The sequence below is a fragment of the Lagenorhynchus albirostris genome, chromosome 11, assembly GCF_949774975.1.
Source record: "Lagenorhynchus albirostris chromosome 11, mLagAlb1.1, whole genome shotgun sequence".
NCBI lineage: Eukaryota > Metazoa > Chordata > Mammalia > Artiodactyla > Delphinidae > Lagenorhynchus > Lagenorhynchus albirostris.
The window spans coordinates 86,574,142-86,862,499 of NC_083105.1; the positions used below are offsets into that span (position 1 = coordinate 86,574,142).

The 288,358-nt window shown below is 39.2% G+C and overlaps 3 protein-coding genes across 5 annotated transcripts; all 3 read left to right on the forward strand.

Moving 5' to 3' along the window:
• Nucleotides 1–64,014: 64,014 nt before the first annotated feature.
• On the forward strand, nucleotides 64,015–216,411 carry ST8SIA1 (ST8 alpha-N-acetyl-neuraminide alpha-2,8-sialyltransferase 1). Of its 3 annotated transcripts, XM_060165323.1 has the most exons (7): nucleotides 64,015–64,365; nucleotides 122,272–122,416; nucleotides 154,251–154,360; nucleotides 160,819–160,911; nucleotides 164,669–164,761; nucleotides 186,983–187,054; nucleotides 188,012–188,172. In XM_060165323.1, exons 1-6 carry the CDS (start codon nucleotides 64,130–64,132, stop codon nucleotides 187,005–187,007), a joined length of 702 nt encoding a protein of 233 aa, XP_060021306.1. In that variant the 5' UTR covers nucleotides 64,015–64,129; the 3' UTR covers nucleotides 187,008–187,054; nucleotides 188,012–188,172. The 3 variants fall into 3 exon arrangements, with proteins under 3 accessions (XP_060021306.1, XP_060021305.1, XP_060021307.1); XM_060165322.1 differs by lacking the exons at nucleotides 164,669–164,761; nucleotides 186,983–187,054; nucleotides 188,012–188,172 and adding an exon at nucleotides 215,925–216,411; XM_060165324.1 differs by lacking the exons at nucleotides 164,669–164,761; nucleotides 186,983–187,054.
• Nucleotides 64,800–84,415, forward strand: LOC132529208 (V-type proton ATPase subunit e 1-like). The gene is made up of 2 exons (XM_060165516.1): nucleotides 64,800–64,871; nucleotides 83,643–84,415. Exons 1-2 carry the CDS (start codon nucleotides 64,800–64,802, stop codon nucleotides 83,961–83,963), a joined length of 393 nt encoding a protein of 130 aa, XP_060021499.1. The 3' UTR covers nucleotides 83,964–84,415.
• A 5,326-nt stretch (nucleotides 216,412–221,737) lies between the features above and the next one.
• Nucleotides 221,738–241,405, forward strand: LOC132530011 (small ribosomal subunit protein uS3m-like). The gene is given in 3 exon segments (XM_060167075.1): nucleotides 221,738–221,794; nucleotides 240,982–241,274; nucleotides 241,276–241,405. Coding segments are annotated over 3 exon segments (480 nt in total).
• The last annotated feature ends 46,953 nt before the right edge of the window (nucleotides 241,406–288,358 follow it).

Consider the following 288,358-nt stretch of genomic DNA (forward strand, 5'->3'; position numbering starts at 1 on the left):
AGGTTACGGCCATCACCATGAATGGGGTTTGGAAGAACCTTTCCTTGCTGTTTGTTCACGATTTTTGTGGATTTGAGAAGGTGGATGAGGAGTCCAAAGAGGTCTTCAGCAACTCAGTGACCCTCAGTGAGAAGCTGGAGCTAGATCTGCAAGAGGACGACTTCACTGAATTCCTTGTGTGCAACATGAGGAGATAACTAATGAAGACCTGATGGAACTGGAGGCCCAGAGAAAGGATGAAGAGAGACAAGAGGAAGAAGTAACTGAAGAACTGAAGAGATTCACAGTGCAGGAAATGGCAAGGGGATTTTCTTTATTTGAGGAGGCACTGTTAGTATTTGAGGCACAGGACCGGAACACAGAACTGTACATGAAGGTTGCAGCAGCCGTTCAGAATGCAATCCAGTGCTACCGTGTCATCTGTGACGAGAAAAAAAGAGCTACTACCCAGACATCACTGGATCCTTTTTTCAAGAGGGTAGATAGAATTGATTCCAGCGAGGAACCAGAACCTGTGCCATCAGCGTCAGGCGTGAGTGAAAGTGCAGCCTGCCCTCCGTCTCCTGTTGCTGACGATCTCTCAGCTCTACCATCTCCCACCTCCTCTCCCTCCTCCAGTCAGTAACTCTTCCTGCCTGTTCACTCGATGCCAGCCCCTGTATGCCAGCTGTTGGACTGTACTGCTGTACTTTTCAAGGTACTGTACTGTAAGATTAAAAATGTTTTATTTTGTGTGTTTGTTTGTTTGTTTGTTATGTATTATTTGTGTGAAAAGCATTATAAACCTACTACGGTACAGTACTATATAGCTGATTGTGTTAGTTGGGTACCTAGGCTAACTTTGTTGGACTTAACAAACAAATTGGACTTACGAACCTGCTCTCAGAATGGGACTTGTTCCTATGTAGGGGACTTACTGTACCCAGACCAGTCTGCTGTCCATAAAGTTTATTCTTTGCTACAGCTTTTAGGGAAGGATATTCAAAACTCGTCTCATGTATAAGTGTTCAAAAACCCTGGGAAGGCCTGACATATTATCACATACAGAACGACCATAGAGAAAACTTCAACAATAATAGCAAACCAGGCACGACTGTATTAGTGACACCTAGAACACAGAGCATTTCAAGTCAAGCTCTCTCCATTAACCCCATCACTCTGCACTGAAGTCTCATTCATTTAGAATGCAATTAAATTCCTGCAAGAGTCTTTATGAATTGTCCCCTTCCACCCTCTTGGATGGCAGTTCTTACCGCTGTCTCCCAGACATCCCAGCTTCCTCTGCTTTGAGGTGGCTACAATGTCTCTTGTTCAGTGTTTCATAAGTATTTATACAGGTCTACAAAAAATATATATATAGGTGTACATATATATATGTAATTATTTAAATAACAGTGCTTTATAGTTTTCAAAGTACCTTTACCTTTTTTCTTTGATTTCTATCTTGTTTCCAGAAACTTTCTATCAGTTTCTACCAGTTTTCTAAAAACTCTCCTATACTTTATATTAGATTATTAAGGTATTGATATATAAAGTATATCAATTACTTTCAGTAGAATTAATTGATAATGTAAACGAGTGAATCAGTGTGGCATGTTGGTGCCACTGAAAAAGTACAGCAAAAGATGGGAAAAGCGTGTTTATTTGCTGTCAGGAAATACATGAAAAAGTCAGTGGCACTTCAGACCCAGGGACACACACAGAATGAAAGTGAGGGGATGGAAAATGATATTCCATGCAAATGGAAATCAAAAGAAAGCTGGAGTAGTAGCAATACTCATATCAGACAAAATAGACTTTAAAATAAAGACTGTCATAAGTGACAAGGAAGGACACTACATAGTGATCAAGGGATCAATCCAAGAAGAAGATATAACAATTGTAAATATATATGCACCCAACAGAGGAGCACCTCAATACATAAGGCAAATGCTAACAATCATAAAAGGGGAGATTGACAGTAACACAATAATAGTGGGGGACCTTAGCACTCCACTTACACCAATGGACAGGTCATCTGGGCAGAAAACTAATTAGGAAACACAAGCCTTAAATGATACGTTAGAGCAGATAGACTTAAATGATATTTATAGGACATTCGATCTGAAAGCAGCAGAATACATTTTCTTCTCAAGTACACATGGAACATTCTCCAGGATAGATCATATCTTGGGTCACAAATCAAGCCTTGGTAAATTTAAGAAAATTGAAATAGTATCAAACATTTTTTCCAACCACAATGCTGTGGTTTACAGGAAAAAAAAACTGTAAAAAACACAAACACATGGAGGCTAAACAATATACTACTAAATAACCAAGAGATCACTGAAGAAATCAAAGAGGCAAAAAGGCACATGAACCCCAATGCTCATTGCAGCACTGTTTACAATAACCAGGACATGGAAGCAACCTAAATGTTCATCAAGAGGAATGGATAAAGAAGATGTGGTACATATATACAATGGAATATTACTCAGCCATAAAAAGAAATGAAATTTGGTCATTTGTAGAGATATGGATGGACCTAGAGACTGTCATACAGAGTGAAATAAATCAGAAAGAGAAAAGCAAATATCATATATTAATGAACATATGTGGAATTTGAAAAAAATTGGTATAGGCAATCTTATTTACAAAGCAGAAATAGAGACACAGAAGTAGAGAACAAACGTATGGATACCAAGGGGGAAAGGGGTGGGTGGGATGAATTGGGAGGTTGACATATATACACTATTGATACTATGTATAAAATAGATAACTGGGACTTCCCTGGTGGTCTAGTGGTTAAGAATCCATCTTCCAATGAAAGGGATGTGGGTTTGATCCCTGGTGGGGAAACTAAGATCCCACATGCCACGAGGCAACTAAGCCCGAGCACTGCAACTTTTGAGCCTGCACACCACAAATAGAGAGCCCATACACCACAACTACTGAGCCCACGCACTCTGGAGCCCATGTGCCACAACCAGAGAGAAGCCCATGTGCTGCAACAAAGAGCCCATGTGCTGCAATGAAAGATCCCACGTGCTGCACCTAAGACCCAATGCAACCAAATAAATAGATAAATATTAAAAAATAAAATTAAATTAAAAAATAAAATAGATAACTAATGAAAACCTACTGTATAGCACAGAGAACTCTACTCAGTGCTCTGTGGTGACCTAAATGAGAAGGGGATATATGTATACGTATAGCTGATTCACTTTGCTGTACAGTATAAAGTAACACAATATTGTAAAGCAACTATACTCCAATGAAAATTTTTTAAAGTCAGTGGCTGCAGTGAGAGAAGGCAGACTGGAAGAAAGAATTTTATCCCAGTCCTTCTGGAATCAAGGTAGCATAAGGTGTACAGATGCAGAACAGAGTGACTCAGTGAGCTAGGATTCAATTAGTGGAAGGTAAAGAAGCTGCTTTTAGGGGAAAACTTGTGAATCATTAGACAACAGCATCAAACCAGGGTGAAAAGTCACACATCCTTAGATTGGAAAATCTGTCCTGTTTTTATGCCTCTCTTGTATGAAGGTGATAATAGCTCGCTCCATCATGGTGCCACTTAATGAGAGTAGAAAACCTGGGCTCACATGCTCTCAACAGCAAGAATAATTAATATGTGTGTTCAGATTCTATTTATGCTTCTGCCGTGAATGGAAGTCATCTTCTAGGTTGAATGAAAACAATATTTTAAAAAAATTGGAGTATAGTTGCTCTGCAATATTATCCAAGTTACAGGTGTACAATATAGTGATTCACTATTTTCAAAGGTTATACTCCATTTATAGTTATTATAAAATATTGGCTACATTCCCTGTGTTGTACAATATATCCTTGTAACTTATTTTTATACCTAATAGTTTGTACCTCTTCCTCCCCTAACCCTATATTGCCCTTCCCTCCCTTCCCTCTCCCCACTGGTAACTACTAGTTTTTTCTCTATATCTGTGAGTCTGCTTCTTTTTCCTTATAGTCATTAGTTTTTTGTATTTGTTAGATTCCATGTGCGGGTTATATCATATGGTATTTGTCTTTCTTGTCTGACTTACTTCACATAGCATAATGCCCTCCAAGTCCATCCATGTTGCTGCAAATAGCAAAATGTCATTCTTTTTTATGACTGAGTACTATTCCATTGTGTATATGTACCACATCTTTATCCATTCATCTGTTGATGAACACTTAGGTTGGTTCCATATCTTGGCAACTGTAAATGATGCTGCTAAGAACATTGGGGTGCATGTATCTTTTTGAATTAGTGTTTTTGTTTTTTCCATTTGAATGAAAACACTCTTACCTGCCTCATCCTAGCTCCAATTCCAGCCACTGAGAACTGGGTATTGACGGAATGGGCTGTGCTCACTTGCTCAGCTCTCAGCTTTCCGCTCCTTTATTCAGGATATGACAAAACATCGACAGAAACTACTCATGTGTATTTGACACATCTCCGAGGTTTTGAGGTGTGAAGCTAAATGGTTTGGTTTAAAAGCCAGACCACTGAAGAATGTTGAATAAAGGCGCTGTAAGCAAAAGGGAGGGTGAGGGCTTCCCTGGTGGCGCAGTGGTTGAGAGTCCGCCTGCCGGTGCAGGGGATACAGGTTCGTCCCTCGGTCTGGGAAGATCCCACATGCCGCAGAGCGGCTGTGCCCGTAAGCCATGGCCGCTGAGCCTGTGCATCCGGAGCCTATGCTCCGCAATGGGAAAGGCCGCAACAGTGAGAGGCCCGCGTACCGCAAAAAAAAAAAAAAAAAAAAAGGGTGATACACCCTTCTCCCTCCCCCAGTAAACTTTTCAAAGAGACACTGGCCTGGCTCACAATGGGAGCGTCCTGCCATGAGCTATTTTATGGCAGACTGTATCTCCAGTTCCACATGCTTTTCAGAACTTTGCCTTTCCCCACCAAGAAATGGGGTAATTCTTTTCTGCTTGAAATTGGAAATAGAATCCAAGGAATAAAGTAGAAGAGATATTGGCCAACTTCTGAAGCTACATTATAAAAAGGTGATACAGTCAGTCCCTCCCGCCCCCACCCCATCTCTCTCTCAATACTAGGCCTTGGAATCTAGCCACCATGTTTTTTTTTTAATTGAAGTGTAGTTGATTTACAATGTTGTGTTAATTTCTGCTGTACAGAAAAGTGACTCAGTTATAGATACATACACACAAGGTTTATCTCAGGATATTGAATATAGTTCCCTGTGCTATACAGTAGGACCTTATTTTTTATTCATTTTGTAAATATTAGTTTGCATCTACTAACCCCAAACTCACATCTATGCCTTTCCCCCCCACCCTTGGCAACCACAAGTCTGTTCTCTATGTCTGTGAGTCTGTTTCTATTTTGTAGATAGGTTCATTTTTGTCATATTTTAGATTCTACATATAAGTGATATCATGGTATTTGTCTTTCTCTTTCTGACTTATTTCACTTAGTATGGTAAACTCTAGTTGCATCCATGTTGCTGCAAATGGCATTATTTCGTTCTTTTTTATGGCTGAGTAGTATTCCATTGTATACATGTACCACATCTTCTTTTTTTTTTTTTGGTATGTGGGCCTCTCACTGTTGCGGCCTCTCCCGCTGTGGAGCACAGGCTCCAGATGCGCAGGCTCAGCATCCATGGCTCACGGGCCCAGCTGCTCCGCGGCATGTGGGATCTTCCCAGACCGGGGCACGAACCCGTGTCCCCTGCATCAGCAGGTGGACTCTCAACCACTGTGCCACCAGGGAAGCCCCCACATCTTTATCCATTCATCTGTCAATCTAGCCACCATAGTTTGAAGATTAAATGTGAGGAGACCACATAAAGAGCCATCAACCCCCACAGCCAGCATTACTGCCAGACAAATGAGTGAGTTTTAAGCTGATTCCAGCCCTCACTTTGTTATGCAGCAATTGATAAGGAATAACAGATTTCAAGTTCTTTGCTCACTGGCTTTCATTTTGGAGGCTCACCATGTTCAAATTCTACCTGGTTTTCTTTGGCTTCTGCACGTGTCATACACTTCACTTGGAGTGCTCTTCTTCTGAGGAAATACGCATTCTTCATTTTTGTTCCCTAACGTAACTCAAAATCTCTTTTGAGACTATAGGGACTATTGCTATTCTCTTTATTCTGCATATCCCTACACACAATGATCTCCTATAGACTGTATTTTCATTCATGTTTGTTTTGTTTTTCTTTCTCTTTGCTTTCTCCCACAGAGTCAAGTCCTGAATATTGTGAATATTCAATTAAACTGCTAATGACTGGAATTTACCGGAGGGGCTGTGTGGTGTTGTAGGTTAAGAGCATTGGTTCCAGACCCAAACCACCCAGGTCAGGATAGTGGCTCTACCACTTGCCAGCAGTGTGCCTAGAATAAGCTACCTACTATCTGTATCAGTCAGGGTTCTACTAGAGAAACAGAACCACTAGGAGATATACACCCACACCCCCCCACACACAGAGATTTCTTTCAAGGAATTACACAATTGTGTGGTTTTGGCTGGGCAAGCCCAAAGTCTGTTTTCTTGCCACACCAGCTGACCAGATCCCAATCCTAGGCCACTCTAGCCATTTACCCTTTTCTTGCAAATTGGTGCTGGAACAATCTCTGTTTGACAGTAAACCATGTGTAGGAGGCCTCATCCAGTCTCGGGTCTGCTCTCTCTCCCCTTCCTCCCAGTAGCTATTTTCAACCTTGTCTCCTCCTCTCTACTTTGTCAGAGGAAGGGAAATCCCGTCTCTTTTTCTCAGGCTAGTTTCTGTAACACAGTTTTAAGTCACATCTGTGCAGTTTCCCCCTAAAACTTCTCCAAATTCTAGTCCATCTCTTATTTTCAAGCTTTTCACTCTGCTTGTTCTTAAAATATAAACGTGTTCCTACTCTTCCCTACATCGGGCTTTAGCTACTGGGCCTTCCTTTGTCAAACAAAGTTCTTTTTTTTTTTTTTTTTTTTTTTTTTGCGGTACGCGGGCCTCTCACTGTTGTGGCCTCTCCCACTGCGGAGCACAGGCTCCGGACGCGCAGGCTCAGCGGCCATGGCCCACGGGCCCAGCCACTCCGCGGCATGTGGGATCTTCCCGGACCGGGGCACGAACCCATGTCCCCTGCATCGGCAGGCGGACTCTCAACCACTGTGCCACCAGGGAAGCCCAAACAAAGTTCTTTTTTCTCCCAGCTTTATTGAGCTACAACTGACATATAACATTAACATTAGGTAAGTTTAAGGTATACACATGTTGACTTGATACATTGAAAAATGATTACCACCAGGGGTTAGCCTACACTTTCATCATGTTACCTAATTACTATGCTTTCTTCCAGTGAGAACATTTAAGATTTCCTCTCTTAGCAGCTTTCAAGTATTTAATACAGTATTGACTATAATCACTATGCTGTACTTCAATCCCCAGAAATTATTCATCTTATAATTCAAAGTTCTTGAGACAGGCATATGATTTGCTCTTTTTACATCCTCACTTGTCATTCACTCTTCCATGCACTAAAATCTGACTTCTACCTCAACCTTTCCATTGAAACTGCAGTCACAAGGTTGATGACCTAAAGCGTGGCTCCAAGAGATGACTAGAAAGCATCTTCAGCAATTTTGTTCAAATCTCTATAGCTCTAGACAGTGCTCACCACTCTACTCTGCTCGAACCCCTCTCTTCTCTTGGCGTCCATGACACTCTTCTTATAACGCATATCCCGTTAATATTTATAATTTCTCAGTCATCCATTTGCTCATATCAATAAGACTTTATGTATTTTTCTCATGTTCTCCAGTCAAATGTGGAAGAACCTGCAGTTAGTCCAAAGGGGCCAGTCCCATGAAGTGTCAGGTGAAAAAGGAACTAAAGACTCTGATCAACCCATTGGGAAACCAGTTTTTCAGCTGCTATTATGTCTGTCACTTCCTCTCAGTGTGGAAAACCCATGAGATGTGAAGCCTTCAGCTCTCTTCTGTGAACAAAGAAAATGCTGACCTAGTTGAACAGGCGGGTTTACCTAGGCATAAAAGAGGTTGGGAACTTATATATGGCCAATTAAAAAAAAAAACTTGCCTAACTGGGCATCATCACATTTCATGTAGAAGTTATTTTTCAATTACATGAAAATATAAATATTTCTCAGAATTTAGTCACTTCATGTAGGTTGGACATATAAAATCTATGTTATTTTATATATTTTGGGGGGGCAAACTAATTCTATTAGCATTAACTCCTTTGTTTATTATTTATTGACTGTGATTTCAACAGTTCCTGGCTTATACAGTGTTATTGGTGTTAAATTTGTGGGCTGTAAGCTTAGGGGATACATTTTGTAATCCACCATCTGCTATGAAAATGTGTGATAGTTTAGGGATGTCAAACTATCAAGTATAGAGGAAGCTAAGGGGCTATATAACCACTGCCTCAACTGGCTAATGGGTAGCTGTAAAGAAAATGCGATCAACAAAAGGGGGTGTGAATGCCTCGAGGTAAATAGGACGAGCCAGTAGATTTCCTGAAGACCAAACAGGAAGAAATACACTGAAATCATAAGAGAAGGTAGGACACCAGCTCCATCTGTGTTGTTCTTCATTTCCACTTGAACAAACCACAATAAAAACAGCTGACATTTCTATCATGCTTCTTATATACAGATACTACTTCGAAAGCTTTACATCTATTAACTTTTTAATCTTCATGCAACAATCCTGTGAAGGACAAATTTTACTCTCCTCATTTTTTATTTTGTGGACTCCATGAAACACAGAATAATGAACTCTTTTCCCCAAAGTCACACAGCTAGCAGTGGCAAAACTGTCATTTCAATTTAAACTCTCTGAGCACAACATTGCAATAAACCTGGACAAAACTCTCTGAATCCATTTCCCCAATATGAGCGACGATCGCTGTTTCTGCTTTTCTTTTAATATATTTTTTATATCACTTCCTCTTTTGCCACAAGGGAAGAACAAAAAGGGCAAGTGATACTCTAGAACAAGGAAGTGCTTCTCCCCTGGATACTTCTTATGATCCCAAAGACAATAAAAACAAGAAATTACTGCTGCTACTCCAGGGGCATCAAGGAGGTGCTGGAGGGCAGTGGGGTGGTGGGCCTGGGAACCAGGGGAGGGGCACGTGAGAGGGTCGGAGTGTTTTGAGGGCTTCTCCCAAGTCAGCGGTATTTTGGGTATTTATAATCCTTAGAAAAAGAAAGATGCACGTCTTCTTCTATTCCACTCTAGATTATTGGAAGGTGCTAAAATAGAAATAACTGCAAATGCTCAGCAAATGTTGAAAAAGAATCTTCTGATGGCCTTTTACTGGCTACATATAAAGTCATGTCTTGCTGATACTCCTTGTGGAGACTGAGGTGCTTTGATATTTATGTTGTTGAGGTTATAAAAATAAAGAAGTGGAAGAACTGTAGAAGTGAATCAACAAGACCACTTCCTAATATGGAACATATTCCCATTCTTACGGACAAAACTGTTTTTTTTTTTTTTCAGTACGTGGGCCTCTCACTGTTGTGGCCTCTCCCGTTGCGGAGCACAGGCTCCGGACGCACAGGCTCAGCGGCCATGGCTCACGGGCCCAGCCGCCCCGCGGCATGTGGGATCTTCCCGGACCGGGGCAGGAACCCGTGTCCCCTGCATCGGCAGGCGGACTCTCAACCATTCCGCCACCAGGGAAGCCCCAAAACTGTTTTTTGAATGACGTGATTTTTCTTCCGCAGATCCAAAAGACTTATTTTTGTCTTTTTGCTCTTTGGACTGTAGATCTTGGAAAAGGGGAATCTATTTTCACATTTCAATCTATTTTCACATTTCAATAATAAGCCTCAACAGCCTCTTTTTAAATACTTCCTGTGACAAGAATGGTACTACTCACAAGACAGCTTGTTCTATTTTAAGAAATACAACTCAAAGTATGAGAACATTGATATTGACAATCGGTAATTGTCAGAAAATGTTTTCATGATGTGTAAGTACAAAATATTCCTCATGGTCTGTGGCTGAGAAAAAGTCCATCTGACAGAGGTGTAGTCGGAACGTTGTTTGGGGTCTTTACCAGTTTAAAAGACTCCTCAGCTCTTCCTCATCTCCCCAGTCCGTGTCTGGCCCCGTGGTTGCCAGAATGCTAGTGTTCATTCTCCGTGCTCACCCCGAACTGGGACCTGAATCTAGGGACACGTCTTACTGCAGTCCGTACCCGGCGACACCCCCGGCTGAGTTCTGGCACAGAGCAATCCTCCCAGTAGAATTTTTAGAATAGCAAACCTCTGCGATCCTATTTCCTAATGAAACAGCTTTTAATTTTTCTGACTTGAAGAGCCAGACCTCTAGCACAAAGAGCAACGTTGTTTCAAAATAGCATTGAAAACCTGTACTGGTAAACAAGAAAATTTCCCCTTTTAATTATATACCGACATGAACAAGTTAAAACTCGAATGAGACAAGAGTTATCTTTTTAAAAATAAAATAGCCACACTGAAGTTCCCAGTGTGGCTCCATGACAATGGATACTACTCAACACTCGTCTGGGAAAAAGAGTCGGAGAAGTAATTACTAGAAGTTGATTGTGTAATATTGGATTTGAAAATCATCCAAGATGTGAGTGTTGTCCTGGAATGGAAAGTTATGATAGCCCCAAACACCACAAGGTAATATTTGTTACAAGTGGTCCTGAAAGAATATGTATTGGAAGGAAACATTATCAATATTTTTAGCTGTTTTCCTTCAAGAGTGAGAGTGTAACAGATACACACTTGAAACAGTAAAGTGATGTATTTTTCTTCCCTTTAAATTGTGGTGTCCTGGGACTTTCCACCCAATGAACCAGTGGGTTTCAGTGCTTTGGAGAAAGGACAGAACACACTATTTATTGCTCAGATGCATTTAGGACTCAGGATCTTTAGAAGCAAGTTTTGAAGAGAGAGAGAGAGAGACAGCCTTTCTACATTTGCAAACTCCTTAAAGCTTGGTCGTCTGAACTTCAACTTTTGCTAGGAATTGCAGAAAGAGGGAGCAAACAGACTGTGATATAGGAAGGATGTTGACCTCATAGGGAAGAATGGGGGATCTCCAGGGATGAACAGAGAAGAGGAAACAAAGAGTACATGGTCAGATCTATAACTTCTTCCTCCCTGCTTCACATCAAGGCTTGAGAGTGAGGTGTTAAAAACAACCAGACAAGGTTTGCGCATATGGGAGGAGGGAGGCTTTCTCTCCATTTTCCCGGGCACAGGCTGGAATTTCAAGTCCCCTTACGGAAGGAGAGCAACTAGAAAGGTACATCCAGGTGACAGGTTAGAACAGTTGAGGGGAGCTCTGTTGACTTCTCTTCTGTCCAACCAAGGCCAAGTTCAGTCATCGTGGAGACAGCAGCACAAGGATCTGGTCAGGAAAGAGAAAAGACTGCAAGTTTTCCTCCCTGTGACTTTTAACAGAAGATACCAGAAAAATGCCCAGTGTCCAGGCAGGATGAGAAACAGCCTCACAGAAGTCAAAGAGGGCCAGGGGAACAGTGCAGGACCCACTCCCAGACCCCAGGATCCTTTTCTCCTCACCTCCACACCCATGCATCCTCTGATAGGGGAGACACTCTGAATGCCTGAGCAATTACCTGAAATAAAAGAAGTTAAACCCAAGTAGACTTTTAAAAATTAGGGGAGCCCAAGTTATCTTTAACTGGCAAGTTTAATTGTCCTTTGGTTTCAAGGCTTTGCAGATCAAGATGGGAAAGCCTTCTTCATTCTCTAGAAAAATAGTGAATGCTACACCTTTCTTGTTTCTTTCCCTCATTTGACAGTAATGTAGAAATGCTGATTCCTCCACACACAAAATACAAAGCTCTAGATGTAATTGTTAACCTTATATGGTCCAGGCACTAACTCCAATTGAGTAAATTCTAAAGTTCCAAAAATGATTTCTATTTTTCATTATCACACCAGACTGGTGGACTCTGACAAGCAGATCCCTATATCCTTTCCAAGACCTGTTTCCTTTTTCTCCTGAGCACACAGTTAAATAATTCTCAGCTTCCTGTTAATAAGGTGGGGTCATACGACTACACCTGAGTCAATGGAATGTGGATGGAAGTGATTTATGCTGCTTCCAGGCCTGGGCCCTAGAACCTCCTATGGAGTCCCTCTTGGTCCTTCCCTCACCTGTCAGTTAGATGCTGAATAGGTGGGTGAGGACTCTGGCTGGAAGAGCTAATAGCTAGTATATGCCTGGATCCCTGAATGATTTTGTGGAACAGATCCCCAACTTCCACCTGTCAAGAATTATGAAGGATCTGGGATTTTACTCTACTCATAAGATAACATGTGTACCTGTTACGGTTTCATGGACCTTGGAAGAAGACACAAAACTCCTGATTCAGAAACAGAAGACTTTATTATTCCTGACAAAAGTGGTAGCCAGAGCTTCATGTTGGTTTGCATCTATTCGTCTTGTCTCCCAAGTTCCATTCAGTCAACTCAGGACACAGGAGAGATGTCTCCACAGGCAGTGGACTATATTACAGGAGAGGACCACTGAGCTTGGGGAATTCACCACTTTTATTGTAAGCAGAAGCAAGCCTGTCCTTGCCCATGGGGAAGACGTTACTTCATCCTTCAAGGCTGATCACAGTAACTATAACCCTGGGAATGGCCCTGGTAAAGAATGTCAGGGTCTTGACATGACTAGCTGAAACTTGCAATGATTCTCACAGTCCAGGCAGGACTGGGTAGTAAACAAACTTCTGCAAGGTTAAGCCACTGAGATCTTGGGTTGCTGTTGCAGTTAGCCTATTCTACTTGATACATGGATTCACTTGGAAGGAACCTTCCTTGCTCATCCCAGAAATTTAGCAGTAATTCCTCTTTTTCTGCCTCTTTCCATATGCTTCATTTTCTCTATCTACATTTGATAAGCAGCCAGGGGCTATATTTTTTAGACTAAAGAAAGTATCCATTTTTTCTAAGGTAATTTTTTTTCTCAAAAATTATGACTAGAATACAAGTATCAAGGTTTCAGTTTAATTAGATTCAGTGTTCATTTTTTAATTTAAACATCTACATTTGAAAAATTTGATTAGTAGCAATTTGGACAAGTTGGCAAAGGTCTTCAAGGTATCCCAGTTAATGAGCCATCACTAAAGATAATAAATAAATACTATTACTTTTATTATACTGATATTTATATACTAGTGGTAATAGTATTTACACTATTACTATTATTATTAAATTTTTTGTTATTAACTTTTTAATAGTTATTTCTTTAACTCACAAAGGAAAAGTCAAATGCTACAAGTATTGTAATGACAAGAGTTATGGAAAAGTACAGACAGAATGACATTTTGTAATATCAAGGGCAAAATCATTAGAATATATTTCTTCTCCATGAGCTACTATGGTGAGTTCCTTTAATGTTTAATGTTGAGCTAGGGAAATTCCAAAGAATACACAGTTTTCGGTGTGAGTTAAATTGTTACTAGTTTCCACATGACATATTGGGTTGGCCAAAGCCTTCAATCGTTTTTTTTTTTCCATAACATGGCTCTAGTAGCACTTAGTTGTCTTTAACCTCATTTGAAACAATTTTGTTAGATTGTATTGTGACAGTTGTCATATCAGCATTAATTTTAAAAAACATCAAAATTGGTGAATTTTTGTGTAGCCATTTTAATATTGAAGACAGAAGAAAAAAGCAACATTTTCAGCATATTATGCTTTATTATTTCAAGAAAGGTAAAAACCCAAATGAAATGCAAAAGATTTGTTCAGTGTATGGAGACGGTGCTGTGACTGATCAAACGTGACAAAAGTGGATTGCGAAGTTTTGTGGTGGAGATTTCTTGCTGGATGACGCTCCACAATTGGGTAGACCAGTTCAAGTTGATAGTGATCAAATTGACACATTAACTGAGAACAGTCAATGTTATATCACACAAGAGATAGCCGACATACTCAAAATATCCAAATCAAGTGTTGAAAATCATTTGCACCTGCTTGATTATGTTATCGCTTTGATGTTTAGTTTCCACATAAGTGAAGCAAAAAAAACCTTCTTGTTTCCACATGAGATTCTCTACTTAAACATAACAAAAACGTTCCCTTTTTAAAACAAATTGTGATGGGTGATGAAAAGTGGATACTGTACAATAATGTGGAATGAAAGAGATCATGGGACAAGTGAAATGAACCACCACCAACTACACAAAAAGCCAGTCTTTATCCAAAGAACGTGATGTGTAAATGGTGGGATTGGAAGGGAGTCCTCTATTATGAGCTCTTTCCGGAAAACCAAATGATTCATTCCAACAAGAACTGCTCCCAATTAGACCAACTGAAACAGCACTAGACAAAAAGCATCTGGAATTAGTCAACTGAAAATGCATAATCTTCCATTGGGAAAATGCAAGACTGCATGCTTCTTTGATGACCAGGCAAAAAATGTGACAGCTTGGCTGGGAAGTTCTGATTCATCCACCATATTCACCAGACATTGTACCTTCGGATTTCCATTGATTTCGGTCTTGACAAAATTACCTTAATGGAAAAATTTTCAATTCCCTGGAAGACTGTAAAAGGCACCTGGAACAGTTCTTGCTCAAAAAGATAAAAGGTTTTGGGAAGATGGAATTATGAAGTTGCCTGAAAGATGGCAGAAGGTAGTGGAACAAAATGGTAAATACGTTGTTCAATAAAGATCTTGGTGAAAATGAAAAATGTGTCTTTTATTTTTACTTAAAAACTGAAGGAACGTTTTCGCCAACCCAATAAAAGTACCTTGTCTCATATCAAAAGTAAAAGTTATATTTCTTGAAATAATATTTAACATTTTCCAACACTTATATGAGTTACAAGTATCTGCTGTGTTCATGATTGGTTCTCGCTTGTTTTAAAGGTGAGTCTGCAGACCTGCCACCTGCAGAGTAAGCCATTTGAATAGCTTTCCAGGAATAGAGATAGATTCTTACATTCCCAGTGCCCTCCCTTTTTGGTCCTATTTAAGGGCAAATTGCACAATGTAGACTGAAAACAAAGAAAATTGGCCCACCAGGGATTGAACACAGAACTTTGACCTCAATGCTAGTACATTACCACCATTTTCTACTCAAAAGTGCAACCCTTGTCACAGATTCAGGGTCCCTGCCACTGTAACAAGTATATTCTTTATCAATTTTCTGTTTCCACAGGGTTCCGTGAAGGCTGCACTATGACTCTATCACACTGAGTTATATTTCTGTTCAAATATAGAGGCATAATATATATATATTTTTTTCTCCTAGAATTGATCATTCTGGGACTTGATGTATTATGAAGATAGGAATTCCCTACCTGTATTTCTGGATGACTTAATTTATGATGATCTAACCAACTTCCATGGCAGATAAGTGCTGTGGCAAAACTAGTGACTGTCTGTACTGATGTATGGATGGATGCTATTTCCTGAAGTGATTGGTTGATGTTTGTTTCCCCAGAAGATTTATGTTGTCTATTAAGTCTTCCACCACCATCTGGTATAATTAACCATTTGTGAAACTTGCCTCTTTTAGCACAAAATCCATTGCTTGGCAGATAAGGCAGGTGGGCATTCCATGAGATGAGCCAAGGTTTTGAACATAAAGTCTTCCTCAGCCAGCTGAGAGCAGATATATGAAGAGCCCTTGCCACCTGGAATTTATTTTTCTCCATTCATTGTCCTGGAACACGGGGCAACAGTTAGAATTTGACTATAACTGAAACTGAAACTTAGCAGCAGTATAAGCCCAGCCCAACCTATGTCATCATCCAAATGTCGACGTCAGACTTTATTGTTATTTGGTAGAACCTTTGTTTTCTTGTTCTTTATTCATAGCTCTTTCCATTGCTCTGTGCTCTATTCCTTTTATCTCTTCCCTGACCTGACAAATCACCATTTTCTTCTTTCCATCTCATTTTTTTTCAGAAATAATACATGCTCATGATAAAAAAACATTCAAACATTAGAAAAGTATTATAAAGCAAAAGCCTGATATTATGCAAAAGAAGTAAATATTGATAATAATTTCTTTTGTTTCCTTGGATAAATTTTCTATGCATATTACAGTGTAAATAATACATATGTGGTTTGTTTTCTACAAACAGAATCATACTCTATATACTATTTTGTATTATTTCCCTACTTAAAATATGTTTCATGATCTCTTTGAATTAATGTATATAATATTACCCCATTTTTATACAATGAGGGACGTTTATTATGTTAGGCAAACCAGAAATCCTGAGATAAGAAATCTCCAAGGCTTTACTCAGCTATCATTGGCAAGTTGGCTTTCCCCTCCAGGTTACACAATGGCAGTAGTAGTAGCTGGAAATGTATTCTGATATAGCAAAGCAGAGAATTAGAAGTGGGACTGTCTTTTCTTGTCTTTTTTAAGAGTGAAGAAATTACCTGTACTTCAGTTTAAAAAAAAAGAGTGAAGAAACTTTTCACCCAAAGCCTGTAGTAGGTTTCCCCTCATACATCTTTGTCCAGATCACACCAAATGCCCACATCTAAGCAAAGAGAGTGGGACCACAGTGATTGCCTAAGACCATTTACAATGTGCCCGAGGAATGACATGAGAATGGGGCATTCCTTCAGTCACATAGAAGGAGGTGAACACAATTGGAGCTCTGCTCATAAGAAAGAATGGGGAAATGGTTGCTGTGTAGGCAACTAAATATATCAGTTATACTTTTACCCTCCTTTTTTCAAAATTGTGTCAGTTATCCTTAAACGTTTATTCCTTCACTTAAATTTGAGAATCTGTTTGTCATATTTTCTTAAAGTCCACCTGAATTTTGTTTGGGACCACGAGGAATTTATGGATTATTTTTCTTTATGTGTTTGTGTGTAAGGAAAAATATCTTTGCAATCTCATGTTTTTCAAGACGAACTTGGTTATCTCTTCATTTATTTAGTTCCTTTTCTAAGTCCTTAATAGAGTTTAAAGTTGTTCTTCATGTAATTCTATATATCCTTTGTTAGATTTATTCTTTACTAGACATCTTATAGTTTTATTGTTATTGTTTAGGGTATAATATTTCCTCTTACATTTTCTAGTTGTTTATTGCTGCTGTAGAGGAATGCTGTTGATTCTTTTTTGTTGACCTTGTATTGAGCAAACTGGCTTCCTTATTCTAATGAGATTCTCTGTATCAATATTGGTTATTTTGTCTCTTTCCTTCCAATTCTTATACCTACTATTTATTTTTCTTGTCTCATTATGTTGGCCAGGACTTCTAATACCATTTTAATGAATAGATGGGATAGTAGATGGTGTCTTAGTCACAATTTTAAACAGAATGTATCTAAAGTTTCTTCATGAAATCATATGATTGCTGTGGCATTGCAGTAGGCAGATTCTGTTAAATTAAGGAAGTTCCTTTTCTTAGTTTTCTAAGAGAAGCACACTTATTAATGGCTGCATACCATTCTTTTGCAAAAATACATCATAATCCATTTAAGCAATCTCTTACTGAGAAACGTTTGGATTATTTTCAGAATTTTATTTTTTCTATTACAAAAAAAAAGCCACATCAAAAATATTTGTACATATTTCTTTCCAGAATTGTATATGTGTAGAAAAAATTTCTAGAGGCATAATTGCTGAGTAGAAACATATGTTCCTTAAACTTTTTGATAAATGTTATCAAAGAGAGAAAGAGTTAAGCATTTATTCATCTTGTTCTTTGCACCATTTCAAGCTAACTAAAGAGCCTTAGTTGATGAGAGTGTAACAGAGAAAAACAAACCTGACTCATATTGTATCTATTCCTTTATCTCTAACCTTTGAGCTCTGCTGCCTGCGCTTAGTCATGCTGGCTTTGCACCTTCTGCAAAAGAATGTTGCCTATAGCCTGAAATATACATGATAGCCCATTCTCAAGACTCTGACATTTAAATGTAAACACTTTGCCATTCATATAGTGATAAAAGTTGCAGAACAGAAAATAACAATTATCTTGTTGGAGGTTTACAGGAACATCGTGACCAAACCTACATGGACAGCTGCAAGAACAACACCAAAGAGTTTGCAGCAACCAGCCACACCCACTCCCTCTTTAGTATAAAAGACGCCTGAATTCTAACTTGGGTAAGATGGGTATTTGGGACGCTAGTCCATCATCTTCTCAGTCTGCTGGCTTTCCAAATAAAGTCACTATTCCTTGCCCCAACAATTCATCTCTCAATTTATTGGCCTGTTGTGCAGTGAGCAGTACAAGTTTGGACTCGGTAACAAAAGTAGTTGGTTTTACAGAAGAATTCCAGATGAAAACATAGGAAGGATGATAGCATTATAAATGCACCATTATATGACTTCTAAAGTAATAACTGATTCAAACAGTAATCATTAATGGATGTCAAAACATCAAGAGGAATGTTGATGATTATAATAGAAGGATCAGACAGCCACTCTTGAATTTACTTGTTAGTCTTAACAGCAACACAGCTAAACAAGCAGACATTATGAAGTATTGTACACAGCCCAAAATATGAAGTATTCTTGCAAAAAAGCTTGAACCTGACTGTAACCGAGGTTATCAATCTAACTTCCAGTTTAATGGGAGGAGAGGAATAGGGGAAAAGTTAAATGGCACCAGGGGGAAGCAATTAGGCACATTCAGAAGGGGGGCATTCTACAGAAGAACCATCTTATTTCATCCATAAGTCAATGAGATGAATATAAAAGGGAGGGGTGATTGTTCTAAACTAACAGAGACCTAAGAAAGGTAATGTAACCATCAAATGCCATGTGTGGACTTTGTTTTGTTCCTGTTTCAAATGAATCTGCAAAAGATATATATATATATATATATATATTTTTTTTTTTTTTACGGTACGTGGGCCTCTCACTGTTGTGGTCTCTCCCATTGCGGAGCACAGGCTCCGGACGCGCAGGCTCAGCGGCCATGGCTCACGGGCCCAGCCGCTCTGCGGCATGTGGGATCCTCCCGGACCGGGGCACGAACCCACGTCCCCTGCATTGGCAGGCGGACTCTCAACAACTGCGCCACCAGGGAAGTCCTGCAAAAGATATTTTTAAGAAAATTGAGGAAATATTATTACAAACAAGGTATTAGATAATACCAAAGAATTATTATTAATTCTGTTACAAAAGAAAATAGGATTGTGGTTATGTAAGACAATGCTCCTATTTTTTTTTTTTTTTTAATGCTCCTATTTTTTAGTGACACCTATGGAAGTACCTGTGATTTTAAATAAAATAGTACCAGGGATTTTCTCAAAAATACTAAAGCACCAACTCCATCCCCCCCAGCCCCTGGCCAAACCAAACCAAAACAAAATGTTTGGTTTGGCCAAACCAAACCAAACCAAAACAAAACAAAGAGGAAGGAAAGAAAGAAGAAAAGAAAGATCAGTTGAGAAGAATATCTTTTAAAATGTTGATAATTGTTTAGTCTGAGGAATATGCAGGTCATTTATACTATTATCTGTACTTTTGTGTATGCTTGAGAACTTTCATCTTAACAGGTTTTTCTTTTAATTGTTGCAAATTACTTAAGTCCAAGGGATTTAAAATCTGAAACCAAATTATTTTGCTTTTGTGAGTTATAAATAAAAAGAAATTAAGTCCTAATCAAATTTTCTTGATCTTTGAAAGTCCAAAGAAATTATAATCCAAATTTCTTAAATTAAACCCCCAAATTTCCCAGTCGTTTTTCTGCTTAGTCTCAGCCAGGTGAATCTCACTCCAATTGCTTAAGTAGATATAACATTTTTTTTTTTTAATACAGTGGTCCTTAATCTGATGTTCAGGTTTCTCCTCCAGAATTTCTAATTTCATTTGCTTGAGATGAGCTAGGGCAGTGGTTCTCAAACCTTTGTGTGCCTTAGAATCCCCTGGAAGGCTTAGTAAAACAGAGATTGCTGCACCCTACCCCCTGGTTTGCTTTTCTAGCAAGTTCCCAGGTGATGTTGATGATTCTGGTAGTGGTCTGGGAACCACACTCTGATAATCACTGGGCTGCGGAACTAGCAGTTTTTAAAAGCTCTGAGTTGATTTTAATGCCAGCCAAGGCTGAGAACCACTGAAAAATCTTCAGCAGGTACTGTCTTTAGCAGATATGGGTGTGGTTCTTTCAGGATCTCAGAAAGTTACATATGCCTCATGTTTAAATAACAGGCTACACAAGATAATCACAGTTTCAGCCCCCCACACTTACCACACCATAAAATTTTTTAAAAATCCCAAGTTCCTAGAGAAGAGCTATCCCAAGCAAAATGATGTTCCCCAAACCTAGTACTTGGTAAACTCCCAAAATGGGACCTCTGTGGTAACTGAATGAAAGACATCAATGGAGAAGAGAAAACCTTGATTTCGGGCTCATCAGGATGCCGGTCCATCCAAGTAAGTTGTTTGTATTTCATGGTTTGTCAATGTCAAGTCACCAGAGGTTATTATGCTACTGTGTGTTTGCACCTGAGGGGAAAAAATCCACCTGTGTATATTATGTTCTCTCTCAAGAATGCAGGCATTTCAATGGTTGCAATCCCAGTTACCAGGTCTTCTGTGGATCTCTATTTTTGCCTCAACAAGAATATCAAAAACCTCTTCATTTCCACTGACTCTTTGAATGTGGGCATTTCGCACTGCCTGGGCTTTTTAGGGCTACCCTTAAGGATGTGATTTCCAGGAGCTTAACTATCCTAAATTATTTGTTTGGAGCTAGTAATTATTAGTTTCTTGTTTTGCAAGTCTAAATAGCACATGTCTGCAGATAGAGTAACATTACGTAAGGTTTAAGTGATCTCATCTCTAAGCCTCATCCTATCAATTTCAGGAAGGGCCACTTTGTCTTTCTAGGTGAATGAGGAAGACCCCTGGTCTTACTGTCCATCTACCTGCAGGAGAGATGATCTGTTTTTCCATGACGCTAATCACAATTACTCATTCTAGCCTGCATCTGCCTCTCTCACTCTTGGGCACTGCTTTGTTTCTTCAGTTTTTCTCTGACGCTCTCTTTTTAAATTGGTTCTGCCAGCTTGGCTGTGTACAGGCTCTGTATGTGCAGGGATGTGGGAACCTCACAGTCTTGCTGGAGTTTGGGTATCACTCATCAATTTTCAGTTTGAAGATCACTCTCTCACCCCTCACTTCTTCCAGACTCCTGGTATCTGAGCTTCTGATGCATGTTGACTAACTCTGAAAATATATATTTTTCTTTGATTAGTATCACTCATTTAATATCCCTCTCTCCTTTTACGAAAGAATGTAGGAGAGGAGAATTCAAACTTCAATTTTTTGCTAAACAATTCAGAAGCTACAGAAGGTGTGGCCTCAAGCCAAACTACCTAAGCCATATTATTTTTCCTCATTGCTTGAAATGTCAGTGAGGTCTGGGTATGATGCCAGATTATTTCTGTTTTTTAATTTTTAATTTAATTTTTATTTTATATTGGAGTATAGATGATTTACAATGTTGTGCTAGTTTCAGGTATACAGCAAATGGATTCAATTACACATATACATATATCCATTCTTTTTCAGATTCTTTTCCTGTATAGATTATTACAGAATATTGAGTAGAGTTCCCTGTGCTATATGGTACATCCTTGTTGATTACCTATTTTATATATAGTAGTGTGTATGTGTTAATCCCAAACTCCTAATTAATCCCCCTCCTCACCTTTCCCCTTTGGTAACCATAAATTTGTTTTCGAAGTCTGAGTCTGTTTTTGTTTTGTAAATAAGTTCATTCAGATGGTTTCTGTTATAGTTTATGAAGACCATCCTTACATAACCAGATTTATACCTGAAATAGAAAAGCAATAAAATAGAAATATTTGAAATAATAAAAGAGTAAAATAATAGAAAATTTTAACACTTTAGTGTCTCGGTATCATTTTTTAATTTAGTAAGATGGATCTCCCTGCAAATGATGAAGCTTATAAATGTCTCAAAGACATTTAATCAGATAATATACTATTTTGCTTGGCCCAGATAATGTAAAAGCAAAGTATTAAAAGGAAATGATGTTCTGTACACGATGGCAATGAAAGTTTCAGGGATCTATTTAATATCTAGTTCAAAGAGAGAAATATTTCTAAGGCTCTGTGTTTAAGCAACAGATTTTTCTTTGAATCTAATTTGGTTGTATAAATCTTAGTGACTCAAGCCAGGATTGCCAGTAAGGAGAACAATTTTAGTACACATTTGAAAGGAGTTAGTTGAAAATATGAATTTATGAGCCAGCATTTGAACTAAATTATTTTCCCCATAATTAGCCTTTTTTCATTATTTTCAGATATATAATATGTATTTATCATTTAACATTTTAAAGTAGAAAGACTACTTTTTTCATAGTAAGAGGCAATATTCCTCTTGGAGGCAGATTTCTGGTGTGACCTGACCCTTTTCCTCTCCCTGACATGTATACACCTTGGGAAGTCACTTAGCTTTCTTTGTGCCTGGGTTTCCTCATCTACAAATTGGGTTAAATAACAGTAATCCATTTCCTAGTGTTGTGAATGCTAAGAGAGCTAACATACGTAAAGCATTTGGAACAGCTCTTGGTATAGTAAGCATTGTGTTACCTGCTACAATTATTAACATAAAAAAGCATTTTATTAACCTTATTGTTTCACATAAGCAAGTTATTATTACTGTAATAAAAGTAATTTTAAAAATGTTATATTCTATGGCTACCACAGGGGATAGTGAGGTGAGGTGAGGAGATAAATTAGGAGTTTGGGATTAACATATACACACTACTATACATAAAACAGATAACCAACAAGGACCTCCTGTATAGCACAGGGAACTATATTCAATAACTTGTAATAAACTGTAATGGAAATGAATCTGAAAAAAGAATATATATATGTATAACTGAATCACTTTGCTGTATACTTGAAACTAACACAACATTGTAAATTAACTGTACTTTAATAAAAAATATATGTTATACACTCAGAGCCACAGGTCTCAGCCTTTTTGGTGACATCTCTGTCACTGTCCTGGGAAAGCTTCTCAACTTCCCAGTGTGTAGCTTCTTCATTTCACAAAAATGGAAATCACACTAGTGCCCACTTACAAGGATGTTCTGAGGACCAGTTGAGTGAACATGAGTGAACAAATACCCAAAAGAGGGTGTGGTGTACAGTAAGCATCCAACAAATGAGAACCATCCCCACATCTTTGCCACCATCACTGTGAATGTCCGTATGTCTCCTTTCATTCTAAATTTTATCTCATTCTGATCCAGTCAGTTATTAAACAGAACTCATTGATATATCTTATGTTCTATTTTCAACCCTGTACATTTTGTATTTGTGAAATGCACTATTAGAACATTTTACTAAAAGTAACAGTATGTTTCTTTCACAGTTTGGTGAAGTTAAATAAATATTTTGAAAATTTTTTGGCCAGTTTCCCTTCTGATTTTTGGGATTGGGTCTCAAATGTAAAAATAATCAAACAGCAACAACAAACCCCTGCCAATTGTAGGAGACAGGAAGAAAGTTTACAGTGTTTCGAGTAATATAATAATGCTATCCATCTTTCATGTATTATGCCCAGTCCTTAAAAATGTTATCTCATTCTATCCTCATAGCAACCCTATAGGGTAGCTTCTATTGTTATTCCCATTTACAAATGAATAAACTGAGTCAGAGAATGGTTGAATAAGTTAAATAATTTGTCCAAGGTGACACCGCTGTTAAATGGCTGAGCCACAGGAGTTGAATCCATGACGTCTGGTTCTCAAACATGGACTCTTAAACGTACTGTTATGATTTGGAGGAGGGATTTTATAATGGGGTAATTTAATCTTTCCTGACAGGTGCTTTCTCTCAGTGGGTTTTCTCTTCTTATGACATTATAATCAGAGAGACCTAAAGTAAGGGCAGACAGATACCAAGTGATAATTTGGGAAGTGAGCAGTTTTCGGGAGGGCTTTTCATGTATGTAGAGGAAACTTCACTTTTATTTGTATGTCATTTAATGTTTGTTTAATCCTTAACGCAAAATTTTCCAAATATTCACAAACTTATTTTACAACCAAAAATAGAAACTGATTTATGTAGTCAATTAAAATTTCCAAATACTTAAACATAGATTGTAATTGTAATGTTTTCATAAGTCTAACACAGCAAATTTTCTTAAATCTTTTAAAGTCTTTTAAAAATGCACTTAAAACAACAAAATGATTACAAATTTTTTTCTTTGTTTTCATACCCAAATCAGTTTTTAAATATCAATATCGTGGCTCAAAATGTAGCTTTATCTTTTGACTCTTACAGAGAGGATTTGCTACATGCAAACTAGAGAATTTTTCAGCTTTAACTCCCTCCCCCATACAGTAGCTCTTTTGTTAGAGAGTAAAAGTTTTATTTATTTAGACTTTCTCAGTTTAAAAAAATGAAGATTTTTCTCTGATTTATTTCATATATAAATCATCTGTCCACTTGTCAGCGTGAACCTAAGTTTTGTACTTTCAGTGCCTCTCAGAGATGAACAGTATTACCTGAGTCTGAAGATCTATTTCAGAGTAAATTGAATTTGCTAACTTACTATCATTCCTGGTAAAGAAGTACCCATTTTCCAAGCATTTGAAAATATGCTGGTATTTCACACCTAAAGCTAGTGTCTATTTTTTCTCCCTTTTGCTATTATTTTTAAGAAGCGCCACAGGAATATTATTCCTTCCCGAGTGGAGGCCAGCTGCGCAGTCTTCAGAACTGTGGGAGTTTCCATTCCCAGCCACAGGATCTGTTCCTCTTCAGAATTTATGTGGCTACATAAATCAGGGCTCTGCCGCTCGAGTCAGAAACTGACTGCCAATGGTCAATAGTACTGAAAACATCTTTTCTTAAGGTCTCTGAAAAGTCTGCTAATGGATCCTGTGGTCTCTTATCCAGAACAAGCGATGCTTATCAGAAAACCCCAAACATCCAAAGCTACAAAAGCCACCAGAAACCCAAACAAGTACTCGGTCTAAAAATAGATACAGATAAGGATGTAGATGTTGATAGATATAGATGAGAGTTTTCCAACCTTGGAACTCTTGATATTTTGGACTGGATAATTTTTTATTGTGGAAGGTGGTCCTGTGCATTGTAGAATATTTAGCAGCATCCCTGTTCCTGGCCTCCACCACTAGATGTTAGTAGCTCCCTTCTCTCAATTATCATAACCAAAAATGTCTCCATCCAGACATCGCCCAGTGTCACCTGGAGAATAAAATCTCCTTGGTTGAAGACTACTGATATACATATGTCATAATCCAATGTAGGCTGCTGAAGGGAGAATCAGATCCAAGTAGAAGCTTTTTAAAAATCTTCTCTCAGCTTGATATTGCTGATAGGAGGTGAGGAACAGAGGCTCTCCATACTCTTCTTGTCTCTTTCCCTACTCACTTTTGCAATTAGCTGCCCTATCTACTGGCCCTTCACTCTTCCTGCTGGTTTTACTGGTTGGTTTTTGTTTGTTTTTTCAGGAATTTGAATGATAAATGGAGAGAAAAACTAGTTTATAAACTTTATTAGCCTGGGTGCTTTCCATGAGACTTGGCAGATCCTTAACTCAAACGGCCTAATAAACATAGTACATTTATTCTCTCAAAAACTGAAAGGTTCAAAGGTAGAGCTACAGAAATAGATCCAGAGCCATACGTGATACCGTCAGGGCCTCAGTTTCCACATATTATATATCTGGAATCTCTGCTTTCTCTGTGTTGGCTTCTCTCTCAACCCTCTCCATATGGTAGTCAGATGGATACCAATATCTTAAGATGTATACTCTACTAGTTCCACTTTAGTAGAAAAAGAGCTTCACTTTCCGAACAATTTTTTTTAAAGTCCTAAAATACAGTCTTGTTGCCTCTGGTTGGCCCGGGTTGTGTCAGGTGCCCATTCTTGAGCCAATCCCCATAGTAAGGGGAGACTCAGAGTTCCTACTGTGCATACTTACTTCACAAGCCTAATCCTGAAACTGGGAGAGTCAACTTCACTGCAGTTACATGGACAGATATTAAAGAATGTTTGGCTCTCACTGTGCTAGGACCAGAAGAAGGGGAATTAGAGGCTGGCAAGGCAAAAAACCTAAGATGTCCATTCTAATTGTGCTCATTGGAAATGCCAGGAAGAAGGTTCTGATGTGTTTGGGTCCAAGGTTCAAGACTTTAATAATTCATCCTGATAGACAAAGTATTTAGTAGAACTTCTCAGAATTTGATATATTTCTTCTCTTAGCTTTAATTTATAGTGCTCTTGGCAGTCTCTCTGTATACATTTTCATTGGCATTTTAATGAATGAATACAATTTGATTGCTTTGTAAGGGCTTGATGTTTTATTTTAAGGAAAGGGTTTATTCCCTTATGCCATGAAGATATCCATGCCACATTGCACTACTGTAAATGTTAAAACACCACATAGTTTATTGATAACTTTGGCAGTCTTATAAGTTGATTTTAATGTTGTTTTCAATTTAACATCTATGGAGAAAGCAGTTTTCCTATGTTTAAAGAATATGAGAACTGGCAACAGAGATACTCATAAGAGAACAGTAAGACAATTTCATTTTCTGAGAAACACAATGATATTTTATACACCAACTCTAAGGCAGAATAATTGACAATATTTTTATAAAAAAGAAGACTTTTAGCAATTTCTTTTAGTGTGTGAGAAGCTTAATTCAAAGCCAAAAATTGGTAACATTTTGTACCCAATTGATGTTTTTGCTTTTGTATCTACATTATGGGAAATGTATTCTGCATAAGAAAGATATAAAGATCTCATACACTCCCTATTCCATTTTATTTTCCCCCCTTATCTTGTCTTCCCTTTCCAACTCTACCTCTTCTCCCTTTTTACACTGCCTTGTACTTTTCATTTCCTTTCTGCCTATTTCCTTTGGCTTAGTTTCTTCATCTCTTAATAGTTTATTGAACAGCCTGCAATGGCTTTACTGAGTTTCTATATGGATGAGAGAAATGCAGCAATTGTTCAATTCTACTGTCTGCAAATTTTTAATCCTCTCATCATTTCTTTTTAGGGTCTGTACAAAAAGGTTTTTCACTAGCGAAGAATTCCATGCAGAATTAAACTTTCTATGGTGGACACTACTGATTGTGCACATAAGTCTGTTCTCCCCTTATAACAATTATTGCTAGAAACAAGCACCCAGGCATAATAAAAGATACTTGGAGATGGGCTCTAACAAGGTTTTATTTTAAAATTTATTTTTACTGTAATTTTTTGATTTTACATACAGCAAAATTTACACTTCTTTGTGTACAGTTCTATGTGTTGTGAAACATGCATGAAGTTGTATAATCACCACCATCATAACAGTTTCATCACCTAAAAAACGGTTTCATCACCTAAAAAACGGTTTCTCATGCTACCCCTTTGTAATCAAACACTCTCCAGTCCCCAAACCTGCAACCACTGATTTGTTCTCTACCCCTACGGCTCTGTCTTTCCTACAATATCATATATTTGGCATTGTACAGTGTGCAGCCTCTTGAGTATGGTGTTTTAAACCTAGCATGATGCATTTGAGGTTCACGCCTGTTTTTGTGTATCAATAGTCCTTTTTAAAAAATTGCTGAGTAATATTCCTTTTTATAGATGTAACAGAGTTTATCACTCACCAGTTAAAGGACTTCTGGATTCTTTCCAGCTCTTGGCAGTTATAAATTAAACTGCTATAAACATACTGTACAGATTTTGAGTGAACATAAGTTTTTATATTTCTTGGATAAATATCTAGGAATGGGATTGCTGAATCATACAGTAAGTATATATTTAGCATTATAAGAAACTGCAAGCTGTTTCCCCAAGGAACAGTATCATTTTGCATTCCCATCAGTCATGTATGAAACTTTTCATTGCTGTGCATCCTCAAAAGCATTTAGTATTGTTAATGGTTATTAATTAAGTTTTATTAGTTAATTAATTAACATATTTTAATAGATGTGTAGTGATATTTACAATAGTTTTAAATAGTTACTCATTATTCATAATACATGACAGACACCTATTCACATGTTTATTGTCCATTTGTATATTTATTTTTCTTCGTAACATTTTACGGGAGTATACTTGCTTTACAATGTTGTGTTAACGTCTGCTGTATAACAAAGTGAATCAGCTATACGTATACATATATCACCATATCCCCTCCCTCTTGCGTCTCTCTCCCACCCTCCCTATCCCATCCCACTAGGTCGTTGCAAAGCACCGAGCTCATCTTCCTGTGCTGTGCAGCTGCTTCTCACTAGCTATCTACTTTACATTTGGTAGGGTATATATTTCCATGCCACTCTCTCACTTCATCCCAGCTTACCCTTCCCCCTGCCCATGTCCTCAAGTCCATTCTCTACATCTGCGTCTTTATTCCTGTCCTGAACCTACTTTGTTAGAAGCTTTTTTTAAATTTTAGATTCCATATATATGTGCTAGCATATGGTATTTGTTTTTCTCTTTCTGACTTACTTCACTCTGTATGACAGACTCTAGGTCCATCAGCCTCACTACAAATAGCTCAATTTCATTTCTTTTCATGGCTGAGTAGTATTCCATTGTATATATGGGCCACATCTTCTTTATCCATTCATCTGTCCATGGACACTTAGGTTGCTTCCATGTCCTGGTTATTGTAAACAGTGCTGCAATGAACATTGTGGTGGTACATGTCTCTTTTAGAATTATGGTTTTCTCAGGGTATATGCCCAGTAGTGGGATTGCTGGGTCGTTTGGTAGTTCTATTTTTAGTTTTTTAAGGAACATCCATAATGTCCTCCATAATTTACATTCCCACCAACAGTGCAGGGGGGTTCCCTTTTCTCCACATCCTCTCCAGCATTTATTGTTTGTAGATTTTTTGATGATGGCCATTCTGACTGGTGTGAGGTGATACCTCATTGTGGTTTTGATTTGCACTTCTCTAATGATTAGTGATGTTGAGCATCCTTTCATGTGTTTGTTGGCAATCTGTATATCTTCTTTGGAGAAATGTCTATTTAGGTCTTCTGCCCATTTTGGGATTGGATTGTTTGTTTTTTGATACTGAGCTGTATGAGCTGCGTGTATATTTTGGAGATTAATCCTTTCTCTGTTGCTTCTCTTCCAAATATTTTCTCCCATCCTGAGGATTGTCTTTTCATCTTGTTTATGGTTTCCTTTGCTGTGCAAAAGCTTTTAAGTTTCATTTGGTCCCATTTGTTTATTTTTGTTTTTATTTCCATTTCTGTAGGAGGTGGGTCAAAAAGGATCTTGCTGTGACTTATGTCATAGAGTGTTCTGCCTATGTTCTGGAGCTGTCCAGTTTTCCCAGCACAACTTATTGAAGAGGCTGTCTTTTCTCCATTGTATATTCTTGCCTCCTTTATCAAAGGTAAGGTGACCATAGATGCATGGGTTTATCTCTGGGCTTTCTATCCTGTTCCATTGATCTATATTTCTGTTTTTGTGCAAGTACTATACTGTCTTGATTACTGTAGCTTTGTAGTATAGTCTGAAATATGGGAGCCTGATTCCTCCAGCTCCGTTTTTCTTTCTCAAGATTGCTTTGGCCATTCGGGATATTTTGTGTTTCCATACAAATTCTGAAATCTTTTGTTCTAGTTCTGTGAAAAATGCCAGTGGTAGTTTGATGAGGATTGCATTGAATCTGTAGATTGCTTTGGGTAGTATAGTCATTTTCACAATGTTGATCCTCCCAACCCAAGAACATGGTATATCTCTCCATCTGTTTGTATCATCTTTAATTTCTTTCATCAGTGTCTTCTGCATACAGGTTTTTTGTCTCCGTAAGTAGGTTTATTCCTAGGTATATTATTCTTTTTTGTGGCAATGGTAAATGGGACAGTTTCCTTAATTTCTCTTTCAGATTTTTCATCATTAGTGTATAGGAAGGCAAGAGATTTCTGTACATTAATTTTTTATCCTGCTACTTTACCAGATTCATTGATTAGCTCTAGTAGTTTTCTGGTAGCATCTTTAGGATTCTCTGTGTATAGTATCATGTCATCTGCAAACAGTGACAGATTTAGTTCTTCTTTTCTGATTTAGATTCCTTTCATTTCTTTTTCTTCTCTGATTGCCATGACTAAAGCTTCCAAAACTATGTTGAATAATAGTGGTGAGAGTGGGCAACCTTGTCTTGTTCCTGATCTTAGAGGAAATGGTTTCAGTTTTTCACCATTGAGAACCAAGTTGGCTGTGGGTTTGTCATATATGGCCTTTATTATGTTGAGGAAAGTTCCCTCTATGCCTACTTTCTGGAGACTTTTTTTTTTTATCATAAATATGTGTTGAATTTTGTCAAAAGCTTTTTCTGCATCTATTGAGATGATCATATGGTTTTTCTCCTTCAATTTGTTAATATGGTTTATCACATTGATTGATTTGTGTATATTGAAGAATCCTTGCATTCCTGGGATGAAACCCACTTGGTCATGGTGTATGATCCTTTTAATGTGCTGTTGGATTCTGTTTGCTAGTATTTTGTTGAGGATTTTTGCATCTCTGTTTATCAGAGATATTGGCCTGTAGTTTTCTTTCTTTGTGACATCTTTGTCTGGTTTTGGTATCAGGGTGATGGTGGCCTCGTAGAATGCATTTGGGAGTGTTCCTCCCTCTGCTATATTTTGGAAGAGTTTGAGAAGGATAGGTGTTGGCTCTTCTCTAAATGTTTGATATAATTCACCTGTGAAGCCATCTGGTCCTGGGCTTTTGTTTGTTGGAAGATTTTAAATCACAGAGTCAATTTCAGTGCTTGTGATTGGTCTGTTCATATTTTATATTTCTTCCTGGTTCAGTCTAGGAAGGTTGTGTTTTTCTAAGAATTTGTCCATTTCTTCCAGGTTGTCCATTTTATTGGCATATAATTGCTTGCAGTAATCTCTCATGATCCCTTGTGTTTCTGCAGTGTCAGTTGTTACTTCTCCTTTTTCATTTCTAATTCTCTTGATTTGAGTCTTCTCCCTTGTTTTCTTGATGAGTTTGGCTAATGGTTTATCAATTTTGTTCATCTTCTCAAAGAACTAGCTTTTAGTTGTATTGATGTTTGCTATCATTTCCTTCATTTCTCTTTCATTTATTTCTGATCTGATCTTTATGATTTCTTTCCTTCTGCTAGCTTTGGAGTTTTTGTTCTTCTTTCTCTAATTGCTTTTGGTGTAAGGTTAGGTCGTTTATTTGAGATTTTTCTTGTTTCCTGACATAGGATAGTATTGTTATAAACTTCCCTCTTAGAACTGCTTTTGTTGCATCCCATAGATTTTGGGTCATCGTGTTTTCACTGTCATTTGTTTCTAGGTTTTTTTAATTTCCCCTTTGATTTATTCAGTGATGTCTTGGTTTTTAAGTAGTGTATTGTTTAGCCTCCATGTGATTTTATTTTTTACAGTTTTTTTTTCCTGCAATTGATATCTAGTCTCATAGCATTGTGGTTGGAGAAGATACTTGATATGATTTCAATTTTCTTAAATTTACCAAGGCTTGATTTTTGACTCAAGCTATGATCTATCCTGGAGAATGTTCCATGGGCACTTGAGAAGAAAGTGTATACTGTTGTTTACGGTTGGAATGTCCTATAAATATCAATTAAGTCCATCTTGTTTAATATGTCATTTAAAGCTTGTGTTTCCGTATTTATTTTCATTTTGGATGATCTGTCCATTGGTGAAAGCAGGGTGTTAAAGTCCCCTACTATTATTGTGTTACTGTAGATTTTCTCTTTTATGGCTCTTAGCATTCGCCTTATGTATTGAGGTGTTCCTATGCTGGGTGTGTAATTATTTACAATTATTATATCTTCTTCTTGGATTGATGCCTTGATCATTATGTAGTGTCCTTCTTTGTCTCTTGTTATAGTCTTTATTTTAAAGTCTATTTTGTCTGATATAAGAATTGCTATTCCAGCTTTCTTTTGATTTGCATGGAATACCTTTTTTCATCTCCTCACTTTCAGTTTGTATGTGTCCCTAGGTCTGAAGTGGGTCTCTTGGACACAGCATATATACAGGTCTTGTTTTTGTATCCATTCAGCCAGTCTATCTTTTGGTTGGAGCATTTAATCCATTTACATTTAAGGTAGTTATCGATATGTATGTTCCTATTGCCTTTTTCTTGATTGTTTAGGGTTTGTTATTGTAGGTCTTTTCCTTCTTTTATGTTTCCTGTCTAGAGAAGTTCCTTTAGCATTTGTTGTAAAGCTGGCTTGGTGGTGCTGAATTCTGTTAGTTTTTGCTTGTCTGTAAAATTTTTAATTTCTCCATCAAATATGAATGAGATCCTTGCTGGGTAGAGTAATGTTGGTTGTAGTTTTTTCCCTTTCATCACTTTAAATATGTCTTGCCACTCCCTTCTGGCTTGCAGAGTTTCTGCTGAAGGATCAGCTGTTAACCTTAAGGGGATTCCCTTGTATGTTATTTGTTGTTTTTCCCTTGCTGCTTTTAATATTTTTTCTTTGTATTTAATTTTTGATAGTTTGATTAACATGTGTCTTGGCGTGTTTCTCCTTGGAGTTATCCTGTATGGTACTCTCTTCACTTCCTGGACTTGATTGACTCTTTCCTTTCCCACGTTAGGGAAGTTTTCAAGTATAATCTCTTCAAATATTTTCTCAGTTCCTTTCTTTTTCTCTACTTTTTCTGGGACCCCTATAATTCGAATGTTGGTGCATTTAATGTTGTCCCAGAGGCCTCTGAGACTGTCCTCAATTCTTTCATTCTTTTTTCTTTATTCTGCTCTGTGGCAGTTAATTCCACTATTTTATCTTCCAGGTCACTTATCTGTTCTTCTGCCTCAGTTGTTCTGCTATTGATTTCTCCTAGATAATTTTTAATTTCATTTATGGTGTTGTTCATCATGGTTTGTTTGCTCTTTAGTTTTTCTAGGTCCTTATTAAACGTTTCTGGTATTTTCTCCATTCTGTTTCCAAGATTTTGGATCATACTTACTATCATTACTCTGAATTCTTTTTCAGGCAGACTGCCTATTTCCTCTTCATTTGTTTGGTCTGGTGGGTTTTTGCCTTTCTCCTTCATCTGCTGTGTGTTTCTCTGTCTTCTCATTTTGCTTAACTTACTGTGTTTAGGGTCTCCTTTTTGCAGGCTGCAGGTTCGTAGTTCCTGTTGTTTTTGGTGTCTGTGCCCAGTGGCTAAGTTTGGTCCAGTGGGTTGTGTAGGCCTCCTGGTGCAGGGGACTGGTACCTGAGTTCTGGTGGTTGAGGCTGTATCTTGTCTTTCTGGTGAGCAGGACCACGTCCAGTGGTGTGTTTTGGGGTGTCTGTGACCTCATTATGATTTTAGGCAGCCTCTCTGCTAATGGCTGGGGCTATGTTCCTGTCTTGCTATTTGCTTGACATAGGGTGTCTAGGACTGTAGCTTGCTGGTCATTGAGTGGAGCTGGGTCTTAGCGTTGAGATGGAGATCTCCTGGAGAGCTTTCCCTTTTGATAGTATGTGGAGTCGGGAGGTCTCTGGTGGACCAATGTCCTGAACTTGGCTCTCCCACCTCAGAGGCACAGGGCTGATACCTGGCTGGAGCACCAAGACCCTGTCAGCCACACGGCTCAGAAGAAAAGGGAGAGAAAAAGAAAGAAAGAAAGAATAAAATAAAATTATTAAAATAAAAAATTGCAAAAATTATTAAAAATAAAAAAATTTAAAAGTAATAAAAAAAGAAAGAAAGAAGAGAGCAACCAAACCAAAAAACAAATCTACCAATGATAACAAGTGCTAAATCTCTACTAAAAAAAAAAAAAAAAAAGAGACAGAACCCTGGGACAAATGGTAAAAGCAAAGCTATACAGACAAAATCACATGAAGAAGCATACACATACATGCTCACAAAAAGAGAAAAAGAAAAAGATATATACCTATCTATATATAAATAAAAAAGGAAGAGAGCAACCAAATCACTGAACAAATCTACCAATGATAATAAACTGTAAATACTAAACTAAGATAAACATAAAACCATAAACAAATTAGATGTAGAGAGCAAACCCAGAGTCTACAGTTGCTCCCAACGTCCACCACCTCAATTTTGGGATGATTCATTGTCTATTCAGGTATTCCAGAGATGCAGGGTACATCAAGTTGATCGTGGAGATTTAATCTGCTGCTCCTGAGGCTGCTAGGAGAAATTTCCCTTTCTCTTCTTTGTTCACAAATCTCCTGGGGTTCATCTTTGGATATGGCCCTGCCTCTGTGTGTAGGTCGCCTGAAGGCATCTGTTCCCCATCCAGACAGGACGGGGTTAAAGTAGCAGCTGATTGGGGGCTCTGGCTCACTCAGGCTGGGGGGAGGGAAGGGTATGGAATGCGGGGCGAGTCTGCGGTGGCAGAGGCTGGTGTGACGTTGCAACAGCCTGAGGCACACCGTGTGTTGTCCCAGGGAAGTTGTCCCTGGATCATGGGACCCCGGAAGTGGCGGGCTGCACAGGCTCCCAGGAGGGGAGGTGTGGAGAGTGACCTGTGCTCGCACACAGGCTTCTTGGTGGCTGCAGCAGCAGCCTTAGCGTCTCATGCCCGTGTCTGGGGTCCACGCTGATAGCCACGAATTGCGCCCGTCTCTGGAGCTCATTTAGGCAGTGCTCTGAATCCCCTCTCCTTGTGCACCCTGAAACAATGGTCTTTAGCCTCTTAGGCAGTTCCAGACTTTTTCCTGGACTCCTTCCCAGCTAGCTGTGGCGCAGAAGACCCCTTCAGTCTGTGTTCACGCAGCCAGCCCCAGTCCTCTCCCTGGAATCTGACCTCCGAAGCCCGAGCCTCAGCACCCAGCCCCTACCCACCCCAGCATGTGAGCAGACAAGCCTCTCAGGCTGGTGAGTGCTGGTCTGCACCGATCCTCTGTGCGGGAATCTCTCCACTTTGCCCTCTGCACCCCTGTTGCTGCACTCTCCTCCATGGCTCCAAAGCTTCCCCCCTGCCCACCCCCCGCCCCCGTCTCCACCAGTGAAGGGGCTTCCTAGTGTGTGGAAACTTTTCCTCCTTCACAGCTCCCTCCCAGATGTGCAGGCCCTGCCCCTGTTCTTTTGTCTCTGTTTTTTCCTTTTTCTTTTGCCCTACCCATGTATGTGGAGAGTTTCTTGCCTTTTGGGAAATCTGAGGTCTTCTGCCAGCGTTCAGTAGGTGTTCTATAAGAGTTGTTCCACATGTAGATGTATTTCTGATGTATTTGTGGGGAGGAAGGTGATCTCCATGTTTTCCTCCTCCGCCATCTTGAAGGTCTCCTTGGTAGTGTTTTCTTATTACCTTTTTAGTGTCTACATGGTCTGTAGTGATATCCCTTTTTCTTTCCTTATGTTAGCAATGTGTATCTTCTCTCTTTTTTTTCCTGACCAGACTCGTGAGAAGTCTATCAATTTTATTATTCTATTCAAGTAACTGGCTTTGGTTTCATTTATTTTTTCTTAAAAAAACCCGGAAAAACTATGTCATCGATTTCTGCTTTTTGTTGTTGTTGCTGTTATTTTCTTTGTTTTGAATTCAGTTTGCTCTTCTTTTTTTAGTTTCTTAAAGTGGAATCTTAAATGACTGATTTGAGTCCTTTCTTCTTTTCTAATACAAATTTTAAATTAATTAATTAATTATATATACATCAAATGTTAATAATATAAGCAAATTGTGTATGTATATATTTTCCCCTAATCCCTGATTTAGCAGCCCGCTACAGATTTTCATATGTTGCATTTTCATTTTTATTCAGTTTAAATGACTTTTAAACTTTCCCACAACTTCTTGTTTGACCCATATGGCATTTAGAAGCAAGTTGTTTAATTTCCAAATATATGAGGAAATTTTCCATATATCTTTCTATTATTGACTTACAATTTAATTCTGTTATGTCAGAGAACATATTTTGTATAATGTAACTTCTTTCAAGTATGTTAATGTTTGTTTTATGACCAAATATATGGTCTTTCTTGGTGAATGCACATGTAAACTTGAAATGAATGTGTTGTGTAGGGCAGAATATTCTATAGTCTGTAAATGTCTATAAATGTAAATTAGGTCAAGTGGTCAGTAGTTTGTTTAAGTCTTTTATATTCTTGCTGTTTGTCTGTCTTCTTGTTATATCAGTTACTAAAAGAGGACTTTTAAAGTCTCCAAGTATAATTGTGGATTCGTTTACTTCTCCTTTAAGTTTTATAAGTGTTCATATATTTTGAAGCTCTATTAATAGGTGCAAAACAATTTAGGATTGTTATATATTTTTGAAGAACTGACCTTTTATCTTTATGTAATGGCCCTCTTTATCCACACTTTCCTTCTTTATATGAAATATACTTTGTCTCATATTAATATAATAATTCCAGTTTTCTGTTGATTAATATTTGCATGGTATATAATTTTTCATCCTTTCACATTTAAAGTATCTATATCATTATGGTTAAAGTGAATTTCTTGTAAACAACATTATAGTTGGGCCTCATTTTCTTAATCCAATATGAAATTTTTTATATTTTAACTGATATGCTTATATTATTTATATTTGATGTACATATTAATATGCTTGGGGTTTTATTTTTTTCCCTCTGTTTCCCATTTTCTGCCTTCTTTTGGATTGTTTCATTTTTTTAACATCCCATTAATTGTATTTTATTATTTGATATATATCTTGGTTACCATATTGTTATTGGATATATATCGTGTGTGTGTTTGTGTGTGTGTGTGTGTGTGTGTGCACTCTAGGGATTACAGTATACCTACCTACCCTTTCACAGTCTACTTAGAGTTAATATTTTAGCACTTCAAGCAAATAAACTCTCTCTTCCTGTTATGTTATAGTTGTCATACGTTTTACATTTAATTAAGTGAAAGCCCACCACTAGAAAATGTAACAATTTTTTTTTTGCTTTCAATGGCTATATATATTTTAAAAACTTAGGATGAGAAAATATTTTTAAAATATTTATCTAGATATATACCTATTTATGTTTCTCTTCCTTTATTCCAGTAGTTCCAAATATTTCTCTGGTATTATTTTCCTTCATCCAGAAGAACATCTTTTACTATTTATTTTAAGCAAGTCTGCTAACAACAGATTCTCTTAGCTTTCCTTCATTTGAGAAAGATTTATTTTGCCATCATTTCTGGAGGATATTTTCACTGGACATTGAATTGTGGATTGACAGTTCTTTTCTTTCAGGACTTTAAAGATATTGTTCCACTGCCTTCTGGCCTCCGTAGTTTCTGATGAGAAATCCATAGTCATTCAAATTGTTGTTTCCTTATATGCAATGTGTCCTTTTTTTAATGGCTCCTTTTAAAGCTTTTCTTAATTTTTGGTTTTCAGCAGTTTTATTACGATGCATTTGGGCTTGGTTTTTCTTTGAGTTTACTTGTGTGTTGTTTGCTGAGGTACTTAAATATATAGATTCAGGCCTTCAAATTTGGGAAGTTTTCAGTGTAATTTATTTAGATATTTTTTCCTTTAATAATTTTTTCTTGTCTTCCTCTGTGACACCAATGATACGAATACTAGACCATTTAATACTGTTTCACAAGTCCCTAAGACTCTGTTAATGTACTTTCCATCCCTTTTTCCTTCTGTTTTCTTCAAATTAGATAATTTCCCTAAATTTATCTTCTAATTCACTCTTCCTTCTGTCATCTCCATTCTGCTATTGAGCACATCCACTGATATTTTTATTCCCAATATTGTGGTTTTTGGTTACAAAATTTTTATTTGGTTTGTTCTTATAGTTTCTATTTCTCTGCTGAAAACTTCTGTCTTTCCATTTATTTCAAGAATTTTTACCTTAACCTCATAGAGCATAATTATAATGGTTACATTAATGTATTTTTCTGATAATTCCAATATCTAAGTTATCTCAGGGTTGTCATATGTTGATTGTCTTTCCCCTCAGTAATTAGGCACATTTTCCTGGATTTTGGTACTTTGAGTAATTATAGATTGTACCCTGGACATTTTGAAAATTATGTTATGGAATCCTGAGTCCTGTTAAAATTCTCCAGAGAAACTTGATTATTCTGTTTTAAAAGACAACTAGGTTTCCTCTGGTTGTAAGATAATATGGAGTGGACAAACTTCACCCTAGTCTTTCTAATAAGTACAGCTAAAAATCCTAGACAGTATATCTAAATCAAACATAGAAGACTTTGAAAGATAGAGAGAAAGAAGAAAAACTAGGGAGTTGGCAGAGTCCCTGGCAGAGTTCCCTTTTGTTATTGTTATTGTCATTGTTGATTTATACACCCTGGACTGGGCGCTGAAAGAGGCAACCTGGAAACATCAATTGGCATAGCCAAAAACATCCCAAGAAAAACTGACTCTCTCTAGCTACAGGACCAGGAAAGTGGAAGACTAGCAAGAAAGAAGTCTTTTAGACACTAACCACCCTAATGCAACCACTAGAACTCATAATAAATAGTGGCCATATCCCCTTTCTCAAAGGCTGAGGAGGCTAGTCTTCACCCTTATCCAGATGTAATGACACTCCCTCTTCCCTCCACTCCCAGTGGTATCAGTAGAGAACATGGGGAATGTGGACTTCAATGCCCACCTGGGAGTAATGGGAAAGTTCCCCCTCTCTCCAACTGGCATGGTGTCAGATAATGTCTGCTAAATAAGATTTAAATAAGAGTCTCATGACAATACTCAAAAGGTCCAGGATACTATCAGAATCACCCATCATCCTAAGAATCAGGAAAATCTTAACTTGAATGAGAAAAGACAATTAACCAATGCCAACACCGAGCTGATACAGATATTGGGATTATCTGACAAGGAACTTGAAGCAGCCATCATACAAAGTCTTCAACAAACAATTACAAACATGTTTGAAATAAATGAAAAAATAGAAAGTCTGAGAAAGAAATAGGTGGTATAAATAAAGGTCTATTTTTCTGGTCCTCTGGCTAGAAAAAGAGGATTTCTCTTTGAGTTTCTGTTATCTTCCCTGATGTGCTGTGGGCCAGCCTTGGGTCAAAGTATGGTGATAAAGGAGAGGAAAAAATCAGAAAATTCACTACCATACTGATTATTTGATTTCTCTTCCCAATCTCCCTGCTACTCTTTAATTTTCAAAGCTCTCAGGTGCTTTTGTATCTTGTCCAGAGTTGTAATTAGGCTAAAGTAGACTTACACCCTCCTGGCCAGAATGGAAATCTAACAACATTTTGAAGCTAGGGTGTTAGTCAACCCACCCTAGGTTTGAAGTTGTGAAAGATCTGTGACAAATTACCAGGGACAAATGTTATCAATGGAATTTGGATGCTAAAACTTTGACTTTTGAGGAATTGGCAAAATGCATTGAGAAGGAGAGGTAAAATGAGGAAGACGTGGCCAGGAATACAATCCTCTGGTTACAGCAAACTGCTTTCGTAAAAATTAAATCACTGATGGGGCTAAGGAAAAATAATATCAGACCACATAAAGTTAAAATAGGTATCTGGAAACAAAAGAAAAATGTGTCGACTTTGCACATTACCAGATTGCACATTATTGCTAGTTGGGAGGAAGAAAAACTCCTTCAGTACAGGTGACCACCTTGCCTAAACGGTCTTGTCAAATTTTACTTTATTTATTCCAGCTTGGATGAATTTAAATCCAGTAGTACTGATGGGGAGTAGAAGAAGGATGTGTGAGGAGGGTGCTGAGTTTACTCCATCTGTTAAGGTGGTGAAAGAAAAGATGATTGACTTGAATCCCACGGGTGGGGGATTGAAGGCTATATGCTATGTCTAAACTGAATAGCCTTGGGGTGATGGAGTTATAGCATACTGGTGAACAATGTACTGCAACACCTGCCATATAGTGGTAGGAAAACTCAGGAGACCTAAAGCAAATCTTTAGGGGTATGGTGATGTTATGATGTGAAGTACTAGCGTTGTGGCAAAACCATTATTTGGAAAGTGAGAAGGTAAAGAACAATATCAAAAAAACCCCAATAAAGCCTCCCAAATGCAAAAAACTTGTAGTGGCATTACCTGTAATACCTGAGTGCATAGTTGGAATACATGTGATTGTGAATGGAGTGCTTTGCCATTGTGGGCAATATCTTTTGCTTGATTTTAATTGGTCATATCAATTAGGAATTTTTAGAATTGCCTGCACCCTCCTCCCTACCGAATACTAAACAGTACCAAGTCCCAAGAAAAATAACAAGAAATTTTAGTTTTAATTTTTTAAAATGTAATTTAAATATTTAAAAGGATACTAATTCCCAGCAGCTTGCTCTGCAACCATCCTCTCTGGCCTGTGGGGAAAAAGTAGGTGATTCATGGAAATGAAATGCTATTTATTGTGCTTAAATCAAGTAGTTCCACTGATCACTGCTATCATGTCACACATGGGGAAAGCTGTTCAGAAAATCCAGTAAGCTAAGATGACTGGGATGCTGTGATAGTCTTGGCTAATACTTTCTATACTGTCCCAATCTTAGAAGCAAGTCAGGCAAAATTTTCCTTTTTCGTAGGAATGACTGGTAAACATTCACCATCCTCTCCTAAGGGTAGTTGAGCTTTCCAGTGTCTTTTGACAACCTGGTGAGGTTTAGACCGGATCACAGTCAAATGCAAAGTTAACATATGCGTTAATGATAGTATGAAAGTTTCCCTCTCAGAGGAGGAAGCCCCCAAGATTTGAAAGCAACACTGGTCCCTATGACTAGTTGATGATGGTTTATATGTATGGCTAAGATAAAGAGCTGAGTTCAGTCAGCTAAATGCTTGGGAATTACTTGGGTTGGGGACCATGAGAGACGGGCCACCCAAAGCAGGGAATAAACTGATGTATTTGCCATGCCCTTTTAATAAGAGAGATACAACTTGTGGGGCATTTTGGGTTTAGGAGACACCATACACCATTCCTGGGCATCTTGCAAGCACTAATATATTGAGTGACAAGAAAAAAATCTGAATTTGAATGAGATCCAAAACAAAAACGGGCTTTGAGAGACTTGCAGAGGGCTGTAGCTTCAAATAGTACCATTTAGGTTGGCCTAATGCATAAATCATTGTGAAGGCTTTTGCTAACTGGACACACAGACTGGAATCTCTTGTAGAAGTGTTTAACACTATCCTTCCCTCCCCAAGGAGCAGCTGTTGGAATATTGGATTCAAAGTTCCCTGATGTTGAGAAGAGATATGACCCCTTTGAAAAACAATTACTGGCATTTTACTGGGCTTCAGTAGATACTGCTCCTACTGCTCAGGGATTTAAAATAATTCTGAGATCCATAATACCTTTATGTCTTGGGCAATGTCAGATTCATTCATTGCCATAAGGAAGGAGCAGCTCAGAAGACCTCAGTGTAAAAGTGGAAATTATATATATATATGAATATACCACAGGCTGTGGCCCTGGAGATGTATATTGTATCCATAGTTATAGCTCCACCCTGCCCTTAGGGCCAACCACAGGAACCCCCCAAACTGGCAGCTCTTAGTGCTAAATGGTTTGAATCATAGATTCCTCTCCTTATTAAAGCAAAGTGAGTTTCCTGGTTTACTGATAGAAGTTCCCAAACTGAGAATGCTTTGCAGTCTAGAAGTTTACCCCATTTGATCAGTGGGTCATAAAACCTTGGCTGAAGAAGCAAGGGTGAGTTTGAACAATGGTCAATATTGAGGGCAGTGTATCTATAGTACAGCAAGAACTTGACCTTACTAAGATCTTAATGCCTAGTCAGGCAACGCTTCACAGAGAATGCAATTATGGAAAAACCTGTAGGAATTCCAAGGATGAATTGAAGTGAGCTATGTAATGCCAATCAGAAAAGCCCAGTGGGTGGCTCAGAAGGGGACTGGGAATGTAGAGACTGTCCTTGTCCAGCCACTGGAAATAGCTACCCAGGTACTTGAACTGAGCTGCATGAAGATGCTCAAATTATGAAACGCTGGTGAAAAAATGACAGATTCCTTTGCCTCCTGCTGAAGCTGCTAATAAAGTAAAAGACTGTAGACAATGTCAAGAAGAAAAGAATCACCTAAAGATGGCTTTGGATAAGGGTCTTCAAGTTTAAGAGCCAGCATTTAGCCGGCAAGTGGATAATAGAACTCACGAGTAGCCCTAGCGGGCTTCCAATGAGTCCTGCCTGGAGTAGACATGTAATTTACTTTGGTCTGTGCTTCCCCAGTGACCTCAACAACGGCTGAGAAGATCATTTAAGGTATGGGGCACGAGTTGTGCATTAATTGGTCCCCCAGATTTCACTGGACCAAGGTATGCATTTAGCTGCTGGTTATGTACAAAACTGGACTAAAGAGAGTAATAACATATGGACAAATACCCCTGACCACATGCAGAGGAGAAGTTTGGTTGCTAGCTACAATGAGCAATTAAAGTACCTATCAATAAACCTGGGGGATGATAAGGCAGGAGATGATGGCTGACTCACTTGGGTGAATGCAAGTTTCATCTGATTATATGGGTAGTAGAGGGGACACACCTTTGGACAGGTTTCTGGAATGGGGATTGCGAAGAAAGGAGTGGGGTTTGATGCAATCACAGCAATTCTGTATTCTTCCTATCTCCCATAATTTTTCTTTTGTTTTCCCACATTCAGATGTGCTGGTTCTGGGGCTGCCCTTGTGTGTCTGGAAGAGGAAAACAGTGTTCAGAACACTATTTTAATTCTTCTGAATTTGACTCAGTGTATTCTTAAGGGAACAGTGAGTTGGATGGCATGTCATGTGCCTAAACTAGGTTTGACGGTCAGTGCTGTCTCACTGCCTAGTGGTGGAAACAGTCTCATCGTCCTTAATCTTTCAAAATGCTAGTCTTGTCTCCTGGGCAGGGACAGAAGAGGAAACTCTGGCAAGGCTGGGCCTGAAGCTTGCTCTGTGGTTAGGCAGAGACTCTCAGCCTGGAAGTCTGAAACAAGGTAATAAATGGAAGCAAGTGGAAACTGTGGGAGATGGGAAGGGAGTATGTAACTGGGTGATGGTGCTAGGAAAGGGCACCATCACATTTTCCCGAGAGAACATCTCAGAACAAGAGAATCAATACTTTAGGCTGTTTCAGATGTGATGTTGAGTTATAGCCTATGCTAGGCAAAGCCCCCAGATTTGTTTTCCCCTGAGAAGGAGAACTGGATTGAAGCCCTACTATAAGATTCATCTGAAAAATGTACTTGGGAAACTTAGAGAAAAGATATTAATCAACAGCGTTTCATGATGACTCACTTGAATAAGAGCAGGTTGCAATTGCCATTTGGGTAATGTTTTGTTGGTTGTGTTTATCATATTGATTCTTCTGCAGTTTCTAGAAGAATCCTAGCTTTGAACTGGAGGGGAGATTGCAGATTTGGCATCTGTAGCTGATACTGTGCCTTGCTGTGAACCAAGATGACAGCCTGCTAAGGCAACTGTGTGTGATGGGAGATGATTTGCTGCAATGCTGCCCGCCTTGGATGTCAGGATCTACTTTGCTCTTTTGACAATGCCAGATGTGAATGAGATCAAGTGCTTTACAAGCCCGTCTTGATGGAATCAGGATGGTGCTCCAGAGGTTGAATACTGGCTTGATATGATTATCATATATGATTGGTAATTCATGTCTGGAACTTCAAAAAGAAAAATTATGGGAAGTTTTACGGCTTACTCAAAATGAACTGCATCTAGGAGTTTCATAGGCTCAACTAGCACAACTTCTGAATTTCACTCAAGCCACAAATACACAGTGAGAACATCTGTTGTGCCTTGATCAACATTGGCCACAATATACTAAGAGGGACTTGGCGCGTCTGGGGAGTTGGACTTGGTATATGAAGACAAGCGGAGATAGATAGCTTTTTTGGAGTCTCACCATCATGGTGGAAAAGACCTGTTAAACCAGAAAAGGACAACTAGTGAGATAGCTGCAGACTTGTTGGTGTGTCTGGAAAGATGATGAAGCAATAGGAGAATGGACTTCACCTATTACTAAACTGATAGAGGATTGGGCTTGCTAACATCTCTGGGGAAAGGCATGAGCCCTGACATATTGCTTGCAACAGAATCTGATATACTTAAAAAGGCAGTGCCCAGGTACAATGGAGGCTCAGGCTAGGAGGGTGCATTTGTGGAAAAACTGAAGCCAGCCTAAAATGTGGCTGAAGCCAGACTATGGCAAAATGTCGCTGGTAAGTGGGTTCTTTGTTTTGGTTCCATAACACCCACAGTGCCATAAATTAAAAAGGTATTTATAGGGCTTCCCTGGTGGCGCAGTGGTTGAGAGTCCGCCTGCCGATGCAGGGAACACGGGTTCGTGCCCCGGTCCGGGAAGATCCCACATGCCGCAGAGTGGCTGGGCCCGTGAGCCATGGCCGCTGAGCCTGCGCGTCCGGAGCCTGTGCTCCGCAACGGGAGAGGCCACAACAGTGAGAGGCCCGCGTACCACAAAAAAAAAAAAAAAAAAAAGGTATTTATATTCCCTATGGCACAAATTGGTTAGGTTTTGACACGTCAAGGATCATTGCTTGACATACAGAACAGCAGGCCCCGACTTCAAATCTTCTGAATCAGAATCTGCATTTTAACGAGATTGCCAAGTGAGTCGTATGTACAATAAAGTTTGGGAAACACTGGAATAGGCTTTCTTTATCCTTCTTATGGTGCAGGATTGCCTCTATTTCTGTCAGTAGATCTGAAAGAATGACGAGGGACTTTGCCTGGTTTTGATATTTACAAATATATTATCTTGCATAAAAGACATTTGTCAAATGCCAAATGTTTACCCACAACCCCCAGGTTAAGTTTTTGTTGCTTCATTTGCACCCAAACATTTCTATCAGTAGGTGGCTGGGGCAGCTCTAGTAAGGATAATAGGAGCTACATCTAAATCCCCCTCTTGGCCCCCTTGACCTCATCTTCCCGCGTTTCATTTTCATTTTACAACCTGTATCAGTTAGAGCTCTCCAGAGACATGGAACCAGTAGGAAATACATGCATACATATATAAATATATATAAAATGAGGAATTGGCTCACATGATTATGGAGGCTGAGACGTCCCGCGATCTGCCATCTGCAAGCTGGGGATACAGGAAAGTTGGTGGTGTAATTCCAGTTCAAATCTGAAGGCTTGAGAACCAGGGGAGTTGATGGTATAAATACCACTGCAAGGGCAGGAGAAGACGAATGTTCCAGTTCGAGCAAGTAGGCAGGAAGAAAAAGGGACAAATTCCTCTTTTTTCTGCTTCCTGTTCTATTCAGGCCCTCAGTGGATTGCACGATGCTTACCCATACTGGGGAGGGCAATATATACACTTTCCTGAGTCTGCCGATTCAAATGCTAATCTCATGGAGAAAACCCCTCACAGACACACTCAGAAATAAAGTTTAACCTGGGCACCCTGTTGGCAACAGTCAGGTTGACAAGGAAAATTAACCATCACACAACTAAAGAAATTTTTTTGTTTCCCATCCTTTTTTACATTCATCACTCTGATTCTAACTCTAGGTGGTGTGTATGTAAGAATAATTGTAGAATTTTATAATTGGAGAGAACTTCAAGATTATCAAGCATAATTCTCTAATTTTAGGAGAGAGAAATACGTGGCCTAGAAAAATTAAGTGACTTTGTAGTCTACTGTGGGTGGAATTTCGTACAGTATACATATTGACATTTGGGAAAAATAAATATATTATGCCAGATGGAGTGGGCTTTTAGTCTCCACTGGGTCTCATAAAATAGATTATTTTACAAAGTACACAAAGAATTTATTTGAACATGGCTCTATGATAAAAATCACCCTGGGCCACTGAAACCGGATTCAATACAGGTTTGCTTCTGGATATTTTTACTGACAGGAGCAAAGGTGTTTGACTGTGGAAGGCAGCTATGCTCACTACTATACCACCAACGCTGTAAGGTATTTGACTGTGAAAGACAGGAAATTTCTTTGCTTTAGGCTGTGAATTTGGGAATACAGACTTGTCTTGATAAGCTTTTTATTTTATGTTCCATGGGCACTTTGTATGACATAAAAGTCTGTTTTGTGATATGCTAGAGGAATTATGGGTAGGCATTAGTCATTAAATACAGTTTTATCTCCATTAATACACAAAAGACGATTAGTGCAAAAAAGGATGGGCTTTAAGCAATGTGTGAACTGGGACTGCGTCTGTCTCGCCCATAGGTGTATTTTTATACCTACATAGTGGTTTGGCTTTAAAAGATGGCCTTTTAGTTGTATTTGATGGTGCCTGCTCTAAGTAGTTTAAAATCTAACTTAGAAGGCAAATCATGTAAATTCAATATACAGAGAGGAAATCAAAGTAAAAATTCAAACCCTGTTGCAATCATTCTATAAGCTCTGCTAAAAGAGGTCTATAGATACTGGCATAAAATCAACGAGGGGAGATATGACCATGGCTTGGAATGTTGTGGGGAAAAATAAGCATTCACAAAAAGGATGGGATTTGAAGATGGGTGAGATCAGTACAGGCAGAGTGTCAAATGAAGGCTTATATAAATGAAGAAAGCACAAGAAAGGTAGGGTCATGAACTAGAATGACTTGGTTGGAGGCATGGCTTGTATGGGGATATAAGCTTGAGAAGAAGGATTGGTGAGACTGTGGTACATCCTGCCTGACAGACTATGGATTTAGTCACACATATGTGGGAAACTGGGAGTCCTTGTTTAACTGCAAGATGATGCAATTAAAAGAGTTTCTTAGAAAGGTAAATATGTCAGTGGTACACAAAATGGATGAGCAAAAGAATTTCAGGCAAGGAGTATGTTCGGAGATAAAAGAAAATCAGAAGCAGACTTGAGATGGCAGCAACACAGGAAGATTGCATTCTAAAGACACAAAAAGAATTGGCCGAACTTAGCACTCATTAGATGGGATACATTCACTAATGCTTCATGCTTTCTTCCCATAACCTATGGACTTAGGATTTTCTTCATTTAAAGTAAAGATGGATATTTACCGTACATAAAGTTAAACAATAATATAGTCTTTTCAGTGTGAACAGATTAACACGTTTTATTAAGCAATCTCTGAATACATGTAGGAAGAATAATACCCCAAGACACTTCAGTTCTGCTGCTTAGGGTTACTCCATGAGGGAACGACCCATTCTTTTTTTTTTTTTTTTTTGCGGTACGCGGGCCTCTCACTGTTGTGGTTTCTCCCACTGCGGAGCACAGGCTCCGGACGCGCAGGCCCAGCGGCCATGGCTCACGGGCCCAGCCGCTCCGCGGCATGTGGGATCTTCCTGGACCAGGGCACGAACCCGTGTCCCCTGCATCGGCAGGTGGACTGTCAACCACTGTGCCACCAGGGAAGCCCACGACCCATTCTTTAAAAGTTTTTCTCAACATATTTCTAGGCAGACCTTGAAAAAGAATAAAATGTAAATCGTTGACCCTCTACACGTGTCAGATTGCTCCTTTGAAAAATGGGGATAACAACACACAGGGGTTGTCGAGTATTAAATGAGTTAAAACATGTGAAGTGTCACACAAAGTGTCTCAGGAAGTCTTAGCTCCCCTCCCATGCTCTTCCTCCTTCTTATGTTTAATGCATCTGAAATAGCCATTTTTGAAACCACGCAACTGTTGCTGTACACCAAAGTGGACATTTCCTCCCAAATATAATTTGCTAAAATTGTATAGTTTCAAAAGGATTAACTATCAATACACAAAATATTGATATTCCATGACCAGATTTCTTGGACCACCTCAAAAGGACTTACCACGTGAAGGAAAATGTATTCTTTTTTTGTACACTACTGATCAGGTCTTCCTCTAGTTGCATACTTTATTCTCCTATACCAGACTCTCTGGGGTTTCATTGCACCTCTCTGGCCGATCCTTTTCTAACTCTTTTACACACTCACTCTCTTCTATCGGCCGCCTGAATGCAGAATATTCATCACTCAATCCTGGACATAGTTCTCTCCTTCCTGTGTTTTCCTTCACTAAACAGTTTCATCTATGCCAGCGTCTACAGGTCCATGATTCCCAAGTATATATCATGCCCAAACCTCTCCTCTGAATTCCAGATACAAATGGGTCCCTGCCTAGATGATATTTCTCCTTGGATTTCTCAAAGGCACCACAAATCCACATGTCCAAAACAAAACATGTCCTCAGACTCAACTTGCTCCTCTTCTAGTATCTGCTGTCTTTAAAAATAACACCTTTTATTATTTAGCCAGAAACCTATGAGCTGCCCTCAACACTTACATCGCTTTCATGTCTGTTTTCAAATTCATTGCCAACTGCCATCGGTTTTATCTCCTAAATGTTTCTCTAATCAGCTCTCTTAATCTCTGCTGCACGCATCCCAGACTCAATGATCTCCCCGAACATCCTTTGGCTCCTCTACTATTTATCTTCTTTCTTTTAAAAATTTATTTTCCACTTTACAAAATGAATAAAAACATACTTTAAAACATCAGGTAGTAGCTTAAAACAGTAAATAAATTTAATAAACAAGCAAATAAATAGTGCTCCGTGCTCAATCTGTTATTCCTTACTCCACAGAGTAAGTCACTTTCAACTTTTTTTGGTTGTGTCTTTAGATAGTTACTCCATAATTCTAAATAACGTACTTATGTTGCCTTTTCTTGATCTTAAAAAAAATGGTATATATTGTATTCTTTCTAAGAAAGATGAGGATTTTGTTATCTTACATCCCCCATTTTACCTCAACCTTAATATCATTGTACCACTTTTTGGGTTAAATTAGTATTTATTTTATTAAGATTATGGATTGAATGTATCAAAATGTTTCTTTTCCTGTGTAACTTTTTGTTTTCATCAGGAGTTAGTTATTACCTTATTTTCACATTGATTTAGTTTTTTACATACCTGTTAGTATTTCAGTCCCAAACTAGTTAACACAAGTGTCTAATCTCAACACATTCAAACATAACAGAAGGTCTCTCAGTTTCTTTTTCTCTTTCTTTCTTTCTTTTTTTTTTTTTGAGAACTCCTTTCTCAGGCCCTCTGTCTTCCTACTCCAGTATAGATTGACTGCTCTCTTTCCTTCTCTTTCCCAGCCCTCTGTGGTTATAATTGAGCATTTTCTCTCCTCTCTTAGCATGTCAGTTATATTTCTTTCTAAAAATTCTTTAGTTGTTACCCCAGAGACACAATATACATTTTTGGTTAGTCTCAGTCCACCTTTAAATAATGCTATGATGCTTCATGTGTAGTGCAGTTACCCTATACCAATTCCTCCCTCCTGATCCTTCTTATGACATTGCTGTCATTCATTTTGCATATCTATTGGCTATAATTACCTTATGTATTGTTACTGCTCTTACTTTTACAATTATCTTTTAGATAAATTAAGAATAAGAAAATAAAAGATTTTTACTGTACCTTCATTTATTCCTTCTCTGATGCTCTTCCTTTCTTTATGTAGCTCTGAGTTTCTGACCTATACCATTTCCTTCTCTCAAAGAACTCTTTTTAATATTTTTTGCAGGGTAGATTGGCAAAAAATATTATGAATTTTCTCAGTTTTTGTCTGAGAAAGTCTCTCTTTTTTTTTACTTTTCAAGAATACTTTCACTGGATATGCAATCCTAGGTGAGTAATTTTTTTTTCTCTCAACACTTTAAATATTTCACTACATTATCTTCTTGCTTTCATAGTTTCTGATGAGGAATTGGTTGTAATTCTTATCCTTTTACCTCTTTGGATAAGGCGATTTTTCCCCTCACTGGCTTCTTTCAAGATTTTATAAGAAAATGTCTTTGATTTCTGTAGTTTGATTATGATAAGCTTATGTGCAGTTTTTTTATTTGTATTTATCTTGCTTGGTGTTCGCTGAGCTTTCTGCATCTGTGGAAAATTATTACTTTGGAAAATTCTTTGGAAATTCTTTGGAATTACTTTGGAAAATTACTTTGGAAAATTCTAAGCTATTATTACTGCAAATATTTCTCCTGTTCCTTTCTCTCTTAATTTTCTTTTTGGTATTCCAATTAAACATACGTAACATCTTTTTAAAAGTTGTTTTTGGTTGTTTGTTTTTTCTTCTGTTTTTATTGAGATACAATTGACATACAGCACTGTATAAGTTTAAGGTGTACAGCATAATGATTTGACTTACATGCATCATGAAATGATTATCACGGTAAGCTTAGTGAACATCCATCATCTTGTACAGAAACAAAATTAAAGATATAGAAAAAAAACTTTTCCTTGTGATAAGAACTCAGGATTTACTCTTTAAACAACTTTCATATATAATTTACAGAAGTGTTAATTATATTTATCATGTTGTACATTATATCCCTAGTATATTTACTCATCTTATAACTAGAAGTTTGTACATTTTTGACCACCTTCATCTAATTTTTCTCCCCCCTACCCCCGCATCTGGTAACCACAAATCTGATCTCTTTTTCTATGAGTTTGTTTGTTTTTGAGGTATAGTTGACCTACAACACTGTTAGTTCCTGTTATACAACATAGTGGTTTGATATTTCTATACATTTCTATACAAAATGATCACCTTGATAAATCTAGTTATAATATGTCTCCATACAAAGATAACATAATTATTGACTATAATTGCCACACTGTACATTTCATACTGGTGACTCATATATTTTGCAACTGGAAGTTTATACCTCTTAATCTCCCTCACCTATTTCTTTCCTCCCCCACCCACCTCCCCTCTGGCAATGACCTGTTTGTTCTCCTTATCTATAAGTCTGTTTCTGTTTTGTTACATTTGTTCATTTATTTCGTTTTATAGATTCCACATGCAAGTGAAATAATACGGTATTTGTATTTCTTTTCTGATTGTTTTCACTTAGCATAATAGTCTCTAGGTCCATCCATGTTGTTGTAAATGGCAAGATTTCCTTCTTTTTTATGGCTAAATAGTATTCCATTGTGTATATGCATATTATATATATATATATATATATGACATCTTCTTTATCCTTTCATCTATCAGTAGACACTTAGGTTGCTTCAATATCTTGGCTCTTGTAAATAATGTTGCAATGAACATAGGTAAGCATATATCTTATCTAATTACTGTTTTGGTTTTCTTCGGATATATACCCAGATGTGGATTTGCTGGATCAGATGGTAGTTATATTTTTAATATTTTGAGGAATCTCCATAGTGTTTTCCATTGTGACTGCATCAATTTACAGTTCCACCAATGGTACACGAGGGTTTTCTTTTCTCCACATCCTTGCCAACACTTGTTATTTGTAGACTTTTTGATAATAGCCATTTTGACAGGTGTGAGTTGATATCTCATTGTGGTTTTGGTTTGCATTTCCCTGATGATTAGTGATACTGAGCATCTTTTCATATACTTGTGGGTCATCTCTATGTCGTCTTTGGAAGAAAGTCTATTCAGATCCTCTGCCCATTTTTTTAACTGAGTTTTTTATTTTTTTGGTGTTGGGTTGTATGGGTCCTTTGTATATTTTGGATATTAACCCATTGTCAGATACATTTTTTGCAAATATCTTCTCCTATTCAGTAGACTGCCTTTTCATTTTGTTGATAGTTTCCTTTGCTGTGTAAAGCTTTTTAGTTCGATGTAGTCCATTTGCTTATTTTTGCTTTTGTTTCCCTTGCATGAGGAAACATATCCAAAATATATTGCTTAAGATTGATGTCAAAGACTGTACTGCTTATGTTTTATTCTAGAAGTTTTATGTTTGCGTCTTACATTTTAGGTCTTTAATACATTTTGAGTTTACTTTTGTATATGGTGTGAGAAGGTAGTGCAGTCTGATTCTTTTGCATGTAGTGGTCCAATTTTCCTAGTCTCACTTATTGAAGATACTGTCTTTTCCTCATTTTGTAGCCTTTGCCTCCTTTGCCGTAGATTAATTGCCCATATTAGTGTAGGCTCTTTTCTGGGCTTTCTATTCTGTTCCATTGGTCTAGGTGTGTGTTTTTGTGCCAGTACTATACTGTTTTGATTACTGTAGTTTTGTAGGACTGTTTGAAATCAGGGAGCACGATACCTCCAGCTTTCTCAAGATTGTTTTGACTGTTTGGGGTCTTTGTGCTTCCATACAAATTTTAGAATTATTTCTTCTAGTTTTGTGAAAAATGTCATTGGTATTTTGATAAGGATTGCATTGAATCTGTATATTGCCTTAGGGAGTATGGCCATTTTAACAGAATTAATTCTTCCAATCCAAAAACACAATATATCTTTCCATCTGTTTGTCCATTTCTTCTAGGTTGTTAATTTTATTGGCATATAATTGTAGTAATCTCTTATGATCCTTTGTATTTCTGTGGTGTTGGTTGTAACTTCTTTCATTTCTGATTTTATTGATTCAGGCCTTCTCTCTCTTTTTCTTGATGAGTCTGGCTAAAAGTTTATCAATTTTGTTTACCTTTTCAAAGAAGAGGCTCTTAGTTTCATTGATCTTTTCTAATTTTTTTGTCTCTATTTCACTTATTTCTTCTCTGATCTTTATGCTTTCTTTCCCTTTACTAACTTTGGGTTTTGTTTGTTCCTCCTTTTCTAGTTCCTCTAGGTATATGGTTAGGTTTTTATTTGAGATTTTTCTTGTTTCCTGAGGTAAGCTTGTATTGCTATAAACTTCCCTGTTAGAACTGCTTTTGCTGCATCCTTTAGATTTTGCATCATTATGTTTTTGTTTTCATTTGCTTCCAGGAATTTTTAAATTTTTCTTTGATTTCTTCAGTGATCCATTTGTTGTTTAGTTGTGTACTGTTTAGCCTCCACTTTCTTGTGTTTTTTACAGTGTTTTTCTTGTAGGTGATTTCTTGTGCCATAAGGTTGTCAGAAAAGATTCTTCTTTTTTTTTTTGGCCGTGTGGCATGTGGGATCTTAGTTCCCTGACCAGGGATTGAACCTGTGCCCCCTGCATTGGAAGCATGGAGTCTTAACCACTGGACCACTAGGGAAGTCCCAAGATTCTTGATATGATTTCAATTTCCTTAAATTTACTGAGACTTGTTCAGTGTCCTAGCATATGATCTATCCTGGAGAATGTTCCGTGTGCCCATGAAAATGTTATGTATTCTGCTGCTTTGGGATGGAATAATATATATATGTGATATATATATAAAATGATATATATATCATATATCATATATATCATATAAATTATATATATATAAAGTTCTTCTGGTCTAATGTGTCATTTAAGGCCAGTGTTTCCTTGTTGATTTTCTGTTTGAATGATCTGTCCATTAATGGGATATTAAAGTCCCGTATTATTGTTACTCTTAATTTCTCCTTTTATGCTTGTTAATATTTGCTTTATATATTTAGGTACTCCTATGTTGGGTGCCTATATATTTATAATTCTTATATCTTCTTGGATTGATCCTTTGATCATTACACAATGTCCTTCTTTGTCTCTTATAACAGTCTTTGTTTTATAGTCTGTTTTGTCTTATGTAAGTACTGCTACCCTACGTTTCTTTTGATTTCCATTTGCATGGAATAACTTTTCCCAACCCCTCACTTTCAGTCTGTGCTGTGTCTTTAGATCTGAAGGGAGTCTTTTTTCTGGGTCTTGTCTTGGTATCCATTCAGCCAGTCTATGTCTTTTTATTGGAACATCTAATCTATTTAAACTTAGAGTTATTATTGAAAGGTATGTACTTATTGCCATTTTTGTTAATTGTTTTTGGCTTGTTTTTGTAGCTCTTTTTTATTCCTTTCTTGTTCTTTTGCTCTCTTCCTTTGTGACTTGATGACTGTCTTTAGAGTTATGTTCAATTTCTGTTCTTTTTTTTGTGTGTTATCTAATATAGATTTTTGGTTTGTGGTTACCATGAGGTTTATATATAGCAATCTCTACATATGCGTGATTATTTTAAGTTCTTGATCTTTTTTGTTTGTTTGTTTTTTGCGGTACGTAGGCCTCTCACTGTTGTGGCCTCTCCCGTTGTGGAGCAACAGGCTCCGGACGCCGAGGCTCGGAGGCCATGGCTCACGGGCCCAGCTGCTCCGCGGCATGTGGGATCTTCCCAGACTGGGGCACAAACCCGTGTCCCCTGCATCGGCAGGCGGACTCTCAACCACTGTGCCACCAGGGAAGCCCTAAGTTCTTGATCTTTTAAGTTCAAATGCATTTTAAAAATTCTGTATTTTTACTTCCTCACCCATGTTTACTGTTTTTGACATCATATTTTACATCCTGTTGTTTTGTGTATTCCTTAACTACTTGTTGTGGGTATAGATGCTTTTACTACTTTTGTCTTTTGACCTTCCTACCAGCTATATAAGTGGTTGACTTACTACCTTTTCTGTATATTTGCCTTTACCAGTGAGTTTTTCTTCATGTAATTTTCATATTTCTAATTTTGGCCTTTTCTTTTTTTTTTGCTTAGGGAAGTCCCTTTTAACATTTCTTGTAAAGCTGGTTTGGTGGTGCTGAACTCTTTTAACTTTTGCCTGTCTGTAAAACTTGTGATTTCTCCATCAAATCTGAATGAAAGCCTTGCCAAGTATTCTTAGCTGTAGGCTTTTCCCTTTCATCATTTTCAATATATCCTGCCACTCCCTTCTTGCCTGCAGGGTTCTGCTGAGAAGTCCGCTGATAGCCTTATGAGAGTTCCTTTGTATATAACTTATTGTCTTCACCTGGTTGCTTTTAATATTCTCTCTTATCTTTAACTTTTGCCATTTTAATTACAATGTGTCTTGGTGCAGTCCTCTTTGGGTTGATCCTGTTTGGGACTCTCTGTGCTTATTGGACCTGGATATTGCTTTCCCAGGTTAAGGAAATTTTCAGTTACTACTTCTTCAAATATATTCTCAGCCCCTTTCTCCCATCTTTTCCTTCTGGTACTACTATAATATGAATGTTAGCCTGCTTGATGTTGTCTTTGAGATCTACTAAACCATCCTCATTTCTTTTTTCTGTTCAGCTTCAGTGATTTCCACTACTCTCTCTTCCAGTTTGTTGATCCATTCCTCTGTATCATCTAATCTACTGTTGATTCCTTCTAGTGTACTTTATATTTCAGTGATTATATTCTTTATCTCTTTTGTTTCCTCTTTATATTTTCTAACTCTTTGTTAAAAACTTTTAACTTCTCACTCTGTTCATCTAATCTTCTTCTGAGTTCTTTGAATATCTTTATGATAATTACCTTGAACTCTTTATTGGGTAGATTGCTTATCTCCACTTCACGTAGTTCTTCTGGGATTTTATCTTGTTCCTTGTTTTGGAATATATTCCTCTGTTGTCTCATTTTGCCTAATTTGCTGTTTTTATTTTTATGTATCTTGTAGGTTGGCTATGTTTCCCGACCTTGGAGAAGTGGTTTTTTGTGGGAGACATCCTATGCACCCCAGCAGTGTACTCCCCTCTGGTCATCAAAAGTATATGCTCTAGAGGTGCTCTCTGTGTGGTCTGTGTGTCTGTGTCCCTCTTTTGTGGTGGGCTGACTACCATGAGCTGTCTGATATGTATGGCTGGCTCTGGTTCAGTTGATTTCCAGGTCCCATCTTGTGCAGAGGCTGCTGGACCCTGGTGGGTGGTGCTGGGGCACAAGGTGCCTTGCTGCAGAGCCCTATAGCATCTCAGGGCTAGTGCTGGCTCACTGGTGGTTGGAGCCAGGTTCTGCAGTAAGTAGCTGTGGGGTCAGGAGTTCTGGATTTAATTTTATCCTGCTGGTGGATGGGTCAAGCTCATGATATATATAAATATATATATGTGGCATCTGGGGTATCCCAAAGCTTGTGTTCCTCTCCTGGTGGTTGGGGTCAGATCCCAAGGTGGGTGGTTGAGGGACACAAGGTATCCCAGAGCTGGTGTTGACCTATTAGTAGGTGGCCTGGATCCTAACATGGCAGGCTGCAGGGCTGCCATAGTCCTGGGGCTGATGTCCGCCTGTTGGTGGTGATGTCTGCCTGTTGGTGGTGGGGCTATGTCCCCACCTACCTAGTTGCTTGGCCATAGGAGGTTCAGTGCTGGTGCCAATAGGGCAGTGGGTGGGACCATGTCTTGGCAGAAAAAAGCTAGAGGGAAGATTCCAAAATGGTGGTTCACAGCAATATTTTTCTCATGGTAGAACAAGCTGCCCCAAATTGCTGTCACCAGTGTCCTTGTCCCCAGGGTGAGCTTCAGTATCTTCTTGCCTCTCTGAGAGGCTCTCCAAAATCATCATGTGGGTCTGACCCAGGCTCCTTTCAAATGACTACTTCTGACTTGGGTCCTGGACCATGTGAGATTTTGTGTGTGCTTTTTAAAAGTGGAGTCTGTATTTCCCACAGCCCTCTGGGTCTCCCCTCCCAGGAGTAAGAACTACTAACTTTCAAAGCAAAATGTGCTGGTGGCTCATCTTCCCAGTGCCGGAGCCACAGGCTAGGGAGCCTGATGTGGGGCTTGGGCCCCTCTTTCCTTGGGAAGAACCTCTGCAATTGTAATCATCCTCCTGTTTTTGGGTCACCCATCTGGGGTATGTGTCTTGACTATATTGTGTCTCCACTCCTTCTACCCATCTTGTCGTGGTTCCCTCATTATACCTTTAGTTATAGAAGATCTTTTCTGCTAGTCTTCTAGTCTTTATTATCAATAGAATATTGTGTATAGTTTTAATATATGTATATGTATATAATATTGTATATAGTTGTAAATTTGGTATGAGTGTGGGAGGAGCTGAGCTCAGTCTTCCTACTCCTCAGTCTTGGCCATCCTCTAGGAAGCTCTGTTAACACCTTTTGAATTAACTATTTACTGCCCCACATTTTAGCTTGGGAATTTTCTATTGACCTGTTTTCCAGCTTGCTGATTCTCTCCTCAGCCATATGCAGTACTGATGAGTTCATCAAATACATTCTTTATTTTCATTATGGTTTCTGTTTTCTAGCATTTCCATTTGATTCTTTATTAGAGTTTCTATTGCTCTTCTTACATTAGCAATCTGTTCTTGCGTGTTGCCTACCTTTTTCATTAAAGCCTTTAACATATTAATCACAGTGATTTTAAATTCTGTCTGATAATTCCTACACTTGGGTCATATGTTCTTTGCTGTGTCTGGTTCTGATCCTTGCTTTGTCAATTCACACAGTTTTTTTTTCTTGTCTTACAATTTTTTGTTGAAAGCCAGACATGATGTATTCAGCAATAGAAATAAAGATAATTAGGCCTTTAGTGTAAAGTTTTATGTTAATTTGGCTGGGTGTTTGCCTGTGTTTAATGCTCATAGTAGCTCCAAATTTCCATAGGCTTCAAATTTCTCTATCACTTGTTTTGACTCATCTATTGACTTTGGGCTTCCTAAGTGCTTTCCTCAGAGAGAATATGCATCTTGTAACTTTTCAGCTGTAATCCTCTGTTATTACATTGGAAACTTATTAGCCTGGAGGTAATGTGTGTAAGAAGAGAAGTGTTCCATGATACTATGGTTAAATTTCAGACTTTTAGAAGGCCTGTGTCCCTGGGCTGTGAACTTCATAGGTGTTTCATAGTTTTATTTTCTCAAATTAATTGAGGCAGGAAGACACCTGTGGGTTAAAATAGGAGAAATGCCCTTCCTCCAGATGGGATAAGGCTATTATAAGGTCTTTTTCCTTAGAAAGTAGGACTTTGCTAGGCAGGATCTTCTGAGCATATTTTACAATGATTACTCTTCTTTACCCTAACCAGAGCCCTAAGAGGATCTTTCTCAGTTTGTCACCTTGAGAACCTGGTGGGACTCCAGGTTACTCTGAACTGTTCCTACCAGTTTATGGCTCCACATCTTCTCCAAATAAATTGGCTCCAAATAAACAGATCTCAGCTCTGGCTCTGGATCGGACTATGTTTCAAGATTGGTGGTTTACCTTGTGACCTCAGTTCTCTGATGGTGCAAGAAAAGTTGTTGATTTACAGCTTGCTCAGTTTCCTGGAAGGATGGGAGTTACAATTTTCAATTAATATTGAGCTAAAATCAGAAGTTATTGATTATTCTTTTGATCTGAGTCTAAGCTGTTTCCTTAGGAATTTCCTTTGTCCCTCTCCTGCATGAGAGCCTTGAATTCCTGGATCCTTCATTCATTTTTTCTTGGTAAACTTCTTATTTTAGTGGAGTCTTTCCAGTATTTTCCCAGGAAAAAGTGCATGGGAGTAAAGTTTTTAAGACTTTGCTTTTGAAAAGTCTATTCTACCTTCAGGTTTGAGTCCTATTTTGACTGGACATAGAATTTTTTTTTAACATCTTTATTGGCGTATAATTGCTTTACAATGGTATGTTAGTTTCTGCTTTATAATAAAGTGAATCAGCTATATGTATACATATATCCCCATATCTCCTCCCTCTTGTGTCTCCTCCCACCGTCCCTAGCCCACCCCTCTAGGTGGTCACAAAGCACTAAGCTGATCTCCCTGTGCTATGCAGCTCCTTCCCACTAGCTATCTATTTTACATTTGGTAGTATATATAAGTCCATGCCACTCTCTCACTTCGTCCCAGCTTACCCTTGCCCCTCCCTGTGTCCTCAAGTCCATTCTCTGCATCTGCGTCTTTATTCCTGTCCTGCCCCTAAGTTCTTCATAACTTTATTTTTTTTTATATTCCATATATATGTGTTAGCATATGGTATATGTTTTTCTCTTTCTGACTTACTTCACTCTGTATGACAGACTCTAGGTCCATCCACCTCACTACAAATAACTCAATTTCGTTTCTTTTTCTGGCTGAGTAATATTTTATTGTATATATGTGCCACATCTTCTTTTCCATTCATCGGTCGTTGGACACTTAGGTTGCTTCCATGTCCTGGCTATTGTAAATAGAGCTTCAATGAACATTGTGGTACATGACTCTTTCTGAATTATGGTTTTCTCAGGGTATATTCCCAGTAGTGGGATTGCTGGGTCGTTTGGTAGTTCTATTTTTGGTTTTTTTAAGGAACCTCCATACTCTTCTCCATAGTGGCTGTATCAATTTACATTGCCACCAACAGTGCAAGAGGGTTCCCTTTTCTCCACACCTCGCCAACATTTATTGTTTGTAGATTTTTTTGTTGATGGCCATTCTGACTGGTGTGAGGTGATGCCTCACTGTAGTTTTGATTTGCACTTTTTTAATGATTAGTGATGTTGAGCATCCTTTCATGTGTTTGTTGGCAATCTGTATTTCTTCTTTGGAGAAATGTCTATTTAGGTCTTCTGCCCATTTTGGGATTGGGTTGTTTGCTTTTTTAATATTGAGCTGCAGGAACTGTTTATATATTTAGTAAATTAATCCTTTGTCCGTTGATTTGTTTGCAAATATTTTCTCCCATTCTGAGGGTTGTCTTTTTGTCTTGTTTATGGTTTCCTTTGCTGTGAAAAAGCTTTGAAGTTTCCTTAGGTCCCATTTGTTCATTTTTGTTTTTATTTCCATTACTCTAGGGGGTGGATCAAAAAAGGTCTTGCTGTAATTTATGTCAAAGACTGTTCTTCCTATGTTTTCCTCTAAGAGTTTTATAGTGTCTGGCCTTACATTTAGGCCTTTAATCCATTTTGAGTTTATTTTTATGTATGGTGTCAGGGAGTGTTCTAATTTCATTCTTCTACATGTAGCTGTCCAGTTTTCCCAGCACCGCTTACTGAAGAGACTGTCTTTTCTCCATTGTATATCCTTGCCTCCTTTGTCATAGATTAGTTGACCATAAGTGCGTAGGTTTATCTCACTGTGGCTTCTGCTTTGTCTTTGGATGTGGGGTATCTTCTGTGGTGAGCTCCAGTTTCTTTCTGTCCATGATTGTTCAGCAGTTAGTTGTGATTATGGTGCTCTCGCAAGAAGGAGTGAGAGCCCATCCTTGTACTCTGCCATGTTGAACCAATCTCCTCATTATAATTTTTATTCAAGATACCTTATGTTTTCTGCATTATTCTTTCCCCGTCTGGGTTTATTTTTTTTGCAATTTTTTGTGTGCTTGTTTTTTCTTTGCTTTCATGTTGAAGACTCTTCAACTGTCTGGGATCCTTGACTCCCCACTCTTATTTAAGACTGAGGCCTAACAAACAGGCCAGTGGGTCTGTGTGAGTAGAACTTATCACTGATGGGCTTCACCATAGGGTGTGATGCAGGGATATGGCTGTTTGGATGGAGACCTCCTGCATATATCACAATCTGTAGGTTTTCTCCTTTGTGCTGGTCAGTCTCTCTAGAGAGGTAATCTCATATGTTAAGCCAGGCTAGAGGATAACACTGTTCTTAAAGATATCACTGTTCCTTCTAAAGACTTTCAGACAAACCTCTTATTTTCTTTCATCCATCACCTCCATCTTCAGAGGAACCAGATACTTCTAAATTCTGAGCCTTTCGAGAGCTCCATAGTGCAAATTAGCTTGATTCTTGTTGGCTTCAATTTATACTCCCCCATCCTGTGCGAGTGCGCGCACACACACACGCACAAACACACAATATCACCTGAAGGCCCAGGGGTTTCTCCATTCTGATCAATCAGTTATCACTCTTCAGTTACTTATCTGCTTGTGCGCTTTTTGACATAACTTGCCTGCTTATGCGTGCTTTCCTTTTCTCTTGTTCTTTTGAGTTTTTGCCTCTTTTTTTCCTTTACTGTCCTTTAAGTGGGGTCATAAGAGGGAGTGGAGATAAGCAAATGCATTTATTCAGATAATCTATATTCAGAGTCTTTCTCATTTTACAACCCTATTGCTTTAGTATTGTAACTGGTTGTGAAAAGGGCATCGTTTTTATCTTCACCTCTCAATTCCAAGTCATTCTGACAACAAGAACTTGAGAGGAGACTGAAGAAAGGGTGATATTTTTGAATTTTGTAATCTCAACTCATTGACAATTCTCTTTAGTCTTCTAATGAGAAACTTCTACGTGACTATTAATATTTGTCTACACACTGTCAGCATCCTAGCTAGCTTGTAAATTGCGTGTGACCCATTCACTCTGATCATCTCCCTGCATCTTGGTTTCTCTCAACTTTTCAGTGTGAGGGGCTCCTTTTCCTTTCTCTTCCAAAGCTTCAGTTCTGTGGTGTCTTCATCTCTTAGATGAGCTTTCCCCACAACTCTGATGTCACAAAAGTGCTGCCCATCGAATTTACTTATGGTATCAAGTAGTTTTGCACATCATGTTGACTGGTCCGGCAAAAGACATTTATAGAGCAAACCCTGCTTGTGTACTCAGATGCAGAACTATAGAACAATACCTAAACTACCTACTAAAAGTCGTATAAACCAGAGAGCTAAATATCAGGTAACATATTTTATTTAAAACATTAAACATGGGGGTTTATACATGTCCTTAGCAGTGCTGCCTGAGCAACAGCCCAAATAAATTTGAGACGCTCAAATTCTCAAGCAAACAACCAAGCAACAATTGTTTGTTGAGTACGGATGTACTCTAGCCTGAGATTGTACCTGGAGGAATATGAAAAAAACATAAAATATTGTTCCTGCTCTTCCCCTAGGCATGGAGGCATGTCATGTGGAGTCCTCCATTGGATCAAAAGCACAGGCTTGTCATTTGACATATGGGACCAAATACTCTTACTGCCCCATTGCTGAGGCAAAGCTACATGTAAAAAATGCTAGCAACATAGCACTGCACATCTAAATGTTTAATCATCTGTCAGAGCCAGCAAATACTATAGACATTCAGATCAGGAGGTCAAAGGGAATAGAAGCAGAAACCAGAAACATTTACTGAGTTCCTACCTATGAAGCCTATGTTTTAGGTGGTCTGGGAACACATGGAGGGAGACCTTCCTAGCCACTTGGTTTGGCCTTGAATCATGTGCTGGATTTGTATGGAGGGAGAAAAAAGGTATCTCATGAAAGAAGAACGTGGACCACAAAACACAGTGACAAAAGTGATGCCTGTGTGACTTGGAAGGGGAAGGGCAATGGTCTGACTGGATTCAGTGTTCACGCTCCAGAGAAGCAGGGAATGAAGTTGGATTGTAGGGTAAGGCAGGAGTCAACAAGGGTAAGAGAATCTTAGTTTTCAGAAGAAGGAAAAACAGCACATTGCATCACAGAAAACCCTTGGTTTAAGGCACAACTTTGCTGCATTTTTTTATGACATTAAATGGGGAAACATTTATATAACCCCTTCCTAACTGCAATATTTTTGGTTGTTGTCTTATTTATTTGTATCTCTTGGACTGGGACAGGAGTACCCCTTGGACTAGGGGAATAAAAGAGAAATTAGATAGTTTGTGTTCTATTTAAATGACTGCAACAAAGGAGGCAGATGATTTATCCACAGCCTGGCAACTATGGGAAAGATTTCCCTGGCCTCTTGCACCCCTCCCCCCCCCTCCCCCACCCCCCGTCCCTAACAATCCTCTTCCCAGAACAGAAGAAGGTGGTTTGGGTACTTTGCAGGACTACTTTGCAGGTAATCATTATTTCAAAGAATCTCAATTAAGCTCCACTGTATAGGATGTAACTTTGGGATTTTATGCTTTCTCATCTCCCCTGATTCACCCAAGTAGGAGGGATTCCAGGGGCATGCTTGCAGGCCGGAGGGCAGTGGGCCGTTCTCCTAAGAGGGAGGAATGAGACTTTGGTGGTCTTTTTTGGTAAATAACTTTCCATCAACTTCTCAAGTCCCATCTCTCAGTGGAGAAAGATGCACCAGGCCACATAAAACTCAGTGTAGGTCCGAGGGAGCTGCAGCTTGGTCGGCTGAGCAACTGAAGTTATGGCCCTAAATTTTGGTTTCGTGATGATGAAGGCGACCTGGTTAGTAGGCTGCTGGATTTCTTTGTCCCTGCACACATCATGCTTGACGAGACGCTTAAGCAAATAGACTAGGCAACCGCTAGGAGGTAGCCGAGCTATTCGCCGGCCGCCGGGGTAGCAGCAATGGCTAACTGTGTGTCCCTGGGCTCGGCCGGTCCAGGCGGGTGGCGCTTTTCCAAGGTCGGGGTCGCGATAAGCTGGTCGGTGGAGAGAGAAGGACGTCGAAGAACAAACGGCCCTTGCATCTAAAAGGCAGAGGAGGCGACAGCGCCTCCAAGGCATTGTCACGTCCCGAGGTCTGTTTGCTGGGCCACCAGCTGCCTGCACATCTGGATGCAGCAGCGCCTTTCCCTGCAGGGCGGAGGCGAGGCGGAGGACCCCGGTGTGCACGCACCTCCTCGTGCGCGCGCGTGCGGGTCCGCGAGCGTGTGTGCCCGTGTGTGTCTGCGTGTGTGCCCGCGAGCGCGCGCGCGCACGGGTGTCGCTGGAGCCGCGGCTCCGGGACCGGGGAATGGGGGTGGGGGCCCAGGAAGGAATCAATCTCCGCCGGCCTCCTCGCGCCTCACTGCGGGTTAATAACCAACCAGTTAGAGAGAGCCGAGGGTGACGGCGGCAGGGTGACAGCCCCGGCGCGCCGGCTGCGTGTCGAGGGTCAGGCTTTCAGCCAGTCTCGGCCACACTCAGGGATTTGTGTATACACATTTTAGGGGAGGGTTATTATCATTATTGTATTGTTTGCCTCTGTCTCCGGGGGACCAGGGCGGGAGAGAGGGGCGCGCTCTCCAGCCGAGCGTCGCGCATCTGAACGGGTCGAAGGAGGCAATTTCGCGGGTGGGGGAGGGAGGGGAGACCTTGATTTCCACCAATCCCCGGGCGTTTGTCTGCGAAGTCCCGGGCGCCGCGGAAGGCTGCGGCGCGTCGCTGAATTAACTGATGAAAGCGAGTTCTTTTCTTCTCCGGGAGGGGTGGGAAGCAGGGGTCCTGGAGGGGGAGGCGGAGAAGCCCGGGGCGGGCTAGCGGTCCCGGGCCGCCGTGGAAATTTCCAGGGACTTGGCGCGGCGCGGGGAGCGCGTCTGGCGGGGGGGGGGGGGGTGCCTGGCAGCGCAGTAGCGCGGGAGGCGGGGAGAGGCGGCGAAGGGCGCAGGAGCATCGCTCAGAAGGGGGCGCCGCGGACCAGATGTCTGCGAGGGAGCTGAGACTCTCCCCGGCCCCACGCCGAGGGCGACGGTAACGCTGCAGAACCGGCGGGAGCGACTCGCCGCCGCCGCTCCCCGCGCTCTCGGAGACCCCGGCGCCCGCCTTCTTCAGGGGGAGCGACCATGGCTGTAGCTTGTGACTTGCTCCCGGGGCACTTCCCCTAGAAAGAAATCCTCGAAAAAGTTGCATTGGAAAAAATCCTTGCGCCGACCTTTGAAGCTGTGGGCGCCGAAGGAGCGTGCGTGCGAGTGCGAGCACGAAAGCGAAAGGTGTGTGTGCATGGGGGGCCGGCAGTGGGGGGATCCTCCGCTGCCCCTGCGCCTAGCCTAGTGCTGAGGCTCCGGCCCTCGACCGCCACCCTGGGCTCCGGGGACTGCGATGAGCCCCTGCGGGCGGGCCCGGCGACACACGTCCAGAGGGGCCATGGCCGTCCTGGCGTGGAAGTTCCCGCGGACCCGGCTGCCCGTGGGAGCCAGTGCCCTCTGCGTCGTGGTCCTCTGTTGGCTCTACATCTTTCCCGTCTACCGACTGCCCAACGAGAAGGAGATTGTGCAGGGGGTGCTGCAACAAGGCACGGCGTGGAGGAGGAACCAGACGGCGGCCAGAGTCTTCAGGTACTCCTGCTCTCGCGGCTCCACCCAGCTCGTGTCCTTTCTTCCCGGGACGCCGAGGACAGGGTCACCGGCGAGGACCGCCTTGCAGAGGCCCTTTCATCCCGTCCTTCTTGTCCTATTCCCTTTCTTTGTCGTTCCCAACCTGGAGACATTAGTCAGGGGCCCTTCCCCAGCCCTTACCCCGGGAGATGTGCAGACACCTGCTTTGGCCGTGGAAAGTCTGTACGCATTTCTTCCCAAGCCTGAGTTGTATTCAACGATTTGCCGATAACCGGTGGGAAGAAGAATCTAGGCTAACTTTGTCCCTTGAACTTAATGAGAATTTATCTCGGGCTCTGCAGACATTCGAAGCTGTAGAGAACTAGAAGCAGGTACCAGGCGTCTTCCTGGGGTTTGGTGCATGGTTGGTAACATAAGTCACTAATGAGGGAGTCATGGGCAGTGAAAACATGGACATCCAGCCTGGCTCCCGCTGCTCTGTGCAGTATGCCCATGACAAACGCAAGGCACTTACTGATGCCCTCCTAAAGAGCCGGGGACTGAGTGATTTTTACTGGAGTTTCACCGACTTTCTAATAACAGACATTAATATCCCCATCTTACCAACCACAAACTGAATCTTCAGAGGAGAAGTTACTTCCCCAAGGTCATGTACCTTTGCAGGGTCGAAGCTGGGATTTTGGTCACATAAAGCTCTAAAGCTCCCAGCTCTTTTGCGTGGCTTACAGTGGATGCCTTCTGGAGGCTGGGAGATGTACTTTAGGTGGGGACTTGAAATCAGAAAACAAACAAAAAAACCAAAACCAGGTTGGAAATCAACCTCTGAGCATCACTCAGAGGTTGTAGTTTCCCTTCTTTTCTGGGAATTTCAGTTTAAGGGTCTAAAGATGAGTTCTTGGCAGCAGGGGTTGTGCGGTGAGATTGGAGGTGAGGCAAAGCTGCTTCCGCTTCTTCTCTGCCTTCCTGATCGTGCTGAAGGGGCGCCCTGGTGCTTCTCCCGCTGTCAGGAGCCCCTTTCACCTTCAGTCCCTTCAGCTGAATATGCTGCGGTTGGCGCTTCCTGTGATGGTTGTGGCCTGGAGGTGCAGAGGGGGTAGGGAGTGCTTTCCTTTGCCCTGCATAGGATCTTTCCAAGCCGTATATGGCCAGGTGAGAGCCAACTTCACTACTGTTAGTTACAAATGTTCAGAAATATCTGTAAATTAAAAAAACAAACTTTTAAAACATATGGTTTCCTTCCCTTTCTCAGGCCTGCTCTTGGAAAGGTCAAAGAGATAATAGCCAAACCTTGCAGGGAAAGGCAGCTGAATTCGCCTTTAAACTGCGAGGGAAGACGTTCCTTCTGTCTCTCTGTTTAGAATTCTGCTATCATTAAGTTTAAAAATAACCCCACTCCACTTAAAAGTATATAAGAGCTAATTTTCTCTTACCGTCATGGTATTGATTGTTCTACTCAAAAGGCATAGCGTGCAGCCATTCTTTTCTCTAGAGACAGAAGGTACTTTTATTTCAAGTAATGTAAGGAAATGAGTTAAGAGCTTCCCATTGGTTTGCAATGAAAGAGTACATTTTTTTTTTTATAGGAGGAGCAATAATGAAGCTCTTTTAGAGAATAGATTTCTTTTGGAGGACACAATTGAGTGGAAAATGCTTCACATTCTGAGAAGCCCAGGCTGGTTGTTTCTGAGACACACTTGCCTCTTGTTGTCTATAGCCTGGGGGTAATCTTCAGTGTGCTTGGCTGGCATTTGGTCTAGTCTCTCCGTGCAGAGAAATACTTATGAAAATCCCCCAACTGCCTAAACACATACCCCTCAAAGTTAGTGTCCGTAAGACTGTGTGAGTGGCACCATTGCGCATGGAAAAGAGTTTGGGCTTTGGAGGAGAATCCTGAATTTTTAGACTGACCGTGCCATGACTACGGAAACAGCAGAGGATCTTTGGCAAGTTACTCTATCTCTTTGAGTCTGAGTTTCCTTATGTATAGATAGAGATAATAGCATCTACCTTGTCGGGTTGGTGCCAAGTTTAAATAAAAAAACTGATGCCAAGTGTCTGGCACATACTACTAGTCAGTGGTATCATTCTAATTGTTAGACAGTGTAAATGATAAGTTAATATACGTTACAACTTTAATAAGGACATTTGACCAGGCCATAGGAATTTGGAATGTTTCACTTGCCAGATTTGCAGCGAATCATTAGTGGTTCAAATTCGCCCGTCCGCACGCCTCCCCACTGAAGCTAATGAACAGGGACGAGGATTTTAAAAGATAGTCAAAGTATCATGGTTTGTTGAGGGTTTTAAAAGATAGTCAAAGTATCATGGTTTGTTAAGTCAAAAATTTTTTTTTACTCTGCATGCTTAATTGTTTTTTAACATCTAGATTGTTAGTATGTGGGTAACAGAGTCTGATTGTTGGCTATTAGGTCAGCCAGAGGCCTTTATTGTGTTAAGGAGACACAACTTTGGCAAACAGGTATTTGTGTTTGCCAGTCTGAAATATCTTCTGCACAAATACAAACACACATACATAAATGTACAATATGCACTTACGTGTGGGGATGTATACACACTTATCCATAAACCACGGAATGATGTATGTATATGTATAAATATATGTATATTCATACATACATACATACAAATAATTGCAGCCAGTCAGTCAACCCATATTTAATGAGTGACTACAATGTACCAGGTATGAGTTAGGCCCTGGGGGATAGCAGTAAACAGGATGCATGGATTGCTTCCCCTGAGACAGCTTACCTCCTCCTAGGGCACGACTGACAAAAACCTATGAGTAAGGAAATGTGATGGTTTAAAGTCTTGTAAAATCCTGTGAGGACAAAAGAAAGTGTTTCACTAGGTTTATAAGCATCAGAATTTCAGATTCCGTTTTGCCCTCAGTGCTTCCTTTTACTTTTGTGATTTTCTTCTTCTCCAACCTTAGAACTTAAGTGCTGACTTCTCAGAGGGGAATTTTGACAGATTGCTTGGGGTGGGGGGGGGCAGCAAGAAAGTAACAAAGTTGCAAGAGTTTTGCTAAATAGGAAGTTTCCCTTCACCCACATAGTCTAAGAAAGATAAAGAAGTCAATTCACCCTATCATAGAAACTTAAAATTATTATAAAACTCTTGCTGCTTCTGATTGAGTAATCAAGTAGTACAAGGAAATGCCAAACCAAAGCGGCATTTGTCTCTTCCGTCAGGTCCTCCCCCATTTTGGTTGTTCCTCAGAAATAAACTCCTGTTCACAGTTTATGTGCAAGGCGCCTGACATGGTAGCAACAACAAAACCAACAAATTATTAGGCTCTTGTTATGTGCATGGCACCATGCTAAGTGTTTTAAATGTACTGTCTGATTTAATTCTTCTGAGAACGTTGTATGGGTACCTTGTTATCTGCGTTCACAAAGATGACTATGCCCTGGTCCCTGTGACAAGTGTATATGTATGTAATCAACTAACCACCTGGCAATAGGGCCATTAAAGAGAGGCAGCACAACAGAGTGAAAAACTTAGGAATTGGAGACCTGTCAGTACATGGTTGGAGTTCCCTTTCTAGTTGTGTGACCATTGGCAAGTTCGACTCTCAGAGCTTCACCTTCCCCATTTGTAAAATGGGGTTTGTTATCATTTTTTACAGGTTTATAGTGAAAATCATATGGTAGCGTACAGATAGCATTTAAAAGGATGCTTGCGTCGTACCTCTGTTTAATATGTGGCCCTTAAACAATTGAACCACAAACAGAGGGCTGGGGAGATTCATAGAACGTGGCACTTGATTCTGGGGAAGGAGGGAAGTTGGAGAGGAGGTGGTATTTGTACTCAGTCTTGAAGGATGGTAAGATGGGGGAGTAGTGAGAGGGGAGTGCAAAGGATGTTCCAGGCAGACAGGACAGCAACAGCCAAGACAGGGAGGTGGGCAAGGGTCTGGTGTGCTTCCTGTGGGAAAGTTCTTAAGTCGCCCACAGCGAGCACAGCAGTAGGCAGACTGGGAGGCAGGTGGGAGCCAGGTCACAAGCTCTGAATGGGCTTAAGGGGCAGCTCATGAGAAATGAACAGACGTCAAGTATCCAAGGGCACTGGCCATGTGTCGACATCAGCAGGGGTGGCGCATCACTGTTCCTGGTGGATCTGGAGAAAGGGGATAACACCGGAGTGCTGTGAGCTTCCTGTCTGTTCACTGGCTGGGGGCCATCAGTCTAAGTAGTCCTGTTTCTCTTTCCCTTTCTAAATTCTGAACGAAAAACACTCCTCTAAGCAGTTCTAGTTTTATGTAGCTTCCTTTCTGTCCCTGTTTTAAATCTGTGGTTACCAGAAGCTTCGGGTGTTTCCACAGCTGCCCTGGTGGCTGCAGAAGGGCGCTGGGTGCGGGGGGGGGGGCGAGCGGTGCAGCCATCTGTGTACATGGGATGTAAGTTTTCTGTTTGTTAAGTGGGGAATTTGTGGAATTCACTGTAAAAGTAGTTTAGGAAAAAGCTGGTTTAATGTGGTGCTTACGAAAATAAGCTACCATTATGCTGCAGATTTACACATGTGAAAAAACTCCACCAGCAATAATGCAGTAAGAAAAGTAAGTCATTAACATTGCTTGGACTCATGACATGCACCAGGTCCAGTTCTTAGTGCTTGTATTAGTTACGTTTGTTCCCATAGCTATTTTATAAAGTAGATATTTGTATGTTCTTTGTCTTACAGTTGAGGAAATGGAGGTTCAGAGAGAACCACTAACAAAGTGATTGGGTTGAGTTTCCACCCACAGCTGTTAGACTCGAAGCCTTATGCTCATTCCCTGACCATCTCGGGGAAATGAGGCATTGCTGATGTCTCTTATGATCTGGCCATGATTACTTTTCCACCATCATCTTTCATCAGTGTTCCTCCTTATGCTTTAGCCGTATTGGTAAAAGTTACCTGAAATAAGTTACCTGAAAATAGTCCCTGAAATAAGCCAGGCTGTGTTGGCTCTGCTTGCGCCGTTCCCTCTGCCCGAATGCTTTTCCTTCAAGGCCACAGGGCCCGCCCTTCACGGGGTCAATCCTTGCTCATCTCTCCACAGTGCAGTTGCAGTGGTTAAGAACAAAGGTTCCAAAGTTAGCTGTCCTCAAACCCTACTACCACTATTTGTTGTGTTCTGGAGAAAATCAGACTTCATATCCTCGTATGTAAACTGTGGCTTCTTCTAGGAGTGTTGTGAGCATTAGAATAGGTAACACGTTGAAAATGCTGAGAACCGTTTCTGGCGCGTAGAGTCGGCCCTCCGAATCTGTGGTTTCCGCATCCGCGGATTCCACTAGCCTAGGAGGGAAATTCGAGATCCGCAGCTGGTTGACTCCTCGGAGGCAGAACCCACGGATATGGAGGGCATCCTGTACTAGCCATTTTATATAAGGGACTTGAGCATCCGGGAATTTTGGTGTCTGTGCGGGGTGGGAGGGTGGGGAGATGGGGTGGAGTCCTGCAACCATTCCCTCAGGGACACCGAGGGCCAAGCGTAATTAGTGCTTAATCCGCATTAGCTTTCCTCAAGGCAGCTTTCCTTCCTTCCTCCCCAGGATGTGTTAGAATCTCCTCCTTCAGGGGAAAAAAAAAAAAAAAAAAAAAAAAAGCCTTGTGCATATTATTTCATTTTTTCATTGATCCAAAATATCTACTACTGTATCTACCACTGTTATCGTAAAAGGGGCTGGAACCATAACAGTGAACTTAACAAAACCCTTACTTTCTTGCAATTTATAGGCTAACGAGGGGAGACATAATACACAGGTAAATATAGAAATAGCTGGTAATGACAGGTGCATTTCTCAAGCTGTGTTAAAAGTACCGGTTTCCTTGTCTGCCTTTCACGCCGACTCATTCATATTTGCATCCCCAGAGCGGAGCTGTGGCTCCTGGCACGCTCATTTTTGTTGAGTTACTGCGTGACTGCACGTTTTGGAGTGGGACCAGTTAGCTAGTGAGCCAGCAAGGACTTATCGAGGTCCAGCACTCTGCTTGGCTGTTTGGGGACCGAAGGAGTAAATGGCATCCTCTCCAAGAGTTCCTACTCTAGGACAGAGTCTCCTCACCTCAGCACCACTGACATCCTGGGCTGGATAATTCTTTGTTGTGAAGGGTTGTCCTGTACATTGTAGAGTATTCAGCAACACCCATGGCCTTTGTCCAGTGACCATCCACAGAATGAAACGACCATATATGTCCCCAGATATATCTCCCAGGGGGCAAAGTAGCTGCTGGTTGAGAATCACTGCTTTAGAGAAACAAAATCAGTCCAATTGACAGGATTTAAAACACCCAGAAAATATCATGCCATTAACAGCTACATTTGGAAACGACAAACTGTAAATGCTTTGATGACTGGAAGAGGAGTGAATGAATTGACTTTGATAGATGGCCAGGTCTTGGTTCTAGGGAAGGGTAGGGAGAGGGGATGCATTTGGAGAGATTTATGATAAGTTTCTATTGAAAGCTTGTGTGTGAGCTGATCAGTGCCCCCCCCCCTTAGACCTTGGCAAGAGAAGCCCATGCTTTGTGTCCTGTGTTTTAAGGGGGAGCTCACTTTGCTCCTCCTCTGGTCTCACCCCTTGTCAATCAGGCAAGGCTCAATGGGGCCTTTGTAGACCCTGGACTTCCCAGCCCAGATGACTCAAGCCCACTCCGTAGCCTGCCTGCCTTTATGTAGTGTTCCCCCAATTCCTCCTCCTGGGGGTGGCTTGTCCCACTGCTGTGTGCACTCCTAGGCCCAAGGGTTGGCCAAGGAACAGCTCTTTGCGAGAATGGGAGGCAGTGAGAGGAAATTGGGTGTGGGATTGGGTGGATTTCACGTGTACACATGGGGAGGGGTGGCTCTTTCTGCGTTGCCATGTTCTAGTACCAAACTTGCTGGAATTTGAGAAGCCTCAGTTTGAATCAGGCATTCCAGATTGTTATACAGGTCTGTTTGTCCAGGGAAAAGGATAGGAGGAGAGAACATATATTTTATCTGTTTGTTAATTTGCACTTTTGTCTTCTGCCTTGCCAGTAGGGGTTTTTTTTTTTTTTTTTTTTTTTTTTTACCATGTGGGAGCCTATTTGACTTTGTTTTGTAGAGGAGTGTTAAGGCAGCTAGTTGGATCAACTGAATAATTACATATGTTAGTGTAGAGTATGGCTACTTTGTCTTTTGACAAAGTTCTGTTAGGAAGCCAGAGCTGTTATATCAAACTAAAAACATGCTGAATCAGGAGACCCAAGCTCCCCACTGTGGGGATAGGTACCTCCCTCAGCGTCCAGCGTCCACTTTGGGGAGGTGAAACCCGTGGTCGTATTGATTGAAGACTCGGTTTTAATACACTCATACAAAAGAAGTGGAGTCTAGGATTTGTTACTTACAGATCCCAGAAGCAAGGGGGAACAGTGAGTTTGGGGAGGGGCAGCCCTCTGTCCCAGGCCAGGAGCTCAAGAGTCGGAGACAGGAAGTAAGGTAACAAACGCCTATTACTTATAAGGTGGTTGGGGCAGAGGTCTGGAACTTTTTGTTGGCTTAACTCTAAGTTGTTACTTTAAAAGGTGCCTGGGGAAAAGCAAAGAGGGAACTTAGGGCGGGCGTCCTGAATGCGAGTCCTCAGCAAAATGTCCGTTCTCTGGGTGTGAGCAGGGTTATCATACTGTAAAGTGCCTAGGCAGCAACTCAGTAAAGCAAGCTTTTTTCTCAAAGCTTGTTTTTTCTCATCGTAGTTGTGAATCATTTCGGAAGTGATGCTGACTGTGTATCATTAATGCAGTCCCTTATGATGAAGTTGATAGATTTCTAGTCAAATACTTTCTAGCTTTTCATTCTATTTTGGCTCTTTTGGGAGCTCTGTGACCTTGGGCAAGCTGCTTAACCTCTCTGTTCCTTTGTTTTGTCATCTGAAACATGGTATACTATGCCAACTCACTTCCTAGGTTTATGATGATAATTAAGGGAGATGATTAGTGTGCAAACCATAGACATTCTCAGGCTGGATTGGTGAGATGACAAGATGATTGTTCCCACCTAGGAAGAGCCTGGACTTCAGGGGCCCCATAGAATCAGGTGTTAATACGGGTTCTGTCATTTATTAACTTTGTGACCTTGAAAAATTTACCTGGCTTTTCTGAGCCTTAGCTATGGGTGGCATTTCTTACCTTGGGAGGATTAGGTGCTGAATAATTGCTAATTATTAAGCCATAATGATGAGAAAAGCTGCTTCCTGGGACACATCCTATGCCTATTATTGCCCTTTTAGTAATGGAATGTATGACAATGAAATGTGACCTTATGACACACTTCTTCCTCCACAGTGTTAGTACTAAGGATGCTGTACAATGGCCAGCAGAATTTTAAGGAAGAGAGCAGACCCCAGTCATAAATCACCCATTCATTCATTCAGTCAGTCAGTCATTCATGTATCTACGTTTAGTAAATGCCTCTTGTGTGCCATTTAGGTGCTGGGATACAGTGATGAAAGTTAGACATGGTTCATGATTTTATAGAATTTATTGTCGAGTCTAGTGTCATTAGTTGAGTCAATAAGAAACTGAGTACTGTGTTCCAAGGGTGAGAGTTTGTTTTAGATAATCATGCTGAGTTTCGAAGCAACCGATTTTCCCCCTTTCTGTTGGACCGTCTTCTAGCAATGGCACTGCATGAGAGGGAAGCTGCCAAAGCCAGAAGAGCTGTGCCACTCCTTTAATTAGGTGCCAGAAGGAAGCGGAAATGAATTCAGACTCACACGGGCTCCATTATTCAGGGCTTGAGTCACAGACCAAAAACCAGAGATTTATTTCCAAGTGAGTGTGATGAGAAAGGGCTTGTTTTGAACAAAGTGCTTGTTTCGATTATTGATAAAACAAATATGCACATGATCTTATGTCCCTCACGCTTATTTAAAAAATATATAGTGTTTATTATTTGTCTGATTTTGGAAGTAATAGATACCTATTATAGGAAAATTTTAAATGTAGGAAAAAGGAGAAAAAAAACATCACTCATAATTCCGCTCCTCAGAAGTGCTCATTGTAACTGTTTCTTTTTGTGTATTTGTTTGCATGTGTATTATTACTAAATTTTATGTATTTTGTGTATTTAGTTTTATATCCTTTTTAATCATTCAACATTATAGCTTTAACATTTTCTCATAATTAATTTTTAACTTACAAGCTTGTGATAAAATAGATTTATGATTTTCATTTTGGAAAAAAAATTATTTACCATGAGTTTCTTTTTTAAAAAAAAATGTTACCCCATTGGAACAAATTACTTTCTTCAAAAGGATCCTTAAAAAGGATATTGAAAAGATATGTTGGCCAAAATGTTCATTCGTTTTTTCCCATAAGATGGCTCTAGTAGCACTTAGTTGCCTTTAACCTCATTCAAAGCAGTTTTATTAGATTGTATATGACAGCTGTCATATCAGCATGCATTTTAAAAAAGACTTATAAAAACTGGTGAATTTTTGTGTAGCCATTTTAATACTGAAAATGGAAGAAAAAAAGCAACACTTCCGGCATATTATGCTTCATTATTTCAAGAAAGGTAAAAATCCAACCGAAACGCAAAAAAAGATTTGTGCCGTGTATGGAGAAGGTGCTGTGACTGATTGAACGTGTCGTAAGTGGTTTGCGGGGTTTCGTGCTGGAGATTTCTCACGGGACGGTGCTCCACGATCGGGTGCACCAGTTGAAGTTGATAGTGATCAAATCGAGACATTAATTGAGAACCGTCAACGTTACACCACGTGGGAGATAGCTGGCATACTCAGAATACCCAGATCAAGCGCTGAAAATCATTTGCACCAGCTTGGTTATGTTCATTGCTTTGATGTTTGGGTTCCACATAAGTTAAGCAGAAGAAACCTTTTTGACCATATTTCTGCCTGCGATCCTCTACTTAAATGCAATGAAATTATTCCGTTTTTAAAACATATTGTGACGGGCGATGAAAAATGGATACGGTACAATAATCTGAAAGGGAAGAGATCGTGGGGCAAGCGATATGAACCACCACCAACCACACCTAAGGCCGGTCTTCATCCAAAGAAGGTGGTGATGTGTATATGGTAGGATTGGAATGGAGTCCTCTATCATGCACTCCTTCCGGAAAACCAAATGATTCATTCCAACAAGTACTGCTTCCAATTAGACCAACTGAAAGCAGCACTCCATGAAAAGCGTCCAGAATTAGTCAACAGAAAACGCATAATCTTCCATCAGGATAATGCAAGACTGCATGTTTCTTTGATGACCAGGCAAAAACTGTTACAGCTTGGCTGGAAAGTTCTGATTCACCCACTGTATTCACCAGACGTTGCACCTTCAGATTTCCATTTATTTCAGTCTTTACAAAATTCCCTTAATGGAACAAAGTTCAATTCCCTGGAAGATTGTAAAAGGCACCTGGAACAGTTCTTTGCTCAAAAAGATAAAAAGTTTTGGGAAGATGGAATTATGAAGTTGCCTAAAAAATGGCAGAAGGTAGCGGAACAAAAGGGTGAATACGTTGTTCAAAGAAGTTCTTGGTGAAAATGAAAAAATGTGTCTTTTATTTTTACTTAAAAACCGAAGGCACTTTTTGGCCAACCCAAAATTTGGCAAATACTGAATAAGAGAAATCAAAGAGCTTCTTTAAAGAGTTCTTTTCTCAAAGTTGGCATTTAATATAAGACCAATACTGTTTTCATTTGTAAAGTGACTGACATTTATTCACCCAGAGAGAAACATTGCTAATATTTTGGTATATATTCTTCCAGACCATTCAATGCCTCCGTGTTTGTATATAATGAATTTGACAGTATGTTGTGAATATTTTTGTAGTAACAATATACGTAGATCTACATCATCGCTTTTTTTTTAACATCTTTATTGGAGTATAATTGCTTAACAATGGTGTGTTAGTTTCTGCTTTATAACAAAGTGAATCAGTTATACATATACATATATCCCCATATCTCTTCCCTCTTGCGTCTCCCTCCCTCCCACCCTCCCTATCCCAGCCCTCTAGGTGGTCACCAAGCACCGAGCTGATCTCCCTGTGCTATGCGGCTGCTTCCCACTAGCTATCTACCTTACGTTTGGTAGTGTATATATGTCCATGCCTCTCTCTAGCTTTGACACAGCTTATCCTTCCCCCTCCCCATATCCTCAAGTCCATTCTCTAGTAGGTCTGTTTCTTTATTCCTGTCTTACTCCTAGGTTCTTCGTGACATTTTTTTTTTCTTAAATTCCATATATATGTGTTAGCACACGGTATTTGTCTTTCTCTTTCTGACTTACTTCACTCTGTATGACAGACTTTAGGTCTATCCACCTCTCTACAAATAGCTCAATTTTGTTTCTTTTTATGGCTGAGTAATATTCCATTGTATATATGTGCCACATCTTCTTTATCCATTCATCTGTTGATGGACACTTAGGTTGCTTCCATGTCCTGGCTATTGTAAATAGAGCTGCAATGAACATTGTGGTACATGACTCTTTTTGAATTATGGTTTTCTCAGGGTATATTCCCAGTAGTGGGATTGCTGGGTTGTTTGGTAGTTCTATTTTTAGTTTTTTAAGGAACCTCCATGCTGTTCTCTATAGTGGCTGTATCAAGTTACATTCCCACCAACAGTGCAAGAGGGTTCCCTTTTCTCCACACCCTCTCCAGCATTTATTGTTTGTAGGTTTTTTGATGATGGCCATTCTGACTGGTGTGAGGTGATACCTCATTGTAGTTTTGATTTGCATTTCTCTAATGATTAGTGATGTTGAGCATCCTTTCGTGTGTTGTTGGCAATCTGTATATCTTCTTTGGAGAAATGTCTATTTAGGTCATCTGCCCATTTGGGGATTGGGTTGTTTGTTTTTTTGATATTGAGCTGCATGAGCTGTTTGTAAATTTTGGAGATTAATCCTTTATCAGTTGCTTCATTTGCAAATATTTTCTCCCATTCTGAGGGTTGTCTTTTCGCCTTGTTTATGGTTTCCTTTGCTGTGCAAAAGGTTTTAAGTTTCATTAGGTCCCATTTGTTTATTTTTGTTTTTATTTCCACTTCTCTAGGAGGTGGGTCAAAAATGATCTTGCTGTACATCGTCACTTTTTAATGGCTATAAGATTTTCCTTTTTCAGTATAGTTAATAATTTACTTAAGTAATCCACTGTTATTGGATATTCACGTTGCAGTTTCTTACCTTTAGAAACAATGCTTTTATGAACATACTTGTGGATACATCTTAAGCATTTGTCCGTTTATTTTCTTAGTATAAATTTCCAAAAGTAGTTTCTTGATGGGTTTTTTTTCCCCCACCATCAGTTCTTTATAACTGGTTTCTTTGGTTGTTCATAGAAAATCTTTGACTTTGGCTGAGGGCAGATTTGAGGTTTCCTCCATTTCAGTGCGGATAGCGGTTGCGTAAATAGTCAGACATGCAATGATTGTTAGCATTAAATGATGAAATTGTTCAAGAAGCCAGAACAACTAAGAAAGATTCCCATAAAACTGGATATGTACAGTGGCAGTCTCCCCTCAATTGCAGAGACCTAGCTATGAGGAATTTACTTAGTGCTATGTAACATGTACCTTTATCTGTCACGGTTATCCTCCCCATTAGCATGGTCTGTCATCTACATTTAAAAGGCAGTGCCGGGCTTCCCTGGTGGTGCAGTGGTTGAGAGTCCGCCTGCTGATGCAGGGGACGCGGGTTCGTGCCCCGGTCCGGGAAGATCCCACATGCTGCGGAGCGGCTGGGCCCGTGAGCCATGGCCGCTGAGCCTGCGCGTCCGGAGCCTGTGCTCTGCAGCGGGAGAGGCCACAGCAGTGAGAGGCCCGTGTACCGCAAAAAAAAAAAAAAAAAAAAATGCAGTGTCTTATTTTGTAAATAAGTTCATTTGGGTTATTTTTTTCAGATTCCCTAGATAAGTGATATAATATAATATTTGTCTTTCTCTGTGTGACTTCACTTAGTATGATAATCTCTGGGTCCATCCATGTTGCTGAAAATGGCAATATTTCATCCTTTTTATGGCTAAGTAATATTCCTGTATATATGTGCCACATCTTCTTTATCCGTTCATCTGTCGATGGGCACTTAGTTTGCTTCCACATCTTGGGTAGTGTAGATAGTGCTACTGTGAACATTGGGGTTCATGTATCTTTTTCAGTTAGAGTTTTCGTATTTTCAAGCAAATGGACTCACAGACATAGAAAACAAACTTATGGTTACCAAAGGGGGAAGGTGGGAGGAGGGATAAATTAGGAGTATGGGATTAACAGATGCATGCTACTGTGTGTAAAATAGATAACCAACAAGAACTTATTGTACAGCACAGGGAACTATATTCAATATCTTGTAATAACCTATAATGGAAAAGAATCTGAAAAAGAATATATCTATATATTTATATATATCTGAATCACTTTGCTGTACACCTGAAACTAACACAAGATCATAAATCAACTATACTTCAGTTATTTAAAAAAAGCAGTGCCTTTATGGAACCATTTGCATCATTTTCCCAGGACTTAAGCAATTAAATAAAACTGTAATTTAAAAGGGAAAATGAACTATGCTTCACTATAAGGTAGGGATTTCAAGGAAAACTACAACTGTCCTAAATTTAAAAATTGTGTTTTCTGACTCCATTAAGAGTCTTTTTCGGGCTTCCCTGGTGGTGCAGTGGTTGAGAGTCCGCCTGCCGATGCAGGGGACACGGGTTCGTGCCCCGGTCCGGGAAGATCCCACATGCCGCGGAGCGGCTGGGCCCGTGAGCCATGGCCGCTGAGCCTGCGCGTCCGGAACCTGTGCTCTGCAACGGAAGAGGCCACAACAGTGAGAGGCCCACGTACCACAAAAAAAAAAAAAAGAGTCTTTTTCGTGTTTACTGAAATTAAAACTCTTGAGCTTGACTCTGGAACAGATTGTACCCACTGAGTGGGGGGTGAAGGTGCAGTAAAAAGGCACAAAAATCCCATGATGATATTTTGTTGGGTTGGGTTTTTGGAGGTTGAGTGTTGGTGATTGTGTTGACATTGGCCTATGTCATTTCTTCCTATGTCCTTCTCCCCTTGTAGCTGTTTGAAGCAGCTTATACATACTGTTGCTTTGGTGCTTTAGGGTCAAAGATTCAGTCTTGTTTTTGTCTGTTTTAGATCCCTCATCACAGTCTTATTACTAAGTGTCTAAGGAGTATTTGTTGTCTGAATAAAGACACTGGATTATCTGAAAGGCCTGTCCACAGCTGTTGGAATACCTTTCAGGGGTAGTTTCTTTTGTTGCCTAATATTAAGACTCCATGCCATAAACAGTCACTCCCAATTCATTCATTCCCTCCTCCACTCATTCCTTCATTCAGCAAATATCTCTTCAGTGCCTTCTATGTGCCAGACACTGTTGCTAGGCCCTGGGAATAAAGCGGGTAGCCAGGAGGACACGGGCCTTCCTGCAGAGAACATAGAAGCACACAGTATTTATAGGAACAGTTATGTGCTCCAGAAAGCCTCTCAGCTCCTTTTTATGGAGGAAAACCAAGCACAGGTTGACCTTCACTTTCAGAACCGAGCTGTGTGTGTCTGTATTTGGTCCAGAGAGGGCCCAGGTCCCTCCTTTGGTCCATTGAGGTGTTGGCCTGCACGGGGACTCCACGCACCTCAGTGGTATAATATCTTTTGACTCTGGGTAACCTGTGCAATATGTGAGATATTAGAGAGAAAAAGCCCTTTAAAGCATTGCTAAAAGATACATGAGTCCTTGGGGGAAAGCAAAACTCAATTACCAGTGGAATAAAAGAGACGGAGAAGCCAGCCCGGTTTGGAGGGGGATCTCTCACTTGGTGAGCTACTGCTCTGCCCTCCCCCAGCCGGGCTGCCATAGTGAGAGGGAGCTCAACAGGAAGCAGAGAGGCGGGAAATAGGACGCCTCCACCGGGGACTGGGGAGCCCAAATTTTGGGGTAAAAATACAGTCATTTTATTTCTTCCTGGTAACTGCTCCAACTATGCCTTGTCAAATCTACCTCTGACCCTCACCCCTTCCTCCCCTTTATTGATACTAATGGGTCTGTGACCAACTTGGCCAGATTTTATCGCTTTACCTCCACCTTGATTATTGGGAGAGTCTTATCTTGGTACTTAGCTCAGTTGTGTTGATTTTAAAGCACAGTGAAAACTCTCGTGTGTGACCCCGCATGCATCTCCAGCACCTGGGCTGGAAGTGTGAAGGGCGCCTGCTCCTTCCCCACTGGGCAGGGAGGAAGGAGACCATTCACAGTCTTTCCCTTGGTGACTACTGCTTCTCAGGTGAACCCTGACAGCCTGCCCACATTTTTTAAGAGCAAATTGTCCTGGTTCCTTGGCCTGCTGGGCAGCCTTCTCAGGTGGAGGAAAGATGCTGTCCTTGCCTCACCAAAGGGAATTTCACTGCTCATCGCCTCAGCCTCACCATCTCTTTCCACGTCTGTTTCTTCTTCCCAGACAGTGCAGGGCCAGCACAGCAAAGCACCGGAGGATTCAATAACTGTTTCTCTTTAATGCAGACCCTCAGCGCTTTTATAAGTGGGTTCTTTTGGAACTTCCCCCATCCCCCTTCTTCCCTAGTTGGCAGGGAGGGAGAGCACTGTCTCCTCTCTCCGCAGGATGGAGAAGCAATAGCATCTCCCAGGGATGCTCATTCCTCCCAGGCCTTCTTAGTATGGATCAGCTGTACGGTGGCGGGGGACTGTTCCTCGGGTCACGTACCACCACTTAGAAGACTTGCAGAGAGGTGGCTGGCTCCAACTTCTGGCAGCTTTCTGAACTTAAAAGATGGGGTACTTAGCACATATTGGTCTCAGTTTGGGGCTATGACCACAGTTCCCAGATGTAAGAAAAAAAACCCTCATATTTTGTTATACTTATCCCCTGGAAGAGTTTTTGTATCCTTCTAAGACTGTCATTGTGCACTGTTTCTTAAAGGATCCCTATGGGCCCTAGGATCAGTGAAATGCTCAACTGAGTCAGTTCACTTTCATCTTGAGCAGGTGATCAAGGTCTTACATCCCCAAAAGTCATCCATGCTCCCCACAACCCCATTTTGGGGGTTTACCATGAGTGTCTGCAACTGTTGCCTCATCATTTAGGGTCACTTTCCTACTGCTGATTCATTCTCATTTCCTTTTCTTTCCACTTAGGAAGCTTGGGGGACAGACGGACAAGGGTGGTGCCTTAAGCCAACCCTATGGAAGGATACCCTGCTGGCCAGGTACCCCCAGTCTTAATTCTGTTGGGTTCTCCCTCTTCTTTGGGGAAGGGGAGAATCCCCACTCCTCAACAGACTTCTCCAGCTCCCAGTTTTCTCTCTCTCTCGTTTTTCTAATTTTTTTTTTTTGCGGTACGTGGGCCTCTCACTGTTGTGGCTTCTCCTGTTGTGGAGCACAGGCTCTGGACGCGCAGGCTCAGTGGCCATGGCTCATGGGCCCAGCCGCTCCACGGCATGTGGGATCTTCCCGGTCCGGGGCATGAACCCATGTCCCCTGCGTCGGCAGGCGGACTCTCAACCACTGCGCCACCAGGGAAGCCCTCTTTTTTTTCTTGAAGTATAGTTGATTTACAATGTTGTGTTAGTTTCAGGTGCACAGCAAAGTGATTCAGTTATATATACATATATATATATTCTTTTTTCAGATTCTTTTCCCTTATAGGTCATTATAAAATATCGAATAGAGTTCCCTGTGCTATACAGTACACAGTATACAACAAGTACAGGTCCTTGTTGGTTATCTATTTTATATATAGTAGTGTGTATATGTTAATCCCAAACTCCTAATTTATCCCCCCCCCACCAGTTTTCTCTTTTTATGACCATGATTGGGGGATAGTAGTGGTGGTGGGGTCTCGATTGCTAATGAACCCCCCTCAAGCCCTCCTGGGGGACTGACCGCATATCCAGTGCCTCTCTCAACTCAGAATATGATGTACTTAGCATCTTTGTCTCCAACTTTGGACTTTAACCGTAATTCCAGCATATAATCCCACTGAAAATCCTGTTACAAAAGGAAAGGACCTGTAGAGAAGCCAGAAGATTGCTCCTGGCATATCAGATTTCAGGATTTATAACTTTTAAGCATTCTGAAAAATGTTCTTTACATTTTGAAAATAGAGATGCAATACGGAAAATTAAGTTTATATTTAATTAGCATTTATTGAGCACCAGTTACATGCAGGCACTGTGCTAGATGGTCTCCATGTGCAATATATCCATCTAACCCTGGATTTTAACATCAGCTCCATTTTTCAAACAATAATGATGATATTTTTAGTAGTATAGTTATTTATTTTGTGTCTGCCATATGCCAAGCCCTGTTTTAAGCACTTTACGCAGTGTTATGATTTAACATTCACAAGTGCTCTGTGAGGGAGATATTATTATCCTTATTTTATAAAGAAACGGGCTGTGAGTAATTATTTGCCTAAGGCCGCTTAGGTTGTAGGTGGTTCTGAGAGCTAGCATTTAATGAATGCTTACTATGTGTCAGATCCTCTTTTAAATACTTTGATGTATGTTACCATCATCACAGGAGTTTTGCAAGATAGTCCTTCCCCACCCCCAAACAGCACAAATGTATTATTTTACATTTCTGCAGAATAGGAGTCTAACGTGGGCTTCATCTCCGTGGGCTAAAATCCAAGTGTCTGCGGGCTGCATCCCTTTCTGGAGGTTCTAGAGGAGGGTCCGTTTCTTTCCTCATCCGTGTTGTTGGCAGCATTCACTCCCGTGTGGCTGAAGGATGGAGGTCACCGTTTCTTTGCTGGCTGCCAGCTGAAGGCTGTCCTCAGCTTCTGGAGGCCACCCTCATTCCTTAGCTCGTGTTTCCCGTCTTCCTTCTTAAAAGCTCCCAAGGGCCGGTTAGGCCCCTCACTGTGCCTCTGCCTCCCTGTGCCTTTTGTAAGACTTTATTTTTAAGAGCAGTTTTAGGTTCACAGCAAAACGGAGAGGAAGGTTACAGAGATTTCCTATATACCCTCTGCCCCACACATATGCATAGCCTCCCTCATTGTCAACGTCCCCCCCTAGAGTGGTACATTTGTTGCAATTGATGAACCTACCTTGACATAATTACCCAAAGTCCATAGTTTATCTTATTAGGGTTCACTCTTGGTGTTGTACATCCTATGGGTTTGAATAAATGTATAATCGCACATATCCATCATTATAGTGTTATACAGCGTGTTTTCAGTACCCTTAAAATCCTCTGCCTGTTCATCCCTGCCCTTTTCCCTAACCCTGGCAACCGCTGATCCTTTACTGAACCCATAGTTTTGCCTTTCCCAGAATGTCCTATAGGTGGAATCCTACAGTATATAGCCTTTTCAGATTGGCTTGTTTCCCTTAGTAATATGCATTTAAGGTTCCTCCATGTCTTTTCACAGCTTGATAGCTCATTTCTTTTTAGCACTGAGTAATAGTCCGTTGTGAGAATCTACCACAGTTTATCCATTCACCTATTGAAGGACATCGTGGTTGCTTCTGAGTTTTGGCAGTTATGAGTAAAACTGCTGTAAACATGTGCATGCAGGTTTTTTATGTGGACATAGGTTTTAAACTTTCAGGGATTAAATACTAAGGAGTGTGATTGCTGGATTGTATGGTAAGAGCATGTTTAGTTTCGTAAGAAACTACCAAATTATCTTACAAGGTGGCTGCACCGTTCTGCTTTCCCATCAGCCATGAATGAGAGTTCCTGTTGCTCCACATCCTCACCAGCATTTGGTGTTGTCCGTGTTCCAGATTTTGGCCATTCTAATAGGTGTGTAATGATATCTCATTGTCGTTTTGATTTGCATTTCCCCTATGACATGATGTAGAGCATCTTTTCATATGCTTATTTGCCATCTGCTGAGGTGTCTGTTAAGGTCTTTGGCCCATTTTTTTTAACGTGCAATCTGATTGACATATACCATTATATTAGCTTTAAGTATATAAAGTAATGATTCAATATTTATGTATATTGTGAAATGATCACCACAGTAAGTCTAGTTAACACCCAACACCATACATAGTGACAAAGTTTTTTTTCTTGTGATGAGAACTTTTAAGCTCTACTCGCTTAGCAACTTTCAGATGTACAATACAGTATTACTAACTGTAGTCACCATGCTGTCCCTTACATCCCCAGGCCTTATTTATTTTAAAACTGGGCATTTGTACCTTTTGACCACATTCACCCATTTGACCCACCTCCACCCCCCAGCCTTTGGCAAACACCAATCAGTTCTCTGTATCTATGAGTTGATTTTTATTTTTAATTTTTTTTAGTTAAAAGTTGGGTTGACTTCCGGGTGGGACCACAGTGAGGCGGCGGGGCAGGGGCTGGCACCTCCCGCAGCAGCCGTGGCGTATACGGGCCTCACCGTGCCTCTCATCGTGATGAGCGTGTTCTGGGGCTTCGTCGGCTTCCTGGTGCCCTGGTTCATCCCTAAGGGTCCCAACCGGGGAGTTATCATCACCATGTTGGTGACCTGTTCCGTTTGCTGCTACCTCTTTTGGCTGATTGCAATTCTGGCCCAACTCAACCCTCTCTTTGGACCGCAGTTGAAAAATGAAACCATCTGGTACCTCAAGCATCATTGGCCTTGAGTAAGAAGACCTGCTCGCCAGTGCTCAGTCATTGAGGTCACGAAGAGAACTCCTTTAGATGCAAAATCACCTCCATACCCAGACCACCTTCCTTGACTCGCCCAATTTGGCTGTCAGCTGCCTTAAACGTTCCCACCACATTTGAATATCTTATTCTACAATGCAGTATTTTTTCCTGTCACCTTTTTTACACTTTGATGAATGATGTGCCTATTGAATCTAAACTGTGCTGCCTCTATAAAATGTTTATGTACTGTTTGGAGATAGAAAGTGCTGTTCTTTTGAGAAATAACATTACTCTCTCCTTGGAAACTGTGGATCTGAAGATGGCTCCTGCCTGCTCACAACGTGAGAATCAGTGAAGTGTTTAAAAACTGTTACATGACAGTAAGACTCCAGTGGGGCAGTCAGTAGGAGAACATGTTCAGAGGGAAAAATCTGTCCCACCAGAATTATACCAAAGTATATTTTCGGGATGAATTTCTTATTTCTGCCCTCCTTTGGAATAAATTATTTTTCTGCTCTCTAAAAAAAAAAAAAAAAAAAAAAAAAAAAAAAAAAAAGTTGGGTTATTATTTTCTTATTGTTGAGTTTTAAGAGTTCTTGGTATATTTTGGACAATAGTCCTTTATCAACTGTGTCTTTGCAGATATTTTCTCCCAGTCTGTGGCTTATCTTCTCATCCTCTTGACATTGTCTTTCACAGAGCAGAAATTTTTAATTTTAATGGAGTCCAGTCAATTAGTTGATAATATCTATCAGTTATTTCTTTCATGGATTGTGCCTTTGGTGTTGTATGTAAAACATCATTGCCGTATCCAGGGTCATCTGTGTTTTCTCCTGTGCTATCTTCTAGGAGTTTTATAGTTTTGCATTTTACATTTAGGTTTGTGATCCATTTTGAGTTATTTTTTGTGAAAGGTATAAGGTTTGTGCCTAGATTAATTTTTTTGCAGGTGTATTGTCCAGTTGTTTCAGCACCATTTGTTGAATAGACTAAGATAGTCCAGTTTTCTGATGGAGAAACTGAAACAAAGAGAGCTTTGGCTTATGAAGTTAGTAAAAAATCTGTCCGGCTCTAGGGTTCATGGGATCTAGGGCTCTAAGCCTCCTTATTATGGTGGACTGCTCCCTTTGCTGTAGGACCAACATTGACTTTCAGGGCTTCAAGTTAAAGCCTGCTACCTTTTTTAACACAAAGGAAAGAATCTCAAATGGTAAAATTTCAGTCTGTGAAGGTGAATTAACACTTGTTGTATTTTTAGTTAGCCAAGTATCCAAGGCTGTTTTTACCACCCACCCCTCAAAGATCCTGCAAATCAAGCAAAGATCTTGGGTTCAAGTCAGTGGGAAGGTGTCTCCATCCTTTCTGTCTCTGCCTTACATCTCTTATTCACCCCAGGGGCTTAGCTTTAGGGTTGTTTGTTTTTTTTTCCTCTCCTATCTAGCTGTCGTAGCACACTTTCTTAATTCTCATTTATACCTGCGAGATGGATGCTAAGAAATGATACCAACTGTGGGGTATCAGGAGACTGAAGTCTGTAAAACTGCGAGAAACCAGAGTGGAACAGCTAACTGCATGGTGACCTTTCCTGTGTCACCTGAAAAGGGAAGTTATTCTCTCTCTTCTCTCCATAGCTGAAATCCCCAGAGGCTTTTCTTTCGGCGTCAGTCTCTGTGCCTGAAATGGAAGCCATGTGATAATATTTTGAGTTATTCCAAAAGATCATATAGAGATCTAATGTGTAATTTCTGTTTCTTGAAAAGTCTTCATCAAGGTAATGCATTTTTAGTGTAAAAGTTAAAACTTACAAGTGTGTATTAAGCAAACATAGAAGTCTTCTCAATTTCATTCCCTCTAAGAGGTAAACAGTGTTAATGTTTTGATGTGTATCCTTTCAGATGTTTCTTCTATTCAGAGTATAATTTAGTATTCAAACTGGGATACTTGAGGTAAAATACTATCATTACTCCAAGGCAGCAGCAATAAAATAGGACTATTTCAAACAAACTGGATGTATTGATACAATCCCCCTACTTTATAAGTGTTTTTATCCATATCTATATAAACATCTAGATATACTCCATATATATATATATATATATATATATATATATATATATATATATAGTATAGTGATGGCTTCTAAGATGGCCCCCAATGGTCCCCACCTCCTGGTATTCATGTGCCATCCCCTCCGTTTGAGTGTAGGCTGGGTTTAGTGACTCACTTCTAGAACAGAATCAATTACTGCAGGAGTGATGGTATATCATTTCAGAGATTAAGTTATAAAGACCATGGCTTTCATTTTGGGTGTTCTTTTTCTCTCTCCACTGGGTCACTTGCTCTGGGAGAAACTAGATGCCATGTTATAAGGAACTTGGGCAGTTCATGGAACTGAGGTAAGAAAGTGGTAAAGGACACATGGCAAGGAACCAAGGTGCTTTGTCAACAGCCAGTGAGGAACCAAGGCCCCTGACAACCACAGAAGTGAGCTAGGAAGTGGATCCTCCAGCTTTAGGTGACAGTAGCCGACAGCTTGACTGCAAGTTCATCCGAGACCCTGAGCCAGACCAATCCAGTTCAGACACTCCTGACCCTCAGAAACTGTGTGAGAAGTATGTCTTTGTTGTTTGAAGCTGCTGAGTTTTGGAGTAATTTGTTAATGTAGTAATAAATAGCTAACATTTATCAAGTAATTATCAAATCACATAAAAAGTATTCTTAACAACATCTGTCTTTTCCTACTCACAACATATCTGTCAGTAGATACCTCATTTAGTGTGTGTAGCACAAAGCAGTACTATCTCATTAAACAAAAAAGATGGAGAGAATATAAAATTGCATTTTAGAATTGACCATGGTGAGTTTTTTCCTTTGTTTTTTAAACCAAAACTGCCTTAACAAACATCCTGGAAATAGAGGTTTCTGCTTCTGCAATTATCTCCACAGGATAGCTTCTTAAACTGAAAATTTCAGGGTCATGAAGCAACACATTTGATTTTAGACAGATTGATATTTACAAATTATCTTCCAATGGAAGTCATCTGTTTTGTGACTAAAAGGAGACTGTTGGTCTGTCCAAAACTGAATAGTATTAACTTTAAAACATTTTGCGATATGTGGGTGAAAAATTATAATTTTAATGACTAGTGAGACTGAGCTTCATTTTACTGTTTTTTTAAAATTTTTAAAATTTATTCCTGAGGATTTCCTTTCCAGGGAAGGGTACTTCATGTATTTTGTCTACTTTCTTCTTGAGGTGGTCATTTTTTCTTTTTTGACTTTGTCATATCTACGGCAAATATTTTTCCCAATTTGTCTTTTGACTTTGCTTATGTTAATGTTTTAAAAAGGTTTTAAAGTCTGCTGTAATAAAAGTCTACCTTTTGCAAAAAAAGAAATAGGTAAAAGTTTTTTTTTTCTGTAAAGACTTAAAGAATAATCAAGCAATCAGCTTCATCAGTTTTTTCTTTTATGGCTTTTGAACCTTTGTGTCATGAATCCTGCAGCCCAAGATATTTTCATTTGGTATTTTCTTTTAATTATTCCTGAGATATATATTTTAAAGTAATAACTAGAATTAAGACTTATAACATTATACCAGAACATATAAGATTTTTAGAAATTTCATGTAATGTCCGAAACATTTTTATTAACATATTTCCATACAAATAACCCAAAGAAAGTTTAGTATTAGTTGTTTTTTGTTTGTTTGTTTGTTTATACAGCAGGTTCTTATTAGTCATCAATTTTATACACATCAGTGTATACATGTCAATCCCAATTGCCTAATTCAGCACACCACCATCCCCACCCCACCGCGGTTTTCCCCCCTTGGTGTCCATACGTTTGTTCTCTACATCTGTGTCTCAACTTTGGCCTTGCAAACCAGTTCATCTGTACCATTTTTCTAGGTTCCACATACATGCGATAATATACGATATTTGTTTTTCTCTTTCTGACTTACTTCGCTCTGTATGACAGTCTCTAGATCCATCCACATCTCAACAAATGACTCAATTTCATTCCTTTTTATGGCTGAGTAATATTCATTTGTATATATGTACCACAAGTTCTTTATCCATTTGTCTGTCGATGGGCATTTAGGTTGCTTCCATGACCTGGCTATTGTAAACAGTGCTGCAGTGAACATTGTGGTACATGTATCTTTTTGAATTATTGTTTGCTCAGGGTATATGCACAGTAGTGGGATTGCTGGATCATATGGTAATTCTATTTTTAATTTTTTAAGGAACCTCCATACTGTTCTCCATAGTGGCTGTATCAATTTACATTCCCACCAACAATGCAAGAGGGTTCCCTTTTTTCCACACTCTCTCCAGCATTTGTTGTTTGTAGATTTTCTGATGATGCCCATTCTAACTGGTGTGAGGTGATACCTCATTGTAGTTTTGATTTGCATTTCTCTAATAATTAGTGATGTTGAGCAGCTTTTCATGTGCTTCTTGGCCATCTGTATGTCTTCTCTGGAGAAATGTCTATTTAGGTCTTCTGCCCATTTTGGGATTGGGTTGTTTGTTTCTTTAATATTGAGCTGCATGAGCTGTTTATATATTTTGGAGATTAATCCTTTGTCCATTGATTCGTTTGCAAATATTTTCTCCCATTCTGAGGGTTGTCTTTTTGTCTTGTTTATGGTCTCCTCTGCTGTGCAAAAGTTTTGAAGTTTCATTAGGTTCCATTTGTTTATTTTTGTTTTTATTTCCATTACTCTAGGAGGTGGATCAAAAAAGATCTTGCTGTGATTTATGTCAAACAGTATTCTTCCTATGTTTTCCTCTAAGAGTTTTATAGTGTCCTGTCTTACATTTAGGTCTTGGATTCATTTTCAGTTTATTTTTGTGTATGGTGTTAGGGAGTGTTCTAATTTCATTCTTTTACATGTAGCTGTCCAGTTTTCCCAGCACCACTTATTGAAGAGATTGTCTTTTCTCCATTGTATATCTGTGCCTCCTTTGTCATAGATTAGTTGACAGTAGGTGCGTGGGTTTATCTCTGGGCTTTCTATCTTGTTCCTTTGATCTAAGTGTCTGTTTTTGTGCGAGTACCGTATTGTCTTGATTACTGTAGCTTTGTAGTATAGTCTGAAGTCAGGGAGTCTGATTCCTCCAGCTCCGATTTTTTCCCTCAAGACTGCTTTGGCTATTTGGGGTCCTTTGTGTCTCCATACAAATTTTAAGATGATTTGTTCTAGTTCTGTAAAAAATGCCATTGGTAATTTGATAGGGATTGCATTGAATCTGTAGATTGCTTTGGGTAGTATAGTCATTTTCACAATATTGATTCTTCCAATCCAAGAACATGGTATATCTCTCCATCTGTTGGTATCATCTTTAATTTCTTTCATCAGTGTCGTATAGTTTTCTGCATACAGATCTTTTGTCTCCCTAGGTAGGTTTATTCCTAGGTATTTTATTCTTTTTATTGCAGTGGTACATGGGAGTGTTTCCATAATTTCTCTTTCAGATTTTTTATCATTAGCATATAGGAATGCAAGAGATTTCTGTGCATTAATTTTGTATCCTGCAACATTACCAAATTCATTCATTAGCTCTAGTAGTTTTCTGGTGGCATTTTTAGGATTCTCTATGTATAGTATCATGTCATCTGCAAACAGTGACAGTTTTACTTCTTTTCCAATTTGTATTCCTTTTATTTTTTTTCTTTTCTGATTGCCATGGCAAGGACTTCCAAACCTACTTCCAAACCTATGTTGAATAATAGTGGTGAGAGTGGACATCCTTGTCTTGTTCGTGATCTTGGAGGAGATGCTTTCAGTTTTTCACTATTTGAGAATGATGTTTGCTGTGGGTTTGTCGTATATGGCCTTTATTATGTTGAGGTAGGTTCCCTCTATGCCCACTTTCTGGAGAGTTTTTATCATAAATGGGTGTTGAATTTTTCAAAAGCTTTTTCTGCATCTATTGAGATGATCATATGGTTTTTATCCTTCAATTTGTTAATATGGTGTATCACATAGATTGATTTGCGTATATTGAAGAATCCTTCCATCCCTGGGATAAATCCCACTTGATTGTGGTGTATGATCCTTTTAATGTGTTGCTGGATTCTGTTTACTAGTATTTTGTTGAGGATTTCTGCATCTGTATTCATCAGTGATATTGGTCTATAATTTTGTTTTTTTGTAGTATCTTTGTCTGGTTTTGGTATCAGGGTGATGGTGGCCTCATAGAATGAGCTTAGGAGTGTTCCTTCCTCTGCAATTTTTTGGAGGAGTTTGAGAAGGATGGGTGTTAGCTCTTCTCTAAATGTTTGATAGAATTCACCTGTGAAGCCATCTGGTCCTGGACTTTTGTTTGTTGGAAGATTTTTAATCACAGTTTCAATTTCATTACTTGTAATTTGTCTGTTTGTATTTTCTTTTCTTCCTGGTTCAGTCTTGGAAGATTATACGTTTGTAAGAATTTGTCCATTTCTTCCAGGTTGTCCATTTTATTGGCATAGAGTTGCTTGTAGTAGTCTCTTAGGATGCTTTGTATTTCTGCATGTCTGTTGTAACTTCTCCTTTTTCATTTCTAATTTTATTTATTTGAGTCCTCTCCCTCTTTTTCTTGATGAGTCTGGCTAATGGTTTATCAATTTTGTTTATCTCCTCAAAGAACCAGCTTTTAGTTTTATTGATCTTTGCTGTTTTTTTCTTTGTTTCTATTTCATTTATTTCTGCTCTGATCTTTATGTTTTCTTTCCTTCTGCTAACTTTGGGTTTTGTTTGTTCTTCTTTCTCTAGTTCCTTTTGGTGTAAGGTTAGATTGTTTATTTGAGATTTTTCTTGTTTCTTGAGGTAGGCTTGTATAGCTATAAACTTCCCTCTTAGAACTGCTTTTGCTGCATCCCATAGGTTTTGGATTGTCGTGTTTTCATTGTCATTTGTCTCTAGGTAGTTTTTGATTTCCTCTTTGATTTCTTCAGTGATCTCTTGGTTATTTAGTATCGTATTGTTTAGCCTCCATGTGTTTGTGTTTTTTACATTTTTTCCCCGTAATTCATTTCTAATCTCATAGCGTTGTGATCAGAAAAGATGCTTGAGATGATTTCAATTTTCTTAAATTTACTGAGACTTGATTTGTGACCAAAGCTGTGATCTATCCTGGAGAATGTTCCGTGTGCACTTGAGAAGAAAGTGTCATCTGCTGTTTTTGGATGGAATGTCCTATAAATATCAATTAAATCTATCTGGTCTCTTGTGTCATTTAAAGCTTCTGTTTCCTTATTTATTTTCATTTTGGATGATCTGTCCATTGGTGTAAGTGAGGTGTTAAAGTCCCCCACTATTATTGTGTTACTGTCGATTTCCTCTTTTAGAGCTGTTAGCAGTTGCCTTATGTATTGAGGTGCTCCTATGTTGGGTGCATATATATTTATAATTGTTATATCTTCTTCTTGGATCAATTCCTTGATCATTATGTAGTGTCCTTCCTTGTCTCTTGTACTGTTCTTTATTTTAAAGTCTATTTTATCTGCTATGAGTATAGCTACTCCAGCTTTCTTTTGATTTTCATTTGCATGGAATATCTTTTTCCATCCCCTCACTCTTAGTCTGTATGTGTCCCTAGGTCTGAAGTGGGTCTCTTGTAGACAGTGTATATATGGGTCTTGTTTTTGTATCCATTCAGCAAGCCTCTGTCTTTTGGTTGGAGCATTTAATCCATTCACATTTAAGGTAATTATCAATATGTATGTTCCTATGACCATTTTCTTAATTGTTTTGGGTTTGTTTTTGTAGGTCCTTTTCTTCTCTCGTGTTTCCCACTTAGAGAAGTTCCTTTAGCATTTGTTGTAGAGCTGGTTTGGTGGTGCTGAATTCTCTTAGCTTTTGCTTGTCTGTAAAGCTTTTGATTTCTCCATCGAATCTGAATGAGATCCTTACCGGGTAGAGTAATCTTGGTTGTAGGTTCTTCCCTTTCATCACTTTAAGTATATCATGCCACTCCCTTCTGGCTTGTAGAGTTTCTGCTGAGAAATCAGCTGTTAACCTTATGGGAGTTCCCTTGTATGTTATTTGTCGTCTTTCCCTTGCTGCTATCAATAATTTGTCTTTGTGTTTAATTTTTGCCAATTTGATTACTTGTGTCTTGGTGTGTTTCTCCTCGGGTTTATCCTGTATGGGACTTGCTGTGCTTCCTGGACTTGGGTGGCTATTTCATTTCCCATGTTAGGGAAGTTTTCGACTGTAACCTCTCCAAATATTTTCTCTGGTCCTTTCTCTCTCTCTTCTCCTTCTGGCACCCCTATAATATGAATGTTGTTGCGTTCAATGTTGTCCCAGAGGTATCTTAGGCTGTCTTCATTTCTTTTCATTCTTTTTTCTTTAGTCTGTTCCTCACCAGCGAATTCCACCATTCTGTCTTCCAGGTCACTTATCTATTTTTCTGCCTCAGTTATTCTGCTATTGATTCCTTCTAGTGTATTTTTCATTTCAATTATTGTACGGTTCATCTCTGTTTGTTTGTTCTTTAATTCTTCTAGGTCTTTGTTAAACATTTCTTGCATCTTCTCGATCTTTGCCTCCATTCTTTTTCCGAGGTCCTGGAACATCTTCACTATCATTATTCTGAAATCTTTTTCTGGAAGGTTGCCTATCTCCACTTCATTTAGTTGTTTTTCTGGGGTTTTATCTTGTTCCTTCATCGGTATATATCCCTCTGCCTTTTCATCTTGTCTACCTTTCTGTGAATGTGGTTTTTGTTCCACAGGCTGCAGGATTGTAGTTCTTGCTTCTGCTGTCTGCCCTCTGGTGGATGAAGCTATCTAAGAGGCTTGATGGGAGGGACTGGTGGTGGGTAGAGCTGACTGTTGCTCTGGTGGGCAGAGCTCAGTAAAACTTTAATCCACTTGACTGTTGATGGGTGGGCCTGGGTTCCCTCCCTGTTGCTTGTTTGGCCTGAGGCAACCCAACACTGGAGCCTACCTGGGCTCTTTGGTGGGGCTAATGACAGACTCTGGGAGGGCTCACGCCAAGGAGTACTTCCCAGAACTTCTGCTGCCACTGTCCTTGTCCCCAGGATGAAACAGAGCCACCCCCCGCCTCTGCAGGAGACCCTCCAACACTAGCAGGTAGGTCTGGTTCAGTCACCCCCCGGGGTCACTGATCCTTCCCCTGGGTCCCGATACGCACACTACTTTGTGTGTGCCCTCCAAGAATGGAGTCTCTTTTTCCCCCAGTCCTGTCGAAGTCCTGCAATCAATTCCCACTAGGCTTCAAAGTCTGATTCTCTAAGAATTCCTCCTCCCGTTGCTGGACCCCCAGGTTGGGAAACGTGATGTGGGGCTCAGAACCTTCACTCTAGTGGGTGGACTTCTGTGGTATAAGTGTTCCCCAGTCTGTGAGTCACCCACCCACCAGTGATGGGATTTGATTTTATTGTGATTGCGCCCCTCCTACTGTCTCATTGTGGCTTCTCCTTTGTCTTTGGATGTGGGGTATTTTTTCAGTGCGTTCCAGTGTCTTCCTGTCAATAATTGTCCAACAGCCAGTTGTGATTCTGTTGTTCTTGCAAGAGGGAGTGAGAGCACATCCTTCTACTCCGCCATCTTGGTTCCTCCTCCTATTCTGGTATTTTCTGATTTAACTTTTTGCATTTAAATTTTAGATCTGTCTTTGACCTATTTTAGTATAATGAGGTAGAGAGCCTGTATTTTCCCCATATGTTCTAGCATCATTACTTAAAAACAAAACAAAAAACTTACCTCACTGCATGGATTTGAAATGTCAAGTTTATCCATGCTGGATAATTCTGTATATTCAGGTCTATTTTGGAAGTTCCACTTTCTTTGCATAGCTTTGTCTCAGTAGTTCTGTTCTATAAACATACTGTCTCAAATACTGTAGCTTTTTAGTAAATTTTAGTATCTTGAAAGGCTAGTCACCATTTCTGTGTCAGAATTTTCTTTGCAGTTCTTTCATATTTTTCTCTTGGGTGCGATTGAGATTGCTTTTCAAGTTCAAGTGATTCCTGTTGATATTTTCATTTGAATTTCATTAATTGATATATTGTTACAAAACTGACATTTTCTATCCAAGAATAAGATATATTTACTTATAAATTCAATCCTTATTTTATTTCCCAAAACAGAGTATTTAGTTGTTTTCTCTTAGATTCTATACATTTCTTGTTGAGATTGCTCCTAGTTATTTTATGTTTTTGATGCTTCTTTTTTATGCCTAGTAGTATTTTCTTTTCATAATTATTTCTGTGATTATTGTTCATATATAGGAAAGTTATTAATTTTTATTTATAATAATCCACCTTATTTAAATTTCTTAGTGTGTGTTATTTATTTATTTTTTTGGTTTATCCTCTTGGGTTTTCCATATATGCACTTGCATTTTTATATATCTTATAAATAATGATAGTTTTGCTCTCATTTTTAATATTTACTTCTTGTGATTGGTGTTCTTTAATGGGCCTGCTTTCAGTGTTTATTTAATGAGTTCAGGGCTGGACTTCTTTATCGTTCCTCTCCTCTTTCTCTCTCTCTCTCTTCATTTCAATCTTACCCCTCATCAGTTTCGAGCTCTGTGACCTTGGGCAAGTTTCTGATGTGTGAAGACAGTGGGGCTCAGAGGGGTAGTGAGTGGCTGAGCCAGGATGCAGACTCAGGAATCTGACTTCAGGACTACTCTCTAAGACTATCCCTATACATGGCCTCAAAAATGATTTTGGAAGCTTGTTTGCTGCCTGTCTGTCTCTTCTCTTCCCCTTCCCTCTCCCCTCCCCCACCGCCCCTCCCCCTCCCCTCCCCTCCCCTCTCCCTCCTCCTTGTCATCCTCCTTCTTCCTTTTTTTTTTTTTTTGTGATACGCGGGCCTCTCACTGTTGTGGCCTCTCCCGTTGTGGAGCACAGGCTCCAGACACGCAGGCTCAGCGGCCATGGCTCACGGGCCCAGCAACTCCACGGCATGTGGGATCTTCCTGGACAGGGGCACGAACCCATGTCCCCTGCATCGGCAGGTGGACTCTCAACCACTGCGCCACCAGGGAAACCCCTTCTTCCTTCTTTTTTTCCTCTCCTCCTCCTTCTTCTTCCCCCTCCTCCTCCTTCTCCTCCTCTCATTCCTCCCTCTCCCTCTCTCTCTCTCCCTTTCTCCCTCTCACTCTTCCACTGTCCCTCCCTCCCCCCTGCTTATTTGCTTATAGATCCTCTAAATTTAGTCACCAAACCTCATCCCAGATTGCATTCTGTTGGAATAATTGTGGTGGAAATCTGCATTTGCTATAATAAATCTGCATTTGCTATAATAAATCTGCATTTGATAAACCATTATGGTGACTGGAAACAAGGTAAGATGGACCTCTGACTTGAAGAAACAGCAGATTTCATCATATACCATTGCCTCTCTGTGAAGGTCTCTTTGGAGGGGGGTTCTGAGTTGGTTTGTTTGTTTGCCATAACCAGTTTGATCTTTTCCAGATTATTCAAAGTCCTTATTTCTTCACTCCTTCAAGGACTCTTGCTGCATATTCTCCTCTTAGCCTTCACTACAGTAAGGTCCTCAGTTTGAGAGGGAAACACAGCTCACTGTGAGAGGCTTAAATGAATCTGGTTTCTGGAAATGTCATTATTTTAGGAGGGCACATAGGAGGGCGGGCAGGAAAATAGTTTAGATTTTTGTGGGGAAATGGAAAGCAAGAGCCAAAACAGAAGTTCTGTTCAGAAGAGAGGAAATTGATGGTAGGTTTTAAAAATTGGTGTGTGTTAATTTTGCTATATTTTCTCTGCCTGTATCTTACTTCAGAGACAGATTGTCTGCTCTAAACCAAGTTTTTTGTTAGTGGAGCTCAGGTCTATCATGGGTGGTTAGGATGGGGCTGGGGTAGGAAAAATGGCAAAAATAGAAGCTTCTTGCTTTCAAGTGAGAGAATTTCAACTCTGCTTAGTCCATCTTCTTTTATCCATTAAATCGTTGTGGAGCTCTTACTGTAATGACGGCTTTGAGGCGGGATACAGAGAAAGGGAATGGCATAGTCCCAGACCTCCAGGTGCTTGTAGGGAATGGGTCAGACAACTAAGTAATGATGTTTAGGAGAAGAGAAGAGTGCTGAACTTATGCCTGAAGGATGAGTGGGATTTGAAGTGCCAGAGAAATAGTAATGGCACATTCTGAGGCTGAGAAATGGTTTCTGGTTGTGAGCTAGTGCTGAATGGTTGGTTTCAGCAGAATTATGTGAGCGTGAGAATGGAAGAAAATCTTAAGCAGTTCGGACGAGGTTCAGTAGGAGTTTGAGAGCCACTGTAAGCTCCTGGGTGTGGAAGTAACTCGGTAACTGTGAGTAGGAGCCGGCGTCTGGTAGAGGGGTGGGGGCGGATTGTCAGAGGCAGGGATGTGAGTTAAGAGACCGCCGTGCCAAGAGCCCAACGTCGAGTGCAGAGGATGGGGCTAGAGTAGAAGAGGCAGATCTAAGAGACCTAGCAGAAAACCCCCCAGTGAAAAAAGGATGTAGTAGAGCTAATGGAAGAGGGGGAGGATACACGATAAATCAGGTTGGAGCCTCAGGTGCTGCTGTTTGAAACTGGACCGACAGGCCAATTTGACATTAGCTACACACTCTCATCCTGAGTCATGGAGTCTGTGCTGAAATCGAGTTTTCTTCTGCCCATTGAGCCAGTTATCATTTCATTTTTCTTCTTTAACTCTTTGCCCCATTCATTGTTTGATGGGATTCTCAATGCATTCCCATAGCTCTTTCATGGGTTATGTGTTGACTTGTCCTCAAGTGATCCTCCAGAAGATGCCCCAGGGAGTGAAAAGTCAGAGCTCTCACTCTGATGGAATAACAGAGGGGGAGTTAGGAACTTCTATTAGGAGACACAAGGGCTGGTTTCCTTTTCTTCTTTGATACTGTGGGGTAACTGCGTTTGAGAGCTCTTTGATGACTGAAAATCTACAATGAATGCTGATACCTCAGTGATCACGGAGGAGGGAAGGGAAGAGTGTAAGGCTAGATCAGTTCCACATTAGTCACTTGGTCAGTTGCTTGCTTCTGGTCCGTGTGCAGTGGGTGTTTGTGCACCAGGTGGGACCGAGCTAGCAGGGGTCTGGATGGATGGCAGAGGCAGACATCCTGACATATTTATTCCCTTCTTTTATCTCTCTTCAGATAAACCAACTCAGTGCTTGAAGGATCACAAAGCACTTATTCCAAATGCACCCCTTGCCTTGCAGCATACCCAGACATAGGCGGGTGCGCACACACACACACACACACGAAGCAAATACAGCAAAAATATCTTTTCACTAGACAAACATTTAATAAAAATGAAAATCTTTAGATTTGCATTGTGAGCAAATACCAAGGCATAAATAGAGCATGTCTGCTGGTGCCAGGTATCTGACCATTAATTGGTCAGCCCATATGGCCTAGGACCTTCCTGCTGGCAACACATGCCCTTGGCTTCATGGACATCCCTAGCATATTCTGGATATAAAAGCACCTGTGTGAGAAGTTTAAAGTATTTTCCATAAAAATTGAGAATTTGCGCTTAGATATACATTCATCAATTTTGGTACAATTTAGTGTACATTTCAGTAATTCTATTTTGTTGTTGATCATCAGGGGTATCTGGCTTAGTTGTCTATATTCACTGGAACAGGGTGACATTTGTGGACAAGTGTTTACCCAAGCCCTTTGGCACAGGCTGGAATTCTCTTGCTTCTCATTTTCTCCTCCCTTGGATATTATCCCATTTTCTATTCCTGATGGTTTCTGTGTGGAAATAACTCCTCCATCATTTGTTCTGCATTTTTCCTGTTTTCTTTGTTGGCAAAACTCAAGTGTGTTTATTTGGTCGCTTTAATGCATGAAGTCTTCTTGTCCTTCTTTATAACCTAGTTTTACTTTATGTAGAAAAGTGAATTAAAATAGTAATAATAATAATGGCTAACTTTGAGCAATGTGACAGGTTCCATGCAAAGGAATTTCTATGATTGATCTTATTTCATTTTCTCTACTAAGCTATCAGGTAGATACTGTTTTACTCCTATTTCCAGTTGAGAAAAATGAAGCTGAGAGAGTTTACGGAATATAGCCAAGGTCTCATATGTATTAAGAGGTAGGACCAGAATTCAAATTCAGGTTAGCTTGCTCCCAAAGCTTACTAACCATGAGCTATGCCTATACCAGCACATTGATGGATGGTTCATATTTGAACTGTAAATAATACAGATATGTCTCAAATTAAAGTTACTTGAAAATTATGCAACATTCTTAATGTAAATACTCATCACTTACCTGCCAAAGAGTTAGTCTAATAATGCATAAGAAACTAAAATTGTTTGTGAAATTAATCAAAAGTTCTGCTTAAAACTTTTAGAGGCTGTAACCATTGAAAAGAATATGGGATACTTGGTTTAGCAAAGTTTTTTGAATTTGCCCATGATGATTATTTCAATGCTTTATAGGAATTCAAGTATCAAGTTATTAAAAAATTTTTTTTTTCCATTTCTGTGATGCCCTTACTTGGTTGTCACACCATATACAAATATATCTGCCTTTTGGTGAATCCAGCAATGACTAAAGTAATTTATATGTACAAACAAGAGCAGTAGCGGTTGAAAATCACAACTAGTTCCCCACAACACTGACGATGCGCTGATACAACACGTCTTTTCTAACAATTGTGGGAATTTCAAAACTGCATGTGTCAGGCACAAAGGAAGCATTGTCCTGTAGCCAAGTGTGACACAGCAGCCAGGCTTCTTTGTAGAATGTTGAGTGGGAATTCTTGGTAAACTCTAAAAATGTTGTAATTCTAGTATTTGAATACTAAATTTTTCATAACTCTAAAAAATTAACTTGGTAGATTGTTAAGAGGTGGTCCTTTGTCACACATAAAAATCAGAGTCTGTGCAGAGACGTGTCATCCGTCAGTTAGAACTCAAGAAGTGTCTTACTGCTTTTGACACTTCATGTCCTATCAGTAAGACCTGTTGGTTCAAAACCTCGGCCAAAAGTGATGGGGGTAGGGGTGGGAGTTTAAAACTGGTTAGTTTAAATATTTATTTAGAGAAGAGGGTGGATCTTATTAATATTAACCCTTTACCTTTGGAATATACCCTAGAATTTATGGAGTATTTCATCAACTTGTCTTATTTTGATTTAAGCACCCATGAATCTGGTAGGTGTGGTGTGGTTACCAGCATCAGCATTTTCCAAATAAGCAACAGAGAAGGAGAGTAAGTGACTTGTCCAGCATCACACTTGCTAATTCCTTTCTCTTTTGAATGTCACTCCCCTCCTTTTTGCCTGTGGGATAAAGTCTAAACTTATTAACCAGCTGTATAAAGCCCTTCATAATCTGGTCCTCGCCTACGTTTTGAATTCAAATCTCCTCTGGAAACAAATTCATGCTTATTTGCCATGTATGTTTTGCCTCCTCATCATGCCAAGTACTTGTGGCTCTGTTCATCGTGTTCCTGCTTTCCCAAATTTAGGATCTAACGGGCTAGAAAATTACCAAAGAAATTAAGAAATGGACATTAATAAATGGATAATTTTGTATTGTGGCAAGAAAGGAAATTATAAGATACCACCATTTCATTAAAGACTTTACACGTTACCATCAAAATGTAGGAAGGACATAATCTCAGGAAAAAAGGCTACTAATTAAAATAAAATATGAAAGCCTCACTCATTGCCTGCATTCTCCTCATTTTACCAGAGATGGTTGAAAAAAATTGTTCTGGACTGGCCCTGGCCTGTGGGATTTGGGAACTTGGTGCCTTTGTACACGCTGTTTTCTTGGTCAGGAATTCTTTATTTTTCTCATGCCTCTAGCTTTTGGCCTGTCTGGCTAAATCCTCTTAGTCCTTCCATTCTCAGTTTACATGTTGACTTTAGAAAATCTTTTCCCATCTCCCTCCACCTGTTCTCTCCCACCCGAGCCAGTCCTCCAATTATCTCCCCTCGGTGGCGTTCTGTGCCTCTTCCTCCAGACACTGATAAATGGTGACAAGGTTGTTTATTTGCTGCTCTCTCTTACCACAAGACCATGAGATTTTAGAAGACAGAGACCCATCTTATTCACCCGCATTCCTAAGGTTTAGCATAAGTCTTTTGCACAGTGTGTAATACGCATTTAATCGATGAATGAATGTATGAATGAATAAATATCTGGGTCCCCTTCATGACCTTGGCTTGTGTCTTGTTCATCTTCTGTGGCCTGCAGTTTCAAGCACAGAGGATTTATTCAAACAAACACAAGCGCTCACTGAATTGAATTAATTTATGGATTTTTGACCTCATTGGTTCTTCTATTTTTCTTTGTCAAGGAAAACTAATTATGTTCTCCATTATCAGAGTGTCTGGGAACAGTCTGCAGCTGCTGTCTGAAATACTTCCATGGGCTATAATGCTTCTCTCGGCTTTTGTGGTCAGTTTGTCTTTTTCTTGTAGTCTGTTCACTTTTGGTTTACCAGGTTGATCATCACATTTTTATGTATTTTTATGGCAAAGGAATGTTAAGGCATGCTATAAAGGAGGTATGGAGAATATTCAGCATTTATTGTAGTCTGATATTTCTAACTCCACAGGGGCTTATGATGCTTTTCCTTTTTGTTATTGTTCCTTTAAAAAATACATACCTTTTTTTTTTTTAATTTTGTCAAAACGATTTATCCAGAAAGGATAGCCACAGCTTGTCGTAAGATTTATTAGTGATGCGAGCACTCTCTTTTGGGGGCATATGATCTCTAGTCAGTAGGAGATCCTAGGTCGAGCATTTTTCCAGCTCACAAAATGACTTTGACTCGTGTTATTTCACTGACTCTTGCTCAGTCACAGTGGGACCCACTTCTTGGCGCTGCTCACAGAGACGCTCTCTGTTGATGGCGAATTGCTGAGATCTCTTCTCTAAAACTGTGCAGCCATGAGAAACCTAGAGTTCCGTCTGGGCTTGGGTCTATGCTTTAGAAAAAACATTACCTCTTCTTCTTGAAACTCTCTTCCTTTGCTTCCCATTGCATTCTCTTTTGTTATAAAAATATCCCGTCTTTATAATAGAGTCAGAATAATAATAACCACAACTACTTAGGAGCACTTCCTATGTACTAAGTACCTTATACATCTTATTTACAATCCTTTCATTAGTCATCAACTAAGTTTGTCCCCATTTTGTAAATGAGAAACCTGAAAGCCAGAGTGTTAAGTGGTTTGGGTAAAACCACATGGCAGTAAGCGGTGGAGTTAAAGCCATGTGACCCCAGAGTCTCTGTTCTTTACATTACACTGTGCTTCTTTCCTCATCAGACGACCTGGATCATAGCTATGTGGTTTTTGTGCCCCTGCTTAATTCTTGTAAAGAGAAATAAAGTACGTGACTCACGGGATTGTGTCAAGAACTAAATGGGGCAGCATATATTTGAAAGGACCTGGCATAATGTCTTGTACATTGCAAGAATTGAGTGTTTTTCTTAATTCCTTCTTTTTTCTCCGTATCCTCCTTTTTCCATTAGCCCAACCCTGGCCACTCAGTTTTAGATATCTCCTGATGGTCTGTTCTAGGTTTTTTCTCTTTTGTATCTCTATACGAGATATTATTAGTTTTTTTGGTTGAGCGTAAGGAATGTGACTGTGACTCAATGTTTCATTACTATTAGCATGAGAAAAAAATACTGCAAACCAAAGTTGAGCCTCGGGACATAACCACATTTAGGTGACGGGAGGAAGAACTGCTGTTTTGTCAGGAAAGAGAGAAAAAGCAAATAGGAGGTGGTTAGGTGGGTTGATACACTGCCATGGATATCCAGGGCAGAGAAGCTTATAAGAAGGAAACAGTTGGTCAACAATGCCGAAGGCCAGAGTGGTCATTTGGATGAGTAAGAAATGAGGAAAGACCATCTGATTTGATTTGGTCATTTGGATGTATTTGAAGCCCTTGGAGAGGGCTGTTTCAGTGAAGGTGATGAATTGGAAGCAAGTAGAAAAGTTAATGAGGAAATAGAAGCAATAAGTGCTTTGAGATGTTTTGTTTGTAAAAGTCCTCAGAGAGATTTTAGCATATCTTAAAGAAGGTGGCATTTTTGAGGAAATTTTTCTTTGGCTTAGGATAAATATAAGTATTTTTATGGTCAGAAATTAAGGATTTAGATAAAAAGGAGACTTTCAGGATGCTGGAGAGAAGGGGTGTTTAGTAAGTGTAAATTAATTTTAAAGAAAGCCCGAGATTATGGCATTAAGATCACTGGGAGAAAAAAAGATTAATTGTACTTTTCTCAGTGTGGTTGTATTGCTTTTTAACTTTTAATTTCTCCTCTGTCCTTTTAAATATTTACCAGATTTTCTATAACAAGCATTTATTACATTAAGTTTTTAATAGTTCTAAAAAATTTATCAAATTTAATATGATAAAGTAATAAAATGGTAAATATAAATACATAATATGAATGAATGAATAAAAATAAATATGACAAGTGATAAATTGATAAAATAATAAAAATGATAACTTTCACAGCACTAAAAAGGTATAGAAACATATAAGATGAATATTAAAATCCCTACATATCCTAATACCCTCCATTTCCATTTCTTTAAAGCAGCCATCATCAGAATCGTTTTTCCTGGCAGCCTTTTAGTTTTACACACATATGTTTTCAAATCAGAAAACATTATTGAAAATCACCAGTAAAGAAGTTAAACTGGAAAAGGATAATACCACCTGGCTTCTGGTTTTCTGACTCCTCTTGAAAGACTAATAAATAATAATAGAGGAATATAAATAAGAATGGACTTGTAACAACGAAGAAAATGGAAGAGGCTACAATAGCAGACAAAAGGCATCAACAGAATTTTAGGAGATGAAAAGCAGATGGCTCAGTCACGTCTGACAACATGTAGAGTACAGAAGTTGGAAACTTGAGTGTTTGCAACAGGGTAAGCCAGCAAGAAGGAAGCCAGTTTATGTTGCAGAATTCCCAAAAGACGCAGCAATTAGAGGTGAGTGCTGATGGCACTAAAAGCAGGAAGATAGGTTGGAAGTGTTCCCGATCTCCCCTTACCCACAGACACAAGGAGTTGTCTTTGTCCACGTGTTAGAAGACTGGAGATGACACAGAGTGACTCTGGACTTGGGACATCAACTGAAAACAGGGAAATTAAGAGAAAGGTTATATTCTGAAGAGTGAGACCTCAGCCTTCTCTTTTCACTTAGCTCCCAGAATGTTATCAACCAGGCTTATACCTTATCAAGAAATTGGAAGATTCCTCAATGGGAAAACTGACTAGTACAAGAGAAAAAGATGTGGATACTGACATTTGGGGATCCTGTCATGAAATGGCTGTTGGATTACACTCTGATGAGGCCCAGCAGTTGGTAATTACTACCCAAGCACAGAGCTTTTATTCATCTGTTTAGTACCGCATTCTTAAACATAAACAGAGAGCTATAGAACTTTATTTAGAAATAAAAATACTTCTAAAATATTTTTAGAAAGCCTCTAACGTGAAAGACAGAGACCAAAGTAAACCAATAGAAAAAACACACATGAAATGGACAATAAGAAAGCAGAAAAATATATAACAAATTATATGGCTACGATTCTCACAAAAAATTATATTGCATTCACAAAGGTTAGGAAGCTATGAATATAAAACTTTTTGAAAATAAGATAATCAGAAATAGAGACACAGACGTAGAGAACAAACGTATGGACACCAAGAGGGGAAGGGGGGAGTGGGATGAATTGAGAGATTGGGATCGACATATATACACTATTGATACTATGTATAAAATAGATAACTAATGAGAACCTACTGTATAGCTCAGGGAACTCTACTCAGTGCTCTGTGGTGACCTAAATGGGAAGGAAATCCAAAAAAAGAGAGGATATATATATATGTATAGCTGATTCACTCTGCTGTGCAGTAGAAACTAACACAAAATTGTAAACCAACTATACTCCAATAAAAATTAATAAAAAGATTTTTTTGAAGATCAGAAAGAACTTTTTGATATTAAAAATATGGTAGTGGAAATTAAAAGTTCAATAGGTGGATTTGTAAAATAATGTTTAGGAAATCATTCCTCCCAAAATAGAAAAGAAAAATAAAACAGTGAAAAAATGGAAAAAAAGGTGAGAAGTTTGGATAATAAGAATTTCAGAAAGAGAAATATAGAAGAAAAGGAAGTTATTAAAGAAATAATAGAAGGTTGTTTCCAGAACTGAAGGACCTGTTTCCTGGTTACAAGGGACCACCAAGTGTCTAGCACAGTGAATGCAAAAGACCTATTCAAGCCATATGATTGTGAAATTTCAGAATCCTTAATTTAAGATCTTAAAAACCTTTTATGATGAAAAATGATTAAAATCAAATGATTAGAAATAAGAATGATGCCAGATTTCTCAACAAAACACTGGCAGCTAGAAAGCAATGGATAATGCCTTCAAAATCTGAGAAAATTTATCTTTTTTTTGAGAAAAATCATTTTTAAATTAGAATTTTATACCCAGCCAAACTGAGAGTATTTTCAACATTCAAAGACTCAAAAAATGTACTTTGCTTGCACCCTTTCTCGAGAAGAAAATAGAGTATATGCTGTACCCAAATGAGAATACTAAGAAAGAGACAATATGGATAAAGGAAACTGAGTAATACAATACAGAAAAGAGGTGAAGGCAGTTCCCATGATGACAGGTGTTCATCAAGGCTAGAGAGAAGGCAGCCCAGATTACAGCCAGAGGACAAAGGCTCCAGAAGAGATGTTTCCAAGAAAAAAAATCAAACTGATTAATCTCTTGATGTGTTTGACCACACTGAGAAAATTTTACAGTTCTTTGAAGAATTAGAAGGGGAATTATTGGAAGGCACATGATAAATGAAGCAAATGAAAATAGGCAATAGTTAACTCCAGGAAGAGCAAATTTTAGAAAGCCTACAAGAAAGGAAATACAGTGATAGTACTCAGCTATGAAATCATACTTAGGACTCATAATACTAAAATAATGTTGGTTCAACTAAAATTTTTTATGTAATTCTTTGGGGAATGTGGAATGAAGAAAAGTCTGTGCGTGTCTGTTTGGGGTAGGATTGGATAGTGATATCTTCCTCTTCCTTAGTAGTAAGTCAATTGATAGTACAAATAGTTGGAAAATAAAAATAGCGCTATTTGAATGAATGAAACCATTGCCTTTTGGTCTAGACGTGGGTGTGGGGAATATGAAAGGAAACACTTAGTAGTTTAAACTCTGTTTGTATTTTGTATAACATACTTTTTTGAAGCAAGAGGAACCTCATTAGTATATACCCTTTAATTCAGGAAATACTTCTAAAACTTTATCCCAGGAAAACAATCATGAATATGTTCACAAATCTAAGCATGAGAATGTTTACCACAGTGTTGTTTGTAGCATCAACAAATCGTAAACAGACTAAATTCCCATTTCAAGAGGGCAAGCACTGAGCTCATTTTGTTTACTGCTGTGTCTTCAGTCTCTGACACATACTAGGTACTCAATAAATATTTACTGAATATTTACTGACTAAGGGAATAATTGAATTAATGCATAGGAAAAATACACACCAAACAATCTATTAACAATGGTTATCTCTGTGTGGAGGGATTATCTGTGATATTTATTTTTGCCTATTTTTCTAGTTTGTATTTTTGAAAATTTCTAAGATTAACATTTTTAAATTATAAATTTCTATAATTTAAAAATATAGTACATTTTAAAAAACAACCATTAATATTTTAAAAACAACCACCAATCAAGAGAGCAGTTCATAGGCTTGAGGCTGAAATGGTCTTATAACTGCACTGTATTTGCTTCTGAACTTCCTGATGACTCAGTCCAAAGGACCACTTGATGGGTCAAAGTAATTCTTATTGTTTGATAAGTAGAAACATAACATTTTTATGTAATTAGAAAAAAAATTTCCTGACACTAAATTCAAGGAGAAAGTTATCACATAAATAAATGAGACCATGAATATGTAACAGGCATTACCTTCAACTTCAGTTTTAAAGAAAGTTGGATGCTATTCTTTTTTTTTTAATTAATTAATTTATTTTTGGCTACTTTGGTTCTTTGTTGCTGTACATGGCTTTCTCTAGTTGCGGAGAGCAGGGGCTACTCTTTGTTGTGGTACGTGGGCTTCTCATTGCGGTGGCTTCTCTTGTTGTGGAGCACGGGCTTCAGGTGCACGGGCTCAGTAGTTGTGGCTCGAGGGCTCTAGAGCACAGGCTCAGTAGTTGTGGCGCACAGGCTTAGTTGCCCTGTGGCATGTGGGATCTTCCCGGACCAGGGCTCGAACCCGTGTCCCCTGCACTGGCAGGCGGATTCTTAACCACTGCGCCACCAGGGAAGTCCTGGATGCTATTCTTGATGTAACTGTTTCTTACACTGACCCTCAATAAAGGCATAGCTTTGTAATGTAACTTGGTTGAAGGCGTTTCTACAGGATGGTTAGTTTATTCAGAGACCTCTCTACTTTTCACAGGTTACTGTTCCAAAAGTTGTTTTCAAGTCCAAAATGACCAAGAGAATTTTTGACCTTGCATTCCTCAATACATTTCTACCAAGTAGAGTGTGAGTCTGTCCTTTGAAAGTATGTTATTCTGCTTTTTGGTTTTATAGCCAATTAAGTTACAGTTTCCCCAAATGGTTAGGTTTTGTCTGCACTGAAGGGTTTTGAGGTAACTAAGCATTTTCCTTGATCTCTTCTGATGTTGTGAGGGATTCCTTAGCAGGTAACCCATAAGCACTTGCCTTTGTCCCCTTTAATGGGCAGATTCAGAGTGGCCTTGAACATCAGGAAACATACATTTTTGTATTTCCCCCAGTTGAATGCAGTCTTGTTTATCTCTAAGCACTGAAGACATCATAGTAGGCTTATCAGGTCTCTAGTTTTCAGCTTCTGTTTATCCTTTATTGACAAACTAAAAACAAAAAAAAATTCCCTTTCATCTATTATTTTCTTCTCTTTTTTCAATTGTTGTTTCTTTATTCACTCTTTGTCAAATGACTCATTCCATCTACACTTGTAATATCCTTTATTTTCTCAATGCTTTCAGTTTTTAAAATTCATCTCCACTTTTGTTTCCTTTTTAAGCCTACTCTTCTACTTAATTGTTGCTGTCAACTGTCTCAATACTTTTCTATCTGGATGGGATCAGTGATATTCACAAAACAATTCAAAATTAAGTACAAATGTAGCGAACATAACAAACAGGGTGAGGGATGATAGATGGATGAACTGAGAATACCTGCCTGATTGTTTTCACAACATGTTGGGGGTAAACTGAATTGACACATTTGACCTGGAGAATAAGCTGTGTTCTCATCTATGGAAGTTTATAGGATGGGCATTTTAAAATAGCTACTAGTTATGCGAATAGCTGAGTTGTTCCTGGATTTGATACAGAGAAAGAAAATAAAGAGTCGAACTCCTAGGAGAAAATCCACTAAGACATCCCTTTGTCTCTCCCAAATACCCGTTCCTTTAACCACACATTTAATGGGAACTAGATGACAGTAAATTAAAGGTTATTGACAACCTGAATGGCTGATACTCTGCTGAGTAAAGAGAGACCCATATGTTTTAGACAAGCAGGTGGCACAGTTAATATTCTGGTAAGAAAATTGAGAATCCCTGGTTTGTTTTGTTGCACAGAATTCTATCCTGTGAAAATGGGTCATAACGAAAAGCCAAAATTTTTCTCAGAAAATAATTTTGAGTATGTTGAAATACTGGAATGGTTACTCACATAAATACCAGAAGTGTGTGCCATACATCATGGAAGAGACAAAAAAATTTCAGGACTAATGCTCCAGTCCTGCATTGAGTAGGCAGTAGAGCTGAGTTGAATCCAACAAACTTGACTCCTGGGTTTGAACCTCTAAAATTTACCACTTAGGTCATCTTATGTTTGTTGGTTCAGTTTCCTAGTTTAGAGAAATCTGTATAGTTTGGAAAACCCATGTGGTTTCTATCACATTTGTCTCCTTTTTGTTTGTTTTGCTTTCCACTAACTTTTCATCTTCCACAGAAATAATCTCACACCTAGGTGTTATTAGAACAAGAAAAGAAAAAATCGTTCTAAAGAGAGTTCTTTTTTTCTTAATTTTTTTCAGCATAGTGACTTACATACATCATGAAATGATTATCACAAGAAGTTTAGTGAGCATCTGTCCTCTCATAGAGACACAACATTAAAGAAACAGAAAAAATATTTTTCCTTGTGATGAGAACTCAGGATTTACTCTCTTAAAAGCTTTTATATATAACATACATCAGTGTTAATTATCATGTTGTACATTACATCCCTAGTACTTATTTATCTTATAACTGGAGCTTTGTACATTTTGACAACTTTCATCCAGTTCCCCCCTCCCCCTACTCCATCACCTATGGAAACTACAAATCTTATCTCTTCTTATATGACTTTGTTTGTTTGCTTGTTTTTGAAGTATAATTGACCTACAATGCTATGTTAGTTCCTGTTACACAGCATAGTGATGTGATATTTCTATACATTTAAAAATGATCACCGTGGTAAGTCTTGTTACCATCTGTCACTATACAAAGATATTACATAATTATTGACTATATTCTCCACGCTGTACATTATTTTAAAATTTTTTTTAATTGAAGTATAGTTGATTTACAATGTTGTTTTAGTTTCAGGTGTACAGCAAGCTGATTCAGATATATATATATATATTCTTTTTCAAATTCTTTTCCCTCATACGTTATTACAAAATATTGAGTATAGTTCCCTGTGCTGTACAGTAGGTCCTTGTTGGTTATCTATTTTATGTATAGTAGCCCCACACTGTACATTTCATACCTGTGACATTTATTTTGTAACTGAAAGTGTGTACATCTTAATCTCCCTCACCTATTTCTCTCTTCTGCTGACCCCCTTTCCCCTCTGGCAACCACCTGTTTGTTCTCCATATCTATGAGTCTGTTTCTATTTAGTTATGTTTGTTCATTTGTTTTGTTTTTTATATTCCATATATAATTGAAATAATACAGTATTGTCTTTCTCTGTCTGACTGGTTTCACTTAGCATAATACCCTCTAGGTTCATCCATGTTCTCACTAATGGCAAGATTTCATTCTCTTTTATGGCTGAGTAATATTCCATTGTATAAATACAGCATATCTTCTTCATCCATTTATCCATCAATGGGAACTTAGTTGCTTCCATATCTTGGCTACTGTAAATAAGACTGCAGTGAACATAAGGGTGCATATATCTTTTAGAATTAGTGTTTTCATTTTCTTCGAATAAATGCCCAGGAGTGGAATTGCTGGATCATATGGTAGTTCTATTTTTAATTTTTTGAGGAATCTCCATACTGTTTTCCATAGTGGCTGCACCAATTTATATCCCCATCAACAGTGCACGAGGGTTCCATTTTCTTCATATCCTTGCCAGCACTTGCTATTTGTTGTATCTTTGATGATAGCCATCCTGACGGGTTTGAGGTGATATCACATTGTGGTTTTGATTTGCATTTCCCTGACAATTAGTGATGTTGAGCATCTTTTCATGTGCCTGTTGGCCATCTGTATGTCTTCTTTGTCAAAATGTCTATTTGGGTCCTTTGCCCATTTTTTAATTGGGTTTTTTTTTTTTGATGTTGAGTTGTATGTGTTCTTTGTGTACTTTGGATATCAACCCCTTATTAAATATATTGTTTGAAAATATCTTCTACCATTCAATAGGCTGACTTTTTGTTTCACTGATAGTTTCCTTTGCTATGCAAAGCTTTTTTTTTTTTTTTTTTTTTTTTAGTGTGCTGTAGTTCCATTTGCTTATTTTGGCTTTTGTTTCCCTTGTGTGAGGAAATACTGCTCAAGACTGGTATCAAAGTGTTTACTGCCTGTTTTCTTCTAGTTGTTTTTTGGTTTTGAGTCTTACATTTAAGTCTTTAATCCATTTGTACTTTATTTTTATATATGGTGTGAGAAAATAGTCCAGTTTGATTCTTTTACGTGTAACTGTCCAGTTTTCCCAACACCATTTAATGAAGAGGCTGTCTTTTCCCCATTGTATATTCTTGCTTCCTTTGTCATGACTAATTGATGATATAACTGTGGGTTAATGTTTGAGCTCTCTATTCTGTTCCATAGATCTATGTGCCTGTTTTTGTGTCAGTGCAAAACAGTTTTGATTACTGCAGCTTTGTAGTATAGTTTGAAGTGAGGGAGTGTGATACCTCCAGCTTTGTTCTCTTTTCTCAAGATTGCATTGGCTCTTCAGGATCTTTTGTATTTCCATACAAATTTTAGAGGTATTTGTTCTAGTTCTGTGAAAAATGCCATTGGTGTTTTGATAGGGGTTACATTGAGTCTGTAGATTGCCTTGGGGTGTATGGTCATTTTAACATTATGAATTCTTCCAATCCATGAACATGGTATATCTCTTAATTTGTGTCATCTTCAACTTCTTTCATCAGAGTCTTATAATTTTCCAAGTACAGGTCGTTTATCTCCGTAGCTAGATTTATTCTCAGGTATTTTATTCTTTTTGATATGATTGTAAATGGGACTTTTTTCTTAATTTCTCTTTCTGATAATTTATTGTTAGTTTTTAGAAACCCAACAGATTTTCGTATATTACTTTTGTATCCTGCAACTTTGCCGAATTCTTTGATGAGTTCTATTAGTTTTTTGGTGATGTCTTTAGGATTTTTTATGTATAGTATCATGTCCTCTGCAAACAGTGACAGTTTTACTTCTTCCTTTTCAACTTGGATTCCTTTGATTTTCTTTTTTTTCTTGTCTGATTGCTGTGGCTAGGACTTCCAATACTGTGTTGACTAAAGGTGGCAAGAGTGGACATTCTTGTCTTGTTCCTGATCTTAGGGGAAATGCTTTCAGCTGTTCACCATTGAGTGTGATGTTAACAGTGGTTTTGTCATATATGGCCTTTATTATTTTGAGATATGTTCCTTCCATACCCACTTTGTGGAGAGTTTTTATCATAAATAAATGTTGAATTTTGTCAAAAGCATCTATTGAGATGATCATATGATTTTTATTCTTCAGTTTGTTAGTGTGGTGTATCACATTGATTGATTTGTAGATATTGAACCATCCTTGCATCCCTGGGATAAATCCCAACTGATACATTAAAAGGAGTATGATCCTTTTAATGTATTGTTGGATTCAGTTTGCTAATATTTTGTTGAAGATTTTTGCACCTACATTCATCAGTGATATTAAAAATCTGCAATTTCTTTATTTGTGATATCTTTGGTTTCAGTATCAGGGTGATGCTGGCCTCATAGGATGAGTTTGAAAGTGTTCTTCTGTAATTTTTTTGGAACAATTTGAGAAGAATAGGTGTTAACTCTTCTATAAATGTTTGGTAGAATTCAACAAACAATCTGGTCCTGGACTTTTGTTTGTTGGGGTTTTAAAATTACTGATTCAGTTTCAGTACTGTTAATTGGTCTGTTCATATTGTTTATTTCTTCCAGGTTTAGTCTTGGGAGATTGTACATTTCTAGGCATTTTTCTATTTCTTCTAGGTTGTCCATTTTACTGGCCTATAATTGTTCATAGTAATCTCTTATGATCCTTTGTATTTCTGTGGTGTCAGTTGTAACTTCTTTTTCATTTCTAATTTTAATTGTTTGGTCCTTCTTTTTTTCTTGATGAGTCTGGCTAAATATTTATTAATTTTGTTTATCTTTCCAAGAGTCAGCTCTTAGTTTCATTCATCTTTTCTGTTGTTTTTATTTTTTAGTCCCCAGTTCATTTATTTCTGCTGTGATCTTTATGACTTATTTCCTTCCACTAACTTTGCATTTTGTTTATTCTTCTTTTTCTTGTTCCCTTAGGTGTAAGATTAAGTTGTTTACTTGAGATTTTTCTCATTTCCTCACGTAGGCTTTATTGCTATAAACTTCCTCTTAAAACTGCTTTTTCTGTGTCCCATAGATTTTGAAAATCATTGTTTTTTTGTTTTCATTTGTCTCCAGGCACTTTTTTATTTCCTCTTTGATTTTTTCAGTGACCAATTGCTTGTTTAATAGTATATTGTTTAGCCTCCAACTGTTTGTGTTTTTTGCAGTGTTTTTCTTGTAGTTGATTTCTAGTTTCATAGTTGTTGGGAAAGATACATGATGTAATCCCAATCTTCTTAAATTTACTAAGATTTGTTATGTGGCATAGCATGTGATCTATCCTGGAGAATGTTCCATTTTCACTTGAAAGCAATGTTTATTCTGCTGCTTTTGGATGGAATGTTCTATGTATATCTGTTAAGTTCATCTGGTCTAATGTGTGGTTCAGCTGAATAGAGTTCCCATATTTAAAACATAATTTCTCTTAGTGCTACTCAGGAACATCATTAACCATGATTACATAAAGAAATCCCTGCTGCATCCCCCTTTACCGTGTAAACTTGTGCATTGGAGAAACAGCTCAATTGTAAATCAGTGTAACTCGTGATTTGAGTGGCAGATTTGGCATCTGCCACTTGGGCAGAAGTTTAAAACTCAGTATACTGAGTGTGGTGGTTTACGTGGGTACTGGTGCTTCTGATCTAGACCTCATTTTCAAAACCTCATGTTCTCATGGATGACTGCCCACTTATCTCTCTGAGGGGATGCACTTGCCCCTTCCCTATGCTCCTACCCAAGCCTCCAAAAGTGAATTTGTTGCATTCCTCCAAACCCATGTTTTTAAGTTTCATACCACTAAAAATATATTATCCAAATTTGGTATATATCCATTTAGCTGTTTTGTCATGATCCTGGTAAGAGACCAAGAGAGAAATATCTTTATTCATAAAATTAAACATATACAACAGGAAAATTTTCTTTGTCTTTCAAATCCTTCCATTCTTCAAAAGAGGGGAAAAAAATCCAAAAGGAGTATGTATAATTGGTCTTTTCATACCTAAGTTTGATGTTAAATGATTAGAAAGGGAGTCAAAATTAGAGGGCTTCATCAAGTGAAGTTTCTCAGGATAAGAGAGAGAGGTGATGGAGAAAAGGCTGGCTTTGGGGATGGTTAGAGGAAATGATAGAATTGTATCCAGGGAAAAGACAGATACTCACTGGGAGACTTTAAGAAGTTTTTGTGGTGTGGTGACCCAACCCCCTCCATTACAATTTCAGGAAAATCCAAATGTCTTTGTGTGATTTTGGAGTTGGATTTATCCTTGAGGGTCTATGGATGATGCCACAAGAAGTTTGATGGTGAGGGCAGATTCTACTCTTTTCACTGGAGTAAAAACCACATGTGCGCAGTCCTGCATGATCCTCTCCCTGCGACCCGCCTTCCCCGCACCATGCCACACTCTCCTTACTCTAGCTTCGCTGGTTTTCTCCATGTTCTTTGAACATACCAGGGTCACTCCTGCCTTAAGGCTTTTGTACTTGTTTGTTCTCCCTGAATGCTTTTCTCTGGGATAGCCTGGATATCTATATTGCTTACTTCCTTACCTCCTTCTGAGTAAACTCAAACGTCACCTACCCCGTGAGGACTTACCCAGCCTCCTGTTGAAAATTACACCCCCACCCCTTACTCACATACTTCATCTTTTGTCTGTCTTCTCCATTAGAATTTAAGAGGGCAAAGTATTCCAGGCTCTCCTTCTCCTGGCCCCCATTCTGTCCCTAGTGCCTGGAACAACACTGGGCACATAGAAAGTTCTCAATAAATATTTATTGAGTGAATCAAATAATGAGCACTGTTCAAAGGAGCCCAGTCAGTTTCAGTTACCAAAAAAGCAAACCGGTGATTCTCAAAGGATAACACTAGAGCTTTTCTAGTTGTATAGACAGATAAGCATAAGTAGGAAGACTGCAGGTAAGTGCTTATTGAAATCCTTCCTGGAAAAATTTATGCTCTTCAATTCAAACAATCAAGTGTACTTGTTAAGTACACTACAAAAGAAATATGTGTTAGGGAAAACCAGATCATCTTTGAAATACTTGTTTTCCAAAAGTTTCTCCTGTAAGTCTGCTCTGCCTGTGGTAGAGAAATGCAAATTACACGGGGCACAGATCGACCTCTCTTTGGAATACTTTTTCCTTATAATACAGTCACTTCAAATGTGAAGAATAAAATGCCACTAAATAAAAGATTACTTGCTGTCTTAAGTAGTATGCAAGAGTTGTTTTTCTCTGTTTCTGTAGTCCTGGCAAATGATCCAGAGATTAATCTTTGAAAAGCCTTTTTTATTATATCTGTAGAAAACATTATTTTAAGTGATAATCTCATGAAACTAATTCGCCTCCATACCATTCAAGGGAGTTTTACAGAGAAATAAGGTGAATACAAATCTCTACCCTGTATCGAGTGTGTATTTTGAATCTCTTAGGTCAGGGATGTAAGCCATTGAGGGGACAATACTGTGGACAGAAGGTGTGGCCTTTGCCACAGAGATGGTATTGTCACCACCTGCTCCCAAGTCTCCTACAGGCAGGGCCCTGCTGTTCATTCACTTCAGAGCAGCTTCTGCTAGTGCTTGTTCTAGATCCTGGGCCCTCAGTCAACTGTGACTCCTGACTTTTATACTTGCTTCAAAATGGGTGATTTAAGACAAAGATTCCTTTAAGTTAGGGTGAAAACCAACTTCAGGATGGTACAAACCCTACCTGCCATAATCTCTGTGAAATCTGCCGTTTCCATATTTAGAATAAGGAATTTCTCACCAGATTCTTCACTTAAAGAAGAGCCCTCTGTTTATCTTCTACTCTTAATGGAGTGAACGTATAATTTATCATCCAAATAGGGACATGTTTGGGAATGGAAGGGGCGAGGTAACTATTAATAGTTGTATCTGGGCAACAGTCATAACCTAGGATGGTGGGAGGCAAGCAGAATCGAATGGTGCCTGAATATGAAGGAGAATGAAATGAATACTTATTGAAACCATACAATGTGCTAAGGACTTTATATATATTATCCTCTGATGTGGTATGTGGGCATGTTTTCAACAGTGAATCTGGAGTTACATTAACCAAGGAGTTGACATATACTAGTCTAACAGGAATTTTAGGAACTTAACTCAGGACAGTTTACAACAAGAGCTATCGATTGAACTGTCTGGAGGAAACGCGTTAGATACACATTTTGGCCAAAAGTCAAATGTTAAAATCGGTACTTGACTGAAGTCAGGCATCGCTAGACTAGAAAGAATTTTTTGGAGGCAAGATGAAATCTGAAAACTTGTCTAAAATTTTATAAGTTAAACTTTGAAAGTTTGGCACTGGTGAAGGAAACAGAATTTATCAGTGCCATCCGCTGATGGACCGCTCCTGTGGTGCCTGTGCTGCAGGCCTGCGATCCAAAAGGGAGGCTCGCTTTAATCACACTAATGTTTAGTGCACAGTGTAAGGAACTTGGGATTCACCACACAGCAGATCTTCAAAATCCTGGATCTGCTACTACTGAAAATGTTTACCCACCTATAGCAGTTATTTTGACAAGAGTCTTTTGTCTGTTGGTGTCCATAGACTGCAAGTGTAAGGAATTTACTTCTGCAATTTGAATTTTGATGAGTGAGGACAAAATGTGCGTTGAGGTTCTGTAACATGTTCTTCTTTTCTTCCAACTTGTAATTTGTTCATCCAGTTGATCAACATTTATTAAGCACCAATTCAGTGTCTTAGCCACCATTTAAGGGGATGGGGACAGAACAGTGAACAGAAGACAAAAGTCTTTGCCCTCATGGAGTTTAAATTCTGAGATTTGGGGAGACAGACAATAAAAGTATAGATAAAACATATAGCATATAAATAGCATAAGTGCTATTAAGAAGAATAAAGCAGTTAAGGATATGAGGAACTTTCTATTATGACTGGGTCATGATGATTTTTCATGGTGTTGTTTATAGGGTTTTCTACTCTCATGAAATTTTTAGGGGCAGATTTGGTGTTTAACTATTAATCCCACATATGAAGAGTTCCCAACTAGGACTTTTTTTTTCCCCTGAGCAACTCATTGTCTAAATGGAATTAAATAACTGAAAATTAAATAAAGTTCTTAGGGTTATGTGTTTAATTTTTTTTTTTTTTTTTTTTTTTTTTGCGTTATGCGGGCCTCTCACTGTTGTGGCCTCTCCCATTGCGGAGCACAGGCTCCGGACGCGCAGGCTCCGGACGCGCAGACTCAGCGGCCCAGCCGCTCCACATGTGGGATTCTCCCGGACCGGGGCACGAACCCGTGTCCCCTGCATCGGCAGGCGGACTCTCAACCACTGCGCCACCAGGGAAGCCCCGTGTTTAATATTTTTAATGCTAGTATATCAACTAATTCTACAAAGATTAGAATTTTCATGTAATCTCAACTCTGTTATTCTTCCTTATATTATTGCTTAAAATTTTATATATATTTGTTGGTAAAAAAATGACGCAGTATTTTTCCTAAGGTTTTATGCTAAGCACACTTAATATTTCCTTTAACTGACAATTTATTCTCCTCTGTAGTTGAAGATCCTTCATAATTTTTATACATAAAATTAATAACTTTCACAATAAGTTTATTATTGCAACATTTTCCTTTTGAAGTATTAAAGATACATTTATATTTCACCTGATGGATAGAAATTCAACATAGAAAGCATATAAGGAGATTTTTCACTCCATCTACTTCTAGGCTGCTTATCAGAATTTTAAATTACACATTCAGTTGTAAACAGCAAACTCTAGTGTTTATGTTACTCTAGTGTTTATGTTATTCCCTGTTTATGTTACTAACATCAACACCCTATTTAGATACGATGGTGAAGGAAATGATCACACAAGCGTTTGTCACATACGTGTACAAGGAGGCCAGAAATGGCATTGAGTTGGATGTTTAGCTGAGTCTAAAGCTGGAGTGTGACGGCAGAGTTTGGCCAAATACTGAGACCAAAGTGAAACTCTCCTTCACCTCTGCTTTCTCAAATTCAGTTCTTCCTCAGAAGGGGCACGATAGTGTCAGTCATTGGAGTGACAGCCTCCCAACCTCCTTCATGTCTGGTGACCAAAGTGATGAACATGGCATCCAAGAGAGTTTCAGCAAGGTTCATGCTGATACTGGGCATTATTAACTGAGTGGTTGGGTTTCCACCCTTATTTCCACCCTTATTGTCTGTTTCGTTTCACCGGAACCTCAGTCTTCCTGGCACAATAAGCCAGTGAGGTCTTCTTGGCTTAGTTGATATGCATGGCTTTCACTGGGAGGGGATGAGAACCTGAGTGAGTTTTTAGCAAGTGGCTCCCAGGCTTCCCTAATACTTACCTTCATGATGCAATTATAGCATCATTTAGCAGGAGCTCTGCTGAAGCTTGAATTCACATAATAAAAAGCATTTACATTTTAACTCCAATACTCAACTCACATTTAACGGAAACATAATAATCTGCAGATTTAAACTTGAATTTAAAAATGGGTTTACTTTTTTAACTCTGTGATTTTATTGCCTGCCACAAATAATGGGCAGCATTAATGCAAAGCATGAGAAAGGGGGTGGGAACCAAATTTTCTAAACATTCTAAAAGCTGGTATGTGTCTTCTCTCCAGGGTCACCTGCAGGTTGGATGGAGGTGAAATTCAATTTTATATCTCCCAAACCTAGCACAGTGTTAGGCAAGCACTCTGTAAAAACCATTGCTACTGCTACTACCATGATTACCACTTCTACTGCTGGGAGTGCTATTTCCACTACTGCTTTTGCTTCTGTGGTTGTAGCCCATACAGCTGGTGAGCTCGTGTGGGCCCTTCTCAGGCATGGGGGGTGAACATACTTCTATGTTGTGGTCCCTTTTCAGCCACCCTCCAGACATGCGCATGGCAGAAAGGAGATGGGAAGGCACTCTGGATGGAGGGAAAAGTCCAAAAGTTTCTAAGAAAAGCACTCCCATATTGCAAATGGTGCTATGATTATTTTGAATTTGCTGTAACTCTTAGATTTTTAAAAGTCTTTGTACACATGTGACACTTTCTATTTTCTGTCGAGTATTTGGTTTTCCCACTCAGGGTATGATTGCCCTGAACATGATGAAGCTGAGGGAAAACATGTGAATTTGAGTCCATCTAACACACATTTAATCAATAATTAAGCAAACATTTATTAACCTCATGAACTTCTTTCCCCCACATCTTTATTGCAGTATAATTGCTTTACAATGTTGTATTAGTTTCTCCTGTACAACAAAGTGAATCAGCTCTATGTATACGTATATCCCCATATCCCCTTCCTCTTGAGCCTCCCTCCCCACCCGCCATCCCATCCCTCTAGGTCATCACAAAGCATCGAGTTGATCTCCCTGTGCTATGCGGCTGCTTCCCACTAGCTATCTATTTTACATTTGGTAGTGTATATATGTCAATGCTACTCTCTCACTTCGTCCCAGCTTCCCCTTCCCGCTCTGTCCTCAAGTCTGTTCTCTACGTCTGCATCTTTATTCCTGCCCTGCCACTAGGTTCATCAGTACTGTTTTTTTATAGATTCCATATATATGCGTTAGCATATGGTATTTGTTTTTCTCTTTCTGACTTACTTCACTCTGTATGACAGACTCTAGGTCCATCCACCTCACTACAAATAACTCAATTTCGTTCCTTTTTATGGCTGAGTAATATTCCATTGTATATATGTGCCACACCTTGTTTATCCATTCATCTGTTGATGGACATTTAGGTTGCTTCCATGACCTGGCTATTGTAAACAGTGCTGCAATGAACATTGTGGTACATGTATCTTTTTGAATTATGGTTTTCTCAGGGTATATGCCCAGTAGTGGGATTGCTGGATCATATGGTAATTCTATTTTTAGTTTTTTAAGGAACCTCCATATTGTTCTACATAGAGGCTGTAATCAGTTTACATTCCCACCAACAGTGCAGGAACCTCATGAACTTGACTTGAACAGGTCTCTTGCTCTGAGCTTCAGTTCCATTGTCTGTAAGTTTAAGGTAATGTAATCAGCTCTATCTTAGTTTTTTTGGGGATGAATAGAGGAAGCCAGTGCAAAGTGATATGTAAGCTGCTAGCTTAATAAAGATTAAATGGGGTGTCATTATATGGCTGGGACAAATTTTTCTTCTGAATTTCCTGTAGCATTTTGTGCTCAATAGCAAGTTTAGTTTGGTTTGGAAGTGAGAGCTGTGGTCCGGCTGGAAGTAAGTACCAGATTTGAAGTAAAAAGACCTGGGAGCAAAATCATGCCCTACCACCTCACTAGTGACGTGCCCCAAGTTAAATTACTGAAAAAAAGAATCCTAAAGCTGTGTAGCTCCAAGGTCACTCACTGTGAGAATTAAGTGGGAAAAGATCTAGGAAGGCACCTGGTGTGTTGCAGGTGTTTGGCTGGTGTTTGGAAAGCATTCCTTCAGGAAAGAGAAAGGTAAGGGTGAGTCAAAATGGTCCTGAACAGGCAGCATGCAGAGAGGAAAAAGCATGTCCCGTGATGGCCCTAATACATTTCCTCAGATGTGAATTAGGAATAATAATGGTAATAATTCCCTTAATTATCTCTTAGGGTTACTGTAAGGACTAAAAGTGGTAAGATATCACCAGAAATGGAATAGGGGCTCAAAAATTTACTCACCCCCAAAAGTTGAGAGTCATGCTTAAGATAATTCTCCTCGTTTTTAAAGACAGTCTTAAGCCATGTCTAGTTCTATGTTGACTGACTATAGTACCTAGGATGGTTTTTTGAGAAGATGTAGGCAATTCACTATAAAACTTCCCTGCCTCTGTTCAGGCTGCCTTTTGGGTAATGAAACACAATAAAAATTACCAAAGATGGAGGAGGCAAGGAAAGAGCAGCTGATGGAATGATGACGTAGAAGCAAGAGGGACGCACATTCTAGCAACTTTGAAAGATGAAGGCCATTTTCCCGAGCCCCTCTCCCCTGTCCTTTCTGCTGAAACTTTTGTGAAGGGGAAGCCAGCCAGAAAGCACCAGGTGTTGGGAAGAGTTCCCGGCACTGACTCGATTTATTCATCTCTGCAATGAGGTCAGACTTGTACTACATGCTTCACCTGTGCATTCTCAGGGAATTCTCAAGAACAGTCTCTGAGGCCGTTTCTGAAGCCCAGTAACATTCCTGGGTTATGGAGTCAGTAAGTGGCAGAGCCAATAGTTGAACCCGAGTACAGTTGCCCCCAAATCCTCATCCTCAGATTCTGCCTCTGAGGATTCAACCAATGGGTAGATGGAAAGTATTTGGAAAAATGAAAACTTCCAGAAAGTTCTAAAAAGCAAAACTTGCATTTGCCTCACACTGGCCACTATTTACATGGCATTTGCATTGTAGTTATAGCTATTTACATAACACACTGCATTAGGTAGTGCACTAAAAAGTAATCTAGAGATGATTTAAGGTACACGGGAGAAATTGTGTAGGTTGTCTGCAAACACTGTGCCATTTTATATAAGGGACTGAGCATCCATGGGGTTTGGTATGGGGGGGGTCCTGGAACCAACCTCGAGGAGACCAGGGATGACTGTACTCTAGTTCCTCATGCCGTCAGATCTAAGCTTGGGTACCACTCGTGGCCAAAGATATCTGAGCAAGCAGGTCTATTTAGGGGCGCCATTCAGAAGTGGTATATGTCAGCCATTTGTCTTATTGGTCCTTCTAGACATGGGACTGGGCAATGAGTTCTTTTACTCCTGAAGGCTCAGTGAGGAAATGGAATTGGTTTCTGACAGGCTTTGAATTCGAGGAGAATGTGAAGCTTAGCCTATAGAATAGCAACATGGCCACCATGTGAGGGGCAAGCAGAGGAGCGCCAGCGAGCCAGCCCAGGACAAGGGGAGGAGACCCAGGAGACCCTGGTGTTTCAGACACAAAGAGAGTGAGGAGACCTTCGCCAAGTCCCGGTGCTCAGCTGTGTCCCACACTTCTGAGAGATCAGACAAAACGAGAACCGGAAAGGCCCGCAATTTACCAGTTGAAAGGCAGGTTGCTTCACCGGTGCCTGAAATCACATCCTTCCTCTCATTCTGTTTCTATTTAAAAGGATTTCCCAGGGGTGGTTCTTTGATCGTGCCCTCAGTTTGGGGGGACATGCACCCTCTTTGGGGCTCCTCTGTGTATTCCCTACTCCGTACAGGTCACGTAAAGTCCGTGGTCCCCAAATGTAACCATCTGATTGTTAAATCACCATGAAGATGCATTAGGCATCCAAGCCTTTTCTGCTCCTGGACGTTTAAATCCATCAATCTGTAATTATAATGATTATTTTTGTCTTTGGACATATTTCAACTGCATGTGAGAGCTGATGTTTTTCTTTCTTTTTGTTTAGTTATATCAGTTTCAGGAGTACAGCATTATAATTTAACATCTGCATACACTACAAATTGATCACCACCATGTGTCTAGTTACCATCCATCAGCAGACAGTTGACCCCTTCACCCAATTTCTCCCACCCCCCAACCTCTGTCCCTTCTGGTAACCACTCATCTGGTCTCTGCAACTATGAGTTTGTTTTTGTTTTGTTTTGTTTTGTTTTGTTTTCTTAGATTCTGCATATGAGTGAAATCAGACAGTCTTTCTCATCTGATTTATGTCACTTAGCATAATACCTTCAAGGGTCATCCACGTTGTCAAAAATGGCAGGATTTCATTCTTTTTCATGCCTGAGTAGTATTCCGTGGTGTATATATACCACATCTTCTTTACCATTCATTCATAAATGGACACTTAGGTTGATTTTATATCTTGGCTAGTGTAAATACAGTTGACCTTTGAACAACATGGGCTTGAACTGCACAGGTTCACTTATACATGGACTTTTTCAATAAATACATACAGTACTGCACGATCTGAGGTTGGTTGAATCTGTGGAGGCAGAACTTCAGATACAGGGGGTCGATTATGGGACTTGAGCATCTGTGGATTTTGGTATCTGAGGCAGGTCCTGGAACCAATTCCCTGCAGATACCCAGGGACAACTGTAATGCTGCCGTGAACATGAGGGTGCATATACCTTTTCCAATGAGTGTTTTTGTGTTCTTGTGATAAATACCCAGAAGTGGAATAGCTGGGTCACATGGTGGTTCTCGTCTTAATTTTTTGAGGGGTCTCCATACTGTTTTCCATAGTGCCTGAACCAATTTACAGTCCTACCAGCTGAAGCATTTTTTTTTAACTTTTTAAAAATTATGAAATATTCCAGTCATGCATTCTGATGGCTGAAAGAATGAATTAATAGTAGTCTAATCACCCTGGAGACACAGATGCTTTTGTGAGCTGGCACTGAAGTAAGGCTGCACGTCTCTGTGGGAATGACAAGTGAATGAGTCTGCTGCTCACTTAACCTGCTGTTCTTTTCTCTCTCTGTTTTCTCTCCTAGGAAACAGATGGAAGACTGCTGTGACCCCGCCCATCTCTTTGCTATGACTAAAATGAATTCCCCCATGGGGAAGAGCATGTGGTACGATGGGGAGTTTTTATACTCATTCACCATTGACAATTCAACTTATTCTCTCTTCCCCCAGGTTAGTACAGAGTTTGTTGCCTTTCAATATAGTCTCTTCTATGTCTTGATATCATAGGGAAGGGATAATTGATGTTGCCTAACTAATCAGATCTACTTCTTTTCATCTTCTTACTTTTCTGAATTAGAAATGCTTCCCTTTATACTGTCATTTTTTTCGTGAAGAAATCAAATAATGTTGTGATGCAGGGGCAGCAGTAGGATATTACAGAGTAACAGATTTCCTAGCCCTTCTGATTTGAGTCATATGAGACTGAAGAAAGCAAGCAGAGAAGGAAGCAAGATCAGGGAATTGTGGAATTCCACTGCTTTGAGGTTGGCTCTGGTATGATCTTGAAGATTTGCAACACTGGAATGTTTTCTTAGGGCTGATACTCAGGGAGTGGGGACCATATGGTCAGAAGTTGCTTCTTAGAGCTTGTGAATCTTAACCCTGTGGTTAGATTACTGCTATAAAGTGTAGGAGTGGTGGAGATGGAGAGAAAAAGTATTTGACCACTTTTGAAGTGGTCTGAATCAAGCTTTGCTTCCTTAATGTTTTTCTTTGCGGTTTCCTAAGCATTGAAATCAAATGTTTTACTAAAATATATCTATGTAGCTAGTGGGGGGAAAAAGGAAGTCTTTATTTCTAGGGAGCCGTAGTTGGAGATGGGAAGTGGATCTTAGGTGAAATTGCCGTTAGGAAGAAATTGAGAAATGAATGTCGGCTTCCCCAAGTCTTCACACTACTCTTGGTTTGGCCAGATGATTGTGCAGAAAGAGAATTCATGGTCAGAGGTGGAAAACATATATCTGTATTAATAGCAAAGATTCTACAGAGGAGGCATCTTATAAAGTTTGAGGCACAGGCAGTACCAGATCCAAAGTCACGTGCTCTATGAAATAGCTCCCATTTGCTAGTTCATTCTTAGGTGTTTTCATCCAATTTAACGATTTTAGAGTATGTATAATGATACAGTTGAAAAACTTTATTTTAAAATAGGAAATAGAAGGTTTAATTCATGGCCAGCATCCTTGTGCTTTTTCTCTCTTCTTCATTTGCCCTTGGGAGCCTTCCTTATGTCAAAGCAAACGATTAACAGTCATAAAATGTAGAATTGAATTTTGTCTCCATCTCTTCCTAACTAAATGCCTTGCTAAGTCACCTAACTCTTCTGAGGTTCAGCTTTCTCATTTGTGCAGTGGCGAGAGCAGTACCTGTCCACTCACAGAGTTGAGGTCAAGGACATGTCATATAATGCATGTCCAGGTATGCTGTAAACTACACAGCCTTATGTAAATGTTTTAGGTTGATTAATGTTGTCCTGGTTCATATACTGCATCTTTAGACTGAGGAATGAAGAATATAATTGCATTAGTCAGAAATCTTCCTAGGCGTTTTTTTTTTTTTTTTTTTTTTTTTTCGGTACGCGGGCTTCTCACTGTTGTGGCCTCTCCCGTTACAGAGCACAGGCTCCGGATGTGCAGGCTCAGTGGCCATGGCTCACGGGCTCAGACGCTCCATGGCATGTGGGATCCTCCTGGACCGGGGCACGAACCCGTGTCCCCTGCATCGGCAGGCGTACTCTCAACCACTGCGCCACCAGGGAAGCCCTTCCTAGGTGTTTTTAGCAGAAGGATATTTCATGTTGGGCATTAGGCACTTAAAAAATCGTTAGGCGAATAGAGGAGTTGGAGTCAAGAGGTGGCTCCTGGAATTACTTAGCCCAAGAACTTTACTGCCATAACTGTGGTTTAGGGATTAGAAAACCACCGTGGCCACTGCCATTGGCAGAAACAGGGCCAGGAAGATGGGTTGCAACTCACCTCCTCCCTCCAAACCTCCCTCAAGTGCATCTAGTGGGTAAGATTAATTACATCCAGAACACTAGTTGCAAAGAAGTCCAGGAGGGGCAGTTTTTAAAGCAATCAAGCTTTAGCAGGAAGCTAGAAAAAGGGTGGAATTGAGGTTGAGTAAGCCAATTCACAGCATCTTCTTTGTACAAATACTGATATCAACTTGCTATGAAATGAAGAAGAGATAAGGAAGCAATCTCCTTTAACAGCTCATCAAATAGAAAAGATTTTAAAGAAACCCAAAATAGGATTTTATAGATGAGGGCTTTCAATCATACTAACTGACTTTGTGCTAGAAAATAGATTTGAAGAGAAGAAATGATTAAAGAAATACAAACTAACTTCCAATCTTATCCGGTAAGTTGCAGCAGTAAGATAGCAGGAAACATTTTCTTTTTCAAGTGTGTGCACATGAATTTTGTGTCTCTGTGTACCAGCTGCAAGACCAAGGAACCATCCCTGAATAATAAAGGAAAAATGCTTTTTTCTTAGAACGTGAAAGTCATCACATCACTCTGTGTGTGCACAGTCATTACAAAGGGCTGAACCAGTTCAATGGGTAGACTTGAAAAAAGGTTACCTGTGTATTCTTCTGAAGAGATTCTGAAATGACTAACTAATTTATAGAAATCCTGGAGAATCAGTTTGCATCAAAGGGTGTCTATACCTGGGCCCTCTTATTTCTCAGTGAAAGATTTCTAGCTTGTTATCAGGAAGCTAAGTTGTCAGTTAATTGTTAGGCTTCATTCACGCTCCCTGTGGGAAGAAAGTAGTGTGTGTTGATTGGGCAGAAATGCAGGTGAGTGAGCTGGGCTCTGTGTTGTCAGTTGAACAAAGCATCCCTCCACTCCCTTTCAGCAAGATAATGCTAAATCACTCCTTTGCTAACTCAGATGTATAACTTTATATCACACTTTTAATTATATATTTTAATGTATTTAGTTTAATTATATATTACACTTCTCCCCTAAATGCTCCATATATGTCAGCTGTCATTATTATTGATATTACTCCTTTGCCTATTTTAATCACTGCTTTGTTGTTGTTGCCAAGATGCAATCCAAGATTCTTTGTGTGATGTGGAAAGTTAACAGGTCCTGAATCAAGGCTGGAGGGTCCACAAGGGCCCTAGTGAGATGCTGTATACTTTGTAATTACAGTTAGTTGCTTCTTATTTGGACCTCCTATGACTTCCCATGGCTTTATTATCAAATTTATTCAAGTCTGCCTCCTATGCAGTTATCTGCCTAATCACCTATCACAGTTTTCTAGAAGTCTGTATCTGCTGATCTCAATACCATCTTGTGAGCTTTTGAGGAAACTCATTTTTGTGCCTCGTGCAGTGCTTCACACTTAATATAGATGCTCATTTCCAGCTGCTCTCCCTGCCTATGTATGTCCCACCTGGGCTGGACCACTGCTGTGCCCTGGCTTGAACTATAGGAGACCAAGCAGGACAGTTTGATGCAGCTGTTTTCAAATGGCTCTATAAATGTATTTTGGTGAAATATTTGTTGAATATTACTAGGCATGAAGGGCCGAATTTTAATCCTCATGGAGGTTTTCTAGAATATGCAGTGCATGTGTGTGTGTGTTTGGAGGGGACAGTGTGATGGTAGGTGTTCCCACTTTGAGAATACTTGAGGATACCTCCATCCCCTAGGCTGGGATCAGCTCTTTCCTGCTCTGCCTCTCCCTTGGAAGCCTACATGGTCCCACATTTGTATATAATACCGAATAAATGCTATTTTGGCCTAAGACATATTTTTACCCAGAAAGAGCATAAATTTCCTTGGCAATGAGTGAGGGAGTAGCAGGAAAGTTAGAAACCACAACTGTGTTGATATAATTTAATAAATATTTTCTTTGGTGTAATAAATATATGGTCGGCCCACCATTCTCTTACATTGTGCTGGATAGTCACGTGAAATACATCACAAACTAGACGAGTCATTTTTCCTCAAAATATCTACCCAAGGCCATGTGTAAAGAATCACAAAATATCATTAATGCACCACAGACAGACATTTCCAGCTGCTCTGGTCGCCATAAACTCCCTGACATCTTCCACTTGGCGTGGACCCACAATGCCCTTGGCCCAGGGGAAACCCAGCAGGATATTTTGAAGTAGTTTTGTCAAAATGACTTTGTTAGAATGAAAATACACATTTTTTTTCACAGTAATGTGCTTAATAGAATCCTCTGAGCTCCTGGGTATTCCCGAGTCTCAGAGCAGTGTTTTTCTCCTAACGAAATTTAGATTCTACTATGTAATCTACATCATTTGGTAGCTTGCTTTTCTACTTAACAATATGTTTGTAATCATTTTCCAAACATATACCTTTTCAACTAGAAGGAAACTGAGGGGACTGTTTGGTGGGCATAGATCTTTGCCAAGCCTGTGTTGGTTCATGTTGTCAGACCTGTGTTTGGCTGAGACCTGACACAGGAGCTTAACCAAACAGGTATTTGTTTATCTCAAGCAATAGTTAGGAATTAGGAGGTGAGTAGCTTAGAGCTAGATGGTGGCTACACAGTGCCATCAAGTTCCCAGGCTCCTGCTTGAACGTCTTTAGCTGGTGGCCAAGGAACCTTCTAGTTTTGATCCAGGATCCCAGTAGGACAGAGAGGAAACAGAAGAGGAAATCTGGACAGACTCCTGCTGATATGTCAGTGGCCAGGATTGAATCTCATGGCTGTGTCTAGCTTCAAGAGAGGCTGGGAAATTTCAGTATTTCAGCTGTAAGGCAAATGCACTCCATGTGCTGACCTGGACAACTGCCTGCCTTAGCTTCTTCACAGGTTATCTCACTCTGTCCTTATAGCAACTCTGTGTGGTTGTTACTCTGGTCTTCATTTCATGGGTGAAACTGAGACTGAAGAGGGTTAAATATCTTATTCAAGGCTCTAGAGCTCGCAAGTGGAGGACTGGCATGTAAAACGTGGCCTGTCTGATTTCCAAAGTATTATTATTATTATTTTAAATTAATTAATTAATTTTTGACTGCGTTGGGTCTTTGTTGCTGCATGCGGGCTTTCTCTAGTTGTGGCGACTGAGAGCTACTCTTCGTTGCAGTATGTGGGCTTCTCATTGTGGTAGCTTCTCTTGTGGAACACGGGCTCTAAGTGTGTGGGCTTCAGTAGTTGTGGCACTTGGGCTCAATAGTTGTGGCGCACGGGCTTAGTTGCTCTGTGGCATGTGGGATCTTCCCGGACCAGAGCTTGAACCTGTGTCCCCTGCAATGGCAGGAGGATTCTTAACCACTGTGCCACAAGGGAAGTCCCCCAAAGTGTTATTGTTTATTATCTTGTTTCTATTTTTTTCTTAAAAAGTCATGGGTTCTGGGGCTTCCCTGGTGGCGCAGTGGTTGAGAGTCCGCCTGCCGATGCAGGGGACATGGGTTTGTACCCCGGTCCGGGAAGATCCCACATGCCATGGAGCGGCTGGGCCCGTGAGCCATGGCCGCTGAGCCTGCGCGTCCGGAGCCTGTGCTCCTCAATGGGAGAGGCCACAACAGTGAGAGGCCCGCATACCACAAAAAAAAAAAAAAAAAAAAAAAAGTCATGGGTTCTGGTGGATTCATTGTTAATTTTTATCACGCAATCACCTTGAAACCATTTTAAGGTTTTTGCTTCCCTTATATAAATACTCTTAGAGGAAATGGAGAAATTCTTTCGTAGCTATCTGAGAGGGAAAAAAGTAGAGTACAGATATGCAGGCTCTAGGATCCTATACAGCACTGTAGTTGCCCTTTGACTTTGAGTGCCCTAGTGGCCCACTTTGGAAGGAGAAATAAGACCAGTTCCAACTGGTTTCTATTTTGGTTTCTGTTAAATGGGTTCTGGACCCAAATCCAATGTGTGTGTGTGTGGAGACTATGTGGAGACTTTCCCATACCACCAAGCACTTCTCACACACCAGCTGGGAGTCTTACAATTCAACTCAATTCTGACACTACCTACCCGGAGTTAGCATCAGATTCCACAGGTAAAGAACTCAGTCCCACAAGACCACGCTCCACTTCAGACATCACTCATGAGCCCAGGTTATTACTTGTACTTTTGACCAACCGGCTACAAATGGGAAGTTCCAGTGACTCCCCCCAACTCAGGATGCCAATCGCAAATCCGAGTTGTCACCTGTACTTCTGACCGAATCAGAGGTTTCCACGACCTCCTTCTTGGGTTCTATTAGTTTGCTAGAATGGCTTACAGAACTCAGGAAACCCGTTTACTCACTAGATTACTGATTTATTACAAAGGATATTAAAGGATACAGATCAACAGCCTGATGAAGAGGCACATAGGGCGAGGTCCCCAACAAAGGAGCTTCTGTTCTCCTGGACCTTGGGGCCCTGCTTCGTGGCAAGTGGAAGCGCCCTGTTTCCCCAGCCTGGAAGCTCTCTGAACCCCATCCTTTGGGTGTTTTGTGGAGGCTTCATTATGTCAGCATGATGGATTAACTCCTTGACCATTGGTGCTTGATTCAACCTGTAACCCCTCTCCCCTCCCTGGAGATCAGGGGGGTGGGACTGAAAGTTCCAACCCTCTGTTCATGATTGGTCCCCCTGACAACGAGCCCCCATCCTTAGATGGTTTCCAAAAGACACTTACATTAACATCAACCCAGATGTGGTGTGAAGGGGCTTGTTATCCGTAACAAGACACCATTTTCACCTTTATGGCTCTGAAGGATTTTCAGGAACTGAGGACAAGAGACCAAATGTTATAAAAGATGTTCCCTTTGCTCTTATTGTTCAGGAAATTCCAAGGGTTTTGGGAGCTGTAAGTCAGGAACTGGGCGTGAAGACCAAATATATTTGGGAAACATATTTTTGTCATCTGAATGTTCCTTATAAATCACAGCATCGCCTCCGTGATAGAGAAATCCAGGTTCTCAAAGGAAAGCAAATTATTCTTTGCACACTGGTTCTATATTATAGGAATCCAGAACATGATCCCACTACCATTAAATAATTCAGAGCATTTACTCCTATCGTCCTTGGTTAAATGGCAACGTTAGAGAAATATGTAGGGAATGGAGTCTGCAGATCTGGGTTTTAGACCTGGCTTTCTATGATGACATTTGTGATGCCAGGCAAATCATGTAACTATTCTCAGCCTGAATTTATAATTTTCAGTTCGGGACTAATAATACCTGGTGTTTGTATTTCAGTGTTATTATGAGACACCAAGTTAAAATGAGATTAGGGGTGTAAAAGTGCTTCGTAATGAATGCACTGTGCAAACATATAATAATGTTACTTTTTTTATCTGCTTAAGCATTTATGGCATGTAAGCATTTCTTAGGCATTTTGGGAACCAATGGGGGGGAAAACTCTAGAAAAGTGGTCAAATCAATTTTCCATGCTGGTGAGTGGTGAGAAGAGATAAATCTGTTGAGTCTGGGATTTAGGGAAGTATAAATTAGTTATGGAGAATGCCTCAGGCTGTGCCAATTGGACATTTGTATCATTATAGTTGGATAATAATTATGATACGCTGAAAGTGCAATGTAAGATACATTATTAATTTCTAGTGAATTAAGATTGTGTATCTTGACAATGGATTAGTAGCGTCTGTTCCTCTCATTGTCCCGTAACTGAGCAGATGAGGAGAGTGGGTCATCACAGGACTTGCAAATACCTGTTATCCTCGGAGGAAAGGAAGGCACACGATTAGAAGTTAGTTGCTCCACGGAGTAGTTGAGAGTAAACTGTAAGACGCCTTTGTCTTTAAAACTTAGAAATAATTACAAATTAAGACCTTTCTCTAAAGAAAATTGTCACAGGTTGTCTATGGTTGAGAACAAAATGAAAATGAGTTGTAAAGAATGGTGTGTCTCGCCACGGTGTGGACCTTTCTAAAATATGTGACAGTGTGTAAAGTTTAGTACAAAGACTGATTATGGCTCAGGCTTAAAGCTTGCTGGGAACAACTGAAAAGGTTGCATGACACCAATTACCACTGAGTCAAATCTCATCCCATAGGTCCGATGGGAGTGATAACTCTTTTCAGGAGGTGTTAATGTTCCACAGAACATTTTCTTCTTAGATTTGGTTCACATGACAGGGTGTTTTCCTGGAGAAAAAGCTGGTATATCTTTGTTTTTCTTCAGTTGGTGTCTTCATCTTGGTCCTTCTTACTGGCAAATGTCCAAGTGTCGAAAGGCATTTCTATCTGATTTTGACTTCGTTTTGAGCTTTTGTTTTCATACCAGGAGGCCTCTGCTCTTGCTGTGCTCATTTGTACTCCTTAAGTCTATTAGAGGTCTCTTAACTGCATAAAGATACATTTGATTAACTTAGATCATATCAACACTGAATTTTCTCTGGCTTAATTAGTTTGGTCAGGGAATAAAAAGATACAAAATGAGTACAGAGAACATTTTCTTAATGTCTGTATTTGTTCAAATCAGTTTACTCTCCTTCTGCTAATTGGCCTGTAATCTTTAGACCCCATGGGAGCTTGCACAATACTCTTGACATCCCTCATGGCCTGACATGTCCTCTTATCTGTAGGGTCAGAACTTCTGGGTGAAGAAGGGTTGGGGTGGGGATAGAATAGGGAAGCTAATTTGGCTGTGGAGGGTAAAAGGCGGTCCAGCTAGTAGCCAGAAAGGGTTATGAAGATTCTCACCCTAGGTAACTGTTTCCAGTAACCAGAAGATAATAAGGAGTAAAAGAAAGATAACTACCATATGGTTTCATTTATATGTGGAATCTGAAATATGACACAAATGAACTTATCTACGAAACAGGAACAGACTCACAGGCATAGAGAACAGACTTGTGGCTGTCACAGGCGGGGGGAGTGGGGGAGGGATGGAGTGGGAGTTTGGGATTAGAAGATGCAAACTATTATTATATATAGGGTAGATAAACAACAAGATCCTACTGGATAGCACAGGGAGCTATACACAATAACCTGTGATAAACCATAATGGAAAAGAATATGAAAAAGAATGTATAACAGAATCACTTTGCTCTACAGTAGAGATTAACACAACATTGTAAATCAACTATACTTCCATAAAATAAATTAAAAAGAAAAGAAAACAAACTTATGGTTACCAAAGGGGAAAGGGGGGAGGGAGGGATAAGTTAGGAGTTTCGGATTAACGTATACACACTACTATATATAAAATAGGTAAACAACAAGGACCTATTGTATAACATAGGGAACTATATTTAATATCTTATGATAACCTATAATGAAAAGAATCTGAGAAAGAATAGATATAGATGTATGTGTATAACCGCATCCATTTGCTGTACGCCTGAAAGTAACAAAACACTGTAAACCAACTCCTTCAATTAAAAAAAAGAAAAAAAAACCCGATATGCCAGTAGTGTGCAAAGCTCAGGCATGAAGATTGGGGGAGGGTGGAGCTATACCCAGAGAGCCAGGTTAAACAGCCATGGATTTCAGGTTCCCAGCCACTAGGCGGGGGGTTTTGGCGACTGGCAGCTTTGGGGAGGTATTGGCCAGAGGAAGGCAGGGTTGCATCCTTCTAGAGGCTTGGAAAGCTGATCATTTAATCCAGGCAGGGACTCAAGGGAACAAGGTGGAAGTTTCCAGCCTGGGGGTCAAAATCAGGCACCATTTTTGAGAACAAGGCGGAAGCACCTTTCTGGAACTGAGTCTGAGCTGGGCACCAGGAATCTGGAAGGGCAACCTGGGGCTGTGTTTTGAAAATAAGACAGAAGCCGAGTTCCCAGAGCCATCCCCGAAGGCCAGGGTCAGAAGACTGCAGGTGTAACTTGACGGTGATACCCACAGCTTTGGGTGGCCACTCCCCCAAATCATCCCCCTGAAGCCAGAGCTGCTCCACATTTCCCAGGGCTCAGGCCGAATCTGCAGTGGCCCCAATGTGGGTTCAGGCTGAGAATTAGGCCTGATAAAGAAGAATTTTTGAGGCAAAAATGTTAGGTTCTTATCCTTTCCTGTGTCACCTCTATGGAGGCTGACAGGACAGAGGACGCAGAAGCTAAGTGAAGGAGAGAATCTGGGCAAATTGTGAATTAAGGCAATATGTTAGCAGCTTGACAGAAAGATAGGTGAGGGGATAAGTGTGGTGGAGAAATTCAGGATAGCGTGTGGGTGTGCTGTCTGTAATGGAAACAGAAGTGCTTTTTGAGGATAACCAACGTTTTATACTCTGAAAACTATTTTTCATAGAATTTTTCTTGCCGAATTTTATTTTTCCTGTTTACTGAGACTCAGACCTTCTAACTCTTTACGAAGAAAAAAAAAGGTGCTGAGAAAAAGACAATAGCAAATTAAATTCATTCAGTAGTGTCTTTACTTGAGGTGGTCTGCTGTTAATAAAGCACAGGCTAGCAGCTCCTTATATGATTATTTTGCTTAAATTTTTCTCTCTCTAGGGTTTGGTCTACTCTGCTTTTATATACATTTTGGGTCTTATCTACTATTCAGATGATAGCACATTCACAAAGTATTGTTAATTTTGGAGCCATAAAACGTATACATTTCCTAATTGCTTTTTCTTGTTAAAGCCTGACATAGACTTTGACTGTAACGCACAAGGTCATTAAGAACTGAAGTAACTACAGTTGGCAGGCGCTTCCAGATGAGATGGGGATTATTGGAGGACTTCTTCAAACCCAAAGGCCAGTGATATGTATGGACTCAAGAAAAAATATAGTACTTCTTTTAGTTTTCATAAAATAAGCTTTAATCGTAATTTTATTTGTATTTACTTGTTTATTTACACGTATCTATTGGTCCTGTTCAAATGTGATTTTTCAAATTAAGGTATAGTTGATTTACAGTATCATGTTAGTTACAGGTATATAGCACAGAGATTCAGTTATACATACATATATATACATACACATATTCTTTTTCAGATTCTTTTCCCTTATTACAAAACATTGAGTATAGTTCCTTTTGCTATACAGTAGGTCCTTGTTGGTTATTTAAAAAATACAGTACTTCTATATGATCCGTAAAATTTAGTACAAATCAAGAATCAATAAAATATAGTCAGAGTTGAGTTAAAATTTAAAATAAGGCTCTGATGCACCAGAAATTCCCTTTCACATGTGTTGGACTTGCCGCCAAAATAAATATGTCCTGCAGCCAGCGAAACTATGCTTTCCTAAAATTTTGGTGATTCTGTATAAAATGAGTTCACCCATTCATTCATCAAGCATTTATTAAGCACTTTGTGCTGTGTACTAGGGACAGTGCTAATTCTGGGGAGGTAGTGGTGAGTAAAGACAGACCCATTCTTTCCCCCCACCGGGTACTGTCTTCAGTGTCCCAGAGGTTCCTTACCTTCCACGTGTTCAAAATTAAATGCCCTCTCTCCCCAGCTGGCTTCTCTTCTCTGTTTCCTGCCTCCGGTAATGATACTATAGCCCACGAATCACTAGAGCTGACACCTGGGTCTTATGTTTGAATCTGTCCTCTGTACTAACCACTTCCCCAATGCAGTTTTATTTTGTAAATATCTCTTGACTCCATCCCCTCTTCCCTGACCTCTCTGCCACTGTGGTAGTTCAGGGTTTATCCTCTGTTATATGGGCTCATTCAAGAACTTTCTGACAGGTTTCACTCTTATGAACTTGCCTCCCTGCAACGCCCTCCACCCTGCTGCCAACGGCTGTCATTATAAAACGTACATCTGGGCTTCCCTGGTTGCACAGTGGTTGAGAGTCCGCCTGCCGATGCAGGGGACACGGGTTCGTGCCCCGGTCCGGGAAGATCCCACATGCCGCGGAGCGGCTGGGCCCGTGAGCCATGGCCGCTGAGCCTGCGTGTCCGGAGCCTGTGCTCCGCAACAGGAGAGACCACAACAGTGAGAGGCCCGCGTACAGCAAAAAAAAAAAAAAAAAACCTTAAATCTGTTTGTGTAACTTCTCTTAGGTCGCTCCTCTCTGCCCGCCGCGCACACAAGAGCAAGTGGCCTAACGGCGCACTCACCACGTCTGCTGGAGCAGTGTCAGTGGAGGAAGCTCACAGAGAAGGCCAAGTAGTGGCTGGCAGATACTCTGCTGCCTTTCCATAATTACAAATGATGAGATCCTAGACTTTCTGGACTCCAGGAGAGGGACCCTTAAACTAGGCTGACATATTAGTCGTCTAACTAGGTGTGTGTGATTCAAAGACTGTGATGTTAAAGTATTAAGATACGGCAGAGCCTTGGCTTTGGTCTGGTTTATCAGCTCAGTGCTTGTGGGTGATGGAAAGCCCTCTGCAGTCATGATTGGCAGCTAGAGGACAAGCCTTGCAGACACAGGTGAGTGACATAGCTTGCCAGAAAAGGATTTATCAATCAGCTCATGGTTCGGCAAGAGCTAGCCTCTTCCCTGGCATGATGGGAGGGCAGGGATCCCGGTCTTGCTATTGGCCAGGATTGAAGGCCTTCAGCGCCTGACCCCTGCTGGTCTCCATGGAACTTTATCAGAGGCCACTTTTCTTTTCTGCACCACGGGGGATCAGTCTTGGTCAAGTTAACCCTGCCTGATTACCACCTACAGGATAAAGTTCAAACTTCATACGGGGCACACAGGCCTTCAATATCTGAACTCTCGGAGAATATAAAATAATATAAGCTTAGTAATAGCCATCCACCTTCTTTCTTCTGCTTCTCATTACTTTATACAGTTGATCCTTAAACAACATGGGTTTAAGGATGGGTCCACTTATACGCAGATTTTTTCCAGAGGTAAGTACTAAAGCACTGTCCCATCTGCCGTGGGTTGAATCATGGGTTCAGAACCATGAATACAGAGGAACGAGTATAAGAAGGGCTGATTATAAGTTAACAGGAGAATTTTTTTTTTTTTTTTTTTTTTTTTTTTTTTTTGGTGGTACGCAGGCCTCTCACTGCCGTGGCCTCTCCCGTTGCGGAGCACAGGCTCCGGACGCACAGACCCAGCGGCCACGGCTCACGGGCCCAGCCGCTCCGCGGCATGTGGGATCCTTCCAGACCGGGGCACGAACCCGTGTCCCCCGCATCGGCAGGCGGACTCCCAACCACTGCGCCACCAGGGAAGCCCAACAGGAGAATTTTTGACTGTGCGGAGAGTCGGGGTCCCTCATCCCCCCACTGTTCAAAGGTCAACTGTACTCTGTAATTACCACATGACTTGCATTTCCCCCAAAAAGTTGTGCTTTTTTTATTCCCTCTGCCCGGAATATTCTTCCTTTCCTCGTCTGATGCATTCTTATTTTTCAATATCCAGCTAAAGCATCTTCATGTCTCTATAACCGTCCCAGTTCCCTCTCCCAAATCTCCATTGCCTGCCATATCAACTAAAAATCTGTCCCCTGCCCCCCCACCCCACCCAAATTTGTGTATATATCTGTCACCATACTATCGAATAGCAGTGATTTGTTCACGTGCTTTCTGCGCGCCAGACTGTGAGCTCCTTGAAGGCAGCACCTAGACAGGGCCTGGCGCATAGCATAGCAGGTGGTAAATGAAAACGAGCTGAATGAACAATAGAATGGATAGCTATTCTTCCAAAGCCTTTGCAACCACATGACAGCAGCCTCCTTCTTTTGGAAGGAGATGCTGCCTGTGCTAGAAGGACCCAAGATCATTCCCATGAAGGCTACAGCACTGGGAGAAGGAAAGGGTGTGGGATGGTGTGTCTGAGACCACCTTCTTAGTGTTCAGAACTTCATCCTGGTCTCGAGATGAAATGATCATACAGTTTTAAAGTGAGCCACTGTATTGGTGCCGGACATGTATGTAGTTGTTATTTTGGTTTTGTTTGTTTTGCTATTATTATTAATCACTTTTCAAACACATTCTTCTTGAGAAATTGTTACCGGGTATTGCTGAAGGACATTTTGATGTTTGTGAAGATCGTTTCTCTCTCTTTATCTCTAGTCCTTATTTTCCACCATTGCCTCTGCCATCCTCTTCCAGATGACAGTGGCCTCTTGCCTAGAATTTTACGGTAGTCTCTTGTTGGCCTTCTTGTATCTAATCTGGCCTCCTCACCGGTCTGTTTCCACATTGCAGCCTGAGTTATTGTTTTAGAATGCAGATCAGATTATGCCATCACATTGCTTAAAATCCTTGATTAGCTTCCCATTGATTTCAGGATAAGACAGCCTTCTTAGGCCCACAAGAAGACCCTGGTCCGGTCCCTGCCTGGGGCTCCAGCATCAGTTTCCATAGTGTTCCCTTTCACCCTTTACACTGCTTTCAGTTCCTCATAAACACTAAGCTCTGTCTTTCTATAGAGCTTCTTGACTCTCTCCCTTTCCCCGGGAGACTCTTGTCTCCTCTTTTCTAGTTCACTTATGTTAATACCTTGGATCCTGTTTGAGTATCATTTCCTCTCAGATTAAGTAATCAACCACAGAATGATTATAACACAATAAAGTCTCTCCCTTGGTATGTCTGAAATAGCTGTGAGAGTATATAAGGAGATTTCCACTCTGTTTTTCTTATGGAAATGGATGAATACTTACTCAGTTGCTAACTTTTATTGATATGACCCAAGTTGTTAGGGCACACTGGGGTCAGTGAACCTGGTACAGTTTTTCTGGTGAGAAATTTTGCAGTGCATATCAAAAGCCTTAAATATGTGCTTCTTATCTGACCCAGCGATTCCACATCTAAGGATTTACCTTAAAATAACTGATCAGGTTCTCAAGGTTGTATGTATCAGGTCAGTAACAGCATGAGGAATTCTGCGTGGAATGGGTTAGGGATGGAGTCTTGCTGAAAGTGGTCTTGAAGAGGCTCTTGCACGGAACTTTACATAAAATTAAGCCAACCTGATTGTTTATACCAAAGGAGAAAATAGAGTGGGCTCATCCCTCCCTCCCTCCCCATCCACCTTCCTGGATTTGCCACAATCCAAAGATGTTTGTAACAGTGTTGTTTATCATAGTGAAAAATTGGGAACCACCTAAAATATTCACAGTAAGGAATCGATTAAAGTATGAGCCACCTATCCAGTCAAATAGAATGAGGGTATTAAAACAACGGTGGAAAGATGCGCATCATATCTTGTTAAATAAACATGCATGTTGCAACAGCAAGGATAAGATGATCCCATTTTGGTTAGAAAACAAACAACTGTTTAGGATGAGACTATCTGAATATGACTTAATATTATTTTAAACTGATATTAGGGAGACTTTTCAAAAAACCTTTGATCTGTTCTTTGTCTCTTTGAATCCTGAATTTTTCACAAACTGCCTTCTAAAAGGACCTCTTTCTTTAGGTCTTGGAAAGGGAAGGAGAGTCTTCCCCAGTCTTTGGCTAAAACTTCCCTAAAACATGCATTTTCCTATATCTTTCTGGATAATTGAAGATTCACACTCATCTCTTACCTCCTACTCTTTGGGGTTTTTTTAAGATTATATAAATATATCTTTTAAATTTATGTATAAATATATCTTTAAATTTATGTATTTATTAATTTTGGTTGCGATGGGTCTTCATTACTGCGCACGGGCTTTCTCTAGTTGTGGCGAACAGGGTCTACTGCTTCATTGCAGTGCGTGGGCTTCTCATTGTAGTGGCTTCTCTTGTTGCAGAGCACGGGCTCTAGGTGTGTGGGCTTCAGTAGTTGCAGCACACGGGTTCAGAAGTTGTGGCACACGAGCTTAGTTGCTCCGCGGCATGTGGGATCCTCCCAGACCAGGGCTCGAACCCGTGTCCCCTGCATTGGCAGGTGGATTCCCAACCACTGCACCACCAGGGAAGTCCCTAACCTCCTACCCTTTGAATAAATATAAGTCTGCTAGGGCCCTGCCTGGGTTCTAGAGGAGAAAATGCTATCAGCAAGCCAAACCTGGCCCTCAAATGTCTTTTGTTTGGCTTTTACTGTTTAAAGAAAAAAGTCATCTGAACTATATTGCCAACATTAAAAACTAGATCTCATATAAAAATCTGGATTTTTAGTATTGCTTAGAAAAAAAAAATCAGTATATCTGGCAGCAGTGGGTCCCAGTGCTCATAACAGGGTATGGATCAGTTCCTGCTCTTTTTGGTTTGGTCAGGTGGCCTCTGTTTACCATAGTTCTTAGCACTCCCTGTTGTCTTCCCTCCACTCTGCTTGTGCTTCCTGCCTGGATTCTGTAGGCATTTGATTTTGTAACTCTTGTGTGCTAGACTCTTTTAGCTCAGCTGAGTATCCTTAACCTCTATACCAGTAGTCTGGAAAAGTTAACAGATTTGCTTTATTGGCTTATATTCCTAGCATCTCTGGGTAAGTCAGTCAATGAATGAATGAAAACTTTTATGTACTTATCGCGTTCAGTATATAATGTCTGAGGACATTAGGAGTTACAAGACATGCTTTATACTCTGGGGCAGCTTATTCTCTGTTTGTGGAGGATGAGTATATACACAAAATGGAGGCTAGCAATTGGTGCGAAATGCTAAGTGTCTAGAGTGTTTGGTTAGAGGGAGTGACGGTCGGCACTGTAGCTCTTTGCTGGCAGTGGGCAGGATTGTGGATGACGATCCCAGAAGATGAGATTGGTCAGGGAAAGTTCTAAGGAAGGAAGACCTTAGGTTGTATCTGAGGGTTGGTAGGATCTGGTGGGTCACAGACTTTATGGTGCACATGAATTGTGTAGGAGAACTTTAGCTTTTCGTGCTCTACTCAGAGATTGTGATTCAAGAGGGCAGAAGTGGGACCAAGAGTACTCATCTTTAATATGCATATCAGGGTGATTCTGATATACGTGGGTCACACTGAAAAAAGGGGAGAAGATGGTAGGGTGAAATAAGTAGAAGTAGGGGTGTGAGTGGGGACTGTAGAGGCTATAAAATTTAACTGATTGGAGGTTTGTATGCCGGTGCCCTGGGAGATGATGAAGGGAGCAATGCTGGGAAGAAAGGGGTGCTCTGGAAACAACTTCTTTTCCTTTTTTTTCTCACAAGAAAGGATGACAGATAATTTATTATAAAGTTGGGGGGAGGTGGGAAGCCTCAGGAACCAGTTAATCTCAAAAAGAATATTCTCTGATTTCTGCATTAAAAAATTTTATTTTTTAAATTGGAGTATAGATGATTTACAATGTTGTGTTAGTTTCTGAGTACAGCAGCGTGAATCAGTTATATATATACATACATCCACTCTTTTTTAGATTCTGTTCCCATATAGGTCGTTACACAGCACTGAGTAGAGTTCCCTGTGCTATACAGTAGGTTCTTACTGGTTATCTGTTTTATATATAGTAGTGTGTGTATGTCAATCCCAATCTCCAAATGTATCCCTCCCCCGTGATTTCTTCACTTTTTAATGGAATAGTTATATGTGGGACAGTACTGGGTTTGCTTTCTTTAAACTTAATAATTAATTTAATAGTTAATTAGCAGGCACTTGATCCGGTTCTGCTAGTTCAGGTACTCAATCAGTTAAATTGGATTAACAGTTTAACAATCTGCTCCATTACTGAGTAATTGCACACTATTTATAATTGAAAACAAAACAGATGTCTTAATTCCCACCACATTTTAGTGGGATAAACATAGAGCCAGGGGGTCAGGCTTTTTGCCCCAATATGTTGTATAGTGACGGTGTATGATTGGTTGTCACTCAGTAAATACTTGCCAAATGTCCTTAGCTGAAATGTGTTCGATGTTTGTGGTTCTTCATTTCTGGGAAAAAAGAAGGGAATTTGATTAGGTTAGTAGTTTTCTACACCATCAAATTCCTTGGGGTGTCTCGGTGTCACTTTCAGGAATGAGAGAGACCAAGAGGTCGGGGAGGGGAGGGCGCCCACTTTGACCTCAAACAACATCTTCTCTTTTGTTTTCCTATTTTTGTTTCTTTTTATGGTTTTTTTCTGCATACAGCCTTGTTCAAAAAACAAGAGACTTCCATTTCCAAGCACGCAGAATAACGACGTCAACAGTAATAAGTTTAAAAGTCTCTGACGTATTGAAGAAATGATTTGATTCAATTCCACATATACTTACAAGCCACCGTGCACAGCTTTAATACCTAATTCTCATGACTCATTGAGTATAAATGAATCCTAACGTTCCTCTGATCTGCTTCAGTTTTTGAGCATTTCCTTGAATTTGTATGGGATCTTATTGGACACAATACCTGCAGACACTTCGTAAATCTTAAGAGCGAAAAACAATTTGGTTGGTGGATAATTGAGTAGGGAAGGGGGGAGGGGAAGAGGCACTGTAGCAGCCTCAACAAAAATATAGGAAGACAAGAAATTTAGGTTGTATTGGAGGCCAACCGTTGTAAACAAAATGGTGTGGAGAGAATATTGGGTGTGAGCATAGATGATGTGGTTTGAGAAAAGGATGAGCAGAGAGTTTGGGGTGTTGGTGGGTCCTGAGTGCCTCTGTGAAGATCTCAAACGTTTTTGTCGGCAGACAACATAGTACATTTTGTACTTTTCTGGAAGGGGGGTGACTTGCATTAGCCTTTGTTTGTTTATTTAATGATTTATTGAGGGATAATTGATACATGTATTTAATGAGCATTATTCGATGCACTCGGACATACTGCAAACACCTGTGATACCATCACCTTTGTCTTAGAAGAATAACTAGTATATGAGAGTGAAGGAGGGATGGGGGATAAGAACTAGAAGCCGGCTAATAGTAACCAGCCATTGTAAAAATATTTACAATGAAAGTGGAAAGAGAAAAAGCATAGAAGAGCTTTTGAAGAGGTAGATGTTAGGGTGATATTGAGAGATGAGCAAACATGACTCCAAGGTTTCTAGGCTTGTTGCTGAGAAAATCTGGGTCCATTAAAAATAAAAATAACAGTTACTGATCACTTAGCTTGTGCCAGACAGAACTCATTTAATCCTCACAACAGCTGTACAAGGTGGATACCATTATGACGAGTGAGAAGAGTAAGGCACCGAGGTTAAGTAACTTGCCGGCGGTTATGGAAGAAACGTTAAGCCAGGACTCAGGTGCAGGCAGGCAGGCTCTAGGGTAAGGCTCATCAGCCGGAAGAGGAACTGTGCATATTTGCAGAAAAAGAATCCTTCGGTGGTTTTTCCACCTTGGGAGCTGAGAAGACAAAGTCTCGCCATGACATGACGTATAGTTTCTGCTGCTGCGGCTGCCACTTTCTGCTTCACTACTAAGAATCACTGGCCATTACCTTTGCAACGTGCATGCCCTTCATATTTCCTTTCCTTTCCACCATAAAAAGCCCCCCAGTTTTGAGAATTTTTGAAATGTGGTCAACCTCTGGCTTAAAGCACAGGCTCAGCCTTCCTACGGCTTTATTTATTTTTTAAAAATATTTTATTTATTATTTATTAATTTAGGCTGCGCCAGGTCTTAGTTGCAGCATGCGGGATCTAGCTCCCCGAGCAGGGATCAAACCCAGGCGCCCTGCATTGGGAGCTCGGAGTCTTACCCACTGGACCACCAGGGAAGTCCCCCTTATAGCTTTAGCATCCATGGGTCAGAAACAAAATCAGTAACTAACTTCAGTTAACCAGGAATTGAATATGAAATATTCAGTAAATCTGATGAATGGTCATCTTGTTACTGACAGCAAGTTTGTGTGCCTGACACACAGTGAGGCCAAACAAAGTGAAACGTTGGTGCTTGGAACAGAAAAAGGTTTATTGCAGGGCCATGTAAGGGGACGGGTGGCTCGTGCCCAAAAAACGTGAACTCCTCAAAGGGTTTCAGCAAAGCACTTTTTTTTTAAACATCTCTATTGGAGTATAATTGCTTTACCATGATGTGTTAGTTTCTGCTGTATAACAAAGTGAATCAGCTATACATATACATATATCCCCATATCTCCTCCCTCTTGCATCTCCCTCCCTCCCACCCTCCCTAGCCCACCCCTCTAGGTGGTCACCAAGCACCGAGCTGATCTCCCTGTGCTATGCGGCTACTTCCCACTAGCTAGCTATTTTACATTTGGTAGTGTATATATGACCATTGCCACTCTCTCACTTTGTCTCAGCTTCCCTTTCCCCGTCCCCGTGTCCTCAACTCCATTCTCTAGTAGGTCTGCGTCTTTATTCCCATCCTAGGTTCTTCATGACCATTTTTTTTTTTTAGATTCCATATATATGTGTTAGCATATGGTGTTTGTTTTTCTCTTTCTGACTTACTTCACTCTGTATGACAGACTCTAGGTCCATCCACCTCACTACAAATAACTCAATTTCGTTTCTTTTTATGGCTGAGGTGAGTGAGAGGCTTGGTTAGTTGTTGCAGACTTCTTGGGGTCGGAATCCTTTGTTCTTGCAGCTGTCCGCATAGGTCATGATGTTCTTGCCAACTTCCAACAAGATAAAAATTATTCTCTGTTCTGCATCTTTTTATCTCTGTATGAATGGACTCTTAAAGATTAGAGCCCTGAGAATAGGCCATCCTGTATATTTCAGGCTATAGGCAACATTCTTTTACAAAAGGTGCAGAGTCAGCATGACTAAGCACAGGAAAAGGAACAGATCTAATAAGGAGTCAGATTTGTTCTTACAGTCTGAACTGATGTTTTATTTTTGGCTTCCAAAAGTTATGTCCAGAATAATAGATATGTGAAAAATATATAATATTCCTTGGAATGCTTAAGTGTTTTTTTTTTATAATGGATTGAGTCAGAAAGTTGAATAGGGAAACAGTACCCAATATATAAATATTCACATCATTCAATTTCCAGAGATGCGTCCTATGTAGAAAGACTATTAATACTGAACTAATCTTTTTTAAAATCATAATTTTATTAGTGGAATGGGGAATACGGATTTAACAACAACTTTCTGGAAATTCATTTTGTATAATTGAAGAACAGTTAACCTTTTTTGAGTGGTAGGGATGTGCAAATATTCTGTAATTAGTATTTATAAATATATATCCCCAGGTAAAGTTTTGGGTAATATCTTTTTAAAGGGTTCAATAATTAAATATCTGTAATGAGAAGCATTTGTCTCTGAAATAAATTAATTGCTAGATATTTTCATCATAAAAATGCTTAAACATGCAAAATAAGAAAGCATCTGAAATTTTAATTTGGACTTCCAGTGGGGCTGGTTAAATAACCAAAAAAGCAACTATTGAAAAAAGCTTATTTACTGGAAAGGACCAAAGCTGCTTTTGATCCAGCTGTGTCTTGTCATTATTTTGCCTGTTTTGTTGGGTGCCATACTTACTAGGAACTTGCTTGTGGGAACTTGCCAGTCTTTAGTTGAAATAATAAAGTGGGATACAGAAATAAAGAGATGTGCATCTGAAGAATATGGTTGAAGGGCTGGGGGCATCATTGATTCACTGGTTAGAATGTAATTAGGTCCTTGAGCAGGGCAGTGCAACTAAATAGTCCAGGACGGCATAATTAGATGGGTGGCTGAATGGTGTAATTACATTCAGAAGAGGGGTGCTGTAATTAGATGTGAGGCGGAGGGGGGGTGTATTTAGATGCCTAGGTTGAGGATACAATTAACATATGGGCGAGAAATTAAATTATGTGTGTGGGTGAAGCATAATTATGTGTGGGAGTCCATGCGGATACATGGGTGAGGGTACATAGAAATGAATGGGTTAGATGCAATTAGATGTGTGAGCTCATGTTCTTATGGACAAAAACTTGATATTTTCATCAATAAGGGCGAGCATATGTTTTGACTTCATCACTAATGGCAACTGGCATAGAGTGACAGCCTTTCAGGCCTATCTAAAGGGTTGCAAATCAAAATCCCTGCTTTTCTGTTAGGACTTGAGACCCACATCTAACATTGACATTGATTCCTCTTCTTATTCATGGCACTTGGTGGTGTTCTAAGTACTGAAAGGTTTGGTAATTTTTCTAGCTTGAAAACTGCATGACAAGGAAGACTTACTCCTCCTTCCTATAAAAGAGAAGTCTGGAGGGAGTAGCAGAGCAAGACAAAGATTTTTCCTTTGAATTGTGAAGCGTGAAAATAGAATTGCCAACTCTTCCAGCTTAAAGTATCAGCATAAAGTTACATGTGTAACAAAACCAGCAAAACTTAGCTTGACAGACTCACTTTTTTTTTAGTTTATGAAACCATGTTTATTCAGCAATATTTATGGCATTTCTCCCCTTCCTCCCAAGTATAAAATTAGGAAGGCGAGGAATGTAGTTTATGGGTACAGTGGAAACAGAATGATAGAAAGGAGCTAGAGGAAGAAGAATCTAGAACAAGTTAGGTCCAAAAATCACCCAGTGCATCTGAGAAACATATTGAATTAGTGAAGTATGGTGAGAGTTGTAATAATCTGATATGTCCTGTATTAAATTTAAAACAATGGAGTCTTTTGTTACCATCTTCAGAAGCAGGAGAGCATTTTAAAATACAAATTCATTGCTTACAGAAATTCTTGATCTTAAAGTTATTTAATTGGCCACTAGTCTGCATCTGATTCAGTCTGTTAGTTCTCCTAATTCTGGACACCTTAGAGCCTCCTCTCATCTGTTTGGGGCTTAGGTTGTATCTGGTGGAGCTTCACCGTGGATAGAATCCAAGTGGGTCGCTTCCAGGATTTCAAACTTTTTGGCTTCCTGGTGCTCCCAAGAAACCTAGATTTAAGGTGAGTTATTTTTATTACCTGGATGTAGGGACATTACCGCCTTCTCCCTCATCTCCAGTTTTGTCCTACAGTGATTCTGCAGAACATTTTTTATTCTTTGGTTCTGATGCTAAGTTTTTACATTGTTAGACATGCCTAAAAGATACCCTCTCTCTCCAAGAATATTGGAACTTCGTTTTTTCAGGCAAGGCTTTATTGGGGCCCCTGCTGCAGCAGGGTGGGGAGTGAGAACAAACAACAGGTTCCCTTGCTTGCTTGCTTCCCCAAGGCGGGGCGAGCTTGTTCCTTACATGGGGCGAGGGTAGGGGTGTGTCCAGGGGTTGGGCCGGAGTGGTGGCTTCGGTGGTCTGCCCACCCCTTTGTGGTGCTTTGTTCAGGGCGCATGCGCACTACTCTGCTTGTGCTCCAGGCTCTTCAGGAGTGGCAGTTGCGTTTCTTGGTCTCTTTTTTGTCCATAATTTTGCCCCAACGGGGCGTGTACACAGTTATTTTTAGTCCCATACAGTTTCTTTGTATTTTGTTGCTGGAGGAGAGGTGTGTCCAGGTACAAGCTCTGCAGCACTGCAGCAACGGGTCCCAGGTCCCAGCTTGTTTCATTCCCCCCTGAGAGACTTTACACCCTTGTTCTTTTTTTTTTTTTTTTTTTTTTTTGCGGTACGTGGGCCCCCCACTGCTGTGGCCTCTCCCGTTGTGGAGCACAGGCTCCAGACGCGCAGGCTCAGCGGCCATGGCTCACCGGCCCAGCCGCTCCGCGGCATGTGGGATCTTCCCGGACCGGGGCACGAACCCGTGTCCCCTGCATCTGCAGGCGGACTCTCAACCACTGCGCCACCAGGCAAGCCCTACACCCTTATTCTTAAGGGGTAAAGGGCCGAAAGTCTCTTCTTCTGAAACGTCCTCCTGCTGGACAGGGGCCGCAGACCCTAGCCAGAGGTGTAGCACTCCCTTGCTGACTTATGCACTTCTAATTTGTGATCAGAGGTGCTGTTACTAAAATGTTGTGTATTCCTGTGAAAATAGTTACCACAACTTTGTTTAATCCAGTTCTTTATTTACTAAATGGTTCGCACGTTTCTTTTTTCCCCACACCTGTCCTTCCTCCCTCCCTGCAAGGCCAGCCCAAACTCTTAAGAATTAGAGATTGACGGTGGTTAACTCAATCGCTCATAGAGGTAGTGTAACTATCATTGAGGACATCTAGTTATGTCTATGTGATGGAAGATGAGTAGGTGATCAAGGTCACTGGGTCTTACTACTTTGTTGTCTTGTGTGGATTGCCCATGAAGAGGAAAAGGAAGTGAGGTGTTTGGCTTTGGAAATGACTTGGTAAATAGGTCTTTATTCACTTAATTATGAGAGCCATTCTGGGACGCTTTGGAGCTATTTACATAAGACAGAAAGAACAGGGTTTAAGTTCTTCAGTTTTTAATAGCCTTCTTCAAGGCATATTCTCAGCCAGGAATATTTTCACAGTTGGCATTTGTAGTTTGTTTCTGAAAAAGTCTTCCAACCTGTAACAAGTCTTTTCACTTTCATTCGTTCCATAAAACATCAAAGACTCTAATTTTTGTCTTTTTTTCCTCAATCTTCCTAAGATGATCTATTAGGCCGAAATCTCAACTACCTTTCTTATGCCTAAAAACTTCAGATCTCAGGTCCCAGTGTCAGTTCCTCAGAGAGATTTTTCCTAACCTTATAGCATTCTGTACTTTCCTATTTGTTAAACTCTGTTTTTCCTGCTTCCAGGAGCAGAGTATCCGTCTATTTTGTTCACCAGTACCTTTCCAGCATCCACAGCAGCTCCTGGCGCATATCAGGGCTCAACAAATAATTGTTGAATGAAAAGGGAAGTCAGGCATCAGGGCTATTTAAGAAGAGGCACAGACAGTGCAGGCTGTGGACCATAATAAGGGTAAGGGTGTCTCAGAAGCAAGATTCTGAATGGCTTCGTTAATCGGCTCATGTTTAGAGAGTGGTGGGTCTCATGTTTGTTCTTAAAGTTTGGAGATTATATATCCATTATGGCAGAAGACCTAAATAGACATTTCTCCAGAGAAGACATACAGATGGCCAAGAGGCACATGAAAAGATGTTCAACATCGCTAATTACAGTAAGTCCCCTATGAACGAGTTCCATTCTGAGAGCTCGTTCGTAAGTCCAATTTGTTCGTAAGTCCAATAAAGTTAGCCTAGGTACCCAACTAACACAATCGGCTAAGTAGTACTCTACTATAATAGGTTTATAATACTTTTCACACAAGTAATACATAAAAAACAAACACGAAAAATAAAACATTTTTAATCTTACAGTACCGTACCTTGAAAAGTACAGTAGTACAGAACAATAGCTGGTATACGGGCTGGCATCGAGTGAACAGGCAAGAAGCGTTACTGACTGGAGGAGCCAGAGGAGGTGGGAGATGGTAGAGCTGAAGGATCGTCAGCAACAGGAGACGGAGGGCAGGCTGCACTTTCACTCACACCTGACGTTGATGACACAGGGTCTGGTTCCTTGCTGGATTCAATTCTATCTACCCTCTTGAAAAAACGATCTAGTGATGTCTGGGTAGTAACTGTTTTTTTCTCATCATAGATGACACGGTAGCACCGGATTGCATTCTGAACGGCTGCTGCAACCTTCATGTACCATTCTATGTTCCAGTCCTGTGCTTCAAATACTAACAGTGCCTCCTCAAATAAAGAAAATCCCCTTGCCATTTCCTGCATCATGAATCTCTTCGGTTCTTCAGTTACTTCTTCTTCCTCTTGTCACTCTACTCTCTCAATTATTTTCACTTCTGTTTCCATCGTTATCTCTTGGTGCTTCTTAGCAGCACCAGCTACATCACCGCTGCTTTTACGCTTGCTGCCAGACATCCTGGGCTTGAAATAAAGGTACTGTACTATTGTACTCTATACAGTACAATACAGTAAAGTACACAAAAGCACAACCACTTGTAAAGGATGCACGTACGTGACAATGTACACCAGACACGTGAACTAACTTATGTGATTGGACGTGCGAACACGTGTTCGCATCTTTGAAAGTTCACAATTTGAAGGTTCGTATGTAGGGGACTTACTGTATTAGAGAAAGGCAAATCAAAACTACAGTGAGGTATCACCTCACACCAGTCAGAATGGCCATCATAAAAAAGTCTACAAATAACAAATGCTGGAGAGGGTGTGGAGAAAAGGGAACCCTCCTACACTGTTGGTGGGAATGTAAATTGGTGCAGCCACTATGGAAAACAGTATGGACGTTCCTCAAAAAACTAAAAATAGAGTTGCCATATGATCCAGCAATCCCACTCTTGGGCATATATTCAGACAAAACTTAAAAAAGATACATTCAGCCCTATATTCATAGCAGCACTATTCACAATAGCCAAGATATGGAAACAACCTAAATGTCCATTAACAGTTGAATAGGTAAAGAAGATGTGGTGTATATATAGAATGGAATACCACTCGGCCATAAAAAAGAATGAAATAATGCCATTTGCAGCAACATGGATGGACCTAGAGAATTATCATACTGAGAGAAGTAAGTCAGACAAAGACACATACATGGTATCACTTTATGTGGAATCTAAAATATGACACAAATGAACTTATCTACGAAACAGAAACAGACTCATGGGCATCATCAGAAAATCTACAAACAACAAGTGCTGGAGAGGGTGTGGAGAAAAGGGAACCCTGTGGCACTACTGGTGGGAATATAAATTGATACAGCCACTATGGAGAACAGTATGGAGGTTCCTTAAAAAACTAAAAATAGAATTACCATATGACCCAGCTGTCCCACTACTGGGCATATACCCAGAGAAAACCATAATTCAAAAACACACATGCACCCCAATGTTCATTGCAGCACTGTTTACAATAGCCAGGTGATGGAAGCAACCTAAATGCCCATTGACAGATGAATGGATAAAGAAGTTGTGGTACATATATACAATGGAATATTACTCAGCCATAAGAAGGAACGAAACTGGGTCATTTGTAGAGACGTGGATGGACCTAGACTCTGTCATACAGAGTGAAGTAAGTCAGAAAGAGAAAAACAAATATCGTATATTAACGCATATATGTAGAATTTAGAAAAATGGTAGAGATGAACCGGTTTGCAGGGCAGGAATAGAGACACAGATGTAGAGAACAAACGTATGGACACCAAGGGGGGAAAGCAGGGCGGGGTGGTGGTGGTGTGATGAATTGGGAGATTGGAATTGACATACATACACTAATATGTATAAAATGGATAACTAATAAGAGCCTCCTTATAAAAAAAATAAAATTCAAAACAAAAGCAGAAACAGACTCACAGACATAGAGAACAGACTTGCGGTTGCCAAGGGGGAAGGGGGTGGGAAAGGGTGGATTGGGAGTTTGGGATTAGCAGATGCAAACTATTATATACAGAATGAATAAAGAACAAAGCCCTACTGTATAGCATAGGGAACTATATTCAGTATCCCATGGTAAACCACAATGGAAAATAATATAAAAAAAGAATGTATATATGTGTATAACTGAATCACTTTGCTGTACACCGAAATTAACACAATATTGTAAATCAACTCTATGTCAATAAATTTTAAAAATAAATAAACGAATAATATATCCATTATGACATTAAGAAAATGCCTTTAGGTCAGACACTACTTAAGATAGATTGGATGCTCAATAGAAATCTGCAAATTAAATAATTATTGAACAAATTGTTGATTATCTGATCTGTTCTTATTTTGCATATAGAACAGTGAGCAAAAAAGATATGATACTTGGATTGATTCATGTAAAAATGTGCATTTAAAAACTCACTGATCAGAGTAGTAGATATACCCTCTAAGGGCCAATGATTAGAAAATATTTTGCTCAAAATCTATGTAAACCTTTGAAATTGCAATTATCTCACACAAAGGTAAACTATATGTAACAGTAGTGCTTTAGCAATGTAATGATAATTTTTCCCCAGATAATTTAATTCTTTTAGTATTTAATAATGTACTAGTCTCATATATTTATATGGGACTTCAGAGTGTTCTGATAATGTTCAACACAGCTGATTTTAATTCTCATAATCATACTGGGAGACAGATGGGATAGTTATTATCATGCCTGACTTCCAGTGAGGCACTGAGAGTTTGCAGGGCCTGGTAAACCATAATCTGAATCCAGATGGTTAATATAATAGAGTCATTAAGAAGATGGCCATTAATAGATGGAACAATGATAGGTGAAAAAACTTGGACGATGATTTATAAGGTGAATTGGTGGTCAAGCAATATTTTGAGACCGTGGCTGTAGTCAATCTGCCTAATCCATCCTTTCATTTAGACTAGTATTTTTTAAGGTTAGCAGGAAGAGTGTTATAGTATAGTACTATATTCTAAGACCCAGCAGATATTTTCTTACATGGGTGCAAGGAGATACCTTTGAAAAGAAAGTATGCAGTTAGTGCCTTAATAAAAATACTCCTTGACAGAATCATAATATTTCTGTGGAAATGGATGACCAAAATTCTTTCTATGTAATATACACCAAAAGGAGGACGCCTTGTTCACGGATCATTCTGGTAAGCATCGACCATTGCCAAATTAAAATATTTTGTGCCTAGAATAGAATAATGATAGTATTATCTCAATTAGTTAAAAAAATTCCGCAGTATTTTCTCAGTTAAGTTTTTTCTCTGTAAAACTTTGGTGAGCTCCTTTGTTCACTGGCATATTACCAATGCCCAGAAGAATGCACCCAGATACCAGAGAAACAGTTATTGAAATGAAGTTGCTTGTGTGAGGGCTAGCATTGACCAAATGAAGAGGAAATAAGCAAATATTACCAGCCCAAAGTCAGAAATGGCTTCCCCCTCAACTGGGCTTTTGTTCAGAGGCTTAAAAAAGTGTAATGGTGTGTGTGTGTGTGTGTGTGTGTGTGTGTGTGTGTGTGTGTATAAAACATATACATATATGTTGTATATGACATATATGTATATATAATGTAAGAACAGGTAAATACCATATAAAGTAGGTAAATTTTCTGCTAATTAAATTATTCCAGTTGTTAAGATAGAGTGTGATAAATCACTATTTTACCATGTTTCTCCCAAACGCATGGAATCTAAGGATTTTGTGGCTTGAACAAATCAGTGGACTCTGCTAGAAGGAGGAAAGAGATGAAAGAAGAGGGGAAGGATAATGGGAGGACCACCATGCTAGTGGCTCAGTGAGATGCTCTGGGTACATCATCTCATATAATCTCATATAGTCCTGGGCAGCATTATCCCGCTTTAGAGACAGGAAGTGGAACGCCCACGGGTCCCACAATCTGGAGGTAGTATTTGTACCCAGGTTTATGCTGCTACTGCTCCTGCCACTTCCCAGCTCTGCTTGTTCTGTGCCCAGATTCTTGCTTGGAAAACTGGTATTGTCAGTCGATGTGGTCCAGGGACTTTTCCTTTAACAACAATGAGCGGGGGTTAAGTTGGCTTTTACAAAGCAAACTAAATATTAGTAGAGCATGAGTGAGCCCACACTTCTGACATAAACTGTATACAGATAGTCGTATAACTCACTGAACTCAGATCAGGCTTCCATCCTCACTCCTGAAACAGGTCTGTCCTGAGGAAGGTTACCAGTGACCTCCATGCTGCAAAATCCCGTGGCAATTTTCCGCACTTATCTTACACAATCTATCAATAGCATTTGCTGCAATTTTTCACCATCCTTCTTGAGTATCTTGAGATATTTTTTTTTTAAACTTTGCTTGCAAGATACTCTACTTTCCTGTTTTTCTCTCCCATTCCATTGGTCACTCCTTCTGTCTCCTTTACCGATTTCTCATCAGTCTCCTGACTTCTTGTTAGAACCTCCCAGGATTCAGTTCTTAGACCTCCTCTCTTTCCTGTCTGCACTCATTCACCAGCTAGTCCCCTGGTTTTAAATACCTCCTATATGCTGATCACCTCCATCTTTCTGTCTCCAGGAGAGACCAGTTCCCCGACTGTACTCTCATATATTCAGCTGCCTGCTTGACATTGCCACTTAAATGTCTAATGGGGATCTCACACTTGACATATTTAAAATTGAACTCCAAATTATCCCCCCCCCACCAAAACCTGCTTCTCTGTCATCTTCCATGTCTCAGTAAATGGCAAGTCCGTCTTCACAGTTGTCCAAGCCCCAGACTTTGGCATCGTTCTTGATTCCTCTCTTTTTCTCTTATCCTATTTCCATTGCATCAGCAAATCCGGTCAGCTCTTCCTCCAAAACATCTCCAGAATCTGATTACTTCTGACCACCCCCACTGCTCTCACTCTAGCCCAGGCCACCAAAATCTCTAGTCTGCTGTTTCAGGAGACTGGTCTCTTTCTTTCTGTGCATGACATCTTACAGCCTATTCACACAGCAGCAGAGTGATTGTTCCAAAACATGTTATAGCATCACTCCTTTGCTCACCCTACTCCTACCTAATCTCCCCTCCTCCTCTGTCCCTTGCTTACTCATCTCCAGACACACTGGGCTCTTTCCTCTTCATTTCACACCCCAGGAGTGTCCCCTCCCGGTGGTTCCCACAGGTACCTGTAAGGTTCACTACCCCCTGTCCTTCAGGGATTTGCTTCCATGTCTCCTGACCACCCTATTTCAATGGCAAGTCCTCTTCAAAAGTATTTCCTCATCTTCTCATGCCAATGATTTTCTTTCTCTCCACAGCCCATGTCACCATCTGATACTCTGTTTATTTACTCATTTGTCTTATTTATCATCCATTTCCCCGCTAGGATGTAAGCTCCTTGTGAACAGGGATTATTATGTCCCTGTCACCCAGGACAGTGCCTGGGACATAGTAGGTGTTTAATAAATACTCGTGGAATAAAAGACCAGCTAATTTGAGCATAAAGACTTAAATCTACATCTAAAAAATTACAGATCTAGCCCATGTGTTTGTTGATTTCAAAACTGCCTCCCAGGAGTGACTGAGAAAAATGCCACGTGTCATCCTGGGTTATCCTGGGCGTGTTGGGATGCTGGCCTTTGCCTGACACTCCTCTCTGTATCCTGACCTAGAGGTCACTGGACAGTCTCTGCTGTAGTGTTACGAAGGGAAGTCTTTCCCATCTGCAAATGCTTAGACGCTGCAGTTTCAGTACTGTATATTCATCAGCTATATTGTCATAGCTCTGGCTAGTCCTTTTACAAAATAGAAATCAAGGAAGTGCAATTCCCTTCTTGTGCTACAGTGAGTGCCCCTCACCTACCAGTGATCACTCACACCCCTGGAATTTCATTTTTCTGCTTTAATTAATTAATGTGCATATATTCGGGTATTCATTTATTCTTTTGGTGTAATCCATATTATGCCCTTCAGATTCATCAAGGATGGCTGACTTAATATCGGCGTGGTTATTGTATGTCCCAGTTATGCAGATGTAAGGTGTTCCCCCAGAGAACACCAACCGCTGTGCTCGGTTTCAGCAAGCAGGAAATGCCGTGTCTGGTGGTTCTTGCTGACCCAGCTAAAAGAGACTGAATGTTGCATTTCACTTCCAGGGGCTAGTGCTGGGTTTTGATATTCCCTGGTACTATAAATAGCACCCCAGGGAACGTTCAGGTACACGGAACATTTTCTTTGCAGTCCAGTTCAATGTCTGCAGAAAGTCATATGCTGTCTGGATGGACACACGTCACTTGTCCCTTAGTGCCTCCTAAGTTCTAGACAGACCCGCCCAGAGTGTTCATGTGCTCATAAACACAGCGTTTGCTCTCAGCGTACTTCTGTGCCTCTGTTTATGCTGCTCCCTCTGCCTGGCAAAATCTTACTCATCCTTAAAGATTCATCTCGAGTAAGAAAGCGTTCCCTGAATCAGCTTGACAGACGTGTCTTCTTGCCCCTCTCTGGATTCTCCACAGCATGTGAACATACCTCTTCTACAACAAGTTCAGCATTACAGTAGGGTCTGTTACATAAGTTTCTGTGTTCACACTCTCCTCACATCCCAAACTGTGAATTCTGAGACCTGTGGTTTCTCTGTCTTCTGTTTATCCCCAAAAATTAGCATAGGAAGCACCAGCAACGTTGAGTGAATGACTGATTGTATGAATGAATGAAATTGCATCCAAACAGGGGAATAGAATTCATTTGAGTTTGTTCCCAGCTTAATGCCTTTAAAAAGAATCCTAAGAATGTTTAGTGGGGATTTTTCCATTTTCTTTAGCAGTCACTCCCCACTGTGTGCACGGCCAGTTTGATACCAAAAAATGTTATATTGAAATACACTTCAGGGAGCTAAAAAAACCCGTTTATTTCAAAGGAATAGGCTTGTTTGTTCCTTGCAAACTTTCTGGCATCTTTCTTTCTACATGCGCTTTTCCCTCTGCCCCGTCTTCAGCCAAATTCTCTGGCCGGGTCTGCTGTAAACAATGATTTTGTGAGTGGTTGTGTGTTCTCTGCAGTGAAAACCCGCCTTGTTTTCTGTTGCTAGGCAACCCCATTCCAGCTGCCCTTGAAGAAATGCGCGGTGGTGGGAAATGGTGGGATTCTGAAGAAGAGTGACTGTGGCCGTCAAATAGATGAAGCAAATTTTGTCATGCGGTAAGAGAGCTCCCACAGCGCGGCTTCTGCCTCCTCTCTTCTCCCCCACCCCTCCTGCCAGCCCCGGGGCCTTTGGAAACCAGTCACTGGTGATTAATCAGAGGTAGCTGCTCTTCAGCCGTCCCTTCAAGTTCACATAGAAGTGAGTTGAGGAGATAGGCCAGGGGAGCCAGGGAACGGGCCCCAAGAAAGTGCAAAGCTGGGAGAGCTTCAGAGGTCGTGGGGAGACCCCCAGAGTGGAAACACTCATTCAATTTTATTTTATTTTATATTTATTTATTTTTTTGCGGTACGCGCGCTTCTCACTGTTGTGGCCTCTCCCGTTGCGGAGCACAGGCTCCGGATGCGCAGGCTCAGCGGCCATGGCTCACGGGCCCAGCCGCTCCGCGGCATGCGGGATCCTCCCGGACCGGGGCACGAACCCGTGTCCCCTGCATCGGCAGGCGGACTCCCAACCACTGCGCCACCAGGGAAGCCCCACTCATTCAATTTTAGACGATACAGTTGGATGACTCCAACTTTAAGACTTGTTCTTAAGACAAACTCTCTATGAATAAACATTTTCATTAATTCATTTCATTCTACACACTCTGCTGCTTTGTTTTTCACAAAAGCATTTGGAAGTAGTGAGTAGGATTTGAAGAGGGGTTGGATCTGGGCAGCGCTAAGAAAACTGGGAGGAAGGAGGGGGATTACATTTCGAGCGAAGAGGAAGCTTGGTAAGGAGACTGAGCAGAGTGGTGACGTGATCCTGCAGGGGTGTGTAAAGGAGCTGCTAGGACACATCCAGCCAAGAGTAGAGACCATGACACTGAAATGGCACCAACATGCACCCTTGGGTAATTTTGACCAGCAGGGAAGATAGTGAGTGATTGGATAGTCACAGGCTTGGGATTGTCTGGTGGAGAGGAGAGAAGGGTGGGAAGGGACAGCATGGAAGGTCCTGGCTAGAGCGAGTGTGAAGTGACACACTTTGAAGTCTCGGCTGGATGGGAAGTGGGCCCTGAGAGGTGTGAAGGAGAAAGGAAGGGGGCCAGTGGGACCAAATGATGGGGTTCTTCAGAGCTGGAGGGGGCGGTGGCGGGAAAGATGAGAGAAGGTGGGAAAAAGAGAGCTAATGTCAAAGAATGTCCCACTGGAGAATGTGACTTCACCTTCTCTGGGGGATGAGCAGACGTGTTGTAGAAAAAAAAGGACATTTGTTACTGAAGAGGTGTAGGAACCTGGAGGCTGTTCTGGGGAGGGTCTTTCAGGTGCGCCCCGAAGTCTCAGTGAAGTGGAAATGACTATGAACCAGGGGCCAAAATGCTCTGGGACCAGGAAGGCTGAGGTCTCCAGCAACACAGAGGGCAGAAAGCTGAAGGGGGGTGGCGGTTGTGTTTTGTGTTCATTTTTAAGGATAAATAGATAATGGTCTAGAAGTAGCAAAACTTAGCAGAGAGAACACTGAACCACCTCTGGGCTCTGAGCTAAGTGGAGTAGGGGAGAGTAAAGCCTGTCTGAGAGTGTTTCAAGGAAGCTGTGTACTCAGGGGAGGGTCAAGTTCCCTCTCAGAGAGCAAGGGTTGGGCTCCTTGAAAGACTTTATCTCACTGGTGAAGCCTGCTGCAGAGTGGGAGTGGGGTCCTTTTCTATCTCTCTTTCCTTTATGGAGATGTCCTGCCCTAGTTTTTCCAGTGTAAGACTCTTGTTTTCCTCTCCATTGCCATTCTTATTTTTTGTGACTCATACAAACCGTAGAAACATGGAGACAATAAAAATGTAGTTCTCTTAATTCAAGTCGACGTCAGTTTGGTGAGCACCTACTTTGTATCGGGTCTTCACTGGGGTTGGGAATGGTATGTTGAACAATTCCCCTCATGGACTTAAAACCTGGAGATGTGCTAGTGCTGTGACTGGGGTGATTCAGAAGCAGATGATGAGTGAGTGGGGACCTTCTGAGGGCAAGTGGCATCTGGGCAGAGCCCTCTCTCCATTCCATTCTGGACACAGGCCACCCTGTCCAAGCTCTAATGTAGGAAGGACACCAGGTGCTGCCACAGGGTTGTGAGCCATGGGGAGAGTGCGGTGAGATGGGATTTAAGCTGTAGAAGTGGGGACAGTTCCCTGAAGAGCAGAGGTACCCCCGCTAATACATTGGTGTTAGGTGGAGGCTGAAGGGCCAGCAAAGAAAACAGGGAGGTCGGAGGACCAGCCCTTGCTGCAGACTCACTGTGTGACCCGCAGTGCACCATTGTACCTTTGCTGCAGCTCAGCTTTCTAATCTATGTGAGGAGGTGGCTGCAGACAATGCCACAAGCCTTTCCATGGTAGAAACTCTGATTCTGTGATGATGTGACTATCGCACCACTGTCACACATTCACGTAGTCTAGTTTAAATTTTCATATTGCTCTCGAGTATAAGCTGATTTGCTTTTTCCAGAAACTATGTAAGGAAGAAAGAGTGGAAATATTATACTCACAGACTCAGGAAAGTTAAGTGATTCCAAGAGGTCTGAGTGCAATGTGGAAGGAGGCATTAGTACAATAAATGTATTTTTTTAGTATTCCTGAGTGGGTGTGTGTTTGCCACTACATTTAGGAAGATGGATATTTTAAACTTAATGTGCACGAGATCAGGCCTAAGCATCTTAGGGGGTTACCTATATTATTTATTACAAATAAGCAAGACTACATTTGTGTTGTATACGATCAATACTGATATATTCAAGTTCAGAATTAATGAGTGCTTGTGATTAGGGTGCACAGCACAGGATTAAACAGATGTTCATGGAATGATGAGGGAGGTGAGGACTGAAAAAAATTCAAAGAAGGTCGCATCAAAACTAGATGTGCATGTGCCTTTGATTCAGTTTCAAGAATGGCGCCATTATCATAACACCTTTGAATTTTTAAAAAGCCTTATTAAGGGTTTATAATGTGGGAGTAATTAAATGATGATAAATTGTTTATAAAGTATTCTTATTTGACCATTTATGTATCTATTTATGCATGATTGCTTAATACACATTTTGGGGGCATCCTGAGGAAATGGAGGTAATATCATATGTTCAAAATTAAACATTTAGTGAGTAAATGTGATTGGAAAGCACATAGTATGTTCCTGGACTATAGGGTCCATGGACAGTTACATTGAAAGATGAGATCCCAAAACAGCCTTACCTGTACACAGTGGTGTACCCAGTTACAGTTCAAGATGTTTTCCAGAATTAGGATACAACAATGCCATAATTTCCTTTGCTTGGACATTTTCAAATACGTCTTCTAATGCTAGAAGTCAACTCCCCGTTTTTCAAAGTAAACATTTGCTCTGTAACCAAAAGCAATACTTTAAAAAATAAAATTGTTGAATAAAATGTATCTGGGAGTTGTGCAAGACAGAGATAACTGTGTTCTGGAGAGGAATTGGGTGGCTCAGGAATATGAGTGAGGACAACATAATTTTGGTGCCTTTGAATTATTCTCAATTATATGTGTTTTACCTATTTAAGTGTACATACAACTTAAAAAGGAAGTTTAGAATTTATTCTATTTAAAGATTCCTCTCCAGACCCACATCACCCACCCACCTCCACTCCCCACTTCAAAGAATATTCATTCCTCATCAATTCTGTGATCATATCTTCTAGGATCACGAGTATAGTTATTAAGACACTTCAGCCATTAATATCCGTTCATTGAGCCAACAAGCGTTAATGCAGAGTTTGAAACACTTTTACACAATATGCCTAATTGGAAACAATTTGACTGTATTAAATGTGCCTTTTATGTAAATCTATGTAATTATCAATTTAGGAGTTGCGGAGCTAGAATTATAGTGTGCTTTTTTTCGAAGAGAAGAGCTACAGGGAAGTATCATAGAAATTTGGACTTGAAGAGAAAGTTTACCCAGAAGAACAGACATTTACACCAGCACACAATGTCATTATTTTCCAGAAATGAATGTATAAAATATTATCTTTATTGTTTTAAACATTTCCCTCTATTGCAGGATTTGGCAGTTAGTGTCCGGAAGTGTTTCTCTGAGCTTTTGTTTTGTGATAGGAGGTGTGAAGTGGACCCAGACATATGAGCCATGGATCAGTCTACGAGGAATGCACAGAAAAAGTATTTTTTCAGGAATACCAACTAGTTTCATTTAACGATGACAAAACAGGTTAACCGCACTTTCCAGCAATATTCAGAGTTTACAGGTTTAATATAATGTGGTTGATTCTCAAATGTTATGAAGGGCCATCAGGATCAAAGGGGAAGTGATAAATTAGGAGATTGGGATTAACATATACACACTGCAATATATAAAATAGATAACTAGGGCTTCCCTGGTGGCGCAGTGGTTGAGAGTCCACCTGCCGATGCAGGGGACACGGGTTCGTGCCCCGGTCTGGGAAGATCCCACATGCCGCGGAGCGGCTAGACCCGTGAGCCATGGCCGCTGAGCCTGCGCGTCTGGAGCCTGTGCCCCGCAACAGGAGAGGCCACAACAGTGAGAGGCCCGCATACCAAAAAAAAAAAAAAAAAAAAGGTAACTAACAAGGACCTACTGTATAGCACAGGGAACTCTACTCAATGTTCTGTAATAACCTATATGGGAAAAGAATCTGAAAAAGAATGGAGATGTATATATATATATGGATATTTATATATGTGTGTGTGTGTGTGTATAACTGATTTACTTTGCTGTACACCTGAAACTAACACAACATTGTAAATCAACTAGACTCCAATAAAAACTAAAAAAAAAAATTACATTCATCAAAAAAAAAAGAGAGACAGATGCCCAAATTCTAGTCTGTGTTTTATCCTGGGAGTCCTTTCCATCTTTGCGAAGATCAGTTAAATCACAAGAGCACAGTCAGCACCATGACCGGATGAGCCTGGCGGTTAATAAGCTCGCTCTCCGACATGGTCTTCGGAAACCTCTTGGGATACGGTGCGACCACTAGACTAGAGATGCCTTAAGTAGGCTCTGTGACTTGGCTTCCCCCAGGCTCCCCACCATGCCTGTTGTGTTTGTTCCCAATGGGCACTCAACTGGCTGACATTAATCTGTGGGGAGCTGCCAGAAGAACCAGAATCTTGTTACCAAAGAACAGGTGGAAGGAAGATTCCAAATCAACTGAGACGAGTTTCTGCCTGGGATGCCCTGATGTGGTAGGAGTCAAATACAGGGTAAATACGAGACGACATCAAGGAACTTGTGCTGATCAGCTGAGTCGGTGCTCAGACAAGTCCACGTCCTGGGGGAAATTTGTAGGGAAATTTTAATAGTTGGGGAATGGCCGAGACCTTAATATTTGTAAGATGTCCACTGGCAAAAAAACGATGCTTTGGTTTGCTGAAGTAAGAAAAACTTAGAGGTGCCCTGCTGTGGAGTCAAGACGTGGGTGGACAGGGGCACTTAGGACTCAGTAATAAAAGAAAATCTAATGGAAGCTATAAACTCATTTGGGATGGTCAGAAGTAATAGATATATATTTAGTTATATTTATATGATATTTCTGATATGTGACATATTTGAGCTTTTACTATGTATGAGGCGTCAAGGTAGGGACTTTTTATACATTTCTTACTTTAATCCTTGCAACCACCTTATTGGAGAGGAAAAGCCATTATCCTCATTTTGTGTAATGGGGGAACTGAGGCAGTTGACAACTTGGTTAATGTCTCACTGGCAGAAAGCCATGGGATTTGGATTTGCAGTTGCAATATTTTCCGTTGTAAGCATTCATAAGATGTTGCGGTAGAGGAGAGCACCCAGGGCTGTGTTGTGTGTGTGTGTGTGTGTGTGTGTGTGTGTGTGTGTGTGTGTGTGTATGAGGGAGGAGGAGCTATTTCTGTCACCTGTACTCTTCCCTTGCCTAGACTGGGATGGTGGAGAATCATTGCATTTCTTTAAATGACAGATTATTTTGTCTTCACCAGTAGGCAACCATACGTTGGTCATGTACCCAGAAGTTGCACATGCATCGATTTGGGTTGGCAGAGTTTGCCTTGAATGTACTATTATAATTTAGAATTTGGGAAAAGAATGAAAAACACAAGCAAATACAATTCTTCCTTTTCTCTTGAAGTTTGTTGGTATCCACAGAGAACACTGTAGGTCCTGTGTCTTCTAGGGGACTACACCCTCCTGAGCACTAATTTCATATATACCCTGACTTATCACCTCAAAAATATTTTGAATGGAATAAATTCATTTTAGTTATATCTCTTTCCTTCAGTAAATCCCTTACCTCTCTAGCTGACATTTTCTTTCTTCTAAAACAGAAATAGTTTTTATGACAGCATTTTGAAGATGCTAAGAGTTAGTCATCTAATGTCTATTAAAAGGGAGAGGTGATAAAAACAGTTATTTGTGAATTGAGCTAGACTTAGTAAAATTCCTATTTGCCATGATAATTGACCTGATTTAAAAGTATGTAAATCATTCTGAACTGCTTGTTCTTGTTTCTCTAGATGCAATCTTCCTCCTTTGTCAAGCGAATACACTAAGGATGTTGGATCCAAAAGTCATTTAGTGACGGCTAACCCCAGCATAATTCGTCAAAGGTAAGAGTTTATGACTTCTCTTTGTGAGGAATTAAAAGGAAGGCTTTCGAAATATTTAACATCGTAAAGGCAGTGAACATAATTCAGTTTGGGAAACAAAGAAGAAAACCATCTGGACAGGCAGGAAGGATGAAGGAGGGAATTGTAAATAAACTAGACAGGATTATGGGAATCCAAACACTATTTCATGCTTCCTCTGGGATTCCGTTTCTTGCCTTTAGAGATGGTAAAAATAACATGTGAATCCATCATTTTGCTCAAAGAAGTAATATTATATCGTGCTTACTCATTACTACTACTTTCCAATTTGTTGGCTTCAGTCCCAACTCATTGATTGGCACTGATTGGTGAACGGAAGTCATATCAACTTTATTAAAGAGTAAAAACAGAGAAGTGACCACTTTACTGCATATGCATGCATGAAAGTAGCAATATTGTGGGAATGTACAAGAATGTGTGATTATATGATGTTACAATATAGTACATCACATGATATTCAGTCAGATTTGGGAAAGCAGATGGAAAATTCTTACTCTAGTATCGATTCCAGAAATCTTGGCAGTTGCTGTGGGAGCTTCTGGGGGTCGTCGGTTTCTAGTTGATGAAGCCCGGCGGTAAGCTGTGAGCTGTTTATCCAAGGACTGTTCATCGTAGAGAATGACTCAATCTCTGTGAAAAGAAGAGTCAAACATCACCCTTATGCTCTCCCATGTACACTAGCAGTTAATAGTGAAATACCCAGATATTCTAAGCTCAGGCATTTGCCACCTAAGGAAGTCTTATCCAAGTGAACAGCGCTTGTGTGTCACTTGATAAACAATGCTACACTACTTGTTTTGGTTCATAAGTAAGTATTCCCATAAAATAGATGTTGGGAAACACAACCAATTTTTAATTTGACAGATACTGTGAAATTACACTTCCAAAATGTACCATTTACTTCCTCTTCGGTCATGGATCAGACTGCCTGTTTTCCAATACTGAAAACATTATGTGCTGTTCATCTTTTAAATTTTTGTCAGTTTGCTGAGTTAAAAATGATACATTATTTTTTACTTAATATGTTTTTTTTAATATAAGAAGGGCTGAGTGGGTATTGACTATTAGTATTTTTTCTTCTGTGAATTGCCTGTTTGCATTCTTTGCTCATTTCATACTTTTTTTCTTTTTACAAACTATTTTCCTGATGATTTATAAGAACTGTATAGATATTAAGTCTTTGTTTGCTATATATGGAGCAAATATTTTCTTCTAGTCTGTTTAACTTCTGTCCTATCAGAACTCAACATTTTTGTACAATGAAACTTGTTAGTCTTTTCCTTTTTTTAAAAAAAAAACTATCTTTAGACAATCTTCCTTACCCACATCTCCTCCAATGAGAAAATATTATCCTGTATATTTTTAGTGCATTTATAGTTTCATCTTTCATACTTAAGGAATTTAATCCATGTGACTATCTTTATTTTTATAACACTGATCTTAATGTTTTTCCACAAAAATATATGTTCGTTACAAGAAATTAAGAGAGAAAAATACAAAGAAGATGGTAACAAAAAGAATCACCCCAAACCTCACCATGTGTGAATAACTATAACTAACAGAGGTACACTTTTTTCAGATATTCCATATATTCTTCAGAACTTTGAAGATATTGTTTCATTATCTTCTGGCACCCAGAGTTGCCAACCAAAAATCTAATGGAAATTTATTCATTTCTTTCTTTGAGGGAAATCTTTCTTTCCTTCCTCCGCTAAAACTTATACATTTCTTTTTACCATTTGAATTCAGAAAGTTTACCAAGATATATCTCAGAGTGGGTCTCTTTTTTCATTAATGTTGCTTGGCACATTAATGAGAGGTCTTTTGAGTTGGAAAACGTGGAGGTGTAGTGGTTATGAGTCTGTCCTCTAAGGCAAGATGACTTGGTTTTCGCTTCCTGCTCGCCCACTCACAGCTGTGTGAGCTTGACTGAGTTACTTAACACTTCCTCCTTCAGTTTCCTCATCTGTAAAGCAGGGATAATAATACTTAGTTTAATTCATACTTACAATGAATTAAACTACATATATATGTAGATGTATATATGTGTAAATATGTGTGTATGTATATATGTATATTATAATTATATATATGCTTAGAACAGTGCCTGGTATATTGTAAGCACTATATAAACGTTAGCTATCATTAGTATTGCTTTTCATCTTTGTGAACATTCTCTCTCTTATATGCCTGATTATTTCCTCTTCTTCATTATATTTGCTCTCTCTTTCTAGTCCTCCTATTAAGTGGATATTAGAACTTCTAGATATTTCTAACTCTTTCCTTGTACCATGTAGCTTTGTGTGTGTATATGTGTGTTGTGTCCCAAGAATAACCCCTTTCAGCTCAGTAAATCGTATTTTAGTTGTGTTCATTCTGCTATGTAGTCTACCATTTCCACTTCTTAATTGTATTTTTATTTTTTGTGAGCTAAATTATTTTTCTCATAGCAGCATATTTTTTATGGATATAATATCCTCTTAGGTTTCATCAAGACTGTGTAAATGGACTTAAAAGTTTTGTATTTTTGTTCTTTCTATATTCAGATTATTCTTCCTAGTTTTTGGACTTAATGCTACATATATGATTTGACATTTTCCAAAATGTGTACTTTAGTTTTCTGTTCATTTTTGTACGGTAAGCCTTTTTGCTGTCAGTGAATATAGTTTTATAGGTATATTACTTTCATAATAAACAGTTAGTTTAAAAAATGTCACTGAAAACCAAAAATGTCAGTCAAATTTGTGAGTTAGTATTGAATAACTTAAATGAATGACCAAAAATCAGTGCTCTATATTTAATTTTTAGTGTGATTTGTTTGCTGACATAAACTAATGTAGCATAGCAAGGAGTTGGGAAGAATAAGAAAACAAAACAGTTCTCTTTTACAGTTTAGTTATTGACTCTCACTCAGTCTTGGGATTTTTGTGGGTTTTTGTGAGAGGGCTTGGGGGTCTGATCAGGAAGATGTCAGAAAATCAACAATGATGATGATGTCTCTTTAATTCAATTAAGTGGATTGGGGTTCTGGAAATCATAAAAATGTGCAATTTTTAAAATTGGGACGGGTTCATATCAGATTCAAGAGAATGAGCAAAAGGTCAAGAGAACACTTACAGAAATATTTTTCTTTGATTATTTAAATTTTTTTAGATAATTTCAGATTCACAAGAAGTTGCAAAACAAAAAAAAGTACAGGAAGGTCCTTTGTACTCTTCATCCAGTTTACCCCATTGGTAATGTCTTGCATAACCATAGTATAATACTTCTCCGTTCCTGGAGGGGAGTGAGACATTCAGTACATTACACTGAAGGACAAAAGAGTCTATTTTTCTACCTGAATATGTGGAGTTGGTGGTAAGATTTTAAAAAGCTCGGGAAAACGAGTATTTATGTAGAACAAGACAGAGCAAGATGAAAGAGAAAGTGAGATTGTGATTTTGAGAAAAAATATAACTACAGAAGGAGAAAGGAAAGGATCAATAATTGTTTGAAGGGAAAAAAGTTCAATATAAAGAATTAATGCAAGGCAAGCAAGAGTCATTATGATTAATGCTGGGTCAACATTTAGTCGGTGTTTCTATGTGCTAGGTTCTGTGTTCTTTATATGCATTACCTCATTTAATCTCAAAATAATCCTAATAAGGAAGTATTTTAATGTGTGTTTTTACAGAAAAACAAACGTGACATAAGTTTTGTCATCTGCTTATATTCACAGCTGCTGGTCATCAGTCTGGGACTTCACCCAGACTTGTCTCAATCCAAAACCCATACTCTTAACCAGTGACCATCGCACACCCCATCTTTCCAGGTGATCCATATGTTGCACAAGGAGACAATTGAGTTTCCACAAGTGATAAGTCATTTTGGAAAAGGGAGTGAAGGTTTTTTCACTTAACAAAGTATATTCAATGTTGCAAGGTTTTTGAATACAAAATCAAAATGCATATAACAGTTCCATTTTGTGAAATATGGAAAAATATATCCCAGTAACATCAGATACTTTTATATACTTAACAGTTAGACAATGGGAATTCCCTGGTGGTCCAGTGGTTAGGACTCAGCGCTTTCACTGTTCTGGCCAGGGTTCAATCCCCGGTCAGGGAACTAAGATCCCGCAAGCCACATGGCTCGGCCAAAAAAGCAAACAAACAATTAGACAAAAAAGCAAACCCTCTATAGAAAAATTACGGAATTTTATTGAGGGACATTTTGGACAACCTAAATGTCAAATAATATTAATTCTAATGATTCTTGCCTGACCTTGCGCTAATTCTTCATATTGAACTTAATGTTAACGAACAGGTTTACTTTGCCTCTTAAACATTTAATTTTTGACCCTTTCCTTTCTCCTTCTGTAGTTATCAGATTCACGTATGTATAGACCCTTAATATATGACAGAGGTAATATTGTAGATCAGAGAGAAAAGGACGAATTTTCCAAAATGATGTGGAAACAGTGGTGTCTATGACACCATAGACAGAGGTGTCTATGAAATTATACCTCTACCTCATACCTTATACCAAATATCATTTCCAGATGCTTAAGACCTAACTTTGAAAAGCAAAACAAGCAAGCTTGTAGAAAATAACACAGGTCTTGTGATTTCTTATATAAGAATCACATAGCACTAAATAGAAGGGAAAAGACTGATAAGTTTGATTTATTAAAATTGGGAACTTTTATTCATAAAAAGACGTGGTAGAAGTAGGGCAAATACAACCACATTTTAGAGGAAGACAACTAACAAAGGACTTGGATCCAGAATATACATATAATTCTTCTACGTGTAATTTAGAAATAAATTAATTGAATATGAAAAACAGAAAACCGGTAGGAAAATGAGTCAAAGAGTTGAACCAGACTTCATAGAACTCTCCACATAGCCAATAAATGAATGAATAGATGCTCTACTGCATTAGTAATCAGAAAGAATGCAAATAAAAATCCTTAGGAGATATCATTACACATCCATCAGGTTGGCAGAACTTATTCCAACTGTTAGTGAGGATGTGGACCCGAAAGTACCATATATGCTATTTGGAGGGAATATGGTTCCAACCACTCTGAATGTGTTTTGCCGTTATGTAGTAGGGTTGAAGATACACATGCTCCATGCCCTATCAGTTCCACTCCTAGGTATATACCCTAGAGAAAAACAGTATTTATAAGAGAGAAATGTATAATAACGTTTATAGTAGCTAAAAATTAAAACAGTTGATTGTGAATTCATGGTGGAATGAATCAATGAATTCAGGTATGTTCACATAGTGGAATGCTTTACTGCCACCAACTATGACTACCCACAATAAAGTGGGTGAACTTCAAAAACCTGATATTGACAAAAAGAAGGGAGTCATAAAAAATACAGTAGGGGGCTTCCCTGGTGGCGCAGTGGTTGAGAGTCCGCCTGCCGATGCAGGGGACACGGGTTTGTGCCCTGGTCCGGGAAGATCCCACATGCCGCGGAGCGGCCGGTCCCGTGAGCCATGGCTGCTGAGCCTGCGCGTCCGGAGCCTGTGCTCCGCAACGGGAGATGCTGCCACAGTGAGAGGCCCACGTACAGCTAAAAAAATAAAAAATAAAAAATACAGTAGGATGTTCAGATAAAAGATAAAAATAAAACTAATTAACAGGATGGTTTAGAGACACGTCCATAACAATTCGGAGGACCAACAAGTGGTTCCTTCTCAGGGGAGGAGAGTGTTGGATTCAGGAAGTTTTTTATTCAGATCTTGTAGTCTCCTCCCAAAGCTTTGCACACCCAAGATGCTGGCAGTGTCTTGAACTTTCATGTGACTAAAAATCAAATTCGTTGGGCAAAGATGTGCAGTGGAAATGCCTAAGTACCACTGATTTTCATGGCTGTCCTCCAGATCCTTGATTCTTATCAAAATATTCCACTGAGAGTTATAAGCACTATGAGTTTTCACTACAAAATTCTCGTAGAAAAGATATCGGTATCAAGATAAAACAGGCGTGAGGAAGTTCAGTATATACGAGAGGCACCCATAATGATGATTCACACATTATATATGTATAATTAATGTGTATATATATATATATTTATAATGTATACATTATTCTGCCTGTAGGAAAAATAAGGTTAGAGAAGGTAATATTCGTTGATGTAGTTAGTAGAAATTCTCAGTAAGAAGGGGCTCTGCTATAGCCTTTGTTAGGATATCTTGTCTAGAGTACATTTTCAGTTTTTAAAAACAGCTTTATTGAGGTATAATTGATATACAAAAAAACTGCACATGTTTAATGTGTATAATTTGATGAGTCTGGGCATACACATACACCGATGATACTATCACCATCATCAAGGTAATAAACATAACCATCACCTCCAAAAGTTTCCTTGTGCCCCTGTTTTTTTGAGTGTGTGGTAATAAGAACACTTAAGATGAGTTCTTTTCTCTTAACAGATTGTTGTTCAATGGGTATATAGTGAACTATTTTTGACAGCACCTAGAACAAAAGGATTAGTTAGGGTGCCCGGGACACAGATTAGAAAGGGCTTTGCAGTCTCATCCAACTTCTGATTGCATTTTTATGGGTTAGAGAAGTTATTCTAATGTGACAGCAGAGTCTGTTGGATCTTCACACCCACTGCTGTTGTCCTCTTCCTTCCTTTGCTGGGTTTTGTAGGTGGATGGCAACAAGGATCCCTTCACAGGGTTGCCCTTCATTAACCTGCACCAGCTCTAACCCATTGGTCCGCAAACATTTTTGTTCAAATACCCTTTAAAGGAATTTTTAAAATCCGTCATTATTTCCTTGATCTTTTAAAAGTTACCTAATTTTTTTTGGCATGAAGTTAAATTGTTGCCAGGCATGAACTTTCAGAGCTTTCTGCATTGTGCATATTTAAATACGTATTGTCAAAGTCTCAGAAGTGCAGATTTAGCTTTTTGGATGTTCCATGTCCTCATAGCAAAGCCAGTGCGCTTTGTCAAATTAGTTCATTAAGTTGAGTTGACTTTCTGTCAGAAAAAGGCAGACTACATTTTATTCAATTAAGTGCTAAAATGTAATCCCATATAATCATCTCACTTCTGAGTTCTAATTATTCAACATATAAGTAAGGTATAGGAGTTGCCAAGAGTTTGTCCCCTGGATAAAATAAGGCACAGCCTCCATCTATTTCTTATGAAGATCTTTTTGCTTTTTCTCAGGGGACACTTCTTCAGAAACGATGCACCTTACAAATGTTTCTTTGTTTGGTTGCCTGGTGGCTTTTACACTCTGGGGCACTGCATCATTATAATATTTGGGATAATAGGAGGTATGTCTTTTGTGAAGTGGAAAAGGGAAAATTATGAAAGTAGAGTTTGGAAAATAGTTGTTTAGGCTATCAGATTAGTCTTGAGTAAATGTTTTAGAAAAGTGCATATGTGGAATTTGAGGATTTGGAAATTCATGGGGGAAGAGGGAGATTAAAATGGGAGCTTCACAAGAACAAAGTTACAGAGGTGCTCAGTCAACAAATATATTTTGAAATCTACTCTGAGACAGAGAGTACAAAGTTGAAGAAAATACAACTCATACCCTGAAGTTGCTTCCAGTCAACAGACATTCTGTAGTCTTGGAATCCATAAAGGGGGTCCAGGGGACCCTGAATCCCTTCTGAAATTTATTTTTAAAATTTTATGTATGTGTATTATGTATTTTTTAAATCCGATTTTCCAAGGCTTTCATTACTCACAATAGGTTTAAAATTCACTGGCCCAAACTGAGTCATTCTATCAAGTAAAATTAGAGATTACAGTTCTCAAAGCTTGTTTCTTAATTTTTCAATAGAACTGAAAACTCAGTTAGCCATTTTGCCCATATCAGGTGTTCAGTACATATTTGGGCAAATGATGGTTAAAAAATAAAAACTGGAACTTAATTGATTGTCCTGTTGTTATATTACTTTTGAGCTTTGAGGCTCCAGCTTGGGCAGTGATTATTCTATGCAGCCACAAAAAAGAGCATCAGTGTTCTGAGTGTGTGCTTCCACGTGGGCATATTAGAGGCAGTAGTATCAGTGTGAACAGCTTGGGGTCAAGAATCTTTTATCTGTGCTCTTGAGACCCCAGCATGTTTTTTTGGCATACAGGACATGCACAGTAAATGTTTAGGGAATGAATGAAGAAGTGAATATATATATTTTAAATATCCTTCAAACTGAATTTCTGGTTTAAATTGTCTTTAAAAAGGAAATTTAATGAACTTTTTGGTGTCAGTTAAAATGTTTCTATGGTCTTAAACTAAGGAGATAAATTTTTTAGTAACAGATACTTCAAAGCAGTATTAATGAAATGCTTAGCAGGGAAAACTTGGTTCCTCTTTTTTAAAAAAGTTGACATAAATTAAGGAACAAAAAAGTTATCAGAACAAATGGAGTACAAATCATGGTGGAGTTAACCTTTTAAAATTTATAAATGTGTAGCTTTTAGTTGACTGGAAAGACTTGATATAAGATGCAAATATTTATTTTGAACTTTCTAATATCAGGTAGAAATTGGGTAATCTCTTTTCATACAAGTGAAAGAGACTGTCCAATGGTTATCACCTCTAATTTTACTAAAGGCACTTGGGAGTGTAGATGTATTATCTGGGAGAACAATTGCTTATTTTATTGATGTACTTTTCCAAAAATAATTTGAGCTTTGAGGAGAATGACTTGGATCCCAAGAGGGTTTATAGCAACCTCTTTTTAACATTCTACATGACTCATACCTCAGACTGTGTTCCTAAACATCTCCATCTCTTCTGCCCGCTGACTTCTTTTTTCTTTTCTCTCCAAACTTAGAGCAGTTTATCAGTGTTTGCACCAAGGTTTGGCAGTCACTGATAGCCATTCTGCCTAACATCTGCTGTGATAGAAGGGAATTAAAAGGCAGATGCTAAAACTGGAACTAGAGAGAGCAAGGAGAAGACAGAGAAGAGATGCCTCTAAAAGGGTGTAGATCTGTATGGAGTTTGTGTCTGGATGAAATAGTTATCCAAGTTTTGGCTTTAAACAGACTTTGTGTTCAAATTCTAGTGCCACTGCTAGTAAGTGCTTCATACTGGCTAGCTATATAAAGTTAGTTACTTAACCTCCCCCTTATGAGTTGAGAATAAAATTATTTACCTTGAGGATTGTTGAGAGATGTAAATGAAACAATGTAGTTGTGGCCAGTAGAAGCTATTTTGATTAATACCCAGAATAGCTACTCAGGAGGACTCTCCTGTTGGAATACATCTTGTTCTTGGTTAAAGCATATTTTTAATGCATTATTGGGCGCATCGAATTTAGGAAATCTCCAAGAGTATCTGCATACTTCTCCCCCAAACAAACAAAAAACCCCAAAACACAAAACAGAAAATCATGAACCTAAAACCAGACCAAGCATTGTGAACTATAAAATTCTGATACTAAAGCTGAGAACAGGAGACCAAGCCCTGGATTCACCATGTTAATGTGTGCCCCATTTTAAGCCTTGATAAGGGACAATGTGGTCCCAAGTCATATTAGCAGTCTATGGCTTCTAATAGAAGCAAATTCTTCTAGAGGAAAGCTCTCAGAATACCACCTTCAAACAGATATAAGCTCATAAGGAAACACTGAAATTCACAATATTGAAAGTCCTCAGAGATAAAAAGTAAACAAAAATTGTGGATAGACACGCCTGAGAATTTACTGAAATTGTCAGATGAAATATATTACTAAGTATGAAATTCTTATAGAAAAAATAAATATGAATCAAAATTCAGCAAGAAAATATCAAAATTACCTAGATAGCTTTAAAAAAGAACCAAGTAGGAATTTTATTTTATTGTTTTAAAAATATTTATTTATTTATTTGGCTGCATTGTGTCTTAGTTGCAGCATGTGGGATCTTTCATTGTGGCATGGGACTCTCTAGTTGTGGCCTGCGGGCTCTAGAATGTGTGGGCTTAGTTGCCCCATGGCATGTGGGATCTTAGTTCCCCGAACAGGTATTGAACCCTCCTCCCCTGCATTGGAAAACAGATTCTTAACCACTGGACCACCAGGGAAGTCCCGCAAATAAGAAATTTAGAAATGAAAATATAATTGTTGAAATGGACAGACATCAGATTAGACATAACTGAAGAGAGAATCAGTGAACTGGAAAATAGAGCAAATAATTTTTTAGATACAAAGATATAGAAAATATGAAGACAAGACAAAGAAACTTGGAGACTGGAATAAGAATGACTACCAGTCCAGTCTTTCTTTAAATGGAATTGTGGAATTATAAAATAGAGGTAAAAGTTGAGACTTCTTCAGAGTTAAAGAGTAATGTAATCTATGAATACAAGAAACAAAGTATCAAACATGAATTAAATTTTAAAAAATGCAAACCTAGACCATTTTAGTAAAATTGAACTAAAGATAATAAGAAGCTTTTAAAAGCAGCTGGAGAGAAAAGACATTACCTGCAAAAGAATGATCATTACACTAAAAGCAGACTTCTTCCAACAGTAAAAATGGAAGTCAGAAATCAATGGGAAAAAACAAATGGAATCTAATTAAACTTAAAAGCTTTTGCACAGCAAAAGAAACCATAAGCAAAATGAAAAGACAGCCCTCAGAATGGGAGAAAATATTTGCAAATGAAGAAACTGACAAGGGATTAATCTCCAAAATATACAAACAGCTCATTCAGCTCAATATCAAAAAAACAAACAACCCAATCCAAAAATGGGCAGAAAACCTAAACAGACATTTCTCCAAAGAAGATATACAGATTGCCAAATAGCACATGAAAAGATGCTCAACTTCACTAATTATTAGAGAAATGCAAATCAAAACTACAACTAGGTATTGCCTCATACCAGTCAAAATGGCCATCAACAAAAAATCTACAAACAATAAATGCTGGAGAGGGTGTGGAGAAAAGAGTACCCTCCTACACTTTTGGTGGGAATGTCAATTGGTGCAGCCACCATAGAGAACAGTATGGAGGTTCCTTAAAAAACTAAAAATAGAACCACCATATGACCCAGCAGTCCCACGCCTGGGCATATACCTGGAGAAAACCATAATTCAAAAAGGTACATGCACCCCAGTGTTCATTGCAGCACTATTTACAATAACCAGGACATGGAAGCAACCTAAACATCCATCAACAGAGGAATGGATAAAGAAGATGTGGTACATATATACAATGGAATATTACTCAGCCATAAAAAAGAACAAAATAATGCCATTTGCAGTAACATGGAGGGACCTAGAGATTGTCAGACATAGAAAGATAAATATATGATATCACTTATATGTGTAATCTAAAAAAAAAGGGTACAAATTAATTTATTTACAAAACAGAAGTAGAGTCACAGATGTTAAAACTTATGGTTAGCAGGGGATTGGGGGTGGAGGATAAATTGGGAGATTGGGATTGACATATACATACTACTATATATAAAACAGATAACTAGTAAGAACCTGCTGTATAGCACAGGGAACTCTACTCAATACTCTGTAATGGCCTGTATGGGAAAAGAATCTAAAAAAAAAAAAAGAGTGGATATATGTATATGTATAAGTGATTCATTTTGTTGTACGCCTGAAACTAACACAACATTGTAAATTAACTATACTCCAATACAAATTAAAAAAAAAAAAGAAATCAGTGGGAAAATATCTTCAAAATGCTGAGAGAAGAAACTATCAACACAGGAGTGTGTACAAATTGTCTTTCAAGTAAGAAAAACATTTTCTGTAAAAACAGATTATTTACTAGCAGCAGACCTTCACAGAAAGAAATTCTAAAGAATGTATTTCAGGAAAAAAGAATGTTACTTTAGAAAGAAAATCTGGGATGGCAAAGCAGTTGGTAAACATATAAACAAATCTAAATGAACCTCACCCATATGAAACCTCAAATCTGCCCTCAGCCAAAGTCAAAGATTTTCTGTGAACAACCAAAGAAACCAGTTACAAAGAACTGATGGTGGGGGAAAAAAAAAACCATCAAGAAACTACTTTTGGAAATTTATACTAAGAAAATAAACGGACAAATGCTTAAGATGTATACACAAGTATGTTCATAAAAACATTATTTCTAAAGGTAAGAAACTGCAACGTGAATATCCAATAACAGTGGATTACTTAAATAAATTATTAACTATCCTGAAAAAGGAAAATCTTATAGCCATTAAAAAGCGATGATGTACAGCAAGATCATTTTTGACCCACCTCCTAGAGAAGTGGAAATAAAAACAAAAATAAACAAATGGGACCTAATGAAACTTAAAAGCTTTTGCACAGCAAGGGAAACCATAAACAGACGAAAAGACCACCCTCAGAATGGGAGAAAATATTTGCAAATGAAGCAACTGACAAAGGATTAATCTCCAAAATTTACAAACAGCTCATGCAGCTCAATATCAAAAAAACAACCCAATCCCAAAATGGGCAGAAGACCTAAATAGACATTTCTCCAAAGAAGATATAAAGATTGCCAACAAACACATGAAAGAATGCTCAACGTCATTAATCATTAGAGAAACGCAGGTCAAAACTACAATGAGATATCACCTCACACCAGTCAGAACGGCCATCATCAAAAAATCTGCAAACAATAAATTCTGGAGAAGGTGTGGAGAAAAGGGAACCCTCTTGCACTGTTGGTGGGAATGTAAATTGGTACAGCCACTATGGAGAACAGTATGGAGGTTCCTTAAAAAACTAAAAATAGAACTGCCATACGACCCAGCAATCCCAGTACTGGGCATATACCCTGAGAAAACCATAATTCAAAAAGAGTCATGTACCACAATGTTCACTGCAGTTCTATTTACAATAGCCAGGACATGGAAGCAACCTAAGTGTCCATCGACAGATGAGTGGATAAAGAAGATGTGGCACATATATACAGTGGAATATTACTCAGCCATAAAAAGAAACGAAATTGAGTTATTTGTAGTGAGGTGGATGGACCTAGAGTCTGTCATACAGAGTGAGGTAAGTCAGAAAGGAAAAACAAATACTGTATACTAACACATATATGTGGACCTAAGGGAAAAAAAAAAAGGTCATGAAGAACCTAGGGGCAAGATGGGAATAAAGACGCAGACCTACTAGAGAATGGACTTGAGGATGGGGGAGTGGGAAGGGTAAGCCGTGACAAAGTGAGAGAGTGGCATGGACATATATACACTACCAAATTTAAAATAGCTAGTGGGAAGCAGCCTCATAGCACAGGGAGATCAGCTTGGGGCTTTGTGACCACCTAGAGCGGTGGGATAGGGAGGGTGGGAGGGAGGGAGACGCAAGAGGGAAGAGATATGGGAACATATGTATATGTATAACTGATTCACTTTGTTATAAAGCAGAAACTAATGCACCATTGTAAAGCAATTATACTCCAATAAAGATGTTAAAAAAAAAAGAACATGTCTCTATTAAGTTTCTATTACTAAATTGCTTTAATTTGTTTACTAGAACTTTTTAAAAAAATAAGAGCTCTGCTGTTTGATTGGATCTATAAATCGTGATATGCATTTTAACTTAAATGCATATCTGGATATGCTCTCATATCTGTATTTCTGTATGACACACACCTGCCCACACAACAACCACCCAGGAGGACAGGCGTCTTAATGATCAGGGTCAGGATGTAAATTATTGAGGGAAGAATATAAATCGGTGGGTCAGATAACATATTTGATAAAGACTATTGCAAGTACTAATGAAGGGAAAGGCAGAAGGAAGAGATGCTTACAAGATAAAAGTAACATATTCTTTTGATCAGGGGAGTCGTTTCATATTATAGCATTTATGAGACTGAGCTGCCTTTTACAGCCTCTGGTGACCAGTTAGAAGCTGAGGCATAGTTGACACTGCCTGAGCAGGGTTTGTGCATTGTGGGTACTGCACATGTTAAATTTGATTGACATTTAAAATATAACCATAATGATGGAATATCTATTGTGTATAAAGAAAGGCACGGAAACAGCAGTGGGGTGCCAATTTGACTTATAAACAAATTATTTCAGAGAAATGATGGAAGCAACTCTATATTTTCTTGTAAGGCAGCAAAATAAATATGAAGGAAGAAAATACCCACTAGTAGATGAAGCAGTATTATAAATAGTTTCTAAGATGTGTGCAGAATGATCGTCTCCATTTCAAAAGTCAAACAGTGCATGTGAAAGTAGGAAAAATTGATCAGTTCCTTGGAATGGATGAAGGAAATGTCAAAGCAAGAAGAGGCTAGGTGCAGGACTGTCCATAGCACTATTGTAAAATCATTGAGTCATAGTTTCATTGGCAGTATTCTTTTTTTCTGTATTACTGATAAATTGTATGATAGCATCTTAGATCTGATGGCATATAATTTCTTTTAAATAAGTAATACCTGCCAATTACCCAGAAATAAAAATAATTAGGTAGAAAAAAAGAGTGAATGTTTGGAGGCAGAGTGACACATAAAAGAAAGAAACACTAAGCGTTGTGTAACCATTATGTACACAGGAGCGACATATGGAGAGGCTAGTAATGCAAGTATTAGCATTATCCTGATTTTTCTGTGACAGTCTTTGTGACAAGTTAAGTGATTTGCTTCAATCAGATATTGTGTCAGAATTGGCTTGAACCTAGGACTTTAGACTCTCTTTTCTTTTCCTGGGAAGTAGTTGGAGAACTATCACCTAGGGGTTTATAGTTGCTATCACAGCTTATATTTAGTTGTTATCTCTGGGAGAGAAGAGAAGAGAAAACTCCAAGAGGCCAATAATGAGTTTACCATTTAAAAGGGAAAGGGAGAATTTTTGATGAAGAGACAATTGGGTGAAACTCCTGAGGAGACAAAAAAAGTGATTTATGACTTTGTAATACTATATTACCAAGATTCTGACAGCAGGAGGAAATGGAAGAGAGAAACAAAAACAAAACCAAACCGAAAAACAGAGGAAGCCACAGATTACTACTGAAACACGAAGAGTCAGCAGGAAAAAGACCCAGGCCACTGCAAGTTAATACAGAAAACCTTTTTATTAAAGTTGAATTTACCATCACTCCTATTTCCAGTTGTTTTTTTTTGGAGCTGTTTAAAAGAGAAGCATCCCATCACTAAATACTTGCTTGTTGTAGTAGCTTTAAACTCACCCCTTAGTATAATATTTCCCTTCTGGGTAAAAGGTAATTGATTACTCATTTTCAGGATAAATTGTGATTACCCCTTACCGGGTTCTCTGCTTCTATTATCTTCCACCTTTTTACGATCAATTCTCACAACCAAATTACCATGTGATATTTTAACTGTGACACCTTCTTTCAGTTCTTCAAATTGCTTTCGTTCAAATGAGGCGGCATCATCACCTTCTATTTCAAACCACTTCTGCAGTGTGCGTTTTGGGAATACTCTTACACTGGGCACCGCCTGCTCTAGACCACTCCTGCCAATTCTCCGTTGGAGTTGACCTCTGCTGCTCTTAATGACCACTCAGGCTTGTGAGCCACGCTCTCTGCTTGGTGTCTTTTTTTCTCATATTGGAGTAGTTTCTGTTCTTTCTGGCTGCTCTCACCTTTCATTAGCTAAGTTTATCAGGCCAAAGAAACCAGCTCTCTCATATGCCACTAAGAACTGGTAGACAGTTCCACGGCATTTTTCAAGTCCCTTCATTCTCCCACTTCTAGATGATTATATGCTGTCTTCTCTCTCAAACTTCCAACATCGCCTGCTCATCCCTCTTCTCTGAGGTGATAACCTTGCTTTCCACTTTCCAGAGAAAATAGAAGTGAGAAAAAAGAAACATCCCTGCTCTCACTCCACAATCCCAATCCCTCCTGCCTGGAGTTAATTCATGTCTTATTCCTTCTTCTTTTTTTTTTTTTTTCTAAATGTACCTGTTTGTAGTACAACTTCCCAAATCTTAACCAGTTGTTGAAATGACACTCAGCTGTATAAACAGTCAATTTCAGCTTTTTAAAGAATGAGTCTCGGAATCTTCTCACGTGTTCTAATACCTACCAGGCGCAAGACTGGTATCCTGGAATCTTCCCTCACCATCATCCTAGAGATTCCCTTCCCCTTTCACCTGTATTGATCTCTGAATTCACATAACCTGTATCATCTTCTTTCTTGGATTTTTTTTTTCCATTTTACTGGTGCACATCCTTCAATGGCTTCCCAAGAAAAGGTACAAGGGAATTAAAAGTTTTGAGATCTGTGTGTCTGAAATTATCTTTATTCTACCCTCAAACTTGATTGATATTTTTGGTAGGATTTTACTTCTTGTTTGGAAATCCTTTTCTTTTAGCATTTTGAAGACATTTCTCCAGTGTTTTCTAGATTCCAAAGTTGCTTTTGAGAAAAGTGATGTCATTCTGATTCCTGATCTTTGTATGTGACCTGGATTTCTGTTTCCCCTGCGTTCCAAACTGGTCTTATCTTTACCTCCTTCTCTTCCTGCACCCCCAGTATTTTGAAATTTCACAATGATGTTCCTTATTATTGGCCTATTTTCATTTATCATGTTAGAACTCAGTGGACCTTTTTAATCTGCAAGCACATGTCCTCCCACTTTGGGAAATTTTCTTGGGTTATTTCTTTAACTCCTCATTGTTAATTGTCAGTTCTTATCTTACTTGACCTATTAGTACCATGTGACACACTTGATCCTTCTCCCTCTTAATGCATTTTCTCCACTTAGCTTCCAAATCCACACTCTTTTGATTCTCTTGCTGTTTCAGAAGCCACTGCTTCTTAGTAGCTTTTCCTGGCATCTCAACTCCTAAACCTGTGAGCATTGGAGTGCTCCAGGAATCTACCCTCTAACTTTTCTTTTTCTCTATTTGTTTATTCCCTACAGGATTTCTTCCAGTCTCATGGCTTTAAATACTATATATACTCTGATGACTCCTAAATTTATACTGCAGCCAGGACATAATTCTTTATCTCCATGCTCATATACCCAACTCTCAGCTTGGCTAATCTATTAGGATATCAAATATGAATTTCAAACTTAAAATAATCTGTACAGAACTCCTATTTTTTTCCCCTTTAAAACTCATGGGTTCTGCCATCTTCTCCATCTGAAAAAATGGAAACTCTGTTTTTCCAGTTGTTCGGTTCAAAAACCTTGGAGTCCACCTTGGCTTATCTTTTTCTTTCATACCTTATATTTGATTAAATCCAGTGCCAATTCTGATGAACCTTCTCTCAAATATTATAGCCATTTCTCACCTTCTCCACGGCCACTACCCTGGTCCAAGCCATCATCATCTCTCTCCTGAATTACTGCAATAGTCTTCCAACAAATTTTTATGCTTCCACTCTTACCGCTTGTGCCATTTAGTAGGTTGTTGTCGCTCAGCTACAAACACACTTTCCTTTACAGTGTTTTGTGATGTTGGAACCAGGACAAATCACATTTTTCCTTTGCCACCTGGTTCCCTGTGAGGCTTTCCAATAGGGGGCATTAGACGGAGGCTGGCGGAAGAGGAAGGGGGCCTTTCTGCTTCCTATTGGCATCCTGTGGATTTCCTGTCTACATCCTGTGAGTTTCCTGTCTCTTTATGGGTCTTACGGCATCACCCTAGCAACAGTCCCTTTCCATAGCAGTAGCTCAATCCAACTGGCAGTTTTATTCAACACATTTAAAACAGTCAACACACAGATGAGAAATTCTTATTCTTCTAGTAATTTGGCATTTGTAAAACCACAGCAACCCAATCTAAGCAATAAAGCCTGTTGTAAATATTAGCATAAAATAGAAGAATTAGTCTGTATTTGGCCATCCCAAATTCTTGTTTCCTTATTCTCTTTTCAGGCATTTTCTTACCACATGGGCTGGCTTTTCTGGTTTAAAGTTTTGCTTCAGCCTATAACAATTCTTTTCTATGATGCTCTCCAGCTCAGGGAGGAAAAATGGCCAATATTAGTTAATTTGACCAGTTGCTTGCCTCTTGCCTGTCTTGGAGTGCACGTGTTAGTGACAGGGGTAGTGGTGCTAACGCAGATGGTACGTTAAGTCAGGATCTCCGGCAGGACATGGGTCTTTGGAAAAACATGTGCAGTATTATAATATAATTATATATTGAAATATTTATATTTGGAAATTTTAAGAAACTTCCTTATAGTTTTCACAAATTATAGGAAATCATGTTCAGCAACATTTTCTTTTGGTTGTTTGGGATTTACAGATTTGTGATTCTTAGGGGAGGTCACAGCCACCTTGGGAAGTACATCAGAATCTGGAGGAACAGCGACAAGATAAGAGATCTTAACATTTATTAAAGAGAAATTTGGGTTCTGGAGGGACAGCGACATAAGAGATCTTAATATTTATTAAAGAGAAATTTGGGTTAAAAAAAGTCTGAGAAACTCTGCTTTACATTGTCCCTTTCCCTTATTTAAGCATCCTTTCTCCCATTCCCAGTGACATGGTATTCCTTCTTTACAAGAGCCCTGTCCTAGAGGCAGGGCCCTATGACTCAAGTCTTCTCAATGCCCTATAGCAACTCTTTTTTTCCTAAGACAGTAACAAGTCATTTGATGAACAGGTTTCTCTGTTGACATATTAATGGCTGATAATGAGTTAATGTTTTACTCCTCTCAGTGTTTTTATGGAACCACCTGGAGGAATCGAAGTGCTTTAGCAAATTAGAATAATTCTCTAACTAGAGAAATTGCAGACACCTTGGCTGTCTTAGGGGTAGGGGCTGGGGAGGTATTTTCAGTAATGGATTGGAAAGGAATCTTTAGTATTGTTTATGTCACACCATGTATATGGCTAGTTATTCTTAGAGCTGACCTTGCTGCCCACAAGATTAATGATGGCGTTCGGAGAGCTAGTGGGAAACAGACTCCACTTTTCTGTATCACAAAGCCCCGTAGAGGGCAGGATTCAAACTCTACTGCTGTCTTCTAAGACCAGAGGCTCTTGGAAAGTTGTATCCTTCTTGGGTTACCTCTCAGCTTATCACTGCAACAAATTCTGTGAAACAAAAAGGCTACATTTCTCAAATCTTTGCTAGATAATAACCTGTGCCTGATATAGCTAAAAAGCCCAGAAGGCAGAGGCTTCCTAATACAAATTCTCATTAGATGGAAGAGTTTTCTGATTAGAAACACTTGTGTTATTATACAAGCGCTTTCAGTTATTATTTGTTTCAACATTTGTTTTTCTGCTTCTTTGAAATTTTTTTCTTTTTTTTAAAATTGAAGTATAATTGATCTACAATGCTGCGATGTGTTACTTTCAGGTGTACAGCACAGTGACTCAGTTATACATAAATACATAAATATATGTATATATATATATTTTTCAGATTCTTTTCCCTTATAGGTTATTACAAAATATTGGATATAGTTCCTTGTGCTACACAGTAGGTCCTTGTTGGTTATCTATTTTATATATAGTAGTGTGTATATGTTAATCCCAAACTCCTAGTTTATCCCTCTCCCCACCCTTGAAATTCTTTGCTCCCTTGGGTCCCAACACATCTCTTTTTCCTGTTTCTTGTTAGCTTCCTTTGCTGGTTTTTCTTTCATCTACCCTCCCTCCTTGATGTTGGTGCTTCCCAGTGTTACCTCTTAGCTCTCTCTCTTTTTTTTTTTTCTCACTGGATTTGCCTTCTCTTGGGGAAAACATCCACAGCCTCCTCCATCAGCCATAACCGCCACTAGCGTAGATCCGTCCCAGACCGCGATTCTCTTCTTGGCTTCAGACAGCTATGTGTCCACTGGCTGCCTCCATGGAGAAGTCCCATAGGTATCTCACATTTAATATATCCCCAGGGTGAATTAATGATCTTTCCCATCACATCTTTCTTGTCCCTGTATCCCTATTACAGTTATTAGCCCCATCCAGCCAGTCACTGAGGTGACTAACCTTTAAGTCTTCCTTGCACCTCCTGGCTTCATCCTCTACCTGTAAAGCCCTGACAGTGTTACTTTCACATTATTCATTAACTTTGTACTGTCTCATTATTTCTTATGCCATTGCCCTTGTTCAAAGGATAAGAGCCTTTGTCAGAGCTCAGACAGTGTCCTAAGACCTTCCTTCAATCTGTTTTCCCCTACAGTACAGATACATCTTCTGAAATCCAAAATGAAAATTCTTGACTGGATCCCCATCACTTTCTCAATGAAGTTGCAGCTCATCATCCATCCCTCACCACCTCTCCCATTTGCCTCAGACTCCAGCGTCATTCATCACTCCCCAGAGACTGCGCTCACCAGCACTGCTGCACTCATGGAGTGCCCTCTGCCTGGATGGTCCTCCTCATTTTCCCTTACAAGGCTTAGCTCTCCAAAGGCTGGGCACGGTCTCTTTCATCTTTTTATAACCAGAGTGTTTGACACACAGAGAGTGAATCTTCAGCAAGTTAATATGTGCCATTCTGCATATTAACATATTAACATATATTAACATATAAGTTAATATGTGCCATTCTGGTGAAATACTTTATTCCAAATTTTAAATTAAATCACCATAAATAAATAAATGAACCAAAAAAATCTACATGGTAACTGAAAAATAAGGAAAGAGGAAATCAAATGCTAACATCTTTATGGAATTTCCACTAACTGTAGGGAGGAGAACGTTGAGTTGAGAGTCATAATCCTAAACTAATCCTACTGAACCAGAGGAGCACAGAAATCTGGGAAGAAAATGGGAAAAGACTATGACTCAACCCCATTCTATCCACTAGCCAAGAAACAGAAAAATTCCAAAGCCATGTGAACTCTTTTTAGACTGATATTGTCATACCCTTCCTTCTCCCTGTCAGTTCTCTTTTTCGTCCACTTGGAAACCATACTTCACAATACATTTGCTGACAAGGGTAGAGACAGTAGCACTTTGCAGGCTGAGATGTGTAAAAGCTTCAGGAAAATGTTTACAGAGGGAAGATGAAGAAGGGAGGAAGAGCCCTAAGAATAGTGCAGCTTGAAGTACAATTTTTACTTCTGTCATTGACTGAAGAAGAACTAGAGCTTGCCTATGACTTCCTAGCAGTCAGTCAACTGGCCAGTTGGAGTGGAACATCCCCCCTCAGTCCAGTAGAAACAAGAGATGAATGTTTACAAGACAGTGGAAACAAGGCCCAGGGTTCAGCACTCCAGCATTCTCTCTAGGAATAGATCCAAAAAAGACAATGTACAAACACCTAAATGACCAGTAAGAGGGTAAGAGGACATCCTGCACCCATTCTGCAGCCAGATATTGTTCTGGATCAGGTTAGTGGTTGTGTGCATGCATACGTGCATGTGTGTTTACTGTTTATGGAAAATAATTTTAAAATATTTGGTGTAGATCTCCCCAAATATTCTGCAGCACAGAGAAAAGTGACTTAAAGGCTCAGAAGAAAAAAAACAGAAAAAAAATTTTTCCAGAGGAAATAAGAAAAAAACTTTCAAAGCCTTAGCTTGATGTACTTAACAGGAATTGACTCACTGGGTACAAGGGGTATTTAGGAGAACAGAGAATGAGCTGAAAGTACAGATGAAAACAGAGATGGCTGGGAGCAGGCAGAATTGCAAAGAAAGCAATATGTTTCACATTGGATGCAGCAAAGAGTGCAGACAGTAAAGTCTGTAATATTTAAACTTGAATGTAGAGGGGAAAAACAGAGATGTACATGACAAGAAATAAGGTTGAGGACAACCCAATGTTTATAGCAGCACTATTTACAATAGCCAAGACATGGACACAACCTAAATGTCCATTGACAGGTGAATGGATAAAGAAGATGTGGTACATATATATAGTGGAATACTACTCAGCCATAAAAAAGAGTGAAATAATGTCATTTGCAGCAACATGGTTGGACCTGGAGATTATCATATTAAGTGAAGTAAGTCAAAGACAAATATCATATGATAACACATATGTGGAATCTAAAAATGATACAAATGAACTTATTTATAAGACAGAAACAGACTCACAGACATAGAAAACAAACTTATGGTTACCAAAGGGGAAATGGAGGGGGGAAGGGAAAAATCAGGAGTTTGGGATTAGCAGGTACAAACTGCTATGTATAAAATAGATAATCAACAAGGTCCTGCTGTATAGTACAGGGAACTATATTCAATATCTTGTAATAAACTTAATGGAAAGGGATCTGAAAATAATATATATATATATATATATACTTCAATAAAAAAATATATACTTCAATATAAAAGTTAAAAGAAATTTTAAAAAAGAAATAAGATGGAGGAAAAAGAAAGGAGAGCCGTGTAAGTTTCAGGTTTTCTGAAGAAGAATCAAGAGAGAACAAAAATAAGTAATCGTTAGACCCAATCAGAAAAAAAATGTTAAAAAATCTTTTCTGAAACAGGACCTGGTCCACAGATTAAAGGCACTTGTCACATTCCAAGGTCAACTTAATGGGAAAAGACCCCCATTGACATATTCTGACAACACTTTTACATTTCAAGGATAAAGAGAAAAATTCTACAAGCACCGAGTCAGAGAAACATGGTTCACTTACAAAGGAGTAAGAATAAGTGTGGCTTCAGACCTTTCCATATCATTGAACTTCAGGAGCAGTGTCACAGTAGGTACAGAGATTTGAACAGCAGAATTCCTTCTCCAGCCAAGTTGTCTCTTCATATAAAATACAAGAGCTCAGAAAATATATTTCTCAAATACCTTTCTTGAATTACGTGATTATATAATATGTTCTCTGTGTGTGTATGTGTATATATATATGAGTGCCAAATACTCAAAGAAATTTGCAGTATAAGGTACTAATAGTAAAATCCAAAAGCTGTAAAAAATATAGGGACTGAACAGTGGTATGCTGGTCAGTGTTTTAAAACCACCTGTAGGGGTGTGGGGGAGCAACATGATTTGTAGAGTTTGCCAATGTTCGTGGTGTAAGAACGGCTGCTGTATCCGACTTCAAGCTACCAGTGTGATGTCAGTGTGGAATTGAGAAGTGCAATTGACTCTCACATGCCTTTAAGAGCTGGCTTCAGCTGGACCAGTTATCTGCAATTTGAGAAAAAAAATAAACATTTTATTTGAGACCATATACCCAAACCAATTGTATACTCCTCGTATTAGTTTCTTTGGGCTGCAGTAACAAATGACCATAAACTGAGGGGCTTAAACCAACAGAGGTTTACCGTCTCACGGCTTTGGAGGCTGGCAATCTGAAATCCAGGTATTGGCAAGGTCGTGCTCTCTTTATGTCTCTAGGGGAGGATCCTTCCATGCCTCTTCGTAGCCTCTGGAGGCGCCAGCAATCTTTGGCTGGTAGACTCATCATTCCAATCTCTGCCTTTGTCATCACATGGCATTCTCCCTGTGTGTTTCTGTGTGGCCGTGTCTGTTTTCTCTTCTTACAAGGATATCAGTCATTGGATTAGGGCCCATCCTAATCTGCTATGACCTAATTTCAGAGTAACTAATTACATTACAAAGACCCTATTTCCAAATAAGGCTGCATTCTGAGTTTCTGGGTGGACAAGGATTTGGGGAGGAACACTATTCAACCCAGTATAAGAATGAACACAAAACGTAAGAAACAAACCACACAAAAAATAACATTGATGTGAATACCTATTTGTTCCGAGGATGGAATACTTTGTGCTACAGAAACCACAGGAGGATGATTATTTGACTCCAAAATTTTTTAATTTCTTCTTGCCCAAAACATGAATAAAGTTGAAAATCCAACAATAATTTAGGGGAAAATTATATCAGCTATGAAAAGAAAAATGGTAAATGTCTTTCATATATAAAGATACTATGTAAATAGATATGAAAAATATTACAGCCCAGGAGATAATTGGATATAAAGGTGGAAAAGTCACAAAGAAGTACATGCAGATGGCTCATGAAATGAGTAAGTATTCAACAATATTAATAATTAAATACAATTACATTAAAATAGCAAGTTATCTATTTTTAACCATCGAAGTAGCAAAAATAAAGAGAAAAGATAACAATGACTGTACATTCTTATGGGAGAATAATGGGGGACTAAATTAGTGCAATCTTTTCTTCTAGAAAAACAGAAGAATTGACATGTATCAAGAACCTTAAAAATGTTCCTACCTTTTGAATTATGAATAACACTCTGAAAGTCAATCTTACAATGGTAATCTTGAAATCTGTATAGCATAAAGTAGAAAGCAAAAAAAAAAAAGAGGGGTATCAAAGAATTAAGTATTATCTTGAACAATTACAAATACTCTATTGTTGGAGATTTATGGTAGAGAATGTAATCCATACTAGGTAGTTTAAGCATAAAGGGATTGATTTAACTGGATTTTAAAATCGTTGGGAGGTTGATGAAACATTGAAGAAACAGAGAACGACTCCAAAGGCCGCACTGCAGAACTTACTGTGATCAGTAGAGGGCAGAGCAGGGAGCCATCTGCCACAATGAGAAACTACACGTCAGCTGCTAGCTCCAGACGCATGCTACTTGAGTCAGAATCTGACTTTAAAACAAAAACACTTGTTTCCAGTTTCATTCTGCACTCTCAAGACTGAAGTTATAGATTTGGCTGCATTTCCACAGGAAATGATCAAGCAAAGACACCCAATTGGAGTCAGTTGAGTTTCTGCAGCCTCAGTGGGGGCCCTTCCAGTCTTTTCTTCCACTTCTGCAGAATTTCCTGCAACAAATACTTCTTTCTCCTTGCTTGCCTTCACTATGATGTTTGGATAAGAGATGGCCAGTGGAGAATATTTGTCTCTTAAAAACAAAAACAAAAACTAAACAAGCTAAAAAGAACCTAGAATCTTCAACTGAACAGTCCTTATGAAAATTGCTAATGGTGCCAAGGCCAAGGAAAAAGTCACAGAAAATGAGTGTGGGAAGGAGTGATCACCCCCAGAATGCAAAATCACAGGAGTGTTATCTGGTGCTCGAACAAGGAGCTCCACTTAACAACCATTTTTCTTTTAGGACTTGTGAGGGATGCAGCCACAGGAAATCCATCCACAAAGGATGCAGTGCCCCAACTTGTACCGCACCTGGATAGTTATGTGATCATTTACTGAAGAAATCTAGTGTACTTTAAATTTTTTTCATAAAAGTTTACATTGTACTATAGGTTAATATTAAATGTTTTACAACAAAAATTTCAAAAACAATTCATTCAACTCAGTTCAGAATTCAAGACACACAGGTGCATTTCATTGGCTGAACCTACATCACAGCTGGAACCCTAGCTGTAAAGAAGTCTGGGAAATGCAGTTTTTAGTATCCCAGCTTCTGAGCAGAAGGCACAGAAAGAGGTCGGAATGGATACTATGTGAGGACGTTGATATAATTGCCACACCCTAAACATGCAAAATGTAAGAAATGCATTCAGTAGCTTTTTAAAAATAAATTTATTTATTTTATTTATTTTTTTTTGGCTGTGTTGGGTCTTCATTGCTGTGTGCAGGCTTTCTCTAGTTGTGGCAAGCGGGGACTACTCTTCGTTGCGGTGCACGGGCTTCTCATTGCGGTGACTTCTGTTGCGGAGCACGGGTTCTAGGCGCACGGGCTTCAGTAGTTGTGGCACTCAGGCTCAGTAGTTGTGGCTCGCGGGCTCTAGAGCGCAGTTTCAGTAACTGTGCAGACGGGCTTAGTTGCTCCGCGGCATGTGGGATCTTCCCGGACCAGGGATTGAACCCGTGTCCCCTGCACTGGCAGGTGGATTCTTAACCACTGCTCCACCAGGGAAGTCCCCATTCAGTGGCTTTAAATGATTTTGGAAATACTTTTGCTTTAACATTTTTTAAAAAAGCATGGAATACAAGATATATGTAAGATCTCAACTTGTGAAAAATATATAGGGGACAAAACACTCTGGAGAAATATGCCAGTGCATTCAGCACTTGCATGAGTCTATGAGGGATTTCTTTTTCTTAAGTATACCTTTTACCTTTTCTACAGTGACCATAATTAATTTTATAATCCTCATTCCCCATCACAAGTCAACAAACATTTGTTAAATAAATGCTGGAATTAGTGACATGAATGAACAGACTATTTGTTTTGCTCTTCTAGGCTTTAAAGAAATAAGAAAGAGCTTGTTAATGTCCCTCTAAACTTGGCTTTTTCAGAGCAGCCGTGAGTTCTGCCTGCTGATACAATAGTCTGGGTAACATCGTCTAGCCGTTTAGATATAAATTTAGGTACGTGCACATGTCTTTGTCTTATGTTATTTATGTTAAAGTATATGACTATTGTATTAGTTAGGATTCTACAGAGAAACAGAACCAATAGGATAGATAGATAGATAGATAGATAGATGAAGAGGCTTATTATAGAGGATCAATTCATGCAACTGTGGAGGCTGAGAAGTCCCATCCTCTGCTGTCTGCAAGCTTGGAGACTAGAAAACTGGTGGTTTATTTCCAGTCCAAGTTTGAAGGACTGAGAACCAAGAATACATAGTTAGGTTCTACTCCCTGTCCAAAGGCCTCAAAACCAATGGTGTTAAGTCCCAATCCAAAAGCAGAAGACCAATGTCCAGCTACAGTAATCAGGCAGAGAGAATGAGTTCTCCCATCCTCTGACTTTTTGTTCTATTCGTGCCCTCAGTGGCTTGGATGATGGGGAGAGCTACCTGCTTTACTCAGATGGATTCAAATCCTAATCTCCTCTGGAAGCACCCTCTCGGACACACCCAGAAATAACATTTAACCAGACACCTGGGCACCCCGTGACCCAATCAAGTTGACACATGAAATGAGCCATCACTACTATGTAGACTTATTTACTATTAATATATAAATAAGCTAATTTTAGTTCTCAGTCATAAATAAATCAATGAGCTGTAATAATTGCTTGCAAAGAAAAATAAAACCCAGAAAGACAGTATGTATATGGTCTTTTCCTCGTTAACTAGCAATAATATTACTTACTTTTCTTTCACACAGAGTGCTCTACTTTTAATTAAAATTCCTTTGGTATTTTGAATAATTTTTACCAACTGTGACAAAAACATAAACTCTTCGGTATCATTTCTCTCCTCCTTAAGTATTAGAGATATTCTTTCTGGAAAATTAAGGATTTTCTCATGTAAATCGATTCCTGAAATAAAATTACTCAAGAAGAGCAAAAAGTTGTTGTTTTTTTTTTTTCTACAGTTCCTTCTTGTGAGGCACCTTCTTCTGCTGAACATCTGTCTGGACCATGCTTTTCCAACTTAGCATATGACCTAGCAGAAGGCTTTTCTCAGAGATTCTAAGGAGGAACTTAACTGCCCCACCTAGTTCCAGGAAACCCCTGCAGGATGATGCTGAAAGATAGAAACTCTCACGTTAAAAATAAATTAATCCAATAACAGATGTAATAAGTCAATGAACTTTTTTCCCCAAATTCATCCTTCCTATAAATATATTTTGTCTGTTATCCTAACACACTGTGATTATAGAGCATGGTACTAAGAAGATTCCAATATATGTGCTGTTCTGTTTTTTTTTCAACTTTCTTTTCCATTTTTGAGCAGTGGGAGAAGAAGGTTGGTATTAACCATGTTTAGAGAGATAGGAGAATGGCTTCTGGGTATATATAACATATAAAATTTGTTATCAAAATACTTTCTAGTGTAGACAGGCAGTGACTGAGGACAGATAGAAATTGAAGGAGTCGCTATTTGCCCGCACATCTAATAGAAGTGTAAGTGGGGAAGACGGTTTACTTTAAAAGCTGATGTAATCCACTAACACTTGAATCACAACATGAAATAAAAATAGATGTTCTGTTTTCAACAACTGTAATATAATTAACTCTTAGCCTTTGTTTTTACCTAGCCACAGAATCAACCGTTTTGCAGCCTACCGAGGTTTGTCTGGGGCTGTTTGCAGTTCATGATTTGAAAGAATTGGAGGTGAGAGGAAATGGGTGTATAATTAGTCCTTGGAGTTGAACAGAGCAACTGAGACACACCTCATCTCCTCTTCTTAGTTACTTTCTTCACTTTGCTATTTCCCTCTGCAACTTGGTTCACTGTGGCAGATGGAGAATGGAGTCGGTGACAGGGAAAGAAGTGAAATGATTTTTGTTCCTTTTCTCTATTTGTTTCTCAAACTCTGTACCACACAAGTTTTTGATTTTGTCTTTCCATTTGTTTTTGACAGTACTTTTAATTTACCTCCTCTTCCTGGTGTCCCTTTGTTTCCTATTCTTCTGTTTTCTCTCTCTTTTTCCTTTCTTCCCCATCTGTCCTCATGCCTCCTCTTCTTTTTTCCAGGTGATGGTATAAATTAGAGAGTTAGGGTATTAATAGTGTGAATGAGCAGGGTGTGTGTCTGAAAGGACTATGTGTCTCTCCAAGGAGACTGGGAGCCCGAGTGGAGTCCATCTCGGTGCTGGGAGGTAAATAAAAAATGGCTAAAAGAGAGGGCCCAGGGGTGGGCTTGAGATGATGTCTCCAGTTCTCCGTAGCCTGCATGTGATATTTTGAGAATCACAACATTTCCATATTTCCAGTAGGAAGATACAAAAACATTAAAAGCACTGATGGAGGGGGAATTCTCTGGCGGTCCAGTGGTTAGGACTCCACTCTTCCACTGCAGGGGGGCATGCGTTCGATCCCTGGTTGGGGAGCTAAGATCCCGCATGCCGTGCGACCCAGCCAAAAAAAAAAAAAAAGAGTACCGATAGAGAAGAAGAGGCCCAAGGTTGGGGAAGGGCAACCATGGATTACCGGGACAGCAGAGGGGACCACAGACTTGAGTACTAGTGGCCAGCTTGGTGTCCAAAAAAACCAGAGATACTGACCATATCTCAGAGACACCAGAGCTAGACCCCAAGGACCAGACAAGATAAACTACAGTGCATTAGAGATGGCCAAAGGATCCACCAATTTTATGAGGATCCAGAGGGAAGAGTAGGAGGAGAGACCTCCTGAAAAGAGGAAAAACAGCTCTGGATGAGTTGTTTTTTGGTTTTTTTTTTTTGTGTGTGGTACGCAGGCCTCTCACTGTTGTGGCCTCTCCCGTTGCGGAGCACAGGCTCCAAACGCGCAGACTCAGCGGCCATGGCTCACGGGCCCAGCCGCTCTGCGGCATGTGGGATCTTCCCGGACCAGGGCACAAACCCGTGTCCTCTGCATCGGCAGGGGGACTCTCAACCACTGCGCCACCAGGGAAGCCCTAACTCTGAAGGAGTTTTGCATTTTAAATGGATGAAACATTTAGTCCAAAGACTGTTTTACTTCAAAAGACACTGAATGACTTTAAACTGACAAATGGAAGGTTTTCTCCATTAGTAAGAATGGAAACACCAGAACAAGATGAAGGCAACTGTAGAGGGAAAAAAGAAGGGAGAGTTCTGAGTTGTGTGTAAATTTCAATCCTGCTTTTAGGGATGTGTGTGTGTGTGTGTGTGTTGAAAGATGGAAATCAGTATGTTAATAGAGGTCAACTCTGGTGGAATTGTGTGATTATTATTTTATTTTTCCTTCTTTCTATCATTCAGCATATATTTACTGAACATTTACTATATGCCAAACACACTTCTTTGTGCTTATCTTCATTTCTTAATTTCTCTACAATTATAGAATTACTATGTATTGGTTTTGTAAAGAGGAAACCATAATTCAATGCTATTTAAAAATAAGTCTGTCCAGTTTACTCATTGTGGTGTTTGAATGATCCATGTCCCATCATGTAAGTTGTAAATAAGGCCTTGGAGTTCATTCTTCTGTTCCTTAAGTATATGCTTTTGAGGTTGGTTAGTTGTAAATTCCAAGCATCTCAGGAATCATTTTGTTGAGTTTATATAGAGCTTAATTCTCAAGCAGACCTTTTTATTTACAATTTAAGACCTACCGTGTTGCAATTATATACAAACTAGCGTTCTGTCTTGATCTTCAGAAGCAGAGCAAGTTTGCCAAGTAGCATGCTCAAATGATCGTACCCAAAAATGGATTAGAAAGGTTCAGTGAAAGTCAAATCTGATAGTTGATTACGTTTTTGAGATAATGACCTGTCTATGTAATGACCACACCAAATGCAATGGGTATTCTTTGCAGATGAGTCATGGACACCCTGACGTGTCTTGTGGCAGCCTGCAAAAGTAGACTTTGCAAGTTACAGGTGGCACATCTAGTGAGATATTTCCATATGCTTTCCCATGATTATCAAATACACTCTCTAGTGGCTTTTGGGATTTGTAAATGATTAGTTAATAATGATTTCATTTTTAAAAATTCTCATCAAGAAGTCTCCCCAGATTAGTCATATTTTTGAGGCAATATCAAGCATTCAACCTGCCTAGTCATCCAGCTAAAGGCAGGTGGAACATTTATTCTTCCATTTCTTCAGATCAGTCAGTGGGCTGCACAGTGATAGCAAGTGCCCTTTGCCCTCAGCTCTTTCCTGGCTCTCATCCCTCTCACCACCCCCTTTCCAGAACCTAGTGGAAAAGGATCCCTTCATTCACACCCTCCCCACATTTTCAGTTTGAGTTGAGTTTATGCCACAGAAGAGAAATGCAAGTTATTTTCTTGCATATTTTCTTGCATTACTTCACAACCTTTCAATTGTGAAGTAATCAAAGAAATAGAGACTCTAATAACATTAAAACATATAATTTAGATGTATGATAATGATTTTATTGGCAAAATTCTAAACTGAATAATAATTGAATAATGGAATATATCATTAAATAAATGTGATACCTAGAATAAATGTACAGTACATTAAAAATGTTCATGCAAATGCAAATGATTCCATTAATTGTTTTAAATTACATTATGGAGGGCACAGATAAATTCTTTGTGATAAAATAATTTTACAATATTTTGGAGAGTTATCATTCTCTTATAAAACTTTGATTATATTTAGCTTTTTTCTTTTTTATTATAGAAACGATTCTTTGATAGTCCCTTTCTGCTCTCAATAAATCTCTGGCAAACTACATGAAATTGACCATTTTCACTGACCCTTATTCTGTTATTTCTAAGTGTTCACTGATAGTTTGGAATATCAGTCACATATTTCATTTTTTTCACAAAATAAAGAAAAATGGCAAATGTACAGTTATACTCATTTCAGTATTCTAGCAATGCCTGGATAAACACGTGCTAGCCATATCCTGCCTAGGAAGTGGCTTTTCTGTTCATTTATAACTTGTTTCCTTGACAGTAATGTTTACTTCTCTAGAGTTCTTTAAGAATCGGTTTCTCATTACTTGTTCTTGCAGAGAGGAGAGGAAGAATGATGATGGTGGTGATGGTGAAGATGCTGATGATGGTGATGATGATGATGGTGTTGATAGTGATGATGATGATAATGGTGATTATGATGATGATGGTGATGGCGATCATGGCGATGATGGTGGTGACGATGATGATAAAGCAAAAATTATAAGAATTCTTATGTGCCGGGCACTATTCAAGGTGCATCACGCGTATGAGCTCACCTAGATCTCACAGCAACCGTATAACTAGGTGCTCTTGTTATCTCCATTTTTTCCAGAGGAGAAAAATTGAGGCATAAAGAGATGAAGTAACTTGCTTAAGGTTGCGTAGTTTGCCTGTGGAAGAGGCTGAATGTTCAGTCTTCTCCAAGTACCCTCTCTACCATTGGAAGCCACATTTGAGACCACCATCTATATTAAAATTTTTTGTGAGATACGAATATGGTAATATCTATTGGCTTCTAAAATGGGGTCTGTTTTTTAAAATATAAGATTATTGCTTTGTGCCAACATTGCCCTATTTTTTTACCTAAAAGGTGACATTCCACAGATTAGAATATACCTCACCTAATTTTATATGTCTTAAAATAAATCTATATCTGTTTTTAAAGTTTACTGTGGCTTTAATTTCATATGGAATTTTAAAGAAATAAATATAATTGCTATTCTGAGAACTACAAAAGGGAGAAACCACAAAAGAAGAACACCTATGGTCAGAAAAACAAGCACAGTTTTATTTGTCTCGAAAAACAATGAAATTTTTCTAAATGCTTTGTGAGATTGAAAAATGATTATATGATTCTTAGAGGGTTTGATGTTTGTTGAAAATGATCATATTCTGTTTACAAGAAAATGACCTAGCTTCTAATGAGAGATTTGTATTTAAGAGTGCTATTCATTTTCTAATTACCCATTTTCTGGTTTAAGACTGGGGTGAGGCGGGGATGGTTTGCATAAAAACCAGTGAAAGAAGATGTTGCTTGACAAATGTGAAGGCAATCAAAAGTATCTCTTGTATTTTCTTAGTATTCCTGGGAAAAAAAAATTTCCTGGGAAAAATTTTGTGTTTTGTCCTGTAGCATACTTTGGAATGCATTCTGTGACAAAGATGCAAAAACGCTTAAAAATTCACTCATTCCTGTATGCATTTATACAGAATGAATGCCTACACTGTGTCAGACACAGTATTTGGCTTAGAGAATACAAAGATAAAGGAATTAGCCTTTTTTGAAGGAATCAGTAAAGGAGCCGTAAGGAGAAAATTACATGACAAGGTAGTAAGTACCTTGATAAAACTAAAGTGCTAAAAGGCACAAAGTTAGCTACCTAATCCTGGCTTGGGGTCATCGAAAACTCTCTAGCAGATGCCATGAGTTGATTCCTGAAAGATTACTAGGAATTAACAGGGCGATGGGGGTGTTCACTTCAGACAGAAGGTATAACATGTACAATGGCTTGGAGGCGTGAGTGGGCATGGCCCATTTGAGGAACAGCAGGTAATTGGGCTGGCCCAGGCAAAGGCAGAGAGTGCTGATGAGCAATAGCAAAAAAGAGAGGCTGCAGAGGTAGGCAGGGGTTATCCAGAATTGCCTGGACAAGTTGAGGGCAAGCCATTGAAGAGCTCCTCCTTGACGGGGGATTGACATGGTCAGGTTGGGGCTTGGGACAATGACTTGGGGAGCCTTGAGAAGGATGTGTTGGAGACTGAGAGATCAATTTGGATGTTGTTGCTATGATACAGAGGAAGATTGATGATGATCTGAAATAAAACTGTGGCATTGAGGATATGCATTATTTAGGGTGGGCTAATTGCTATAAAAAACTACTGCAAATCTTCATGGCTTGATACAATAAAGTATCCTTTCTCACTCACATGTAATTTGAGGGCACCTGAGGAAGAGGAAGGGGTCTGCTCCATGCTGTCATTTATGAACCTAAACTTCTTCTATCCAGTGGTTCCACCATTCCCCTGGGGCCATAGGGTCCTTGACTGTGTCTGCTTTATTTTGTGTTACTGACAGAGGAAGGACTAGGGCAAGTGGATATTGAATATTGGGGAGAGAGATTTTAGGGTCCAGGCTGAAGTGTCATACAGCAGTTCTGTCCAGAACACATCACATGGCTCTGCCCAGCCACAAGGAATTCTGGTAAGTAGTCCTCTTGCATGCTCTGGAGGAAAACAAGATGGTTTTGGTGAGCACATGCCCATGTTCAACTGTTTTTGATCTGTAGAATGTCCGTTTCATGTGGCTCAACCTGTAAGTAATAGAGACAAGAAAGTACACTCAAAAGATGTTATAAAAAGGAAACTTAGTGACCAGTTGGGTACAGAAGCTGTGAGAAGGGGAAGAATACATGTTTTAAGGCTGGGTTCAGTCACTGGTGAATGGTTGTACCATTTGTTCAGTTAAGGAATATGGTTGTTGCAAAAGATAACAGAGGGAAGATGCTGAGTTTGAGATGCTTCCTGCAGATCTCCACAGGACTTGCTGCCTCATTTTCTCTAGACCTCTGCTAAAATGTCACTCTAAATAAAATAGCAACACCTCACCCTCTCTTTCCTATCCTCCTACTTTATTTTCTTCATGGAACTCCCCAAATCATGTTCATTTTTGTTTATTGGGTATCTCTTCTCACTCAAATGAAGGATCCTAGGGAGCAGAGACTTTGTTTATGTTGTTCACTGCTCTATCCTATATTGCATAGAACAATGCCTGGCACATAACAGGTACTCAATAAATAATTGTTGAGTGTGTAAATGAATCAAAGTGGAAATGACCAGCAGTCTATTGGTTGTAATAATAAATGCTAATATTTATTGAGTGTTGACAATGGGACAGATACGGTTCTAAATACTTTGCAAGTATTAATTCATGTGATAAAGCATCCCTATAAGCTAGATACAACTAATATCTCTGTTTTACAGATGAAGAAACTGAAGTACATACAGCTGAAGGAACTTAACCATGCTCACAATGTTAGTTAGAGAGGAGACTCAAATGTAGGTGTTAGGGCTTCAGAGTTTACGCTCTTAACCATTACGCTATTCTGCCACATAATTTTGGGATGTTTGAGTACCGGGCTGGAGCCAGAGATCAGGAAATCATCAACATGAATTTAGATGTGAGTAGAGGTCAACCTATCCCTTGAGATTTTTTTTCAGACTGACCTGCAACTCGTATCCTGTATCAGCCAGAGAGTTCAATGCTGTCCCCAATATTTTGGGAATTTCCATAAGCTTAAATTTACATGATCATTGTTTATTGCAATTACCTGTTTCCTTCAGTTTACTTGTCACCTCATCTCATCTCCTGTGACTGGTCTCTTGCTGCTCCACATCAGTGTAGACATGGATTAAAGCTTTCTTTCCCTAACTTTTCCAAAATACTGTTCCCAAAGGCATTATGCATATGTAGCAAAATGTATAGAAGGTTTGAGGTACGAGAGCGGAGACACTGAAAAACTATCAAGCAAAGAATATAAAGATGGAACATCTGACATTTCTGTGCTTAAAAGTATTTGACCAGGGGCTTCCCTGGTGGCGCAGTGGTTGAGAGTCCGCCTGCCCATGCAGGGGACACGGGTTCGTGCCCCAGTCCGGGAGGATGCCACATGCTGCGGAGCGGCTGGGCCCGTGAGCCATGGCCGCTGAGCCTGCGTGTCTGGAGCCTGTGCTCCACAACGGGAGAGGCCACAACAGTGAGAGGCCCGTGTACCGTAAAAAAAAAAAAAAGTATTTGACCACCATGTCACTGGGAAGCTCTCACTTGGTGTGTTACCGCTACTCTCTAGTATCCTGGGATGTTGTTACTCCTCATTTCTTTTCTTTCTCCCTTCATCTCACCCTTTGGCTCTCCCTGCCCCCAAATTCCCATTAATTACATATGCAGGAGTGGTTAGTTATCACTTATTTCCCTTTCTACTCCCAGGACATACTCTTAGAATTTTACCTTCAACACCTAAAGCACCCTCTACACTTAAACAAAGGGAATTCTGTTTCCAAAAAGGACTCTGGCATCAGTTGTTAAAATAGTGTTTTCCACCCATTACCAGTTTGGGTCCTAGTTTGGGAGATGAAAGGGAATGAAATCTCCCAGAGAGTATGGGTGACTTGAGATAAGAAGAAATCAGCTATGCATGGAAAGAAAGAGATCAGGAAGCAGCTAGAGAAAGATGTACTTTTGAGAAAATGTTTGTTTGTTGTTAGTTTGTTTTAAGTGAGGGAGATTTGGCCAAGAGCTCACATGGGGGAAATGGGCCAATGGAAGGGAATGGATAAAGGCGATAAAGAGGGTAACATGGACCAGATCTTTGAGAAGGTGAGAAGGAGTGTATCCCAGATCACAGGTGAATGAATTCATACGGGGCGGGAGGCATACATCTTCCCCTTAAGGAAAAGCTACACAGTGTGATTTAAAGAGCGTTGAATCACCAGTCAGACTGAGCTGAGTTGGAATCTGGGGTCTACTATATGCATTCCAGCTAGGAAGCTTCTCTAAAACACTTAACTGCTCTGTTCCTCAATTTCCTCCTCAGCAGAAAAGAGATAATGCCCTCTTCATAGAATTACTGCAAGGCTTAAATAAGATAACACGTGTTAAGCAAGAACATTATAATAGAATTTGTTGATTATTTCTATAATTTGATTATAGATCTTCCAATTTCTTATCTGAGACTATCACTAATTTCATAAACAAGAGACCAAATCTACTACACTTGTTTTTTCATCTGCTTCAAAGGGATTTTGTGGTTTCATGGTCTCATTGTCATTTGGAATTTTGATTAAGTTTTGAGGGTTGACTTGTTGTCAGCGGGCCAGACCTGGTCTGCATGACTGTTTAACTTAGCCATTCTTTTTCTTTTTAATTTGAAATCCTTTAGATGGGACACGTACATTCTATTTCTAGATCCGTTCCCTCTTGTCCTGTCCTTGGCCCCTGCGTATATTTTCCTAATCAGCTTAACCCCTGGACACACTTGAGTTTTCAACCCACGATCTAAATTGATTTCTACTAAAATAGCTGATGCCACTGAAAACACGTGTGTTACTGAATCTCCAGGTAGCATTTTCTATCTTCGTTTCACTAGATCTCTTCTCAGCATCTAGCACTGTTGACAAACTTCTGAAACTCTTTTCTCTTCTGTTATTGAACACTTTCCTGGTGTCCCCTCACCTCGCTGCCCATCTACCTTTTGCTAGAATTCTACCCGCTTTGCCCACCATTTAAATGCTATAATTTGTCAGTGTTTTATATGTTGGCCCATTGCTCTTCTGGGTGATCTTATGTCCAGAGCTCAGAAGGTCCAAAATTGGGTAATAATCTTTCCCCTCAAACCACCTTCTCTTGTGTTTTATATCATGATGAGAGGAGCCACCAGAATTGAAAACACCCTCGCACCTAGGAGGGACACAGATCTAACAACTGGTGCAGCATTCATACTAAATCAGCATGGACACTGCCCCTAGACCTCACCACTGCTTTCTAGTGATGTTAAGCCCTGGTCCTCCCAGTCACCAAAGTCAGTTTCTCTTTCCTCTCTTATAGCCCCTGGGGGAACACCCTTATCATCTCCCTCACAGAGAAAAAATGCTCTCCATTTTTCCTTATGAGTAAAATCTCAACCTTGATTGGCAGTAGGTCAATCTTTTTTTTTTTTTTTTTGCGGTACATGGGCCTCTCACTGTTGTGGCCTCTCCCATTGTGGATCACGGGCTCCGGACATGCAGGCTCAGCAGCCATGGCTCACGGGCCCAACCGTTCCGCGGCGTGTGGGATCTTCCCGGACCGGGGCACGAACCCGTGTCCCCTGCATCGGCAGGTGGACTGTCAACCACTGTGCCACCAGGGAAGCCCAGTAGGTCAATCTTTTATACTGCCCTGTGCACCAAGCTAGCCTCATCGCTAGCTACTCCCAAGGTGCTAAAGCTCTACCATACTAAATTATTTGCATTTTGCAGAAGTCCTCCTCTCTCCCCTCTGTGCCTTTGCCCACGCTGCTCTCTCAGGCAGGAATGCTTTCTCCTCAGTTCCATGTACATAGCCAACTTCTGCTCAGTCTTCAAAATTCAGTTCAGATATATCCGTCTCTGAAAGGCCTGTCCTAAATTTCTCTCCTCTTAGCCACATCCCCAGTTTAGGTTTGGAAGCTTCACCTTGCAAATATTTTTTAAAGTTTGCATTCTTAGGGCACGTTTTAATATGTACTATGTATGAAGGGGATAGCTTGGTATGAAGTGTTGTTTGCAATCTGGTAAAATATTTTCTTGTGGAAGAGGCACCCCTGTAGGATGAGAAGGTCCAGAGGAGGAAAGTATAGTAAATCAACACAAAAATCAATGTTCGTTGACGGAGGAAAAGGAAGCAACAGCTGGGTAAACAAACAGCTGCGCAAAGAGACAGAAAAATGACAGCAACCATGAACATGGCAGATAGTCCAAAATATTAAAAAAGCAAGTAAATAACAGGAGGAAATGAGTTAACATACTGGAAAATTGCTGAAACATTTGAACAGGAAGTAACTAATGAGAAAAGTGTTCAAATAAAAGTTACAGAGAAGAAAATTAGAACAAATATTCTGTGTAAAAGAAGTGAACTTTTAAAATGAAATATACTTAAAAGATAAATTAACTTGAAAACTTGTGACTCTTTTTGTAGATGTGGTTTATATGGTACAGACAACATTATAATAATATTAAAAACTTAAAAAGAATAAAATTACACCCTAGGCCTAATTTACTGGTGTGTTGAAAAAAGTAAACTAAAAACTCACAATTGTCTTACTTTACATTTATATGAATATTAAGCTGCCTGACCTTTCAAAAGGAAATATCTAATAACACAAGTAACACATAAATATATTCAGCTTCTAAAGAACAGAAGCATTCCAGATAAGGCTGGACCCTCTTTTACTGCCCTATACCCACTGCTCTCCCCAGAGGTAACCACTGTTTTGAGTTTATTGTGTATCCTTCCAACATTTTCCCATACATTTATATACATATGTGAAAATATGTATCTTTATCCTGTATGATAATCCACTATACAAATTGCTGTAGTAATTCTGCATCTTCATCATTTTCATGTAACATTTTGTCCTGGAAATATTTCTGCTTCCTTACAAATAGAGTCATGTTATTAAAGAATTGCCTTGTATTCATAGAGTGGACATACCACTGTTTTGCCATTCCCTGAGTGATGGACACTTAGGTTGTTTCTGATTTTCTGCATACTTCAGCAAACATTCATGAATATTAACTTGGTTCCATGTGCCAGACACCCTGTGCTCTAGATTTAGGGGTAGACAAAATAAAGTCCCCTTTATATACATTCAAGAGGATACAAACAATAAACAAAGATATATATATATATATATCTTTGTTTACTATATATATGTAGTAAAATGTCATGTAGTGATAGGTATAATGGACAAATGCAACAAATGTGAGAGAGATGGGGGTGGTCAGGAAAGATTTATTTGATGTGCTTTCATTTGAGCCAAGACTTAAAAGAGAAGTGAGGGAGGTTCTATAAATATCAGAAGCACCCTCAGAGAAACGGAAGTGCTGGATCAGTAGGTGTGCATGTTGAAGATGCCAAATCACCTTCCAAACTGTAACAATTCATACTTCCATTTGAAGCATAAAGTACCCCTTTTTCATACTCTTTCTAATACTTGTTATTATCATGTTCCTTAACTTTTACCGATTGGTTATGTAGAAAACTGTTATTTCACTGTAGTTTTAATTGTTACAGTTTTTAAAAATTGATATAAATGTATGATTTGAATGCTAGTGAGGTTGTGCATATGTTAATATGTATGTTGGCCCTTTGAATTTCCTCATCTCAGACTCGACAGCTCATTGTGCATTTGTCTATTGTGTTATTTGTATATTATTGATTTTTATTGTTTGTATCCTGGATATTAATCCTTTGGGGGGTTTTTTGCTTTTTTTAAACATCTTTATCGGAGTATAATTGCTTTACAATGGTGTGTTAGTTTCTGTTGTATAACAAAATGAATCAGCTATACATATACATATATCCGCATATCTCCTCCCTCTTGCGTCTCCCTCCCTCCCACCCTCCCTATCCCACCCCTCTAGGTGGTCACAAAGCACCCAGCTGATCTCCCTGTGCTATGCAGCTGCTTCCCACTAGCTATCTATTTTACACTTGGTAGTGTATATATGTCAGTGCCACTCTCTCACTTCGTCCCAGGTTACCCTTCCCCCTCCCCGTGTTCTCAAGTCCATTCTCCACGTCTGTGTCTTTATTCTTGTCCTGCCTCTACGTGCTTCAGAACAACTTTTAATTTTTTCTTAGATTCCATAAATATGTGTTAGCATGCGGTTAATCCTTTGTTATGCATGTTGTAAACATTTTCTCTCAATCTGTTGCTTGTCTTATTAATTACATAACCTTTATCTTATAGAAATATTTAATTTTGAAGCAGTCATGTTTATCCATCTTTTTCTTTATGGATTTTGCTTTTAGTGTCTTATTTAACAAGGCCGTTTGTATCCCAAGGTCTTAAAAGTATTTTCTTATATTTTCTTCTAATTTTAGAATATATTTTTATTCCATCTGGAACTTAATTTTCTGAACACTATGAGGGAGGCATTTATCTTAGTTTCTATTATTTGGCTTGCCAGTTGTCCCAGTACAATTTATGGAAGTCAGTTTTTATGAATTGGTTTGAAATGTCACTTTCATCATATAGGAAATCCCTAAATATGCCTAGTTCCATTTTTAGACTCTTTATAGATTGTCTGCTCTTTCATGGATTCTGTTGTGTTTTTATTATTATAGTTTTATAATCAGTTTTGATATTTGGTAAGTTAAGTCCTTCCTGTATTCTTCTTTTATCTAAAATTGCCTTGAGTATGTATACTTGATTTACCTTTCATGTGAATTTTAGATTCATCATATAAAATTTTATTTTAAAATAATATTGGAATTTTGGTTGAGATTGCATTGAACCTATAAATTTATTTGGGGAGACATCTTTCAGTATTCATTATTGTCTCCATAAAAATGTCATATATTTATTTTTAGGTTTCTTTCAAGGTGTTTGGGGACATGTTGCGATTACAAATAAAACCTTTGATACTATGGGTTTTTTTAATATGTGCTTGCTCTTGTGTAGGGAAACTATGGATTTTTTAAAGACTTTATTTTTTCAGAGCGGTTTTAGGTTTGCGGCAAAATTGAGAGGAAAGTACAAAGATTTCCCATATGTGCCCAACCCCACACATGCCTAGCCTCCCCCATTATCAACATCTCCCACTAGAGGTACTTTTGTTACCACTGATGAACCTACATTAACACATTATAATCACCCAAAGTCCATAGTTTGCATTGCAGTTCAGTCTTGATATTGTACATTCTATGGGTTTGGACAAATGTATAGTGACATGTATCCATCATTACAGTATCATACAGAATATTTTCACTGCCCTAAAAATCCTCTATGCTCTACCTATTCATCCCTCTCTCCTCCTCCAACCCCTGGCAACCACTGATCTTTATCTTATACTATATCTGTAGCTTTGCCTTTTCCTGAATGTCATATAGTTGCAATCATACAGTGTGTAGCCTTTTCAGATAGGCTTCTTTCACTTAATAATCTGCCTCTAAGGTTTCTCCCTGTCTTTTAATGGCTTCGTAGTTCATTTCATTTTAGTGTTGATCATATTCTGTTGGATTGAAATAATAGTTTCTTTATTCATTCACCTAGTGAAGGACATCTTGGTTGCTCCCAAGTTTTGACAATTACGAATAAAGCTGCTATAAGTACATGTGTACAAGTTTTTATGTGGACATAAGTTTTCAACATCTTTGAGTTGAAGGAGCATGATTGCTGGATGGTGTGGTAAGAGTACGCTTAATTTTGTAAGAAACCACCAAACTGTCTTCCAAAGTGGCTGTACCATTTTGTATTCCCAACAGCAGTGAATGAGAATCCCTGTTACTTCACGTCCTCACAAGTATTTGGTGGTGTCAGTGTTCTGGATTTTGGCCGTCCTCATAGATGGGTAGTGGTATCTCATTGTTGCTTTCATTTGACTATCGCTGATAATGTATGATGTGGAACATCTTTTCATATGCTTATTTGCCATCTGGTGAGATGTCAGAGTCTTTGGCCCATTTTTTAATTGAGTTGTTTGTTTTCTTACTGTTGAGTTTTAACAGTTCTTTGTATATTTTAGATAACAGCTCTTTATCAGCTGCGTATTTCGCATATATTTTCTCCCAGGCTGTGGCTTGTCTTCTCATTCTCCTGACATTGTCTTTCACAGAGCAGAAGTTCTTAATTTTAATGAAGTCCAGCTTATCAATTATTTCTTTCATGGATTGTGCCTTTGGTGTTTTATCTAAAAAGTTATCGCCATACTCAAGGTCATCTAGATTTTCTCTTGAATTGTCTTCTAGGAGTTTTATAGTTTTGCATTTTACATTTAAGTTTATGTTTCATTTTGAGTTTTTTTTTTTTTTTTTTTTTTTTTGCTGTATGCGGGCCTCTCACTGTTGTGGCCTCTCCCGTTGCGGAGCACAGGCTCCGGACGCGCAGGCCCAGCGGCCATGGCTCACGGGCCCAGCCGCCCCGCGGCACGCGGGATCCTCCCAGACCGGGGCACGAACCCGCGTCCCCTGCATCGGCAGGCGGACTCTCAACCACTGTGCCACCAGGGAAGCCCCATTTTGAGTTAATTTTTGTGAAGAGTGTAAAGTCTGTGTCTAGATTCATTTTTTGGCATGTGGATGTCCACTTGCTCCAGCACCATTTGTTAAAACGACTGTCTTTGTTCCACTGTATTGCCTTTCCTCCTTTGCCAAAGATCACTTTGCTCCTTTGTCAAAGACCCACTGTATTTATGTGGGTCTATTTCTGGGCTCCCCATTCTGTTACATTGATCTATTTATTCTTTTGCCAATTCCATACTGTCTTGATTTCTGTGCCTTTATAGTAAGTGTTGAAGTTGGGTAGTGTCAGTCCCCCAACTTCATTCTTCTCCTTCAATATTGTATTGGCTACTCTCAGTCTTTTGCCTCTCCATATAAATTTTAGAATCAATTTGTTGATATCCACAAAAGAACTTGCTGGGATTTTGATTGGGGTTGCACGGAATCTATAAATCAAGTTGGGAAGAACTGACATCTTGAGAATATTGAGTCTTCTTATTTGTAAACATGTGATGTCTCTCCATTTATTTAGTTCCTCGATTTTTATTTAGTTCATTAGAGTCTTGTAGTTTTCCTCGCACAGATCTTGTACGTATTTTGTTAGATTTATGCCTAAGTATTTCATTTAGGGGGTTGCTAGTATAAATTGTATTGTGTTTTTTATTTCAAATTCCACTTGTTATCCTGCAGCCTTATTAGTTCCAGGAGCATTTTCAATTCTTTCATATTTTCTACATGTCATCTGAAAAGACAGTTTTATTTATTCCTTCTCAATCTGTATACCTTTCACTTCCTTTTCGTATCTAATTGTATTAACAATGACTTCCAGTATAATGTTGAAAGTAGTGGTGAGATCCTTGACTTGGAGACATCCTTGGCTTGTTCCCAACGTTAGTGGGAGGGCTTCAAGTTTCTCACCATAAAGTATTATGTTAGGTGTAGGTTTTTTATAGATATTTTTTAATCAAGCTGAGGACGTTCTCTCCTAGTTTAACTATGGATTTTTAGAAGTTGATCTAGACTTTATTGGTTTTAATAAATAATTTTTCAGTTGGTTCTCTTATATATTCTAGACAGGTAATTATATCATCTGTAAATATTGACTTCCCCTTGTAAACATACTTGAAATATGTTTTCCAGTGCAGTATGTATATTTTTATGTGGTTGATGATCTGGACTTTATGATAATAATTGTTTTAATATATTTATGTATATATATCATACTATAAATTTTCTTGTGTGACATAACGTGGTCATTTTAGAAACTTTCTATTCATGTTTAAAAATAATAGACATTTTAAAATTAAAGACTTAATTATGATTGTGGGTTTGTGAACACCTATCTATCTGAATTTTAAGCAGTTTTGCTAAATATATTTTTTTTTTCTTTTTTTTTTTTTCTTTTTTTTTCCGTACGCGGGCCTCTCACTGTTGCGGCCTCTCCCGTTGCGGAGCACAGGCTCCGGACGCACAGGCTCTGCGGCCATGGCTCACGGGCCCAGCCGCTCCGCGGCATGTGGCATCTTCCCGGACCGGGGCACGAATCCGTGTCCCCTGCATCGGCAGGCGGACTCTCAACAACTGCGCCACTAGGGAAGCCCGCTAAATATATTTTGAAACTATCTTGTTAGGTGCATAAAGTTTCTGGACTGTTAAACTTTTGGGTGGTGTTGTTCATTGGATCAATAGACATTAGTTTATATTTTTAATTTATTTTATTGAAGTATAGTTGATTGACAATGTTTTGTTAATTTTTGCTGTAGAGCAAAGTGATTCAGTTATACACATATATATATTCTTTATTTTCTATTTTTATGATTTAAAAAATTTAATATCTGTTTTACCAAAATATTATGTGTATAATACATAGTTTTCAAGATCAAATAATATGACTGCTTTCAAATAGAAAGCAGGAATCTCCTGTCATACACTCCCACAAGAAATGTTTCAAGGCCTTCAACTTCTCTAGCTGATATTTCTCTTGTTACGTTTTAAAGCAGCATGCTTAATTGCAATTAAAATTTTTTTCCATTTATCTATAGATATTTTATGAAAAAATTAAGATTTTTCTCTCTTAAAGTGCTCCTCACAGCACCACTCCCCCATACACACTTACACTTTCTTGTTCTCTCAGTACAGATATATCACAATCAAATCAATAGTCAGTGCTTACCTTAGTGTCTATCTAAGTACTGTTCACATCTGAGACAAAAAGTCTATTACAAGTATTTAATATCCGGTTCAACTTTTAATTTTTCCCCAGAGTAAATAAAGGCTTTCCATGCAACAGTCACTAATTCATCTCCAGACTCCCATTAGAGCTGCAAATCTTCTTTCATTACTGCCTACATGCTAGTCTGTCAGAGTCACTTTTTTGTTGTTGAGACATCCTTTTATTTATTTATTCATTTATTTTCTTGTTAGCATGCGGTATTTGTTTTTCTCTTTCTGACTTACTTCACTCTGTATGACAGACTCTAGGTCCATCCACCTCACTACAAATAACTCAATTTCGTTTCTTTTTTTCTTTTTTTGCCCTCTTTATTTTTGATTTTTTTTAACATCTTTACTGGAGGATAATTGCTTTACAATGGTGTGTTAGTTTCTGCTTTATAGCAAAGTGAATCAGCTATACGTATACACACATCCCTATATCCCCTCCCTCTTGCATCTCTCTCCCACCCTCCCTATCCCACCCCTCTAGGTGGTCACAAAGCACCAATCTCCCTGTGCTATGTGGCTGCTTCCCACTAGCTATTTGGTAGTGTATACATGTCCATGCCACTCTCTCACTTCATCCCAGCTTACCCTTCCCACTCCTCATGTCCTCAAGTCCATTCTCTACATCTGCGTCTTTATTCCTATCCTGCCCCTAAGTTCTTCAGAACCTTTTTTTTTTTTTTTTTTAGATTCCTTATATATGTGTTAACATACAGTATACGTTTTTCTCTTTCTGACTTACTTCACTCTGTATGACAGACTCTAGGTCCATCCACCTCACTACAAATAACTCAGTTTCTTTTTGTGGCTGAGTAATATTCCACTGTATACATGTGCCACATCTTCTTTATCCATTCATCTGTCTATGGACACTTAGGTTGCTTCCATGTCCTGGCTATTGTAAATAGAGCTGCAGTGAACATTGTGGTACATGACTCTTTCAGTTATGGTTTTCTCAGGGTATATGACCAGTAGTGAGATTGCTGGGTCATTTGGTAGTTCTATTTTTAGTTTTTTAAGGAACCTCCATACTGTTCTCCATAGTGGCTGTACCAATTTACATTCCCACCAACAGTGCAAGAGGGTTCCCTTTTCTCCACACCCTCTCCAGCATTTATTGTTTGTAGATTTTTTGATGATGGCCATTCTGACTGGTGTGAGGTGATACCTCATTGTAGTTTTGACTTGCATTTCTCTAATGATTAGTGATGTTGAGCATCCTTTCATGTGTTTGTTGGCAATCTGTATATCTTCTTTGGAGAAATGTCTATTTAGGTCTTCTGCCCATTTTGGGATTGGGTTGTTTGTTTTTTTGATATTGAGCTGCATGAGCTACTTGTAAATTTTGGAGATTAATCCTTTGTCAGTTGCTTCATTTGCAAATATCTTCTCCCATTCTGAGGGTTGTCTTTTCGTCTTGTTTATGGTTTCCTTTGCTGTGCAAAAGGTTTTAAGTTTCATTAGGTCCCATTTGTTTATTTTTGTTTTTATTTCCATTTCTCTAGGAGCTGGGTCAAAAAGGATCTTGCTGTGATTTATGTCAAAGGGTGTTCTTCCTCGGTTTTTCTCTAAGAGTTTGATAGTGTCTGGCCTTACATTTAGGTCTTTACTCCATTTTCAGTTTATTTTTGTGTATGGTGTTAGGGAGTGTTCTAACTTCATTCTTTTACATGTGGCTGTCCCAGTTTTCCCAGCACCACTTATTGAAGAGGCTGTCTTTTCTCCATTGTATGTTCTTGCCTCCTTTATCAAAGTAAGGCGACCATATGTGTGTGGGTTTATCTCTGAGCTTTCTATCCTGTTCCATTGATCTATATTTCTGTTTTCGTGCCAGTACCATACTGTCTTGATGACTGTAGCTTTGTAGTATAGTTTGAAGTCCAGGAGCCTGATTCCTCCAGCTGTGTTTTTCTTTCTCAAAATTGCTTTGGCTATTTGGGGTCTTTTGTGTTTCCATACAAATTGTGAAATTTTTTGTTCTACTTCTGTGAAAAATATCATTGGTAGTTTGATAGGGATTGCATTGAATCTGTAGATTGCTTTGGGTAGTAGAGTTATTTTCACAATATTGATTCTTCCAATCCAAGAACATGGTATATCTCTCCATCTATTTGTATCATCATTAATTTTTTTCATCAGTGTCTTATAGTTTTCTGCATACAGGTCTTTTGTCTCCTTAGGTAGGTTTATTCCTAGGTATTTTATTCTTTTTGTTGCAATGGTAAATGGGAGTGTTTCCTTAATTTCTGATTCAGATTTTTCATCATTAGTGTGTAGGAATGCAAGAGATTTCTGTGCAATTTTGTATCCTGCTACTTTACCAAATTCATTGATTAGCTCTAGTAGTTTTCTGGTAGCATCTTTAGGATTCTCTATGTATAAACATCCTTTTAGAAACTATCTTTTTCTCTCATAGAATCTGATTGATGGCTTTCTCAGCCTGCTGTGTAAACTGTCTTCCTGGAGATTTCCTTTACCAGAATCCATCTGTTGTTATATGTTCTAATTACTAACAGCTCTTTCTTGTTACCTAAATTTTTTTTTCATTTTATAGCATCTAAGTCTTAGTTCATGGGTGCAAATATTAATTAATATTTCTAAACAAACTAATTATAGACTTTTAAGAGTTTTCTTCTGCCTCTTTAATGATCTTGTTTTTTTCTGAGTTCTTTCGTTCTTCCATTCTGTTCTCTGACTTTCGTGTTGGAGGCTTTCCTTCAATGTCTTCTGATCTTGAATATCTGTTCTTGTTTGGAGACTGGAAGCTCTGTGCAGGGACTGGACCTGTTGACAGGTGGGCTTCACTCTCAGTTGAACAGAAGGTGGCAAGGTGGCTTTCTCTTGGGTGACTCCCAAGTGTCATAATCTACAGGTCTCTCTCTTGGCCCTCCATTGGCCTGGCTGCCAACACTGTATGAATTGAAGAGAATCCCCAGTTTCCTGTTGACTGGGCCAGGTATCATCTGGGCACACAGCCACTGTTCCTCCCTAGAGGCTGACACTACCTCTCCACTACACACAGTGATAATTGGCCAATGCAGGATTTTAGGGTTCGACCCACCTGCATGTTCCTGCTGCCCTATAATCTGAACAATAACCTTGTTGATTGTTCCAAGACACCCACCTTCTCCAGTATCTCCTGCCTTAAGGAATAGGGCACAACTACCTTTTAGAGTAATGCTTGGCAACTTAGTTTATGTTCTGCCTTCCTTCTATAAGCTTTCTGTTTTCAGAAGTATTCCAGATGTGGGGATTGACTGAAGGTTTGCCTTCTTTTCTTTTTTTAGGATAAAGGTAGATTTTTTTTAAAAACATCTTTTCTCTTATTTCTAGAGATTTGCTGGGGGGAGAGCTGGGCCCTTACCTTCCCTGATTCTATTCAGTTTGCACCTTGACTGGCAACCTGAAGCTGAACATTTTAACCTTTTATTTTTTTTTTTTAACTTTTAAACAGTTTTATTGAGGTAAAATTTACACACCATGAAATTTACCCAATTTCAGTGTACAATTTGATCAGTTTTAGTAAACTACACAGTTGTCCAACCATAATCACAATCTAGTTTTAGAGCACTTCTATCAACCTTAAATGTTACCTCACACTCATTTGCAGTTAATTCCCAACCCCACACCAGCAACAACTGGTTTGCCTTCTTTTTTTTTTTTTTTTTTTTTTGGGATATCTGGTTTTCTTTAATTAACAATAATCTTTTGATGTTCCCGACTGCCTGCCCTTTGTTACAAAATGTCTGTATAACCTGGCTCCCCACCCCTTGCCTTCTTGGAGCAGTTGTTTCAGTGTTACTTGAGATGCTGTCTCCTGGGTTTGAAGTCCTAAAAATTCCCATCGAATAAAACATAACTCTCAGCTTTTAGGTTGTGAATAATTTTTAAGTCCACAGTTACTGTGACCATGGAGGGACCAGAACAGATTCCTCTCTTTCGCCTGAACTCTACGAGGATCTGGAGCCTTGATGCCAGCAGAGGCCTCTTGTGCCCAGCCACCTCCTCAGGGAGTCCAGATGAATTTGGGTGAGTCTCTCCTGGTTTTACGATCTCCCGTAATTGGTTTGATGATCTTAAGTTTTATTCAGCGAGGGAATAGGTTATTTCAAAAAGAGGTACCTGTGTTATCCTCAGTCGAAGGATTGGGCAGATTTTGCTCAAGTGGGTTATCCTCTGTAAAACACGGTGGGAAGACTCAGTTTGGATACTGAGTGGTTATCCTCAGTCTAGAGACTGCGAAGACTGCTCAGTTAAACACTAAAGTGGGACTGAGTTATTAGAGGGAAGACCACGCTGTCATTTTTCCTTGAACTAATAGAGTTTGTAGAAATAAAAACTGAAATCTTACGAGAGCTTCTGAGGTCCGAAGAAGGGACTCTCCTCTTGGCCGGTAATAGCTTTCTTAGGTGACTGAGAAACGTGCACGAGTGCTGGAGGCGAGATCTCATGCCGTTCAGCTGACCCAGGTCAGCATATTATCCTGTGCTCCACACTCCAGTGTTCAGCATCACATAGTCTGGCCCTTGGTGGTTCCTCAGAGATACTGCAGGTTCGGTTCCAGACCACTTGGCAGAGAATGTTGATCGCTTCATCACAGTTCAGTCATGTTTAGAAAATCTAAACAAGCTGCATGATTATTCCAGGAAGCATGGAATGATGTGTTCAAATGAGTACCATCAAAGCTTACTTCTTTCACAGTCATCCCCTTCTTGGTTAAGTGACTTCGTCTTTCTGTTTGCTCAACCCGAAGACCTTAAAGCTTTCTTCTACTCCTTTCTCTCTGTTATACCTGACATGTCACACAGCAGCAAATCCTGTCGGCTCTCTTTCAGTCTGTATGTGTCTCTAGGTCTGAAGTGGGTCTCTTGTAGACAGCAAATATATGGGTCTTGTTTTTGTATCCATTCAGCCAATCTGTGTCTTTTGGTGGGAGCATTTAGTCCATTTACATTTAAGGTAATTATCGATATGTGTGTTCCTATTCCCATTTTCTTAATTGTTTTGGGTTCGTTATTGTAGGTCCTTTCCTTCTTTTGTGTTTCTTGCCTAGAGAAGTTCCTTTAGCAGTTGTTGTAGAGCTGGTTTGGTGGTGCTGAACTCTCTCAGCTTTTGCTTGTCTGTAAAGGTTTTAATTTCTCCATCAAATCTGAATGAGATCCTTGCTGGGTAGAGTAATCTTGGTTGCAGGTTTTTCTCCTTCAACACTTTCAATATGTCCTGCCACTCCCTTCTGGCTTGCAGAGTTTCTGCTGAAAGATCAGCTGTTAACCTTATGGGGATTCCCTTGTGTGTTATTTGTTGTTTTTCCCTTGCTGCTTTTAATATGTTTTCTTTGTATTTAATTTTTGACAGTTTGATTAATATGTGTCTTGGCGTATTTCTCCTTGGATTTATCCTGTATGGGACTCTCTGTGCTTCCTGGACTTGATTAACTATTTCCTTTCCCATATTAGGGAAGTTTTCAACTATAATCTCTTCAAATATTTTCTCAGTCCCTTTCTTTTTCTCTTCTTCTTCTGGAACCCCTATAATTCGAATGTTGGTGCGTTTAATGTCGTCCCAGAGGTCTCTGAGACTGTCCTCAGTTCTTTTTATTCTTTTTTCTTTATTCTGCTCTGCAGTAGTTATTTCCACTATTTTATCTTCCAGGTCACTTATCCGTTCTTCTGCCTCAGTTATTCTGCTATTGATCCCATCTAGAGTACTTTTAATTTCATTTATTGTGTTGTTCATCGTTGCTTGTTTCATCTTTAGTTCTTCTAGGTCCTTGTTAACTGATTCTTGCAATTTGTCCATTCTATTGTCCATTCTATCTCCAAGATTTCGGATCAACCTTACTATCATTATTCTGAATTCTTTTTCAGGTAGACTGCCTATTTCCTCTTCATTTGTTAGGTCTGGTGGGTTTTTATCTTGCTCCTTCCTCTGCTGTGTGTTTTTCTGTCTTTTCATTTTGCTTATCTTACTGTTTTTGGGGTCTCCTTTTTTGCAGGCTGAAGGTTCGTAGTTCCTGTTGTTTTTTGTGTCTGTCCCCAGTGGCTAAGGTTGGTTCAGTGGGTTGTGTAGGCTTCCTGGTGGAGGGTACTAGTGCCTGTGTTCTGGTGGATGAGGCTGGATCTTGTCTTTCTGGTGGGCAGGTCCACGTCTGGTGGTGTGTTTTGGGGTGTCTGTAGACTTATTATGATTTTGGGCAGCCTCTCTGCTAATGGGTGGGGTTGTGTTCCTGTCTTGCTAGTTGTTTGGCATAGGATGTCCAGCACTGTAGCTTGCTGGTCGTTGAGTGAAGCTGGGTGCTGGCGTTGAGATGGAGATCTCTCCGAGATTTTTGCTGTTTGATATTATGTGCAGCTGGGAGGCCTCTTGTGGACCAGTGTCCTGAAGTTGGCTCTCCCACCTCAGAGGCACAGCACTGACTCCTGGCTGCAGCACCAAGAGCCTTTCATCCACAGGGCTCCTTAATTTGGGATGATTCGTTGTCTATTCAGGTATTCCACAGATGCAGGGTATATCAAGTTGATTGTGGAGCTTTAATCCGCTGCTTCTGAGGCTCCTGGGAGAGATTTCCCTTTCTCTTCTTTGTTCTCACAGTTCCCAGGGGCTCAGCTTTGGATTTGGCCCCGCCTGTGCTTGTAGGTCGCCGGAGGGCGTCTGTTCTTTGCTCAGACAGGACGGGGTTAAAGGAGCCGCTGATTCGGAGGCTCTGGCTCACCCAGGCCGGGGGGTAGGGAGGGTCATGGAGTGCGGGGCGGGCCTGCACCGGCAGAGGCCGGCGTGACGCTGCAGCCTGAGGCGCGCCGAGCGCTCTCCCGGGGGAGCCGTCCCTGGATCCCGGGACTCTGGCAGTGGCAGGCTGCACAGGCTCCCCGGAAGGGCGTGTGGCTAGTGACCTGTGTTCGCACACAGACCTCCTGGCTGCGGCAGCAGCGGCCTTAGCGTCCCATGTCCGTCTCTGGGCTCCGCACTCTTAGCCGCGGCTCGCGCCCGTCCCTGGAGCTCTCTCAAGCAGCATTCTTAATCCCTTCTCCTCGTGCACCAAGAAACAAAGAGGGACATAAAAGTCTCTTGCCTCTTCGGCAGGTCCAGACCCCTCCCCGGACTCTCTCCAGGCCAGCCGCGGCGCACCAACGCCCTGCAGGCTGTGTTCACGCCGCCAACCTCAGTCCTCTCCCGGCGCTCCGACAAAAGCCGGAGCCTCAGCTCCCAGTCCCTCCCGCCCCGGCGGGTGAGCAGACAAGCCTCTCGGCTGTTGAGTGCCGGTCGGCCCGATCCTCTGCGCTGGAATCTGTCCGCTTTGCCCTCCACACCCCTGTTGCTGTGCTCTCCTCCGCGGCTCCCAAGCTCCCCCACTCCGCCTCCCGAAGTCTCCACCCGCGAAGGGGCTTCCTAGTGTGTGGACACTTTTCCTCCTTCACAGCTCTCTCCCGCCGGTGCAGGACCCGTCCCTATCCTTTTGTCTCTGTTTAGTGTTTTCTTTTGCCCTAACCAGGTACGTGGGGGGTTCCTTGCCTTTTGGGAGGTCTGAGGTCTTCTGCCAGCGTTCAGTAGGTGCTCCGTAGGAGTTGTTCCACGCGTAGATGTATTTCTGGTGTATCTGTGGAGAGCAAGGTGATCTCCGCGTCTTACTCTTCCGCCATCTTCCCGGAAGTCCTTTAACCTTTTATTAATCACAGTTCCCTTTTATTGTCTGTATTTTTGTCCATTTTCATGTCAATATACCAATTTATTTAGACTATAATGTTGTCAGTATTAACATTCTGTTTGTCATGTTGGCTGAAAATATTTTTTGGAGTCATTTCCTTTTTTTATTTCAGTTATGTTCTTTTTTGTCGTAATGAAATTTCACATCTTAACATAATCAATTTTGTCAATATTTTCCTTTGTAGAAGATATTTTGTAAATGATAAGTTCACAATTGTTTTCATTAGTTTTTCTTGTTTTCTTTATGTAGACTTTAAATATTTATCTTACGTATCTTGAAATTTTAAAAAAATTTCTTGTCAAGTATGAATCTGTCCCCCCTCAAATTTTCAAATTGTTAACTAGTTATCTTGACGTTGTTTATTAACTAATCTAAAAAATTTCATCATTGTTTCTATTATCACATATTAAATTCATTTGTAAAATGTGATATATTTCTGTACTTTGTGTTATATTTTTCTATTGTGTGCCCATATTCTTTATATATTAATCACTTCTATTTTTAATACTTTATTGACTGGTCAGTTTCATTTTTCTTCTTTTTCAATTATTATTTAATAGTTTTCCATTCATACAGTATAGAACAATTCTGAGCTATTCTGAAGAATGAGGTAGATAAAAATAATAAAACATAATATATAAGCTGGTTTTTTAACCATGCCAATAAAGTTAGGAGTACAGTAAATCCAAGATGTGTGTTCCTTTTCAAAGTTAAAACTCAAGGAAGGAAAACTGCCTTCTTCAAGAATAATCAGTCAGCTTTAAGACAGGGAACATAAAATCAATTGCCTTGATTTTATTGGAGCTGTCTGTAATTCTCATTAGTATGTAGTCCACTACAAAAATAAGGAGAAGTTCCTTCAGCCAGAAGAGCCCTGTGGAATAGAAACCATTCTGCACAGCAGTAAGGAGGGAATGGAAGCAAGAAAGGGAACAAGCAGAAGTGTAGTAACTGTTCTAGGATGTTGATGGTGAAATGAGAGAACTAGAGGGTAGCTCTGGGAACACTCTAGGCATATGTTGAATTTTCTTTTATTAAGTTAGAGCCATGTTTAGAAGATAGAAGGGAATAATTCAGTAGAGATGGAGAGGTTGATTGTTTTAAAGAGGGGAGACCCACTAGGGAGTGTGAAACAGCCTGTTTCACAGAGGAGAAGACTCAGAGAGGAAGAAGGAGCAAGGACAAAATTAGAAGATGTAAAGAAAGAGATGCTGAGGGAAAGGTGCAGAGAGTTAGATAGCTTACATTGATGGTGTCGATCTTCTAAATAAGTATAGCCTCCGGACACGTGCATCAGAATCAGCAGGGAATGCTGGGTAAAAATTCAACTCCCTGTATCACTCTCATCAGAATCTAGGAATCTGTGATACAGGTTATTCTAACTAAAGTTTGAGAACCATAGTTCACATGAAGTAGGAAGTTATCTGCAGGGTGTATCTACACGATTGGGAAAGTGTTAGTGAGCAGCAAATGTGGGCGGGCAGTGGAGAGAATAAAAGAATTATTAAGCAGAGCCTGTTGAAGTTGGGAAGCAGGAGTTTGTGTTGGAGAGGCTAGCCCAGCTCCACAGTACGGATCAGTGTCTTCCATGCCTTCTTTTAGGGTAAAGTTATTGCACCTAAAAACCCTGTTGTCACTTCTCTGTCAGAGCCCAGGGAAAATTGCTAAGGCAGGCTGCTGAATCGAGGACATGAAGAAAACTTGAGGAATTTCCCTTCCTTTGGGCTTAAGAAGAACATCTTTCTTGGCAGGCAGAGTTCACAACGCTGAATGCGACATAAAATCCTGTGGATTTGTGTATTCAGAATTTCAGTTTCACGTATTTCTGACGAGCCCTGCCAACCTGTCAGGCCAGACTTCCCTCCACTGGTAGTGGCTCAATTCCATTCTCAAATGCTGCTTCTTCACCTGCACGTAACCCAAGACAGGTGACTTCCGTTTGTGAGAAAACAAGAAGTTACAAGGCACTCATGGTCTTTTTGTCTTTTTTCACTTGAGCTACATCAGCAGCCTCTTAACTGGTCTCCAGGCCACCAGCCTCTTCCTTCCCCAGATCACCAGAGTCACTTTTTTTTGACACAGATTGACAACTAAACAAATGATGAAATATTTGTAATCCAGATAGTAAGTGCTCTAAGTACTCACTTCTGTGAAGGTTCTCAGTCATCACAGAGTGCAGCCCAAACAAATTAGAGACACAAGGGTTTTTGCAACATACCTCATCTCGCATCACTGCCTCCACAATCCCTGTCTCGCTCGTTCCAGGGACACAGAATGCTCATCATTGTTTCAGGACACTGCACCCTTGCCTATGACCAAAGTGTCCTTTATAGTTTAGTGGTTGTTCTTCCTGTTGTTCCCCTAAGGAGATGTATTTAAATGTCATCCCCTCTCTGTAGCTTTCCTGGAACCCACTCTGTCTCCCAAGGCAGAATTATTTTTTCATCTGTATTCCATAGTAATTTATACAAATATCAGCGGTTGTACTTAGAACATTATATTGTGCTCACTTATATTTTTGTTTCACAATTGGACTGGAATTTCCTGAGATCAAAACTTGGGTCATTAAAATTTTACTTCCCCAATGCCTGATGCATAGGATGTGTATCATTAATTTTAGCTGAATACATTTGAATCAGAGATCCTCTTTCTATGTAATCCAAACTGAAAGAACATAGGAAAGCATTGGAGCAAGCAATATGGGCAACGCTTAGTAGCATTTTATAATAGAGACAAGGCTTTCTTTTTCCATGTATTATTATAATATAGCATTCACTGATTAAGCTGCATACTTATAGAATTTCAATGGTAAGAAGTATCTTAGAAGTGATTCCTTTGATTTGCAGATGAAAAAACCAGTCCTGTGCTTACGTCTACCACACAAATAGCTTTTATCAAAAGCCTATGCAACAACCAACAATCTTTGTGAATTCATGAATATTAAATCATTTTTACATTCCAGGCAAGTAAATTCTAAAAGAGAACAAAAATGTACAATGCATTTTAGTTCAGAGGGCATCTCATTAAAGAATCTTAACTGGAGTTTAAGATGTTGCGGTGGGGAAAAGTCAGGCTACTTGATGAGAGAGAACTGGTAAGTTCAAGGTGGATTTTAAATACAAGAGAAGTGTTTTTCTTGTTTTTTGCTGAGATGATATGAGCTATCAGGGCCATCAGAAGAACAATAGAGTGGGTATTGATGAGTTTCTTTTCTCCAGGTTTAATTGAGCTTCTTCTTTTTGATAGGTTTCAGAACCTGCTATGGTCCAGAAAGACGTTTGTGGACCACATGAAAGTGTATAACCACAGTTACATCTACATGCCTGCCTTTTCTATGAAGACGGGAACAGAGCCATCCCTCCGGGTTTATTACACACTGTCAGATGTTGGTGCCAATCAAACAGTGCTCTTTGCCAACCCCAACTTTCTGCGTAGCATTGGGAAGTTCTGGAAAAGTAGGGGAATTCATGCCAAGCGCCTGTCCACAGGACTCTTTCTGGTGAGCGCGGCCCTGGGCCTCTGTGAAGAGGTGGCCATCTATGGCTTCTGGCCCTTCTCTGTGAATATGCATGAACAACCCATCAGCCACCACTACTATGATAATGTCCTGCCCTTTTCTGGCTTCCATGCCATGCCGGAAGAATTTCTCCAACTCTGGTATCTTCATAAAATTGGTGCACTGAGAATGCAGTTAGACCCATGTGAGGACACCTCACTCCCACCCACTTCCTAGGGACTGTGGAAAAAGAAAGGACTGAGCCAGGGTATTTTTGTTAGGTTTTCTACGTGACTCCAATAGGGAATGGTCAGGTCGTTTCATGGATTTGCGTGGGCCACTTGGAAAAAACGACAACAAAAACTCAAGGGGAACTCTACTTTTACTGTTGGCTGGAAGGAAAAAAAAGAAGTGAAATGTCCTATGAAATCTTTTATAGCACATGGTGGATATGCAACTAGTAACCTGCTGATGAAATGATGTTGGTAAAGCACACTTTCATGCTTCAAATAGAGATGACCCAGTTCACAAACAAGACAAAACTCTAATGGTTGAAGCTGAGGAATTAATCAAGGTATAGTAAACGAAATGCCAGGATAAAAGTGTTAGTGATTATCAACGTGAACTGGCTTAATTAAAAAAAAACTATCTTATTAAGACTAACATTAGAGCTATAGGTTTTTAAAAAATTATTATTTATTTTTGCCTTATTTAAGGGCAGTGAGTAGGTGATGGGGTAGATTTTAAAAATCCCTTACTGAATAATATGGACCCAAAATGCTACAGCTGATTATTGTGATTTGTTGAACCAAGTCTATGTTAACTAGCATTCCCTTCCCTTCCATTTAAAAAATGTTAAGTAAGAATGACCTCCTCCCCTTTTGTCAGGTCTACTTAGACAATGTGAAGCATTGTTGAATTTAGTCTGGGTTGATTCATTGTCAGGATGAAGAGCCACTTTCCCTCCTCAGAATTTAGGGCATAAACTCAATTTTAGGTGTGCATTATGTAACCGGTTTGCATTATTATTATTTTAGTGCCCAAAACTGCAAATGTGAGTGCATTATTTATTTGCAAATTGGCAGCATTGTCTTCATAATTTAATGTTTGGAAATGAAGTAAAGCACAATGACATAAAGCTTAGTCTCTGGAAGATAGATTGGAAGGCATATCCTTTTCTATCTGCCATGGTATGTTCCCTCCAAGATAAAGAATATGCATGCACACATAAAAGAATGCATATATTTGTGTACCCTCATACATAGTCTCTCACACACACACTGTTAAACAAAGCTCATTCCTGTGTGATTATGAAAGCCGAACCCACATGACCTGGGATAGCAAAAATCTGTAACTGGTGTTGGAGAGCTACAAATGCATTAGGTACTACCTACTACACCTTGATAGGAGAGAAGCCAGCTTACTGCATGCTGCTGTAATGCTCAAACCAGTATGAGATGCAAGCCTTACCCCCAAATCACTCCAAATGAGCAGAATTGGTTTAGTCAATGTGACTCTTCCCAGCATCTCATGAGTAAGTGCTGTGTTAAGCATGGTCATCAAGGCATGGTTCACACCAGTAAAGGGATGTGAATTAGTAGCTGTTTATTCCCTTAGTAACAGGTAGGACTGCTTAGAAGGCTTGTTACCTCAACTTCGACACAACTGCACACAAACTCTGTTGACAGATTACAAGCAGTCAGATGTGTTTACATATAAGAGAAAGGTAAAAGAAACCTCACATGGTCTTTGTGCTTTGGGATGCCTTAATCTAAAAGGAGACAGTAGACATCACTAACTTTACTTTTAAGTGTCACCAAAATGTAGGTAAACTGTACCCAAAAGTTCTGCTTCATTTTTAATGGTAGAGACTTGGTATACAATATAGACTAAAACAGTTAAACAGGTGGCAGTTTTTGGTGGGTTAATTTAAAAGATACCAAGATAACAAAGCCCTTGGAAAAATTCTACATCATTGGAATAGCCAATTTCTAAAGATGATTGAATATTGAGATTATTATAGAGATCAGCAGTTAAAATACAGCTGGTTGACATAACACAGAGTCTGTTGATACTTAGAAAGTTAAGAATTTGAGAGTATTGATTCTCTGCAGATCTCATTTGCTCTTTTGATCCTATTTGGCAGCAAAAATGTAATGAGAATGTACTATGAGGGAGTTGCATTAAATATTCACTGTGTGTACAACCCTGAATATATTTCCTCTTTTGAGCTATTGTTATTACTTAATAACTACCTTAAAAAGAAATATATTTTTAGGTATATGTTTCATCAAAATATAAAAGGCCTAACAAAAAACGTACATAAAAGTTAATAAAATATGTATCACTCAGATTAATGCTTTAAGTATTAAAACTGTTCAGGTGTAACTAATGAGCTCCATAGAACGCACGTGTCACAGTTCCATTGGAGACGCCTTCTGGAAATTTTACATCTTATGATTCCTGGGCTATGTTTATGCAATAGGTTTGTACAGTGGTTAGTCTATACATTTGGGGTTTCTGAAAGGCAACACAGAAATGGCCCAAATCGATAAAGAGTAATTAGATCAGGGCTTCTTAATGGGGTGATTCCCCACCCCCATCTGCTGACACTTGGCAATGTCTGGAGACATTTTTTTTTTAATTTTTATTTATTTATGGCTGTATTGGGTCTTCGTTTCTGTGCGAGGGCTTTCTCTAGTTGCAGCAAGTGGGGGCCACTCTTCATCGCGGTGTGCGGGCCTCTCACTATCGCGGCCTCTCTTGTTGCGGAGCACAGGCTCCAGACGTGCAGGCTCAGTAGTTGTGGCTCACGGGCCTAGCTGCTCCGCGGCATGTGGGATCTTCCCAGACCAGGGCTCGAACCCGTGTCCCCTGCATTGGCAGGCAGATGCTCAACCACTGCGCCACCAGGGAAGCCCTGGAGACATTTTTGATTGTCGTGATTTGGAGGGTGCTGCCAGCATCGAGTGGCTAGAGACCCGGGATCCTGCTAAACATCCTACAATGCACAGAGCAGCGCACCCTACCCCCCCAGCAAAGAATTCCCCACTTGAAAATGCCAATAGTGCCAAGGTTGAGAAACCCTGGATTAGACCAAAGTGATATTTTGATTGTTCCATATTGTCTTCAGTTAAGGATACACATACATGCTCACATCACTCAAAGCAGGACTACAATTTAATGAGAATGTTTTCTTAGAGTAGGTTACAGTTTGGCATTATTTTATAGTGATAATCCTTAGGTATGGCGTACATATTCCCTTTTCTGTGGTTAGATAGATGTATCTAAACCTAGGAGTTTTGAGTGTCTGTGTGTGTACGTGTGTGTAGCATGAAGTTATATATACCCATCCTTATTGAAATATGTGTTTTCCTAAGTGAGGATCTTTCTAGAATTATCTTTCAGAGTACTCTGGCATACTCTATTACTCTTAAGAAGTTGAATTCTTTTTAATTTTTTTCATCTTCATTGGAGTATAATTGCTTTACAATGTTGTGTTAGTTTCTGCTGTATAACAAAATGAATCAGCTATACGTATACATATATCTCCATATCTCCTCGCTCTTGCGTCTCCCTCCCACCCTCTCTATCCCACCCCTCTAGGTCATCGCAAAGCACCGAGCTGATCTCCCTGTGCTATGCAGCTGCTTCCCACTAGCTATCTATTTTACAGTTGGTAGTGTATATATGTCAGTGCTACTCTCTCACTTTGTCCCAGCTTCCCCTCCCAACCCCCTCCATGTCCTCAGGTCTGTTCTCTATGTCTGTGTCTTTATTCCTGCCCTGCCACTAGGTTCATCAGTACCATATTTTTAGATTCCATATATATGCATTAGCATACTGTATTTGCTTTTCTCTTTCTGACTTACTTCACTCTGTATGACAGACTCTAAGTCCATCCACCTCACTACAAATAACTCAATTTCGTTCCTTTTCATGGCTGAGTAATATTCCATTGTATATATGTGCCACATCAAGAAGTTGAATTTAAACTCCCATTCTTTTATTTTGTTTATTTGAAATTGAGACCTTCAGCATTGAACCTCTTTCTTTGTCAAATTTGGTTGATTACATTTTAATATTACTGACCTTTAAGATGCAGCTCAGAAGAGATGCAAGTTATGGCAGACACATTTAATACGAAAGTATTTCATCATTTTTGATGCATCTGCCAAGAGAAGGTGTCACCCTCTGACATCAGTGTAATTTTTAAATTGCTTTTTAGTGACAAAAATTAGGTTGCTCCATGGGGATAAAAGAGGGGTTGAAGAGACTGAAAATGAGTACCTGATGCGAATTTTTGTTTTTATTAGCTCCAACTGGAGAACTGCACTGATGTTAAGGATCATGAGTAAGGATGACCTCTGTTTGATTTTAATCAGACTTTGGTCAAATAAAGATGGCTAAAGGATTAAGTCATTCCATAACAGAAGTAATTTTCTATGAAATTTTGAAAGTATGAAAGATTTTTTATGAAATTTTGAAAGTATGAAAGATTTTTATATGGAAGAGGACACTGGACACATATGCTTTATATAGAGTATTTGACCAAGTTTATACAACATTGTGCATCTAAACTGTAAGTAACACAGGAAGTTAAGGAGTGCTTCCTAGATTTTGTTTCTATAGAATTCACTTTTAGCTATTTTAACAAGGGCAAATGATCCAATGATCCAAAGTGACAGATGTTCAAACAGTACTCTGTGTTTGGCTTTGTGATGATTTATGCCCTTTTCTGGGGTAAAAACCTTGTTTAGGTTAAATATAACTTGTACCTGAAGCAATGGGCAACATGGCTTAAATATCTACATGGAAAATAACTGGGAAAATCCTAGGACTCTGAATTTGCCAAAAGTATTCTGAGGTTAGTCAAAAGATTTACAGGAATGTTACAGATAATTTCAAATAGAAATGATATCAGTAACATTTCTTCTTGGCAACTATGGTAGGTTGTAATTTTATTCTATACCACCTCCTATTTCTCTGTTTTGAAAATCAGCCACCTAGAGTTTTCATTTCTATGTTTAAAAATACCGACTTTGTGAAATTTTTAACTGATAAATCCTTGTTAGGAGGGACCTAAGAGGAAAAAAATATCACAGTCCACTGAAAGCTTCAGGAAATTCTTACTGTGTTGTATAAAAACTTTCCCACCAGAACCAGGTAATAACTGCTCTCTGTCTGTAGAGTTTCAAAGATCAAGAGCTATAAGGACGTTTGTGGGAACTTGAGGATGAGCATGTAGAGGAGTAAGTGTTGAGAACAATACTGTGCTTTTTTTTTTGCGGTACGCGGGCCTCTCACTGTTGTGGCCTCTCCCGTTGCGGAGCACAGGCTCCGGACGCGCAGGCTCAGCGGCCATGGCTCACGGGCCCAGCTGCTCCGCGGCATGCGGGATCTTCCCGGACGGGGGCACGAACCCGTGTCCCCTGCATCGGCAGGCGGACTCTCAACCACTGCGCCACCAGGGAAGCCCCAATACTGTGCTTTTTATTTCTTCATCTTCCCAGTGTAGAGGTCTCCTCTGCGATGATCTGATTTTAGTGGGCACACAGCAGGGATGGAAGTGTGCAGACAACTCCGAGGCACCTGCAACATAGGTCAAGCCTCTTACAAAGTGAGCAGTAACAACAACTAAACACAAGGAGCAATTTTGACAGCTTCAGTGAATTGAGTGCTGGGACAAGGAAGAGGCAAGTCGAAAGGAAGAACAACGCCACAGTCCCCACGCTTTCCGGATACAAAGGGGCAGAGAAGTCTCTGCCCTTGGCCTTGGCTTTCCAGCAGTCTCTATCTCTGTCCACTACCAAGGAAGCTGGCCTGGCTCCGGGGTCGAGCTAGTAGCCTTGAGACTAGAGAGTTGGTGTGGAAATTTGCTGAGATGCTTAAACTTGTGCTTTCTAAATTTGGGTGTCTTGTGACAGAATTCTGGTCATCCCTGACCTGATTACGGCTTTGCCAGTGTTTATTAAAAATAGAGCTTTTTTCCTCTACTCTGATGCATTTTCTGAGTTCTTGAAGCTGGGAAGATGGCACATATCCTACTAGTTCCCTAGTAGCCTAGAGAAAGTTCTGTAGCCCCTTTGAAAACCCTGGAGACTCATCCAAAGGCATCCTGAAGCCTAGACGGTCTGTTTATAAAATCCTAAATGTGAAGCCACAGTGTTTAGGTTGAGCATCATAAAATTCCTATTCTGTAAGTGAAAGGAGATTTGTGTGAATCTGCAATTGCTATACCTTTCTCCTTCCTAGCATAAGAAAATGGATACTACTGGCTTTGCCCCCAGCCTAGGCTTCTCTGAAGTTTTTACCTACATCCTAGGGGTGAGAGATTGAAATAAATACAGGAATGGAAAGTTCATTCAAACATAACACAAAAATTCTGCTTGTCATTGCAATAAAGAAAAAATATATGCTTCTGTCTCCTTCTTCTGATTTTCTGGTGCCAGCATTTCTGATTTCTTCCATCTCTAACAATAAGGAGTAAATAACTTACTATAAATTGACTTACAATACCTGTGAGCATTTGTATGATAGCCAAAGCCCATAACTATAACTTTTTAAAGCACAAAAGAGGAATTATATTTTGGTTATGGTCACTAATTTATCTACCTCCTGTGTTTGTATTGATCTCTACATTGTGCTAAAATTCTTTCTGATTTGCTTTCCTATTGAAGCTGTGGGATAGAATCAATGATACGAAGCTATCTGGGAGTTTTATAGAATAGTATCTAAATATATTGATCATGTCTCTTTCTGCTTCTGTGTAATTAGATTTTCTCCAGTTATTTGTCATTTTAAAAGCTTATGTTTCACATGATACCAATAAACATCTAAGAGATGTGATTTTTATCCAGGGCAGAGAAAGTCAGGAGAGAGATATGTCTGTTTTTCTCTACATAGGAAGAGAAATGGAAAATTATAATCTTAAAAAAGAGGTTTAACCAAAATGAAAAAGATACAGATAAAAATCAGGGCTTTAATGGAGAGGGGCCACTGGGAAGGATCTTAGTGTGCAGCAAAGAGAGAGCACAGAGGCTGCTGTCCTTGTGTCAGCCTCAAGAACCTTTTCAAAACATTTTAAAAGAAATACATTGTCATGTGGTTGTTATGGCTAATGATGGAGAGACACTAGAGAAAGCAGCGTGAGACTGTGAGACGCTTAGGGAAGAAAGCAGAAGTGGCGCTTATTTACCTACTTGGACCCTCACGGTCTAAATGCTACCCCCCTTTCTGCCTTCTCCAAGTTGGGCTTTCCTTGGTGTTTGAGCCTGAATATGCAAACACTCCCATTCTCACACCCCTCTTCCATCTCCACTAAGATTATTTAGATCTTTGGTCATGATGCAGCAGCGATAGTAGGAAGTGTTACCTTGAACTTGACCCTTTGAAACACGATCACCCTATGCTATGCACAGAGTTAGCTTTAGTCCACTGCTTCCAAAATTATACCTCAGTAAAAGGCTTTTATATTCACGATTACTTAGGCAGACATAGATGTATTTTCTCCCCTGTGTTCTAGTGTAAACACACACACACCCCTTGCATTAGTTATGCCCATTGAAAAGAAAAAGATGGCTGACCTGGTGGGGGGTGGCAGAGGGTGCCTTAACTTTTTCTGGCTTGGCTCCCACTTCCTTGTGTATTTCCTTCATGTACCCCATCACTCTAGAGGTGTAACCATGTTTGTTCCAAGTTGTATCTTTATCATCAGCAAGAACTCTTGTAAGTGTAGTGAATGTGACTATTTTATATAAATGCACAATAGTATATAGGCCTTGGAGACGTCTGATAACAGTATGTAAATATCCTTTGTTGAAGTAGTAGAACCTTCTCATAGGGAACGCCTTAGGTGATAGCCACAGGGGGACACATAGACTAAAAATATTTGTTTTTCCAGCAAATTCTAGCATTCGTGGAATCAAGGAAACAATTTTTTTCTGTTTCTCATTCATTCTTTAGCACCAATCCTTTGGACTTTCTTGTTGGTAGGTTACTAGAGACAACTCTTTCATAATATATAGGATTCACAATTTGTGACGGTTGATGGCCACTGGGGTACGTCAAAGACAGAGACACTAGAAGGAAGGGGGCGAGAACAGACAAGGAGAGCTCCACTGAAAACTTGCCTAAATTTTTAAAAGTCTGGAACATGATTAGAACTCCAGTTAACCATACAGCATAGTTAGTCTGACAAGCTTTGAAAAAGAAAGTTTCTCCTTAACTCAATGATTGCACATTATATAGTATTCCACATGTATACAGGCTGTCTTTCAAGAGCAAACTTGCAGAGACTGGGGCTAAGAAAATATAGAAAAATTCAAATATTCTTCCTCATACAGTAGTCTAAAAGTCCATAGATGCAGTAATTCTGGAAAAGATGTTAGATTAGACCATAAAATTGAAATCACTTTTGAAGTGTACCTGGAATTACTTCTTCCTAATAAAACCAAACTCCACTGGCAGTAGGTGTGGGGAAAATCTGTGCTCTTCATTTCTTCTTTTTTTAGTTTCATAGAATATGTAGCAGGTAAGAAAGAACTTTAATTGATACTTTTTATAATATGACTTGAGAAAAACAGTATCTCTGTTGGTTCTGCTGAGTTGTTCTTTCCACAGAATTTAAATGCAATGTCATAGGAGGAGGTTTGCTGTAAAAACATGTCTTTTTCTTTGCTGTGTTCATTGTAATTATGGCTGGTACTGGGAAGGTTCAGTAAGTCTCAATTTCTCTACCTCCCTTACTTGGAGAAATTTTGGAAACGTACCCTGTGAATAAAATGATTTTTTTTTTATAGCTTGTGAAGTCTTTTTATTTCCCAGAAGCGTGTGGGTAATTCTATTTCCTTTTCTTTTCTTCCTTTATTTTGTATTCATATCAGCTACACTGATTTTTTTTCTTCTCGGTGAAAACTCATACTACTTATAAAATTATTTTAGAAATACGGAAGTATAAATGCTATGAATAGGATATAAGGACATTATTCGTACTTCTTATGCAGGTGAAAGGCACTATCTACCAGGCAAAGTAAAGTAGAAAGAAAACTGAGCATTTATTTAACACGGTATATGTACATGAGCCTACTTTTTCCAGGGATAACATTTTTCCTTCACGCAATGAGTCAATATCAGTATGTGTGCCCTAGAGATACTTTAACAAATTTCTAACAGGATTCAAAATATTTAGGTTCAGTGACTTTGACAAGCCCAAGTGTGCCTTCTTGTCTGACTTATTTAGATAATTGCTTCAAACTCCCATTTACCTGAACTCTCGTGGCCCCATTCTGCCACTTTCTCAAGAGGGAGAGATATCAGGAAAAGTCACCTTGGTCCATCCTTTACCATACATTTCTCCTCAGAAATTGGTCAAGGTGCTTTGTGCAGATCTCCTTATTAATTCTCTGAACTTCATTCTCACATAACAGCTTTTTTGGACTAAAGCTATTTTAGGAAAGGACATTCTATTACCTAATGTTAAATCTTCATGAGGTTTAGCTGAATCATTTGGGGGAAAAGGGCACAGCTCCAGCATAAATGTGGGTTGCTCTAATCTATTCTCAGATCACATGAGGAAAACAGATCTCACTTGTTTTCACCAACTATCATTAAGTAAAAAAATCTAGATATTACTGAGTCCTGCTGTTCTACTTTATTTTGGTTTAAGTGTTCAAAACAGATATTAAGAATCCAAAGGCATTAATTACTCAAGAATTCCTAAACCTAAAAGAAGTGTAATTACAAGTCACAGTCTATATTTTTGTTTGAAAACTTATTATTTGAATATACAGTTAGATTCTTGATGGTATGAAGGACTAAAGATGTAGGATGATTGAATTGAATCTTGTGAAGTTTATTGTGAGTGATAAACTCAAGAACATAACAGTGTAAGTTTACTTGGCAGTCTCTCATACAAAATATATTTCAGAGTAACCCCAGTCTTTTTTTTTTAACATCTTTGTTGGAGTATAATTGCTTTAAAATGGCGTGTTAGTTTCTGCTTTATAGCGAAGTGAATCAGTATACATATACACACATCCCCATATCCCCTCCCTTTTAAGTCTCCCTCCCACCCTCCCTATCCCACCCCTCTAGGTGGTCACAAAGCACCTAGCTGATCTCCCTGTGCTATGCGGCTGCTTCCCACTAGCTATCTGTTTTACACTTGGTAGTGTATATATGTCAGTGTCACTCTCTCACTTCATCCCAGCTTAACCCTTCCCCCTCCCTGTGTCCTCAAGTCCATGCTCTATGTCTGCGTCTTTACTCCTGTCCTGCCCCTAGGTTCTTCAGGATCATTTTTTTTTTTTTTTTTTTAGATTCCATATATATGTGTTAGCATACAGTATTTGTTTTTCTCTTTCTGACTTACTTCACTCTGTATGACAGACTCTAGGTCCATCCATCTCACTACAAATAGCTCAATTTCGTTTCTTTTTATGGCTAATATCCATTGTATATATGTGCCACATCTTCTTTATCCATTCATCTGTCGGTGGACACTTAGGTTGCTTCCATGTCCTGGCTATTGTAAATAGTGCTGCAATGAACATTGTGGTACATGACTCTTTTTGAATTATGGTTTTCTCAGGGTATATGCTCAGTAGTGGGATTGCTGGGTCGTATGGTAGTTCTATTTATATATATATATGTTTTTCGGTACACGGGCCTCTCACTGTTGTGGCCTCTCCCATTGCGGAGCACAGGCTCCGGACGCGCAGGCTCAACGGCCAGGGCTCACGGGCCTAGCCGCTCCGCAGCATGTGGGATCTTCCCGGACCGGGGCACGAACCTGTGTCCCCTGCATTGGCAGGCGGACTCTCAACCACTGAGCCACCAGGGAAGCCCGGTAGTTCCATTTTTAGTTTTTTGAGGAACCTCCATACTGTTCTCCATAGTGGCTGTATCAATTTACATTCCCACCAACAGTGCAAGAGGGTTCCCTTTTCTCCACACCCTCTCCAGCATTTATTGTTTGTAGATTTTTTGATGATGGCCGTTCTGACTGGTGTGAGATGATACCTGATTGTAGTTTTGGTTTGCATTTCTCTAATGATTAGTGATGTTGAGCATCCTTTCATGTGTTTGTTGGCAATCTGTATATCTTTATATTGGTGCATGCTATTACTGCTTGGGCACTCAGCAGTGGTGGAAGCCAGGTTATTGATTCCATGCATAACGTCCATACCTGCTAGCAAAACAACTCTGTTTAGAAGCCTATAGAGAAAGTAGTGGGGTAACTGAGAAAAGAGATTAACTGGTATCTATTCAACATACTGTTTTGCCTCGATCTCTTATAAAGGTTAAGACTGAGATAGGACAGTTAATGCCTTGAAAGGTCAAGAGTGGTTATCAGTGCTTTCCATCATGGAGATGCAGCAATTTGTTCTCACTGAAATAGACACTTATTCTGGATTTGTCTTTCCTGTCCTCAATGCTTCTGCCATCACCACCATGACTTATGTACACCACCATCTACAGAAGGACTTATGTACCATATTGGCATATACAACACACAACATCCTTTTGACCACGGACACATTTTACAGCAAAAGAAGTATAGAAATGAGCTTTTGCCTATGGAATTAACAAGTATTGCTCTTTACCTTATCATGGGGAACACTCATTCTCAGTGGGAGTGACACTGCCTCCACAAAAGGCAAAAGATTGTTTTAAGGGGCAAAAAAATCTTAGATAGTATAATGATTAGGGGCAAAATTTTTTTAAATTTCCTTGGAATAAGGGTCGGGGGGATAATGAAAAAAGTTTGAGAAACACTGACCTAAAAGCAGTTGCCTTACAGAAAGCTGGCAGGGCCTAATAGAGATTCACTTTAAGGACCATCTGAGAGACAGTATCTTAGGAAGTTGTGGTACCATCTTACAAGACGTGGTGTATGTTTTGGACAGTAACCAGTTTCTTTTATATTTAGATATTTGGATTGTATTTAGAATATTTGGATCTGGGGAACCAAGGAATGGAAGTAGAAGTGGCCACCGCAATTGTGATATGTAGTGCTTGTATTACTGTTTAATTCAAAATATTTTCTAATTCCCTTGTGATTCTTCTTTAACCCATGGGTTTTTAGAAGTGTATATTTTAATTTCCAAATATGTGTAGTGTTTACTAGTATCTTTTTGGTATCTCTTTCTGACTTAATTCTGTCATGATCAGAAAATATACTATGTATGATTTAAATCTTTTGAAATTTATTGAGCCTTGTCTTATGACCCAGCTTCCATGAGCACAGTTGTTGGCAGGAGTGTGCTAAAAATGTTTACTAGGTCAAGTGTATCCTTACTGACAGTTTTTTCTGTTTGCTCCTTCAATTACAGAAAAAAGAAACATTAAATTCTCCAAGTGTATGCCCATTCCTTTTTCAGTGCTGTGCATTTTAGCTTTACATACTTTGCAATTCTCTTGTAAACTACATACCCTGAGGAGTCTGACTCCAGGTCAAACGACTGTCTGATCCTTCATGCCCTGACCACAGGTCATTCCAAGGCTTTGCCCGGCAGGCCTCGTGGGGACAAAGCTGTCCCGGCCACACCAGGTTTGTACAGAGCTGATGCATTGATTTTCTGGAGTGAATTGCAGTCAGGGGCTCAGGACCTCCTGGGACAACCATTCTCAGATGCATGTCTGCATTCCTAGCCCAATACATATCCTCCTAATCAGGGGTCTGGGTTAAGGCACTTTTCTCCACTTTAACTCAGTGCCTTTCTGCTCCTAGCCCTTCTCTCTCTCCCTCCTCCGGGCCCATAGGGACATAAAGAGGCAGAAGCCTTTTGCTTAGGGCTCCTTGGTAGTGAGATGACTCCCCCATCTGCACTGCATCCATCCGACTCTCGTCCAGTGCCGTCCCATGAGGAAAAGTGAAACCCTTAGGAACTGGTACTTGTTTTTGCCTCTTGTTTGCGATGACACAATAAGTGAATAAAGGCTTGCTTGCTACTTACAAGTTGGTTCATTGTCCTAATTGATCACCTCGGCAGCTGACTGCTTGAGAAAGTTTTTAAGACTGTTATGTTTTCTTCATGAATTGACCCTTTATTACAGGCTTCCCCTGCTCTCCAAAAGCAGAGCATTCTTACGAAACCTTTTGTAATCAGAAATGGCATGAAGTGAAGACACAATTCCCTTAGGACACATCTTGAAAACAGATGCACAAAATAAATTGAGATAAAGCTCAGATGCTCACAGACATAGTTCAAAGCTATGGCAGCTTGATGCTGAGATGTTGAGTGTAGTTCCTGGAGAAGGATCTTGGAGGTGCCACTGTCAGTGCCCGGGGTGTGGGCAGCCTCTATAACAGTTCACTGCAAAACAAAAGGAAGCAGCTGCACGGCACAGGGAGATCAGCTGGGTACTTCGCGACCACCTAGACGGGTGGGATAAGGAGGGTGAGAGGGAGACACAAGAGGCAGGGGATATGGGGATATACGTATGCATGTAGCTAACTCGCTTTGTTATACAGCAGAAACTAACACAACACTGTAAAGCAATTATACTCCAATAAAGATGTTTAAAAAAAAAAGACAAAAACTGAATGTTATTTTTAGTTTTTGCCTTTTTTTTTTGTAAAAGCAAAAATTCTCTTCAGAATTCCTTCCATTAGCGAAAACAGGTACTAATATATGTCTTTCATAGAAGCAAAATGGTGTAAAGCAAATTTTTGAAAAGTGGGGGATACCTGTATTAACATTTATAACAATATAAATATTATGCTCTAAATAAATATCAAGATAAATATATCAATAAAATGTTGTCCTTTACTTCTGGTCATAAACCTTGTTTTGAAGTCTACTCTGTCTGACATTAATATAGACTCACAAGATTCCTTATGATTGCTATTTTCATGGTATATCTTTATCCATTTTTTTACTTTCCTTATTGTTTTATTTATTTTTAAAATGCATCACTTGTAAACAACTTATAGTTGGGTCTTGTTTAGCTTTGTATCTATTTTGACAATTCTATCCTTTAATTGGAATGTTTAACCCCTTTATACTTAACGTAATTGTTGATATGGGTGGGTTTAAGTCTGCCATCTTGCTATTTGTTTTCTGTTGGCTTGCTCTGTTCCTTTTTTCCTTCCATGTTGCTTTCTTGTTTTCTTTTAGATTAATCATGTGTTTTCTTAGTGTCTTATTTATCTCCCTTATCGGATTTCAATCTATGCTTTTATTTTAGTTGTTGCTCTAGGAATTATAATATGTACCTTTAATCACAGCATAACTTGAATTAATATACCACCTTATATATAATATGAGAAGTTTGCAATAGTATAAGTCACTTTACTCTGTCTCTCCTGTCTTTTTTTTCCTATTGTTGTGTGTTGTGGAGTAAATGTTTACATTCACCCAAAATTCATACATTGAAACTCTACCTACGATGTGATGGTATTAGGACGTGGGGCTTTTGATAGTAATTAGGATTCAATGAGGTCATGAGGGTAGAGCCCTCATGAATGGGATTAGTGCACTTATATGAGCCACCAGAGAGTTTGCTTCCTCTCTCTGCTATCATATGAAGACACAACAAGAAATCAGAAATCTGAAACCTGGAAGAGAGGCCTCACCAGAACTTGACCATGGTGGCACACTGATCTCAGACTTTCAGCCTACAGAAATGTGAGATTTTTTTGTGTGTAATTTTTTTGTTGTTTATAAGCCACCCAGTGGTGGCTTAAAAAAGCCACCCAGTCTATGGTACTTTGTTATAGCAGCTCAAACTGACATGAAGACAACATGTGTATTATTACCATGTATTTTATAAACCCTGTAATACAGTATGGTTGTTTTGCTTAGTCTTTCAAAGAAATTGGGATATTAAAATATACTTTGCTTGTTTACCCCCATGTACTAATTTCATGCTTTATCATCCTTTCTGTAGAACTGGTATCATTTCTCAACAGCTTGATGAAATTCCTTTAGCTTTTCTGGTAGTGCTGGCAGTAAAATCTCTCACAGCTTTTGTTTATCTGAAAATGTCTATAGTTCATTTTCATTTTTGAAAGGTGTTTTACTGGGTATAGAAATATAGCTTGACAGTTTTTACTTTAACATTTAAACTATGTCATTCCATTGTCTTCTGGTTTGCCTTGTGCTTGATGAGGATTTTGCTAAAATTATTGTCATATATGTGATTTCAGCTTCTTTTTCACCCTCTAGTTCTTTTAGAATTTTTTTATCTTTGAGTTTCAGCACCTTGACAGAGGTTTTACCTTTGGATTTAGCAGCAGCAGTCTCCAGTTCTAGGCATCACCAGAATGTGCAAAACTATGTAAGTTCTTGTGTTTTTCAGGCCCAGCTTAACTAACCTTTTCACATCAAAATGGTTCTTATGGTGGTTTAGTAAGCAGGGAGATGTCAGGCCAAGTAAATTATTGTTGCACCTGAGGATTTTTCCAGTCCCCTCTGCTACGCTTGCTAATAGCTTGACAAGTTTATTATTATTGTTGTTATCATTATTATTATTTAATAGACAAGCTACCCAAGATCTGTGTGGGACATGAACATTACACTTTAGTTAAAACAAAATTAGGTTGCTAATAAATTAGGTTGCTAATAAAAACAATTTTATTTTGGGGTATTTTATGTACCGCACAATTAACCTGTTGTAAATGTACAGTTTGATGATTTTTAGCAAAATTTATAGTTGTGAAACCATTATCAGAGTCCAATTTTATAACCCTTCTATCATCCCCCAAAGTTTCCTAATTCCAGTAGTCAACCCTGGCTCTCAGCCCTAATCCCAGACAACTGTGGATCTGCTTTCAGCCTCTATAGTTTTGCCTTTTCTGGAAACTTCATATAGATGGGATAATACAGTATTCAGTCATTCATGTCTGGCTTCTTTCATTTATTAGAATGTTTTTGAGATTCATCCCTATCATTGCATGTATCAATAGTTTGTTCCTTTTTATTGCTGAATAGCATTCCATTGCATTCATTTAACACATTTTGCTTATTAATTCAACAGTTGATGTACATTTGGGCCAGTTTAGGCCCTTGGCTATTTTGAATAATGCTGCTATAAACACTTGTGTGTATATTGCTGATCCACATGGTAAGATTTTCCTTTTAAGAAACTACTAAAACTGTTTTTCAAAGTAGTTATACACATTTTGCACACCCAACATAAATGTATGATTGTTTCTTCACATACTCAATAAGAGTTGGTATTGTTAGTCTTTTTAAAAATATCCCTCTTCTCAATGGGTATAGAGTGAAAAAGTTCTAGAGAACTTCTGTACAACATTGTGCCTATAGTTCATAATATTATACTGCATACTTAAACCTCTGTGAAGAGGGTATATATCATTTTATATGGTTCTTACCATAGTAAAAAATTATAATGATAAAAAATAAAATAAATAAAAATATCCTTCTTAGTGTGTAATGGTATCTCTATGGAGTTTTAATTTTCTTTTCCCTAATGACTGAGTATGTTTTCAGTGCTTATTAGTCACTTATATATCTTCTTTGGTGAACTGTCTATTAAAATCCTTTGCATTGCACATTTGGAGGGGGGAGTGTCTCCTCTTATTATTGAGTTCTTAGATTTAAAAAATATATTTTGTATGCACATCCTTTTTCAGATATAATATTTGCAAATATTTTTCCTTGTTTGAATTATTTCTTCATTTTATTAATGTCTCTTGAAAATAAAAAATTTTCATTTTTACGAAGTTGATTTTATGTTTTTCCTTAAAGATAGTGCTTTTGATGTCATCTGCAAGTGAAGACACATGTATTTCTTTTTTTCAATAAGTATGTCTTTAATTTTATTCTTGCCTTACTGAACTGGCTAGAACCACAAGCACAATGTTGAATAGAAATGCTGAGAATATACATCTTTGCCTTATTCCTGATCTTAAATAAAAACATTTCATCTTTCAGCATTAATACAATACTAGCTCTAGTTTTTTTTTGTATATGCTACTTATCAGAATGAAAAATTTGAATTCTATTCCTAGTTTTTTTTTTTTTTTTTTTTTTCTGTACGCGGGCCTCTCACTGTTGTGGCCTCTCCCGTTGCGGAGCACAGGCTCCAGATGCGCAGGCTCAGCGGCCATGGCTCACGGGCCCAGCCCCTCCGCAGCATGTGGGATCTTCCCGGACCAGGGCACGAACCCGTGTCCCCTGCATCGGCAGGCGGACTCTCAACCACTGCACCACCAGGGAAGCCCTATTCCTAGTTTTTTGAGAGTTGTTACCATGGATGCCTATTGCTACTTACAAATGCATTATTGTGTACCTATTGAGATGAACAACTTTATTTTCTTTATTTTATTAATGTGGTGTACTAAATGAATCAAGTTTTAAGATATTAAACCAACCTTGCATAACTGTGATAAACTCCACTTTCTCATGTCGTTTAAAGTTTTTATGTGTTTCAGGATTTGGTTAGCTAATATTTTAGTAAGAATTTTGTTTCCATGTTCATGAAGAATGTGTTCATTTGGATGTTTGCTTCCTTGTGATATCTTTGTCTGGCTTTGATATTAGGGTAAAACTGACTTCATAAAATAAGTTAGGATGTGTTTCTACCTCTGCTTTCTGAAAGCAGAAGGAGGTTCTTTAAAAAACAAAAAATAGAGCTACCATATGATCCAACAATCCCACTCCTGGGCATATATCTGGAGAAAAACATAATTCGAAAAGATACATGCACCCCAATGTTCATTGCAGCACTATTTACAATACCCAGGACATGGAAGCAACCTATGTGTCCATTGACAGATGAATGGATATAGAAGATGTGGTACATATATACAGTGGAAAGTTACTCAGCTATAAAACAAACCAAAACAAAATAATGCCATTTTCAGTGACATGGATGGACCTAGAGACTGTCATACTGAGTGATGTATAAATCAGACAGAGAATGACAAATATATGATATCACTTATATGTGGAATCTAAAAAAATGGTACAAATGAATTTATTTACCAAAGAGAAATAGAGTCACAAATGTAGAAAACAAACTTATGGTTACCAAGGGAGAAAGGGGTGGGGAGGGATAAATTGGGAGATTGGAATTGACATATACACACTGCTATATATAAAATAGATAACTAATAAGAACTTAATAACTAATAAGGAATGCTACTCAATACTCTGTAATGACCTATATAGAAAAAGAATCTAAAAAAGAGTGGATATATGTATAACTGATTCACTTTGCTGTACAGCAGAAACTAACACAACATGTAAGTCAACTATACTCCAATAAAAATTAGTTTAAAATAAATAAATAAAAATAAAATAATTTGAAAGGAAAAACAAAACTCTTCTTTTAAAAAATGACAGGAAACCCAAAATTACCAAATTCACCTACCAATATTTGACAAGTTTAAAAATTAATGCAGAAATCTAGCAAGGTTACCAGATATAAGATCAACATATGAAAGTCAATTTTATTTTTTATCACTACTACTTTCTAATAGCTAGAAAATACAATTTGAAAAATAAAATTACTTTATTTCATAGCAACAAAAATAATGAAATGTCAATCCATGACAAATACAACAAAAATTTCAGAGGTCTTTTACAAAGTAATTATAAAATTTATTGACAGTAAAGAAGATCTACATTAATTGAGAGATGCACTATATTCATGAACAAAAAGATTCAATATCTTAAAGATGTCATTGCTCCTAAAATTGACCTAGACCTAGAGAGTTTGTTGTGTAACTTAACTTGTAATTTATATGGAAAAAGAAAGAATCAAGAATAGCCAAGGCAACTCAAGTTAGTTTTCAATGAGCTTCTCCTTTAACCATTAAGATACATGGGCATGAAATGCATCAGAAATCAAACTACTGTGTGAGTTATGGGTAGCTGTTGACACCAATTCCAAGTAACTTTTAGCTAGCCCACCATTAACTCAACCATTATCCATCCGATTATTTTGCCATTTATACATAATGCGCTTTTGGAGAAGATCTCATTGTTAGATTTCATGTTGTGGCTTAAATATATGGAAAAATTGTTCAGTCATCAGTAATTATGCATATTATCATAGTGAAATGCTGATTTTTTCAGTTTATTGAGAAATAATTGATATACATCACTGTATAAGTGTATAGCATACAGCATGATGGCTTGATTTGCATATATTGTGAAATAATTAAAATAAGTTCAGCTAACATCCATCTCCTTATATAGACACAATAAAAAGAAAAGAAGAAAAGAAGAAAGGAATATAATTTTTCTCCTTGTGATGAGAACTCTCAGGATTTACTCTCTTAATTTTCCTATATATGATGTTAGCTATAGTCATATGTTACATACTTAGTACTTACTTATCTTATAACTGGAAGTTTGTAGCTTTTGACCACCTTCCTCCAATTCCCCCTCCCCCTCCCCTCCACCTTTGGTAACCACAAATCTGATCTCTTTTTCTAAGAGTTTAGTTTTCTAGGTTTTTATGGGGTTTTTTTAGATTCCACATGTAAGTGAGATCATATAGTATTTGTTTTTCTCTATCTGACTTATTTCACTTAGCATAATGCCTTCAAGGTCCATCCATGTTCTTGCAAATGGTAGAGTTTCCTCGTTTTTGTTGTTGTTGCTTTTATGGCTGAATAACATTCCATCATATATATATATATGTATATATATAACATTATATATATAACATTCCATCATACATATATATATATACACATATGTGTATATATATATATAATATATCACAACTTCTTTATACATTCATCCATTGATGGACAGTTAGGTTGTTTCTATGTCTTGGCTATTGTAAATAATGCTGCTATGAACACAGGGGTGCAAATATCTTTTCCAGTTAGTGCTTTTGTCACCTCTGGGTATATTCCCAGAAGCAGAATTGCTGGATCATATGGTAGTTCTATTTTTAATTCTTTGAGGATCCTCCACACTGTTTTCCATAGTGGCTGTAGATATGCTGATTTTTATTACTTGTGCTCACTATCTTGATCTCTTTAATACTTCTAACATTGTCAATATGATTTTGAGAAGTGTTTCTACCTTGAGATTCACCAGGATTTTCAATTTACCATTATTACTGTTTCCATTTTTACCTCAAATGAATCATGTATCATTACAAGTAAACCACTTCTGTTCCAAAAAATCAGGAAGGTGCTGACAAGTTAACATCTTACTGATAGTCTGCGCAATGCGCAAATAGGTCACATCAGTCACTCATTACTTTGGAGTTTCTTTTATCTATTCAGAGGGAGAGTTGCAAATTTTCCCACTTCTGGCTGCATTGCTTGGCACATAATAAGCAATCTTTTTGCATGTATCTCAGTAATAGAATGCAACACAGCTCTATCGATTTCTGGGTCTCTTCCCTTCTTAGGCCTTGTAGGAAACTTGTTGTTTTGCAGCACAATCTGGAATTCTTTCAAAAAATAATCAATTTACACGAACTGATTTACATCCCACTACATAATTTTCTTGCCTTTTTTGCATACACAATAGTTTTATGTTTTAAAGCCAAGTATGGCTCTGTCTTTCTATGTGTATGTGTATGTGTGTGCATGTATAAATATAGATATGCAGTTAGTGTATCTTAGTATATATCTTTTAAAATATATTCAAGCGACAGTTAAATTTAACAAACTTGATAGAAACAATGCTCATAACTGATGTGAGGAGTGCCATAACCGAGTGTGCACACATGTAGGCAGTGGCAACAATGCCATGATGACTGCTTAGCAAAGAGTGACCTTGAAAGGCATCGATAAGACGCTGTTTGTCAGAAATGTTAAAATGTGAAAAGACGTATCTTAGAATCAATGCCACACTTTATCTTCCATTAATGGGTTGAATGAAAAGGCCTTTGGGAAGGAGTCTGAAGCATAGTCAGTGCTGCTGTCCTGGAGAATTAATGAGTTTTAATATTCGAAAACTGATCTTTCCCCTCAGAAGAATAAATCAGAGAGATAAGAAAAGAAAAGCATCTTGAATTAAAGAAGTGAGTCCAAGATCATTCCCTTGAAAACTTGCTTAAATTCCTGTTGATCTGGGCTCCTTCACACAGCTCTTTTTGCCCACTAGGGGGCTCTCACACACAACAACACGTCAAGTGAAATATTGATGGCCCAGATTTTTTTGTTTTTGTTTTTTTTAATGTCATGTTCCCTCAATAAATATTTATTGAGCATGAGTTGTTAGGCATTTTACTGAACTTTTTGAGGAGCATAAAAATTACTATGTTCTGTACTCAGCCTGTAGGAGATCTATTGATAAGGGAGCTAAAACATGTATAAAAATTAAAATAGGGCTTCCCTGGTGGCGCAGTGGTTGAGAGTCCGCCTGCCGATGCAGGGGACGCGGGTTCGTGCCCCGGTCTGGGAAGATGCCACATGCCGTGGAGCGGCTGGGCCCGTGAGCCATGGCCACTGAGCCTGCGCGTCCGGAACCTGTGCTCCGCAACGGGAGAGGCCACAACAGTGAGAGGCCCGCGTACCGGAAAAAAAAAAAAAAAATTAAAATAAAGGGAGGCATGAGACAAGTGTTGACAAACTAGAACAAAGAATTATAAAAATTCAAAGGAGTAGTGAGCCCTTGCCCAGTTTAAATTTCTTTGACTTGAAAAAAGTGTCATCTCCCTAATGCAGTAGCCAGCCCCTGTGTTTCAGGCAATCGTCCTCTCTGAGGTTTGTGGGAGGGGTAAGAGCAGAAGCAACCACCTCTTGCTAGTGCCTTCGAGGGGCAGCTGAGGTAGTGCTGGCAGCACGTGCTTATTCTTGTCTTTCTCTCCCTTCTTCCCTTTTTTTTTCACAGAATTCCCTTCTATCTTTGTCTTCTTTCTTGGGATATTCCAAACCATAATGATCTGTCAGCAACTCTAATATACAGTCTTAATCTTAAGGGTTGCATTGTGGACTAAAGAAGTTGTCCACCCCAGTTTCAAGGTAAATTCTGTAACATGTTTTTCTTCCCAGGGAATTATTGTGGCCATCAACACCTCTTACTAATATTACTGTATGTACATTTTCCAGTGTTGCCAAAATTGCAATGAAATGTTCATAGCCCCCTGAATTAGAGAAGCAAACTGGCAAAGCAGGAGCAGAAATAAGCCTGCAGAAATACTGTCCTCCTTCCATTACCATCATGCATATGCATTTTTGCCCACTTTCTACCCAGGCTATTTTCTGGCCTTACTTTCTGAGCTCCTAGACACACCCCAAAGCTATAATCTTTGGGACATTTTGAAGTTTTTCCCGAGAATCCAAGAGGTCTACTCAATTCTAAGAGCCCAAGGAAAAAAAATTCTCTCCTTTCTCTTTTGGCTTTCCTTCTCAATTGAGAAACTGCTATTTGAAGATTCATTTTAATTATTTATTTAAAAATCCAAATTTAAAAGAACCATCGAACTTAAAAAGTTGTAAAAATCCTACTCCCATATAACCTTTACTCAGAGACAACAGTCATTAATGTTTTGCCCATATCTGCTTTATTTATCTCTCTAATCATTGCCACTATTATTATTGATGAAATATTTGAGAGTAAATTGCAGACACAATAATCCTTTAATCCCAAATTCTTCAGTGTATATCTCCTAACAACAAAGACATTTTCCTGCATAACCATAGTGTAAAGATAATTTCAGAAATTTAATGTTGATATAACAGCATTATCTTACATAAGTTTCTCTTCATATTTTATCAATTGTCCCATTTGTGTCCTTTATAACTGTTTTTTTTTTTTTTCTGTTCTAAGATCCAGTCTAGGAGCACATATTGCATTTAGTTGTCATAACTCTTTAGTCTCCTTCAATCTGGAACTATTCCTCCGTCTTTAACGTTGAAAAATTTTAAGAGTTCAGATCAATTGAATGTCTCTGAATTTGGGTTTGTCTGATAGTCTCACATGATTAGATTCTGTTAATGCATTTCTTGGCAGGAAGGCTACATATTCTGCAACTATTGTATCAAGAGGCATATGATTCCCCTTCTTAGGGCTTGAAACGTTTTTTTCTTCCCTAAGCAATGTGAGAGTGTTCATTACCCCACAACCTCACAAAAAAAGTGTGTTGTCAAGCTTTTGAATTTATTGCCAGTGTGATAGGTAAAAAATGGTATCTTAATATAGTTTTAAAAATCTTTATTGAAGTAGAATTTAAAAGTAATAACATGAATACATTTTAAGTGCACAGTGTGATGAGTTTTTGACACATGATGTAAGGTATAGACTATGTCCATCACTCTAAAAAGTTTCTTGTTCTCCTTCTCAGTAAATTCCCCCAATCCTGGCCTCAGAAAAACACTGTTTGCTTTCTGAAACTATAGGTTAGGTTTTTGTACTCTAGAATTTCACACAAATGGAATCATATGGTATGTACACATTTGTGTTTGGAAGGAAGAAAATACTGGTAGTATCCCTATGGTAGCTTAGAGATTTCTCATTTTTAATATGATCCAATTCAGGTTAAATGGCCTGAATATATATAGATTATAAGTAAAACTGAATTCCTCTAATTTTAAATAAAATGCAATTTCTAGTCTGACTTTTAAAATTGGTCTTCTTACTGTGCCAATGTACTAATTCCCAAAGAATGGCAGAATTATAGCATCTGTAGGAATCGCAAGACATCATTTTTATAAGTTCTATCCTTACTGTCAAATAACTTTTTGTAAACCTTCTGTGACAAGGATTCTGTACCTTCCAAAGAAATTACTCTCCATTTTAGAGTAAGCTTCTTTCTCCCTTGGGAAGCTATATTGGGATCAGTGGTTAGTTCTTAGAAAGAAAAGAACTCTGAGTACAAAGTTTAACTCTACCTTTCCAAATAAATGTATTCTGAACAAGTGTTGTAAGTGTTACATAGCGGAGGGGTATAAATGCTGTCATTTATTAAATTGTCTTTTCTCTCTGGGTTCTTGATCTGTCAGGGGGCACATCGCGCCAATGATTTTATTAAAGAGTTGATCCCATACCGTCTTAACTTTTCACTGTGTCATAGGTGTCTCTTCCAAGGTTTAGGAGAAAAAAAAGTAACTGCATCTTTGATACTTAATTTAGCACTGATTTCACTCTGTGTTATGGCTACTTTTAGCAACCTTTGAGACTCTGTGCATGAGCCCAGTGTACATACAAACCGAGCTGATGAAATAAAGGAAGATCCACATGATTGAAACATCTAATAACCCTGGCACAAATCAATCCCTACCATACTTGTATTCAAAGCTAAGCTTCTGGGCTTCCCTGGTGGCGCAGTGGCTGAGAGTCCGCCTGCCGATGCAGGGGAGACGGGTTTGTGCCCCGTTCCGGGAAGATCCCACATGCCGTGGAGCGGCTGGGCCTGTGAGCCACGGCCACGGAGCCTGCGCATCCGGAGCCTGAGCTCCGCAACGGGAGAGGCCTGCGTACCGCAAAAAAAAGAAAAAAAAAAAGCTAAGCTTCTTGGTTGCTATGAATCAATACATGTGAGAGATTCAAAAGAATCAATACATGTGAGAGAACAGCAATTAATCGTCAGTACTAGAGAGAAATAGTCACTGTTCCGGTATAAAACACTTTCCAAAACTGAACCTCATCTGCATAAAGTGTTATCTCTGATTCAATGGCTAAATGAGGAAATAAAGCCCTGATATTTAAAGTCAGAGATGCTTTGGTTCAGTTTGCTTTTCAGATGGTACTTTTTTTTCTGGTTGATAGAAAATAACACACGGAAAGGACACGGGGAGGAAAGGAGCATGGCAGGCCGGGAAGGTGTAGAAAATAAGGACATATTTAGCCCCTGAAAAGACAAACATTAAAAAATCGATAACTTTAGGGCCCAAGATGGTGGCGCCCATATGCACTCTAGAACTGGAAGCTGCCGGGCGTCTCGCGAGACTTGAACACCAGCGAGGTCGGCGCCGAGAACGGGGCGGCTCGAGTCCGACTGGGCAAGGGGGAGAAGCTAGTGAGCTGCGAGGAGGCGCACGCGCCTCACCACGTCACCCACCGCAAGGACTGGCTATCACTGCACACAGGTAACCTGGATGGGGCGGGCCAGGCTACAGAGCGAACGGTGGAAGATGTTTTCCTTCGCCAGTTTCTGCTGGGGGTCTTCCCCGGCTGCCTCCCTGACCAGCTTATTCTAAAGCGCCAGGCTACCTCTGGTCCTGAGGTAACTGCCTGTGCACAGGTTCTACTTCCTTGTGGGCTACGGTGAGACTCTGCTGTCCCACTTTTACAAGGGTCCTGTGCATCTCCAAACTGTGCCCTCAAAGATTGTGTATATCTAGGACAACTGTCTTTTTTTGCATCAGGCTCTAGCCCGCAAAGGACAGAAATTTGTGGAAAAGGACTGAAGTAGAAATAGGGGAAATATATCCCCTCAGACTACTGAGGGGATGTATTTGTCTTCAAAGCGGCTGTTGAATAAATAGACTCTCCATGTTGTCTTGCCTCTGGGTCTGTGTAGAGAACTAGAATAGGGTTTCTTTGAAGATGCTTCAGCGTTCCCAGGAAGGCTGCCAGTTACCTGAGGTTTAGGTAATAGCTACAGTTCAGTGAGTGTCTTGTGCCAGTCACTGTGTCAGGAACTTTACCTGAAGTTGTTTTCTCTTAAAATGGAAAGATCCGTTTTTGGAGATTATAAAGCATGTTAATTTTTAAAAATAAAAACAGTAGGGCCATGTATTAAATCAGCCATGGAGCTTGTAATTCTACCCCAGAGAGAACCACTGTGAATAATTTGTTGTATTTTATTTCCAGATGAACTTTCATCCCCCATACTGTACTGCATATTCATCATTTACTTAAAAAGCTTTTAACTGTGCAAATAATAATAACTTTAGCAAGAAAGACACCAACATAATTACATGATATTCCAATAGTATGGCCTTATTAATTTTAAAACTGCTAATTAAATTTCTAAATAAAAAAACTTTTAAACAATTTATAAAGATAAGTGATTTATCAAATAATTTCAGTAGCATTGGGTCAAGACCCACTTCATATTGAAAACACACTCACATTAAATAGGAAAGAGTTTGCAGTAATCTTTGATTTCAGATTCTGGATATAGAACTATTTTCCTTGATAATTTTAACAGCTTCATTGAGGTACAATTGGTATACAGTAAATTGCACATATTTAAAGTATACAGTTGGCATATGTACACACCTGTGAAAAACATCACCATAACAAGCATATTAATCACACCCAAAAGTTTCCTTGTACCCCTTTCTATGGCTGCTTCCTGCCTCTCCCCACCTCCTTCCCAGCCCCAGGCAAACACTGATCTATATTCTGTTATTATAGACAAATTTACATTTTTTAGAATTCTCTAGAAATAAAATCACACAGTATATACCCTTTGTTTTCTGACTTTTTATCTAGCAAAACTATTTTGAGATTCATCCATGTAGTTGCATGTATCAGTTCTTTGTTCCTTTTTATTGGTGAATAGTAGTCTGTCATATGGCTATACCATAGTTTGTTTATGCATTTGCCTCCTGATGGACATATGTTGTTTTGTTTTTCAGTTTTTGGCTATTACAAATCAAATCGCTATGAGCTTTATGTATATGTCTGTGTGGATGTTTGTTTTCATTTCTCATACCTACATGTGGAATGTCTGGGTCATGCAGCAGGAATATGTTTAACTTTTTAAGAAACTACGAAACTGTTTTACATCCCCATTGCTTCTTAGATCTTCTACTATTTTGTTCTTTATTTTTTTTCATAATGGAAAAGAATATTTATTTGTTTATTTATTTATTTATGGCTGTGTTGGGTCTTCACTCTGCTTGCGTGCTTTCTCTAGTTGTGGCGAGCGGGGGCTACTCTTCATTGCAGTGCACGGCCTTCTCATTGTGGTGGCTTCTCTTGTTGCAGAACACTGGCCCTAGGGCACACGGGCTTCAGTAGTTGCAGCGCGTGGGCTCAGTAGTTGAAGCACATGGGCTCAGTAGCGGCGTGCAAGCTCTAGTGCAAATGGGCTTCAGTAGTTGTGGCTCACAGGCTCTAGAGTGCAGGCTCAGTAGTTGTGGTGCACGGGCTAAGTTGCTCTGCAGCATGTGGGATCTTCCAGGACCAGGGATTGAACCTGTGACCCCTGCATTGGCAGGCAGATTCTTAACCCCTGCCAGGAAAGTCATATTTTGTTCTTTTGTTTCAAGTTGAAAGTAAGCCAGCTCCCATTAACTCCATCTTTGCCAGAAGCCTCCTTCAACTTATATTAAAGGCAAGAAAATGCTCCATGAGAGAAAAATAAAACAATGAAGTAAACAAATAAAAACAAATATTCATGTGCTAATACTGCACTGTAATAATCTGAGATCAGCTGAGAATTTGTCCTACCAGTGAGGACAGTTTAACAGTGTCAGAACTCTCTCAGCAAATTCCTCAGTATCTGTACTCCTTGGCCCAAGATAATTTTCTTTTCACTTAGACAACAGTATGGGTTTAGACTCTAGATGAGGACCTCCTCTTGAATGTGGAAAATGGAAACTGGCCCCTCACAGAGAAACCTTTCCTGACCACCCAAATTAAAGTAACCCCCTAGTTATTCTATATTGCATCACTGTGGTTTTGTTATTTGTATTTTACTTATCATAACTTGATATTTTCTCATTGTCTTTTTTTTTTTTTTGGCGGTACGCGGGCCTCTCACTGTTGTGGCCTCTCCCGTTGAGGAGCACAGGCTCCGGACGCTCAGGCTCAGTGGCCATGGCTCACGGCCCCAGCCGCTCCGCGGCATGTGGGATCTTCCCAGACTGGGGCACGAACCTGTGTCCCTTGCATCGGCAGGCAGACTCTCAACCACTGCGCCACCAGGGAAGCCCTCATTGTCTATTTTTAAAAAAAATTATCGGTCTTCTGAACTAGAATTCTCTCCATGAAAGTATATACTTTACAATCATATTCAGATTCTATTTCCTGTAGCCAGAATAATGTCTGGTGCATTAGAAGTGCTTGATAAAATATGTCAGAGGAGTATTTTCTGACTCTGACCTTGGAACAACTGTTGCTTTAAAAGGAAGTGTTCTAAAAGAAAAGGAAACATAAAAAAAATTAATATCACAAGGCAGCTCCATATTCACTGACGTCCACATTCCTTGTGACTTCATTGTTTGTATTACCTGTGAACCTTTCCTGAAATCTTATTCTTATCTGATATCTTTCTGTCTGTTGCTCTTCCTGTTGCTTCACATTTCCTGTTCTGGGGTTTGTTTTATCCTGGCACTTGAAGTCACTGTCATACCCTCCCTTGGTATCAACATCGTGGGAGAAAGAAAAAGAAATCTTTTTCCTTGAGATTTTTATTACTGTAAACAGCCACTGCACTTCATGTTGTGTTTTGTTTTTTGTTTTTTTTACTCCCCATATCCTGCTACCAAATTGCAGACCTTCTCTCTTTCACAGTCCTATACCTGAAAACACATTTCCATTTCCTCAGCTTCCTGCTCAGTTCAAGCCAAGCTTTTTGAAAGATGCCTTAATTGGTCTATCTGCTTCGAGTTCTCCTTTTTCTTTAGTTAATTTCATATATGACCCCCAGATAATATTCCTAAAGTAAATTCTAAATGTATTATCCTTCTATTCAAAAAACATTAATTATTTCCTAAGCAAGGTGGCAAATTAGGAGCCCACGGTTCTAATTTAGATGGGATATATGTTTTGTTTGTTTGGCTTACTCAGTTTTTAAAACACATTTTTTAGCCATTGTTAAATAATCAAAGGATTTTATATCAAAATCAGAATTTCTAATTTTCACGAAAACCTAAAAGATCTGCAAGTACTGGGCCCAGTCTCTCATGAGGCAGTAAGGAGCTGAGTGTTGAGTACCTCCAGAGACAAAGCAAATCCACTCCAGTTTGTCTGAGTCCTCGCTCTCCCTATCTATTCCTGATGCTGGGACCAAGTGTAGTTTGTTATTTATGGTTGTGTTTGTGCTGTTGTTTTTCTTAGAGCGGAGAAATATTTCTCTTTCCTCATATCGATTTCAAACATAAGAAGATGAAAGATAACCTGAGAAGCTACATATTTAAATTATAATTGAAAGGCAACATATTTGCTTAGGGAAGTGAAGATAATTTCTAAGTGTTTAATATAAATTAAGTATATGTCTGTGTCTTATACTTGGCCCTCTTTGCCCACATACTTTAGTTACCTGGCCTCTGTGAGGGTGAGAATTTGAGACCCTTTCCTGTTATATTTCAGATTGAGAACAGACTCCTCACTTGGGCATCCAGGACTGTCTGGGGCAGAGACCTGGACAGTCTGACTTTTAACCTCATCTTCTACTGCTCCTATCCTATCTCCAGCCCAAGTTGTTGTAGCTGCACTTCTCAGCCACTGTCCTCTAGGCCTAAATCTCCCTCTTATCCCCAGTACCCCCCACCCCACCTCCTTTCCGAAATCCTGGTCCACCTACCCTTTGTCTGTGAAAATCTTCGAGTCCCTGGTCAAAGGCCACCCTCTCCAGGAGCCGTTACTGACTGTTCATCAGATGTGCTCTCCCTTAACTCAGCTGACAGAGCACCGTGTTTCTCCCTCACTTATGGAGCCTGGATCTGCTCTTGGTTTTAGTTCCCCACTGGAGGTCATGTCTAGGCTTCTGGAAGGCCCCAAAGATGCAAATCTTGCTTTCAGAAATGGAGAGAATGAAGAGAAGTTACTTATTAGTACATTAAATAGCAGACCAAAATTCTGATATTTACAGACTACTGAGGACATTTTACTCATACATGAGCACAGACGTGCACACACACACACATATACACACACACTTTCTCTTCCATGGATACGACTAGGAGGGCTATCACACAATGATTCAGAGCATGTGCTTTCAAGTTAATCATATTTACCACTGACTGTGCTATTCTAACTAAGTGTATCCTTACTTAATCCCATGGAGTCTGTTTCTTTTCAGTAAAATAAATGAGTTTAATAATATTTCTTTTACAGTGTTGTTGTAAAGGTGTGCACATAGAACACAGTACTGTGCCTGGCGTGTAATAAGTACACTGTAAATGGTACTTGTTGTGACAGGGGTAACATTTTAAAAAATAATTTCTATACTTTCCTCTTTTGACTTTCTATGCACATGAACTTTACCTCAGTGCTCTCAGAGGTAGGAAAAGAGAATTATGCTATGTTACAAAAGAAAGCAAATAAAAGATCATTTTCCACATTCGACATTGAAAATAGAATTATGCATTAAGACATAACCTAGTGAACCAGATTATCATTTTGAAAGAAGGCTTAAACGTTTCCTTAATATTCTTCCCTCCCCACTTTTTTTCAGCTGTGCCATGCAGCTTGCAGTGTCTCAGTTCTCCAACCAGGGATCGAACCCCGTGCCCTCAGCAGTGAAAGCGCAGAGTCCTAACCACTGGACCGCCAGGGAATTCCCAAGCCTAGCTTCTTTATCTTCCTAACCAAGCCTTACAGGTTAGGGTCTTCCTTAAGGGGATCTAGACAAGAAGGCTAAGGAAGAGGGTCTGCCCCTTTCTGGCCCCAAGGGATTATGGGAGGAAGGAGAGGGAGTGAGAGAGGAGTTCAGGGTTTGACATGTGTTGCTGTTGGCAGTTGTCATTTCTCAGTCATCACTGTCACACACACTGATACTCTCCCTCCCCTCATTCCAATACTGCTATTGGCTCAGCCATCACACCCACAAGCGTTCCCAACTCTCTCTCAGGCAAGAGGAAAGCATTCCTCAGTATGATGCTGGAAGGCGTTTTCCTTCCCAAACAATTAAGAGCTATTTTGGCCAACTTTCAGTTCTTGAGCTATCAAGGCTCTCTTGCAGGACCACTCAGTACTGCATCCAAGCACATTTCTTGCTGATGGTCAACCAGGCAACCTTTCAGACCTTTTCTATCTCAAGATGTGTTCATTCAAAATTTAGCCTTCATCTCTTCAATTTTGAGGATATGAGGATGTTGTCTGTAAAAAAAAAAAAAAAAAATTCAAGCCATCATTAACATGTATGTAAGTAAGAAACTGATACTTGAAATTCCTCCAGACTGAGATAACTACAATTGAAATTTAATGCTTCTCCTTTCATATATCTCTTTCTGCATATAGACACACATATATGTCTATATAATTTTACATAATTTATATCATGTCATGTTTGCTGTTTTTCTCAGAAACAATCTTCTTGTTCTTTTTTAATTACTTCTCCCTCCCTCTTTCTTCTTATGCAGTCATAACGTCCATGTGTCATAAATTTTCATATCTGTCTTTGGCTCATATTGTCATATACAGACAAATACATATGTGTACCCATACATACATGTGTAGAAATGTAAGGCTTTGGGGAAACTGCTTGCTTTATAAAAATGGGATCATAATGTGTACATTTCTTTTTATGCTGCTTATGCCTTTAATGTATCTTTTTAAGGTAACATAATATTTCACAGTATGACTGTATCCAAATTTATACAACCACTTCCTTTTTGATGGAAGTAAGGCTTCTATTATATATTTACTTTGATTTGGATCTGTAGTTTGTCTCATGCTTTCTGTCAATTTTTCTCTTTTTAAAATCAATTTAAAATCTTTTTATTATAGATAAAAATGCTATCTGCCGTAGTGTTTGGAAATATTTTTCACTATCTTAATTTATCTTGTAATTTATGATGCTTTTTCCCATTAAACATTTTCTATCTAGTCAAATATGTCTACTTTTTCTTTTACATCTTGTAGTAAACTATTAAGCCTCCTGGATCTGCCCTCCATGTTTATTATTAATGCTTTATTTCTTTTAATTTTTGCTCTGCGTTTTGTGATTTTTCTTTGAGTGGCTCTTACAGGTCACCTGTTGGGTATTCATCAGGAACCAATCTCTCCTTTGATTTACTTGCTGACTTTGTAATTGTGAATCATTTTTAAAGGTCTTTTTAAAAAGGTTTTAATAGAATCTCCCTAAATGCTCTTGTTATTTATTTTCTAAATTTAAGTTGTCACTTATATCTACCAGCAATTCTAATCCATGAAATTCTTCCAAGTCTGGGAGTTCTGTTCGTTATTCTTCTTTCTGGCTGCTGGCTGATGGATTGTAATTATCCATCACTTATTCATGGTTTTACAGCCTTAGGGCTCAAACCAAGCTTTAGGGATCCCATGTGGCATAAACCTACCAGTGGTGGGAGATGCAGCATGCTCTGCTCCTGTGGGCCAGAAACACACCTGCTGACAAATTGTCAACATCTGATCAAGACACCAGGATGAGGCCTCTCTCCTCCCGAGTTTCCTCACTGTAAAGACTAAAGTCTCAAAGTATCAGAGAGAGAAAGAAAGGAAAGAAGGTGGAAGGGAGAAAGAAGGAAGGTAGAGGTAGAGGTAGACAATAGGCTTTTAAGAATCTTAAGGGCATGACTCTCTTATCTGCTAGACAAAAAGACTTCTAAGAATCTCAAAGACATCATCTCAAAGCACGCTGTTCCTCATTCCAAAGAAGAATGGGGCCTATCCCGGAGATATTTATGGGTGTGTCTTTTTGTCACATGGACAGAGTAACAATAATAATCACAGCAAGCTTACACCATTTTTTAAGAGCATTGCGTTGGCAAAAAGAAAATCAAAACCAAACAATAACAACCACCTACTCAGACTTCAGGGACAGAGACAGTTCAAAAGAAAAAGAGCCCTTATAACCCCTGACCTTCTACAGGCACGAGTCGGTCTGAGAAATATGCTCAGCTGTGAAGAGTGCTATTTCTTAAGGAGGAAAGATGGCTCAGAGTGCAGAACCGAGAGCCCGGGAAGCAGAGCCCAGAACTTCAAAGAATCACTTATAGGGAGGAGGATTGGACTCAACAAAATTTCTCTAGCTCACTAACACTTATGTGCTTCCTATTCTTCTCCTTTTTACATAGAAATGTCTCCTACAGTTATCTTCTCCCTGTCTTAGCATTGTACATTGGGTGTGTATCAGAAGATAACCTGTCTCTTTAATTCACAGGTCTTCAGATTAAGAGAATCATGCTCTAGGAGCTACACTCGGGGACCTTCAGTAGAGGGAGCTGTCCCCAAGGAGCTCCATTTATATTTAGACCTGATTTAGGTAATGAGATCACAGGCTTCAAGCCTGACCCTGATGACTTAATAGAGTGAGGATTTGGAGGTCTTAGGAAGGTTGTGAGAGCATTTTGTTGCTAGATGGGAAATGAATCATGGAGGTTAAAGGAAGACGGTAAGAACCAGTTTCCCATGACGGCCCCCGTGAACTACACTTCCCAGTATTCAAGTTCTGTGTAGTTCTCTCCCCACTGAATCTGGGCTGGCCCTATGTAGCTCATAGAATGTAGTTGAAGTGTTGCCACATGACTCCCAAGAGTCTGTCATAAGAAGCCTTGTAGTTTCTGCTTTGGTCTCTTGGAACACTCATTCTTGGAATGCTGTCTCTTATAATCCAGCTGCCATGCTGTAAAAAGCCTGAACCGCATCGAAAAGCACATAAAAGCACTGTGATAGAGAGCCCCAGCTAAACTACAGCAAACAGCCAGATCAGCCGCCAGCCACACGAGCAAGCTGTCTTCTTTGTCAAGCCCAGTTAAGTCTTTAGAGAAACCCAGCGCTTACTACCATCTGACGGCGACTACACCAGAGGCCTAAGCAAGAACTACCCAGCTGAACATGGTCAACCAACAACAAATGGTTGCCTTTAACTCATTACAATTCATAGTGGTTTGTTGCCAGAAATAGGCAAATAGAATACAACCAAACACTTTTCCAATATGTTTGCAGCCAATTGATATACTCCCAATAAAGGGTGACAGTATCACATGCTGGCAAGGATATGAATCAACTAGGATTCTTATATTTTGCTGGCAGGAGATTCTAGGGGATGTACAGTCCTAGTTGTTTTTCTTAATATGACAGATTTATTTATATAAAATCACATACCCCAGAATCCACCCATTTAAAGTGCACAATTCAATGGTTTATAGTATATTCACAGAGTTGTGCAAGCAGATCACAGTCAGATTTGGAACATTTTTATCATCTCAAAGAAATCCCATATGTATTAGTAGTCACGCCCCATTTCCCTCCAACTTCTCCAGCTGAAGGCAACCACTAACCTACTTTTGTCTTTGTAGATTTGCATGTTCTGGGCATTTCATATAAATGGAATCATAAAATATGTAGTCTTTTGCAAATGCTTTCTTTCAGTTAACGTGTTTTCAGTGTTTACCCACGGTGAAGCATGTGTCAGTATTTAGTTCCCTTTCATTGCTGAATAATATTCCATTTTATAGTGTGATAGATGGAATAATGGCACTCAAAAGATGTCCATATCCTAATCCCCAGAACCTATGCATATGTTGCCTTATGTGGCACAAGAGAGTTTGAAGAAATAATTAAGTTATGGATCTTGAGATGAGGAAATTATCCTGAAGTATTTGGGTGCACCCACTAGAATCACAGGGACATTGTAAGAGGGAGGCTACAGGGTCAAAATTAGACAGGAAGTGATGTGACTATAGAAGCAGAGGGGGAAAAGGTTTGAGATGCAAGGCCACGAGCTAAGGAATGAGGGAAGTCTTTAGAAGTTGGAAAGACAAGGAAATGGAATTCCTCCCCACAGCCCCAAAAAGGAGCACAGCCTTGAGAACATCATTTTAGGACCTCTGACCTCCAGAATTAAAATACAATAAACTTGTGTTGCTTTAAGACACTGTTTACAGTGTTACAGCAGCAACAGGAAACTAATACATACAGATATACAGCATCATACATATATGTGCATGTATACATCTATCTCTATACACACACGTTTATATTCATATATATATATATATATTCATTAGTTGATGGACATCTGAGTAGTTTTCACTTTACGGCTACTGTGAATAATGCTGCTGTGAACATTTGTTTACAAATTTTTGTTTGGACATGTTTTCATTTGGGGGTATATAGTTAGGAGTGGAATTGTTGCATTATATGATAACTCTATGTTTACCATTTTAAGAAACTGCCAGACTGTTTCCTGAAGCTTTGTACCATTTTATATTCCCGCCAGCAGTGTTTGAGGGTTCCATGCTATCCAAAATTGTCAACATTTGTTATTATCTGCCTTGTTTATTATAGGCATCCTGGTGGTGTGAAGTCATCTTACTGTGGTTTTGATTTGTATTTCACTGATGGTTAATGATGTTGAGCCAATTTTCACGTAGTTATTATTCATTTGTATATCTTTGGTGAAATGTCTATTCAGATTTTTTTCATTTATTATGACAAAAAATTAGAAACAAAGTTTCTACAGTGAGAATTGATTAAATACATTAATTAAATACAACAGAATACTAAGGCTCCACTAAAGATTGTGCTTACCATATTTATAGTGTGTTACTTGTATTTCCATATTTATAGTGATATTTATAGTTTTGTCAAACAGGTTGCAAAAAAGAATGGTAACATTTTTGTAAACACACACATATTACAAATATCCATAGGAAAAAAAAGTCTCAAAGGTGTATATCAACTTCCAGCTGTTACCTTTGGATGATAAAATTATGAGATAATTTTCTGGGGTTTTTTTTTAGCATTTTTTAATTTCTCTGATAAACACATATTACTTGTATTTAGAAAAGAAAAGGGTTGTTTTTCTTTCAAGCATATTCTGTGTTTTTAGACATGTAGGATGCATTGTAAAATTAAAAATAGATTCTTCCTGTGTTAGTTTTCTTTAAAAATATTTCTCTAAGTAATTAAAAATTTGCCCTCTGTGTATAACTAGGTTCCCAAATTCTTCATATTTTCAAAGCATAATAGTCCCAACAAATATAAAACTGAAATCTAAACTCAAATGCACAAAGAAATTCTGGTCTCAGATATATTCCATCAGTCCAGAGAGAAAACAACAAAAAAACATCAGAATTACAAACTGTTCTACCATCAAGATTTTCTTCAGTAGTCATTTACCCAGTCTATTGCCAAATGTAAAAGACCACTTGAAAACTCTGCTTTGTTGTCATTACAATAAGGAAAACTTTGCATAGCTCTAATGACATCTAATCACTGTAGTTTTCCCTGGGATTTCATTCTTAGAACCCAATTACCAAAACTCTGAAGAGATCTATTCCCACTAAGCTGATGAACTGCCTCTCTAAGCTGAAACCAGCAGGGCTATTTTAATATTCATCTGTATTAAATATATAAATATGTTCAATATTTATACTTAATCTATAGTCCTTGGACACAGACTCACTAGCAACACTTGAGAATCTTAGGACATGATCAGTATTTCCAGATTGCACTGGCTCTCACATCCTTAGGATTTTCTAGATACAGGATCATGCCATCTCTAAATAGAGATAGTTTTATTTCTTTCCTTTCCATCTGGAAAGTTTTTTTTTTTTTTTCAATTTTCTTGCCTAATTGCCCTGGCAAAAACCTCAGTACAATATTGAATAGAAGTGACAAGAGCAGACATCTTTTTCTTGTTTCTGTGGGAAAGCATTAATTCTTTCACTATTATACATGATGTTAGCTGCTCATTTTCTTGTAGATGACCTTGCCAGCTTAAGTTCCCTTCTATTCCTAGGTTGTTTTTCTTTTTTATCATAAAGGGATGTTGGACTTTGTCATATGTATGTCTCCATCTGTTGAGAGGATCATATGGTTTTTGTTTTTATTCTATTTAAATGGGGTATTAGGTTCATTGATTTTCAGTTGTTAAATCAATTTTGCATTCTTGGGATAGCTACCAAGAATTTTGTCACAGTGTATAATTCTTTTGCTGGATTTGATCTGATAATATTCCATTGAGAACTTTTACTAAGGGACATTGGTATGTAGTTTTCTTGTGATCTTTATCTGATTTTGGTATCAGGGTGATACTGGTTTCATAGAATAGTTGGGAAGTATTCCCTCCTCTTTTGTTCTTTGGAAGAGTTTATGAAGAATTGGTGTTAAGTCTTCTTTAAATGTTTGGTAGAGTTTATTACTGCAGCCATCTGGAAGTTTATTGGTGGAAAATTTTTTATTACAAATTCAATCTATTAACTTATAGTCTACTCAGATTTTCTTTTTCTTCTTGAGTCAGTTTTGGTAGTTTGTGTCTTTCTAGGAATTGGTCCATTTTATCTAAGTTAACTAATTTGACTGAAAACAATTTCATAGTATTCCCCTAGAATCCTTTTTATTCCTTTAAAGTCAGTTGTAACGTTCTGTTCCTGCCATTGCCCACCCCTCCCCCCATCAGTTCAGCTAAAATATGCAAGTTTTGTTTTTACTGATTTTCTGCATTTTTTTGTTATTCTCTATTTCATTAATTTTCACTCTAATCTTTACAGTTTTTTCCTTCTGCTTCTTTTAGGTTTAGTTTGCCTTCTTTTATTTAGCACCTTAAGGTAGAAGTTTAGACTACGGATTTGAGATCTTTTTTCTTTAATCAATATGTATTTATAGCAATAAATTTCCCTGTAAGCACTGCCTTAACTGAGTCCCATAAATTTGGTATTTAAAAAAATTATTTTCTAATGTTCTTTTAATTTCTTTTTTGACCCAACTTTCTTTGCCCCATTGCTTAGTTAGGAATGTGTTGTTTAATTTCCAATATGTGTTCATTTTCCAGCTTTCCTACTATTACTGATTTTTAATTTAATACCACTGTGGTGAGAGAACATACTTTGTATGATTTTAATACTTGAAAATTTATTGAGGCTTGTTGTATAGCATAGCATATGGTCTATACTGAAGAATGTTCCAGGTGTACTTGAGAAGAATGTGTATTCTGCTGCTATTGGGTTAAGTGTTGTATGGATGTGCATTAAGTCTAGTTGGTATATAGTGTTGTTCAAACCTTCTATGGTGTCACTCCTCAGAGGGTGCATCCTTGGGCATGTACACAGTCACTCTGGAATGACAATGGTTTTAGCAGGGCTCTTTTTGACTGTCTCTTACCTTGATCTTTCTGTTAAGCTGTCTGCCTCTGTTGGCATCACACCCAGCTATTTGACTCCAATAACTGCTGGCTGGTTGCTCTATTGTTTTCAGCAATGCCTCAGTATATAAATTGATCCACAGTCTAACCCAATTAAATTTGGGCCACTTGTGGAGGTAGTTTTTCTATCCCAGGAGATCTTTTTTTTTTTTTTTTTAACCTCTTTCCCTGGTTCTCTGTGATAAACAAGTTAATGTACAATTTATTTTATTGCTTTCGTGGAGCTAATTGCTTACTACAAAAATCTCCGTTGTTTTCTAGAGCATTTTTATCCTTGAATTCCCCCTCCTTCTTTTCTAAATAAAGTTAGTTTCTTTAGGAAGAGCTTCAGAGCTCTTTGTTCTAATGCCCAGCTTCATGCTTTGGAGAAAAAAAATCTCTGAACCATTTACTGTGGAGTTGGGTGTGAGGACAGTGGTCCATTTCTCTTGGAGTGACACACCTTTTTTTGTGTGCAGGGATTTGGTAAATGATGAAAGCCCCTGGTCTTCTTGGCTTTCCTCTCCTGATATGGAAGCTCTGACCTATAAGCAAGCTGGGCCAAAGGCAATCAGGGCCCCAATGTTTTTAGCCTGACACACCAGCAGGAGGGCCTCCACCTTATGAGTGGGAACTGAATGGAGGAAGGAAGCCCTCAACCTCTTGCCTGCAGTCACCTGGAATTTAGATAGAGTTGGAAGGGATGAGAAATGTTGGTGGCTTGCTCCTCCCAGGGAAGTACTGGGGAGGTATTTTTAGAGATTTTTTTTTTTTTTTTCAAATTATTGCCTAGAAGCCAGGGGAAGAGGAAGCCCCATCTTCTTGGCCATAACTTCTTGGAGTGGAGCTTTGATGCTTAGCTGGCAGGGGCAATGGAGGTAGGGAACCAATTGTTGCTCAAGTGTGATAGAGTCTGGCTGTTCTTATAAATATTCAGTGCATTTTTCTTGAATAACTATTTCTTCATTTGCTGTGTGCTTTTAGGACAATTTCTAGAGATTTTAAATATTTATTTATTTATTTGGCCACATTGCATGGCATGTGGGGTCTTAGTTACCCGACCAGCAATCGAACCAACACCCCCTGCATTGGAAGCTTAGTCTTAACCACTGGACTGCCAGGGAAGTCCCTATTTATTTTATTTTAAAAATAATTGTCACCATTCATGGTTGTTTTTTCAGGGAGTGGATCCACAGAGCTCCTCATGCCAACATTCTGGAAGTGGATCCCCTTACGAGGTTCGTTTTTTAAAAAAATATTTATTTATTTATTCATTTATTTATTTATTTGTCTGCGTTGAGTCTTAGTTTGGGCACACAGGATCTTCACTGCAGCATGCGGCACCTTTCGTTGCAGCATGCGGGCTTCTCTCGAGCTGTGGTGTGTGGGCTCTAGAGCACAGGCTCAGTAGTTGCGGAGCCTGGGCTTAGTTTGCCCCACAGCATGTGGGATCTTAGTTCCCCGACCAGGGATTGAACCCGTGTCCCCTGCATTGGAAGGCAGATTCTTAACCATTGGACCACCAGGGAAGTCCCACGAGGTTCATTTTAATTAGCATTTCCTCAACAACTAATGATGTTGAAAATTTTTCAAAGGCTTATTCAGGTCTTTTGCTCTTTTTTTTTGTGTTAAGTTGTTTGATTATTTAAAAAATTGATTAGTAGGAGTCCTTTAAAATGTCTAAAACTGAGTACAGTGTTGAATATATGTATCACAACACTTTCTTCCAGTCTGTGGCTTACCTTTTTTACTCACTTAATGGCGACTTTTAATCAACAAAGGTTCTTAATTTAATGAAGTCAAGGTATAATTTTTTTCTTTAATGGATAGTTCTTTTGTGAATCATGTTTAAGAAATCTTTGCCTTCCCAAAATCATGAAGATATTCTCCTACATCTTCTTCTAGAAACTTTTTTTTTAGTTTAATTCTCTGATCCATCTTGAATTTTTCTTTGTGTATAAGAAGTAAGATTCATTCTTTCCCCCAGTATGGGTCCCATTGAATAAGCACCATTCACTAAAAAAGACCATGCTTTTTTCTCCTTACTGAATTGCACCTTTGTCATGAATCAAGGGAACATTTATGTGTGGATCTTTTTCTGTACTCTTTACTTTGTTCCGTTGATCTACATGTGCAGCATTGGGCTCAGACCACATTATCTTAATTAGTGCTGTTTTATGGTAAATCTTGAAATCTGACCATCTAAGTCTTATAGCTTTGTTCTTCTTTAAGAGACCATTCTGGGACCTTTGCACTTCCATACAAATGCTTGTCAATTTATACAAATGCACACACACACAGACACAAAGACACATACACACGCCTGTTAGGATTTTGATCTAACTAAATGGACTTCATAGACCAATAAGGAGAATTTTGACATTTTATTTTTTTGTTTGATTATTTTTTGGTTTTTGGGGGGTTTTTATTTGGCTTCATCCCGCGGCATGTGGGATCGTAGTTCCCTGACCAGGGATTGAACCGGCGCCCCCTGTATTGGAAGCACAGAGCTTTAACCACTGGGCTGTCATGGAAGTCCCTTGACATTTTAATAATATTGAGTCATTCAGTCCATGAACATGATATTGTTCTTTATTTACTTAGGTCTTCTTTAACCCATCTCATTAATGCTTTGTAGTTTTCAGTGTCTTTCACATATTTTATTAGATTTATTTCTAGAGATTTAATTTTTTCATATTATTATAAATAGTATTGTTTTTCAAATTTTATTTTTCAATTGGTTGTTGCTAGAATACATAAATACAATTTACTTCCATGTATTGCCCTCATAATCCAGCAACCATGATCAATTTACATATTCATTTTAATTGTTTGTAGATTCTTTGAGGGGTTTTTTGGTGTATAATCATTTAAAATTTTATTTCTGCTCCCATCATTTGTATCTTCTTTTTTTTTAAACATCTTTATTGGAGTATAATTGCTTTACAATGTTGTGTTAGTTTCTGCTTTATAACAAAGTGAATCAGTTATACATATACATATGTTCCCATATCTCTTCCCTCTTGCGACTCCCTCCCTCCCACCCTCCCTATCCCACCCCTCTAGGTGGTCACAAACCACCAAGCTGATCTCTCTTTGCTATGCAGCTGCTTCCCACTAGCTATCTACTTTACATTTGGTAGTGTATATATGTCCATGCCACTCTCTCACTTTGTCACAGCTTACCCTTCCCCCTCCCCATATCCTCAAGTCCATTCTCTAGTATCTTTATTCCTGTCTTACCCCTAGATTCTTCATGACCTTTTTTTTTTTCTCTTAGATTCCATATATATGGGTTAGCATACAGTATTTGTTTTTCTCTTTCTGACTTACTTCACTCTGTATGACAGACTCTAGGTCCATCCATCTCACTACAAATATCTCAATTTCGTTTCCTTTAATGGCTGAGTAATATTCCATTATATATATGTGCCACATCTTCTTTATCCATTCGTCCGATAATGGACACTTAGGTTGCTTCCATGTCCTGGCTATTGTAAATAGAGCTGCAATTAACATTGTGGTACATGACTCTTTTTGAATTATGGTTTTCTCAGGGTATATGACCAGTAGTGGGATTGCTGGGTCGTATGGTAGTTCTATTTTTAGTTTTTTGAGGAACCTCCATACTGTTCTCCATAGTGGCTGTATCAATTTACATTCCCACCAACAGTGCAAGAGGGTTCCCATTTCTCCACAACCTCTCCAGCATTTATTGTTTGCAGATTTTCTAATGATGGCCATTCTGACCGGTGTGAGGTGATACCTCAATGTAGTTTTGATTTGCATCTCTAATAATTAGTGATGTTGAGCATTCTTTCATGTGTTTGTTGGCAATCTGTATATCTTCTTCAGAGAAATGTCTATTTAGGTCTTCTGCCCATTTTTGGATTGGGTTGTTTGTTTTTTGTTGTTGAGCTGCATGAGCTGCTTATAAATCTTGGAGATTAATTCTTTGTCAGTTGCTTCATTTGCAAATATTTTCTCCCATTCTGAGGATTGTCTTTTGGTCTTATTTATGGTTTCCTTTGCTGTGCAAAAGCTTTTAAGTTTCATTAGGTCCCATTTGTTTATTTTTGGTTTTATTTCCATTTCTCTAGGAGCTGGGTCAAAAAGGATCTTGCTGTGATTTATGTCATAGAGTGTTTTGCCTATGTTTTCCTCTAAGAGTTTGATAGTGTCTGGCCTTACATTTAGGTCTTTAATCCATTTTGAGTTTATTTTTGTATATGGTGTTAGGGAGTGTTCTAATTTCATACTTTTACATGTACCTGTCCAGTTTTCCCAGCACCACTTATTGAAGATGTTGTCTTTTCTCCACTGTATATTCTTGCCTCCTTTATCAAAGATAAGGTGACCAGAGATGCATGGGTTTATCTCTGGGCTTTCTATCCTGTTCCACTGATCTATCTTTCTGTTTTTGTGCCAGTACCATACTGTCTTGATTACTGTCACTTTGTAGTATAGTCTGAAGTCAGGGAGCCTGATTCCTCCAGTTCCGTTTTTCTTTCTCAAGATTGCGTTGGCTATTCGGGGTCTTTTGTGTTTCCATACAAATTGTGAAATTTTTTGTTCTAGTTCTGTGAAAAATGCCAGTGGTAGTTTGATAGGGATTGCATTGAATCTATAGATTGCTTTGGGTAGTAGAGTCATTTTCACAATGTTGATTCTTCCAATCCAAGAACATGGTATATCTCTCCATCTATTTGTATCGTCTTTAATTTCTTTCATCAGTGTCTTATAATTTTCTGCATACAGATCTTTTGTCTCCTTAGGTAGGTTTATTCCTAGATATTTTATTCTTTTTGTTGCAATGGTAAATGGGAGTGTTTTCTTGATTTCACTTTCAGATTTTTCATCATTAGTATATAGGAATGCCAGAGATTTCTGTGCATTAATTTTGTATCCTGCCACTTTACCAAATTCATTGATTAGCTCTAGTAGTTTTCTGGTAGCATCTTTAGGGTTCTCTATGTATAGGATCATGTCATCTGCAAACAGTGACAGCTTTACTTCTTCTTTTCCGATTTGGATTCCTTTTATTTCCTTTTCTTCTCTGATTGCTGTGGCTAAAACTTCCAAAACTATGTTGAATAAGAGTGGTGAGAGTGGGCAACCTTGTCTTGTTCCTGATCTTAGTGGAAATGCTTTCAGTTTTTCACCATTGAGGATGATGTTTGCTGTGGGCTTGTCATATATGGCCTTTATTATGTTGAGGAAAGTTCCCTCTATGCCTACTTTCTGCAGGGTTTTTATCATAAATGGGTGTTGAATTTTGTCAAAAGCTTTCTCTGCATCTATTGAGATGATCATATGGTTTTTCTCCTTCAGTTTGTTAATATGGTTTATCACATTGATAGATTTGCGTATATTGAAGAATCCTTGCATTCCTGGAATAAACCCCACTTGATCATGGTGTATGATCCTATTAATGTGCTGTTGGATTCTGTTTGCTAGTATTTTGTTGAAGATTTTTGCATCTATGTTCATCAGTGATATTGGCCTGTAGTTTTCTTTCTTTGCGACACCTTTGTCTGGTTTTGGTATCAGGATGATGGTGGCCTCATACAATGAGTTTGGGAGTGTTCCTCCCTCTGCTATATTTTGGAAGAGTTTGAGAAGGATAGGTGTTAGCTCTTCTTTAAATATTTGATAGAATTTGTCTGTGAAGCCATCTGGTCCTGGGCCTTTGTTTGTTGGAACATTTTTAATCACAGTTTCAATTTCAGTGCTTGTGATTGGTCTGTTCATATTTTCTATTTCTTCCCTGTTCAGTCTCGGCAGGTTGTGCATTTCTAAGAATTTGTCCATTTCTTCCAGGTTGTCCATTTTATTGGCATAGAGTTGCTTGTAGTAATCTCTCATGATCCTTTGTATTTCTGCAGTGTCAGTTGTTACCTCTCCTTTTTCATTTCTAATTGTATTGATTTGAGTTTTCTCCCTTTTTTTCTTGATGAGTCTGGCTAATGGTTTATCAATTTTGTTTATCTTCTCAAAGAACCAGCTTTTAGTTTTATTGATCTTTGCTATCATTTCCTTCATTTCTTTTTCAATTATTTCTGATCTGATGTTTATGATTTCTTTCCTTCTGCTAACTTTGGGTTTTTTTGATCTCCTTTCTCTAATTGCTTTAGGTGCAAGGTTAGGTTGTTTATTTGAGATGTTTCCGGTATCTTAAGGTAGGATTGTATTGCTATAAACTTCCCTCTTAGAACTGCTTTTGCTGCATCCCATAGGTTTTGGGCCATCATGTCTCCATTGTCATTTGTTTCTAGGTATTCTTTGATTTCTTCATGATCACTTGGTTATTAAGTAGTGTATTGTTTAGCCTCCATGTGTTTGTATTTTTGACAGATTTCTTCCTGTAATTGATATATAGTCTCATAGTGTTGTGGTCAGAAAAGATACTTCATACGATTTCAGTTTTCTTAAATTTACCAAGGCTTAGTTTGTGACCCAAGATATGATCTATCCTGGAGAATGTTCCATGAGCACTTAAGAAAAATGTGTATTCTGTTGTTTTTGGATGGAATGTCCTATAAATATCTATTAAGTCCATCTTGTTTAATGTATCATTTAAAGCTTGTGTTTCCTTATTTATTTTCATTTATGATGATCTGTCCATTGGTGAAAGTGGGGTGTTAAAGTCCCCTACTATGATTGTGTTACTGTCGATTTCCTCTTTTATGGCTGTTAGTATTTGCCTTATGTATTGAGGTGCTCCTATGTTGGGTGCATAAATATTTACAATTGTTATATCTTCCTCTTGGATTGATCCCTTGATCATTATGTAGTGTCCTTCTTTGTCTCTTGTAATAGTCTTTATTTTAAAGTCTATTTTGTCTGATATGAGAATTGATACTACGGCTTTCTTTTGATTTCCATTTGCATGGAATATCTTTTCCATCCCCTCACTTTCAGTCTATATGTGTCCCTAGGTCTGAAGTGGGTCTCTTGTAGACAGCATATATATGGGTCTTGTTTTTGTATCTGTTCAGCCAGTCTGTGTCTTCTGCTTAGAGCATTTAATCCATTTACATTTAAGGTAGTTATTGATATGTATGTTCCTAGTACCATTTTCTTAATTGTTTTGGGTTTGTTATTGTATGTCTTTTCCTTCTCTTGTGTTTCCTGCCTAGAGAAGTTCCTTTAGCATTTGTTGTAAAGCTGGTTTGGTGGTGCTGAATTCTCTTAGCTTTTGCTTGCCTATAGAGGTTTCAATTTCTCCATCAAATCTGAATGAGATTCTTGCTGGGTAGAGTAATCTTGGTTGTAGGTTTTTCTCCTTCATCACTTTAAATATGTCCTGCCACTCCCTTCTGGCTTGCAGAGTTTCTGCTGAAGGATCAGCTGTTAACCTTACGGGGATTCCTTGCTTGTTATTTGTTTTTTTTTCCTTGCTGCTTTTAATATGTTTACTTTGTATTTAATTTTTGATAGTTTGATTAATATGTGTCTTGGCATATTTCTCCTTGGATTTATCCTGTATGGAACCCTGCACTTCCTGGACTTGATTGGCCATTTCCTTTCCTATATTAGGGAAGTTTTCAACTATAATCTCTTCAAATATTTTCTCAGTCCCTTTCTTTTTCTCTTCTTCTTCTGGGATGCCTATAATTCAAATGTTGGTGCGTTTAATGTTGTCCCAGAGGTCTCTAAGACTGTCCTCAGTTCTTTTCATTCATTTTTCTTTATTCTGTTCTGCAGTAGTTATTTCCACTATTTTATATTCCAGGTCACTTATCCGTTCTTCTGACTCCATTATTCTGCTATTGATCCCTTCTAGAGTATTTTTAATTTCGTTTATTGTGTTGTTCATTGTTGCTTGTTTCCTCTTTAGTTCTTCCAGGTCCTTGTTAAATATTTCTTGCATTTTCTTTATTCTATTTCCAAGATTTTAGATCATCTTTACTGTCATTACTCTGAATTCCTTTTCAGGCAGACTGCCTATTTCCTCTCCATTTGTTAGGTCAGGTGGGTTTTTACCTTGCTCCTTCATCTGCTGTGTGTTTTTCTGTCTTCTCTCATTTTGCTTATCTTACTGTGTTTGGTGCCTCCTTTTTTCAGGCTGCAGGTTCGTAGTTCCCATTGTTTTTGGTGGCTGTCCCCAGTGGCTAAGGTTGGTTCAGTGGGTTGTGTAGGCTTCCTGGTGGAGTGGACTAGTGCCTTTGTTCTGGTGGATGAGGCTGGATCTTGTCTTTCTGGTGGGCGGGTCCATGTCTGGTGGTGTGTTTTGGGGTGTCTGTGGACTTACTATGATTTTAGGCAGCCGCTCTGCTAATGGATGGGGTTGTGTTCCTGTCCTGCTAGTTGTTTGGCATAGGGTGTCCAGCACTGTAGCTTGCTGGTCATTGACTGAAGCTGGGTCTTGGCGTTGAGATGGAGATCTCTGGGAGATTTTTGCCGTTTGATATTACGTGGAGCTGGGAGGTCTCTTGTGGACCAGTGTCCTGAAGTTGGCTTTCCTACCTCAGAGGCACAGCCCTGACTCCTGGCTGAAGCACCAAGAACCTTTCATCCACACGGCTCAGAATAAAAGGGAGAAAAAGAAAGAAAGAAAGAAAGAGGATAAAATAAAATAAAGTAAGATAAAGTAAAATAAAGTTATTAAAATAAAAAATTATTATTAAGAAAATTTTTTTTTACAAATGTAAAACAAAACAAAAATCGGACGGACAGAACCCTAGGACAAATGGTGAAAGCAAAGCTATACAGACAAAATCTCATACAGAAGCATACACATACAGACGACAAAAAGAGGCAAAGGGGAAAACAATCATAAACCTTGCTCTCAGAGTCCACCTCCTCAATTAGGGATGATTCGTTGTCTATTCATGTATTCCACAGATGCAGGTACATCAAGCTGATTATGGAGCTTTAATCCGCTGCTCCTGAGGCTGCTGGGAGAGATTTCCCTTTCTCTTCTTTGTTCGCACAGCTCCGGGTTCAGCTTTGGATTTGGCCCCGCCTCTGGGCGTAGGTCGCCTGAGGGCATCTCTTCTTCGCTCAGAGAGGACGGGGTTAAAGGAGCCGCTGATTCGGGGGCTTTTGCTCACTCAGGCCGCGGGGGCGGGGGAGAGGGAGGGGCATGGAGTGCGGGGCGAGCCCGCGATGGCAGAGGCCGGGGTGATGTTGCAGCAGCCTGAGGCACGCCTGGGGAAGTTGTCCCTGGATCCTGGGACCCTGGCAGTGGCGGGCTGCACAGGCTCCCCAGAAAGGGGGTGTGGATAGTGACCTGTGCTCGCACACAGGCTTCTTGGTGGCGGCAGCAGCAGCCTTAGCGTCTCATGCCCATCTCTGGGGTTGGCGCTTTTAGCCGCGGCTCGCGCCTGTCTCTGGAGCTCCGTTAGGCAGTGCTCTTAATCCCCTCCCCTCGTGCACTAGGACACCAGAAAGTGTCTTGCCTCTTCGGAAGCTCCAGACTTTTCCCGGACTCCCTGGGGGGTAGCTGTGTTGCACTAACCCCTTCAGGCTGTGTTTAGGCAGCCAACCCCAGCCCTCTCCCTGGGATTTGACCGAAGCCTGAGCCTCAGCTCCCAGCCCCGCCCGTCCTGGCGGGTGAGCAGACAAGGCTTTCGGCTGGTGAGTGCCGCTCGGCACCCATCCTCTCTATGCGGGAATCTCTCCGCTTTGCCCCCGCACCCCTGTGGCTGTGCTCTCCTCCGGGACTCCGAAGCTTACCCCCTCTGCCACCCGCAGTCTCCGCCAGGGAAGGGGCTTCTAGTTTGTGGAAACCTTTCCTCCTTCACAGCTCTCTCCCACTGGTGCAGGTCCCGTCCCTATTCTTTTGTCTCTGTTTTTTCTTTTGCCCTACCCAGGTTGGGGGGGTTCTCGCCTTTTGGGAGGTCTGAGGTTTTCTGACAGCGTTCAGTGGGTGTTCTGTAGGAGCAGTTCCACGTGTAGATGTATTTCTGATGTATCTGTGGGGAGGAAGGTGATCCCCGTGTCTAACCCTTCCGCCATCTTCCTCAACTCCATTTTTATCTTCTTCAATTAGTTCTTTGACAATTGACCTCTACTTTTTTGTGCTCAACTAAAATGCTGATTATTTCTTTGTTGGTGTGCATTTCTTTTTAATGTTTAGACGAGCAAACAAAAAAGATTCAAATGTGGTTCATTGAAGTAACTGGGCACTTCATTGCTATATCTAATTCAATCCAGAATATAACAATATTGGTGACAGAAGCTAAGAATGACTCAAACAAGAGTTTATTAGTTCAACCAAAAAACTTCCTGTGTACATCAAAGCTCAAGATGGATGTTTGTTTGTTTTTTGCTTGGGTTTCCTGATTCCCATATTATCTTTTGTACTTTTTATTTAAAGTATTTCCTGTGGGGTTTATATTTAGTCACAGATTTATCTGCCAATTCCTAGAAAAATTTATATTTTCTTACTCCATTCCTCTTTTCTTCCTGAAATGCAATACTAGCTGCTTCCTCTACTGTGTGTTAATATTAGCCAGAAGAAGCTCAATTTTTCCAATCACTTCCACAATGATATAATCCATATAGCCACTAAAAGTCTCTCCTTATTTAGGACAAAGGATTTGATGAACCTGAGTCCCTTAATATAATGATTACACTCTGATAACTTGATAGCTGTGTATGTAAACTATCTGAGTCAAGTTGGAGGGAATATTTTGTAACGTGTTATCAGCAAAATTCAGATAACATCATTTTCACAGTAGCCTTTGGCTCAGTTATCATTTAAAAATTACTCTTGTGAAGAATTGCAAAAGGTGTATATATGTTCCTCTGATTGGAATGTCAGCTCAGTGATTACATTGCCAGTGAGCTAGGATTAAAATCAAGGACAACCCTTGCTCTGTGCCTTGTGTAAAGTTAGTGTTTAGTAAATATTTTTTGATTGATTTGATGAAACATGACATCCGAGAGCCAGTCGAGTGTTCTTCATAAATTCAAGGGAATCCTCTTTTCTACTATGTCTTCAGAAGAACTTTTAAATTCCCTGGATTCTTCTGAGACAAGAGAAGATGATGTGTTTCTGGTGTCCTATCCAAAATCTGGTAAAGCTCATTTTAATGTATTTTATAATGTAGAAAAACAATAATAATAATACACATAATAATAAATTTTATCAAACATTTATTTTTCAGAATTTTTCCACAGGAAATTAGAGTACCTTAAATGCTTATTTTAATGAAAAATCTTGACATTAGAAAGCCAAAAGATGTGCTTTGAGAAAATTCAACTGGAGAAATTAGAGCTTTACTACACTTTCGTTTCGGTTTTATTCATGAAGGCATACAGATGTTAATACATATAATAAGCATAATATCTATAACATTATGAATTCTCTTCATACTTTGAGCCAGGCATAGTGATAAATAAATAGTTTTTGTTCAATTTGTACTTAATGATTGATTTATAAATAATTGTTTTCTTCTGGGCTGATAAGAACAGGTGGCTAATTTATACCATATACAAACAACCATATTTAAGGCTTCCACTGGATGTATTGGTGCCTATAAATTGACATCTTCCACTAGTTGCCAGGAGGTCCCTTTCAACAACACAAAGCTGTGTATTCTCTCTTCTTCATCAGAATAAATCAGTATGTTTAATTAAAATAATGCAAATATCACTACTATATGAGTCACATTTATATGACTATTATAATTATACATATTTAAGACTTATTAACATTATAATCTAAAATTATCTTAAATTTAAAACATATAGTGTTAAAGAGAGCACTGTTTAAATATTTAGTCAATTGTAAATTTGTTGATATTGTATCTAATTGGACTTACGATGAGATAAATGGAAACTAGGCCTCATTTAAACCCTTTATGGGCATTGCTTTCAAGTTAGTGAAACACCCTCCCCACCCAAATTTCTACCTCTTCGCTCCAATTTACTATAGTCTGCAGCACTGGAGCATATCTTCATTTGCTTTAGGTAAACATAAAGTGATATTTCTTCCAGACTTCATGGTAGTAGGTATGCATCTCCATGACATTTGAATATGGCATTCGTTCATTGTTCAAATGCTTTGTTTGCGCAACTACTCTGTATTTGCATACAAACAAAGATAAGATTCTGTGTCTATATTCAAGGGGGAAATAGGGAGACAGACATGAATGCAAGCAGTGGCAACTCTCTTCTGGTGTGTGCTGCTTCCAAGGGACAGAAAGAGAGAGCAATTCTGAGAGGGGAGTGGGGATTCAGAAGACAGATTTTAATACAGCAAGGTGCATGAGCTTGCAGGACCGGTAGGAATCGTGAATGAAAAAGATCTGTGTGTTTGTGAATTAGAGAAGGTACTAGAAGTGAGTGGTAACATAGAAGAGTATTTCAAGCTGAGGAAACAGTATATACAGTTTTCATAACTCTCATGCTCTTTAAAATGTGATTCCTCCTGTAAAGTGAATTAACATCTCAAAGGTTTCAACAGGTTTCAGTTGGTGTCAAGATAACTATTTATAATAAAATTAATGCATTCATTGCTTTTATAACCTCATACTAATTTTCTATATTCATTTCGATTATCACTTAATTATAAAATGCATTTCATTTTATTTTCTTATGAAGGCACTCACTGGATTGCAAAAATCATTGAGAATATTACCAAGGCTAGAATAACCCTAACACCTCTATTGAATTGGGAGACATTTCTAAATTTGAAGAGCTAAAAATGTACTGTGAGAAGAGTTATCCCACCGCATTTGAACTACAACGTGCTACCAATGAATATTAAACAAAAACAATGCAAGGTAAGTTCAATGGTTAAGGGCAGGGGCTCGGGGTTACACAAACCTGCACTTGGATTCTTGCTGTGTCACTTTCAAGCTATGTGACCTTTGAAAATTGCTGATGCTCTCTGAGCTTTGGTTTCCTCATTTAATACAGGGATAATAATATTCATCTCATATAGTGTGATGAAGATGAAACAAGATAATGAGTGTATAGGTGTTACCACAGTATCTAGCTCATAAAAAATTATTATCTTTCAGTAATGAAAGAAATCTGAATCAGTATGTCAACTGTAATTACGCTAGACAATGTCTTATTCTATTCTGAATCTGGTTTGAGTCATTTTACTTTAAATATTGATGTCTAGAGAAAGAAAAACTGCCTTAATAATTTTATTTTAATTATTTTATCTATAATTTTTGCAAAAGATTATATAGGAAAAGAATAAAAAATAAAACTATAATATAAAACACTAAAGAATATTTACCACAAGCCGTTTTTAAAGTCCCCACATTATTATTTTAAGTTACTTCTGGGACTTCCCTGGTGGTGCGGAGGTTAAGAATCTGCCTGCCAATGCAGGGGACACGGGTTTGAGCCCTGGTCCGGGAAGATCCCACATGCCGTGGAGCAGCTAAGCCAGTGCACCACAACTACCGAGCCCACGTGTTGCAACTACTGAAGCCTGCGCACCTAGAGCCTGTGCTCCACAACAGGAGAAGCCACGGCAGTGAGAAGCCCAGGCACCACAAGGAAGAGTAGCCCCCGCTCGCCGCAACTAGAGAAAGCCTGCGTGCAGCAACGAAGACCAACAGAGCCAAAAAAAAAACCAAAAAGTTACTTCTAATTTTAAAGAATATCTCTATCTTCATATACTTCTTATTCAAATTTGTTTTCATGGAGAAATGCATGATCAGAAAAAAGAATAATATTTGTAAAGCAAAGGCAAGATACATGTGTCCACTGTGAACAATTTCCCAGTAATGAAGCCTCTTTATACAATGTCAGCCATATTCTCAAAAAAACAAAAAAAACCCTACCAAATGTGCATAAATTGAAGCAGATCTTCCGATGATTATAACTCTGCGACCACAGTGTTTCCACGTGCATCATATCTACTCTTCCACCCAAATAAAAGTAGACACAATGAGAGGCAAATGCCGTGAAGTTTTGTTTTTATCCCAAGCAAATCTATCAGAACAGGTGAAAGTATACTAACCTGAGTACATTTTGACTCAACGGAGCATCTTCATTTCAAACAGACTGTCTCTAAGACAAGGAGAGAGAGATTTGGGGAGGAAAGGAGTCTGATAAGCTCAATTACCCTTACTCAGGGCAATACAGTAAAACTGATAAAAAATGCTACCAGGGATTAGGCTGTGCTTTATAAACATTACAACAATGACAAAAGTAGGTACTTTTCCTCTTATAAGTAAAGAAACTGAAACTCAGATAGGTTAGGGTGCGTCTTAAAACCACCACACTAACAGTACAGCCTGAAGGTACAATCATTTCAGTGTGACCCTTAATGGGGACTGACACTGTCTGGTTGCCCTTGGTCTCCCTAGAGGATGACCTGTCCCCTCTTGTTGATGGCCACGCCCTGAGAGCTTGGGGGATGGACAAGCCTTAAATGCCCCAGGAGGGCCAGTCAGAGAGTAAGTTCCTCCTCCGATCTTTCCCTATCAGCTCTTGACCCTACTTGGCCTCCTGTATTTTATTTCTAACCTTTGTCTCTCCTTTAATAATGTTTCCCAACTTTCTTACGTGAAATTTATGTTTTCAGCTCATTTCATGATAAGTTAATATTTAATTTTTTAAATAGAATTTTAATTTTTTTAAAAATTTTATTTTTTAAATATTTAGTTAATATTTAATTTTTTCTCCAGAGTACTATTCTGCCTTCCCTTCATATCCCTCAACCTCCCCCTAATGTTTCTTACAGTTTCTTAGAGTACATCCTTGATGTGTGTGTGTGGTTTTTTTTAAATTTAATTTTATTTATTTTTTTATACAGCAGGTTCTTATTAGTTATCTATTTTATATATATTAGTGTATATATGTCAATCCCAATCTCCCAATTCATCCCATCACGCCCCCACCGCTTTCCCCACCTCCCTTGGTGTCCATACATTGTTCTCTACATCTGCGTGTTTATTGAGTGTAATTGACATATAACGGTATATTAGTTTCAGATGTATGACATAGTGATTCCATATTCATGTGTATTGCGAAACTATCACCACACTGTCTACTTAACATTTGTCACCATGCATAGTTACAGAACACATTCTTTTAACCTCTTTTGGTAAAGTATGTGTTAATGGGTTGCACTGCCCTTCCCACTAGATCGTACTGACATGCAACTTTGAGGGAGGGTTCTCCAAAGGCCCTAAAAAATTCTTCTCTCTACCAAAAAAAAAAAAGTCTCCATCTGGATGTCTAAGGTTTAAAATTTGGCCATTTATTCCTTTTTGTTAAGGCAGTGGATTTTTAAACTGTCATCTCTGGGCCTTGGGGTTTTGTGAATCTGCTCAGGAAGCTTAGGGCATTTAGAGGAAGCCTGAGGTGCTGGGTTACTCCACAATTATCTCTTGGGATGAAGAGAAGATAATGGTGGGGTTAAAGGTGGCTCTTCATTCCTGCGTGTCATGGTCTTTGTGTATCTTTCAAGTAAAGAGCAGCAGATGCTGTGCATTAGGGTCACAACCTGGACTGTGAACACAGTAGGGAAAGATATGTATTAAAAATGACTCAGTGAAAACTTCCTTATCTAAGTAAAATGCGTCCACCTTGATTTTCACTTAAAAAGCAAGTAGAGTATCTGGTACTCAAGCGATGCTGACCATGATTGAGGACAGTCCTGTTACATCCAGACTTCTCACACTGGTTTCGAGAGGTTTCTTACATGCTCCTAAAGCTCTCTGTACTTCACTGTTATAACCTTCGTAACACTGCACTGTCAAGAGTGTGTTTAATTATCTGCTTCCCTCACTTGACTGCAAGTTTTGAGAGGGCTGGAATCATTTCTGTCTTGCTCATTATTCCTTGCCTCTGGAACACTGCACACTACCTGGTATACAATAGGTACTAAATTAATATTTATTGAATCAAATTAACTTGCAGTTGCAGTATTTGTATAAAGTGGGAGGGTATCACAGATTCCCTGCTCTTTGGAGGATCAAATTGTACAAAAAGGAATTCCAAAGCATTCTTCTTCCTATAAATATGAACAATTTGTAAGAAATCTTCTTGTATGTAAATCATGTTTTGTAATACATGGATATTAAAAAATTAATCTCGTCCTTCAAATGAGTAGGGTCTCTCAAGTCTGCCCCTAAAATACTACTACAAATTTTGTCACATAAATTCAAGAAGTGTGGTCAGTGGGCTGGCAGCATCAACATCGCCTGGGAGCTTGTTAGAAATACACAATGCCAGGCCTCATCCTGGAACTTCGGAATGAGAATCTGCATTTTAACAAGATCCCCTGATGATTTTTATGCACCTTTTGCACCTTAAGTTTTGAGAAACACTGGTCTAAGTCTGTGTTTAATAATCAGCTGAAGCTACCAAAAAGTTGTGACTTGCACAGGTGAGTTTGGCTGCTACTTTCTTTTAGGAAATGTTTTGTGTTGGGGCTATTTCCCTCCAAAAATAAATGGATATTTTTTTTTAACAGATTATCTACATCACTAGGAATCCAAAAGATACAGCTGTTTCACTCTTCCACTACTACAGAGAGAACCCTAATCTCCCTGGCATTGAAACGTGGCATGAATTGTTTGAGCTGTTCCTAAGAGGAGATGGTAAATACAACAATGATTTTTATTCATAATATACAGGGAATATTTCTGCCCAAAATGAAAGCATTTTCCAAAAGCTCAAATGAATCCTAACTGCCTATTTTCAGAAATAGATTTGAATAGATTATTCTTTTGCTTCTTCTAAGCAAATTCTTTCTCACTTTGCTCCCTCACAGTTTTTCTAATCACCAATGGGTAGTAAGTACATAAGAGCAATGCCTTATTAGCTGGTTTTAATGTCTTCAGAACAGATTAATTCTGATCAAGCATTTCTTTTTTTCATATACCATCAGTCTTTTCAGTGAAGTAATTATTCACTGATTAGAGTACAGTGAGATACAGCTGAAAGCTAGACAGGTAGTTTGAAACATGCCTTATATATACCTGCACAGAAAATAAAACAAGTCAAACAGTACACACACACACACACACACACACACACACACCCAATTCCCCAATTATAACAAAGAATTTGCCATCTTAACACTTGGCAGAAAGTAATTTATTCTGAAAACACCACAGTGATACATCATTTATTGAGCTGCGCAGCACATGCTGGGCCTGCCACCATGTGTGACCTTTGGATTTATTCTTTTTTCCCTGACTCAGTGGTGTCTGGAGCACTTACAGAAAACAAAACAAAACAAAAACTCTTCTGAATTCCCAAGGTTTTCATTAAACAAAAATAATATACCAAGATGATTCAGAATCTAGAAGAGACATGATTTAGAAATGGTGTGTTCCCTGAGGATCTTATCTCTCACTGGACTTAATTGCTACTTTCACTGTTTTACTTGCAAATTGTTAAGCTTTTACTTGTTAATTTAAGAGAGGCCACAGCAAGCATAACCTTAACATGAGGACATTGGAAACTCACCAGCAACTGGGTTTTTTTTTTGTTTGTTTTTATTTTTGGCTGCGTTGGATCTTTGTTGCTGCGCAGACTTTCTTTAGTTGGGGCGAGCGGGGGCTACTCTTCGTTGCCGTGTGCAGGCTTCTCATTGCAGTGGCTTCTCTTGTTGCGGAGCACGAGCTCCAGGTGCATGGGCATCAGTAGTTGCAGCACGCGGGCTCAGTAGTTGTGGCGCATGGGCTTAGTTGCTCCGTGGCAGGTGGGATCTTCCCGGACTGGGGCTCAAACCCGTGTCCCCTGCATTGGCAGGCGGATTCTCAACCACTGCGCCACCAGGGAAGTCCCAGCAACAGGGTTTAATATTTTGTTTTGCTGTAATCCCTAAGGAAGAATATACTATGCTCACACTGTTTCAACTCCTCTTTCTATTTTGCTCCCTATCTAATGGCACATATTTGATAAAACCATCAAATTTCAGAAATAACAGGTATATTAAAGGTCATCTGGTTAAAACACCCACCTGTTGTTTGAATCACCTTTACAACATCCCCAGGAATTGTAGAGGCTAAGCTTGAACTTCTTACCCTCGACAACAAGTTCACACCCCTCCCTCTTGCCCCAAAGCAACACATTCAATATTGGTACTGCTAAGATGTTTAAAAAAATCTTACCATGTGATATAGATTGTGCACGTACCATGTGATACAGCCATTCAGCTAAGTGCTATGCAAACACGATCTCATTTCATCCTCACTAGAACAAATGAGGTAGATCTTATTATCCTCACTTTACAGGTGAGGGGAATGCAGGCCTTGGGAGGCCAAATATCTTATCCACAGATGCATAACTAATAAGGAGGAGAGCCAAGATATAATTCAAGTGTGAGCTCCAAAATCTTTGCTCTGACCGCTGTGCCTTAACTCGTCCAGCAAAAAAACTGTCCCCAATCATTAATTCATCTTCCACCTGATCGCCTTCTAAATATTTGAAGATAGTTAGCATGCCTCACTCTGCCTCAATTCCATTTTTGGAATAAGCAGAGTTTAAATACATAAATTATTTTTTAAAAAACAGATCTTGAGTCTGCTTTTCCTCAAAAAAAGAAAAGCTGTGTTCATCTCCAACTATTACAGACTGGTTCACCGCCCCTTAACACTGCATGAGCTCTCCTTTGGCGATATCTATTATTTTGTCGTGCTGGAAGGCAGAGCTTCCTCTGGGCATGGTTTGACTAGGGCCTGCTCCTGTTGTAGAGATTGTTTGTCTATGAGGGCAGCCACAACCCAGGCCACACGCAGGGAAGCAAACTAGCTACCACGGAGCATCTGCCTTTGCTACCATTGTCAGGAGTCCTGGCAGAATATCTGGGAAGGGCAGAGTGTAGTCAGAAAAAATATTTCAGATGATTCTTTCACACCTTCTTAGCTGAGTTCATAGGGATTTGACTTGTAAGTATTCTACAGTCATGTAATCCAGTCTAGGCCAACTGTGTCACAAGACGAATAGTCACTGAACCGCTAAAGCTTTAGTTAAATTTATTTGAGTGGTAGCTTCCCTTTTTGCTATTTATAAGATAGGGTATTTGTTTTCCTGTGTGTGCGGGGTAGGGGATGTTTGTAGGTATGTGATTGCGTGTCAGGGATGTTCTTCAGTGTCTATTTGAGGGGAGGGTTATGTGCAAATGACATGATATATTAGAAAGAACAGGCTACGGAGACAGAAGAACTGGGATGAAGTCCTGACTCTATTTTATTCCCTGTATGGCTTTGGACAAGTAGCTTAGCTGTTCTGAGGTTCAGATTCCTAATGTAGAATAGGACTAACAAAACTATCTATTTTGTAGAATTATTTAGAGGTTATAATTATGTGATGGCTAAAGTTTCCTGTAGAAACCTACTCACTTATTCTATTAAACGTAGACATTTAAACACACACAGACTTACATAGTTTCACATTAGGGTGGAAATGTTACAAGTAGATATTTATCCAGAAAGATTAATTTATGACTGAGGCATCATGATACCCTGTACCCAATTCCAAACCATAAACATAAATACACATGATATGACAAGACAGGACAGTAAAGGTATACATAGCTACACATTTGTCTAATCATTTAATTTTCTCTTTCAGTTTACAAATACGCTTTAGGTTTTCAAATTACATAATAACTATGAATTGCGTTCTGGCAATATCCTGACAGATTAATCTCTCAATGCAGTATTAGCATTTTACTTTTTCCCCCTACAGCCCCCTGTCCAGTTTTATATTAGAACTGGAGACAACTTTAGAACTTTATATTTCCTAGGCCACTTCATCCCAGCGAGTTTTGTTTTCTGCACAGTTATCTATCATCAGAGTACTTTCTAGAAACTAGAAACTAAGATCCTCATTATAACTGGATATAAGAGTAGGGCACAGGGTTTGCAGGAAATGTGGGAGGTTTGAAATAGCTGATGTGAAGAATAAGAGAATGTGTTCATGCAGGACAAATAGGTTTGCCAGGCAGCTCTGGAGCCCTTAAAGTTGGAAAAATGAATTTGCAGTGATATAAATACATAGAGTTGTGTAAATTTCTTCAGCAGAACTCAGCAGCAAGGAGAGAGAGGAAGAGAAGAGGAAATGCTTTAGTTTAACACTGGGTGCTTTTTGGTGGTTGAAATAAACAATTAGAGGGCAAATAAGAAGGTATTGGCAAGTCAGTTGTTGAGGGGATGAATAAAAGGAAGAAAGTGAAAAAAATGGTCAGAATAGGAGATTGTAGAAGCTACCCATTAAGATTTTGGTCGAAAATCAGAATCTTCAGTGACTGTGGGAGAGAGATCCCAAGGCTGATTTCTGACTGAGACAAGGATGGAAAGAGTAGTATATTCAAAAACATGATTCCCAAAGGAGCCTGGATTCTGTAGGAGGGAGGCGTTCTAGAAGTGGGTGGGAAGCAGTGAGATTTCTGACTCACTCTCCAGACCCTAAGACACACGGGTTGGTTGAGAAAGAGCAACTTCTATTTAGGGGCATTTCAGAGGAATGAGTAATTTTGGATAGCAGAAGAGGGGCCATCCAGGCATATGTTAAGGCCAGGAGGTGGTGGAATAATTCTGTAATTTTGTGAACAATGTGCAGAAAAACATTTTCCATTAAAGGAATATTTCAAATCTGTTTTAGAAGCTGTATTTTCTTTAAAGCCATAGGTCTACTCATGACCTAGACAATGAGGATTCTGATTAAAAAATGAACCAAAACTGTAATTCCCTATATTAGTAAGGAAGCCACAGGCAGTGAATTTCTTTAGATTCTTTTGGCTGGCTTAAGTCCTTTTGGAACAAGGGGGAGAATAAATTAATTAGTCAGTAGAATAGCTGGGTCTCAAATTATGATCAGGCTATTATGCAAAGTTTATTCTTAAATCTATTTCGGGCATGTTGGAATATATTTCCTACTGAAAAACCATAATGGACAAGGTCAATTACATCTAATCACTGGGTATGGCACTGGGTCTCTATCCCTCCTCAGCCTCCTGGCTATAGAAGCATGGGCTCCCCTGACAGTATTGGGAGCTTCCATAGCATCAGCAACTCTAGGCAGTGACATTGATCACCAGGGCTGGGCTGTAGCTGCTGAGGGGAGGTGGAGAGGCGGGTTGAGACTATGAGCATAGTCTGGGGTTCTAGAGACTTCCTAAATTTGAGAGAAAATCAATCTTTCTCCTACCATGTGTTTTGTGCCTTAGAAAACGTTGGCCCTTCTTAGAAGATAAACTTCTTACCACTGATATGGTAATTTGGGTAATTCTAAGATAAAGTATTAGGTAAGTCATTGAAATAGCAGTGAGATTGCTAGTAACTGAAGATTGTATCAGGGCAGCTCTTCTTGGCACCGATTCTTATTACATAGTCTTCTGGGCCCATGGAGCAGAAAATTGGGCTAACACTATAATGATACCACTGTAGTCCTGGAAATTCTTGTTTTAAAAATACATTATGGGACTTCCCTGGTGGTCCAGTGGTTAAGACTCTGTGCTCCCAGTGCAAGGGACAAAGGTTCGACCCCTGGTCAGGGAACTAAGATCCTGCATGCCATATGATACAGCCAAAAAAAATACATTATTTTTTTGCCCTTTGCTTCCCCAGGAGCTGAAGTCATGAAAAACTGCAGTTAGTTTGGAGTTAATTATACTTCAATTTATTCAAAGATTTAATGTCCTAAATGTATAGCACAATGTTTGGAAGACAATAATGGCTTAATAAATGTTTATTAAAATGAATCAACAGTCAGCAGATCTTCAGGAAATCACTAGTAGAGTAGCTCTTTTATGATTGAGGCATTAGCTAGTATTAAATCTTTGGATGATAAGGAGATGTCGACAAAAAATTAATCAATAGCCTAAGAAAAAATGGAAAATTTTATTTAAGCCAATCTGAGGATTAAAACCCAGGAGACAGTCTTTCAGAAAGCTCTGAGGACAGTTCCATCCGTTAGAGGTCAAAGCACAGTTATATAAGTTTTGAGACAAGGGGTTATATGTCAAATGACGTATTATTGATAGTTTACAGATCCAGATCTACACGTACAAAGTGAGTCATGAGTCATCATGACTTCTTACAAGATTAAGAAGGAATGTTTTCTCCTAAGGATGTCTGGTTAATGCAGACACTCTAAAGGGGAGGGAGGAGCTCCAAACAGGCAGAGAAAACTTTTATGTTTAAATTTTTCTCATCTTGCCATAAAATATGAATTTTAATTCATCAATTTCCTGCTTTTGATCATTAATCTTTTAATAGAAAGCATTAGGTAATCATATATTTGGTCCCTTGATGCCAGGGTGGTTGCTTACCTAGCCTGAGTCCACCATGTCCCTTGATGTCAGGTCTTAATAGCTCGGTTCTTTCTTTCCTTTTAGGGGGTTGTACTAGTAAGGTATATGACAGTCAAGAGTAACAGTCAATTCCAAGTTGTCCAATAGGACTGGTGCCAATTTTACCTTGCATGTGCACTGTGCACATTCATTAAGTTATAGAGAACTATAGATATGATAGTTTCAAGTTTAGATATCATTATCTTAGTAGAAGTTGATACACAGCTTGAGAGGCAAGAAACTATCGCTTTATAAATCACACAAACTGTAGTCAAAATTGCCAATAGGAGTAACAATGTCATTAGTAAAGACTGAAGCCAAGATCTTCCTAAACCAAACCATTTCCCTAGTATTTCACTTAGATTGGGAAGAGGATCTTTCATAGGGGAAATTTGATTCTTCATGTGTCATAATACAGGTCACATTAGAAGACCCATCAGGTATAAAAACCCAACATTTAGTATGTTTTATAGCACAAGTTCCCCCCCAAGAAGCAGTTAGAATATCCAGGGCATGCAATCCTGTAGGATTACTTTTCTCATCATGGAGACTTCCAAATTGAGCAAGCTAATGGCTTGATTATTATCATTCAAAGCTTGCTGAGTAAATTTTGTTAAAGCCTACATGTGATTAATGATATCTTCTATCCCTAGTGAAGAAAAGAGTGTCACAGCCAAATGGTCATACCATTGGAAAACTCATCGAAACCCAGCATGCTCACATTAAAGGCAGATTGGCAGGGGCTGTTTCAAGGCTTCCTGTAAGTGACCTTGAGCCCAAAAGAAATCAATTGTGCATCTTCCTAACCAACCTGGGGAAAGCCAAGGCCATAAACTTGTTCCATAAATCCACTGCTACCCAGTATTTAACATTTAGTGTAAAGGAGTATTTATGGCCAGGTTCAGAACAAGTGTCATTAGTTGGTCAGGTAAGAGGGTCTCACTTATTGATACTGGTGGTAGCATTAGCTTGCATGAAACTAGAATTTCTTTCTTCTAAAATAAAATTTCTAAGAGCCATCCAGTTAGAATCCTAGAGAAGATAAATCTACCAAGGTAAACTAGGAGTATTGGATACAGGTAGTTGGCCACAAACACAGCAATTGGATTGACTTTTTCAAACTGGAAGACAATTGAGTCCAGGGAAGAAATACATTTGGTTCATCAGTAAAAGTATGAACAGCTATCAGAGTAATTGCTATATGAGCCTTGTCCAGCATCTTGGGTCAGCTGTCCACTTCAGATGTTGTCTTCTCATCCTGGTCTGGTAGTGATGGTCTTAGTCAGGTGTTAGAAACAGGATTTGCAGTTCATTCAGGAGAGGAGGCCTGATAGGGTTCTTCCCAACGTGGCTGTAAAGATTCCTTTAACTGACGTCTTTTCCAGCGTGCACAGTGTCCTGGTTGCAGGTCATGGGGCATCTATTCTTCTTCCAAAGATAGGTTACTGTGATAGTAAGTTTCAGAAAAAAGTCTTTCTGGTAATGTAACACAGCAAGAAGGAGCAGTCTGAGAAGTGAGTCTTAGGTGGTAAATACAAAAAATCTCAAAGACAACAACCGTAGAACTTAATGTCCACTAAAACATGATTTTTTTTTTGTAAATTTATTTTATTTTATTTATTTTATTTTTGGCTGTGTTGTGTCTTGTTTGTTGCAAACAGGCTTTCTCTAGTTGCAGAGAGTGGGCTTCTCACTGCGCTGGCTTCTCTTGTTGCAGAGCACAGGCCCTAGGCGTGCGGGCTTCAGTAGTTGTGGTGCGCAGTCTCTAGAGCGCAGGCTCAGTAGTTGTAGCGCACAGGCTTAGTTGCTCCACGGTATGTGGGATCTTCCCGGACCAGGGCTCGAACATGTGTCCCCTGCATTAGCAGGCAGATTCTTAACCACTGTACCACCAGGGAAACCCAACATGATTTTTTTTTATGTCTACTAAAATTACCTTCATTTCTACCAAATGTAGCCAAATTAAGACTAATTTATTTGCAAAATAAGTCTGGTTTTAATAAACTCAGCTTGATTATTTACGTAAGTGTAATTGATCATACAGGTTCTTTTAAGGTGGCTCTGCTGGAACTTTTTATAAAGAATATCAAATTGAACTTTAAAAAGGCCTCTCAAGGCCAGGAAAGTCACACCAAGGGCTTGATGTCAGGTTCCACCTATGATATCTATAGATTTGGATGGACTCCTCTCTTCTCTAAGTCCCCCAAATATCCCAAGATTCCTACACCTGCCAGGAGGCAGCCTTTCATATTCACCTGATAAAGCTGCTGGGAACCTAAGAGTTTCCAATTTCTGGAGGGGTCATGTAGAGAGAAAAGATAAGTATTTCAATTCTACTTACAAAGGTACAACTTACCAAATTGCTGTAAGTCATAATTAGCTTGAAGGGAAGGGTTTCCTTATAGCTCAAAACACAGATTGAAAACCAGTAATATTTCAGACAAAAACTAAAAAATTATAACCATATTCATCAATTTGTTCAGTCCTATGTGACTAATCCTTGATCTTAATCTTCTGTTAACAGTTCTATTAAGCTATCAGATTTTCCATTAGATTTCTTTAATTTCTTCAGTTCAGCAGTATAATCTGAAAGCTATCAGAAACCTGTACTTGTCAGAAGGTTCCTCCTGTGAATCTTGAAGATGAAGCATTTTTGCAAAAGCATCAGAGTACAAACAATAACTGTCTACAAATGACAAAAGATTTAAGAAGCCACAGTTAAAGATCTGATTACAATGCAAGTGACAAAGAAACTTGGTTATTGCTGTGGCATACAACATTTTTTTTTTTTTGGCTGTGTTGGGTCTTCGTTGCTGTGAGTGGACTTTCTCTAGTTGTGGCGAGCTGGGACTACTCTGTTATGGTGCGCAGGCTTCTCACTGTGGTGGCTTCTCTTGTGGAGCACGGACTGTAGGTGCTTGGGCTTCAGTAGTTGCAGTGCGTGGGGTCAGTAGTTGTGGCTTGCGGGCTCTAGAGCGCAGGCTCAGTAGTTGTGGCGCACGAGCTTAGTTGCTCTGCAGCATGTGGGATCTTCCCAGACCAGGTGTTGAACCCATGTCCCCTGCATTGGCAGGTGGATTCCTAACCACTGCACCACCAGGGAAGTCCCATTTTTAATATTTTACTTTTAAACCCTGGAGATTTTTAAGGCTGTCAATTTAATGAAACGATAAAGGAATAATATCAACTACAGAGAAATCTCTAAGACTGTATTTTTCAGCCTTGAGCTAACGTAAGTGAACAGAATTTGTTTTGAGGATGTTTATAAACTTTCTGTACTAAGAACTTACCATTATGAAAAGCATGTCATTTTACAGGAAGAAAATGATCAATTCTTATGGTTTCCCTATTTCTCCCAAGATCCAAGGTAGATATCAAAACACAATTCTTGGGAAAATATGTATCTTTGTAGTTCTGCTGTCACTGTTTTTTTTTTTTTTTTGGCCTCGTGGCTTGCGGGATCTTTGTTCCCTGACCAGAGCTGGAACCCGCGCCCCCTGCGGTGGAAGCACAGAGTTCTAACCACCGGACCACCAGGGAAGTCCCTCTGCTGTCACTTCTGATGATAAAAGAATATTTACTAAAAATAAGAAAAAAACACCTCAGCCTAATTAAAAGAGGGGGTCATCCAGCTTCATTTCACAATATTATATTTATTTGAAATAGTGAAATTGAGCTCTCTGAAGGAAAACTCTTGCCCTCCAGAGTCTAATACGTGTGTGCCTTACTTTGACTACTTCACTGAAGTGGGAAGAACCCAGGGATGCAAAGTGATAATGTTCAATGAAAGCTTTTTTATAACATTTAATATTAGCACAACAATTCACTTTTCTTCTAGTTGTATATGGATCCTGGTTTGATCACGTTTTAAGCTGGGAAGAACACAAAAATGCTAAGAACATTCTAATTATATCCTATGAAGAAATGAAGAAAGTAAGTCCTTTCTACCATTTCAACGATGAAAATTTAAGTAGAATTAAGTTAAAACAGGAAATCAATCAATGAATTCCGTTTTCAGGTTTCAGAGAATGAATTTAGTGTTTTGATGAGATATACTTTATATATATATATATATATATATATATATATATATATATGTATTTATTTGCTTTTTGCTCAGGATCCTTCTAAAACCATAAAGAAAATAACTGCTTTTCTTGGTTTAAGTATGAGTGATGGTGAAATTAATCAGATTGCTTGGAAAACATCATTCGCTGAAATGAAAAATAATACAGCCAAAGAAAACTGTGATCCAAATCATACCATCTGTGCCCTCACATCTAATAGGAACCTGGTATTTAGGAAAGGTACATCAGAGATGTGATGCTTTGTCTGGGCTTCCATCTGGAAGTAATTGCATTTCACCATTTTTAATCTCTCATTTCACCTTTGTACACCCCATACCTTGCACAGTGGATTGCACATTGGCATCCCTCAGTGAATGTTTATTAAGTTTATTAAGTGAAATTTTTGAACTGCATTCTTTCCAGACATTGACATTCCCAGGCCCAGTTAGGAACCAATTGAAAGATAGACACAGGTGTCAAACAGATAGAAATGATAAAGCTATGTGAAGAATGTGCCTCAGGTCTGCAGCCTAGTGTGATTGCTAATAACTAACCCTGAATTTTACAAACACACTCATTTAGTCACAGCCGCTCAAATGCAGTCCTGACCCCCGCTGGGGCAGGACACTTAGAGCATGGCACAGAGTGGTACATGACTCATGTTTTCTCCAGGAGAGAGAAGAGAGCTGATGAGTGTGACCAGTGCATTTTCCTGACCTCACCAATCAAATAACTCACCCTGCAGGAGTAAGGAAGGGGTGGAGAGAGAAGCTGGGATTGTTATCTAAGGATGTTCCTCTGCATGGAAACACAGAGAGAAGAAAATAAATCTTCTCCACTAATTCCTGACGTTTTAGAAGCAGGTTGGGTACATCTGGATATAGAATTGTTTTGAAATCCATGTAAATTTTAATACACATCTGGGGAGAAAATGTTTTAACATTTTTCAAATTTTTCATAACTTACAAAGACAAAATTCTTTGTACTTATGTACTCAGGTTTCTTACTAAAAACACACATTTATTTCCGTTCTTTGCCTCAACTGAATATAATTACTCCCAAAGCAAATGCTGGCCAACTCATGTAAATCAGATATTATCTTAACTTTGCAAATTACTTTTATCCTTTTTTGTGGTTCATTTTTTATTTCCTGATAGTTGGAAACCCAGGGCTAAGAGAGAGGAGAGAATTCAATTTACCAAATGTTTATTAATAAACTATTTTCTAAAAACTAAGTTTCAAAAATTTAATAAAATACAGACCTGTCATTCAGAAGATCATAATCTAGATGGTAATACAAGGTCATAACAACCATACTAATAGTATGAGCAAATGTGAATAGCAACATGAATAAGGGAGAGAAAATATTTGCCTAGCAAAGTAGGTGAGATCAGATCTGGGACTGGAAGCCTGAGCAGGATTTTACTAGGAAAATGACAAGGAAGAAATATGTTACAGCAAGAGCTAACAGCAAGAAGAAAATCTCAGAACCACCATGGAATTAGAAGATATTTTCTAGAAGGAGCAGGTAGTCTCACGTGCTAAAGTAGTATATGATATGTGAAGCAGAATGAGAGAGATAAAGACTGTGGACAGAGAGCAAAGACTTTGATGGACATCATGAGGTCTGTTTGCTGTTTTTAAGAAGGGACCTGACAATGGTCAGACCTGTGTGCTAGAAAATCATAGAGTCAGAGTGGAAAATTGACTAGAAGAGGGTGAAAACAGAGGCAAAAAGTGCAGTTAAAATGTTGCTGTAATAGTACAAGTAAAGAAGCATTGAGGGTCATAATTCGGGCACAGGCAGCAAGCCACTGTTGGGTGCAGCTCGGCTAAGAGGTCAGCTTAGGAGGCATCAGCAGACTGTGGAATTAGGTAAAATTGTTCAGGGTGAGTGGGAAGGGCTAGTGAAGAAATGGATAGAAGGGAGAGCCTTAGGGACCCTGACATCAACAGCCCAAGACAAGCCAAGAAAAGAAATCAGCCAGAATTAGGAAGAAAACTAGGGTCAAACATGACCATTTATTTACCATTTGTGAATTCTGGGAACGCAGTTTCTATAGTCTTGGGGATGGAAGCCACATTCAGGAGGGGCTTAAAGAGATAAGAGGCTAAGGAGAGGAGTAGAAATGAAGGACCACTCTTAAGAAGGGTGAGAATGGAGGACAGTATTGAAACAGTGTGGGAGCTAGAGAAAGGCAGCGTGAAGAGAAAGGTTAGAAGGGGTGGGGGAGGGATGATAAAGGGAAGACAGGATGTGGAAAAGGATGCATGAAGAAAAGAAATGAGCAAAGAGGAGAGAAATAGGAAGATATTGGGAGGGACCATGGTAAAGAGGATGCTGAGAAATGAGGAAGTTCTAATCCTTAGTGGAGTCCCATACTTCTGTTGGTGTCTTTTACCACCTCCCTTTGAGATATGATTAGCAATACTCAGTATTCATACAGCTTATTCTACAAACTTGAGAAATTTCACTCTAATGAGAAGAGTTTATCTCTGACCTGCCGACTGGTGACCCTAGCAAACAGCACCAGGTGAAATCATGTCAACATAATTGTAGCTAGCAACCTTAATTCTAATGCATTTAAATTCTACCTAAAAGTGATTTCCTTATATTAGATCTAACAAAACACAGGTTAACAGTGGAAGTAGCCTCTCTGATACTAGTTCCCATGAGAGCCAGTTGGTAAATTAGGACTGTATGAGGAAGTATACACAAGGAGGGTCAATAGAGACCACTTACTTCATTCCTTCCATTGGCTGGATGGAGTGGGAGTGGGGAATCCATCCTCTGAAAATAATCATTTCAAATAAACGACTGAAGTTGGTGATTCAGACTCCTTGGCACACGGAGCTATTCCTCACTTTTCAGAGGAGAATTTGTGCCTGCAGTTGTCCTTACTTTAAAGTCATAAATGGAGCTGATATTCTAGAAAGTGACTATGATGGTCATGGAGATAAGGTGACAAGGGAGGATACAGAGTAGTCCACGTAAGTGTCAGAAGTCCAAGGGCCCATACAAACTAAAATTTATGGGGAATATTACAGGAGTATGGAAAGATGTATGGACAGGATGCATGTTGCAATACTGCTTATAACAGTGAAAACCTCAGACGCACTTAAATGGCTACTAATCAGAAATTTAAACATATTAAGTTACACGCATACAGGGGTTTACTATGGAGTCACGAAAACTATAGATGAAGAATAGCTAGGATTTGCTGAGTGCTTACTCTGTGCCAGGCACATTACTTGATTTGTCTAAAACTTGGCAACAGACTTTTGAGGATGCTATTTATGTGGTTTTACTGAGACTCCAAGCACCTGAATAACTTGTCTAATATCACACAGCTAGTAGCTGGTACAGTCAAGATTTGAATCCAAACCATCTTACTCTACTTAGTGTACTTTTCACTGTAGGTGTATAAATAGTAATATGGAAAAATGATCAAAGTATAAAAAGTGAAAAAAGTAGGTTATAATTGTGTGACTTTTAAATGCAGTTTATATGCTTATATATGTTTACAAAGAAGAACATCTAGAAGAATGCATGCTAACCAATTTATTAGCCATGTGAGCTGGGTACATTTCCTTGATTTTTATCTTCTTTTGCGTCTATGTATGTATTTTCTGTAACCTACATATATAAGTACTCTATTATTTTTTAAATATTTTTTTCTTAAAAAAGTAAAAGAAAGAGTGAAAGAATAAATCAGAAACCAAGCAAACAAAAGTCAGGTCAAATGGAAGAAGACAACAGTGGTTCAGGCGAATTGATATAAGAGGCTGGAAGGCAGAACTAAGAAGGATGGGAAAATATTAAGTAAATTAATAACATTAACATTGCCCTTCTAAGGGCCAGGCATTTTGACCTCGTGAAATTGACCTTGTGCCCCAGTTGGTGTGTTTTAGAAGCAATGCCATTTCCTGATTCTGGGATCTTCCCTCTGATACTATTTTCTTTCCTTTTTCTTCTCCCCCAAGTGGAAGAATTCCACTTTACTTCTTCTTTTTATTTATTTATTTATTAACATTTTATTGGAGGATAATTGCTTTACAATGGTGTGTAGGCTTCTGCTTTATAACAGAGTGAATCAGCTATACATATACATATATCCCCATATCTCCTCCCTCTTGGGTCTCCCTCCCTCCCACCCTCCCTATCCCACCCCTCTAGGTGGTCACAAAGCACCGAGCTGATCTCCCTGTGCTATGCGGCTGCTTCCCACTAGCTCTCCGTTTTACATTTGGTAGTGTATATATGTCCATGCCACTCTCGCACTTTGTCCCAGCTTACCCTTCTCTAATTGGCAGATGGTTAGACTAACATGTGCTAATATTGTTTCTTCATGCTTGGCGTCAGATGTCAGCTCTTTTATCCTCCACAACTGTGTAGGTTGGAGGAGAGTTAAAGCATTGAAGTAGAAAGCAGGAAATTTACTCTTTGCCCTAATTTTAGAAATTATATCCCTTAAAATTAGCTGAAAACAGGAATGCTGGGTGGGAAGGATAAATGAGAGAAATATATTTATTTCAGGCGAACTTTGCACACGTGAAAATTTTGTTAACTAGGACCTTAAAGATCCTAGGGTTGGTTTTTATTGTGGGGAACAAAAACCTTTTGCTAGTAACACTGGCATTTTAAGGTGATAGAAATCAAAGATTGTTTTCTTGGGGTTGAACTAGCAGCCAAAACATTCTTTACTTAGGGGCTAGGATGTGGCTGTTGGCAACGCATTTCATGGTGCGGTCTTTAATTCAATGGTAAAATTTAAGCTAAAACAAGCCAAAAACTATAGGTTTCTTTATTTTCACTAAACAGGCAATTGAAATACACGGTACAAAAATAAGTGGTAAGATTATTGTAAAATGAAATGGACAGAATAAATATTCAATTTAATGTTCCATCTATGAGATTTTCACAATAAAATCACAGTTTACTTTGTAAAAAAAAAAAAAAAAAACAACTCCCCGTGTCCCCAAGTCCATTCTCTAGTAGGTCTGCATCTTCATTCCCATCCTGCCCCTAGGTTCTTCATGACCATTTTTTTTTTTTAAGATTCCATATATATGTGTTAGCATATGGTATTAGTTTTTCTGTTTCTGACTTACTTCACTCTGTATGACAGACACTAGGTCCATCCACCTCACTACAGATAACTCAGTTTCATTTCTTTTTATGGCTGAGTAATATCCATTGTATATATGTGCCGCATCTTCTTTATCCACTCATCTGTCGATGGACATTTAGGTTGCTTCCATGTCCTGGCTATTGTAAATAGAGCTGCAATGAACATTTTGGTACATGACTCTTTTTGAATTGTGGTTTTCTCAGGGTATATGCCCAGAAGTGGGGTTGCGGGTCGTACGGTAGTTCTATTTTTAGTTTTTTAAGGAACCTCCATACTGTTCTCCATAGTGGCTGTATCAATTTACATTCCCACCAACAGTGCAAGAGGGTTCCCTTTCTCCACACCCTCTCCAGCATTTACTGTTTGTGGATTTTTTGATGATGGTCATTCTGACTGGTGTGAGGTGATACCTCATTGTAGTTTTGATTTGCATTTCTCTAACGATTAATGATGTTGGGCATTCATTCATGTGTTTGTTGGCAATCTGTATATCTTCTTTGGGGAAACGTCTGTTTAGGTCTTCTGCCCATTTTGGGATTGGGTTGTTTGTTTTTTGATATTGAGCTGCTTGTAAATTTTGGAGATTAATCCTTTGTCAGTTGCTTCATTTGCAAATATTTTCTCCCATTCTGAGGGTGGTCTTTTCATCTTGTTTATGGTTTCCTTTGCTGTGCAAAAGCTTTTAAGTTTCATTAGGTCCCATTTATTTTTGTTTTTATTTCCATTCTCTAGGTCATGGGTCAAAAAGGATCTTGCTGTGACTTATGTCATAGAGTGTTCTGCCTATGTTTTCCTCTAAGAGTTTGATAGTGTCTGGCCTTACATTTAGGTCTTTAATCCATTTTGAGTTTATTTTTGTGTGTGGTAATTTAAAGTATTCTAATTTCATTCTTTTACATGTAGCTGTCCAGTTTTCCCAGCACCACATATTGAAGAGGCTGTCTTTTCTCCATTGTATATTCTTGCCTCCTTTATCAAAAATAAGGTGACCACATGTGCATGGGCTTATCTCTGGGCTTTCTATCCTGTTCCATTGATCTATATATCTGTTTTTGTGCCAGTACCATACTGTCTTGATTACTGTAGCTTTGTAGTATAGTTTGAAGTCAGGGAGCCTGATTCCTCCAGTTCCGTTTTTCTTTCTCAAGATTGCTTTGACTATTCGGGGTCTTTTGTGTTCCATATAAATTGTGAAATTTTTTATTCTAGTTCTGTGAAAAATGCCAGTGGTAGTTTGATAGGGATTGCATGGAAACTGTAGATTGCTTTGGGTAGTAGAGTCATTTTCGCAATGTTGATTCTTCCAATCCAAGAACATGGTATATCTCTCCATCTGTTTGTACCATCTTTAATTTCTTTCATCACTGTCTTAGAGTTTTCTGCATATGTGTGTTTTGTTTCCTTAGGTAGGTTTATGCCTATGTATTTTATTCTTTTTGTTGCAATGGTAAATGGGAGTGTTTCCTTAATTTCTCTTTCAGATTTTTCATCATTAGTGTATAGGAATGCTAGAGATTTCTGTGCATTAGTTTTGTATCCTACTTTACCAAATTCTTTGATTAGCCCTAGTAGTTTCCTGGTAGCATCTTTAGGATTCGCTATGTATAGTATCATGTCATCTGTAAACAGCGACAGCTTTACTTCCTCTTTTCTGATTTGGATTCCTTTTATTTCTTTTTCTTCTTTGATTGCTGTGGCTAAAACTTCCAAAAGAATGTTGAATATTAGTGGTGAGAGTGGGCAACCTTGTCTTTTTCCTGATCTTAGTCGAAATGGGTTCAGTTTTTCACCATTGAGGATGATGTTGGCTGTGGGTTTGTTATATATGGCCTTTATTATGTTGAGGTAAGTTCCCTCTATGCCTACTTTTGGAGGGTTTTTATCATAAATGGGTGTTGAATTTTGTTGAAAGCTTTCTCTGCATCTACTGAGATGATCATATGGTTTTCATTTTTCAATTTCTTAATATGGTGTATCACATTGATTGATTTGCATATATTGAAGAATCCTTGCTTTCCTGGCATAAACCCCACTTGATCATGATGTATGATCCTTTTAATGTGCTGTTGGATTCTGTTTGCTAGTATTTCGTTGAGGATTTTTGCATCTATGTTCATCAGTGATATTGGCCTGTAGTTTTCTTTCTTTGTTACATCTTTGTCTGGTTTTGGTATCAGGGTGATGGTGGCCTTGTAAAATGAGTTTGGGAGTATTCCTCCCTGTGCCATATTTTGGAAGAGTTTGAGAAGGATAGGTGTTAGTTCTTCCCTAAATATTTGATAGAATTCACCTGTGAAGCCATCTGGTCCTGGGCTTTCGTTTGTTGGAAGGGTTTTTTTGTTTTGTTTTGTTTTTTGGGTTTTTTTGCGTACACGGGCCTCTCACTGTTGTGGCCTCTCCCGTTGCAGAGCACAGCCTCCGGACACGCAGGCTCAGCGGCCATGGCTCATGGGCCTAGCCGCTTCGTGGCATGTGGGATCTTCCCGGACCAGGGCACGAACCTGTGTCCCCTGCATCGGCAGGTGGACTCTCAAACACTGCGCCACCAGTGAAGCCCTGTTGGAAGGCTTTTAATCACAGTTTCAATTTCAGTGCTTGTGATTGGTCTGTTTATATTTTCTATTTCTTCCTGGTTCAGTCTCAGAAGGTTGTGCTTTTCTAAGAATTTGTCTAGTTCTTCCAGGTTGTCCATTGTAATGGCATATAGTTTCTTGTAGTAATCTCTCACGATCCTTTGTATTTCTGCAGTGTCAGTTGTTAGTTCTCCTTTTTCATTTCTAATTCTATTGAGTCTTCTCCCTTTCTTTGTTGATAAGTCTGGCTGATGGTTTATCAATTTTGTTTATCTTCTCAGAATGCCAGATTTTAGTTTTATTGAT

Coding starts and splice junctions, on each gene's coding strand:
- ST8SIA1 (XM_060165322.1), top strand. CDS start 64,130: ATGAGCCCCTGCGGGCGGGCCCGGCGACACACGTCCAGAGGGGCCATG. Junction 64,366..122,271: donor ACGGCGGCCAGAGTCTTCAG/GTACTCCTGCTC, acceptor TTTCTCTCCTAG/GAAACAGATGGAAGACTGCT. Junction 154,361..160,818: donor GAAGCAAATTTTGTCATGCG/GTAAGAGAGCTC, acceptor TTGTTTCTCTAG/ATGCAATCTTCCTCCTTTGT.
- LOC132529208 (XM_060165516.1), top strand. CDS start 64,800: ATGGGCAGTGAAAACATGGACATCCAGCCTGGCTCCCGCTGCTCTGTG. Junction 64,872..83,642: donor ATGCCCATGACAAACGCAAG/GCACTTACTGAT, acceptor AATTTTTTTTAG/TTAAAAGTTGGGTTGACTTC.